At 39.2% G+C, this 251,435-nt stretch overlaps 3 protein-coding genes, 2 non-coding genes and 2 pseudogenes across 5 annotated transcripts; 2 read left to right on the forward strand and 5 right to left on the reverse strand.

Moving 5' to 3' along the window:
* Nucleotides 1-1,257: 1,257 nt before the first annotated feature.
* PRPF38B (pre-mRNA processing factor 38B) lies at nucleotides 1,258-10,254 on the reverse strand. Its single transcript, XM_069479068.1, has 6 exons — nucleotides 9,722-10,254; nucleotides 6,860-6,928; nucleotides 6,405-6,556; nucleotides 6,264-6,324; nucleotides 3,980-4,203; nucleotides 1,258-3,074 (listed from the first exon to the last, which is right to left on the reverse strand). Exons 1-6 carry the CDS (start codon nucleotides 9,995-9,997, stop codon nucleotides 2,225-2,227), a joined length of 1,632 nt encoding a protein of 543 aa, XP_069335169.1. The 5' UTR covers nucleotides 9,998-10,254; the 3' UTR covers nucleotides 1,258-2,224.
* A 4,150-nt stretch (nucleotides 10,255-14,404) lies between these two features.
* LOC138391004 (U6 spliceosomal RNA) lies at nucleotides 14,405-14,511 on the forward strand. The gene has a single exon (XR_011234649.1). It is a non-coding gene; the product is annotated as a U6 spliceosomal RNA (small nuclear RNA).
* Nucleotides 14,512-29,248: 14,737 nt separating this feature from the next.
* On the forward strand, nucleotides 29,249-40,545 carry HENMT1 (HEN methyltransferase 1). The gene is made up of 7 exons (XM_069479251.1): nucleotides 29,249-29,269; nucleotides 32,346-32,465; nucleotides 34,137-34,252; nucleotides 34,948-35,082; nucleotides 37,975-38,154; nucleotides 38,767-38,944; nucleotides 39,680-40,545. The coding sequence occupies exons 1-7, from the start codon at nucleotides 29,249-29,251 to the stop codon at nucleotides 40,325-40,327; spliced, it is 1,398 nt and encodes a 465-aa protein (XP_069335352.1). The 3' UTR covers nucleotides 40,328-40,545.
* Nucleotides 40,546-48,203: 7,658 nt separating this feature from the next.
* EEIG2 (EEIG family member 2) lies at nucleotides 48,204-119,770 on the reverse strand. The gene is made up of 12 exons (XM_069479069.1): nucleotides 119,606-119,770; nucleotides 84,876-84,996; nucleotides 80,862-80,891; nucleotides 75,378-75,494; nucleotides 71,124-71,170; nucleotides 63,704-63,807; nucleotides 58,698-58,793; nucleotides 58,376-58,565; nucleotides 58,149-58,276; nucleotides 57,316-57,385; nucleotides 51,931-52,015; nucleotides 48,204-48,502 (listed from the first exon to the last, which is right to left on the reverse strand). The coding sequence occupies exons 1-11, from the start codon at nucleotides 119,743-119,745 to the stop codon at nucleotides 51,973-51,975; spliced, it is 1,086 nt and encodes a 361-aa protein (XP_069335170.1). The 5' UTR covers nucleotides 119,746-119,770; the 3' UTR covers nucleotides 48,204-48,502; nucleotides 51,931-51,972.
* LOC138391046 (U6 spliceosomal RNA) lies at nucleotides 102,960-103,072 on the reverse strand (annotated as a pseudogene).
* Nucleotides 119,771-157,347: 37,577 nt separating the features above from the next.
* Nucleotides 157,348-157,488, reverse strand: LOC138390967 (U4 spliceosomal RNA). The gene has a single exon (XR_011234619.1). It is a non-coding gene; the product is annotated as a U4 spliceosomal RNA (small nuclear RNA).
* A 53,363-nt stretch (nucleotides 157,489-210,851) lies between these two features.
* Nucleotides 210,852-213,770, reverse strand: LOC138390398 (isopentenyl-diphosphate Delta-isomerase 1-like; annotated as a pseudogene).
* Between the last annotated feature and the right edge of the window lie 37,665 nt (nucleotides 213,771-251,435).

Raw genomic sequence — 251,435 nt, forward strand, 5'->3', positions numbered from 1 at the left:
ACATTAAAAAAGAGGCAAAGATACAAACACACAGAAAGGTGAAATCACTTCAATAAGCTAAATACAGAAACTGGGTGGAAGCTGCTAGTTACAAAGCTATATCAAAAGATTTTCATGTTCTCTTGTTGCAAGAAATATCCCTGAGAAATCTTTCAGTTTTCCCAGTCTCCTAGAAAGCTACACTTCAAATAAACCATGCATCTATTTGGCTTTGGCTAGTATTATTTACATGTTCTCACATCTACCAAAATTTTCCTCAAAAGCAAACTCACATTAAAAATCGTAAGAAACCAAAGGCAGCCTGTGGTAGTACTTTCATCTCTATTTGAAATAATTTAAATTTTCTACATTTTATCCAAAATATGACATTAACATTTCAAGAACTATATCCAAAGGAGTAGCACCATAATTTTGATATGCTAAATAGATTTTCAATGCAAGATAAATCTGGCTTTCATTACAGCTTAAAAGACAATTGAATCTTCTACTTAAAAAAAAAAAAAAGCATACCATTTTTAGAGGAATTCCTTCATTTAATGAGATTTTTCTGCAGTGGAGTTAGGTACAAATGTGAAACCCACATATGGAGGACTCTGGCAAGGGTGCTCCATTTAACAGTCTCGCAAAGTGGCTTCTGAGTGCCCATGAGTTGGCAATACAACCAGTGAGATGAAGCAAACATCGTGTGCCAGGGAAAATCACCACACTGTCAGGGACACTCACTTTTAGCCCTAGCACTGACAAAACATACCACTTTGGGCCTCTTTTCTGTTCTAAAATTTCCTTCAAATCCAAATTTTAAATGATGCTAACATATGGTCCAAGTGAAAAGTACCTAAACAAGCACCTTTAATGTGGAACAATCACCCAATCAAAAGATCACCCTAGTGATGCGTCACTGACAAGATTCTTCAATATCCACTTGTCATCTGGGTGCTAAGGTATCCCTCTATGGAAAATGACTCTACTAACATTTTATCAATTTCCACTATAAAAATACTTTTAAAAAGTGTTAACAAATGGGGAGAAAGTCAACACCCAGGATAAAGGATTTAATCCAGTATTTATTCCACACTCATGATGGTTCTCCATAATCAGAATACAGGTCATAAGAACAATCTATCAAATCATTTGCTGATAGTCTTAAATAATGCAGCATAGCATTACTTTAATACTTCTCTGTTCTAGATTAAGTTTAAAAACTCAAACAGTGATCTTTGTTATCAATAAAAAAAGTTTTGGAGTTTAAAAAAAGGACACTATATCAAGCTGTTTCATAATTTAAGTATTTTCCATTTATAAAAATGCTTTGGAAGCTTGAGGCTTGACTGTTTTTCTACTTATCTGCCCCACCCTCTCCCAATTACATGTTAGTATAGATTTCTGCAAGAATGCTAGACTTTAGACATTATTTTTTTCTTTAATATAGTACTTTAAAATCTGAGAAAGAATTCAAGGAAAAAAGATTACATGTCATGTATTTTTTCAAATAAAAAAGGAAAACTAAGCGAATAAATTTTAGGCATACTAACAGTGTCCCTTTGAGGTAGAATGCTAAAAGGACTTTTGATCAAATCACAGCCTAATTTAAACCTCTGCATCAGAAACTAACTTCTCATAAATTCTCTCTAAAGGTTAACTGTGGAGAATATTAAGTATAACATACTAACAAGAGCCTTCCAAGATAATATACAGTGGACAAGAATGTTAATCCTACAACTGCTGCCTTCATGTACACCGACAGCACATAATTCTCCTAAAGTAGACATCCAAGATCCATTCTCAAAGTCTTTAGCATTCTATTACGAAAAGCACAGTCATGCTAACTTCAGTACACAAACCATAATCCCACACCTACAAAACAAAAATAGAATTAGTGGCAGTTTATTGCCTTATACAAATTTAACCAACATGGCAATCATGCCAAAGGAATTAAAACATTTTCAGGACATATGTACAGACTGTACATTTCAAAAACAATTAAACAATAAAAATGCAAGAACAATCTGTGCATCATGTATCAAACTCAACAACTGGGTGAAAACATCAATGCAATAAATGGGATTACAAAGGCACTTCCCTACACAAAAGAGGAAATGAAAATTCGGCCTACAGGGAGCTTGAAGAGTGCGTAACTACTGCACAATCTCAACTGGGGTGGGGGGGGAGCAGATTAAATCAAACATTAATAGGATTCAATGTGATCCACTTTTACAAAAAATTTTCACACAGTCTCATCTTTGTTTTTATGTTGTTTTTCTTGGCTCTCTCGTTCTATACTTTGGCTCCTTCGATGTTTGTCTGACTGGTCCTTGCTATCACTGTGATCTCGTTTATGGGAACGTTCTTTGCTTCCACTACGCTTCCTAGATTTTTCTTTGCTGGGACTATGTTCCCGTTTTTTTGATTTTTCAACACTGTCAGTTCTTCCTTGACTGCCACTTCTACTTCGTTTATTTGATTTTTCTTTACTTTCATTTTTATGTTTACTTGACTTCTCTTTACTCCTGCTTCTACTTCGTTTCCCTGCATTTCTACTTCTACTCCTACTTCTATGTTTCCTCTCTCTGCTTCTACTTCTACTGTGTTTTTTCTCTTTCTTGGCATTTTTGTCATCTCTATGCCGTCTATCATCTTTGTCTTCTTTATGTTTCTTCTCTTCTACCTCGCCCCTATTTCTCTGTTCCTTGGATCTTTCTCTTGATCGTTCCCTCTCCTTTTCTCTGTCATTACCTCTTTCCTTATCATAGTCACGATCTCTTCTTCTACCTCTCTCATTTTCCTTTTCTCTTTCCCGATCCCTTTCTCTTCTATCCCCTTTCCTATCACGACTTCGACTGCGACTCCTATGCCTTTCCCTACTTCTGCTACGCCTGCGTTCTAACCCTCGATCAATACTCCGAGATCTTCGCCTTTCTTTCTCCCTTTCTTTGGCTTCACGTTCTAGTCGCTGGCGTTCTTTCTCTCTTTCTAATTCTCTGTCAAAGCTAGAAGACCCATGGCCCTCCCGATGATGACTTCTACTTCTTGATCTTCTTGGTGACCTCCGTGGACTCAGTGATCTCCTTGGAGACCTAAGAAAGGGGAGGGAAGAAGAAAATGTCAATAAATAAACTTCATTAAAAATTTTACCTTTTTTCATAGTAAAACTTTAAAAATTTTTCTTATATTTAAAAAAAAATTTTTTTAGTTGTTTAAGACCGGGTCTTTCCCTGATCATCACCTAAATACAAATCTGGAAACGAAACCAATTGGACATCAGACTGAGGTGGGGGGTGGGGGAGGGGATGGTGGTATGCCTACACAATGAGTGCATTGCGCACCGTTTGGGGAGTGGTAACACTTGAAGGTGCTGACTCGGGAAAGGGGGGGTGGGGAAAAAATATGAAACTATTGTTTTTAACTTGCACTGTTCACTTAATAATTTATCATGAATATTTCCCATATTATTTCATATCATTGTACAAGAAATAATGTATACATTATGAGGACATACTGTATCTAACAAGATATACTGTTAGACTCTTTGATTCTGTAAAATTAAATTAAAAAAAAAAAAAAAAAAAGACCGGGTCTTGTTTTGTTGCCTGGGCTAGAGTGCAGTGGTGTCATCATAGCTCACTGCAACCTCAACTCCTGGACTCAAGCGATCCTTCTGCCTTGGTCTCCCAAAGTGCTAGTTATAGGAGCAAGCCACTGTGCACGGCCCACAGTAAAACTTTATTATCATTATTTAGGTCTCCAGCTGACATAAACACCAAGAATAACCAAAGCAAAAAATTTGGTTGTTCTCATTTCCAGATGCAAATTTTGTTGAAAATGCCCTGAAAGAAAACAACCTTTTGGGGGTAGAAGTGACAAACTAATAAAATGAACAGCATACACAGAATTTCCTAAGAACTTGCCATTGATTTCTGGTAACCATTAAGTTTGTATAAAGCATATTTTAAAAATAACAATAATTCAAGAGTCACACTACCTTGAACGTCTGCGTTCTACATGTCTGTCTATTTCCTCAGCACCTTCTTTCCCATCTTTCTTGATTTTCCTAGGTCGGGTTTTAATCTGTTGATCAATATTTTTTTGAACTGGAACTGGAATTCTTGGAAATAAGGTAGAAAACCACTCCAGTTTTGTGAGAAAAGACCGCAGCATTTCTCCAATGGTCATTACACAGCCTCCACCAGCCTTCACGTCTAGGTCCTACAGAAACACAAAAGATGCCCTGGCCGTCAAAAAATGTATCTCAATATGTCCATGAATACTATCAAATATTACCATCTTTGGAACTCAAGTACAAAAAAAAATTCTAACAAAAATTTTAATTTTTGTAACCTAATCTGGTAATGAATGATACAGAGAAACATTTGGGCTCAGTGTGTGCATGCAGGTGAGAACAAACCCTGCAGCCTCATGGGCATAAAGGGAACCGATCTCACTCAGTTAACAATATGAAAAAGCCCCTTACAATTCTAAACTAAGTGGAACAACTGACTTAAATTTACATTCCACATACCTACTAAGTATGTATTTATTTCTGTGGACATATTTGCACACATCATACCTAGAACTATAACCTAGCTACATATGAACTACTTTAGACAATTCCTGTCTAAAGGTTATCTTTTTAACAGCTCTAATATAAAATGAAGCCCTAATAAAACTGGAAGCAATAGCAAACCAACTGCCATGAAGCAGTGAGGTTTTCTAATTTAGAGTTATGTAGAAAATAAATAAATGAACAAATAATTGGAAACGCATAATCCATGATGACCATTGTCTCTGAAAAGGGTCATTACCGCATGAAGGCCTTCTTGCTATGCCCTCTCACAGCTCAGGACATGTTAGTCAGCTATTGTCAGTCCCAAACCTATAGTGCAAGCACACAAGGAAAGTGAGATTTGTTATCTAAACAGGAAAACAAGAGCTAAAGGTAAAACTGCTTGCACTCACACACATTTAAGTGTTCAGATATACAGTATTTCCAAATATAATCGCTGCAGATATCTAAGGAAGAAAACAATAAGTTAGCTTAAATAGAGGACCTCAGGTTTGTAAACATAATAAAAAACAGATTAAACAGAGGCATTCAGAAACAAACCTAAAACAACACCAATCATGAAGAGGGACATGCGTTTTTAAAGACAAGGAGAGAAGTGATTCAGTCTGAAAAGCTTTCATCAAAAGAGAAAAAAAATCTTTAAAGATCGTGACTTAAAACACTTTTTGCTTTTTCTGAGTTGTTAGATAGCTCAGTTAACAGGCAAAAAACAGAAAAAGAAAAAAGAGTCGAGAAAAATTAAAATTCTCCATGTCTAAATGTGTGAGATTTTTTTTTAGGTGTGCATATAAATAACAAAAACACAACAGATTTCCATTAGAACCATCCTTTAATTCAACAAATCCTTTGGATGAACTTTTAAAACAGACTATTGAAACACAGCACTTATTGATTGCTTTATGAACCTTAAAATACAAAGCAGTGGTGAGAATAGGTATATGAACAACATAGCTCACTACTGAATACATTCTGAGATCATGAACTTCTCTGTGTAAGCAAATTAATACATATGTGATTTAAATCTGACTCAGTAAATTTCCCAAAGTAACTACATTTTAGATTTTGGAGCATTTTGGGTTCTGGAGCATTTCAAATTTTCAGATTAGAAACACACAACCTGTAATTTAAGGAAAAGATTTTAAAAATATATATATAGTATACTAAGAGTCAGAAAACTAGCATTAAAATTTATTTCTTTTGTCACCTTGAACAAGTCATCCAAACTCTCAGTCTATTTAAGTCACACCCAACTCTTCAATTCTGCACTTCTATGCAAGTGGGAATATTGATATTTTGAAGAATTTAGAGGGTGAAGAACTGAAATGTTCCAGAAGAAAAAAAAAAAGCTACAATTAGTATTCTATGTGCATGTCTTTTATCATCAATCTTGAGCATGGCCCATCTTAAAAAGTAACTATCAATTGTACAATTCAGGATCAATACAATACACACAATTAGGAAGAGAAAATTTTAATAGTTACCAAAGCACATTTAAAACAATATAAAAGAAAATAAAACTCAGAAATTTAACCTAAGATACATAAAAGGCACCAAGTCTTAATAAAAGGGTATTAATTCTAAAAGTATTTGACTAAATTTAACTACAGAAAACTATGGAAGACACTGCACCTCCAGTAAATAAAAGATATTTAAAAAATGAAAGTAATCAGAAGGAAACTAATTATTACCCTTGTTGACATACCTCTTCATCATCAAGGAAGGATTCAAACCAGTCCCATAGATCTGTAGGGGGCTGTGTATATCTAGAATTACAAAAGACTTATTAAACTCATGTGAATTAAAATCAGATATTTACTGGAAAGGTGGATAAATGCATGCTCACCTTATATACATAAATCCAAGTGCTCGAATATATGGAGAGTCTGTGTGTGTTATAAGACCCATCACTTGCTTTCGAGTTAACTTCAGAGTAAATAACTTGTATAATAGGCAAAAAGCAGTTGAAACAATTCCTCCTGTTCCAACACCTCGAACCTTTAGGGAAAAGCAGAGTTAAGAAAAAGTAGTAAAATAGGTAACAGATACTTAACACCAATTGATTAATCCTATTAGGTATTAATAATAAGCCATAATCCAGACCTAAAACTGGAGTATTAAAAAACCACCTTTTCTAACTCTATTCACTGGATATTTTAATTTAGATTAAAAATTAATTCTTAAGAGCTGTCTACAAATTGTCATTTAAGTGTGTAACTGACAGGCAGAGCTTTAGTTTTCTAAATATAAACTTAGTTATCAGACACAGAAAAACTAAAAAATGCACGTACTTCTACTTACCCCTCCGCACATCCCTGTCTGGCCCGCTGTTTTCCTGCTTCCTTTCTCCCATGGTTCAACATGTGTGACCTGAAAATAGAAAAGAGAAACACAACAAACATTCATACTTTGAATTTGTTTAAAAGTCTGATTAAAGCCCAAGTCCATAATAGAGTAGCTCTTCCAAAATTATTTTGGCATTAAGTATATATTATGTTTACTGACATTAAGTATGTAAATCATGTTGGAAAAAACTGTCTAGACATTTAAAGAGCACCAATAAAGCTACTAGGGTTTAACAAAACCATAACAGCTTTACAGAGCTGAAATCCCATTAAACTAGCTGTATAGAGAGCTGATATCTATGTGTGGGAAATATTTCAACTCTGTATCTTATTATGCGTTGCTTAAAAAATAAAAATTTTCATTTTAAAAAGGATTTAAGTATCTAAAGTAAAAAATATTAATGAAATGAAGTTCAAGTATTTGAAAAAAATCTTTAAAATGCCCTCAATAGTCCAATTTAATGATGATCTTTAAATCTACATTATAAAAGAAAAGAAAATAACTTGAAGAAAATTTGCTAAAACAGTAACAAGTTACTTTTGGTGCAAAATTACAGAACTTTTTATTTGTATACCTTTTCACCAAGATGAGATTCATTCTTGATTAAAGAGAAATTACAAAGGCCACACTTACACAGAGATCATTCTTGTAATGTATCTCATGCCTAATTATGTGAACCTATTTTTTCCCAGAATATAAACTGTGTCAAAAACGGAGTGTGAATAGTCATTAGTATATACTAAGTATAATCAAAGATGATACAGTATCATCTTTGCTAAGGGGAGTACCCCGCAAAAACCACTTTAGCCAAAAAAATAATAATAAGAATATCAGCTCTAAAACAGATAGAACCCAAAAGGTCTTTTTGGGAAGATCACACCCATCTTTGTTTCTTAAGACAAAAAAATCCTGTTCTTTCATTCTATGTATTTCTAAAACTGTATTTCCACCCACACATGGTAACATTGTATATTCTTGAAAAATGGCTTCAGACAGAAAAGCATGCATTTAAATTTAAGCCCTAAACTATCTTGCTCATCAACTCCTTGCAGTGCTTTACTGTTTCCTTTCCTCCCCACCCCCCAGCTTGCTGTGTAAATGAGTTTCAATTCCTTAAAGGCTAGCCAAAGTAAGGGGTGGATCCAATACAAAATCAAATTACAAAGTTGGAAGCCTACATATTTCAATGATTATTTGATCCGGACATCTTAATAGTAATACCTGAGTCTTTAGTTTTGTAATTGAATTTAAAAATAATTCTTGGTAGAATCTTAAGTTGTCTCAAAACACAACACTTGAAATTTGAAAACGAGCTTTTCCTCTAATAAAATTTTGCCTCTGGTATAAAACAGAACCTGCCACAAAAAGAGCAGGCACCCAATTTTCAGCTATTTAAAGTTTACTGCATAAATAAAGCTAATGGTTAAATATTCGCCACTGTATCCATGCTGAAAAGGTCTTACCTTTTAAAAGCTAAAAAAATCTAGTTGAAAGAATTATACTTAGACCTACTATAGACTCTTCGAGGAGGATAGCAAATTTATCTGTGTACTTTATATACCCAAAGTTGAACTATATTACTCAACATCTATTTTCTATGAAAAGCAACTAGTATCTTAAAAAAAAAAAAAAAAAAATCCTTCAATAATCTAATCACTTAACTTGCAGAAAAGGTGGACAAAAGAGAAATGTCCTTTTGGTAACATCTCTCTACACATATGTTCAGATGACAGAAAAAACTTTATGTGGTCCGTCAAATTTTTAAGAGTCAATATAGACAAAACAGACTGTATATCAGATGCCCTAGCAAAAATATTTAAAGACCACTAACGATATTATTAACGTTCTTTAGAATATAAAGTAACCTTCGGAGGCCTGGAAGATATTTTTTTAAAACTACATAATTTGCAGAGAAGTGGAAAAAGCCTATCTATTTGGTGAAGAAAAGACCAAAACCATTGGCCAAAAAAAAAAAATTTTTTTTAATTAGCCGTTCATTTAACCAGGGAAATGCATTTATGGCGATTGAGCATGATTAATAGTGCATACCTCTACCTGCGACCCTGGGCTGCTCCGAGCCTCGCTGCAAGACTGAGTCAATCCTGCTAACGAAACAAGAACTGAGACAAGAGTGCAGTGAGGAGGCGCCAGGTGAGCTCCCCAGCACAGCCAAGCCAGCACCGACCCTGCCGCAGAAGCCCAGGGCCCAGATAATTCTAAATAAGCCCAATGCACAGGTGGCTGAAACCTTTTATTCCTGACTTCCTGCTGGGAAAATTTCCAGGCCTTCTGTACACCTCTTGAACTGGCACCTCTCCACCCTCAACCCTCCCACCCCACCCGACACATACTCATGGACCATTGCCCCTGTCTGGATCGGATAGTGAGGACCAACACAAGGCCAACACTGAAGTCATTACACGTCCTGGCCCGGGGTGGGCGGAAGAAGCACCAAGTTGGCGCCGAGTAGATCCACGTCAAAAGGAATAATTTTAAAACTGTAAACTGGAGAGACTTCTATTACTCTTTTCTCCTCTCCCCAACCCCTCTTGCCCAACTTCTCCCAAGGGTGGGCAGGAGGTTGGGGGGAAGAGAAAGATCAATACTGGCGGGCTCTCTAGGCCCTAAAAATCTGAAAAGGAAACGAGAGGGCGGCCCCAGTCCGACCCCTCCCGGACACACCATAGGCCGCAGCTCCCCCTCTGTCCCACCTTCTCCCACCCACAAATCCTCAGATCTCGGGGGCCGCCTCCGCCCGTTTCCTCATACCCTGTCTTCCGAACTTACCCATAAGCCCAAGGCCTAGATGTTTCGTACCTTAAAGTAGATCTCGTCCACCACCTCGTGGTAGGTCTTGAGCTCGTAGAGCTGCACTTTGAAGTAAGGCGACGACAGGATGTTGGTCAGGATCATGGGGTTGAGGTTCATGGTCTTCTCGTTGCCCCACAGCGGCAGGACATTGCCCTGCTTGCCCGAGACCGCCGGCTTGGTGGCGCCGCCGCCGCCGCACTGCTGTTGCTGCTGAGCTGCGGCAGCGGCTGCTTGGTGCTGCGGCTGCGAGTTGCCTGTCAGCGCGGGGCTGTTGTTAGCCATATTGCGGCGGAAGGAAGGAGGGAGGGAGAAGGGAGGAGGGAGGGGGCCAAGCTCGATCTCGCTCTTCGGGACAACGGTCCGGGACCCTACTCCATGAAACGCCGTTGGGAGAGGGGGCCGCCTCGCTGTGCCCCAGCCGGCTGAGGGAGAGCAATGGGGATGCAGACAAACGAACCCCGGGTCCAAAGCAGACGGCGAGAAGCGAGCCGCGAGAACTCCTGGCAGAAGGCGAGCCGGCGGCCCGGGAGCACGATCTCTTCCGCCAACTGCCCCTGGGAACAAGATGGCTGGCCGGCGGATGTGACGCAACACGCACCACGTTCTACGCTAAGCCGGTGGCCAATCAGAGACGCCCAGGTGGGCAGGAGATTCCTTTTCCTGGTTCCATTCGTTCTCTGCAAGCTGAAGTCTCCGCGGTGGCCTACCGTACCTGTCTCTTGGGGGGTTCCCCTGAGAATTGGGGTTCGAGGGAGGGAGCTGTGAGCCCAACCTGTATGCTTTAGTGTTTGGACTGGGGGCCTGCCTGATTTCTCGCGAGCCAGCAGAAAAGGGTTCGCGTGGCTGCGATGTGCTTTCTAACTCGTGACTGACTTCTGCGGAGTATGCGAGAGGACTTCCTGGATTCTTCAAGATTTCCTGGAAGGGACAGTGGTCAGGGACCCCAGTCCTCCATGTAGTTCAGATAAAAGGGCTTTCTGTTTTTCTCTGGCCTCTAGTGTTCACCTGGAGGTGTTAATGTTTGAGCCTCAATTTATTTCAACTGTAAGATTGGAATAATATCTGGCTGAGTTGTAGTGAGCATTGAAAGAGTTAGTATACCTGTAGCGCCTAGTAGAATCTTCCAGGCATCTGGTAGGTGCCTCGAGGTCTTTCAATTCTACAGATGCATTCTGGGTGGTAAACATTGGGCGAGGCACTGTGAATGTCGGTGAGGGGTCGGGAGGAAGTGGGGAAGATATGTAGAAATGAGTCAGAATCGGTCTGCCTTCTCGAAAGTTATTGATAACTTAGGCAAGTTTCTTTGTGTTTGGGAGTTAAGAGAAGGCAACAGAGGGCACTGAAATTTCTATAGATGGACTCGGGATGGGCAGTTTTATTGTCCAATGGCCTGACCATATATAGAAGCAGGGAAGCTCAGCCTTACTGGAGAGTAAATAGCCCAGTTTACAGGGGTCAGGAGATGTACTATGGGGGAGTAATGGCTGTGAAGTGCCTGGAATGCCAAGATGAAACATTGGAAATTTAATGACATTTAAATGCAAGGGTTACATGATTAAATCCATGACCCCAAAGTCTACTTTAAGTTCTTAATGTTGCTAATATTTTCTGGCTTCAATCCATTCTTTACAGAGATTGCCAGAGTCATTCCAAAAGAGCATCACTACCCTGCCCAAAAACCTTGGATGGTTCACTTAGTGACATACTAATTGCCAAAATCCAATGACCTTTTTCATTCTTCATCCTATTTGATTTCTCTTTGTGGCACTTTTTATCATTAACTCTTTCCTAGAAACTTTTGGGTTAGGAAGTTTGAAGGTGGTGATCTTAATTTCAGTGGCACATACTCAGGAGGGGAAGGATAAGACAGAAACCTTGGGGAATATCCATACTTAGATGAAGATGAACCAGGAGAGAGAGAGAGAGAGAGAAGACAAGCAGAAAAACAGAAAAATAGCAGGAAAATCAGGAGACAGTGGTATGACGATGCAAGGAAAGATAAAAGATAAATGAAGAAATTGATCCATAAATCTTTAGAGCGGTACACTACATGAGTGATCATCCCGTCTAGTTCCTTTGTTTTACATTGGAGGAGAACTGAAACTGAGAGAAATGGTTTTTACTTCCTAGTAGATTTTGTTTTTGTTTTTGTTTTTCTTTTCTTTCTTTCTTTCTTTCTTTTTCTTTTTTTTTTTTTTTTGAGACAGAGTCTCGCTCTGTTGCCTGGGCCAGAGTGCTGTGGCATCAGCCTAGCTCATAGCAATCTCAAACTCCTGGGCTCAAGCAATCCTTCTGCCTGAGCCTCCCAAGTAGCTGGGATTACAGGCATGCGCCACCATGCCCAGCTAATTTTTTCTATACAATTTTAAGTTGTATAGAAACTTAAATTTCTTTCTATTTTTAGTAGAGCTAAAAATAGCTAATTTCTTTCTATTTTTAGTAGAGACAGGGCCTCATTCTTGCTCAGGCTGGTCTTGAACTCCTGACCCTGAGCAATCCTCCCGCCTCGGCCTCCCAGAGTGCTAGGATTACAGGCGTGAGCCACTACACCCAGCCTAGATTTTGTTTTTCTATATAGTAGTTTATACTAACTTAATTCTGGGCCGGGTGTGGTGGCTCACGCCTGTAATCCTAGCACTCTGGGAGGCCGAGGTGGGCGGATCGTTTGAGCTCAGGAGTTCAAGACCAGCCTGAGCATGAGTGAGACCCCCATCTCTACTAAAAATAGAAAGAAATTATATGGACAGCTAAAAATATATACAGAAAAAATTAGCCGGGCATGGTGGTGCATGCCTGTAGTCCCAGCTACTCGAGAGGCTGAGACAGGAGGATCCCTTGAGCTCAGGAGTTTGAGGTTGCTGTGAGCTAGGCTGACGCCATGGCACTCACTCTAGCCTGGGCAATAAAGTGAGACTCTGTCTCAAAAAAAAAAAAAAAAATTCTGAAGAAAAACTGATGATTCTAACTTCTCTCAAACAAATTATCCATTGAAAACATTTTTTGGTGGTGGGGGAAAAAAAAATGCAATTTTTTGAACCCAGTCCTTACTTCCTGTGTGTATACTTTTTGCCTTGATGATAATGGTTTGTTAACTTTACACAGTGACACTGTAATTGTGAAATATTAAGAACTTTTGGCCGGGCGCGGTGGCTCACGCCTGTAATCCTAGCACTCTGGGAGGCCGAGGTGGGCGGATCGTTTGAGCTCAGGAGTTCGAGACCAGCCTGAGCAAGAGCGAGACCCCACCTCTACTAAAAATAGAAAGAAATTATATGGACAGCTAAAAATATATATAGAAAAAATTAGCCGGGCATGGTGGCGCATGCCTGTAGTCCCAGCTACTCGGGAGGCTGAGACAGGAGGATCGCTTGAGCTCAGGAGCTTGAGGTTGCTGTGAGCTAGGCTGACGCCACGGCACTCACTCTAGCCTGGGCAACAGAGTGAGACTCTGTCTCAAAAAAAAAAAAAAAAAAGAACTTTTTAAAATTCCTCAGATACATTTCTGTGTAGTCTTAGACTATCTTTACTCATAGATTCTGGACGACAAGCTCAGCAGAGGTTGCAGTTTGGTAACTAAGTCTCAGTGGCATCAAATTCAGGGATCCAGATATTACAATAAAGTACATATTCAGTGAATCCCTACAATAGCCTGAAGTTATTATTATACTATTATCCCCATTAAAAAAAAAACTATTCAGGTGTAACTGAGGAACACTACACACTGCACATAGATAAAGCTCTAAAGTTTGGTTTGATTAGTTTTGACATATATGTATGCTATTAAACCATCACCACAATCAAAATAAGAATCATCCACTATCCCCCAAAGTTTTCTTTGTCCCCTTTTGTAATCCATCTCTTCTTCCGACTTCATCCCCAGGCAACCACTTTCTGTGAATATAGATTAGTTTGCATTTTCTTGAATTTAAATAAATGGACTGGGCATGGTGGCTGAGGCCTGTAATCCTAGCACTGTAGGAGGCCAAGGCGGGAGGATTGCTCAAGGTCAGGAGTTGGAGACCAGCCTGAGCAAGAGCGAGACCCTCTCTACTAAAAATAGAAAAAAGTAGCCAGTCGACTAAAAATAGAAACAAAAAATTAGCCGGGCCTCGTGGCGTGTGCCTGTAGTCCAAGCTACTCGGGAGGCTGAGGCAGAAGGATGGCTTGAGCCCAGGAGTTTGAGGTTGCTGTGAGCTAGGCTGACGGCACGGCACTCACTCTAGCCCAGGCAACAAAGCAAGACTCTGTCTCAAAAAAAGTAAAATAAAAAAATAAAAATGGCCGGGCGCGGTGGCTCACGCCTGTAATCCTAGCACTCTGGGAGGCCGAGGTGGGCGGATCGTTTGAGCTCAGGAGTTCGAGACCAGCCTGAGCAAGAGCGAGACCCCATCTCTACTAAAAATAGAAAGAAATTATATGGACAGCTCAAAATATATATAGAAAAAATTAGCCGGGCATGGTGGTGCATGCCTGTAGTCCCAGCTACTTGGGAGGCTGAGACAGGAGGATCGCTTGAGCCCAGGAGTTTGAGGTTGCTGTGAGCTAGGCTGACGCCACGGCACTCACTCTAGCCTGGGCAACAGAGTGAGAATCTGTCTCAAAATAAATAAATAAATAAATAAAAATGAAAAAACAATTTAAATAAATGGAATCATATGTGGTTCTCTCTTTTTAAAATTTGTTAATTGTGTGCTGGCTTCGGCAGCACATATACTAAAATTGGAACGATACAGAGAAGATTAGCATGGCCCCTGCGAAAGGATGACACGCAAATTCGTGAAGCGTTCCATATTTTTGAAATTATATGGACAATTAAAATATATATGTACAAAAAATTAGCCGGGCATGGTGGCGCATGCCTGTAGTCCCAGCTACTCGGGAGGCTGAGGCAGTAGGATCGCTTAAGCCCAGGAGTTTGAGGTTGCTGTGAGCTAGGCTGATGCCATGGCACTCACTCTAGCCCGGGCAACAGAGCGAGACTCTGTCTCAAAAAAAAAAAAAAAAAAATTAGTTAATTGTGTATTTACCAGGAGAAACTATTCCGTAGCCCACATATTCATAGCTCAGGAACACAGGTCAGTAACAAACTTCTATGTAATTCTGCCCAAAGGAATTATAATATATTACAAAATTACTTTGCACTCTGAAAGTTATCAGCTTTCCTCATCTTAAAATCTTTCATGAAATCATAATTTCTGTAGAAATCTGTGTGTGCCTTCTTTCTTGGTTTAGCCACAGCAAACTTAGAGCTGCAACCCCCAGGAATACAACGAATGCTCCAACAGTATGAAATCGTAGATGCCTGGCCAGAAGACTACACATCGGGGGTTTGATCAAAGCACTCAAGCCATGGTACTTACTGTCCTTGATAGGTATCTCAACCTCAACAGGTCCCTCCTGGCTGATGGAGAAACAAACTGCCTTTGTTCTCTTTTTTGCCTGCCTTTGACTTACCATGGTGAGATTCATCCTTATTGCATGTATCAACAGGTTGTGCTTTGTTTTTAATTACTGAGTGGTATTCTGTTGTGTGGGTCCCAATCATTGAAGGGTATTTGGGATTGTTTTGAATTTGGGGCTATTACAAATAGGTAAACATTTGTGTACTAGGCTTTGTTGGCATTTTGTTGTTTTGGCTAAATATCTAGAAGTGGAGTGGCGGGGTCATATGGTAGCTGTATGTTTGACTTTTTATGTGTTAGCCAAACTGTTTCCTACTAGCAGTATATGACAATTCCAGTTGCTCCATAACCTTGCTAATGCCTCATATAATAATTTTTTTTTTTTTTTTTTTTTTTTTTTTTTGAGACAGAGTCTCACTCTGTTGCCCAGGCTAGAGTGAGTGCCGTGGCGTCAGCCTAGCTCACAGCAACCTCAAACTCCCGGGCTCAAGCGATCCTCCTGTCTCAGCCTCCTGAGTAGCTGGGACTACAGGCATGCGCCACCATGCCCGGCTAATTTTTTCTATATATATTTTTAGCTGTCCATATAATTTCTTTCTATTTTTAGTAGAGATGGGGTCTCGCTCTTGCTCAGGCTGGTCTCGAACTCCTGAGCTCCAACGATCTGCCCACCTCGGCCTCCCAGAGTGCTAGGATTACAGGCGTGAGCCACCGCGCCCGGCCAATAATTTTTTTTTTAATTTTAGCTATTCTACTGGATGTGTGAGTTGTTATCTCAATGTTTTAATTTACATTTCCCTTACCACTAATGATGTTGAACATCTTTTCAGGTGCTTATTCGTATTCATATATCTCCTATTGTGAAATAATTTCAAATCTTTTGCCTATTTTATTACTTTGTCTTATGATTGAGTTGGAAGAGCTCCTTACATGATCTGTGTATAAATCCCTTGTCTGCTATATGTGTTGCAAGTATTCTTACATAGTCTGTGGTTTGCCTTTTAATTTTTTTAATGGTGTCTTCCGAAGAGCAGTTTTTTTATTTTGATGAAGGCCAATTTATCAATTTTTTTTTTTTTGCTTATGATTCCTGTTTTTTTGTGTTCTGAGAACTACCAATGCCAATCCCATAGGAGAATACAACAGTATCCTCCTATATTTCTAAAAGTATTTAGTTTTGGATCATTAGGTCCATGATCCATTTTGAGTTAATTTTTTGCCTATGGTGTGAATTAGGGTTGATGTTCATTTTTTTTTTTTACCACACAAATATTCAGTTGATCCAACACCATTTGTTGAAAACACCTTTCTTTCCCTTTTGAATTGCTTTAACACTTTTGTCAAAAATCCATCAACCTGCTAAGTACATGTGGTATACTTCTGAACTCTGTTCCATTCATCTTTATGGGTATCTTTTCACCAATACCAAACTATTTAGCCACTGTAGCTTATAGTAAGTTTTAGAATCAAGTAAGTGTAAGGCTGGTGGCAGGCACCCCTCCCCTCCCTAATGGAAAACGAAGAAGCCCCTCCTACTCCTCCATACCTGCCCTAAAGCTGAAACAAAGAAATTCCTCACTCTTCCCACTGTAACCTACCCACCAGAGAAACTCCCATCTCCCACCCCTAAAAAACGTATATAAGCCCACCCAGACTTCTGAGAGCGCCCCAATAAAGCCTCTTTACTTATCCCTTTCAACTCTGCTCGTCTTTCTTTCTCTGGCACCAGCCACTCCATTCTTAAAACCTTACAGTAAGGTAAATATTCCAACTTCATTCTTCCTTTTTAAAAGTACTTTTGTTACTTTCTGTCCTTTGCATTTCCATCAATTTAAAAGAGGCCGGCATGTTGGTATGTATAGGTGCTCAGTAATCATGTGTCAGTCTTGAATAAATGAATAAAGGATTAAAATTATTGCCATGTGAAACTAAAATAACAGAAACTGAACATTTGATTACTCAGAACAACTACAAATCCAGAGGAACATAAGAAGCCATTGACTAATAAACCCAAGAACTAAAAATCTGTTATGATTGATGATTTGTTCTGAAGAATCAAGGGTATTAGACAAAGCTATTCGTGTCCTTGGTTGTGATTTCAAAACACTGAATCAGGCCGGGCGAGGTGGCTCACGCCTATAATCCTAGAACTCTGGGAGGCCAAGGCAGTAGGATTTTTCGAGGTCAGGAGTTCGAGATCAGCGTGAGCAAGAGCAAGACCCCGTCTCTACTAAAAATAGAAAGAAATTAGCTGGACAACTAAAAATATAGAGAAAAAATTAGCCGGGCATGGTGGCACATGCCTTAGTCCCAGCTACTCAAGAGGCTGAGGCAGAAGGATTGCTTAAGCCCAGGAGTTTGAGTTTGCTGTGAGCTAGGCCAATGCCATGGCACTCTAGCCCGGGCAACAGAGCAAGACTCTGTCTCCAAAAAAAAAAAGAATTTTTAGAATTCCTGCAGATTATATGGGGCAAAAAAAAAAAAAAAAAATGGTTAGAGGTTAACTAGGCATTAAAGGGCAATGGATATTCTAGGTAGGGCTGGACCATGCAAAGGCTCTCAGGCATGAAAGAACAGATGGTGTGTTTGGAACAGGTTATCACTGTTAGAATACTTAAATTTTTTTCAGGGGTTATATTAAAAACCAGTATAGTCGTATAAATACATACTGGCTGAATAGTAGCTCTGAATATCTGCTTATTTGTCATCTTTGACCATCAGAGGGAGGGTCTTTTGCCTTTCAGCTCATCGTTCCTAGCGCCAGCATGCAGTGATGGACATATAGTGGGTACTAAGTAAATATCCACTGAATATTTACTTAGTGAATGAATTATTAGTTCTACTTGTCTGGAAAGTAAGATTAATCCAAAGCCTTCAGTGAATGCGAGAATAGTCCAGGAAATCAGTTAATGCCATGTCAAGGGAGGATAGAAAATAATATACCTGAAGGACACGTGTTTCAAAGATGCAGCAGTTTTATTTAAGAGACCAGAATCCCATGTAAGATAATGTAAGAATGAACCTGAATTATTTAAATTATGGTCATTTTAAAAGAGATTATATATTTTGGAAAATTTTACATGAAAATTATTAAAATTATTTAAATCACCTTAAAAATATTATAGCAGCCTTATTTCCTTTTAAATCTAACAATTTAATCCCTATAAAATATCTAAATTCTGATACAGTGTTTTGCCAGGGACATTTTTGTTTGGCTGCCAACCATGTACCATGGCCAGGATTACAGATGGGAGTGATCTGCTCAGTGGATGGGATAACAGATTCATTTTAAGATACTCACAAGAAGTAAGCAATATTCAGAGGTTATATCTTGAAACTTTGGAGAAATCACACAGGAGGGGTTAACTGTCACAATCTTTTACAAAACTTCTTTGTGTGCCTGTAGTACAAGCTACTTGGGAGGCTGAGGCAGGATTGCTTGAGGCCAGGAGTTCAAGACCAGCCTTGGTAACATAACGAAACCCTGTCTCTTAAACAATTTTTTTTTTAAATTAAAACTATTTGTGTGTCTGATCAGAAATAGAGTATAAGTCTGCATGGATAATCTTTACACCCAAATGAGATTAGGTAATGGATTCCAAACCATTTTTCTCCTTTTGTTAGTTGCTTTTGCTGCAAGACAAAGTCAGGATTGGAGAGTCCTGACTAGTCACTTCTTTATTTGGTCTTTGCACACCCATTGCCCCTTCTAAGTAAAATTGTCTCATGCATAGTGCTGTTGACAGGGCAACCCCTGTATGGCCATGATGTATCCTAAGTGACCCTGGCTTTTTGTCCACAGCCAGTTGGACGGATATGGCATTAATCTACATGCAAGCCAATGACCTGTGATGTGGCTCCCTATGAATAGATGACCTATGGCTACCAGATCCTCATAGGAAATTGAATGGGGAACATAGAATGAAGGAGTTAGCAGTAGGCACTAAACCACTGAAGCAGAAAGAACAGAATGAGATAGAGAAGGAGTCATGTGAATTCATCCAGGTTCACAACCAGGTTCTAAGGAAGCAGTAACCAAAAATGGGCAGGAACTATGAGGTGGAGAAAAGACAAAGTTTTCAAGTCAGTGTGCTCTGAAAATGCAGCATAATCAATATTACCATTTTTAAAATATCCCTTAAATAGTTTGTAAGTAGTATAGTACATATAGTTTTGTGAGGTACCTGGATATACCTGCGGGCCGAGCACGGGTTCAGGTCCGTGGCGTCTCAGGAACTGGACCACAAAGCTCTGCCACAACCCTCCCACCCCTCGCTCCCACCCCCACATTCAGCCACGGAAATATTGTCTTTTATGAAACCGGAGTGGGGGGGTGCACAGCGGGAGGTGATCGGAGGAGGAGCAAGCCTCATCTGTATTTACAGCCACTCCCATCGCTTGCAACACTGCCTGAGCTCCCTCTCTGTCCGTCTTCCCTCCCGATGAAGACAATCTTTCCTGGAAGAAAAATTGTCTTCCATGAAACTGATCCCTGGTGCAAAAAAGTTTGGGGACCACTGTTTTAAGGAATTCACTTTCTACTTTCCAGATCCTAAACTTCTGTTTGTATTTGTATCTAAAAGATGGTATAATACTGGTTCTCTGTTCCTGCCTTCTCTTGCACAATAGACCTCTTCTCTCACTTTGCAAAAGAAAGTTATGCATCTCACCTATCCATATCTTAATAATGGTGCATTGTCCTGAGGTATAAAAACCTTAAGGTGCCAAAAAAAGTGCCATCTCTAAATAATGGTGTTGGCATTGGTGTTCAGAAAGTGAACAACTCTAAAGACTAGGTGAAATTTCCTTTGGCAGGTCAGTTGGTTTCCAATGTGCAGCTTTCAACAATGTATGTGAAGGAGCTAATCAAATTGTCCACTGAGAAATCATTAAACATAATTTTTGGTAAAAGATTGCCAAGTCATTTTGGCATATACCTTGGCAGTCATTCAAGGAATTAAGTCACACTGCTATAACTGTCAGGTCTGGAGTCGAGAGGGCCTCATGTGTAGCAAAAAAAAATTTTTTTTTTATCAAAATTTTTACTTTGAGCATCTGGGTGGAGGCCAAAAAAGGCATGCATGAGAGAAAAGGGGAGAGCCTTGGGTTTTAGAGTTTTTCTGGGAGGAGTACTTTTCAAACAGCCCTGAGGGACAAGGAAAGTAAGTTCCTCTCTTGCATGCCGTTCCTTTATCTCCCTAGGGAAGAACCGGGAGGCACAAGCATTGTCCTTATCAGGAGGGATGGGGAAAGTAAGTTCCCTTTTTGTATTTCATTCCTGTATCTCCCTAGGGGTCTGGCAAAGGCTACAATACACCCCTAGGAAGGTGAGAGGGGTGGGTTCTATAGGAGATTTGGGTGGAAGTTTTGGGAAGGTGAATTCTTTAAACCTAACAATAACAAAACTTTCAGATCCATTTATTCATTTACATAAATGAAGTTTTTCAGCATTACATTTTTTTTAATTTTTCTTATTTTTTTGCTTTTTTTAAAATTTATTTTTGTTTACAGAAACCAGAATATATACATATAAAAAAATGAAAAATAGGGATAGTTTGTTGCTAAACCTTATCTCATTTTACAAATCAGTAATATTCATAAGCCACCATGTGAACTAATTGCTAAAAAAGATGTAACATCTTATTAAAATATATAATTCCAATAAAATATTACTTTTGTGTGTGTATTTATATTTATGTAATTTTGATATCAGCTGTATACTTATAGTAACTGTTAAACAGAAGAAAAGGTTTTAGAACTTAGAGCTTTACGGTGGCTCACACCTGTAATCCTAGCACTCTGGGAGGCTGAGGCGGGTGGATCACTGGAGCTCAGGAGTTCGAGACCAGCCTGAGCAAGAGCGAGACCCCGTCTCTACTAAAAATAGAAAGAAATTATCTGGCCAACTAAAAATATATATAGAAAAAATTAGCCGGGCATGGTGGCTCATGCCTGTAGTCCCAGCTACTTGGGAGGCTGAGGAAGTAGGATTGCTTAAGCCCAGGAGTTTGAGGTTGCTGTGAGCTAGACCGATGCCATGGCACTCACTCTAGCCCGGGCAACAGAGCGAGACTCTGTCTCAAAAAAAAAAAAAAAAAAAAAAAAAGAACTTAGAGCTTTATAGTCATAGGAAATTAAAAATTTTTAGCATATGTAGTTTTGTTTGCAGAGAAATATAATGTGACCAATAGAAGATGTTTGAACATAAAAATATTTGTCACTAGGAAAAAATTTTATGAGGGAATTGGAATGGAAATGTCAGGTTTGGCAATCTTATTCTGTGTTCTCAGTTCTTGGTGTGCTCTTGGCCAAAGAATGACCAGACACAGCAAAGTAAGGCAAGCATGAGGTGAAAATTATTGAGGGGGAGCAAGATAGGATTATAGAGCAAGAGCAAGATACAGGTTTACAGAGCAAAATACATATGCCACAGATGAAGACCGGACCCCTTGTTGTAGCAAGAGACCTTGGCTGTGGTCTAGGATCTTGTATAGTGCCTCGATAAGGATCTCCCCATGGTTCAGAAGTCATCATGGAACCACTTGGATGGACAGTTGAGAGTTTTATGATCTGAGTCTTACTGCCTATGCAGATTTCCCATGAGCCTCTTTCAAAGCCCATGTGAGGGTGAACTGCAACATAGATTTAACCTAATGACATGATAATTAGTCTTAAATTGTTCTAAGTCACCTTCCAGACACTGTTACCTATGTCACTTGGCCTGTGGGCTAAAGAGTCCTCTGCATTGTTTTGCAGTTGGCCTGCTAAGTTCTGATTGGCAGATTGGTAGGGCCTTCCCTCCAGACAGGATTAAGGTGGGCAGCACCAAGGTGGGGTTGCGGTGGGGGCCTGGGCCCTGCCCTTGACCATCTTCTTAGGTGGGGCAATTGCTCCAGGCAGCACCAAGGCGAGAGAGGCACTCTTTTGTCCCTAGGAGACTTGTAATCACTCACTACCTAGCAGAAATACTAGTTCAAGGAGAAAAATGAATGATATAAAATTCCTCACCTCAAAAGGAGCTGTTTTTTATGTCTTTTAAAATGGGTAATGGTATCAGTTAACTGTAGTATTTAAATTTCAGTGAATACCTTTAAAAGAGTGGTGCAAATATTATTTTAATCCTAGCACTCTGGGAGGCCAAGGTGGGTGGATCGCTTGAGATCAGGAGTTCTAGACCAGCCTGAGCAAGAGTGAGACCCCGTCTCTACTAAAAATAGAAAGAAATGATCTGGACAGCTAAAAATATATAGAAAAAATTAGCCGGGCATGGTGGCACATGCCTATAGTCCCAGCTACTCTGGAGGCTGAAGCAGTAGGATTGCTTGAGCCCAGGAGTTTGAGGTTGCTGTGAGCTAGGCTGACGCCACGGCACTCTAGCCCGGGCAACAGAGCGAGACTCCGTCTCAAAAAAAAAAATAAATAAATAAATAAATAAAGAGGATTTTTCTGGGAGGAGTAAATAAATTATTTTCAAACAACCGGGAGGGTTAAGGAAAGTAAGTTCCCCTCTTGCATTCCATTCCTTTATCTCCCTAGGGAACAGCCTGAAAGGATAAGCATTTGTTCTTATCAGAAGGGATAAGGAAAGTAAGTTCCTCTTTTGCTTTTCATTCCTGTATCTCCCTAGGGGCCTGGTAAAGGCCATGTGCCTAATACGCCCCCCTAGGAAGGGGAGAGGGGTGGGTTCTATAGGAGGTTTGGATGAAAGTTTGGGGAGGGTGAATTCTTTAAATCTTTAAGTCTTGCTCTGTTACCCTGGGTAGAGTGCAGTGTGTCATCATAACTTGCTGCAACCTCAAACTCCTGGACTCAAATGATACTCCTGCCTCTGCCCCCTGAATAGCTGGGAATATTTTTAGTAGAGCTAGGGTCTTGCTCTAGCTCAGGCTGGCCTTGACCTCCTGAGCTCAAGCAATCCTCCACCTCGGCCTCCCATAGTGCTAGGATTACAGGCCTGAGTCACCACACCTGGCCTTCAATTTTTTTTTTTTTTCTTTTTTGAGATAGAGTCTCACTCTGTTACCCAGGCTAGAGTGCCATGGAGTCAGCCTAGCTCACAGCAACCTCAAACTCCTGGGCTCAAGCAATCCTCCTGCCTCAGCCTCCCAAGTAGCTGGGACTACAGGCATGCGCCACCATGCCCGGCTAATTTTTCTATATATATTTTTAGTTGTCCATATATTTTCTTTCTATTTTTAGTAGAGACGGGGTCTTGCTCTTGCTCAGGCTGGTCTCAAACTCCTGAGCTCAAACGATCCACCCGCCTTGGCCTCCCAGAGTGCTAGGATTTCAGGTGTGAGCCACCGCACCCGGCCTACACGTCCTGTTGGTTGTGTTTCTCTGGAGAACCCTGACTGATATAGTGATGATAGATTAGTTGTGCTGTTGTAGGAACAGTTTTCCTCTAGATCCTGATCCTGGGAGGGCACATCCAGGTTTTGTGGGGCCTGAAGCTTATACAATTTCGGAGACTTCTTTAAGAAAAAGCATAAAAGTCTATGAATATCAAGTTTTCATTTTGCATGTCTGACAGCTGGAAGAATTTTCCAGGCTCTTTTGGAATTATACATTTTGAATCTTATTTTTTCTACACTACCTACATAGGCTCAGGGCTGGCCCATGGGACATGCTCACAGTGTGGTTCAACTTCTGTCCCTGCACTTTCCCTGTCAGGATGCCAGGCAGTTCGGTGGCCATTCTTTCTTCTTTTTTTCTTTTGTTTTCTTTTGAGACACGGTCTCACTCTGTTGCATAGGCTGGTGTGCAATGTCTCATCTCAGCTGACTGTAGCCTCAAACTCCTGGCCTCAAGCAATCCTCCTGCCTCAGCCTCCCAAGTAGCTGGGACTACAGGTGTGCACCACCATGTCCAGCCCAGTGGCCATTCTTATACCACAACAGCCAGCAATAACTTCACTACTATGCAGAAAAAATATCTAAACCTTGAAAATTTTTTCATGACATTTTAATGTCATGCCAGAGCATTAAGCCAGTCTCACAGACATTTGACTCCCTTGGGGATTGTAACTTTCTCTGAGTTACTATATACAAGTGAGAGAGCTTAACAACTATGAAAAGTTACAGCTTAACTTGTAGAATATTGATAAAGTGGGATAACTTTTTTGTTTCTTGCTCGATAAAAAAGATACTCCAAAAGTTGTGCTCTTTTTGCTCCATGGGCTATTATCTAGTTTTATATGTAACTTAGTGTTATCAGTCTGCTTGGGCTGCCATAATAAAATACCAGAGACTAGATAGCTTAAACAACAAAAATTTATTTTCTTACAGTTCTGGATGCTGGAAGTCTGAAATCAGGGAGCTAGACTTTTATACATCCATAGCAGCCGTTGGCAAAGCACTACCTAGGGGAATGTAAATTCTTAGGCATTTCAGCTCTCTGTGCCTATGGGCAAAGCTGCTTTAGTAGTCCTCAGGCAATTAGCTAAAGTGGCTCCACTAAGTCTGGAGGATTCACTTCCAAGATGGTACACTCACATGGCTGGTAAAGCAAGTTGGTGCTGGCTGACAGCTGGGGGTTGAGTAGGGGGTAAGGAGGAATTCAGTTTTTCTCCATGTTGGCCTCTCTACAGGGCCCCTTGTTCTTCACAGCATGTCATCTGGGTTCCAAGGGTGGATGTTTCAAGAGAGAGGAAGTAGAAGTTGCCAGTTTCTTAAGTTCTGGGTCCAGAATCTGGCACTGAGATATTCTATTCATTGGTGAAATCACAAAACCCATACAGACTCAAAAGCAGAAGAAATAGACCCCACTCTCTCAACAGGTGTGTCAAAAACTTTGTGCATCTTAATCTGCTCCACTTTTCCTTCTGGCCCAAACCATTTACATTCCTCTTAACATGCAATATACAATCACCCTTTTCCAAGACCCCCAAATCATCCTGTTGTAAGCATCAGGCTCAAGTTGGCATCAAAGATAACATTTTTTTTTCTAAGATAACTTTTGATTACCAGGACCTTCAGCTGTCTTTTTCACTCCAACCAGTACTTGATCCATGATAGGTGCCTCATACATAATTTGCCAAATAGGTAATCTCATTTAATTCTCATTTTTCAGTGGGGGGAAGGGACTAACAAACTTAACAGACAGGATAAGTAAACTTCCAAAAGTTAAGGAGTAACAGTAAAATCAGGACTTAAGGTCTATTCGATTTTAAACTCATTCTGAAAAGATATAACATGATCTGTATCTTGGTGGGACTTAGAATCTGGTGGAGGAAGGTAAGATGAGCTATGATGACAAAATGAGAAAACAAAGGCTAAGCTAAGGTATTGGCTGTGGGAAGGAACAGATGCAGCTGACAGCTTGAAGAGGTCTAGCTTTGGGGACTGTCCAAATGTGGGAAGGGCAGAAGTGGGTACAGCCAAAGATGATTTTTCTGGCTCTGAGAGTAGGAGACAGGGAGAATGGTGAAAAAGGCAAATTTGGAGAGGGAACTCGTCACGAGGAGGTGAAGGTCATAAATGGGTCAACTAGCAGGTGAGGCAAAACCCCTAGATCCAGGAATCCTGTATATATCATTTATTAACTCTTAAAATTTCCTTTAAATTTTTAAAAATTGTAAATATACATAAAACTTACCATTGTAAACTATTTTTAAGTTCAGTGGCATTAAGAGAACATTCATATTGTTGTGCAACCATCACCACCGTCCATCTGCAGAACTTTTACATCATCCCAAACTGAGACTCTGTACCACCATGAAACATTAACTCTCAATTCCCTCCTCCTTCCAGCCCCTAGCAATTATCACTCTAGTTTTTGTCCCTATTAATTTGACTACTCTAGGTACCCCATATAAGTGGACTCATACAATATTTGTCCTTTTGTGATTGACATCACACAGGGTAATGAAATCAAAGTTCATCCGTGTTGTAGCAAATGTCAGAATTTCACTATTTTTAAAGGCTGAATATTCCATTGTATGTCCACACCATGTTTCGTTTATCATTCATCCACTGATGGCCATTTGGGTTGTTTCTACCTTTTGGCTACTGTGAATAATATTGCCATGAACTTTAGTGTATAAATATCTGTTCAAGTCCCTGCTTTCTTTATTTTTTTTATTTTATTTTTTTTGCCCCCACCTCCCCCCACCTTGCTTTCAATTCATTTTTGAGTATACACCCAGAAGTAAATTCATTATTATTATTATTATTTTGAGACAGAGTCTCGCTCTTTTGCCCTGGCTGGAGTGTGGTGGCATTAGCCTAGCTCACAGCAACCTCAAACTCCTGGGCTTAAGCAATCCTACTTAGGCCTCAGCCTCCCGAGTAGCTGGGACTACAGGCATGTGCTACCATGCCTGGCTAATTTTTTCTATATATATATTTTAGTTGTCCAGCTAATTTCTTTCTATTTTTAGTAGAGACAGGGGTCTCGCTCTTGCTCAGGCTGGTCTCAAACTCCTGACCTCGAGCCATCCTCCCACCTCGGCCTCCCAGAGTGCTAGGATTACAGGCGTGAGCCACCGCGCCCGGCCGTAAATTCATTATTTGCTTTCAAAGGTTCTATTTGAATTATATCCTGTAGTGAAAAGTATATTCTTTTTTTTTTTTTTTTTTTGAGACAGAGTCTCACTCTGTTGCCCAGGCTAGAGTGAGTGCCGTGGCGTCAGCCTAGCTCACAGCAACCTCAAACTCCTGGGCTCAAGCAATCCTCCTGTCTCAGCCTCCCGAGTAGCTGGGACTACAGGCATGCACCACCATGCCCGGCTAATTTTTTCTATATATATTTTTAGCTGTCCATATAATTTCTTTCTATTTTTTTTTTAGTAGAGATGGGGTCTCGCTCTTGCTCAGGCTGGTCTCGAACTCCTGAGCTCAAACGATCCGCCCACCTCGGCCTCCCATCGTGCTAGGATTACAGGCGTGAGCCACCACGCCCGGCCGAAAAGTATATTCTTTTAACGAAGACAATCTGTTAAAAGTAGTTTCCCCAACAATCAGAAACCTCTCAAGCTGTAAGGTGACATTATTGTTGCATTTTTGAAGCTTACCTTGAGCTACATACTTCTTCCCCTATGAAACCAGAAGCTTCAAGATTCCAAAAACAAGGTTGGTATAATTTATCTTTGTGCTATCCTAAGGCTGTTAGCACAGTGCTTTGCATATAGTAGATGTTAAGTGAAAACCCAGTTCCAATATATCACTTATGGTATATTAACAGGTTATTAATTCAGTAAACACCAGCCTTTGAACCTTTTAAAATACGGTAATCTTTTTTCCCCCAAAGGAGGCAGCTTCGCTGCTCCCCTCACCCTCCTTACACTCTGCCATCACATACAGGAAAGAAAGTATACATTTATATATAGTGTCCAGGAGAATCTCCAAACTGTAAGGACAGGATACAGTAACTTTTCTAAGAGACCATAGTTTCATCCACAGCATTCCGGGGGGAAGAAAGTCGGAGGGCTGGGAGCTGAGAGAACGTTTTTCTGAGTTCAGGCGTCACTGGACCAACTCTACCCAACCTAGAGTCCCTTAAGGTCCCTGGGGATTGTTTGGCATCGGGGTGGCGGCTGATTGGGACACCAGCCGCTAGTCGGCTCGCGCTAAGCGCGGCTGTTTCTCCTGCCGCCTTCCATCGGCCGGGACCGTCGTCCAGCCTTTGCCGCGCACTGGGAGTGCCACGGACACAACGGCCGCCAGCGCTCGCCGCCCTCCTGCTCGCGGCGGAGGACGCGCTCGGTGCGGCGCCGCCTCGGTCCAATAGTCGCGGCCGCGCGCGGGCCGGAGATCCGGCGGGGCGGGCGCGGGGGTCCTCGCCGAAGTTCCGAGGGGAACCTAGAAAATGGCCTGCGGGCATGCGCCACAGCGGCCGTTAAGAGGCGCAAAACCGACGCCTCGGAGCCGGGAGCCTGCCAGGATGGAGCCGGGCGCACGGCGGGGCTCCAGGCGCCAAGGTCGGACCCCGAGGGCGCAGGACCCCGGTGCGCCCAGCGGGCGAGCCCGAGGCGCAGGTGTGGGCGGGCAGGTGCGGCCGCGGGCGGGTAACGTCACTTGCGAGGCCGCCAGTGGGCGGGCGTAGGGTGCGGCCCGGAGTTAAACACAGCTGCTGCGCCGCCGCCCGGCGTCTCCGCGGCGCTCGGCTCTGCGCCCTTCGGCGTGCTTCTCACTCGCAGGTGACGTAGGCGACGGCCCGGGCTTGTGTAGATGGAAACGCTGGTTCTGAGGAGCAGCATTTCTTAATACGAGTTAGAGGATTTCCCGAAAGTTAGGTGATTGACGTGTTGCCTAGATTTCAGGTTAAATTGTAGGTGCTAGAGACAAGTGTGCAATAGAGAAAATTTAAGTTCAAATCTGTGAGTGAATCGAATGTTGGAGCATCTTTAGCAAGTATTTTACTTTTATTACTTTTTTGAGACAGTCTCGTTCTGTCGGCCAGGCTAGAGTGCTGTGGTGTCAGCCTAGCTCACAGCAACTTCAGAATCCAGGGCTCAAGCGGTCCTCCTGACTCAGCCTCCCAAGTAGCTGGGACTACAGGCATGCACCACCATGCCTGGCGAATTTTTCTATTTTTAGTAGAGATGGGGTCTCGCTCTTGCTCAGGCTGAGTCTCGAACGCTTGAGCTCCAGCGATTCTTCCGCCTCAGCCTCCCAGAGAGCTATGATTACAGGTGAGAGCCACTGCGCCTGGCCAGTTTATGAAATATTAAGGACAGTGTTCCCCTGGAAATTTTATTTTGGCGACGTGTGAAAAAACTGTTGAAAGCAATTTGAATGAGGTTGAGGGTCTTAGCAATTTAATAAGCAGAACTCCTTAGATTGTTTTGTATCAACAATCAAACAAGTATGAGTGTTACTGTACTTAGATGAATTTGACGTACTGAACAGATATGTTTTCTGAGCCTGTTAACTACTGTCTGGATAAATTCTGTGAGTTAAATGGTAACATTGTTTTTGTTTTTTTTTTTCTCTCCCCTCCCCCTAAATGGTAACATTGTTAAAGGGAAGGGAGAAAGCCCACTCTCTCTTTCCTACTAAACTAGCTATTTCCGCCAGGCATCTCTTTACAAAACAGATGTTTTGTATTTACAGACTGGTCGCTGCTGATTGATTCTTTCAAATAGTGCTTGACGGATAAATCTGCACTTCGGCTTCAACGAAACTTGACAATGGAAGAAAAAAACACACAGGTAATGCCACTCATTTCAACTACTTAGGAGTCATCACATTTAGATCCTAGCATTTCCTGGGGTGTTGGTTGAGCTAAACAAGGATATACAGGCCGGGAGCGGTGGCTCAGGCCTGTAATCCTAGCACTCTGGGAGGCCGAGGCGGGAGGATCGTTTGAGCTCAGGAGTTCGAGATCAGCCTGAGCAAGAGCGAGATCCCGTCTCTACTAAAAAAAATAGAAATAAATTACATGGACAGCTAAAAATATGTATAGAAAAAAATTAGCCAGGCATGGTGGCACATGCCTGTAGTAACAGCTATTCGGGAGGCTGAGGCAGAAGGATTGCTTGAGCCCAGGAGTTTGAGGTTGCTGTGAGCTAGGCTGACGCCACCGCACTCTAGCCAGGGCAAAAGAGCGAGACTCTGTTTCCAAAAAAAAAAGCTAATTAATATATAAAAAAAGAAAAAAATAACAAGGATATACAGATGAAATAAGCACATTTGATGCATATAAAGAAAAATAAACTGTTGTATTATAATCACTAACGTAGCAATCTGCTTTCAAACTACTCCAAGTAGTGTTTCTCCAATGTAAAAGTGCATATGGATCACCAGGGGGGCTTTGTTAAACTGCATATTCTGTTTGAGGAGGTCTAGACTGAGACCCAAGATTTTGTGTTTCTGTGAAGATGTCACTGGATTGGAAGCCACATGTGGAGTACCTAGGTGGTAGATCCTTGCTTTCCAATAGGTACATGTGGCAATTGGGCACTTGAAACAGTGAAACTAAGGAACTAAACTAAATTTTTTTTTGTTTGAGGCAGAATCTTTTTTTTTTTTTTTTTTTTTTGAGACAGAGTCTCACTTTGTTGCCTAGGCTAGAGTGAGTGCCGTGGCGTCTTCCTAGCTCACAGCAACCTCAAACTCCTGAGCTCAAGGGATCCTCCTGTCTCAGCCTCCCGAGTAGTTGGGACTACAGGCATGCACCACCATGCCCGGCTAATTTTTTCTATATATATATTTTTAACTGTCCATATAATTTCTTTCTATTTTTAGTAGAGAGGGGGTCTCGCTCTTACTCAGGCTGGTCTCGAACTCCTGAGCTCAAACGATCCGCCACCTCGGCCTCCCAGAGTGCTAGGATTACAGGCGTGAGCCACCGCGCCTGGCCCTTTTTTTTTTTTTTTTTTTTGACAGTCTCACTCTGTTGCCTGGGCTAGAGTGCCATGGCATCAGCCTAGCTCGCAGCAACCACAGCAACCTCAAACTGAGGCTCAAGCAATCCTTCTGCCTCAGCCTCCCAAGTAGCTGGGACTAAAGGCATATGCCACCATGCCCGGCTAATTTTTTCTATATATTTTTAGTTGTCTGCCTAATTTCTTTCTTTTAAGTAGAGACGGGGTCTTGCTCTTGCTCAGGCTGGTCTTGAACTCCTGAGCTCAAGCAAGCGATCCTCCCGCCTCAGCCTCCCAGAGTGCTGATTGTATATTTTAAATGTAAGGCTTTTGAAACCCAAATACACATAAGTATTTCTGATGAAAATTTTGGTGTGGAGATGCATATGTATAAAATATGTAACACATTAGATTTTGAAGATATAATATGAAGATTATAATTATTTAGATAATATCTAAAATATCTCACTTTAATGCTGATTTCATATTGAAATGATATTTTGCATATATTGGGTTAAATAAATTATTACAAGAGTGTTTGAAGGCAGGCGTGTTCTGTCAACAGAAAAGAAACCAAACTCTTAAAGAGATTTAGTCTGGGCTGGGCATGGTGGCTCACGCCTGTAATCCTAGCACTTGGGGAGGCTGAGGCAGGCGGATCGTTTGAGCTCAGGAGTTCAAGACCAGCCTGAGCAAGAGTGAGACCCCATCTCTACTAAAAATAGAAGGAAATTAACTGGACAACTAAAAAAATATATAAAAATATTAGCTGGGCATGGTGTTGCATGCCTGTAGTGCCAGCTACTCTGGAGGCCGTAGCAGGAGGATTGCTTGAGCCCAGGAGCAACAGTGAGACTCTGTCTCAAAAAAAAAAAAAAAAAAAAAATCTGAGCCAAATTTGAAGACCATGGCCTGGAGCCACACCCAAGAAGAGTTGAGCAAGTGGACCTCCCTGTGGTTGGGTTACAGTTTGATTTTATACATTTCAGGGAGACAGGGGTTACAGGTAAAGTCCTAAAATCAATATGTGGAGGGCATACATTGCTTTTGGCCCAAAAACATGGGTTATCTTGAAGCGAGGGTGGGGGGTGGTGGTGAGGGGGCTTATAGGTTATTGGTGGGTTTAAAGATTCTTTGACTTGTAATTGGTTAATGACCTGAAGCTTTGTCTATAGGCTTGGATGGTTTTGTTTTTTATTTATTTATTTATTTTTGAGACAGGGTCTTGCTCTTTTGCCCAGGCTAGAGTACCGTGGCGTCAGCCTAGCTCACAGTGATCTCAAACTCCTGGGCTCAAGCAATCCTGCCTCAGCCTCTCTAGTAGCTGGGACTACAAGTAGATGCCACCATGCCCGGCTAATTCTTTGTATATATTTTAGTTGTTCAGCTAATTTTTCTATTTTCACTAGAAACAGGGTCTCGCTCTTGCTCAGGCTGGTCTCGAACTCCTGACCTCTAGCCATCCTCTCACCTTGGCCTCCCAGGGTGCTAGGATTACAGGATGTTTTAACATAAGGATGTCTGTTAATCAGCGATAAGCCACTGGACATACATTTGTTGTGTAAATTGAGGAGCTGCAGGTTTGTCTTGCATACCCATAGGCCTGTTAATGGGTTGCAAAGGAATATCTCCAAGAAGGGAGGGGGGCATGATGAGTCATGTCTGACCTCTCTCCTCATGGCAGGCAATTTAGTTTTAGGATATCCCCTTGGCCAAGAGGGTCCATTCAATCAGCCTGTAGTCGGGGGGAGCCTTAAGATTTTATTTTAGTTCACAATTCTCCAAAGTGAGGGAAGCAAAACTTAATTTTTTTCTTTTTGTCTTTGTCCTTATGTTATGCTGTTAAAGGGGAGGAAGTAAAACTTTCCCCCCTTATTTAATTTCTTAAGTGAGGCATGATTTTTTTTTTTTGTTTTTCCAGTGCGAAAGTGAAAGTGAAGTTGAAATTCCCAGCGTGCCAGCAATTACTTTTGACCCTCAATTATACATACAGCGGTACCAGTTTGTTACAGATTTAGTGAATAAGTATCAACTCAAGAAGGTAGGTGTTCATCTTTCCAAAACATTTAATTACTGAAACTGTCTCATGAAGTGTTGTCAAATGCAGCAGCAGAGACTTTTTCAAAGGGGTTTTTGCAATAGGCAGAATATTGTGACAAAATGATCACAAGTATCTCAAGAGTTCAGTGAAAAATTTTTCTTTTACCAGAGAATTGAACAAAGCTAGAAAGTAGTGGGGAAGTGGGATGAAAGAGTGGAATGGAAGGATGGTAGAATGTTCTGGGGGACCTTAAAGAGGTGCTGTTTGTTTCCTGAGGCCAAAGTTGAAAGGTCTGGGGGAGAAGGAGGAAAGTTTTCCTAAAGTATGGTTAAAAAGGGAATTTCTCAGTAATTAGTGAGGACAAGTAGTTATGCTAATCATTTGAGGCAAGGAATGGCAACACAAGGAATCTTTCTTTTTTTTTTTTTTTTTTTTTTTTTGAGACAGTTTCGCTCTGTTGCCCAGGCTAGAGTGCTGTGGCGTCAGCCTAGCTCACAGCAACCGCAAACTCCTGGGCTCAAGCGATCCTCCTGCCTCAGCCTCCCAAGTAGCTGGGACTACAGGCATGCGCCACCATGCCCGGCTAATTTTTCCATATATGTTTTTAGTTGTCCAGATCATTTCTTTATATTTTTAGTAGAGACGGGGGTCTCTTGCTTAGGCTGGTCTTGAACTCCTGACCTTGAGAGCGATCCTCCCACCTCCGCTTCACAGGTTCTTTTTAAATTAGGGGCAGGACCTACTCATCTAATTCAGAGGCAAGTCATGCTTTCATACAATATACATACACTCCTGGTTACCATACTAATAGATGGATGGGTATGGAGGTAGACTAGATGCTGATAAGCTGAGTTTCTAGATGAAAGGTTTGTTTTTCTGCTTGATATTGAAAACTTAGTGAAGATTCCTCAGTGTGAAGGCATCCCTTATTTTACTGCACCACGGCTGTTTCTATACTTGGCACACAAAGGTGCAGGCGTTTGTTTACATCTTGGTAGCTATCTAGGCTCTTGAATTCACTTGAAGCATCTAAAACTGCCTTTTTGGCGCTTAGAGTTCAATATGGGATTTCATATGGTTTGATGTAATTGATTTTTCAAATAAGAAATGACTCTTGCATGTGTGAGAAGTGAATGAAAGCATAGTTTTGGAAAGCTTTGTTTGCTAAAATATGCTGAGAATATTTAAGACTTCAAGTTCTGATTCTGAATGTGAAAACACTGTACCAAATTCTCATTAGTCTTCTATAGACAATAACAATTGTTCTGGAATTGGACTGGCTTTTCCTATTTTCCTTTGGTCAAATAGAAATCCCTATTTTCCCACAGGCTTAGTCACTAATTTTTTTTCTTTTTTTTTTTTTTTTTTTTTTTTGAGACTCAACTCCTGTTGCCTGGGCTAGAGTGCCAGGGTTTCAGCCTAGCTCACAGCAATCTCAAACTCGTGGGCTCAAGCAATCCTTCTGCCTCAGCCTCCCAGAGTGCTAGGATTTGCAGGTGTGAGCCACTAGCCCAGCATCTCATTGGTTTTTATGTATACTAGTCGGCCAAAAATGTCCTTCCATGTAAGCGTTTACTATGGTTTCATTACCAATATGCATTCCTCTCCTCAAAGGTTTTGGTTATACTTCTGGCTACAAATGTCTTTGGAATAACATTTTGTCTCATGCAGGTTGCAGACATGGGATGTGGTGATGCTTCACTCTTAAGACATTTAAAAATGTATCCATGCGTTCAAGTGCTTGTTGGAGTAGATATCATGAGAGACCATGCTTTACAATGGATTGGGTAATACCTAGTCTCTGAATTATGCATTAATCTAAAACTAGTGGCATTATTAATTGCACTTAGAGAAAGTTAATTTTATACAACTTGTTTTAAAAGATTGGGGCTATTAGAGTCTCCAGCTCACTGAATAATCACGCTTTGCCATAACAATAATTGGTTGTATACTCCATGTATAATACCTGTATTTTGTTTCTACCAACATAAAGCCTCAATTAAGTCCATAGTCAAAACAATTCAAAGTCAATTTCAGATGGCAAAATCTTGTCACTTTAATGCCAGACACAACTTTTGGGTTTGTTTTTGTTTTGTTTTTGAGACAGTCTTGCTCTGTTACCTGGGCTAGAGTACCCTGGAATGCCTAGCTCACAGCAAAAGACACAATAATTTATAACAGGGATTAAAATGCCCCAGAACACTCCTTTTCCATGCTGAAGCAGAGCTTTTGTCCTCTATCTTGTATATATAGTATATATATTTGATTTCTAGTGATTGTTTCAAGAGTTTTTCTTCTAAAGAACAAAAATCTAAAAATCACTGATCCTAGTGTTCAATACATCAAAGCAAGGAAAACAAGTAATGTCAGACTTAACATCAGCATAGATAGAATATAATTTTATGGGGGATCTGATTTCTGTAGTTAGTGAGAATTTCTAAATAGACTGTGTTCAAACTCCTTTGTAAAAATTCATTTGCAGGTATAACCTGAGCCCCTTAGTGGCGGATTATGTGTTGCCCCGGGATCTGGATTTGACTGTTACATTGTATCAAGGCTCTGTTGTGGAGAAAGACTCTCGTTTGCTTGGATTCGACTTGATAACGTGTATTGAGTTGTAAGTTTTAAAGTGATTCATACTATATAATTTGGAAAATCTGAAAGAATTAGACTCAATCTTAGTGTTAAATATTTAGGTCTTTGTCATAATATTTGTAAAGAAAATTGCACATCAGTTGAATATATTTTACTTGCCCTTTTTAACATTTTACTTGGCAATTTCAAATATACAGATGAATTGCAAAAAAATATATAGTATCAAGAACACCCATATATCCATTAGCCAGATTCACTTAACATTTCCCCATTTCCTTTGTCATTTATACATGTGCACCCTTCTCCCCCATTTCCCCTCCCCCCCTCCCCTTTTCCCTTTTCCCTCTTTCAGTTTTTTCCCTGAGCCAATTATGGGTAGGTTATACATATGGCCCTTTGCACCCATCCAGTTTAAAACCTGGAGGCATCACACTTCCGGATTTCAAAGGTATACTACAAAGTGGTAGTAAACAGCATGGTATTGGTATAAAAACAGACACACAGACCAATGGTACAGAATAGAAACTCCAGAAATAAATTCATACATTTACAGCCAATTGATTTTCAACAAAAGCATCAAGAACATAAATTGGGGAAAGGATACCCTCTTCAGTAAATGGTGTTCAAAAAACTGGGTATCTATATGCAGAAGAATGAATCTAGACCATTATCTCTCACGCTATTAAAAAACAAACTATGGATTAAAGACTTAAATGTAAGACCAGAAACTATAAAACTTAGAAGAAAACATAGGAGAAGGGAAATGCTTCAGGACACTGCTCTAGGCAAAGGTTTTATGGTAAGACTACGAAAACACAGGCAACAAAAACAAAAAGACAAATGGGACTATGTAAAACTAAAAAGCTTTTGCATAACAAAGGAAACCAATAGCATGAACAAACATATAGAATGGGAGAAAATATTTGCAAGGTATTGTCAAGGAACTAAGATCCAGAACACACAAAGAACTCATTACTAAAACTAATTTAAAAAAATGGGCAAAGGATCCGAATAGATACTTCTCAAAAGAAGATACAAATTGCCAACAAGGTTATGAAAAAATGCTCAATCACTAATCATAAGGGAAATGCAAATCAAAACCACAGTGAGATCATCTAACCCCAATTCGAATGGCGGTTATCAAAGACAAATAACATTCTGGCAACGATGCAGAGAAAAACTTTTATATACACTGTTGGGAATGTAAATTAGCCATTATGGGAAAACATGTACGTTTCAGTCTCTAGTCTCACCAGCACTTAATATTTTCTGTTTTCATAGTAGCCTACCTAGTGGGTGTGAGATGTAGTATCTTATTGCGATTTTGATTTGCATTTCCTTAATGATCATGATAATGAGCATCTTTTTATATGCCTAATGGCAATTTGTATATCTTCCTTGGAGAAATGTCTATCAAAATCCTTTTTTAATCAGGGTTTTGTTGTTGAATTATAGTTTTTGATGTTTCTAGGTTATTAATCCCTTATGAGATTTATGATATGCAAATCTTTTCTCCCATTCCTCTATAGTTTCATTAAATGAGAAATAGTCTGATAAAATTTTTTCCAAGTATTTTTTGTAACATGTATGATACCCTTTTCTCATCAGTTGTGTTTAAATCCTGAAGCCTGTTCTCTGGGTCTCCTGTTTAGTGCATGAATAATTCATTGTCGGCCAGGCGCGGTGGCTCACACCTGGAATCTGAGCACGCTGGGAGGCCGAGGTGGGTGGATCATTTGAGCTCAGGAGTGCGAGACCCCGTCTCTACTAAAAATGGAAAGAAATGATCTGGCCAACTAAAAATATATACAGAAAAAATTAGCCGGGCATGGTGGCACATGCCTGTAGTCCCAGCTACTCGGGAGGCTGAGGCAGTAGGATCGCTTAAGCCCAGGAGCTTTAGGTTGCTGTGAGTGAGGCTGACGCCACGGCACTCACTCTAGCCCGGGCAACAGAGTGAGACTCTGTCTCAAAAAAAAAAAAACTGTAGGCTTATCTTTCATAGTATTCTACCTTGCACTATTACCCCACCCCAGGTGATTTCGATTTAAACTGAGTTTTATGCCAGGGAACCCTACTCTATCTTATATCATTTATTATTTACGTCCAGATAAACCCTTTTTAGCCTTTGTTATTTGTTAGTTCTTATGAGAATTATTTAAGTATAATCAGTCTCAGTGCTTGTCCTATAACTTACCTATGTTTTTATTTATTTATTTATTTTTATTTATTTATTTTTTTTAGACAGAGTCTCACTCTGTTGCCCAGGCTAGAGTGAGTGCCGTGGCGTCAACCTAGCTCACAGCAACCTCAAACTCCTGAGCTCAAGGGATCCTCCTGTCTCAGCCTCCCGAGTAGCTGGGACTACAGGAATGTGCCACCATACCTGGCTAATTTTTTCTATATATATTTTTAGCTGTCTATATAATTTCTTTCTATTTTTAGTAGAGATGGGGTCTCGATCTTGCTCAGGCTGGTCTCGAACTCCTGAGCTCAAACGATCCGCCCGCCTCGGCCTTCCAGAGTGCTAGGATTACAGGCGTGAGCCACCACGCCCGGCCACTTACCTATGTTTTCAACTTCTCCTTTACCATTTTTGAAAATACCATAAAAGTGATGTGTCCTGATACATGATGTGTTATATATCAGGGAGGTACAAGCTCAGGTACCTTTTTAGCAGTATTGGTAATAAGGCCATAGAGTACAGAAAAGGACCTTAGTTGGATAAGGGATGGGTGGAGTTGGGGGGTGGGAAAGGATGGGAATGCATGAATAATTGTTCATAGGTCATTTAATCTCCTATATACAAGGAAGGGAGAAATCAATGTACAGATGGAAATTGTTTTAAATCAATTAGGAAAATAGGTGCAAGTGAAATTAGATTTTATTCTATTTTTCCTGTTGACTATTTTAGAATAGAACATTTGAATTCAGACGATCTGGCCAGATTTCCTGAAGTGGTATTTGGATACCTGTCTCCATCCATGGTCATCATCAGCACACCAAACTCTGAATTCAATCCCCTATTTGAAGTAAAGACTGTAAGAAATTCAGATCATAAATTTGAGTGGAGTAGGAAGGAATTCCAGAGCTGGTAAGTTCATTAGGGTTTTTATTTTTTGGGGGGGATCTTATTGGACTTTAAAATCCTAGGAAGCAAATCTTGTTATAATTGTTCCAATAAAATTTTTACAATGTGTGACTTAGCATGTAGTGAGGTCATAAAGGAGCCATCACATTTGGGACAGGTATGGAAAAGGGGTTATGGGCGCCAGGTACCTCTTATGTGAAGGTACTGTAGTGTTGGCACTGAGATGGACAAGGAGGAGGGTTCGGGGCTGGGAAAGTGAGCCTCATGCCCCTGCCCAGGGATATCTTGTGAGGGTGGTCGTTTTTTCCTGTCTGGTGTTAATTGATTGCAAACCCAAATAGGTAGTTGGGTTGTAGCCCTTGTAGTCTGCTTGTTGACTCCTAACCTACACCCTTGCTTTAATTTTCTTCCATACTCTTGTAGTAACTTGGAAACTGACACTATCATTGCCTGAACTCTTCAGAAATAAATACAGCATACACCATGATATGGTGGTGTAGGGATTTGTAACTTTACGAGTATTTTAGTTGTGTTTTTCATCTTCTACTGTACTACTGACCAGAAATCATTGTTTACTTAACAGCTCTAAGATTTCTCTCCTTGTTTTGATTTCAGGGCATTAGGTGTGGCAGAGACCTATGATTACTCTGTGGAGTTCACTGGCGTGGGAGAACCACCAGCTGGGTCTGAGAGTGTTGGATTCTGTACGCAGATTGGCGTCTTCCGGAAAAACGAGGGAAAGGCAGCTGAGTTGTGTGTTTCAGAGCAGCCTGATCAGCATATTTATAACCCTGTGAGTGTTCTTTGTGAGGCAGCTATCAGGGCAAGAAGTATATTTATTAGGATGGTGAACTCTTTTTGGGGTATAAGTCCTCAAAGTAGAGATGAGTATAAATGACCTTATTTTTGTGGTTCAACCAAGGAGAATCCTTCAGTCCCTATGACTGTTGGCAGGGTTGGTCTATGGCATCCTTTTGAGATCACCCAGCCTTTTGCCCTCTGTCAAAGAATGTTTCAAGAAAATCTTCTGGAGTTGTCTTAGAATACTTCAATACTTCAGCAACCTCTTTGTAATCTGTTGCGATTATCAGCACTGAGGAGGAAAGCCAGCAGCACTTCCTCCCCAGCAAAGTCTCAATCAGGGGATGACTATTAGAACCGAGCCCTCAAGCTTTTCAGACCCTTTTGGTTTCAAGAAGTGGCATGAAAAAGTTTTTTCCTTTTAAGTGAAACATTTTTCTTTTTTTCACCCTTTCCCCTGTAATAAGTAGGAATGTTGGGTTAGTGTGAATTAGTAGAAACCTGGCTGGGAGTTGGTGGACATTATTAGAATTAGGAAGCAAATCAGACAGTTAATGTCTGCACGTTAATTGTTGGATTCCCATTACAACTGAGGAATTTATGACAGTAAATGGTAGGAATCTGACATGTATCCAATATGTTCATTTAATTAATTCTTATGTTGCAAAGACTTACTGATGGCTTTGAAAATTCTCCTGTTCTAAGTGTTTTGTTTTTTCCTCCCCAGGTTTATACAGTCAAATACCCGAGTTTGCAGCAGGATAAGTACCTCAAAAAGGTGCTGGCTCAGAAAGTGTTGGATGAAGTGTACAAGTTAAGAGCAACATATCTGCTCCCTGTTAAGGAACAGGAGGAGGTCAAGAAACCATCCTCCCTTGAATGGTTTCCATATGAACCACCCCTCTCAGAAGCTGAAAAAGCCAGGATAGCGGCGGCTCCTAAACCCTTCAGTGTTGAAGATAAGTTCTTTGTGCCCTTGCAAAGACTCCTTGCTTGTACCCGTTTGAACCAGTTAGTAGGTGGTAGTGAAGAAAGGATGAGGTCACTCCTTGCTTCCGAAATAACTTTGAGCAGTGATGGTTCTGCAGTGGCGATTGTCCTGCATGATCCACCTAATGTTCCTTATGATGATGATGATGATGATGATGATTATCTTGATGATTATCCTGATGTTCCCGATCATCCTGACGATCCCGATCATGACGATCCCGATCACGATCCCGATCATGACGATCCCGATCACGATCCCGATCATGATGATCCCGATCATCACGGTCCCGATCATCACGATCCCGATCATCACGATCCCGATCATCATGATCCCGATCATCCTGGTGATCCCGATCATCCTCCTGATGATTTTTGGGATCTATGAGCTATCCTTATTTCCTGTGACTGTTGGGATCACTTAAAATTTCGTTTAAACTTCTTAAGTAGCTGTAATTCAAGTAATGTTTTTAAAGTTTTAACATGGATGTCCAAGTTTCAAGCTGCTGGCAAATCTTGGCATACAGCCAGACTGCAGTAAGCCCCGAGAAAAATGAGGGTTTTAACAGGGGTGTGCTTTCTTTTGAAACTGGACAATTTCTTTGATTTTTCAAGAATAAAGTAATTATATATGGTAATGTGTTAATTTTGAACTTATTTTTTATTAGAACCATAACTTAGATGTAACATTATTAAGAGAATGTTATCAAATAGGCTGCTTAAGGCCTTTTCCCAGGGGGTAAAAGTAGCTTTAAAATCTTTATAGGATTCTCTACCTCCTTTGGGCCAAATTCTAACCTCAGTAATACTTAACCTAAAACATCACACAAACCAGGATTGCAGGTGTTTGCAGGGCATAGAAACCTCTTCATGATGTAAGTACTGTCCACGTCTTTTGAGTACCTTCTTCTCCAGGAGCTTTCTGGTTGCAGTTGGGGTGGTAGTACAAATGGGAGAGAAGTCCAGAGGTAAACTGATAGGCATATTGGCTCTTTCATCTTAGGGACCTAGATATCTGGTCTCACTTATTGTGGTATACTTCGCATGCATCTCAGGGACAAAGATGTTTGAGCTTTAGCTACAACTTGCATATTCTAAAAGGAAAAGAGGGACAAAGGGCACATGCCAGCTGTCTGGTAATGTGTGCTGCAGGTTGTTTGACATTTCCTGCTTAACTTCCTATTGACCAGAATGAAGTCTTATGGGCACACATAGCGGCAAGGGAAGCTGAAAAGTGTAATCTTATCCAGGTAGGCCACGTGCCTACTTGGTGGTCTGCCAAAGAACAAGGGGAGACATTGTGGTAAATAACCTGTTTGTGCCACAGCTGGAAAAGTCCTAACCTGAAATGGGGGCTGTGCCAGTGCAGAGTCAGTTCCTGGGAAAAGCTGCCTGGGGACAGCTAAACTCAAGCTGAGCTTTAATTAAGTAGATGGGGCTGGGTGCCAGTGGCTCATGCCTGTAGTCTCATTTACTCGTAGTCTCATTTACTCGGGGCGCTGAGGTGGGAGGATCCTTCAGCCCAGGAGTTTGAGGCTATAGTGAGCTATGATCATTCTACTACATTCAGCCTGGGCAACAGAGGGATACCCTGTCTGAAAAAAGTCAATGGAAAGAGGATTTGATTAGACAGGAGAGAAGGGATTCTGGAAGAGAACAGTCTTTTAATCATATAACTACTGCTAAATCAGCTGTTTTCTCTTTTAATTTCATAGATGGCTCTATTGGACTTCCCCCATGCATCTACACTGATTTCCCCTTCCACCAGAATGCCACATGGGCATGTGATCTAGAGATTTGTACTGCTGCCCTGCCTCACCCATTCCCAAAGGCCCTCTGTCCTCACCTTTCTAGGTCCCTGCAGTTTTCACCCTAGGGATCCCGTCTCATTGCCCTGTGTTAGAGCCAAGGTTTCTAGCCAAGGTCAGTCCTTTTTCTCCAAAGTTAACTGATGAACCTTGACTTAAGTACTCACTGAAGCCACTCTTTTTCTTGGCCCTCCTAGTCTCTCTGCAACTTCTGTATCTACATTCTTGAAGTTTATATCTTTACCCCTCTACCTTGATACTGGCCTTTCTTTGCACATCGAAAGGCCCATACTTTGAAGCCAGAGGTTGGCAAACATTTTTATGGGGTTAGATAGTAAATCTTTTCCAGGTCATCTGGTCTCTATCACAGCTATTCAACTCTGCTTGTGTTGAGTATAAGCAGCCATAGATCATATGTAAAAAAGTGGGTATGCCTGTGTTCATTAAAACATTTATTAAAAAGGCAGCTGCCAGAATGTGTCCATAGTTTGCCGACCCTTGTTCTAAACTAAGTCAAACACCCTTACCTTTTAGTAGCACAGAAATGGTAATCTTTCCAAAGGGGAAAAAAATCAATTAGAGATTTAATTGCCTACTGCTATAAATTCCTGAGGCTATAAATGCAGAAGCAACCAAAGTCAGGTTTTCTAAGGGAATTTTTACCTGATGTGTAAAGGTTCTTGTAAGTACTAAGGGTATAATGCCTGGCACAGGGTGTGTGTTCCATCTGTGGTAGCCATACTTAGGAGTATTGTTAGAGAATCTCACTCTCCATTCTTATAGGGTTCATTCTTGTATCCAGGCAGCCATTTTTCACAGCAGTGCATATTGTAGACCTAGAAAGTGAACATTATCATTCTTCTGCAAGATTATTTCTAGGACAGAATGGTCAAATACGCCATAGCTTTATGGAAAGAGGCAGAACAGTGGCGACCTTACACTATGTAGAATCCCCTCTGTTTTATAGAGAAAGAGTTGTATGTACCTCCTAGCCAGATTTCTGGTATCTCAGGCATCTGCAGAATGTGGGAACCTGCTGAAATGAAACGTTGTCCTCCAGTTACTGCCTCTGTTAAGCCTGTCGTCTGCTCTCCCTGTGCCCACCTCTGAGGGCATCTCAGCGTGCAGTGCCAGATGGCAAGTCCTCTTCTCCACTCCTCTCAGTTCTGAGAATAATTTTCTTGGAGCTTTGTAAGAAAGGGGGCATGGGAAAGAAACTGAGCTCTTCATGTCTTCAAGCGTTTAAGCTATTTTCACTTCTGAAATCTGACAATCGTATGGTTTAAGTGGGCTTTTTCTTAGGCCTCCTTTATTTGGGGAAGTTTTCATATAATTTTAATTTTCTTGCCTTTCCTTTTTTTTTTTTTTTAAGAGATGGGGTCTTGTTGCCCAGGCTGGAGTACAGTGAGTGGTGTGATCACAACTTACTGCGACCTTGAACTCCTGGGCTCAAGCCGTCTTCCTGCCTCAGTCTTGTGAGTAGCTGGGACTATAGGCTAGTGTCACCATGCCTGGCTAATTTTTTTTCTTTTTCTTTTCTGAGGCAGAGTCTCACTCTGTTGCCTGGGCTAGAGTTCCGTAGCGTCAGCCTAGCTCACAGCAACCTCAAACTCCCGGGCTCAAGCGATTCTCCTGCCTCAGCCTCCCGAGTAGCTGGGACTACAGGCATGCACCACCATGTCCAGCTAATTTTTCTATATATATTTTAGCTGTCCATATAATTTCTTTCTATTTTTAGTAGAGACGGGGGTCTCGCTCTTGCTCAGGCTGGTCTCGAACTCCTGAGCTCAAAAGATCCACCTGCCTTGGCCTCCCAGAGTGCTAGGATTACAGGCGTGAGCCACCGTGCCTGGCCCTAAGTGTCCTTTTTTGATTATAATTATTTCACATAAGTGGTATTTACTATATATTTTTGATATAACTTTATCATTAATAAGGTATTTTATAACTACATCTAAATGTACTCCATTCTTTAATTACATGTGGTCTTACTATTAATAGTAGTGCATAGGCCAGGCGCAGTGGCTCACGCCTGTAATCCTAGCACTCTGGGAGGCCGAGGCGGGCGGATTGTTTGAGCTCAGGAGTTCAAGGCCAGCCTGAGCAAGAGCGAGACCCCATCTGTACTAAAAATAGAAAGAAATTATATGGACAGCTAAAAATATATATAGAAAAAAAAAATTAGCCGGGCATGGTGGCGCATGCCTGTAGTCCCAGCTACTCGGGAGGCTGAGACAGGAGGATTGCTGGAGCTCAGGAGTTTGAGGTTGCTGTGAGCTAGGCTGATGCCACGGCACTCTAGCCCGGGTAACAGAATGAGACTCTGTCTCATAAAACCACAACAACAACAAAACAGGTTTGCCTCCGGCTCCTGTTTGCAGGGCCCAGGCAAACTCCAAAAGCCTTTTAAATATGTCTACGATTTCCTAGAAGCTTATGTCATCACAGCACTCCCTTCAGTTCGGGTTCATCAGTTTTTGGCATGCAGTTTTGAGATGTGAAATGCAGCCCCTTCAGTGCTCCCCAGACAGGCCCCACTTGAGCTTTTCCTCAGGCAGCAGTGGTGCCCAAGTCTCCTTTCCCTGGCGTCTCTTGAGCCTCCAGCCTTTCTGCTGCTCTCTTTGATTTTCGACCTTCCTCGGGCCCAGCAGTTTAGGTCTTCCGAAGTGTTCTCAGCCCTCAATTCAGTCCCTGGTTATCAAGGAATAATTCTAAAAGGCAAGCCCCTCAATTAGAGTTTGGGTGCCAAAACCCAAAAATGTTTACCTTGGTATACTTGGTCCCATGGAGACAACTGCAGCCAGGGACAGCACTGTCAGCAGTAGCAATGGGGCATCTTTTGAAGACTTTGAGAAAAATGGATTTCTGCCTTCATGACGGATGATAGGGGTTAACTACAGAAAACATGATTTTTCATTATATGTGATGCACATCCTTGGGAATATCTAGAAAAACACTTAGGAACATTGCTGAGGTCTAGCAAACAGGCTGGTAGGACCTGGCAGTCAAGAATGTGTACAGTAAATGGTTAAGTACGGGGTTTTAAAGCCAGCAGCATACCAGTTACACACCTTTTATCTTGAAAATTAATTCATGCCCTCTGTATCTGTTGAGTTCTAATGTTCCTGCCAAATTGTATGTACTCTTTGCACATTTTTTTCTGCCTTCACGGCTGGAATCATCTCTTGTTTCTACCTGTTACATTTCATCCCGTATGCTGTGACTCAAGCTAGAATTAGTCAAATTAAGCTGTGCTTATTTTATTGTCTTTCTCAGAAACACTCCCTGCTCCCACACCTCTCCCTTGACCCATCAGAGCCTTGGCTTTCACTGAGTGGGCCCTGTGTTTTCCCACTGCTGTGTCTTTGTCTAGGCCTGTCCCTGTCTGTCTGCCCTTTATCACGCTGCCCACCCAGTGCTCTGTGGTAGAAATCCTCATGGAACTACACTTACACAGAATCTTCCATTAATCTCACAGCACAGGGAACAATTTTACCTTATGTAAGCAAAGTGTGCAATGCTTCAAGATCTTTTTTTTGAGACTGAGTCTTGCTCTGTCACCCTAGCCTGGAGTGCAGTGGTGTCATCATAGCTCACTGGAACCTTAAACTCATGGTCTCAAATGATCCTCCCGCCTCAGCCTCTTGCGTAGCTGGACTACAGGCATGAGCCACCACACTTGGCCTGAGATCTTTTTTAAAAATGGTTAAAATTATCACTGAAGAGCTGGGCGTGGTGGCTCATGCCTGTAATCCTAGCACTTTGGGAGGTCGAGGTGGGAGGATTGCTTGAGGCCAGGAGTTCAAGACTAGGTTGGGCAATATAGCCAGATCCCACTTCTACAAAAAATAATTTTAAAAAAGTAGGTGGATGCAGTCCATGCCTGTAATCCTAGCTACTCATGAGGCTGAGGCGGTAGGACTGCTTGAGCCCAGGAGTTGTAGTGAGCTATGATGATGCCAATGCGCTCTAGCCTGGGTGGCAGAGCAAAATCCTGTCTGTAAAAAAAAAAAAAAAATAAAATAAAATATATATATATATGTTGTGTCTGGAAAGATACAACGTGTTTTTCTTTTGGTCTTAAATCTATGGAATATACATGAAATAGGGGTGGACATAGGAAATAGGGGTGGACATAGGATCACTTGAGAGAGGTAGATTTGAACTGAATCCCTGAAGTTCAATGCCAGAAGGTGGCATACTTTTCCTATTTAAAGTAACTGCACACACTTGCTTTGAGGACTCCCAAATGTAAGACGTAAAAAAATCTTAGGTATGCCAATTTTCTGCAGAGGTTTGAAGTTTTCTGTAATGCATACTCTGAGGAAAATCACTGTTGAAATTGTTTACAGATCTGCTGTGATGTTGATTTCTTCTTCTTTTTTTTATTTTTTTTACGACAGAGTCTCACTCTGTTGCCCGGGCTAGAGTGCCGTGGCGTCAGCCTAGCTCACAGCAACCTGCAACTCCCGAGCTCAAGCAATCCTCCTGCCTCAGCTTCCTGAGTAGCTGGGACTACAGGCATGCGCCACTATGCCCGGCTAATTTTTCTATATATATTTTAGGTGTCCAGATAATTTCTTTCTATTTTTAGTAGAGACGGGGGTCTTGCTCTTGCTCAGGCTGGTCTCGAACTCCTGAGCTCAAATGATCCACCCGCCTCGACCTCCCAGAGTGCTAGGATTACAGGCGTGAGCCACCACGCCCGGCCTGATGTCGATTTCTTAAGAAATGGTTGAGGAGACTTGTCAACCTAGCTGAGTTGTAACTGCACAGGAATGGGGTCTGAACTAACTCATGCAGGAAGTTCTCTGACATTTCCTTACTACCTAGGTTTACATGGAATAGAGATCACTGACCCAGGAAATATCTAAATTCAAGCCTTTCCTGTTTGTGTTTCCTAATTTTTGTTACATTTTGTATGATGTGGAATGGATTAACTCCAATGATCTCCTACCTACCATACAATGGCAGGAAAAATTTCATTACATACTGCCTACAGATAAGTGATACAGGAAGTGAAGACATGAAAATAAATGAAAGGGAAAGGGAAAGATGGACAAGAGGGAGAGCAAGAGGGAGACCACCAGGTGTTGAGGAAATGTGGGCTAAGACAAAGCAAGAAGGCTGGGCCTGAGAACTCCACGGAGGAAAAGTGGGCCAGGTCTTGGGGGGTCAGATCGGGGTCCTGCCAGGTTCTGCTGTGATCTGGCACAAAGTTACCCTGGGGGATCCTGTACGATTCTGTGTACTGGGAGGAGTTTGGAGGTTTCCCCTAGAGTGTCCACACCCTCCCCCTTTCTGACAACAAACAAGGAGTTTTCCTCTTCAGTCACATAAACTTTATAATCTGCACTGTCCAGGGCAGCCATGATAATCTGCAGAGAAGGATCTGGGTTCAAACTTAACACTAAACCATAGTTCTCAACTAACCTTAAATTGCTATTATAATTTGAATATCAGCACGGGCATTGTTTTTCGCCACGGAGGACATTCTAGTGAAAGGAAAGAACAGTCTGTACAAGGGTATGGGTGACACTATCCTTTGTTAAGTGACAATCAAACTCTTAAAAGTGGCACATTTAATAACCATCTGTGTCCAACACTAGAATTAACATACGTATGTAGACGGTACACATTTTGGCTTAATAAAACCCTGAGTGCCTATGAAGTGGCATTCTCTTAACAGCACATATGTTCTTTATCACAACCCAATAGTGGTGGTGGTGGTATCTCCATCCTAGAGTAGAAAACAGGTTCAGAGGGGAGTTTTGTTTTCAGACTCAGGTATGTCTCACTCCAAAGCCCGTGCCCATGGCACTGCGTGGGCTGTCTAAGGGTTCAAAGAGATGTCTGCCCTGGTTCAGGCTTATACTACCTGGTAATAAAGAAAAGGAAATACTCAGGGAAATGTTATATTGGTCTTTCCACTTGTTCTCTTACCTTGGCACCACTTTCTGACAGAGTCTTAACTTATGTTTTAAAATATAAAGAACATCTAAACTTTTAAGATATGATTTTTATTGAACATATATAAGATTCACCTTTACATTGTTACAAACACTTTACAAATAAAAATTATTGTTAAAAAAAAGGAAACATTTCCTGGATTTATCACTGTCTAGGTGAAACAAAGAAATGTAATATATAAATATGAAGGTCATTCTCCAAGTATTAAAATACTGATGGAATCACTTCAATAACATTTTTCATAAACATTTGTATGGTCACCCACACACTGTACCAACTTCTAAAAAAATCATACACATGAAAGAAAAGTGATCCCAAAAATAAGGTATATTTTCAAAGACAGTCAGATTGAATGTACTCTAAATGTCTTCCCCTGCATGGGATTTGGTCAATGAATATGAATGTGAGAATTTTGCAATATACACAAAATAAACATTTGAAAAATGCAGAATACATTGTGTAAATTAAAAAATTTGTCAACTTTGTTGTACAGAGAGTACACAACCCACCCAAATGAACACTTAGAATATACTATGTATACATTATGAAAATCGCATATATAAGGGAATAAGGCCTTTATTTTCCGAGCAGTGTTAAAACAGGCTTAATGTAAGTATACTTCATCCTTTATATTTTAGACTTCATATTCTTTAAGATTTCAGCTATTAACATTATGCATTAGTACCTAAGCCAACATATAAGTAGTGGCATAACACAATATCAACTACAGTACTTGATTATATTCACATGACGTACCATCCAAGTGAGCTGACGAAGTTAAAGACCTGTTAAGAAAATAAAATGCAACCCCATCACATAAGCCCAGTCTGTCTTTCAGAGCATTGTTATATATTCTGGAAGCCTAATACTTCAGAGTACATACTTCAGTGAAGTTACTTAATAATACTGTCAGCTTGAGCTTGCAAAGCGGTCCAGTTAGCATGGAAAACTAAAAGTCTAAAATCACTTCTGGATGTTTTAATTTATTAAAACTCATTGCTGCCTGAATTTGAATATGTTTTGACTGGAGGCTAGTTGAAGATTTTATTTTTCCTCTTCTAGCAAGCAAATGGGCTAAGTGGTCAACCTCTGTGGCTTATAGTTTTGTACAAAAAAGCATATACAAAAGAATCTAGTCAGGATTTTATGCTGGATTGTTAATCTAGTCTACATATTACTATGCTGGAATGGGATGTTGGAGTTTAGGATTCTTGGTCAAGACTTGCTCAGATCATAAGTACTAATCCACGTTAGTTATTTGTATACAGAAGCTTTCCAAAACACCATGAAGAGGAGTCAAGCATTAAAGTGTGAATTGATGGCCCAAGCCTTCTGGCCTTCTCTGCCTTCAGGCCCCTTCACATCCTGTCTGGTCTCAGTCACCAGCTCAGCCCACAGGCAGTGGTCTCCTGACTGGCCTGTGCATTCCCCCAAAAAAGGTATTTAAGACTTCCTTATCTCATTACAGATACAGAGTTTTAAAATACCATGAGTCTTTTTCTCTAGGATAGAATTAGGAAAAGTATCACATACATCTTCAAATTCGCTAAGACTGGGTGATCTGAAATTTTACTTTGATGTTTAAAAATCAATTTCTTAAGAATCTAATTTTCCAAATCCAATTTTCTAAACTCAGAAGCAAAAGTGGATTTTATTTAATAAGTAGATTTTTTCAATAGTTATGTGGTTAAGATGTTAACAATATATGCTCTAAGAATTAGAAAGTAAGGCAGACACTTACGTAACCCTTAACAAATATTTTGAAAGGACTGTACTGAAATTCGAATGCAAAGTGTGCCAATGGAACACAAAATAGAATAAAATGAACCCAGACTTTCACTGACTACAGAGGATATAGCTATGAGTTCTTTTTTCTTTCTAATCAATGTTTCTATTTATTAAAACATTTGCTATATTTACTAGTACATAAATCAAGATGCATCTGGTGGCTGCTAAAATTATAAAGGCATGATTTTTATGCATTTCAAAATCTCTCCACATTAAAAAAAAAATCTGTACCATTTTAAATATCAAGAACCAGTCTTATATAAAGGTATAGGGCGAAGGGCAGCTAAGGATGAGTAAGACAGGGAGGGCCCTGCTCTGATTACAGCACCTCTTATATGTCTGATTAATGTCTTCACTGAACCCCACTTACAATCTAGTTTAATCATTTCCAAAACTGCAAATCATTTGCAGAAGTGATAATAAAAAATACAGCCGAGAAATAATATCTTGAAAATAGAAAAATATATTTTAAAAAAGTCATAATAAATATCTCTCTAAACAGTATCTTCGTATCTCTATAAAAACCTTTGATTTTTTTTCCATAATATATAATGAACGGATCAGTTCATGTGAAGACAGACAGCAAATCTTTACCACTTAAGATAACATTTTCCTTGGTTAGACCAAAATGTTCAGATCAATGCTTTTTTCTTAAAAATAAATCTTAAAAAATAAAAAGTATAACTAACTCAGAAAACCCTCTCAATATTCAAAATATTATAAAATAGCATCATCTTTTTAAAATTTTCAGAATCTATTTGTTAAAATAGGATTAACGTAGAATACTGGAAATATCTTTAAAAATAAAACAAATGTTCTAACATTAACTATTCAAATTTTTCTAAACCTCTAAATTTGGATATTAAAATAATATAATTTCTCCCCTATTTTGCAAATGTGAAAATTCCTAGACCAAAGTAATTCTATTCTGACATATTATCTTTTTTTTTTTTTTTGAAAGGGATAAGTAAAGAGGCTTTATTGGAGCGCTCCTGGGTGAGGGTAACGGGTCCCAAGAGACGGGGGCCCGGGCGAGGTTCTCGGGTCCCGGGAGAGAGAGAGGGAGACCCTAGAAGTCGCCTGACATACTATCATTTTTGGAGATGCTTTTGAAAGGAAGAATTGGGGAGTTACTGGTTCTATACAATCTACATTTTTCTTCATTGACTGAGTGATTCCTAGAAAGTTTAGATCTTTCCACATGGAAAGACATGGAAAGACAGTTTCCACATGGAAACTGTCATGTAAGACCAGAAAAACTCTTAAGGTTTATCTGCTGTGCTGTTAAACTGGATCCAGATCAGATATTCTTATTTTAAAAGCTATATTTGATGTATGTTATATTCTATTTTTGCCTCAAAACAACTACCTTCTGATAAAGAAGAGAACACAGTATCTGATCAGGGGGTGCTAAAACAGAAAACAGCCGTCTGCGTCAGTGGGGTTGCGTGGAGCAGCTGTCCTGTCTGCTACTCACGCCCTCTCTGGAATAATTTTTAGTTTCAGATAAGTCTGAATTTATATAGAAAACGCTTCTCTGTCTCTGATCATATCACAATTTTCCTCTTGTTCTAAACTTTTTGACTCCTGAAACCAGCAGATCTAATATTCAGTGAGTTAAAACAGCTCTTCTGTTAGGGTGCCTTATGGTAGCCTAACATATTGAATATTAAACTTATTTTGAATCCTTTATGTAGTGCTAATGGGGGCTCTGCAGCTCATCTAATATTAACAAGTAACAATATATATTGATATACTGCATAATGGCATTACATCCATTCATCTATCTCAGACTTAAACACACTTATTTGATTTATGACTGATACATTTAGAGTTGTTATTAAGCATTCTACATGTTTAAATCATAGTCTAACATTTTCCCAAAGCATGAACACCCACACTTTGTATCAGTTACTATATCGAAGAGAGTTAATAAACTTGGTACAATGCTGTAGGTAGTATAATATGGAAGATTTCTTTAACAGGAATTATAATTATCTTGACAGAATTTATGGGATTTAAATTATATTCCCTTATTGTCTCTCAAACATAAAATTTACAAAAAACCCCATATAGCCCAAATCTGTTGAGCACCTTTATCACAGACTTTACACTTGAATACTAAAATTACGCTCCGATGTGTGTAATGCTGTTTACCCCACTGGAGTATTTTGAAAGAAAAAGGCTTCTCATTATATGTGCGGTGACTCCTGAAGCCAGGTACTTCCAAGGCACACACCGGCACAGCGCCTTGAAACTACCATTCAGACGTTCTCTTTTGGCGGGTGGGAAAGGGTAGTGGTGGGCACTTTCAGAGAGGAAATCTGCATTGCCTTTCCTCTTGATTGCTGAACTTCATTTTTTAAATAGGTTCATTTTCTATTAAAGTGCTTCAATAAAATACCTTCATACATCAATTACCCACATCTTAAATCCACAGGGCAACTTCAGTTCACCAGCTTGACTTCTAGCGTTTGATCACAACTTGTTCATAAGCTCCAGATCCCACCCTAAAACAGCAGGGGGAAAAAAAACTTCAAAATTTTGAGCAGTAGTGTTTGAAATTGTTCTAAGTAACCTTGCCCCCCACTGATGCATTAGGCATTTTTCTCTCAGATTTGATTTCCACAAGGTTTAAGGTATCACAGATAGAAAAGACTTGAAATAGTAAATGTTTATAATGAATACATCAGATTAGTCTATGAACCTCTCACACTTATTCCCATAATAATCTAGTAACATTTCCTAATTCTTGACCTATCAACAAACTACAGCAAGACATACTCTTCAAGCATGTTTATATATAAATCCTAAAATCTGTCTCATGCAAGAGCATATACTGACTCTGGCAGTGTATCAGGCCTTTCACTGAGTTGATGATGATGGTCTTCAGTTGTCACAGTAGTATGGTGCCTTAATGTACCTTTCTAGAAAGTACGAAAATTCTTTTAGTCAATATGCGCATCTTTATATATGGTCAGTGTTGTAGATTATACCTGTATAATGTAGATTTAAAGGGAAAATGATCTTGAAGAAGGGTTTTCTTCTTCACTAGCTGGGTGTGGCAGACAGTTGGTTGTTCCCCCAAATCTGTTCTCCCCTTCCTCATAGTTTTAGCTGCGTACAGGCTGTTGGGCTAGAGCCCACACTTCCTAAATTCCCTTGTAGATAGGTGTGGCCATATAACTAAGTTTTCCCCTATGGAACATGAACAGAAGAGGTGTGTCAACTTCTGCCTCACTGGCTTGAGGGAAATGGCTTGCCCTGTACTGGTAGCAATCCAACTCTGACAATGCAGGTCAGGAGGACGGTGAAATAACACCATGCCTGGCTAATTTTTTCTCTCTCTGTATTTTTTTTTTTTTTTTTTTTGAGACAGAGTCTTGCTTTATTGCCCAGGGCTAGAGTGCTGTGGTGTCAGCCTACCTCACAGCAACTTCAGACTCCTGGGCTTAAGCAATCCTCCTGCCTCAGCCTCCCGAGTAGCTCGGACTACAAGCATGTGCCACCATGCCCAGCTAATTTTTCCTATATATTTTTTTTAGTTGTCCAGATAATTTCTTTCTATTTTTTAGTAGAGACAAGGTCTCGCTCTTGCTCAGGCTGGTCTCGAACTCCTGACCTCGAGCGATCCTCCCGCCTCAGCCTCCCAGAGTGCTAGGATTACAGGCATGAGCCACCACACCCGGCCAATATATATATTTTTAGTTGTCCATATAATTTCTTTCTATTTTTAGTAGAGACGGGGTCTCACTCTTGCTCAGGCTGGTCTCGAACTCCTGACCTCGAGCGATCCTCCCGCCTCAGCCTCCCAGAGTGCTAGGATTACAGGCATGAGCCACCACACCAGGCCAATATATATATTTTTAGTTGTCCATATAATTTCTTTCTATTTTTAGTAGAGACGGGGTCTCACTCTTGCTCAGGCTGGTCTCGAACTCCTGACCTCGAGCGATCCTCCCGCCTCAGCCTCCCAGAGTGCTAGGATTACAGGCATGAGCCACCACACCAGGCCAATATATATATTTTTAGTTGTCCATATAATTTCTTTCTATTTTTAGTAGAGACGGGGTCTCACTCTTGCTCAGGCTGGTCTCGAACTCCTGACCTCGAGTGATCCTCCAGCCTCGGCCTCCCAGAGTGCTAGGATTATAGGCGTGAGCCACCGCACCCGCCCTAATGGTCTTCTTATTTGTTTTAACACCCTACTCCTTGAACCCAAGGGAAAGCCTGAAGGGGCCCAACACCCCAATAGACCAGCACACGCCTGGGGGCAACCAGTGTGGGATCCATCTCGTAACCACAACACAGCACATCCTTTTCGGCCGCAGCAGCAGGTAAGGCAGAGGCAGACAGGAAGATGCTGGCCTGGTCATGCCCAGCTGCCGGCCCACTCGTTGAGCAGGTATTAATCAGCACGTGCCGCACTGTATACTGGGTGTTGTTCCAGGCACTGAGGATGCTAAGGGGAACCAAAGTCCTTGCTCTCCTAAAGCTAATTCCAGTGGGACACTGGACATCTGACGTAACAGCAAAGTGGTGGTGAGTGCCACAAGACAAATCAGCCGGGCCAGGCGACTGACAAGTGAGAGGAAACTCTAGACAACGGAGACAGACAAGACCGCGCTGAGAAAGGGATGACCGAGCTAAACCTGGGTGAGGAGGCCGCCCAGTGAAGACAGAGTGCGACCCAGCCAGGGGGAACCAGAACGAAGCCCATCTGGTGGGAACCGCTTGTTGCTTCATTTTCAAAAACCGGTTGACATTCATAAGCTTTATCTCATTTCAACATTGCTGGTAAAAAGACATCATTATTTTACAGAGAAGGGATCTGACGCCCAGAAAGGAGAAGGTCTGCCTGCCATAGAGGTTTCCAGTCACGGGCACAAACTGGGGGATCCAGTCCCCAAGTCTGAACTTCTGCACTTCAGCCCCTCCGACCTGAAATGCTAAGCTGAAAGGACCCGAAAGATCGCAGTGGAACCACAGATGGGAAAACTGCGGCCGAGGAAGCACACGAGGCACAATCACACCGCACCCAGGCGACTTGCCTCCGAGACTGGGGTGTCCCTGCACCACCCGACCACTTCCCCCGACGGGGGTCCCCGGACTCTAAAATCCCGTCCCCCGCGAGGGCTTTCCGGCTTACAAGCCCTTGACAGCTCCCTTGGAAACCTTCCGAGGGGGGCGGGCTCAGGGTCACCTCCCATTGCGACCCAGAAGGAAAGGACAGCACCGCCCCGCAGAGCACCACCAGCCCTCCGGCCACTGGAACACTGAGCCCGCGGCGGTCCACACCCGCGGGGACGAGCCCGGCCTGCTCCCTGCGCCTCCGTCCAACGTGGCTTTTCTATACCCGGTTCCCTGCTACTAGTCTCTTCCTGCTGTGCTCTCCCCTTCACATTTTGGCTAGTTACCTTTCTGAACTGCCAGTCTGAGAGGTCACTTCCCTGCAAGAAGGACCTGCGGTTCCCCACGGCACACATGTGAAAAGATAAACTCTTTGTTACGGCAAGTGAGGCCCTTCACAACCTGGCTCCAAGACACTTGCCAATGGCTTGTCCCCAAACTCCCTTCCATGTGCCTCTCTCCTCAGAAGAACTTGTTTATTGGCAATTCTCAAAGTACGTTATATTATTCATAAACCAGTAAGGCACAGTGGTTAAGTATGATGGGGGATGGACTCCAAGAGACATGAGTTTGAATCTTGGTTTTACCATTTACCAGTTTTAAGGCCTTGGGCAAATTACTTCTTTGTATCTTTGTTTCCATCTTTGAAAAACTAATTATGGTATGTTGTGAGCATTGAAAGAGACACTGTAAGAATTAAATAATATATATATATATATATATATATATATATTTTTTTTTTTTTTTTTGTTTTTGAGACAGAGTCTCACTCTGTTGCCCAGGCTAGAGTGAGTGCCGTGGCGTCAGCCTAGCTCACAGCAACCTCAAACTCCTGAGCTCAAGCGATCCTCCTGTCTCAGCCTCTCGAGTAGCTGGGACTACAGGCATGCACCACCATGCCCGGCTAATTTTTTCTACATATATTTTTAGCTGTCCATATAATTTCTTTCTATTTTTAGTAGAGATGGGGTCTCGCTCTTGCTCAGGCTGGTCTCGAACTCCTGAGCTCAAACGATCCGCCCACCTTGGCCTCCCAGAGTGCTAGGATTATAGGCGTGAGCCACCGCGCCCGGCCAGAATTAAATAATATTAAAAAAAAATATATGTGGTTGTGCCTGGCACATGAATAAATGCTCAATGTTACCTATAATTATATGTTTATTATATAATTATATATAGTTATACCTTTAGATTCATTCTATTAATATTTGCTCCTATTACCAGGAATATTTGTCCTCCCTATATTTGCCTAATAAGCCCCCCACTTATCTTTTACTCTCTCAAAGACTCCTCAAGTGTCGACTCTTGCAGAAAGTTTTCTCCATCTGAGGTCCCATCTCTGTTCTCTCAAGAGTTCCCTCTACTTCTCTGCATTATAATACTTATCATATTAATAATATTACAATTTTTCATTTGTCCACCTCACCTGCAAGAAAGGGTCAGGCAGTAAATATTTTAGGCTTTGTGGGCCATATGGTCTCTGCTGCAGTACCCGGCTCTGCTACTGCAGTATCAAGGCAGCCACAGACAACACATATGCACACAGGCATGGCTGTGTTTCTGTGGAACTTTCTTTACAAAAAAAGGCAGGGGACCAACTTGGCTAAGGATAAGACCTGGGTCTTTCCTCCTTCCATCCTGTCCCACGAGCTGGCCCAATAAGTAGTTACTGAATTTAATGAGTGGACAGGTCAATGAAAAAGTCTAAATTGTGTCACATCCTCTAGAGGCCCCTTTTCAAATTACTCTCTCATAGCATCTTCATATGTCCCTCCCTTACCTCCCTATCTGACCGTAGTTAGCTGCTGGTGCGCGTGTTTGCTGTTAGACTCCATTTTTGTATCCTTGGGCCCTGCACATGTGCCGGACACAGAGGAGGGACTCATTAAAATGAGTATTGGTAGAAGAAATGAATTAAAAATTCTTTCAGGTTTTGAGCACAGGAGAATAAAATAACTGTTTTGGCTCCAAGGGGCTTACTGTAGTTGTGCACAGACATCACACAAATATTCCATGGAAACGGTACTGGAGGTGCACAGAAGGGCAGGGCCCAGGCTGTGGGGAAGGGAGGGAGAGAGCAGAATTCCCAAGCTGCCCTTGGTATCCGCGCTCAGGACTGTTTGCTGCGCTACTGAGAGTCAGTGGTAGGTTTGGCAGGTGACTTTTATTCGTCTGAATCTGAAGAACTACCAAAATGATGTTTAGTTTTCAGAACTTTTCCCAGGGTTTATGTTAGATTCTAGTGGGGCAGAGAAAAGGAGAGTATGAGAAAGGCTAATTAATATCAGCTTATGTTGCTGAGTGGCTGCGTAACTGCTCGCGACAGATAAGACGACTGCCTGAAAACGTAATTTTACTTTGCTCTTTCTAAAATACCGGACTAAAAACTCTCCTAAACGTTCTTTTCATATGGTAACTTGGACAATGCTTTACTAATATATTCTAAAAATACAACTAAGGAAATTAACTAATCTACAAAATATGATGTCAAACATACCCAGACTAAGAAAAACAGAGAGCTATACTAATAATTGTAACTCTCTTCTCATGTAACTACTAATATTTGTGTTTTCTAGCCTCAGTCTAATAAAAGCTTTGTGACCTTATCCTCTACTCATGAGTTGTTTTTTTTTTAAACAGTCAGTCTGTATTTTAATAAGATACTATTCATACTACGTACCTATTTGGAAGATGATGACTGCCAAAGGTTGTACTTCCCCCAGGACCTACAAATAACCTCAGTCCTTCTTCTGCAATACACATTTAAAATGTTTGTTACATGCACAATTCTTAGACTACTGTCAAATAATATATTGTAATAATTCATATTTTACATTTCATTTTATTAAAGAAATAAAAAACTTAAAAATCAAAGTTACATACATGTTTTAAAATAGGCAATTTATAAGATACAATAACAGTTATTTCTCATCAACTTTCCTTAAGCTCTTTTTCTTTTAAATGAGTAATGAAGACAGCTCTTCCTACAAATTTCCACAACTAAGGTTTAATTATTTCTCTTTACAACCAGTTTCATAATGAGCCCAAGTCCATTGTTAAGTGCTGTTCACACCAACATGAGTAATTACACCTTTCAAACTGGTGGCATATAAATTTTCAGTTTCAAACTACTAAGCAAAGAATGAGGAATTCTGTTATTCACTATTGTTTCAAGACCACTACCCCCCAACCCTCCAAATTATAACAGTGGCTTGAAGTACTCGGGACAGAGCAGGCATGGTACCTATTATAAGGTATATGAACATGGGAGACATGGATGTACCGTTAAAAATACAATAAAAGCCTTCTTTAAAATTGAACTCTTTCAACTAAAGTTTGTTGTTTTTCCAAATTCAATATTCATTCTTAGAAATAAATGAGCTACAAAGCTATCTTGAGAGTTTTATGGGCATGAAATTTATTTTACAAGTATGCCATAGTGCCACGATGTTCTGGTGACCTGGGTCACAGACCTGGAATGTAGAAATCTATACTTAACAGGGATCTACACACCTTCCGCACTGGAATCTAGGCTGAAGTCTTGGCTCTGTAATATCTTCTCCACAATATCATCTGCATCCACTCTGGTATCATCAACTCGCTTCAGCTGAGATTCTACAGAATCTTGTTTCACTGGACATCTTTGAAAAGAATTAAAATGTGTTTCCCTCCTTTTTATTAGTTCATGAAAACAAAGGTTTTTAAAAAATTTAAATTTATCTTTTAAACTAAAAGCAAACCTGTTGAGTTTTTCTGAAGCTGTGTCTTCTTTCTCAGCTGTGTCAAGATTTGGTTCAGCTATTTTTTGCTCAATTTCATCACATGGCTCTAGAATACTTTCAACTCCTGTTGATGTACTTCCCACTGAGGTATTTCTCCTGTGGCCGAGCTCAGAGAAACTAGAGGACCTGGAGTGACATGTGCTGTACCCTGTCAGAGAAAATCACTTTGGATATAGTACAAATATCGAACACACTGCAATCTATCAGCCTTCTCCCACACCAGAGCAGGTTCAAATCCCTTCACAACAATAAGAAATACAACCTCACTGTTAGCCTCTACCTGATACTTTTGACTGCTGGCTTGCATAGCTTGATGTTCTGGAATGTCCACAGGCACCAAGTTCATCTGGAACAGAGGCACTCTTTGCTGAAAGATCTGCGGTATGTTATAACATGACGTTACTATTACTGCCAACAACTTAATGGTCAATTTGTATTATAATCTGCAGATTTTCTAAACTCTCTAAGTTCATTATCAAGAAAAATACATTACAAAGTGATAGAGATCCCTTTAAATTAATACAATGGAAACAACTGTTTTTGCAAAAAATACAAAGCACTTATATATCTTAGTTCACAGAACAATTATAATGTTTTTCACAACATTTAAAAGCACTCTGTTGGCTGGGCATGGTGGTTCACACCTGTAATCCTAGCACTCTGGGAGGCCGAAGAGGGCAGATTGCTCGAGGTCAGGAGTTTGAGACCAGCCTGAGCAAGAGCGAGACCCCATCTCTACTAAAAATAGAAATTATCTGGACAACTAAAAAAAAAAAAAAAAAAAATATATATATATATATGTTAGCCAGGCATGGTGGTGCATGCCTGTAGTCCCAGCTACTCGGGAGGTTGAGGCAGGAGGATCGCTTGAGCCCAGGAGTTTGAGGTTGCCGTGAGCTAGGCTGACGCCACAGCACTCTAGCCTGGGCAACAGAGTGAGACTCTGTCTCAAAAAAAAAAAAAAAAAAAGCACTCTGTCTTAAAATTATTACAGTTTTTGTATTCAGCATTTCTCTAATAAAAATGAGTCAGGTGTATTTTTATAAATTCTCACAAAATTGCTAGGTTTTAGTGTGATTTCTGAGGAAATATTGCTTCCTTAAAAACCCACCACAGCAGTAATCTAAACAGCACTTTATTGCTTTAATGTTAGTGTTGCTAATGCTAGGCTATAATTTGGGCAATGTCTGTGGCTTAAATCAACACAGCATGGAATGTAGCACTGAAAATAAAAGTTCTTAAGAAATTGATTATAGTATTCGGTTTCAAAGTAAATGTACAAAAAGCAATGTCAAGGCTGTTTCTAGGAGGTCCCTGATCATGTGTATATTCCAGGTGCCAATTATATATTTCCAGAGCCTGGCTTCTTCCACAGAATGCAGAACAGTGGCCATTTTCCTTAGGGTGAAATATTTGGAAACTAGAACTGTTTTTAACTTAGAAGCAGAAGGAAAGCAATTGAGTAATACAGTTATTATAGCAGCAGTGCTATAAATGATATTGAATGTAGTTGGACCAAAAAATGCTGCCAGACAAGTAAGCTACTGTAGCCATCTGGCCCTCTGCAAAGATTTCTCATTTCTGGACAGACTGTAAGTATCCTGAGCATCTCTACAGGGGTTCTAAACCCAAAGTTAGCTCCAACAAAGTCTGAACTCAAAGAGTTGGTTCACATCAAGAGCTAACCCTTTATTCCTGGGTTTAGCTCAGATCTTAAGTCATCTACTTATCTTCTTGTTTTCAGAATTTATTCAAACATAAATATTTATTAAGCTTTTGCCAAGTCAGGTGCTCAATACTATATGAGGTGTAGGAGGTACAAAATGAATAAGACAAAATACATGCTCAGAGTTTAGCGGTAGAAGCAAAAGTTATAATACAATGTGGCAAGTATTAAAATACAAGCACCAAAAAGAAGCTATTAAGAGCTCCAAAGAACAGTGCATCTAACACAACCTGGCAATGGAGGGAAAGACTTCATAGAAGCAGCTAACACCAGGATTTAACAAAGTATAGGAACTCTTCAGCCAGATGAGCGTGGAAAGGCACAGGGAAGAGCACACCTTGTTTGCAGAGAAGCAGATAGGTTAGCATGTAGGGTAGTGGTGTAGACTGGCCAAAAGGTCCTCAAACTTTAGGCACCAGGGACCGGTTTCATGGAAGACAATTTTTGCATGGACTGGAGTGGGGGCTGGCTTCAGGATGACTCAAGCACATTACATTTATTGCACAGTCAAACCTCTCTGCTAATGATAATCTGTATTTGCAGCCGCTCCCCGGCGCTAGCATCACCGCCTCAGCTCCACCTCAGATCATGAGGCATTAGATTCTCATAGGGAGCCACAACCTAGATCCCTCAAATGTGCAGTTTACAGTAGGATTCACGCTCCTGTGAGAATCTAATGCCTTGGGAGTGGCTGTAAATACAGATGAAGCTTCACTCACTAGCTGGCCTCTCACCTCCTGCTGTGTGGCCTGGTTCCTAACAGGCCGCAGACCTGTACTGGGGGTTGGGGACCGCAGGTGTGGATGACTAGGGGAAAAGAGGCTGGAGAGATGGGCAGGTGCCTGCTGATGAACGGCCTTCTATGAGTTTAAAGGAGGAAACAATTCAGTGGCTTCCAGCAAGGGTGTGACATGACCAGATCTACATTTTGGGAACATCATCACTCTGGCAATAGGATGAATGGGGTAAAAGAGTGAAGGTTTCCATAATAATCCAGCTGAGAGTGAGAGACGGTTAGCAGGCACAAATAACAGGACTCAATTATTAGGCAGAAGTTTGTGTCAGGATAACAGAGATAGAAAATAAGAAAGGAAGAGTTAGGAAGAATGGGGCTAGCTATGTGGAATTTGAGACACCTGTGCATGCCTACTCAACAGTCATTGAATTTCTTTTTTTTTTTTTTTTTTTTGAGACAGAGTCTCACTTTGTTGCCCAGGCTAGAGTGAGTGCCGTGGCGTCAGCCTAGCTCACAGCAACCTCAAACTCCTGGGCTCAAGCGATCCTCCTGCCTCAGCCTCCCGAGTAGCTGGGACTACAGGCATGCGCCACTATGCCTGGCTAATTTTTCTATATATATATTTTTAGTTGTCCATATAATTTTTTTTCTATTTTTAGTAGAGACGGGGTCTCACTCTTGCTCAGGCTGGGCACGAACTCCTCAGTTCAAACTATCCTCCCGCCTCGGCCTCCCAGAGTGCTAGGATTACAGGCGTGAGCCACCGCGCCCGGCCACGCCCGGCCACAGTCATTGAATTTCTATTCTGTCCCTGTCATTATGCTGGGGACACAAAAACAAATAAGCCCTGATCATGAAGAACTAGAGTATGGCTTGGGAGAAAGATAAACAGGTGGATTACAGTATAACATTTGCTATGAAGTGGACCTTTCCCAAAAACATTTGGATATATATACCTGGAGGTCAGTAGGGAGGTCCAGAGGCAACATAAATTTGTGAATTGAAATTATTTAGCTTATATTTACAGGATCACATTTACATTTCTGTGATAGTTAAATACAAGGGTACAGATGACATTTCTCAGGAAAGTAAGTGGAGGGGACCAAACCTTGTGGAACATCAATATTTAAGAGGAAGATAGGGCTGGGCACGGTGGCTCACACCTGTAATTCTAGTACTCTGGAAGGCCGAGGCGGGTGGATTGTTTGAGCTCAGGAGTTCAAGACCAGCCTGAGCAAGAGCGAGACCCCCGTCTCTACCAAAAATAGAAAGAAATTATATGGACAGCTAAAATATATATAGAAAAATTAGTTGGACATGGTGGTGCATGCCTGTAGTCCCAGCTACTCGGGAGGCTGAGGCAGGAGGATCGCTTGAGCCCAGGAGTTTGAGGTTGCTGTGAGCTAGGCTGACGCCACGGCACTCTAGCCCGGACAACAGAGTCAGACTCTGTCTCAAAAAAAAAAAAAAAAAAAAAAAAAAAAGAGGAAGGTAGAAGCAGATGAAGAAGCCTCTGAGAAGCTAGAAAAGGAAAGGTCAGAGAGGTGCGAGCCAAGGAAGAGAAAGCTTCAAGAAAGAATAAGTGGCCAAGTCAGATGAGAAGAGGAAAAAGGTCTACAGGATTTGACAATCATGTAACTAGTGATATCATCAAGAGAGGGTAGAAGATAGAAGCCAGACTGCAAATGTGTTTAAGAATAAATGGGCAGTATATTCTTTCTAGAAGTTTGGCTATAAAAAGTATATGGTATATATATCATCTCCTGATGCTCTCTCTCTCTATACACACACCCACCCACACACAGAGATGTATCTATACATAGGGAGAGAGGTCGGGGGGAGGGAGAAAGAGAGAGAGCAAGGGCCAGCCTGCTAAAGCCTACAGGAGAGCAGCAGACAGAGAAGGATTTAGGGCTAATGAGTTTTTGGTTTTTATTTATTTTTTCAATATGAGAAAGAATTCAGATTATTTAAATGCTGAAGGGAAGGAGCTAATGGAATGTTTAAAAGTACCCAAAGGATTCACTGATCCTAAATCAGGAAATTTCACAGTAACCATTATCTATAAGGAACCATATATTTGCATATTTGAAAAGGTGGTGAAAGTATGAATTATATAACTTTACCTTTCTTTCCATTCAAAAAATATACCCTGTTCACATAACATGGGAGATAGAAGGAAGTCCCCAAGTCCTTTTTCTCCATCTGACTTGACATTTTCCCTACCCTATTTTAACTCCTAGAGCAGATTCTGACTGTTGAAGGAAGTTTGCCCAAAGTGGAGCTCAAGGTGTGGTTGGGGACCATTAGCATCACCTGGGAATGCATCAGCAATGCAAAATGTCAGGCCCCAACCCAGCTCTACTGAATCAAGATCTCTGGCTGCTGGTGCCAGCCATCTACGTTTTAACACGCCCTCTAGGTGGCGCTGATGCACACTTCAGCTTAAGAACCACTGACAGAGACAAAGTGATTCACGGAAGAGAAGCAACACCCCAGCGCCAGCTGGCAGCGGTTGCTGGGTATGTCCAACGGGAAAAATCTTGTAGCGTCCTGTTCCATCTATGGGGAGTAGGTGCAGACAGTGGGGGCGTGAGCCATTGTAACATCTAGCTTTTAATCTGTAACAGCACAATACTTTAGACAAAATAAAGCACTGAATTAACCAAGGACTGTACAATAAAAATTCTGCTGATACTTCCTGGCCGCATTCAAGTCATATACACATAAAATTTTAAATTTGGAAGGGCTCTGGGAATCTTTTACGACATTAAGTGGTACTATTTCTGACAAATTAAAAAAACAGTAGGCTACACATCCATACCTGCTATTCCAAGATGCACCTTGAGCGTCTCTCCACCTTTTCTATCTTCTTGCAGAGATTCAGATTCACCAGCAATTGGTATAGATGTTGATGTAGAGGGAGGCCTGCAAATAAACATGTCTAAGGATCAGAACTTGACTTACTGGGTGAGCCTGAAAGTTTGAAATACTGTCAGTGATTGCTAAGCTTAGCCTTAATATAAGCTGCCTACTAATGCTATCCCTTTGAGGGTGAAAGTAATAGAAATCAACAAATAAGGTATAAGCATCTTTTCAAAAGTTGAATACAATTCATGAGGGGAGGAAGGTTTTTTACACAACAAAAAAAGTGAGACCTGAAAGGACACTGCCTCCATGGAGTCCTGAAAAGAGAAGACACAGCAGGGATCAACGGAGGGGTACCTGTACCTGTCAACTCAGACGAGGCAGGGGGCATCTCCGAGCTGGGGAAGGAAGTGCCTTTGCACCCGAGGTTGGGAGAATACCTCATGCCTCCTGCTTCAGAGCCTAAACTCTCTTGCTGGCCCCACTAACTTCTTAAATAGCATCCATAGTTTTATCTTCTGCCTTCTTCTCTGCAAACAGCTCACCTGCCCAGGGAGAATCTGTAGAGAGTCCTAGTTATTTAGACTTGACTTTTGGACTGAATGCTCTGGGAGGCAATGGATCTATTTTGATTGGCCAATTCAAAGCTCCCGACCTATTCCAAGTGGAAGCTGCGAAGCAAGAAGGGGCAAGTTTCAGTTCTAACAATTTTTTTTTTTTCTTTTTAACATAGGGAGTTTTATTATAAAACATCCCTAACTTTTTGAGGTTGATCCAGAGGAAATCCACATCTTTCTAGGAACTATCCCTTGGTGACCTGAGATAAAACAGGAAGGTGGCTGAAGGGATCATGACACTTACCTGCTATATAGCAATTCTTAAATTCTTACCATATTATCTCAATGGAATCCTCAGGCTATTTGGGTTCTTGGGGATATATATGTTTAAGATCACCATTAAATCTATAAATCTGAATTTATAGACTATTTCCAGCCCAGGATTTCCTAAATTCTAGACTTATATATATCTTTGGGACATTTTCAAGTATTTGTCCTGCAAGTACATCAAACTCAATAAATAGCCCCCTAAATTCATCTTTCCCAAAACCTGTTTTCTTCTTGTATTCTCTGTGAATGCCATCGCAATCCACAACGTCACCAAGACTGGAATCCTGGACACCACCTCTGCCTCCTTGCTACTCACATTTCCCCATGTCTAATCAATTTCCAAATCCCAAAGATTCTCTCACGATATTTTTCCAATTCATCATCTCTTCTCCATCTCCACTAACTACTTGAGTTTTGGCCTTTGTACCTTCCTTATGGCTGCCTGCAAGTCTCGTAGCTGGTCTGCTGACCTCTACTCCATGCTGTCACTGTGATCTTTCCGAAGTGCCTCTAACACATTGCTCTCTTACTTAAAACCTTTCAATAGCTCCTTCAGGATAAAGCTTAAACTCCTTAGAATGCCATACAAGGACCTTTGCAGTCTGGCCTAGACCTACCTATTTAATTACCAACTATATTTTTAAATGATATAAAATAGCTTGGTTTAGAAAAACCAACTTGCATTTAATGTTTCTTTTTTTTTTGAGACAGAGTCTCACTTTGTTGCCCGGGCTAGAGTGAGTGCCATGGCGTCAGCCTAGCTCACAGCAACCTCAAACTCCTGGGCTTAAGCAATCCTACCGCCTCAGCCTTCTGAGTAGCTGGGACTACAGGCATGCGCCACCATGCCCGGCTAATTTTTTGTATATATATATATATTTTAGTTGTCCATATAATTTCTTTCTATTTTTAGTAGAGATGAGGTCTCACTCTTGCTCAGGCTGGTCTCGAACTCCTGACCTTGAGCGATCCACCCGCCTCGGCCTCCCAGAGTGCTAGGATTACAGGCGTGAGCCACCGCGCCCGGCCGCATTTAATGTTTCATAGGAAAAACTAGTATGTAAAAAGGAACACATGAGAATGGAGTCTATAGTCATAATCATTAATTATTGAAGGCTGACTCATGCCTGCAAGTCCTTCTAATGCCAATTCCTTTGTTTTTTCCTTTCACAGGCGGCCTAATTACAGTGTCTCCATCCCTTTACCTCTCAGACCTGCTTTTCCATCCTGGAGAAGGCCACGCTCTGGCCTCTTCCCTCTTTCCTCCCATCAGTCCCGCTTCGGCTCCACAGCCACACACTCTAAGCAATTCCCTCCATATGGCACCTTCTCCTCTGCTGTCTCAAAAAACTTGAAGAACCCCAAGCCTTGATAACGCCAGCCATCTGTGCTAGCTGCTCCAATACTGGGACATCTAAGCATTATGAAGAAAATTAACTGGTATGGGGACTGATAATACAGGAAACTTGGAATCTAAAATCTTAGCTGGGCCTGGGCAGCTCTCGTCTCCCCAGACAACTCAGTCTTGTTGAATAATCATCGCTGAGTGCTCGTCATGTGCCAGTTTTTGTTCTATTACCCCCTTTGTTCTAAAAATGTTTTTATATTCCTTAGGAGAAGTTGCTTAAAATAGCTCAATTATAGAGTGAGATAGGATTACTTTATTTTTACAGGAATGTTAGGAATATGTGGAAAATGGCCTCCTAAAATGACAATACTACCTACGTGACATTCCATGCCATATCACAATCCCATAAACTTGTGCAAACTGTTTTCTCGTCCTGGAATGTCCCTACCCACCCCTTCTGTGCTTAGAAAAGTCCTATTCATCCTTTAAAACCTAGTTCAGTGTCACCCTCTCAGTGAAGATTTTCTTGACTTTCAAGGAACAGTGGTTAGGGATCCTGTCCTCTATGTCTCAATAACATCCTATGTTGTGTGCCTGTCTCCACACATAAACAGAGAATCTCTTTAGGGCAGGGGCTGGTCTTATTTATCTTGGTACGTGTTGGTATGTGGCAGGCAATCAACACACATGTACTGAATGAGTCCTGAGACCCTGGAAAAATTAGTTCCTTAACCTCTGAGTCTCAATGTCCTCACTCAAAAATATGCATAATACTTAGAGTTGTTGTTTCAAGAATGGAAAGAGTTGTTTCACGAATTAAGTTGGGAGACAGTAACATTTATGAAAGTATTTTGACAAATGGTAATTTCTTTCCTTCTAGAACTTGAATGCTTTAGAACCTTATTCTTCAAGAGAGTTACATCATCCTTAGATCTGCTTTACTACCAGATTATCAAATGCCAGCATGGTAAACAATTTTTCTCTCAAAATATTCTTTTTCTTCACCAGCACTTTTCAGAGTCAGTCTCATTCTTTTACAAGAGTTGGTGGCTATTGGATGAGCTGTAGAACTGCAAAATGGAGTTGCTGGTAGGTGGTTCCAGGTTGACGTACCAGCTGTCTTCTTCATAAATACTGGTCTTACTATATAAATTTGTGTTTTAGAAAAATCATACAATCTATGTCAACGTCTTTTGCTCATAAAATATTAAAACTAGAATTTAAATCTGAGAATGCTAAAGATCTGCTGTACTGTTTGTCTAGTTTAAATGTACTAGTTTCTAGTAAATTTAATTTATATCATGAAAAATTCAAAGGCAGACAAAAGCAGAGAGAATAGTCAAATGAAGCCCTCCAGCACTTATTTACATCTTTGTTCTACACACAGAGATACTTAGTCAAGTCACTCAGTTGCTCTGTGCCTTAGTTTCCTCATCTGTAAAATAAGAACTTGGATTCCACCAATACTTTCTTTTTAAACTAGCTCCGTGAAACTCCCTTAGCAACTTCTGAAAGTAGCTAGGGGAGAGTATTCAATAGAAAAATTTTATATACTAGGATTCATAATATATTTGAGCAAAGAATTTGTGGCTAAATATCCTGAAAAAAAAAATCACTGGACTAGACAACTTCTAACATTCTCTTCAGCTCTAAAATAATGTGATTTTACATATTTGAGATATATTTAAATGTAACCTGATAAAAATAATTTACTTTTTCTTTTTTTATTCCTGTTAAAAATAATTTACTTTTTACATTTCAGTATTTCCAGTGTTTTTCTATTCAATCCGTACTCAGTCTGTGCCAGTGCATGGGTGTGTTAGAGTTCCCCTTTTTTTTTTACAGACATTTGCACAATTTCAGATATTTGAAGAGAAAAGAAAAACTATTGAGGGTTTGATTCTTCTGAAAAATACTTTTATGTATTTGGAATTAGGTAAGGTCTGTTTATTCTTAGGAATTACAAAAGTCTTTCTCTGTAACTATAAATTCTAGATTGTCAGAATCACATTTGTGAAGATAATATAAAAACATTAGATGATTTATTTCAAGGTCTTCAATATGTGAGTTTTATAAGTAAAAGGGCAGAGAAAGGGCCAGTAAGGTAGTGTCCATAAAAAGTTCATGAGAAGGAATGATGAATTTATTTTCTTCCACTAAGTTTTGCTGCTCCTTTTCTTATCGTATGCTAAACTGATTCCACTAGAAAAACAAATTGTTACCTGAAAGACCAAAAATAGTATAGCAAAAATTGTTTAGTCCCAAGAGAGCAGCAAATAAAGGAGCCATGAACTTATGGTTTGTGAGAAGGCAGCACAGGAAGGCTAAGTGACAGCAAAATGTGTAGTTTTAATAAAGAGTTGATTTGTATTAAAATATATCTTTATACAAAATAGTATGTAAACAGAAAACTATATGGACATTGCTTTCTTTTTTTGTTGTTTTTTTTTGTTGTTGTTTTTTTTTGAGACAGAGTCTCACTCTGTTGCCCAGGCTAGAGTGAGTGCCGTGGCGTCAGCCTAGCTCACAGCAATCTCAAACTCCTGGGCTCAAGCGATCCTCCTGCCTCAGCCTCCCGAGTAGCTGGGACTACAGGCATGTGCCACCATGCCCGGCTAATTTTTTCTATATATATATTTTAGTTGGCCAGATAATTTCTTTCTATTTTTAGTAGAGATGGGGTCTCACTCTTGCTCAGGCTGGTCTCGAACTCCTGACCTCGAGCCATCCACCTGCCTCGGCCTCCCAGAGTGCTAGGATTACAGGTGTGAGCCACCGCGCCCGGCCGACATTGCTTTCTAATTTACAGCAAGAACTATTAAAAACATGACATTGATATATAGGGAAGTAATCTTTTTTTTTCTTTCTTTCTTTCTTTTTTTTTTTTTTTTTGAGACAGGATCTTGCTCTGGCACCCTCAGTAGAGTGCAATGGCGTGATCATAGCTCACTGTAACCCCAAACTCCTGGGATCAAGGGATCCTCCTGCCTCAGCCTCCTGTGTAGCTGGTACTATAGGAGTGCGCCACTACACCTGGCTAATGTTTTCTTTACTTTTCTAAAAGTATTTTTTTCAGATATTTAAATAATATCCAATCGACTTTCATTTTTAATTATTGTCTTCAAAGCTGCTGACAGGCAAGCCTGCATTTCCCCATTCAGTTCTCCCTAGCACTCTCTGAGGAGACTTTTACATATACCTTTTCCTCTTTCTTCAAACCCCTACCTCTATCTTCCCCATCCTTGCTCTTCAATGATCACGTTTCCTATTTCATTAAGAAATCTGGAGCAATTATTAATAGAAAGGAACTTCTACATGCTTCCACTTTACATACATAAGCAATGATAGCTGTGTGTCTGTCTTCATCCCTCGTGACAATCCAAGGATGCTGTTCTAGCAATAGTCCCTTTTCTTTTCTCAATCATCAGTTTCTCCCTCTTTATTGAGCCAGTCCTGCCAGCATACAAATCTGCTGTACTCTCTCTCCTCCTAAAATTAAACAAAACCTGCCCTACCCCACATCCTCGCTTTACTTATGACCCCATATTTCTGTTCTGTGTTCACAGAAAAACTCCGCCTAAGAATTGTTTATACTCACCGTCTCTAATTTTTTTCCTCCAAAACCCTCTTTAACCCACTCCAAAATAGGTTTAGTCTAAGAGCATTCTATCAAAGTGCCTGTCAAAGTCACCAACAGTCTCTATACTGCAAAGTCCACAGTGAATTCGCAGTCCTCATCTCCCGAGACCTGCTCCAGCAGCGCACCACACAGGTGATTACTCCTCCGCTTTCGAAACACTTTCTTCGCTTGGTTTTCAGGACAGCACTCTCCTTTGTGTCCTTTCTCCTGTATCACTGGTCGTTCCTTTACTGGTCTGTCCCCATCTCCCCAACCTCTAACACACTGGAGTGCCCCAACCTCAGTCTGTGGTTCTTGCTTTCTGTTTATACTTATTCCCTCCAGTCATTTAATCAAGTCTTAAGGCTTTGATTGCGATCTGTATGCTGATGATGTCCTGATTTCCAACGTCTCCAGCCTGCATCTCCCCACTGAGCTCTGCAGTTGATGTATCCACCTGCCTCCTTGACGTGGCCCGCTGGATATTAATAGGGCCCTTAAATTTAACATGTCCCACACTCAGGCTCCCGACTTGTTCCTCGTGTAGTCGCTCATCTCAGGAAATGAACACGTCATTCTTCCAGTTACTCAGGCCCCTTGCCTGGATTACTGGAACAGCCTCATCTACCTATTTCTGTCCTTGTCCCCTTCATTGCTCCCACAAATTGTCTCTTCCCTACCTAGCAGCCATGTCGTATACTTTTACACCTCTGCTCCAAACCTCATTGTCTGTTTGTCCCAAAGTGTAAGTGGCAGTCCTTATTATAATGGCCTGCAAGACTTCTTATCATCTGACCCCATCTCCAGTACCCTCCTCTCCACTCTGCACCAGACATACTGGTTTCCCGGCAGTTACACGAACAGGCCAAGAACAATCCTCCCTCAAGGCCTTTGTCCTTGTTCCCTCTACCTCACATGCTCTTTCCCCAGATATCTGCATGGCTTGCTTCCCACCTCCTTCAGGTTTTTACTCAAATATCATCTTTACTAAGGAGGCCTTCCCTGACTACTATATATAAAATAGCAACATTTCTCTCCACCATGGCCCTGCTACCCTGCTTTATTTTTCTCCAAAGCACTTATCACCATCTTTATATCAATTTCCTTGCTAGTTTATTGTTTGTTTTCCTCGTAGAATATAAGGTCCAAGATGGCAGGGACTTAATCTATTTTGTTCACTGCTGTTTCTCTAGTATCTAGAATAGGGCCTAGCACACGGTAAGGCATTTAATAGGTATTTATTGAAGAAATGAATATGTTTACAGAAGCCATATTAAAAATTTTAGTTTGTATAATTTTACCCCAAATCAGAAGACGACAAAAGACCTATGGCTTAAGTAATTTAGCATGTGGATCGCTCGTTTCATAATAGATAATAGTAACTTATATGGGTCAGGTCAGTCTCCCAGGAAATGACTGGTATCTGTCTGTAAGCACTGCACAATATTAATGTAAACATTTAAACGAATAAATCTCCACTATACTTTCACATAGATAATCCATTTACTGGGCATCAACTTACGTTTTAAAACATGGGTCACCAGACATCAGTTGCATACTGATCAAAACCTAAACATAAGAATAAGAAATATCATGATTATAAAAGATTTCTTAAGAGCAGAGTCCATGTTCTGCTAACCCACACTTCCTCCACAGCACCTAGTCCAGTATCTTCTATTTAGAAAGCATTAAATTATTGTTAGATCAGGTTATATCCAATATTAAATTCCCACTTCATATAGATTAAAGATAATTTTTACCATTCCAAACCTTGTAATTGCAAAAATCAGAGTGGAAATGATGAAAACAAAAAGTCATAATAATTCACTAGTAATAATCCTTGGGTGTGTAGCCGTGCTAATTTAGTTTATCTGTCTTTATTCTCAGATTCCTGTGGTGTTTAAGTGTCTGATAATGTTTCCCTCCAACTTGCCATGTTCAAGGGATGCCTGCTAGTGGCTTCTAAGAGTAAAAAACTTCTGGCCTTTGTTCCAGTTTTAGATCAGGATTTAAAGTTTTTGTAATACTTTCTGAGACACTGCTATTCTCTAGTTGCTGACTACCTTTTAACAATCAGTTATAGGTCCCTTTTATGTTCTTATGGGAATAATAATGACAATAGTAATAATACAACATGAACAATAATGATTTGAGAATTCACTATGTGCCAGGCAGAAGCTAAATGTTTCGTATGTATTATTTCATTTAATCTTTAATACTCCTATGTGAGAGCAACACTTTCATTTTAAGCCCAGGGAGAATAAGGGATATTTTCAAAATCAGACAGCTAGTGAAGGGCAGAGCTGAGATCTGAACCCAGGGCTGCATATATCAAAATTCATGGTCTTAATGAATAACAGGAGATGTATATTACTGCATGTTTTCCAGCTAAAGGCTAATATGTATCTTATATAACCTTATTTAATTCATATCTCTTTATCTCAGTGCCACCATGATTATTCTTTTTCTCTTTTTTTCTTAAATACCATACCTATCCTGCTGTGGTTTCCTCATTACCTCTTCTTTCATAGAATCCTACAGTTTGCTTTCCAACTCCATCAAAACAGCACTCTTGAATATACTGAATGCCTCAGAAAGGAAATGGAGATGGCACATACAGTTTTTAAGAAATCCTGTAGTGAAGGAGAACAGAGAAGTGGAACAGCAGTTGGAGGAGATAAGTTACTTTTTGCCTTTTTAAAAAAATATGGGAGATACCAGAGCTGTTTCTTTATATGTTGATGAAGCTGGATCACTAGCAGGAGAGATGATTAGAAGAGGGAATAATCCAAGGGCAAAGCTCTTGATTAAGCCAGCTTTGGATTCTGGAACCCCAGAGGAAGGGCCGACTGCTGACAGGAAGAGGGACATGTCACCCATTGCAACAGGAGGCAAAAACAATAATGATGGAGAGACAGTAAATTCTGTGATGGGAAGATGAAGGAATTTAGTTTAATGGCTTCTTTTTTCTCAATAAAGGATAAGGCAAAGCCATTAGCTGAGAGCAAGAATAGTGTGTGGGAATATAGGAGAAAGAAGGTATGAAATAGAATATCTAAAATTTAAAAAGGAAGCTTAAAAAGACAGTTGACTACAATTGCTGGCAGTGAGCAGGGATTCAGTAATGCCAGCTAGTCTGGCTGTGTGAGCTCCAGCAATGCTCAGCGAGCAGGATGCTCAAGTGAATGCAATTAGGGCTGGAGTTATTCAGGGGAGAGACGGGGCAAAGGGGTCAGGGATATTTTTAAGGGGATGATAATTATGGAATCTAAGCTGGATAAAGAGGGAAGTGGAAGCAAGTGGGGGCTGATGGATAGTGAGAAAAGGGGTAAGGTTAAACATAGCTAAGTGAGTAGTAGATCAAGAGGGCTAGAAATATAAGATAGCAGTAGGACGGAAGAAAACTTTAAATTGAAAGTTTGGAGGTGGTGAAGTTCCTAGGGGTAGGAAAGTCTAGACTGTGACCATGGGAGTAGGAATTGAGATCAGGAAGAGGAAAACATCGCTGGAGATAAGGAGTTTAAAGAACTGAGAGCCCTTAGGCACATATAAGATAGTCCACAAGGACAGCTCACCTGCATGGATGGTGAAGCCACCAAAAAATGATGACAGGAGAAGGGAAGTAGAGAAAAACTGTGAGCCAGGAGCTAAGTCATCAATGAACAAGCGAGAGAAGCGACTAGGTGGTCAGGAGATAACAGAGATCTGGAAGGTAGAGGGTGTTACAGCTCCACGTTGTGATCATCAAAAGCATATGCCTTTTGCCGGACAAAGTGGGAGGAGAAATGGTGTGGAAGAACTAACGAGGAGCAAGAAGGAAACTACCCCATGAGCTGGCCCTGAGGAATGTAAGGGTCTAAAATTAAAAAGTTATTTCAATTTCCAATGAAAACACTATAATTCAGAGAAGGATTATCCATCTTCTTAAATAACAAATATGAAGAAATAAGACCACTGACCGGGCAGAGGAAGATATGCATTCTCTCAGCTCTGCCACTGACTACTTTTTTTTCTCTTTAGAGACAGGGTCTCACTCTGTCACCCAGACTGGAGTACGGTGGCCTGATCACAGCTCACCGCAGTCTCTGGCTCCCGAGCTCAGGTGATCCTCCCACCTCAGCCTACTGAGTAGCTGGGACTACAGGCACATGTCACCACTCTTGGCTAATTTTTTTATTTTTTGTAGAGCCAGGGTCTTGCTCTTTTGCCCAGGCTGGTCTCAAATTCCTAGCCCCAAGCAATCCTCCTGCCTTGGCCTCCCAAAGCAGTGGGATTACAAGTGCGAGCCACCAGACCCAGCCTGCCACTGACTACTTCTGTGAGATACTTAACCTTCTGAGTCTCAGCTTCTTCATCTATAAATTGGAATAACAATCTATCCCCATCCATCTAACCCTGTCTAACTCACAGAGGTATGGGCAAGTGCTTTGAATGATTTTCAGTTATGTAACCATACAACTATAAAATCAACATGATGCACATAGAAATTTATATCATGACACTTTTCTTTCTTCCTTGTCTTCTTTCACCATTTCCCTCCCCGTATCAACTACTCATCCCACCTTTCTTTACAGCTGCTAAATTTGTGCCAGGGATAGACTGGCTATAGTAACAATTTAAGGCATTTTCATATCTTTACAGCTTAATGTTTACGAAAACAAAGTTTGAAAACTATAGGTATAAGGGAATTCTTTGCTCCACTAACTTGACTATCCAGTTCTTATTTAGAATTATTTTCCTTTCTTCTTATTAGATAACTGATATAGTTTGGATATTTGTCCCTTCCAAATCTCATGTTGAAATCTGGTCCCCAGTGTTGGAGGGGGGGCCTAGTGGGAGGTGTTTGGGTCATGGGGGCAGATCACTCATGAATGGCCTGGTGCCCTCCCTGTGGTAATGAGTGTGCTCTCCCTCCATTAGCTCATGAGAGCAGTTGTTTAAAAGGGTCTGACATCTCCTTCTCTTTCTCTCGTGCTCCCTTCCTCTTGTGTCCCCTCTCTGACCATGTGGCACACCTGCTCCCCTTTTGCCTTCCACCATGAGTGGAAGCTCCCAGAAGCCCTCATCAGAAGTAGGTGTTGGCACCGTGCTTCCTGTACAGCCTGCAGAACCATGAGCCAAATAAATGTCTCTTCTTCACAAATTACCCAGCCTCAGGTATTCCTTTACAGCAATAACTTACCATCATGGGGTCAACTAAATACAGCAAAAGGTTTATCCAGTGAGTTTTTCTAGGTGCAAGGTACTTTACAAGCATTTTCTCAACTGATGCCATTTAATACACCTACCAACTCTATGAAATATATATTCCCTCTGATTACTAGAATACATGGCTCCTGATGGTATTGGAAACAAGAGGGCAGATGCCCAGAAGTGGGTCCCACCTGTCACTTCACTAGTTACAAGAGAACCCAGTGACTTTTATGTACCCAGTGCAGTGGCTTTGGAAATCACCTTTAGAGAGCTACAGACATTTTAATGTATTCATTCATTCATCATGCTCCTTCCTCCCAATGAGCTCTTATGTTGTAGTGGTATGTGTATTCTTCTCTGAATGTTTGCAGCACCAAAGAGAAACAGGATAGGACCATGAAGGTGAACACGTATTACTTTTCACTGCTTCTGTGATGAGGATAGGTTTTTTTCCTAGGTAGGAATAAATATTGTGGTGTGGTCAGCTTACGATCTCAGTATTGATTCACATCTTGTCCTTGACAGCATATACCTAGGCAGAAAAATCTCATTTGTTGACATGTAAATCTTTAAACATGCTTACTTTGAGAATGGAATTATCCTGTCTTGTATTCTTGGTATCATAGCCTTCCAGTAAACAGCGACGAGTGGTATTTCCTGATCCAGCAAACTCTGCCAAGTTTAGATCCGCAAAGCCCAGCTATGAAAAGAAAGATAATTATATTAATAGAATGTCTAGTAGGCTTCTATCATATTCTCATTAAAAATAAACATTCAACCCATACCCTAGACAAGTTTTCTCAAACTTTAGTTATTTGCAATTTTTGCCATCTTAATACCTGTTCTATTATTTGTTTTATATGTGTATTTAAATTGCTTCGCTTTTTATAAAAATTTATTACCTACTCTACTATTGTCTTAAGCAACAAGAGCTCTGAAGTGATAGATATATGTTAGATATATTTTTTCTGTATATGTTGAAATAAATATATTACTACTAAAGTAAAAATAATTCGTACCAAACAATTAAAATCATTGCAAGTAGCAGCGGTATTCACACCATGCTATGAGAAACACTAGCAATCCAATCATGATCATTTGCATACACATACAGAAGAATGATCAGATTCTCCTCCCTCTGTCCTGGTTCTGGCTCACTAAAACGATTTAAGTGAATCACACACTTTCTTTGGTATAGGCCCCTTCTCTTTCACCACCTCCTACAACATTTGCCTTGCTGATCATCCTTGAGCTGCATTTCTCTTTATGGAACCTACGTCCTCCCTTTCCCAGAGCTCTGCCCCACACCAATTCTCTCTGCTGCTAGCAGAAGTTCAGCTCAAACCTGTTCCTCCCCTTTATTATTACCCAGGTTTCGTCCCCATTTCTGCAGCTACCCAGGTTGCCCCTATAATGTTTCCTATGATGTTGCTCAACTCTGCTTCTCATGTCCAAGTGATACAACAAATCAACCCTCTTATATCATTACTTTTCAACAAACTAAGTCTACTTTATGTGACTGTGCAGAGTCTTTTATTAACAAAAAATGAATTGAGCTTGCAATGAATTAAGCACATCTCCATGATCATATAATAAAAAGTATACATTTCAAACACGCTGCTGTGATTTTAGGTTGTTTGCTTTATGGTTTTAAAACACATAGTGGGCACATATAAATGGCATTCAAAATGAAGATTTTAATTGCAGGCTGGAGCATTATTTTAGTTTAGCTTTTAACTAGAACAAAAAGAATGAAGAAGGCCGGGCGTGGTGGCTCACGCCTGTAATCCTAGCACTCTGGGAGGCCGAGGTGGGCGGATCGTTTGAGCTCAGGAGTTCGAGACCAGCCTGAGCAAGAGCGAGACCCCATCTCTACTAAGAATAGAAAGAAATTATATGGACAGCTAAAAATATATATAGAAAAAATTAGCTGGGCATGGTGGTGCATGCCTGTAGTCCCAGCTACTCGGGAGGCTGAGACAGGAGGATCGCTTAAGCTCAGGAGTTTGAGGTTGCTGTGAGCTAGGCTGACGCCACGGCACTCACTCTAGCCTGGGCAACAGAGTGAGACTCTGTCTCAAAAAAAAAAAAAAAAGAATGAAGAATAAAAACTTAGAGAGCAGTTGAAGGGCCACAAGCCCCAAATGCAACAAAGTCAGACACACATCAAGCTACAGGTAACAGCTACCTAATTTTCACATGGTTACTCTGGTCTTACTGCCTCTTTTAGGGAGCAACAGGTCAGCAGAAAAAGCCTGGATGTGTCCAGGGCAAAGCCACATCTGGCTGAGCATGTGAAGTCATGCGACTACTTGATCCTACATTATCCACACATTTCATACATTATCCTTTCTCTGCGAACATCTCTTTCCCATTCTGCTCTGCTGATGACCTTGCTTCCTATTTCACTGAGAAGATAAAAGCAATCAAAAGAGCACTTTACTTCCACAAGCTCTTATGGCCAGCTCCATCCGCTCACCTAGCTGCACCTGTGTCCACACATTTGCCTTCCCACTTGCGGTGCTATGGCTGTGCTCCTGTGTGAGGCCAACCACTCTCCTCTCGCCTACTCGAGTTCATCACTTCAGCAATTCTTTCTGCTCTCTTGCATTCTAAAATTCTCTGCTGGATCATTCCCATCAGCACACAAACATGCTGGGTTTTCTATCTTAATGAATAAATGGAAAAAAAAAAAAAAAAAACCTCACAACAAACCAAACCTCACTCCACACCTCTTTCCAGGCTACTGATCCATTTTTATGACTCCCTCCCTCTTTAAAGTAAAACTCCTTGAAAGGGCTGTCTCTGCTGTCTCTGATTCCTCTGTCCCTGGCCACCTGGTCAATTTCATTGCCCCCTCTCCTCCTCGTTTACCCTACTTACTGCAACTGTCCTATTTCTTGAAAATGCCAAGATTACCTCAAGGCCTTTAATACTTACTGTTCTTCTGCCTGAAATGTTCTCTCTTAGGTCTTCGTATGGATTTCTCCTTCACTCCTTTCAGGTCAATGTTCAAATGCCATCTCTCTAAAGGAGCCTTCCCTGACCATCCTACAACATGCCTCTCTTCCCTCCCGTACCCTGTAGTTACCATCTGCTACTCCTTACCTGCTCTACTTTTCTCCTAGTAGTTTTCATCATAACATGTACATACACATTTCATGGTTATTTTGTTTGTAGTCTGTCCCTACCTCCCCCCATTAGAATGTACGCTCCACAAAGGCAGGGGGTCTTGTCAGTTTTGCTCACAGCTGTATCTCTAGTACTTAGAATAGTGCCAGGAAAAATACAGAATGGAGCCCTCATGAATGGAATAATGCCCTTTAGAAATGACAGAGCTTGCTTCCTCTTTCTCTGCTCTCCGCCACGTAAGGGTACAACAAGAAGACAGACAATCTGCAAACCAGAAAGTGGGCCCTTGTCAGACATTGGATCTGCCAGCATGTCGATCTTGGACTTCTCAGCCTCCAGAACTGTGAGAAATAAATTTCTGTTGTTTGAGTCACCCAGCCTAGGATAATTTGTTACAGCAGTCCAAACCAAGACAGTTCCCGTTAAGAAAGTGTATTAAAAGGTGGCATATGTCAGTGTGACGTTTCAGGATGAAGGTTACTAACGAGTGAGGTCAACATTTATTATATCAAGCCCCTTTCATGTGCCAGGCCCTGTTCTAGACACAGGATGACAGTGATGAACAGGACAAATGCTCTGCCTTCAAAGAGCTAACACTCTAGCAAAGTACCAGAGAGTCCGTGTTTCCTTATGATTTTCACTTTGTACTGAGATAACTGTCTCATGAAATGGCATACATAAAATACATAAATATTAGCTGTATTTCTGGTAGGTAATTAATTCATTCAGAAAGCAATTTTCAGTATCTACATTCCAGGTAATGCTAAGCACTGGGAATGTGGAATGATTCCTACTTTTAGAGTTTAAGAGGGGAAGATAGAAAAGCAAACAAATTCCCATAATACAGTAGGATAAATGCTGTGATAGGGAAAGACACAATTACAAGAAAGAGAGGAAAAGAAAAGTTCTCAGTGGAGAGGGATGACTAAGTTGAGCCCATAATGATATAGAAGCTGACAGGGCAAGAGGAGGGAGAAATACATGCATGGCAGGGAAAATATGAAGTCACAAGGCAAAGAGGCTAAAATAGCCCTGGGATCCTCCAAAAAGCCCATGAGGATGGGTCTGAAGCATAAGGATGAGTGTATGAGTACGTGTGCGTGCATGTGCACAGATGACAAACAGAAGAGATGACAAACCAAGATGGGTCTTACATCCTAGGTTAAGAAATTTTCATTTTACTTTGTAAGCAATGAATAGCCGCTGAAGGACTAAAGGTGGGAGAATGGCATGACCCTGTTTTCATCTGAGAAAGAGCACTCTGGTGGTAACGTGGAGGACGGAGGGGGATAACAGAGGAAGGGAGATGAGACACAGGGCTGGCTAATGCAGACTGTCAGTAAGGAAGCAACAATGAAGGCATAACCTAAGGCGGGGGCCTTGGGAATGGAAAGCAGGCATAGTTTCAAGAGCTTTTTAGAAGAGAAAAATCAAGAGCATCTGTCAACTACAGCAGGCCTTGTTGTCTGCCTGCCCCACCTGCAACACCCTGCTACTCCTTGCCAGCAAAGCCTGATTTTTTATTCAGGTGTCCCTCTGTCAGTTTCTCCCTGAGCACAAGAAGGTAACCCACCCCCTAGCTCATTGTTAAACTGTGATTAGTCTACGCTAACCAAGGCAATCCATTCCTATTGCCCACAACTGGTTTAGCGGTGGGCATATAATCTAGTTCTCATCCATGAAAGGTATGGGGAAATCCTCTGAGAGCCATCTAGGAAAAGTTTTCTCACTGAAAAAAAAATAATAATACATGGAGAAAGGCAGCTGGATTTTGTCATATGTGAATGTGTTGACTAAAACTTGAGGAGCCAGCCACCCGGTGTCCATGAAGGGAGCTAGCCAAGAACAAAGTCATCACAGAGAATGGCAGAATGGGAAGAGAAAAATAATATGGGTTCTTGATGATGTTCTCCTGTCAGTGGATTAACCAGTTCTGAAGCAGCTCTACCTCACATCTACTTGTTTTGTGACATTAAAAAAGTTTCGGCTGGGCACAGTGGCTCACGCCTGTAATCCTAGTGCTCTGGGAGGCTAAGGCCGGAGGACTGCTTGAACTTAGGAGTTCGAGACCAGCCTGAGCAAGAGCAAGACCCTGTTTCTACCAAAAACAGAAAAAAATTAGCCAGGCATGGTGGCATGCGCCTGTAGTTCCAGCTACTCGGGAAGCTGAGGCAGGAGGATCCCTTGAACCCAGAAGTTTGAGGCTGCAGTGAGCTATGATTATGCCACTGTATTCTAGCTGGGGCAACAGAGCAAGACTCTGTCTAAAAAAAAAAAAAAAAATAAAAAATTTCTAGTTGAATAGGGTTTTCTGTTACCTATAGCAAAGAACATCCTGACGTTGCAACTAACTAGATTTAGGGAGTTAGGTAGATTTGGTGGTTAAAATTAGCATATAGGCACTTGGCTCAGATGACTGAATTGATGGAGATACCATTCACAGAGACTGGAAATAAAGAGGAGTATGTGGGTTTCTGGTAGTGTTATTAATTACTAATTCCTTCTATTCAGCAAAAAAGGTGAGCATGTCCATTAGTAATTTCATACAGCTTCATAAAGTGACAAAAGACAGTAGTGATCATGTACATACAGAGCGCTAAGAGAGCACAGAGAAGGGGTGCTCTTGCATTCCACAGGCCTGGGAATACTCCCAGGTAAGACTGTTTGAACTATCAGTTGCTATGGCTTAATGCAAACCAGAGATCATCCTTTAGCAGGGAAGCTGAAACTAAAGAATAACATCCCATAATCATCATTTAGAAAGAATATGCCTATAATTTATTGTTAGATCCACCCGTTTAATCTCCAAGTTGCTTTACGTAAAAGGAGTCAAGCTTGGATAGCAATTAGAATAGTAAAGTGTTTAATTTTTAAACCTATAAATAGTAATAAGCAATATTACATGTTCCAAAAGAGTTAAAAAACATCTACTTACCTTTGCATAAGCTTTTCCGCCTTTTAACTCCTGCCAAAGATAGAAAACACTATAAGGATATCACATAATTAAACACTTAAAATTAAATATATATCAAATAATTCTGAAGTAGACATTTAAATGCTGGCAAATATCATAAATAGTAAAATTCTGATGATCTTAAATCCAACTATTTGGGCTCCCACAATCCCCCCAAATGACCAGTATTTTTATTTAGCATTTAACTTTAATTGAAATGAGACAAATGGTGAGAAGACAACCTAATATTCTATCTATTTGCTGGAGAAGAAATGATTAAAAAGTGTCCTGGGCTCATTGTAAAAATCTTAACAACTAAAGAAGGGTTAAATTACTTACTTAGTTAGTTAAGCATATTAATACATTGCAGAAAATTTCAATAAGAGTTGAAATCCCACCGCAGAGACAACCAGTTTTTATGAATCATTCAAAAGATGCTCTATGCATATAGAAGCACACATGTAGTATAGTATAAACCCTCTTATCTAATATGAACAATACTGGCAAAAGTAAAAAATAATAAACAAAAATATACAGATGTTTAACATTTTAACTTAAAATAATAATATATAAAGATTTACCAAGTCTTTAGATTTAAGATATCACACAGCAGTGAGAATTAAGTGTAAAACACTTAGAACAATGCCGAGCACACAGTATGTGTTTGTATATATGTGTTTGCCAATATCATTAGGGCCAAACTTTCCTCTCCGCCACTGCGGGTGGGAAACCTGCGGCCTCAAGGTCACCTGTGTACAGAGGGAAGATGATGTGAAGGTACAAAGGGAGAAGACAGTCATGCAAGTGGAGAAATGTGTCTATAAGTCAAGGAATGCTTGAGGCTGCTAGAAGCTAGGAGGAGAGGCATAAAACAGCTTTTCCCCTAGCATTTCCAGAGGGAGCATGGCCCTGCCGACGCCTTGATTTTGGATTTCTGGCCTCTAGAACTGAGACAATTAATTTCTGGTTTTTTTGTTTTTAAATTTTTTTTTAGAGACAGGGTCTTGCTTTGTCACCTAGGCTGGAGTGTAGTGGTGCAACAGAGCTCACTGCAACCTCCAGCACCTGGGCTTCAGCAATCCTGTTGCCTCAGCCTCCTGAGTAGCTGGGACTACGGGTGTGAACCATCATACCCAGCTAACTTTTAAATTTTTTGTAGACACAGGGTCTCACTGTGTTGCCCAGGCTGGTCTCAAACTCCTGGTCTCAAGTGATCCTCCTACCTTGGCCTCCCAAAGTGCTGGGATTATAGGGATGAGCCACTGTGCTTGGCCAAAATGAATTTCTGTTGTTTTATGCTGCCCAGCATGTGGTATTTTTTTATAGCAGCCCTAGGAAAATACTGGGTCTTTTTACTTTCAGGTCCTACTCCTTTAGAAAGATCTTTCCCTAGATCTTTACACGGGTGTCTCCTCTTCGTATGTTACCTTTCAGAGAAGTCTTCACTGACTCCTGTCCCGGTTTTCTAAAATAATCTTTCCCCAAGTTATTCTCTATTACCTCATTGTATTTTATGCATAAGACTTATCATTATCTGAAATAATTTTATTTGGTTACACGTATACATTTACTGTCTGTCTTTCCTATTACTCCTCCCCTAACTCCAACCAGAAAGTAAAGTCCTGAGGGTGGGAACTCACTCCAGTTCATCATTCTCCTCCCAGTGCCTAGAACAGCACCTGGAGCATTGCAGGCACGCACATAATTGCTGACTGGTGACTGATCGCTTCCCTGTGTCCTAGGCAACAGAGTACATTATCAAACTTTTTGATCTTTGTTGATTTTATAGGTAAAAAATGGTTATCAGTAGTTTTAATTTGTATGAGTGAGATTCAGTATATTTTTATATGTTTAAAAGCTATGTTTACTCTCTCTTTTGTGCAATTCTGTCCCTTGCCTGTAATTTTCTAGCGTTGTTAATCTTTTTCTTATTATTTGAAGGTGCTCTTTCTAAAGAAATTAGTCCTTTGACATGATTTGTAAATATTTTTCCCTAATTTACAATTTTACTTACAATATATTTTGCAATGCAGAAAATGTTTATAGTCTTGAGTTTACCAGTTTTTCTTTTATGGCTTCTTTTATATGATACTTAGGACATATTAGGTAGAGTGAGCTCAGTAAATACCTCCATCTAGCCAAGCACGGTAGATACTGCTAGGGGTTCACCAATACCCATTTCCCCCTTCTCTAAGGTTAGAACTAGTTGGCCACCCAGCTAGAGACTCTACTCACAGCCTTTCTTCTAGTCTGGTGTGGCCACGTGACTAAGTCCTAACCAGTGGGAGTGGGATATGGGCAAAAGCCATGTGCATCACTTTTGAGTCATGCTCTAAAAAGAAACGTATTTGTTCTTATATGGCTTTTCCTCCTTTCTCGTTGGTTGGAAGACAAGATTGGAGCACGTCCCTCAAATCTAAAGATGGACACCAGATGATGAAGATGGCAGAGATGCTCTACCAGTCCTGGGTCCCTTGACTGTTACCCAGGAGAGACATAAACTTCCATCCTGTTTAAGCCATTGTGTTTCAGCAGCTTATTATAGATGCCCTAAGTAATACACCAAACCCTCATAATCTGAGGAATTTGTTTATTTCAGATGAACAGGTCCTGCCTTAAACACCACTATTAGTTTTTGTTTTTTAACAAAGTAGATCTTGAGTTTCTTTAATCTGTAGTTATACTTCACTCTAAACTGGTTATATATTTTATTTTTCTTATAATTCAAAGACTGACAGGTCATCTTTGACAAACCATGACTAGAATTCCATTGAGAAAAGGTTTTAGTGAAAGAGTAGCAGCAGTCAAGGTAGAAAGGAAATAAAGTAGGATGCTTATTTGTCAGCTAATCTCTGCAACCCCATGAGGAAGCAAGTATTAATATCATACTCTTATTTGGAGAAAAGACAGAATCTAAAAAGGAGAACTGCCTCAGGTCTCACAGTTAATGGGTGGCATATCTGGGATTCAAACCCAGGTCCGTGTGACACCATACACACTTCCACTGTACCACACTGCCTTCATGGGAGCCACCGCTCCATGACTGCTGCTTCAAACATGACTATTTTAGAGTCTATTTCCACAAAGGCTTAAAACCTGTACAATCATTTTATGTGCACATGTATTTCTATCATATTTTAACTGAGTAGATTAAGCAATTTAAGAGAACTTAAAGTACAGTCACACATACCATAGTGTCATCGGTTTATCCAAAAAGCAGAAGAAAGCTGACAGTGTAACTTTTTGTCTGACACAGAAGGATGCAAGACTAGAAGGCCAAGGACGCTCGCTCTTCATTATAAACCCTTCTCTATTTAATTTTTAACAATGATATGTATTACTTTGGCAATTTAAATGTGTATACAATATGTAAAATATAAGGTAAAATATATACATCCTTTCACATATATTAAGTAGAACCATATGAAATTGCCATTTTTGTAGATTATTGGTAATATGCTTCAACCTAATATGTGGAAAGGAAATAAATATACAGAAAAGAAAACATGGACTTGGAATCAGAAAAATCTGTATTTGAGTCCTTACGTCACCATTTATTAGCTACGTAAATTTGGGCAAGTAACTTAGCCTCTCTGAGCCTTGATTTTCCTGGAAATGGAGAAAATTAAGCCCAATTTTAGGGTTGTTATTAGGCATAATATATGTAAAGTTCCCACAGCAGTGCATATAACAAAAAATAGGAATTTAACGAATGGTAGGATAAGGACATATATAGTCCCCCCACTATACAAATAAGGCTATTATGTATAGTGATAGTGAGATGAAGGTTCTTGAATAATATTTTAATTTATAACTTTAGATTCTTCCTCATATTTGCCATGGTAATTTAAATTATTGCTGCAAGTGTGAAGTGAAATCGCAAATGTTATAATCATTCTAATGATAAAGATAAAGCAGAGCTAAATAAAGTGAGTCACTGACTATGGAACTAATTATGGTTTCTGAAACGGGAAAAGCAATAGGCTATTTTTGTACCTTCCTCACAGATACTCTGTAGATGCAAGGATCTAGGATGCCCGTGGTGGCACTTGCACTCATTTTGCACATAAACGAGAACTTCTTTCTCCAGTGAACACAGTTCGCTTGCACCACCTCCCTGAAGGAAAGAAAAAAAGAGCCAATTATTATCGATGACATGTTAAAAGCACACACACGCTTTCACTCACGTCTGTAATGCCAAAGTGATATATTAAAAGCTAGTATTTATAAATAGTAGAACAGGAAGAAAACAAATTCCTAACAACGTGATCTGAATCTTTGGAAGGTTTTACTAATAAATATCCACAGGAAACTGAAAAAAAAAAAAAAGTGAGTTTACTTATCAATTCAATCAATATAAATCGAGGCTTCACTATTTATTCATTCAACACACAGGGAACATTTATGTGCTGGGCACGTGATAGATGTTTAAAATATAAAAATGAGGACAGGCCAGGTACAGTGGTTCATGCCTGTAATCCTAGCACTCTGGGAGGCTGAGGCGGGTGGATCACTTGAGGTCAGGAGTTCGAGACCAGCCTGAGCAAGAGCGAGACCCCCTCTCTACTAAAAATAGAAAAATTAACTGGGTGTTGTGGCATGCGCCTACAGTCCCAGCTACTTGGGAGGCTGAGCTAGGAGGATTGCTTGAGCCCATGAGTTTGAGGTTGCTGTGAGCTAGGCTGACACCACAGTACTCACCCAAGCAACAGAGTGAGACTCTGTCTCAAAAAAAAAAAAAAAAAAAGAAGACACAGTTCCTGATTTTTTAGGGCTTATGTTTATAGTTAATGCAAGAGGCAGAAATATAAACAAATACTATTCTAGGTATAAACAAATATTCATGCTATGATGAACTATTGTCACAGTTTTACTCCAGCCATAATAGCAATAGCAGCTACCATTTATTGAGAGCTTACCACATGCCATTTCATCTCCCAACAACCCTATGAGGTAGCTGGCATTTTCCTCACTTTATAGATGAGGAAAATGAAGCACAAGGAGAGAAGTTAACTCAAGGTCATTTAGTCAGGAAGCAGCAGAACTGGCATTTAAACCAGGCCTAACTCTAAAGCCCATTTGTCCACAAAGGAAAATCTGTATCTTTCCAACAACTTTGTTCTTTCAAATTCCCAGGCTTTTGTACATGCTGTTCTCCCTGCTATTCTGTGCAGGTACCTGGGACTCGGCCTTAATTATTCCCCTAACATAGGAAGAAAAGAAAGAAAACAGGTGAAAATAAAGAGAACATTGGAGAAAACAAAGGAGAAAGGCAAGAGAGCACAGGTCGAACAGTTTTGAGTTCTTAAGAAAGAAAAAAGTCAGTTCTATGGAGCGACAGGAACTGATGGGTGAGTTGAAAATTTAGATAAAAGCTTAAGGACAGGAAGGAAAACTGGTGTGGCGGATGTGATTGGGAGTCAACTTGTAGTTGCATCAGTGAATAAGATAAATTTGTATCAGGACCAATCAGTTTGGTTTTATCAATTTTTCCATCAATACACAAAAATCCAAGAAGAGGAATTACAAAAAATAAATATAATTTAAAAACCAATTATATGTTTGTGTGTGGTATATGCATGTGTGTTTCCATATATATATATATATATATATATATATATAAATATAAATAGACACACAAATAGGAGAAGAGAGCATGCATTTTATCATAGGTTTCACTATGATAACTTTGGCCATTTAATTTTTTTCCATTAGGAACTCTTTTTTTTTTTTTTTTTTTGAGACAGAGTCTCACTCTGTTGACCCTGGCTAGAGTGCAGTGGCATCAGCCTAGCTCACTGCAACCTCAAACTCTTGGGCTCAAGCAATCCTCCTGGCTCAGCCTCAGCGTAGCAGGGACTACGGGTGTGTGCCACCACGTCCAGCTAATTTTTCTATTTTTAGTAGAGATGGGTAGGGGGGTCTTGCTTTTGCTCAGCTGGTCTCGAAAGGAACTCTTAAGTGTTTAATGAATTATAATATGAAGTATATGCATATATATTCATAGGAATGAGTTTCCCTTGAAGTCCAGGACAAGTGCAATTTATTGGTACAGTCACAATGCAGGCAGGATGAGAGTTACTTGACAAAGGACAGATCTGGAGGTACCTGTCAGGCAACCTGAGGAATCCCCTGTAAGAAGAGCAGTAGCTAACATGTATACTCAAAAACATGTGAATTTTTAGAAAATCAGTGAATAATAAAAATAACAAGCAAGAAAAAGTAAAATCACATTTTTAAAATTGTTGCTTCTCTCCCAATATCTCTTAGCCTCAAGACTTGCTAGAGGCATCAGCTATGGTCTCTGCAGCTCCCCCAAAGGGTACGCAGATAGATTCACTGATGTGCTGGACCCTGCAGGAGTACGCTCAGCTTCAAGGCACTTGGTTGTTCCCATCACTGAGACCACTGATGTGTGATCAGGGATTAAGAAACAACATTTAAAATGAAACCATTTTACTTTTCTTTACTTTTACTTTTCTTGTAAAATTATACATAAACTTCTAGTTTAAGATGGCAGGTGGACTCTATGTGTTAGCCTCTGCTCCCTCCCCCAAACCCACTAGCTTAAAAAAATTAAAGGCATTATCTCACAAGGACAGAGAGAACCGAAGAGAGACAAAAATAAGTGGCCAGGGACAGACAGATTAGTGATAACTGACTTAGCATATTGAAGAAATCTGAACCTTATGCTGGTAACGGCGAGAGCCAAGAGCAGAAATTGTACATTGGTCTTGAAGTAGAATGAAGGAGGGACAAAAGACAGAAGGATTGAGTGAAAACTTTTAGAAATAGTCAGACTGCAGATATCTCCCAGACTTCTGCAGAAGGCTGAGATTTATTCTCCTGACAAGGTAACAGAGAAGGATCTCTGGACTGCCTGACTTGAGGGTGGGTGTTAGAAAGAGCACAATGGCACGCGGGTAGGGCTGGGTAACGAGAGATGACTTAGTGCCTGGGCTTCCAGCCTTCTTCCCCGAACCTGGCTTCTCACCACGCTAGAACTAGGCATCTGTTCTTCAAGTGGTGAGAAGAGTATTATCTGGGGCATCCAATAACAGCCACAAAGAAAAGATTTAATGAGATGAATATTGAGGGGTCCCAACAAAACAGCCCAGCCAGCTCAATCTACAGTAAAAATCTGAGATGACAAGCACTGTCCACGTGCACAAAGCTTTTAATCAATTTTTAGTGCCCCAGTCAAATATGAACAGATACACAAGGAAAGTCTCTTAATATGAAAGACAGATCAAAATGAATAGAGAAAAAGCAACTTGAACAAAACAGAGCCTATATTGGAAGAAGAAAAAAAATTCTGAGAGAGATAAAAAAAGAAATTGCATCCACCATACAGGAATAGGATGCTATTAAAAAAAGAACATACAGAGAACTAAAAAGTACTCATGGAAATCAAAACTATTGGGCTGGATATTTTGTTTGTCATTCCAGATCCACTCTACCCTTCTCTGTGGCCCAGGAGGCTGGTCTTAGGAACTATTACACATCTACCACACTCTTGCCCTCTAAATCTGATTGTGCAAAAGCGACAAACACCAGCAGGATGGAGGGCAGGAGAGAGAAGTCGATATATTTATTTTCCTGGCTCCTTCCCTGTTAGGCCGTGTAAAAAATAAGTAGGTGGTTGGGGACTGCGGTTTTCTACAATATGCCTGTAGCACTTAGACTCTAAACTATGTACATCTATGACGTTAGTAAAATAAAAACCAAATTAACATTCAAAAACATTGTCAAATACTGAATAATCTGAAAATGAGAACAGAAGTACATAATAGTACAAGCCATTTTTTTCTAATTGCTTATAGATACCACTAAGAACCTTCTTTAGTATATTAAAATGTTATTAAGCCAATTTATTCTAGGAATTATATCATAATTACCACCGACCACAAGTCCTTAAAATTCAGTACGAAGCCCTAAAACCTTGCAGCGGACTCTGCCACTTTTCATTTGTTCTGAGAAATAACTAATTCCATGGCAATACTAATTACAAAAATACATCTTACATTTTTATCTAGTTTAAAATGTCTTTATATGGCTGGAAACAGTGGCTCATACTTGTAATCCCAGCACTTTGGGATTCTAAGGCAGGAGGATCGCTTGAGGCCAGGGAGTTCAAGGCCAGACTGGACAACATAGCAAGATGCTGTCTCTACAAAAAATTTTAAAAAGTTAGCAGGTGTGGCAGCATGTACCTAACTACTCGGGAGGCTGAGGCAAGAGGATCGCTTGAGCCCAGAAGTTTGAGTCTTCACTCAGCTGTGATTGCACCACTGAACTCCAGTGATTAAAAAAAAAAAAAAAAGAGCCCATTTGGATCTGGCAGTTAGTTGGTCAGTTTCAATGGAGTGGTGGGGGTGGAAGTCTGATTGGGGGGGACTGACAAGTAACTGGGAGGTGAGGAAATGGAAAATTTCTGCACAGTGGACAGTTCTTCAAATTCTGGTTCCAACCCTTTCTAGCTGAGTGATCTTAGACAAGTCATTTAATTTATCTGATCTTAGCTCCTTTTTCTATGAAATGGAGCTAATAAGACCCTTCTCATACAGTTGTTTTGAGGATTAAGTGAGTATGTTAATATTAATACATGTAAAGTACTGTATTTGACTCTTGCTATATAGTCTTGAAATATTCTTGTCTCTTTCTATTTCTGTAACTATTCCTTTGCAGTTTCTTGTTCCTCTGTCTCCTTAAATTGTCAGTGTCCACCAAGCTTCTATCCTTGGCTTTCTTTTCTTTCTACTCTGGTGGTCTTAACTATTATGCATATACTGAGAATTTGTAAATCTAAGCTGTCTTCTTTAGTCTTTAGATTCATATATCTACCTGTTAACTGGCACTCCCACCTAGTACTCCTAGCAATTAGGCAAGACTTTAGGCTTCTGACATCCATCATGGTACTCACCACCAACTTTACTAGTTAAACTAGTCAAACGGTTTGCCTAGGAGCATATGTGGCAGAGATTGCCAGTTGTTTATCCAATATCCTTTCTCTCCCCTTCCTGAAAAACAGAACTCTGACTTTATTCAGACTAGCAATGTGCTCAGTTAAAAGACTGCATTTCCCCATTCTCCCTTGCAGCTAAGGGTAGGCATGGGATTGAGTACAAGCTAACGAGATATAAAGGAGGTTACTGGGTATAACTTCTGGAAAGGCACAGTAAAAGGTGGGTAGTTGAGATGTATCCTTTTAGCCTTTCTTCCTTCCCCTGTCTGGAAAACTGTCATAATGATGGTTAGATTGTCAACAGCCATCTTGGACCACGAGGCTACCTTCAGGAAAAGCTATGTGATGGTGGTGCAAAGATAGAAGGAAGATGGGTCCCCAATAAATAAGTCACCCTGGACTATCTCCCTCTAACCTTCGTAAATCTCATTATTTAAAATACTTATTGAGTTTTGTAATATGCAGCTGACACGGACTAGGTCTGACCATTCCCAAATAAAGGAATTTGTAAAGTTCAAACTTTATTCAAGCTGTGGTAGGTCCTCCAGGAGTCCCAGAGCCCTGCTTCCCTGGCTTAAGATTACCGCATGGATAGAACACACTGGGACCTACGGTACACATTTTTCATGACCTGTAGAGCCCCATCCAATGAAGCCACGGATAAGCTCAGGTCCACTTCCAGGGGATTAAGACTCTTTCCAAACACATGAATACTGCCTCCCAAGCAGCAGACTGACATAGGTGCTAGGACTCTGAAACAGGTTCTTACGTAAGTAAAGCATCTCACGATCCAAGACAACAGATCAGGTTGGGATGAACTAGAGCTGCGAAGAGCATACTTCTCTATTCATCACCTTATGAGGTGCGTATCAAAGAATCCTTATTGGAGAAGAAACCCAGAAATGACGAAGGCAGAAAATAAAGAGTTCAGCATAACACTATGGACAATAGTCCGCCAACCACAATAAACACTCAACAAATATTTGTTGACTGAATGAATAATTGACCATGACTGAATGCATGGGCTACTGTAAAAAGAAAATAAAAATCTCAGGACCCTGCCTGCCCCCAACTCCCCAACTCCTTATGCAAAAGAAAAGGTAAAGGCCTCAGAAACTTGTGAAGAACGGGCCCCACAGATTCATTAAAGAAATTCCTTGCTGGCCTCCCATAATCAAGGACACACAAATTGTAGCTTTAGGTCTGTAGGCTAGTATAGCTCCTAAATCTAAAGTCTGCTCAATTTCACACTAATAATGAATTACAAGTTTATCTTCACAGGTGCAGAAGGGACAAGATAGGACCAGACATTCTTCTGCCTACCTAGGGACATCTACATAATTGATGCTTCCTTCACTCCCTTTTTCTCTTCCTGGGTCTCACAAGAATGTAACCATTTTGTCTCACTATCACCCCCTCCCCTACCTTTTTTCTTTCTGTATGCCTTTAAATGCTGAAACTTTCAAATTCCCCTTTGGAAAAACAGGCACCGCTTCATCTGAAGTAGAAATAGATATGTTTTCCCCAGGTGTGTCCTCAACTTTGGTTTAATAAACCTCCATTGATTGAGATTTTTGCCCCAGTCACTTATTTTGGGACAACACTACAAATGACTGCTTCCAGCTACCAAGCTTTGCCTAGTTGACTTCCTAACGATTCCTAAATAAAGCCCATTCCTGCGCCTAGCACCACTACCCTCATTCAGACTTCCCTTGAAATATGGCAACAGCCTCCATAATGGTCCTTGCTCAAATCTACCTTCATTATTCCTACCAGAGAGCTCCTTTTAAAAATAAATGTAAGAATGTCATCCCTCTGTTTAAAATCTTTCACTGCTTCCCCATAACTCATAGGATTTGGTCCAATCTCCACGAGTGAGCCCCTGCCTGTCTTTAGTTTTGTCTCATACTATTTGTTTTCCCAAACAAACTTGTTGATGTCACACTATTTCTCACTCGTAAGCCTTTGTTCACGATGCCTTCTTTCCCTTGTGCCATCTACTTCCCCTTTCTCTTCCCACATTCACCAGTTTAATTCTAATTCATTTAGCTTCGTCATTACCCCCTTTAGGAATCTTTCCCCAATTCAGCCTTCAGGTGAAAGCCGGGTGTCACATATAACCAGATCTGCCTTGGTTCCCTTCCCAGCGTCTCCCTTCCCTGTCCCAGAGCACTGTCACCTGGGGAAGGGGGTGGGAAGAGCTCGCTGAGTCGGCTTCCTCCTTCATTCGCTCAGTCTTCATCCCCCAAGACAGGCTCCTAATTTCCTATTTCACTGCCTTGTTTCTGGCAGACTCTCCTATGATTATACATGAACAAATACTGTAAATGAATTTAAAAAATGTTTAGGCTTCAGGAATTTGAGGTTACAGTGAGCTATGATCGTGCCACTGCACTCCATTCTGGGCAACAGAGTGAGACCTTCGCTCTTAAAAAAATGTATAGTCTTAAAAAATTGTAACTATGTCCTTTTTTTTCTAAGGGGCTCAGATAGAAGGTTTTTTTTTTTTTTTTAATGTCCTTTCTTCATAGGAACTGAAGTAGAAATAGATATGTTAATTTAATCTTTTTAGTTTTGTAACATCAAAATAGCAGCTTTGAATTCTTAACCAATCTCTCTAAATAAAAATGGTTTTGTATGTGCACTTAGGCTATTACTCAGAATTTTTATGATAATCTTTGGTGCACACACACACACACACACACACACAGAGCAGTCAGAAAGCTGTCCAAACCAAACAAATAACACAAAAAAAGTGGCAAAGCTAGTTTGTGACAGTTTGTTATACCAATGGGTTACCATGGAAACAAACTCAGACTACTTGGCAACTGAGACAAAAGTCACATTAGTAAATGCTTTCCGTTATGTGAGTCATTAATTTCCTATGAGTTTTATATAGTTGCTTAACCACTTTCAAGAAACAAAGCCACAGAACAGGATTTGTGTGGATGCTGTGTGGAAAGCCAAGTATTTCTAAGATGAAATGATAAAGCTGCTGAATGTGACATAAAATAAGCAGAAGACTCAGAAGACGATAATGTTGCCATGGCCATTGTTTATGCTTCAAATGAACCATAGAAAATTTAGAAAGTTTTTCCTCTCTTTTTCAAAAATGTTTATTCAGAAGATTCTTTTAAAATATAAAAATTTAAGGAGTTATTAAAATATTTCTTTCTTTTTTTTTGAGACAGAGTCTTACTCTGTTGCCTGGGCTAGAGTGCCATGGCATCAGCCTAGCTCACAGCAACCTCAAACTCCTGGGCTCAAGCGATCCTCCTGCCTCAGCCTCTCGAATAGCTGGGACTACAGGCATGTGCCACCATGCCCAGCTAAATTTTCTATTAATATTTTTAGTTGTCCATATAATTTCTTTCTATTTTTTTTTAGTAGAGACGGGTCTCGCTCTTGGCTCAGGCTGGTCTCGAACTCCTGAGCTCAAATGATCCACCTGCCTTGGCCTCCCAAAGTGCTAGGATTACAGGCGAGAACCACCGCGTCCGGAAAAATATTTCTTTTTAGTAAAATTTATTTTCGTCTTTGATATTTTAAAGACCAATTTATGTCAATGCTATTTAGTACTGGAAGTAATAATATTAACAATGGTATTTTTTTAAAAAGCCTTCTAACTAGTGAATAATATTCACACAGAAGAGTGAACAAATCATAAGCAGTTCGATGAATTTTTATAAATTGAACAAACTCTTGTAATCTACCCAGATGAAGATACAGAACACTGACCACAACCCAGGAGCTATCTTTATTCTCCTTCTGTCATAACTCTCCACCAAGAGGAACCAAGCATTTGTCTGACGTCTACCAACATGAGTAGTTTTATTTTTTTGAATTTACATAAGTGGAATCCTGCAGTATGTAATCTTTAGTGTTGGGTTCTTCTTCTGGATCTTATGTTCATGAGATTCATCCTTATTGTGTGAAGCAGTTGGTTTCATTGCTGTCTGGTTTTCCATTGTATGAACTACTGCAATTTATTTATCTAGTCTATGCTCTACATGTCTTTTGATGAATGTAGTATGCATAGGGGGAGGTCATATAACTAGAAATTGAATTGATGGCTCATGAAGTATGCACACGATTAGCTTCACAGATACAATCAAACCATTTTCTAAAGTAATTGTACCAATTTACACTCCTGAGGGCTGTATATGAGTCCCCTTGCTCCATATCTTTGGCAATAGCTAGTGGAGTGGGTTTTACATTTTCAGTTACTGTGATGGGTATGTGATAATATCTCACTGTGGTTCTAATGTGTAGTTCCTATGTGACTGATGGTACTGAGCATTCTTTCATATGTTATTTGGACACTGGGGTACCCTCTTTTAAGAATTGCCAATTAAAATCACTTTATTCATTTTGTTGGCTATCCTCTTTACTACTGATTTGTAAGAGTTCTTAATGTATTTTGGATATGAGTTCTTTGTCAAATATGTGTATGTCTGTTGCAAACATCTTCTTTCACTGTATAAATCATATTTTCTCTTTCCCAATGGTGTTTATTTTTTTTTTCTTTTTGGAACTGCCCAATGAGCACACATGTGCACAGAGGGAAGTAAAACTCGGTGGGAATGAAGCAGAGGGAGTGGGGAGGAGGGGATGGGCAAAAACCTACCTAACGGGTACAGTGAACACTATCTGGGTGATGGACTCGGCCCTGACTCAGGCATTACTAAAGCGATCCAGGTAGCCAAAAACATTTGTACTCCTCTAATATTTTGAAATAGAAAGTCTTTAAAAACTAAAATATAAAGTAAAATGAATACTATGGATCCATTTTTTGTGACCACTTAGTTACTGTAGCAGCAAACTGTATTACTTATTCTCGGAATAACTTGCATATGTATATTCTAGGTACACATTTAAAATCAGGCCATGTCTTGGTAATTCAAAGCGTTTTTTTTTTTTTAACTTTTTAAGAAACAGTGATAAGAAACTGCTAGGAAGAATGCGAGCTGTTTGCCAGACAGTATTGCGTGGAGGTTAAGGGCTTATATCCAGAGCAGGGCTGCTTAGGTTCCAATCCTGCCTCTGCTACGTGCCAACTGTCACAATGGACATGTTCCCGACCCTGTTTGCATTTCCATTTCCCTCTCTGTGAAACAGGGATGGGAACAGTACCTACTCCTCATGGGAGTTCTGGGAAACCAAATGAATTATCACACACAGTGTTTATAACAGTGCGTGGCTTACAGTTTAGGTCAATAATAGGTGTTAGAATTTATTATTATCAAGATATGTGTAGTTCTAAGTCCACCTAAATTTGCCCACCAGAGTGAAATAATGGTCAAATTTATAAGTAAAGAATTTTCCTCTTCAATATTAATGAAGATTTTTATTTTTAAAAAAGATATAGATTCTTGAGAAAAAAGCCTTTGGAAATTGAGAAAAAAACAAATATTTTAAGATTGAGGATAAATCAGACCTATAAAATTGTGACTTTAAATTGCAACACTAACGATAAATGAATCTCTTACACTCCAGAGATATTTTTGGCTTGAATAAATGGTGGACAGAAAAATTGTTCATTGGGAAAAACTGGACAGGAGATTTTGTTTTTTAAATTTATTTACTTATTTTTTTCATTCATTCATTTTGCTAGTGGGGATAGGGAATCAGGGAAATGATAATCCAGTTTTGGACATTTTGAAGTTGAGCTTGTGAGTCCCTCACTTGGAAATGTCTACGAGGCAGACGGATATGTAGACCTAGAACTCAAAGAAGAGGTCAATGCTGAAAATACAAATGTAAAAGGTCTCAGCATGTAAATGGCCATGAAGCCATGGAACCGATGAGGCCCTTCAGGGAGAGTGGGCAGAAGAGGAAGGGAAGACGGCAGGGTCTGGAACTCCAGGGAACACAAACCCTTAGGGTAGAGAAGAAGGGAGGCAGGCAAAGGAGACTAAAACGTCAACAGAGGGAGAAGCAAAGGAGATTATGTTATCCCCAAAACCAAGGGGGGAAATTTTAAAGAAAGAATTGCTCAACAATATCAAATGTGGCACAGAGGTCAGGTAAGATAAAGACTAAACGAATTCCACTGGATTTAGCAACAAAGTCGTCACTGATAACACTGGTTCTTTCCCATCAGCACTAAAGCATGCCTAAGTCTCTTCTTGCATGCTAAGAGGAAATCCTCCCTTTACTCCGTTATCTGCATCTGGCTGCCACCCTGATGTTCTCCACTTTATTACCAAAATACTTGAAATGAGTTGCTGTGTTCCCTGTCTCCACTCCCCAGAGTAATCTGGCTTCCACCCCACCACCTTTTACTGAAGAGGAGGAGTAGAAGATTCGAAAGGGTATAAATGATGGTGCCAGAGGAGATCCGACCCTGAGAGTGTCAGAGAGGGTAGGATCGGATGATGGCTGCAGGGAATCATGAGGAGGGAAAAAGAAAACAGTGAGCTCCGCTGCAGGCAAGTTTGTCAGCAGACAACTGTTCACTGCTCAGAACTGTTCAAATGAGAAAGTTTGTATCAAAAACACAGCGTTATTTGGCACACAACAGGTCCCAAATAAATGTGTGTTGGAATACTTGCTTGTTTATAACCTGTTGTATTTATATAAAAAAGTCTTTGTAGCCTCATGTTAGAAAGACTTTTATTCAGTGACTGACAGATGTCCTAATGAGAGATTTCATTTAAAAAAAATGTATGTCCCTGGAGAAGGGGAGACAATATTTATATATGTATATACATATATCTGATGATGGGTTAATATCTAAAATATATATACATATATACATACATATATCTGATGATGGGTTAATATCTAAAATATATAAGGAACTCAGATAGCTCAATAAGAAAAAACCCACAAATAACCCAATTAAAAAATGGACTAAGGACCTGAATAAACATTTCTCAAAACAAGACATACACTAACAAAATAAATTTCAAATGTTCTCACCATAAAAACATTAAGTATTTGAGGTGATGGATACGTTAACTAGCTTGATTTAATTATTGCACATTGTATTCATAAATTTATACAATTATAAATAGTCAGTTTACAATAAAAAAGACATACAAATGGCCAACAGGTATATGAGGAGGTGCTCAACATCATAAATCATCAGAGAAATGCGAATCAAAACCACAATGAGGTAACACCTTACATCAGTTCAACTGGCTATTATCAAAAAGACAAAAGGTAATAAGTGTTGGTGAGGATATGGAGAAAAGGGAACCCCTGTACACTGTTGGTAAGAATGTAAATTGGTACAGCCATTGTGGAAAACAGCATGGATGTTCCTCAAAAAATTAAAAATAGAGGCTGGCGCAATGGCTCACGTCTGTAATCCCAGCACTTTGGGAGGCCAAGGCAGGAGGATTGCTTGAGGCCAAGGAGTTCAAGACCAGCCTGGACAACATAGCAAGATGCTGCCTCTACAAAAAAATTTTAAAAAGTTAGCCAGGTGTGGCAGCATGCACTTATAGTCCTGACTACTCGGGAGGCTGAGGCAGGAGGATTGCTTGAGCCCAGAAGTTTGAGGCTGCAGTGAGCTGTGATTGCGCCACTGCACCCCAGCCTGGGCAACAGAGCAAGAACTCATCTTTAAAAAAATAGAATAAAATAAATAAAAATAGATCCACAAAATAATCTAGCCCTTCCACTTTTAGGTATATATCCAAAGAAAATGAAATCAGTATTTCAAAGAGGCATCTGCACCCCATGTTCATTTTAGCATTATTCGTAATAGCCAAAATGTGGAAACACAGGTGTCCATCAACTGATGTGTGATGTGTGTGTGTGTACACACACGCACACACACACACACACACACACGCACACACAAACACACACACTGGAATATTATTCAGCCTTAAAAAAGAAGGAAATCCTGCCATTTGTGGCAACATGGATGAACCTTGAGGACATTATGCTAGGTGAAATAACGCAGACACAGAAAGACAAATATACTACATGATCTCACTTATACGTGAAATCTAAAAAAGTCAAACTCATTCAAGAAAATTAATATATTTTTGCTGTAACTATACAAATTCTACACAGCACCACTTCCCCACTTTCTAGAAAGAACAATACAGATGCAGAAGACATAATAGAAATGAAATAATAGGAAAAATCATTTCTAGATTAGTCTAAGGATATATCTAATACTGAAAATTTGAGAACACATATCATAGTCTGGGAAAATTTAATGAAAACTACATAAAACTTCCCAATGTCAATAAGGTGAAAATCCTGTAAGGATACAGAAAATTAAAATCAGCTTATGAACTATGACATTCTGGAAAAGGCAAAACTATGCAGACAGTAAAAGGAGCAGCTGGTGGGGGGAGGGATGAGCAGGTGGAACACAGAGGATTTTTAGAGCAGTGAAACTGTTCTGTATCATACTATAATGATGAACACATATTGTTATACACTTGCCAAAACCCACAGAATGTACACCACCAAGTGCGAACCCCAGTGTAAACTATGGACTTTGGGTGATGGATGATGATGTGTCAATGCAGGTTCATCGACTATAATAAATGTACCACTCTGATGGGGGATGTTAATAATGGGGGATGCTGTGTGTATGAGGGGGTAGGGGGGATATGAGACACTTCAGTACCTTCTGCCCAATTTTGCTGTGATGCTAAGATGCTCTAAAAAATAAAGTTTATTAACAAAATCAGGTATGCACACAGGAATGAAAATGTGTTCTCTACAACTCTTAAAAACAAAGGGATAAGGGAATAACTTTATGGAACATTAGTTGATGTGAACTACGGAATCCTCCCTTCTTAGCCTCTCAAGTAGCTAGGACAACAGGCCTGTGCCACCATGTCTGGCTAATTTTTATTTTTAAATTCTTTTTAGAGATGGGGTCTCACTATGTTGCCTGGGCTGTTCTTGAATTCCTAGCCTCAAGCGATCTTCCTGAGGCTGGGATTACAGGTGTGAGCCACCACATCTGCCCTACGAAATGTTTTATAGTCAGCTACAAATTGCTAAACACATGTTGTCTGAATCTACAAAATGGTTATAAAATCTTACTTCAAATGGTAGTTTGAAAATTAAATAATATATATGCAAAACACTGCATAAACCAAAAAGTGTTATGATGTAAGACTTCACTCAAAAGCTTTTCCTATGATGCATTTCCTAAGTCTCTGGGTAAAAGGATTTTCTTATTCCTATAATATAAACTCCTGGGGTTTTCTACCTGCATGTAGAATAGAATAGCTGTCTTGCAAATGAAAGATACTGACATCAAGGGAAATAGGAGTTTAATGAAATTTTGCTATGTATTATAAAAGTAATCCTCCACTGGCATTTTCACAAGTATAATTATCAAAAGGAAAATCTATAATATCAGAAGAGGAAAATTTATCAGGGTTTTCTGGTACAGGGATATTAAGTAGTGAATTAAAAAAAAATCATGTCCAGGTCACCAAGACATACTTGGAGATACTTATAAGGAGAAGATTGCAGAATGTTTACATTCTTGAGATCCAGGGTAAAATACGCCAATGACACAGTTGGAGCATGGCAAAACAGCACAAAGTGTATTATAAACTGTACTGTAGAGGCTCCATTCTGGCAGTCTTGGTTATCCTTATTATAATGATATTACGATGATAAAAACTCATGTAGAGGAAGTAAATTATAATCAGAAGCACAGCAACACAGTCTAGCTAGTTCTATTGTTAAGGAAGGTTGGGGAGCAGATTGGAAGGGATCTATACATCAGTGAGAGGATGAGATTACAAGGAGGTTGTATATAAAAGGACTGTGTTGAGCACACACGTTGGAATTTTTCTTGAGTGGCACAGACCTGCTGTCACTGATCACGGTCAATGTAAATAAACGTCATGTTCACGCAGCACATCACATTACTTGACCCGTCTGACACCACTCCTCACATAGAATGAAACCCCAGAGGGAGAAGGTAGGTGAGTTACAGAAATTGTAATAAATATTTAAAAATAGTTTCTTAATCATTCTGAATGTTGGATTGCTGTTTCTCTGAAGGCAATACAATACCACAGAGGGTTATGTGGCAGCTAGGGTTTACACGAGTTACCTTAGCAAAAATTGCTCTTGAATTCATTCTTACTATCTGTTGGTACTAATTTACAGTTTCTCAAATCAGGAAATGGTAAATGCTAATATTTACCTGAGTTCCTGGTTGCTTCAGGAAGGCATATACGTTATTAGTATAATGAAAGAGTTACAGTTCTCCACTGTATATAATTACAAATGCACATTATCCGCATTACTAGCTTGATGATTAAGTTTATCTTTCTATTAATAGAAATTATAAGGTAATTTATGGTTGCTTATGAAAGATTCTTTATTAATTTAGCCTAAAGCAAAATTTTGGAACCAATTATCTTTTTTTGCAAGGACTATCAACAATCTTTTCTAATCACCTTCCCAGGCTGTTATTTCTAAAAATGTTTTCTGCCTTGTGTACAAAGGAAATAGTGGTGTCCACAGGACTGTCCAAGTAAAATATTCATGCGAGATTTCTGGAAGTCATTCCTTAACTATAAGGAATGACTGAAATACCTAGGATGGTATACAGAGTTGATACTTTAAAAAATACAAAACCTTATAGGACCCTAAACTGGCTTCAAAAAGGTAATAATAGATGATAAAATATGAATAACGTTATGTTATGACACCAGCACTATAGAATTCCCATAAATTGCTATTGAAATGTGGTTACAGTTTGTGAACAAGGAAATATACAAAATTTTAATTAGAAAGAAAATATCACTAAATGAGTTCATTCTAATGCTATGCTGGTGATGACTCACTTAAATAAAACAAAGCAAACATGCAAAGTCCAAAATCAATACTATGGGCAGTTCTTCATTTCATTAAGATAGAATAAGTCTTGGGTATAAGCCAGTTTCTAAGCCACAATGCTTGGAAGTATCCTTTGATTAGGAAAAGTCTGAGAATTTCTTCTGAAACCAGTAATCAAGTTTTAAGACAGAAAAAAATATATATTTTAAAACAGTGGATAGATTTTCAATCATCAGTTCGTTTTTTTAATATTTGTATTCCTATTTTCTCTTACACTATTCCTTTGTCCCAACCTATAGTCATGTTTAAGTCCCTGTCTTAAAAATAAACACATAAAATAAAATTTCTGTTTGTTCCTGTCTTCCCTCTTTACCTAATTCCAGTTTTCTCTTGATTAACAAACCTCCCCAAAGAAGTATACTCCACGCTTTTGCTGCTGCATCACCTGCTTGCTCCCTAGCCCCTTGAAACCTGGGTTCTGCTCCTATGACTCCTAGGAAATTTCTCTCTCCACTTCACCTGCTGATTGTCAAAAAACAGAGCAGCTCTCAGGCCCACTCTCCATACTATAGCAGAACTGAATACCCTCTCCTCTAAAGCTCTTTCCCCAGTTAGCTTCTGTGATACCACACTCCTCTCCAATGTTTTGGTCTCATTTTCCTCAATCAGGTCTTTTTCTACCAAGGGTCTATCCTCTGACCCTTGCATTTTGCTCTGTATGGTATCCCTGACTTTGTTATCTTGTCCACATGGATTATTTTAAAATCTAGGTCTGCAATCCTGACTAGTCTGCTCAGTTTCAGACATAAACTCTCAGCCACCTACCACACATCACCATAGACCTTGTTTGTACCTTACATTCAAATGTTCAAGGGAAAAAGCTCAGTATCAGCAATAAAGGGGATGTATTAGAAACAACAGTAATATTCAAAACAGAAGAACTATTACTTAATTTACACTCCATTCATGAAAGACTAGTATGTATGGCATTATCAAAATAACACATACTAAAGTTTCTAATAACACGGAAAATATAATACTTGTATTACAATGTTCAGTAAAACAAAAAAAGCAGGGTAAAAAAATTGTGTATGTAATTTGGTTTCAATTTTGCAAAAGACAAACTGAAAGAAACTGGAAAGCTATATTCCAAAATGTTACCAGTGATTACCTCTGATGGGTAACATTTTTTTTCTTTGTAATTTTATGTATTTTCCAAATTTTCTATACTTATCTTGTATTAATTTTAGAGTCGGGAGAAAATGGGGTTCAAGATCATATTGCTTACAGAATAAAATCCAATCTTCATGTGAAGGCATCCAATGCCTGCCAAATTCTGGCCTCAATGCACCTTTCCAGTCTTGTTTTTCAGTACATCATCCCCCAGACGTTCTCTGTTGTGTTCCCTCCCTAGCCACCTCTTCTCTACATTGTATACTTTTATGGTTTTGTCCATGTGCTTTCCTGTCTGTCCCCAAAGTGGGACATTTCAACCCTAAAGATCTTTGCTCCCTAAACCCTAACACAGAGCTGAAAGGCAATATTTAAAATTCTCTCTTGGATTAGCTAAGAAAATTCTGTCTCTTGTCCAATCCATAATGAACATTATTGGGAGCAATAATAAACATAAAACTCACTGGCTAAAATGACACATGAGTGGGGCACAGTGGCTCACACTTGTAAGCCCTGCACTTTGGGAGGCTGAGGCAGGAGGATCACTTGAGGCCAGGAATTCAAGACCAGCTTGGGCAACATAGTGAGACCCCTATTTCTAAAAAAAGAATATTAGCCAGGCATGTTGGTGCATGCCTGTAGTACCAGCTACTTGGGAAACTGAGGCAGGAGGACTGATTGTGCCCAGGAGTCGGAGGTTATAGTGAGCTATAATAGTGTCATGATACTCCAGCCTGTGCGACAGAGCAAGAGAAACTATCTCAAAAACAAACAAAGAATCATGATAATGTTTGCTCTTGACTATAAATTGCCACAAAAATTAAGAATTCTTAGCAGAATTTAGATATGTAAAATCTGATCCTGAAATTTTAATTTAATAAAAATAATAGTGACTATACAGATTATGGCAGATTAATACAATTTAGTATGGATGCTATTCATTTATTTATTGAGACAGGGTCTTGCTCTGTTACCCAGGCTGGTTTCGAACTCCTGTTCTCAAGTGATTCTCCTGCCTTAGCTTCCCAAAGTGTTGGGAATATAGGTGTGAGTGACTCTGCCTGGCCAGATATTATAATCTTTACACTTTGCACAGACAAGAGAATAAGTGCCAAATAAATAAATTTAATAATATAAAAAAATTGAAGTGAAAAGAAATAAATTTTTTTTTTGAACGCTTCAAGAATTTGCGTGTCATCTTTGTGCAGGGACCATGCTAATCTTCTCTGTATCGTTCCAATTTTAGTACATGTGCTGCCGAAGCGAGCACTGAAAAGAAATAAAAATAGTTCAATTGCCTGGAAAACAGGTAGAGCTCAGAGATACTGCAGTTTTGGTTCTAGACCACCAAAATAAAGCAAATATCACAATAAAGTGAATCACACAAATGTTTTGGTTTCTCAGTGCATATAAATGTTTCACTATATTGTAGTCTATTAAATGTGCAATAGCATTGTGTCTAAAAAACAATGTACATACCTTAATTAAAAATACTTTATTGCTAAAAAATGCCAATGATCATCTGAGCCTTCAATGAGTCGTAATCTTTCTACTGGTAGGAGGTCTTACCTTGATGTTGATGGCTGCTCACTGATCAGGGTGGTAGTTGCTGAAGGTTGGGGTGGCTGTTGGTAGTTTCTTAAAATAAGACTATAGCGAAGTTTGTCACATTGTTTGACTCTTCCTTTCATGAATAACTACTCCGTAGCATGCAATACTGCTTGATAGCATTTTATCCACAAACTTCTTTCAAAATTGGAGTCAATCCTCTCAAATCCTGCCACTGCTTTATCAACTAAGTTTATGTAATATTCTAAATTCTTTGTTGTCATTTCAACAACGTTCACAACATCTTCCTCATGAGTAGTTTCCATCTTAAGAAAGTGGGTAAGACTTTCTTTGCTCATCTACAAGGAACAATCCATTCATTCAAATTTTATCATGAGATTGCAGCAATTCAGTCACATCTTCAGGCTCCGCTTATAATTTTAGTTCTCTTGCTATTTCCATCACATTCTGCAGTTGCTTCCTCCACTGAAATCTTGAACCCCTCGATGTCATCCACGAGAGCTGGAATCAACTTCTTCCAAACTCTTGTTAATGCTGATATTTTGGTCTCCTCCCATGAATCATGAATGTTCTTAATGGCATCTAGAGTGGTGAATCCTTTCCAGAAGATTTTCAACTGACTTTGCCCAGATCTCTCAGAGGAATCGCTATCTATGGCAGTTACAGCCTTACAAAATGTATTTCTTAAATAACACGACTTGCAAGTCAAAATTATTCTTTGATCCATGGGCTGCAGAATGGACATTGTATTATCAGCATGATAACAACATTAATCTCCTCCTACAGCTTCATCAGGGCTCTCTGGTGACTAGGTGCATTGTCAATGAGCAGTAATATTTTAAAAGGAATCTTTTTTTCCTAAGCAGTAAGTCTCAAGAGTGGGCTTAAAATATTTTGTAAATCATGATTTAAACAGATGTGCTGTCATCCAGGCTTTGTTGTTCCATTCATAGAGCACAGGCAGAGTAGATGTAGCATAATTCTTAAGGGCCCTAGGATTTTCGAAATGGTAAATGAGCTTTGGCTTCAACTGAAAGTCAATAGCTGCATCATCCCTTAACAAGAGTGTCAGCCTGTCCTTTAAAGCTTTGAAGCCAAGCATTTACTTACCCTTTCTAGCTATGAAAGTCCTGGATAGTATCTTCTTCCAATAGAAGGCCGTGTGGCCTACATTGAAAATCTGTTGTTTAGTGTAGCCACCTTCATCAATTATCATAGCTAGATCTTCTGGATAACTTGCTGTAGCGTTTCCATCAACACTTGCTGCTTCACCTTGCACTTTTATGTTATGGAGATGGCTTCTTTCCTTAAACTTCATGAATCAACCTCTGCTAGCTTCAAACTTTTCTTCTGAAGCTTCCTCACCTCTCTCAGCATTCACAGAATTGAAGAGTGAGGGCCTTGCTCTGGATTAGGCTTTGGTTTAAGGGAATGTTGTTACTGGTTTGCTCTTCTCTCCAAAATTTCCTCCATCTCAGCAATAGGCTGTTCTCTTTCTTCTCATTCATGTGTTCACTGGAGTAGCACTTTTAATTCCTTCAAGAACTTTTCCTTTGCATTCAACAACTTGGCTAACTGGTGCAAGAGGCCTAGCTTTAGGTCCATTTCGGCTTTCAAGATGCCTTCCTCACTAAGCTTAATCATTTCTTGCTTTTGATTTAAAGTGAGAGACTTATGACTCTTTCTTTCACTCAAACACTCAGAGGCCACTGTAGGGTTATTAATTGGCCTAATTTCAATATTGTTGTGTCTCGGGAATAGGGAGGCCCGAGGCTAGGGAGAGAGATGGGAAACAGCTGGTTGATGCAGCAATCAGAAGATATGCAACATTTATCAGTGAAGTTTGCCATCCTGTATGGGCACGGTTCATAGCACCCCAAAACAATTATAATAGTAATGTCAGAGAGAGCACCATAACAGACATAATAATGAAAAAGTTTGATATATATGAGAATTACCAAAATGAGACACAGAAACCCTAAGTGAGCACATGCTGTTGAAAAATGGCAGTGATAGATTTGCTCAAAGTAGGGTTGTCACAAACCTTCAATTTTTAAAAAACAAATTTGTAAAAAACATCTGCACAATACAATGAACAAAGGCACATTAAAATGAACTATAAATGTAGTACCTAGCACATAGTAGATACTCAACAAGTATTTGTTAAATGAAAGAACAGACTGGCCAAGGAATTAGACTGGCTTAGTGGAATTCTGTCAGAAAACACTTTTCTAAAAACAGCTTTATTGAGATATAACTCACATACCCTATAATCTACCCATTTAAATGTCTAATTTAATGGTTTTTAGTATATTCAATATACTAAATTGCATATACTAATTTCAATATATTGAAACATATCAATATGTTGATATATTTTAGAACATTTTCATCACCTCTAAAAGAAACCTCATACTCATTGGCAGTCACTTCCCATTTCCCTCAGACCCCTCAGCCCCAGGTAACTATAATCTACTTTCTGTATCTATAGATTTTGCTTATTCTAGACAGTTCATATAAATTGAATCATACAACATGTTGTCTTTTGTGACTACCTTCTTTACTTAGCATGATGTTTTCAAGTTTCATCCATGCTGTAGCATTTATCAGTACTTCATTTCTTTTCAGTGCCAAACAATATTCCATTTTATGGACACACCACATTTTATTTATCCCTTCATCAGCCGATGGCCATTGGGGTTGTTTCAATTTTTTGGCTATTATGATAATGCTGTTATGAAAATTCATGCACAAGTTTACGTGTGGACATTATATTTTCTTTTTCTTCTGAGTATAGAATTTCATTCCACATAAGAGTGGAATTGCAGAGTCATATGGTAACTGTCTGCCCTTTCTGGTTAAATCCTACTAATCTTTGAAAGTTCAAACAAGGAAAGGAGCTATTAATTCTGGCTGAGAAATTAGGGAAGACTCCTTAGAAGACATGGCATGTGAGCTAAGCTCTAAAGGACTAGTAGTATTTAATTTAGGGGAGAATGGGATGATATAATGTCAGATATTTTGACTCCAATAAAGTTTTGACTTGTGTTTATTGTTAAAAACCATTTTAACACATTAACCACCGTGTGAGTTGTATTTAACTCATGCTAGTTTTGAGCCTGGGGCCTCATGAAGCATATGTAACTCACATGTCTCTTCACCTTGGAAGCCACGAGAACTATTTTTCAAGTTGCATATAACTCACACACAGAAAACAATAAAAAATAACAAATAACAAATTTTTCATTAAATTAGAAAGGATCATTTTGTTTTTGAAGTTTTAATTCTATTTTTGTAATAAAACACCGTGGCCCCAAAGAAATGTGTTAAAGAGTGGTATATCAACACTGAATCTGCATCAAGAAAGCATTTTGTAGTACAGCCTCTTCTAAAAACCACCTGGCAATTCCTCAGATACTGAACAGTTATTATATGACAGAGGGACTTTCCTAAAACTGTTAAATAAAAATTAATTACTGTAAAATCCTATATGTCTATATTTTACTAAATCATATTAATTGGTAGAATGAATAAACTCATCAATGCTACTGCAGAAAAAGTCATGGTAAAATGTCTTTAAATTATTAAGTTTAAAAAGGAGAAATCTTTCTTTTTAATACTAGTCTACTTGAATACAAATTCAACATATAAATAATTGGATTGGCTTAATAAAAATTTAGGGGAGCTGAATTTTAGATCTGGTCTATCACTTACTACCAGCATAACCTTGGGCAAATCATCCAAACTTTTCTGACTTTTATTTATTTGCAAAGTAGAATCCTAATAATTACCCTCCTTGCCTCACCAATCCTAGGGAACGTCAGCCTTTAAAGAAGCGTGGGCAATACTTTATGATTCAGCAATGCCACTTCTTGGTATTTAATCAAATGAGTTGAAAACTTATGTCCACATAAAAACCTGCAAATGGATGCTTACAGCAGCTTTATTCATAACTGCCCAAATCTGGAAGCAACTACGGTATCCTAGTGAATGGTAGCTGAATGGATAAATAAACCACGATACATCCAGACAATGGAATATTATTCAGTGCTAAAAAAGAAATGAGCTATCTAGCCTTGAAAAGACATGGAGGAACTTTCCTTCCTTCCCTCCCTCCCTTCTTTCTTTCTTTCTTTCTTTCCTTTCTTTCCTTTCTTTCTTTGTTTTTTTTGAGACAGAGTCTCACTCTGCTGCCCCGGGTAGGGTGCAGTGGCGTCATCATAGTTCACTGCAACCTCAACCTTCTGGGCTCAAGTGATCCTCCTATCTCAGATCTCCCGAGTAGCTAGGACTATAGGCACACGCCACAACATCCAGCTAATTTTTTCTATTTTTGGTAGAGATGGGATCTTGCTCTTGTGCAGGCTGGTCTTGAATTCCTAACCTCAAGCGCTCTTCCTGCCTCAGCATCCCAGAGTGCTAGGATTATAGGCATGAGCCACCATGCCCATCTGACATGGAGGAAATTTAAATGCATTATTATAATACTAAGTGAAAGAAGCCGCTGTGAAAGGACTACATACTGCATGATTCCAACTATATGACATTCTGGAAAAGGTAAAACTATGGAGACAGTAAAAAGATCAGGGGTTAGAGGAGGGAGAGAGAGAGAGAGAGAGAGAGAGAGAGAGACAAACAGGCAGAGCACTGAGGATTTTTAGGGCAGTGAAACTATTCTATATGATACTAGGATGGTAGATACATGTCATTATACATTTGACAAAACCCATAAAATATACAACTCTAAGAATGAACCCTAATGCAAACTATGTACTATAGGTGGTAATAATGTGTCAGTGTAATTTCTCCATTGTAACAAAAGTACCACTGTGGTGCAGGATGTTGATAGTGTGGGAGATGCGGGGTGGTGTGGGAACTCTCTGTACTTTCCACTTAATTTTGCTCTAAAAATAAAATCTGTTAGAAAAAAAAAAAAAAAAAAACTTGGGCAGAAGTGGTGTCCTCAGAGAATTTGGGAAGGATCAGAGAAGCAAGTTATGGTAGAGAGCAGGGTTCATGGAAGCCAAGATAGTCAAGTTTCAAGAAACAGGTAATTTTAAAAAGAGCACAAAGGTACAAATGAGAAAGTATTGACTAGATACGGCAATTAGAGATGACTGAAGATACCAGCAAAGACAATTTTGGTTGAGTGGAAGGGTTGAAATCAGAATACAGGATTGAGGGGAGGGGAGGAATGCTTAAGAGAGGAAATGTAGATTATTTTTTCATGAAGTTTGCCATCAGAATTGTACAGAGAGGGAAAGGTGGGCGCAGTGGCTCAAGCTTGTAATCCTAAGCACTCTGGGAGACAGAGGTGGGAGGACCGCTTGAGGCCAGGAGTTCGAGACCAGCCTGAGCAAGAGTGAGACTTTGACTCTACAAAAAATAGAAAAATTAGCCCAGCATGGTGATGTGCGCCTATAGTCCCAGCTACTCAGAAGGCTGAGGCAGGAGGATTACTTGAACCTAGGAGTTGAAGAATACACTGAGCTATGATGATGCCACTGCACTCTAGCCTCAGCAACAGAGCAAGACTCTGCCTTAAAAAGAGGGGGCGGGGAGGGAGAGGGAAGTTAGATGGGGAAATGGCAAGGAATAGGATGAAGAATAGTTCATCCTCTGAAATGAGAGTTAAAAGATTGGTGAGGCTGAGGGTAAAGGGGTGTGAGACAGAAAGAAAGACACAGACAACAGGAGGCAAGACCTCCTAAGAAGTGGATGGCAAGACCAAATGTGACCTCATTCTTGCACTCCTAGAAGGAGCAGCTGGAGAAACTGGCTTGTATCACCCAGGCCTTAGATATAACAAAAATTATTTCATGCCCGTATTGGAAATCTTAAGTCCAGTCAGTTCTATCTATACCTTTCATCCTTGTAATGCATAGGAAAAGGATAAAATGAAAGTTCTGGTACCTCTCTCCCTCCAATCTGTTCTGTCCTGCTGTTCCGCCCTTCCTCACTCTGATTCATTCTCCCGTTGCTATTCTCTTTCCCAGCTTATCCCACTATACCACCTGAAACCCTGTTCTAGGGTTAAACAAACTCTAACATTCTCAATCTCTTTGCATAACACTCCACTCATTGCCCAACTGAAACCTGGCTATCTCATGAGGATACTACCTGTATTGTACTCCTACAGGGCAGGTGATGTTTGTTCCCCACCCCCATCTTCCACAGGTCCAGGAGGCAGCACCAGCACTTTCCTAACTCCTCACTGTCACCTGCAGGCTGTGACTCTTCTACTGTCAAGCTTAAGGCTTAAAAGCATGAAGCACGTGACATCTAGCTATATCATGTTCTTCCCCTCCTGGCTGATGCCACAGGGAAGTACCTGTTTTGTAATCTTTCTCTCTTCACCCCAACACCTGCAATCATACTGGCTATTTTTTTTTTTTTTTTTTTTTTTGAGACAGAGTCTCACTCTGTTGCCTGGGCTAGAGTGAGTGCCATGGCGTCAGCCTAGCTCACAGCAACCTCAAACTCTTGGACTCAAGCAATCCTTCTGCCTCAGCCTCCCAAGTAGCTGGGACTACAGGCATGCACCACCATGCCCGGCTAATTTTTTTCTATATATATAATTTTAGCTGTCCAGATCATTTCTTTCTATTTTTAGTAGAGATGGGGTCTCGCTCTTGCTCAGGCTGGTCTCGAACTCCTGAGTTCAAACGATCCTCCCGCCTCGGCCTCCCAGAGTGCTAGGATTACAGGCGTGAGCCACCCCGCCCGGCCCATACTGGCTATTTTAATGCCACACAAAGAACCTAACACCCTAGACTCAGAGTTCTTTGCTCCATACCATTCTTTGCACCATTTCTACAACACCCACACCCTTGCCAACTTTCTATTTAGACTGCTCTACTGAAGTAATCTCCAGCATTAATATCCACTCTCTGAGCACAACCCCTACCTCCCATCCCAACTCTGTCACAGGGTGATTCCTTCCATACATACCTTCCTTTGACATCACGGAGGCCTTCATCTTCCAACCATTCGATATTTTCCTGATGTACCTTTCTGGCCTGGTTTTTCTCGACCCTATGACTGCTTACTTAAATTCCTTCTCAGCAACACTTTTAATTCCCTTACCTCCTTGGCCTTTCCACATACCTATAAATTTCTAAACCTGAATCAATCCTCCCACCTGTTTCCTCCCATACCTAACCTATGAGCACTGCTAGAGAAAACTGCATGAACATGCATATTGCCATCACTAAAATTCATGTCTTCAAATCTCAGTTGGGCCTTTTAGACTTGTCTTTCTTTGGTCAACTTCCTCTCCCGTTCCTTGTGGAAGATTTTCCAATCTTTTATCATTATTCTCATGTCCCTTACTCTACCTTTCTTGGTTGCTACTGAGAAAGCTAAGGTCATCTGATGAGAATTCTCAATTCTAGCCTTAAGCCAACCTGCTAACTTTGCATAAATCTCTCCCCTGCTTTTGGCTCCCTGGACTACAGGACAGAAGCAATTCTAGACTCCTTGAAATGACCACTCCCTTTCCCTGTCTTTATGGGGCACCAGTAATACACCACTATACTCATAGTACCCTCAACACATCATGCTGTTCCATGCCACTGTATATACTGTTCCTTCCATCATTATTTCTCCTCCAGCTAGACTTTCAAAAAACCGTGCTAAGGAATTCTCTTCCAAGACACGTCTGCGACTACCCCCTCCACCCCCAGTTAAACACTTCCTCCATTCTACTTTTCCTGGATTTATTTTTATTACTGCAAACTTTACACTGCATGGTAATTTTTCATAAAGGTAATTAAAAGAACAAATTTGGTGTGAAACGACTGGTAGAAACAAGAACTTTAAGAATTGAATGAGAGGTGAAATCATAGTGGGATGGTGAGGAAAGTTTTCATTCATTCAATAAATAACCAACATTTATTAAGGACATAGTATGTATAGTAAATTGGAGAGAAGTTGTAGGTGGATTATAGGTTGTGACAGGTGTGGGTGAAACTTATGACATTTGATCTAGATCTTAAAGAATGGTTGCAATTTGGATCAACTAAAAGAAGGGTGAGGAAGAGCTGGGAGAAGGAGAGAACATCAAAGACAGAAATGCACAAATGAAAGGTTTAGGAAAAGTACCAGGAGATAAAACTGAAAGCTTAATCATAGAATCCTGGATTAAGAAGAAGCCTTAAGAATCTTCTACATCACCCACCGCTGAGCTCAGGTGGTGATGCGAGGCCCAGTTCCTAACAGGCTGTGGACCAGTAATGCGCCATGGGCCGTGGCCTGAGGGTTGGGGACCACAGCTTTATAGGACAGTCTTTCAAATATCTTTCATTAATTAATGTGTGACCTTGAACAAATTATTTTCTAAGGGTGAACGTTCTCATCTCTAAAAGAGAGGTGTGGCAGAGGCCAACTGTCCGCTGGTATCTGTTCTCCCCTCCCTTTATCATCATTGAATTTTTTGCTAGGAACATGGACACCCAGCAAATGCTATATTTCTCAACCTTCCTTGCACTGGATGTGGCACTGTGCTTACATTCTGGTCAATGGACTGTGAGCAGAAGGGACCTCCCTTTCCCCTTTCCTCCTTCCCAATGGCTGGAATTCGGATGTGGGGTGAGCCAAGTTAGTCTCTGTGGATGAGAACAATACCCTGAGAACAACAAGATAAAAAGAGTCCAGGCCCCCGACAACTTGATAGGGCAGAGCTACCACACCAACTTGGACTTTATATGAGAGAGAAATAAACTTATATCTTGTTTAAGCCACCTGTTACTTTAAAAAGTATCTGTGTTATAGCACCTGACATATATCCTAACCCAAAAGGAGGTAACAATGGTTGCCCACTTCTATTAAAGGAGTTTTATAAAAATTCAATAAAACTAGGAATGTAAAATATACATATACACAAGTTCATTTTTTAGTATTATAAGACCATCTTTTCCCTCTTTCTCTCTCTTTTTGTAGAGAGAGGGTCTTGCTATTTTGTCCAGGCTGGTCTTGAACTCCTGGCCTCAAGTGATCCTCTCACCTGGGCCTCCCAAAGTGCTAGGATTACAGGCGTGAGCCACTGCGCCCGGCCCATGAGCAATTTTTTTTTTTTAAGAGACAATATCTTGCTCTGTTGCCCAGTCTGGCATGCAGTGGTATGACCATAGCTCACTGCAGCCTGGAACTCCTGGGCTCAAGTGATTCTCCTGCCTCAGCCTCCTGAGTAGCTATGACTATAGGTGCATGCTACTACACCTGGCTAATTTCTTCATTTTTTTGTAGAGATGGGGCCTTGCTATGTTGACCAGGCTGATCTTGAACTCCTGGTCTCAAGGGAACCTCCTGTCTCGGCCTCCAAAAGTGTGGGATTCCAGACATGAGGCACTGTGCCCTGCATAATTTTTTTCATTTCTTTTTGCCTTTCTAAGTTTTCCACATGAATCTGTTATAATACTTTGGCAATAAGAAAAAGATAAAAAGAAGTACACAATGTGCAGTGAACTAAAATCTTGAAAACATAAAGATGTACTGTCCCTCCCCCCTCACCAAATGAAATCCTTTCAGCTTATTTACTAAGCAAAAGATCCAAAACACAGATGTGCTCTTTAGCTTCCCGGACACACCCAAATTCACATGTGTTTTTGTCACAGGCCCATGTGAAACTTATAAAATTATTTAGCTATCAGCACAAAAAAAGATGAACAAAATAAGGCAAACTGAGGAATCCGAAAAAAATACAGAAAAATATTTCTTGCTATTATTCCTTTAAGTAGACCACAATTAAACCTGTTCTGATAGTCTTAATAACTTCAGAAGTGATTTATTGCTTTTACAAATCTCTGAAAAAATTTAAACAATGATCTATCTTTTTGAAAGGTCTTCAGAAATATAGTCATGAGCTGCATAAGGATGATTTGGTCATGAGGGATTGCATATACAACAGGCAGTGGTTGCAGCAATAGGCTCTACCAGGGGCAGGGAACCTTCTAGGTGGCCTTCTAGGTCCTTAAGTACAGCCTTTTGACTGAACCCAAATTTTACAGAACAAATACTTTTATTTTTATTCATACATTTTTGTTTGTCTTTTATATTTACATTTTAGTTTTAAAATAAACATATTTAAAATACCAAAGAATAAAATAAGTTTCAAGGAACTAATCCTCCCAGATTATCCGGCACAATTAGATCATCAGTAAATAAGTCATAAGGGCTAAATTGATGGCTGCTACCCTCCTGACTTAGTGCTAACCGCCCCCGCCAGACTGGCACAGCTACTGTAACAAGGCTGGTTGGCAAGAGTTTATGGGGATCGAGTATGCCAGTCTGTTATCAGCTTCTGACAACAGTGCACTGTGTTTCGGTCGGAAGTGGAATTTGTGAATAGCTGTGTGCCTCGACAGTATTTTTTAATTGTCTGCTTACTAGTCCATGATGTCAAAGACCAAGAGAACACTGAAGGAAGAAAACAGATTTTTAAATGAGGACTGGAAGTTGCAATATTATCTTGTTTCTGCTAAAGATAAGATGATTTGATTGCTTTGTGATACTGCAATTATCAACATTAAAGAAATTCAATGCTCATCAGCATTATAACACTCATAAGGACAACAGATATTTTAAATTAGAGGGAGAGGCGTGAAAGGTACTGCAGAAATTAAAAGATGAAAAGCAAAAGCAAAGAGAATTCTTTCAAGCACAATAAGACCTGGAAATAATGCCACTGAAGCAACTTATGAAGTAGCTTATATACTCAGGATAAAAGGGAAGCCATTCAGTGATGAAGAAATTGTGAAAAAGTGCACGTCAAAGTTGTAGGATACTTGGACTGGGATAACATTTCAAAGTACAAACTGTTTCTTTCAAGGAGAACCATAACTGATTGGCAGCATGAATTATAGCCTTCAACTTAACAGAACAACTTCTGCAATACTTCAAAAGGAAAATATATATTATTCAATCACTTTGGATGAATCAGCTGATACTACTGACTCGGCACAGGTTTTATACTTTATTCAGGTCCTAACAGAACATTTCCTTTGCTACCAGGAGTTACTCACTTTGGGTTCTCTTGAGAACAGAACCTGAGGAATACATTATCTTCAACAACTTTCAAGATAAATGTTGTGATGTTGGACTGAATTTGGTAAATTCAGTGAGTGTATGTACAGATAGTACACCTTCCATAACAGGAAAACATGAAGGGTTTATTGCACAGATAAAAAAAAGTATTAACAGATCCAGATGCTCTCATTTCTTTTCTTTGTATTTTGCACCAGCAAAATCCCTGTGCTAAAGCTTCTATTTTAAGTGACACTTTGCAACAAGTTATAAGTATTGTTAACTATATTTGGGCAAATGCAACATAGCATTGTCAGTTTCGTAATATGCTAAAGTTGAACTATGATGTATTCAGTGTGGATTTGCCATAGCATTCTAAAGTGCATTGGCTATTGTGGGGACAGGTGTTAGCCAAAATTTTATCTCTGTGAGAATAGTTAAATTTTATGAAGAACAGAATCAGCAATGTGAATTATTGAAAGAGGATTTCTATAGGAATGCAGCACTTCTATGTGGTATCGTGTCCAATCAAAACTACCTGAATATTTCTTTGCAAGGTAAAACTAAGTCATATGTGGCAAAAAATCCAAGCATTTTGAAAAAAGGGCCTTTTTTCAAAACATTACTTCTTCAAAAGGAAATTTCAGATGAACATTTTCCCCAGTTAGCGAAGGTCAGTGATGAGCAGGATGATATATGCCAATCATTTGAAGAATACGCAGCTGTTATAGGCCTATTAATTGGACAATACAATGAAAGGTTCACTGACTTTGAGAATCATAACATCACATTCAAATTAGTATTTCAGCCTCACTTACTTGTTATCACCAAGGCACCTAAAAAACTACAGATAGAACTGATTGAGCTCTCAACAGATGACATTTTAAAGTCATTGTTTGATGCTAAGAAAGATCCAATTGAAATATGGAAAAATGCAGAATATCCATGCCTTCAGCAACATACCCCAAAAATGCTTTTGTGCTTTTCAGCCACTTATTGCCGAGAATCTACATTCTCCTACCTAACCCGAATTAAGATGCCCTTAAGGTCATAAATGACTGACATCCATCTAGAGGATCAACTGAAATTGCGGACCTCCATGCTGCATCCAAATATTCAAATGCTTTCCAACAAAAAGCAGACACAAAGTCATTAAAAGGTTAGTTAACTTTAAAATTAACAAATAGTTTTCATTTTTTGAAATTATTAAGCACATAGTATTAATAGTTGGATTTTTACAAAATAATGTACATTTTAAAGTATATCAAATGCAAGTTTCTTGAATGTGGCCTTATTTGATTACAGCTAAATTAATGTGGCCTTCTAACACGAAAAGGTTATACAACATATACAACATTCCCCTCAAACAAACACAGACTTTTTTTGACTTTCTCATTTCTATCATGGCATCAAAGTTATCTGCCATAGCATTATCATATATCAGTCACTTACATGAGAAACCTCAGAGTTCAGGTTCTCATTTGCTCTGGCCTGGGTTTCTTTAACAGCTTCCTAATTTGTCTCCCCATCTCTAATCTACCCCACTTGAATCCAAATAGCATAGGCCTGCTAGCCTGCTTAAATACCACTTTAATCACATTACAGCTCAGTTCAAGAATCTTTGATTGAATTTTATACTATGAGCAGTGGAAAGCAAACTCTTTATAATAGCATTCAAAGCCTTTTTCTAATCTTATCTTCTGCTTCTGTTCAATGTGAACTCTGCAATCTATCACCGACTCCTATTAATGACTTGCTCAAGCTGTCTTCCCACCCTTTCTTGCCAATGCAAATTCATCTTCCCAGTACACTCAACTAAAATGCTGATATGGTTTTCAATAACCATTGTGGTTTTCAGTAACCATTACAGCTGTAAATAAACACTTTTCCTTTAGAATTTCAACAACACTCATATATTATCTGATCCATTAAGCATTAAGTCATACCTTCTACTGTCAAGCAATTGTATATCTATGATCTAATTTCATTAAATAGCTGTAATTTCCTTGTGGACCCTTCTATTTGTTGTACTCCTCACAGATCCAGATAGGTAGAAACCTGGTAAAGGCCCAATTAATATCTGGTTAACAACAAATGATCTGCATGTTTAGTTTTTGTAAAAAGCCAAACATATATGTATAAAGCCACATATATTGCCATATATATGTATATAAATTTCTATGTACCTCTAAGGCTTTTCTCTAACAAAATGAATATTATTTTATATAGTTTCATGCATTGGGGGTATCCAAGACCACACCCAGGTTTGGTGATTCATTAGGAGAACTCACAAGACTCAGCATATAATTATACTTATTGGTAAGATTTGTTACAGCAAGGGGATACAAAACAGAATCAGCACACATTTAATTTCTCCAGCATCAAATTGTGATAACATGTGCTGTCTGTCAGGGAAACTCATTAGAAACCCAGCGCCCAAGGTTTTTACTAGGGCTGGTCATGTAGGCACCCTCTGCTGAGCATGGGCCAAAATTTCAGAAATTGTTTAGCATAAACCACAGTTTGTACAACAGTATAGACACAGTGAGCCACTCTTATCATTTAGGTAAAGTTTTATAACATATATGGAACCATTAAGTTCCCATATGGCAGCCAAGGGCCAACCTTGCAAGCAGGCCTGTCTCAGCATAGCAGTCCTAGGCTTGTTAACTCTTTTCTATGTAATTCATTTCATATTTTTATGGAAGAAATGTTACAGTGTTAACTATATCTTATTTATAATGGGCACATGAAGTGATTTAAATGAAATTAAAATCTAGCATTTAATTAGAGATACACTGCTTAGATTGGTACTCATTAATTAAAAGTTATGTAATTTTGAAGTAATTCACTTCTTTCGGTATTTCCAGTTCTTTTTTCTTTCTTTCCTTGTAAAATGAGCTATCTTTCTCAAACCAACACTTTTGTGGTTGTCAGGAGAAAGGAATTAAGTACAATATCTAAAGCAAAAGGGCCTTCCTGGACAAGTTCCCTGCCTCTTGGTGCCAAGTGGGTGCCAAAACACTGCTGTTTTAGGTCCATCATCCTACTAAATCCTTGCAACAACCTGATATGTCAGTGACGGTTCCTATATTACAGATGGAAGCTTTGAGAGGCTAAGTAACCCATCCAGGTCTACCACTGTGGAACTGGGATTTTGGCTTAGGCTCACCTCATTCCAAACCCTTGCTCTTAGCTTTATGCCAACTATCTCTACTTAACTTCAAAGGCACAGGCTCTTTATTATGAATCATTTCTCTTAAACTACATGGCTTTTTGTTTGACAATACAGAGCACTGTTCTTTATCTTATTTGCCTTGACTGAAGTCAGATTTTAATTGGAAAAGAAGGGTAAATTTAACCCAGGATACTTGACTTTTTCACTTCCAAGTCCTGCAGAGTACAAATCAAATTATACCCCTTGCTTGCTAAAATCAGTAGGAAGCTCCCTACTCAGAAACTCTTCTGTTACTGCACACAGCTTTTTTCTCTATCTGGCATCAGCCTGTGTGAGGTCAGACAGACCAGTATCAGAATCTTGGCATTGCACTTACCAGTTTGGGAAAATTAGTTATGCTTTCGGAGCCTCAGTTTATTTACCCACAAAAGAGGAACCTCTACCTCATAGACTTGCTGTGAAAATTCAAAAGATAATATGTTTAAAAGGCCCAGCCGGCACATGTTTGCTGAATAAAAAACTGCCTGCAAGGACAGAATAACTGATTTTTGAGAAGTAAGCCAAATCAATATTCCGAGAAAGCAGGTGGTAGACAAGCGCCCTCACCACCAGGTGTCACCACTGGCTCAGGAGCGCACGTCTAACTGCCCGACATGGGGTGGATCCCCGCAGCACACCAGTCTAGGCCTCGGGGTAAGACTGGCGCCTGCACCTACAGGATATGCACGAGTTGGCTTTGGCTTTTCAACATCTTAAGAGCCAGTCTGATATATTTTGCACCATTCTAGGTTACATTGTTCTCTTATAGGACAATGTGTAAAAAATTATCGTAGTACAATTAATTAGCTAAATATCCATAGATGTGTCGTCACAGTTTAATTTTAAAAACTATCCTCAGCAGACTTTTAATTTTGAGAATCAATAGTGCTTCATATAGCCTTTGGTTTAGCCAACTAGTCATTTTCCGCCTCCCATAGGCTTCAATATTACCACAACGGACAATTTTCCGGCCCCAATTCCGCAACCTATTGACATTATTTCGTTGACATTTACATTATTAATGGGAGGACAGATAAAAGGAAAGCTGAATATTTTTAGGACAAATATAAAGTCTATGACCAGTATATAAAGGCAAAACAAACATAACTATTGACCCTTCTCCTGGACCTCAGGAATTCAAAAGTTCATTTAAAAAATTCTTTTTTATTTTCCTGAAAACAAAAACACCTTAGGGTAATCTGTCAACCTGTGAATAGCTCTGAAATTACTCAAGGAGCACAGCCACACCCGGCCTCATTCCGTAACCTGCTAATGACTCTCCCCGGGAGTTCCCAGGGGCTTACTTCAAAACGTGGGCAGGGCCTGGGCTCCCCTTCTGGTTCTAAGTCCTCCATGCAGAGACCCACTAGTGGCCACTTCAAGACGGGTAATTCACTGTGTGTTAGCGAGTAACTCGAGACGCAGCTCTATGATGTGGCATAGACTGTTGACTCGTCCGTCAGGAACACTTGACTCAAGTCAAACCTGACCAGGCCCACCCCAGCCTCAGAGCTGGCGTCCAAGTCCCCGTGTAACCCACAAGGGAGAAGGAGTTATGCTAAGCACAGGTTTCTGTTCAGAACCGGCGCCCTTGGAACTCAGGCAGTTTGCGCAGAACAGCTCAAGTTCCACTTTGCATCTCACAAACATGAAAATGTCTTAAGAGAAACCAGAAGCATCCTCTCTCTCGGGCCTTCGCTCCCATTCCTAGAGAATTTGAGAGGAGAAAGCAGATACCAAGAACCATCTGGAGTCAGGTTTGCAAGAGCCAAAGCCAGCCGAGTTGAACCCATTTGCAAAGCACTTTGCAGATCAATACATTCCCAGCTGATTTCAAACGGGTCCCCAGAGAAAGGCGAGCTCATGAGGCTGGCCGCCCTGCTGGAGCAAATGGGCCAAGCAACGGGAAGAGATGCTGCCCAACAAGCACGCCCCGGCGGCGCAGGCGGGGGCCGAGCGGCTCGGGAGGAGCGGGCGGCGCGGAGTGCGGGTTACCTGGAGGACTCGGCCGTGAAGCTGCCGCCGTCCAGCAGCCGCATCTTGCAGAAGAGGACCCCATTGACGAAGGGCACCGAGGAGAGCTCCTCGAGCTCGAAGTCCACCTTAAACTTAAACTTCTTCTTCTTCATCATCATGAGAGCCAGGCGCCTGCGAGCAGAGCGCGCGGGCGGGCGCCGCAGCCTCAGCTCGGCCGAGCCCCGGCTTCGCCCAGCCCCATGGCCCGGGCCGTGAGCGGCGCGCGGGGGCGCGGCCGGGGGGCGCCGCGGGCCGGCCGGGGCCGGGGCCGCCGCCGCCGCCGCCGCCTCTCGCGGCAGCTCGGGCCGGAGCTCGGCGGCGGCTGCGGCGCGGACCCCGGCCGCCCGCGGGGAGCGGTCGTGCTGCAGCTCGCCCTGCGGGTGGGCGCCCTCTTGGTGCGCAGCTCACCGCCGCCGCCGCCCGTCTGAGAGCCCAGAGAGGCGAGGCTCGGAGAACGGCCGCGGCGGCCGCCTCGGGACTCCGGGCGCCCCCAGCGGCCGCGGCCAGCAGCGCACCGCAGGGCGGAAGCGGGAGGGGCGGCGGGGAAATTCGCGGCGGGCGGGCGCTTGGCCGGGGAAACTAACCCGCGACGGCAGTTAGCGCGTCACGCCTCTCCGGGGTTAAAAAAAGACAAACCCAACGAAAAAGGCTTCCTTCTACAGCTTCCTCTCCGCCCTCCTTTTCAGTTTTTGCACCGCCTCCTTTCTCCCCCTCCCCCCTAGGGATTTCTTCCCTTTGGGTTTGAGAGTCATGGGTTAATAGGGGCAATCAGAATCTCCACGACGTTGTTCTGGTCAAATTTAAATTCTAAAACTAAAATTTCCTTTAAGCCACTCTAAATTCACTTGCCTTCACATATAAGACGAAGGTGAGGTAGGAAAAAGGAAAAGGACGTGTCGAGGGCCTACCAAGTGTCCACACACTGTGCTGCTGCCAGCGTTTTCTCTTGTTTATACCGTATCTAATTCCTGTCACCCGGCACAAAAGATAAAAGAGTACAGAAGGAGTTAAGATAAATACCTTCCCTTTTAAAATTGGCCTGTTCATACCGACAACTGAAATGCTTAAAATCAAATTCTGCAGGGTAGGCTTTAAAAAAAAAATCTCCCTAGTTGAAAAACAATTACCTGCCTTCACTAAGCATGTCTAAGTTGTTACAATGTATGTTGTCGACTTGGTTACATATTGTTGGTGTTTTTAAACTGAGCTATTGTCCTTTTAACTCAAAAGTTCTCTCGCGGTAATCTCTGAAAGTGTGTAATAGAAAAAAATTCTCTTTTCCAGTTTACTCATTTACTCATTCATTTATTCACATAAAATTTTTTTTTAATTGCCTAAAAGGTTAGTCACTGGCCAGACTCAATGATCCAAAAACAATAACTGCCCTCAAAAATTTTACAATCTAGTGAGGGAGACATGTTTGGATGTCATTAAAAAACAAAACCTAGCGTCAAGATAAGTAGAACTTAGAGGAGGAAGCAATTAATTGAAGTTAACAAAGTTTCTGTATTTCAAAGAATGAAGAGGATTTGCCACAAAATGGAGGGGAGGTGTTCCAGGTGGAAGAAATAGGAGAAATAAAGACCCAGGGTTTAGAAGGGTTTAGAAATTTAGGGATGGGGATTTGGTAGCAGATGGAGCTTGTTGCCCTTCAGGACAGGGGGCAAAGACAGTGGAAGAGTTAGGGGGCTTTGTGGTTTGTAGTTTGGACAGTGGATGGATGCTGATTCCATTGATTGCACATTGGAAGCAGGAAGAGGCCAGGTTGGGAATGGAAGAGATAATGAGTCTTTATCTGAACTGCTTGCAATACATTTAGGGAGAGAGGGGCAGCCTTAGCTCATGAAATATGCATTAAGAATTGAAAATACGCATTTGAGAATTGGGATATTTGTTGATGGCTGAAGCCCAAAAGATAGGTAAGAATGAGTTACTCCGACGAGCATTTAATGGGTAGATAGAGAAAAAGATTGTGAAGACCCCTGAGAAGGAGCAGTCAGAGGAAGAGAAGATTAGGAAAGAGAGACAGCCTGGAAGCCAAGAGAGAGCATTTTAATCGTTTAACATTTATTGTTATTAAGACCTACTGTGTGCCAGGCACTATGCTGGGGACTAGAGTTACGAAAGAAGAAGACACATGGGGCTTATAAATGAAAGGAGGAAAACATAGATAAGCAGACAGATCAATTAAAGTGTTAGAAAAAGAAAGAGGTCCATGATCCACGGAGGGCCGAGGACGGAGTTTCTGGGAAGTGCTACAGAGCAATCCCAGAGGTTCAGGACTGGAAAGAAGCTACTGAATTGAAGATCTAGGAGGTCTATGGTGATCTTGGCAAGAGAAGTCTTCATAAAAGATAGTGGTGACGTAAGATTGAAATGGTCTAGAAGTGAATGGAAGGCAGTGATGAGGGGTGGATGACTAAAAATTATTTTTTTCTGATTTTTGTCAGTAAATGAAAAGAAAGAGGATGGTAGCCTGCGGAGGAGGGTTCAAGCATTTTCAGTAATATTCAGGACTATCCAATATTTATTGAATGACCATTATGTGCCATGCACCTTAATGGGTCCTATGGATCCGAGATACAGTCTGTTGGAGGACACAGATAGGGCAGCAGGCAGGTGCAGTACAATGAAACACTGAATACCTGCTATATATGATGGTGAATTGAGGCTGCTGTGGGGGAATATAATGACATCTAACCAGGCTAAGTAGGTTATGAAAGGCTTTCTGGGGTAAGTGACATTTGAGCTGAGGCCTGAGAGATGAATGTGGGGGTGGGGAGCAATTTCCAGGAAGAAGGCAGTGCGTGTGGAAAGGCTCAGAGGAAGAAAGACCATGTTGCAGAGGGAACTGAAATTAGTTCTGTCTGGCTGCAACTTAGAGTGGGGTGTGGTGACAGGCATATAACAGGGAGTCACATAAGTTTTAAAGCAGAGGAATGATATATTCAGATTTGTATTTTATAAAGATCTACAGCTGTAGTAAAACTGGAAGATGGGAGATAGCCTACTACTCTTTTTTTTTTTTTTTTTTTACATTCGTGGTTTGATAATTAAACATCTTGTATGAGTCAGGGTCAAGGCAGGAAACAGATGTCATACTCAGAAGTGTTTAAATGAGGAAAGTTTAATGAAAGGACTCTTTATAGAGTTGGGGGCAGGGTAAGGGACCCACAGTGTGGTGGGAGGTTGAAAGGAAGAGCAGATGATATCCTGATTTCCCTCACCTCCTACTTTCTGATCTCCTGCTGGTGCCTCCCGTGATCCAAAACCAACCCAAGACAGAGGGCAAAGGAGCCTGGGAGATAACAGTTCATAGAGGACAGAGCTGGGCACAAAGTAGGGCACTGAAGGGTGGAGAATGATTTGAGTAAGGAGACGGAAAGATGCCAGCACACACTGATTCAGTCAGAGTTCACTGCAGGAAGCTGAAACCACTTCAGGTATTTCAAAAACAAAGGGATTTCATCCAGACAATTTGGTGCTTTTGAAATCCTTGGAAGGGCTGGAGGGGTAGAAGTCAGTAGACTACTGAATTCAAAGTCACGTCACATGTGGTAAATGTTACCAGTGGTCACTAATATCTGGTCCTCATTTCTCAATCCCCTTGCAGTTAAGTGAGGCCTTGTGACTAGTTTTAGCCAATAAAATGTGAGAAGAAATAATGTGTCACTTCCAGAATGAGACAGTAAAAAGCCTTTGAGCAGTTTTCTAGAATCTCTCTTCCTTGCTACAGTAGTCATGGAGGGAACATTGGGTTAAGATATAGTAGCCACAAGATTGAAGCAGCCCAGATCTGAGTCAGAATATGGAGAGCAACTGCCCACACCCACAGTAAATATTTTGTCCATGAGAAACTTTTAGTGTATTAAGCCACTGAAATTTTGGGGACTGCTTGTTACTACAGCATAATGGTAGCTTATTTTGACAAAAATACAATGTAGCTGGGCTGGAAAGCTGACAATAGAACACCGCTACTGTTGCTGCCACCACTGCTGGCTCTCATACCCACGAAAATGATGAGGAGTCTGAATGACACATAGATGTCATCACACCTTGCTTGCAAGTGACAAAGCAGCAGGAAGATAGCCTCCATTTCACTTGCACCTGTTTTTTCCTAAGTACCTGTATTTGGCAGGCCTTGTCTGCACCTAGAACTTGAGTGGCAAGAGAGTCTGAGAAATGTAATTTTCAGCTTTCCAACTTCTTCAAACAGGATGGTGGAATGGAAGTTGAGGTAGCAGGTCTAAGCATCTACTCCACTGCCTATAATGCAAGTTTCTCAAAGGCAGGGGTGGTTTGCTAATTATCTTCATATCTTTTCCATCTGACCCAGTACCTAGTGGCCATATATTCAATAAATACTTCTTGAAATGATCTGGATTTATGGACCGATCCTAAGTATTTTACCTCTCAGGTAAAACAATAGAGCTGCTAGACATGTGCTAAGACCACCTGCTGCCAGAGATTTGACAGTAAGTTCTTACAGTACCCTCTACTATGAGAAGAGAGTAGTAGAGATCTCCAAAAAAGAGGAGGGGATGGGCAGGAGTAAAAGTAACCATACCGAACAATTAGAGAATAATAATGTAAGTTAAAATCAGGTTCAGCTGCAAAGAGAACTCAAAAAAATAGTGGCTTAAATATGACAGGAGCTCATTTTTTGTTTATTTAAAGTCAGGAGGTAAGCAGTCCAGAACTGGTATGGGAGCTCCATGATCATCAGAGACCTAAGCTCTGTTGTTCCATCATCCTTAATATGTGGTTTTCATCCCATAGTTTAAGATGACTACTGCTGAAGCTCCAGCCACCATTTCTTTTTTCTTTCTTTCTACTTCTTCTTCTAGTCATCATTTATAATATTTCTTGATTTCAGTCAGCAAGAAGATGGAAGGAAGAAAGGTATGCTCCCTCCCTGCAAAAATAATCCCTGGAAGATACACACTCTACATTTACTTAAACCCCATTGGTGAATGGAATGTGGACAGAACTGATGGAAACAATTCCAGGCCTGGCCCATAGAAATCTCCCACACATGATCCTCCCTTTTATCTGGAATCTGCTGGTCAGATTTTAGTGTCAAGGGAAACTTTGGAAGTTACGTGTTGAAGGTGCCAGAGCCTTCACAAGCCTAGATCCCTAGGTGATTGTGTGGCAAAGGGTTACCCCCTTGCCCTTCCACCTCAGCCAGGAACACACTGAACTGTTTTGTGAGCAAGAAACAAACTTTCCTTCTGACCTTTTGAGGTATTTTTGCCACAACAGCTAGCTTTGCCCTAACGAACACAAAAATTATTACAGAAGCAAGGTGCTCTTATAAAAACCTCAAACTAGTCAGGCAGACAGTAGATATCAAGACTATTATTGGAGGCTGAAAAATGGATCCATGGCAAGAAATTTGGTAAACTAGTTGCCTGTGTTGGGGCTCAGAGAATGATACCCCAAAGTATGGTGCTTTGGTATGCTGGACACTTTCGGATTAAAGGGATGGGATTTCCATAGAAGCTGCCTCAGAACCAAGAACTTTCTAATCTCTTTTTTCTCTGAGCTCTCTCTGGAAGTTCCTTTATTTGACTGAGAAGAAAACTTCTTCCAAAAGAAATGCTGTTGTCTTAAGACTCCCTCCCTAGGAATTTCACTAAATAATTAGGAAAGATTAACCACTGGAGAAAAGACAAGACTAAAATCTGTCGCTGCCCAGATAGACTTTTCATTTATTCTCCTGACAGCAGCTCTGAGAGATTACCTGGGAAACTCCATGTGCATATAAGACAACCTTTGCAGTCAGTTCTGCCCCTTACCTACCTGTAACGTGTCCCATTCAGTTTCCAAAAGAGAATAATTCACAAACTATTATCTACTCTCTGGGTTCATTCATTTCCCTGGAAAATCATTTACTACGCCTCAAAATCGCCTATATTTCTCATTTCCTTCTTCCCTGTGAAAAGGATATTTAAGCCTCGGCCATCTGGCCCTTCTTTGAGTCTCATATTGCAGGACTCCCTTGTCTGTGTGCACGTTAATAAATTTGTACGCCTTTTCTCCTGTTAATCTATTGTCAGTCATTTCAGCGAAGCTTCAGAAGGCAGAGGGAAGCTTTACTATTGACCCCATACCTACAACAATTTGGAAGGTAAATATGGCGCCTATAAACCCCATCGCTCTAGAAGAGGTTGGAAGATGGAATGTTAGTAGGTTATATTTACTGGCTGCATTTAGCAAGATATTATTGATAGAAACATGAGACAAGCTCATACAATAATTAGCGGTTTGCAAGCATAAATAAAAAGGAATAGAGAGAGTACAGAACTTTGGAGCCCCAAAGGGTTGGAAAAATTAACTGCTCTATACTTCAAAGAATAGGAAATAAGATTGAAAAAGCTTTTGAGCAACAAGGGCCTATTAACACTCAGCCATAAAGCACAGATTATATTTAGGGTATGACCTTCACGTTTAAGTCTGATGGCCTCAAAGTAGCCACCTCAAATTGAGATGAGGAGAGGCATAGGGGTGACAAAGCAAAGAAATAAATCAGGAGTGAGAATTATCTCTAGGAAACCTTAGTGTTACTGGCATATGGAACTGACTGGAGGCAGATAGGTCAGGAGGCTCTTCAGTTTTGAGGGACTGTATTGCTAAAGAAATCATGAGCCTGTGTTAAAAGCTGTATTCTCCCCAAAGAAGAGAGTGTTCCTCAACACTCAGTTCTTCCACACTCACTCACTTCGAATGTGGGCTCAGAGGAAAAACTTCCAGTGGGCAGAGCCAGTGACTATAGAGGACAATGGAAAAGGGGGTTCCTCGCAGGGACTGGAAACAGGGTATAGCCTGGAACATCCCCCCACTGCCAGTTCAGGGCCATGACAATGCCTCCCTGCAGAATTTCATTTTTGTGGTGGGCCAGTGTCTTCCTTTTTCCTCTTTTACAAGTGGAAGTATTTACTATAATAATTTGCTCCATCATTCAATATTGGCTGTGAGCAGGGGAAGATATCTTATGAGTTCATAGGTCACAGTAGAGTTCCTCACCCTCGGCAATATCGAAACATTGGAACAGACAATTCTTTGCGTGGGGACTGTCCTGTGTATTGCACAATGTTTAGCAGCCTCGCTGGCCTCTACTCACTAGGTGCCAGGAGCGTCCCCCTCACTCCCAGTTGTGTCAATCAAAAATGTCTCCAGACACTGCCTAATATCTCCTGGGGGACAAAATCACCCCTGGTCGAGAATCCCACAATGTTTATTCAATGACTTCTTTCCAGTCAGGACATAACTAGAGTGGATCAAGATGTGCTCTTTAGCTGAGTAACTGTGGTAGCCCTAAGTGCCCTAGACTGATAGCCTGTGGGGATTCTGAAACTCTGACCTGACCCTCCTTTCCCTGCCTCCTTCATAGACTAATATTAGGGTGGCTATGGGAATGATCTCTTCCTCACTTCTCTATAACTATGCCTGTCCTGTGGGGCACAACTGGGTTTCTCTTGCCAGAGATAATGAATACTAATTTCATTAACAAATACATTATTAAAGTTGTAGAAAATGAGGCTCTTTCTCTAAGAGCATTTTAGAAAATATTAATGCTCTCTAAAAAAGCTGAGAAAATCTTTTAAGTATTCAAACCCAACCAACTTTAAATTCTAAATCTGAACAAATCTTAATAATTTTTTTTTTTTTTGAGACAGAGTCTCATTCTGTTGCCCAGGCTAGAGTGCCGTGGCATCAGCCTAGCTCACAGCAACCTCAAACTCCTAGGTTCAAGCAATCCTTCTGCCTCAGCCTCCCGAGTAGCTGGGACTACAGGCATGTGCCCCCATGCCTGGCTAATTTTTTTCTACATATATTTTTAGTTTTCCATATAATTTCTTTCTATTTTTAGTAGAGACAGAGTCTCGCTCTTGCTCAGGCTGGTCTCGAGCTCCTGACCTCGAGCGATCCTCCTGCCTTGGCCTCCCAGAGTGCTAGGATTACAGGCGTGAACCACTGCGCCCGGCCTTTAATAATTTGTTGATTTACTTTGCTTATATATCCTACACATATGTGTGTGTGGAAGTGATAGAGAAGTGTGTGTTTATTTCCAATTAGTCTGCTTGCAGTCTCCTTAGAGGTGTGGTATATCATGTTTTCTATTGTCGTGCTTTTTTTGTTTTTTTTTTTTTAATTTTTTTATTTTCAGCATATTATGGAGGTACAATGTTTAGGTTACATATATTGTCTTTGCCCCACCTGAGTCAGAGCTTCAAATGCGTCCATCTCCCAGACGGTGCGAATATAGGTGTGAATATACCCATCCTCTTCTCCCTCCTCCCACCTGCCCGACAGCCGATGAACGTTGCTACTATATGTGCACATAAGGCTTGATCAATTAATAACAATTTGATGGTTAGTACATGTGGTGTTTGTTTTTCCATTCTTGTGATACTTCACTTAGTAGAATGGGCTCCAGCTCTATGCAGGATAATACTTTTTTCTTTTTTTAAGATCAATTTCTTATAGTTCTTTGGTATGCATTCTCATATCTGGTGATGTTGTATTAAAATATGGCCTTTGAGCCAGGCACAGTGGTTTATATCTGTAACCCCAGCACTTTGGGAGACCAAGGCAGGAGGACTGCTTGAGGCCAGGAGATCAAGACCAGCCTGAGCAACACAGCAAGTCTCCATCTTTACAAAAAAATTAAAAAATTAGCCAGGCACGGTGGCACAGGCCTGTGGTCCTAGTTACTTGGGAGGCTGAGGTGGGAGGATCGCTTGAGCCCAGGAGTTCAAGGTTGCAGTGAGTTGTGATTGGGATCAGGCCACTCTATTCCAGCCTGGGTAACAGAGAGAGACCTTGTCTCTAAAAAAAAAAAAAAAAAAAAAAAGTTTTTTAATTAAAAAAATCACTTTTGTTTCCTGCAAAAAAATAATAATTGCTGATTTAGCTCCAAATGAATTTCACAGATTAGTAAACCAAAGAGGAATGCTTTAAAGAAACCAAAGCAAAAAGTGCCCATTCAAGCAGAACCTATTCTATGCATTTTCTAATTAAATTGGCACAAAACCAGAGTATATGACATTTTGTTTAGCTAGACACCTGCATTTTTTTTTAATTTCCGTTTGTGAGTATTTAATCTTAAGTGTGTTGTGAAAAAAATAAAACCTGAATGTGGATTATTTTTAAGCTGAAGTATCATTCACATACAGTAAAAGGCATAGATCTTTGTCAACGATTTTCAAATCAAGACATGTGACATCCCTGTCACCCTAGAAAGTGATTGCATGTCCCTTTCTAGTCAACGCTCCCACAAACAGAGACAAGCACTGTTCTGATTTTTATCACTATAGATTCGTTTTTTAGCTATTCTTGAACTTTGCGTAAGTGGAACCATACAGTAAGGAATCTTCTGTGTCTGGCTTCTTTCACCAAACATAATATTTTTGAATTTTATCTGTGTAATTGAGTAAATTAGTTGTTCCTGTTTATTGCTGAATAGTATCTCATTGTATGGCCATATCACAGTTTGTTTAGTGATTCCTGTTGCTGTACACGAGGTTTGTTTCCATCTGTGACTATTATATATAAAGCTCCCGTGGGCCGGGTGCGGTGGCTCACGTCTATAATCCTAGCACTCTGGGAGGCCAAGGTGGGCAGATGGTTTGAGCTCAGGAGTTTGAAACCAGCCTGGGCAAGAGCGAGACCCCGTCTCTACTAAAAATAGAAAGAAATTATATGGACAACTAAAAATATATATAGAAAAAATTAGCCGGGCATGGTGATGCATGTCTGTAGTCCCAGCTACTCAGGAGGCTGAGGCAGGAGGATCGCTTGAGCCCAGGAGTTTGAGGTTACTGTGGGCTAGGCTGACGCCACAGCACTCACTCTAGCCTGGGCAACAGAGTGAGACTCTGTCTCAAAAAAAATAAATAAATAAATAAATAAATCTCCCATGGACATTTTTGGACATGTCCTTTTGGTGGACACAGGCCTTCATTTCTCTTGAATAAATACCTGTGAGTGGCAAATAAACATGACACCTGCATTTTTAAAATAAACATTATTTTTCCTTTTACACCAAAGTTACAGAACTTTCAGGTACATTTTTTACCTGTTAAATATATTGTATTATATAAAACATGCATATTCATCAATTAAAATACAAGAATAAAATATCTTCTATGACAATCATAAAACAAAGACCATGTTTCCCACAATATCTTTGGAGCCCTAAGTTAAGGCTACATATGATCAGAACTCTGAAATGAATCAGAGGTGTGACTTGACAACAGCCCATATTGATTTAAGAGTTCCCAGTTTTAATCCTAGTTCTGCTTCTTTTTTTTTTTTTTTTTTTGAGACAGAGTCTCACTCTGTTGCCCAGGCTAGAGTGAGTGCCGTGGCGTCAGCCTAGCTCACAGCAACCTCAAACTCCTGAGCTCAAGCGATCCTCCTGTCTCAGCCTCCCGAGTAGCTGGGACTACAAGCATGCACCACCATGCCCGGCTAATTTTTTTTTTTTGTATATATTTTTTAGTTGTCCATATAATTTCTTTCTATTTTTAGTAGTGATGGGGTCTCGCTCTTGCTCAGGCTGGTCTCGAACTCCTGAGCTCAAACGATCCGCCCACCTCGGCCTCCCAGAGTGCTAGGATTACAGGCGTGAGCCACCGCGCCCGGCCATAGTTCTGCTTCTGATAGTTTGATTTTGAGTGACAACTTCCCAGAGCTCATTCTGTTCTGCAAAATGAGGGAAATAGTCTAGACCAGCACTGTCCCATAGAACTTTTTGCAATGATGGAAATATTCTCTGCTTTGTCCAATATGGTAGTCACTAGCCACATGTGTGAATGAACACTTGAAATGTGGCTGGAGTGACTAAGAAATTGAATTTCAAATTTTATTTAATTGTAATTAATTTAAATAGCCACATGTGCCTAATGGCTATTAGATAGCAGAGGTATGGACTACTCTTACTCACTCATTCAGCAAGCATTTGAGTGCCTACAACCTGCCAGCCATCAGGCTCCCAGGGGAAGGTGGGTCACCACAATGTCTTTGCCCTCAAGGAGAAAACGAAGTAGTGGCTAATACATGTGCTTCAATAAGCATATTCAAAAAATACTGTGCACTCATAGAGAAAGGAAATAATATCTCTAAGGCCCTCTCCAGTTCTAAAATTATATTCAGTTTTTGAGGGGGTGTTATTGCTAAAGAAATCATGAACCTGTGTTAAAAGCTGTATTCTCCCCCAAAGAAGTCATGTTTTCTAAGGTATATCATCTCTAAGGTCTTCTCCAGCTCTAAAATTATATGAATAAAACTCAACAAATATTTACTGAGCACCTATTTTCTGTCCAGCTCTTTATGGGCTCTATTTCTTGGTACAGGATTACCACTCAGAGATAGTAGCTAACAAGTACTATCAGCACTCTTCATTTTGTTGATTGATTGGTTGATTCAATGCTTAGTGTTTCTCTATATAAAGCACTTTGCTAAGCACACATGAAAAAAATGAATCTGATGGTATCTGAAAGGTGATCTCAAAGGTTCATACTGAAACAGACTTTAACTATAGTTTTCAGGAAATGAATTACCAGGTGCTGGATTCACTTTGGCCATATTTAGAATTGATGTTGTTTCAAATGTTATTTCAACTACCTAGAGCCAAATCAGCAGCATTGCCTAGTATTAATAATAAAGAAAGTGGAAATGAAAGAATTAGGCATATTTATCCATTAAAAACTACACACAAGCTTTGCAATAGAATATATTGGTTAGAATAAATATTTTGAGGAGAGATTTCTTAGAAAAGATTCTTTTATATTGATTCGTTTTCAATGTACTTTTTTCTTTTTTGCTGGTGTCTAGCTACGGTATCAAGTCCAGTATTTTTCTACACGTTAGATCATAAAACTGATGTGATGTTGCTTCTTATTTGTTGGGTATGTATGTATTTATTTCTTCAACTATTATCTATTTAGTTGGTCAGTATGCAAATGTTACTGTGCTATTCAATTAGAGAATACCAAAGCAAGTAAGAGTTGGATCTTCTCAGGGAGTTAATGGTAGGGAAAATAAGAAATAGAAGAAAATTGAAAAAAGATGCGTTTACATAACGACCTCCAGAATACTTCAGAGAAGGAAGCAATCACTTCCAGATGAGACATTAAGAGAAGGCTTTGTGGAGGATGTGGCATTGAGCTAGACCTTGATCCTTACAGGAAGTTTAGGATCTACAAAGGCAGAGAAGGAAGGAAAGACCATTTCCGAGGCAGGAAAGCTCCAAGTTAGGGAGGAGAAGAATCTGAGTTAAAACAAAGGAAAAAACAGCTGTGAAAAAGTAGAGGAAAAACAGACTGAAAACATGGATTGTGTCCAGATCCAGGTTTTAAATGTTGGGCTGAGGAGTTTAGACTTTATTTTACAGATTGTAAGACATTTGAACAAAGGAATGAAAAAGTCAGAGTAGTTCATTAGGAAAATTAATTTGGCAGGAGTATTTACGATACTTTGGGGGTGGGAAGAGGCTGAAGGCAGGGTGCAGTGAGAAGGCTTGCTATTACAGCAGTGCAGGCAATAGGTTATGAGGCTCTGAATTAGAATACTAGCAGGGGATTAGAGAAAAGGGGACTCATAGGAGGTTATTGTAAAGCTAGAATCAATAGGACCTGGCAACCTATTGCACATAGTAAGGGAATCAGGGGGAAGAAGAAGTAAAAAATGACTCCAGTATTGTAAATCTCCGTGACAGAGAGGATGGTAGTACTTTAAGCAAATTTAGGGAATGCAGGAGGAGAAACAGATTTAGACTGATATAGAAAATATGCTCTGCAAGGAAAAATGTTTACACCGCTTTCTGGAGATATATATGAATTCACTTTGAGGCTAGTGATGAAAATGTAAAGTGCACTGGGAGACATCTTTAATTTTTGCACTATGATAATAATCTGAGTGTCCGGGTTACTTAAATTCAATGTTGTTTCCTTTATTACTTAAGTATATTTATTCTCGCAGACCGATGAGTTGGAGAAATGTTTCTTATAACCTTAACCTGACCTTCCTGGTTAGCCAAGTGTCTAAGGTATATAGATTTTCTTATTGCATTCAAACTCTTCAGCCAAGGAGATTTTTAAAATAGCACAAAAGATCTTTATCATTAATAACAACAAAAAGTTTCCATCCGTGGATGGACTTGATTTAAGCTTTTAGCTTACATGCTCTTCGAACATTTAAATTGAAGGGCTTTCTAGATTAAATCTGATATGGTTAATATATTTAAAATAAATAGTCCACAATTACTGACAAGAAATGAAATGTAATTTCTCAGTTTGAAGGCATAATCTTTATTTATTCAATCTTTCTAAGGAATATTCAGGTTTTAGTAGAACTTGTTAAGACAAATTTTTAGGGGGTCAACAATTATTTTACTAGAGTACATTCTCAATAGGTGGATAGAGAACATCTGTTATAACAAGTGAGTCCATTTAAAACAACAAATGTCTTAAGCATAGATACTCCATATCTATGGTTTTTCATTTTCAATCTGGAAAGAATTACAGTGGGAAGATGCAGTACACTTATTTAGTATGATACTTATAATGCCACATTTAACTTTACTAATTTTTAATTTTCCTTAAGAGAAATAATACGTCTTAAATAAATCTTAAATCTTATTAATAAGTTAATAAATCTTAAGAGCTATCTTAATAAAAAGTTATTTTAGGTTTGTTAGTTTGTTTGACTGAGAGGGGGGCCTAGACTCAAGGTATGTTGAGACACCCAGTATCATTTCCTCTCTTTGGTTTGCTTCAAAATACTAAGAAAAGATGGGAAGTTGCCACGTGGGAACAGGAAGACTGCTACATGCTTGGCAAATCAGTGTGGCCAAAGGAGACTGTAGTATAATCTCACTCTGATAGTTTTAATATGAAGCAAAACAAACAAAAAACCAGAACAATAATAGTAGATGATAAAGAAAACAAAAGAAAATTTTTTTCCCAATGACATGCAGGAAAAGAAGCCAAGGTAAATGTAAAACAACTGATTTAAAAGCAAGTTTTATCAAAGTTATCCAGTGTTTTGCTTCAATTATTGGCTTTATTTTTAGTGTAGATTTGATTTCTTAACATATATCTTAGCTAATCAAGCATCTTCGTTTGTGGAACCCTTTTTGGGGGGGCCAAGTATATTGGCCTTGCACTAATACAATAAACCTGGGCCAAAGCAAGAGCCATGTTGCTGCCTCCAAGATAGAAGTTGCTAGTAAGAGAGGGATATAGCGTTTATGTGGTGTAGAAGGGGCAAGGCAGGAGGAAGGCACCCCAGCTGTCTTGGCCGGTGAGAGTGGCATACCCTGTAGATGTGTTCCTGAAAAGTTGTACATGAACTGATATTTTCAGTTGTCAATCACATCTGAATGGCTGCATTATATTTTCAGAATTCCTTTCTCTTTGATTGATTTTTAATTGGCCTCTGCCAATTTACAAAGGCCTGCTTTGTAAATCCTAATACATATTTATTGGTTATGATTTTCAATGTGGAAAATGTCCCTTTACCTCCTCAATTTAAACCCTGAAAATCTGGATTTCTGTAATAACAATATCAGCAAACATTTATTAAGTACCCATTATGTATTAGGCATTGTTCTAGCCTAAGTAATTCATATATTCATTTATTTAAACTTCACACTACTCAGCCAGGCGCGGTGACTCATGCCTGTAATCCTCGCACTCTGGGAGGCCAAGGCAGGAGGATGGCTCGAGATCAGGAGTTCGAGACCAGCCTGAGCAAGAGCAAGACCTCGTCTCTACTAAAAATAGAAAGAAATTAGCTGGACAACTAAAAATATATATAGAAAAAATTAGCCGGGCATGGCGGCGCATGCCTGTAGTCCCAGCTACTTAGGAGGCTGAGGCAGGAGGATCGCTTGAACCCAGGAGTTTGAGGTTGCTGTGAGCTAGGCTGATGCCATGGCACTCTAGCCTGGGCAACAGAGCAAGATTCTGTCTCCAAAAAAAAAAAAAAAAAAACAACTTCACACTACTCAGTGAAACAGAGGACATTACTCTTCCATTTTACAGATGAAGAAACTGAGGCACAGGGAGCTTAAGCAACTCTCCCAAGTTCTGCCTGTCAGTAAGTGGCAGAACTCCTATAGGTCAGGGTTTCCTAAATGAGGTTCACAACTGTAATAAGTCAAACATGGAAGGCTTCATGCTTACTTGTTTAGAATCCATTAATTTATTCAACAAATACTTATTGAATTTCTACTCATTGGCAGCCACTCTGCTATGCACTGAAGAAACTGCAAAGGACAAGGCAAACAAAATTCCCGCACTCATGAAGCTTCCATTCCGGTAGGTAAGACAGTCTTTAAACAAACAAACAAACTCATATGTAATATCAAGTAGTGGTAACTGCAATGGAGAAAAGTAAAATGAGGTAAGGGTTATGGCCAGAGTAGGTGGGGGCAGTGGGAGGAGGCAAGGTGCCATTTTTGATAGGTTGGACAAGAGTGGCTTCTCCAGGATGTCTGGATGAAGTGCGGGACACAGCCATGAATAGATGGGGTAGAAGAGTGCTCCAGGCAGAGGAGCAGCCAGCACAAAGGCCCTGAGGCACTTGGTGCTTTCAAGAAGCAGTAAGAAGACCAAAGAAATAAGGAATGGAAAGAGTGGTAGAAACTGAAGTCAGAGTGGCCCAGAAGCAGGAGGCCATGAAAAAAAGTTTGATTTTATTCTGAGTATGATGGGAAGCTGTACAAGGGCTTTGAACAAGGGACAAGAGAGTGGCATTATCTGATTTTCATTTTAAAAGGCCACTCACCCTGGATGTTGTGAGAAAAACTCATTAAGTGGAGCCCACTTAGGAGGCTATCACTGGATGAGAGATGAAGGTGGCTCGGATTCCTCTGCTCAGTAATGGGGGCCGCAGGGAGGAGACTTTTTTGAGAGAAATAGAGTTCTGTTGTGTACATATTAAGCTTGAGATTCGTTTTAGACAGCCAAGCAGAGACTTTGAGAAGGCAATTGGATATACAAGTCTAGAATTTTATAGGGATTGTTGGAACTGGAGATAAAAATTTGGAAGTCATCAATGTATAGATGTATTAAAAGCCTGAGACTGAATGTGATCATCTGGAGGTGAAGGTAAATGGAAAAGAGAGCCTAGGACTCAATGAAGTAATTTTTTTTTTGAGATGAGGTCTCACTTTGTCGCCCAGCCTGGAGTGCAGTGGCACAATCATAGCTCGTTATAACTTTGAACTCCTGGGCTCAAGCAATCCTCCCACCTCATCCTCCCAAGTATCTAGGACTACAAGTGTGCACCACCATTCTTGGCTAATTTTTTTTTTTATTTAAAAAGCTTTTTAGAGACAGTGTCTCAAGGTGTCCAGGCTGGTCTCAAATTTCTGGCCTCAAGTGATCCTCTTGCCTCAGCCTCCTAAAGTACTGGTATTACAGGTGTGAGCCACCACACTCCACCTCAATGTATTCTTAATATTCTGTGAATATTCTCAAAGCTCCCTCTTCCCATCACATAAAATAGCCATTGATGAACATTGTCTAGATTCATTAATTCATTATGGTTTAAAATGGTGGTACTCTAATTATCATTTTTTTCTTCGATTTACTAGCTGGAATACTTCTATAAAGAGACATTTCAATGGCTTAACCTAGTAAAAGTGTGGTTTTTGCTCAAGCAGTAGTCCGATGAGGCTGATGTCTTGACTATCTTGGGTGGGTGGTGGGAGGAAGCATTAACTGTAATGAATTTCAGAGTTTTGACCAACACCTGGACTAGGCATTTTTATTACTGAAATGGGACTACTTTGAAACTAAAAGAGAGAATTTTTATTAACTGAGAGTACCAAAAAAGTCAAGGGACTTGCGCTAGGTGCTACGAAAGAACCTGTCCTCAGATCTGGTTTGATCAGTTTGTTGGGAGGAAAAGAATAAAGATGCATTCTGTTTTCATTTTAAGAGAGTTTCTGGTTCTGTGAAAAAGTTTACTAAACAATCACATTGGCTTGAGTGTGGAAATCAGATAAGCAGAAGTCAGGTATGAATGCAAAGGGTCAGTTGGAGGTGATTGCTGGCTCCTCTACTTCCTAGCTGTGTGACTTTGGGAAAGCCACTCCCCAATGCATCAGTTTTTTTTTTTTTCTTAATCTTAAAGTGGTAATGTACTAGAATGCTTTATAGGGTTATTGAGAAGAATAGATGAGCTAATACATGTAAAGTACTTAGAGGAGTACCTGACCCATAGTCAGCAGTATGAGGTGTTTGCTATGATTTTTATTTTAAAAATTATTATTGTAGCAGCCCAAATTTGAGATAGTGTTGACTTCGTCTATCTTTAACCAGAAAGTGTGAAAAAATTCATGATGTATTTTAGACTGATCGTCAACAAGGCTTTGTAGGAGATGACTGTATGCGGAGAGTGAGGGAGAGGGAGAGGACAAAAATTGCTCCCAGGTTTCTGGCTTGGACATGGAGCTTTCTGAGAGTGAGGAGGACAGGAATTCTATGTAGGCTTAACAGAGATTCCTGGTTACTGAAGCTTTAAAAGGTCTCTGCACTGAAAGATTTGAGCACCACAGGAATGGTTTTTCTGAAATTTAAAGTGCTTTAAAACCAAGCACTTGTTTTGCTTGGTCACTTTTTGACCCACTGTTTTCGAGAATGAGGGGGATTGTAATATTACGTAATAATATTTTGGTTTTCCTTTCAAGAACCAAGAATGACCTCAGTGAGCAATCAATCCTTGTATAATAAACACTGTCAGAAGGCAAATGGCATAATATCAACAGTTCTAAAACTAACGTCATCTTTGATAGTTGCCCTCCAAAACTGTTGTATGTCTAATAAACTTAATAAACCACGTACCAAATTACCCAGTGGGGGCTGCCATATAGTTTCAGGCCATCTTTTCAAAAGCATACATATAAATACACCGGTTAAATTTTAGCACTTACATTTTAAATGCCTTGATTGGCAAGGCGACCTTTGAAACCAGGTCAACAGCCTGATTCCCATCCTAAAGATACACTGAGGAGACAGGGGAACCTTTCCTTCTTTGCTATTAACTCCCTGTTTTCTTCCCTCCCCTCCTGGGATGCAATCAATGTTGAGAACCAGAATTTTCTTTTTACTGTCTTTATTACTCCCTTGTGGCTTGCTAGGGGTTAGAAGAGTGTTTGTGTTAGATGCTGGGGCTGACCACTGAATAAAGCAGCTGAGGGCCATTAAACTATAAAAGTGACTCAAAGAACTCTTTGTAGATTTGCATATCCCCTCATTGTTAGAATTTTTCCTTCCAGTCCTCTTTCTTGACAGCATTCCACAAGGAAAGGCTGTTGCTGAATTCTTCAGGGCTCTGTGAGAGTGGGAGATAGAGGTGTTCCCTGAGACGTCGACGTCTACGACTACACAATCCAACAGGCTGGGGCCTCATCCCTAATGACGACAGTATTCTTGATGTCACAAACATTCTTTTAGGCAAAAGCAATAAATCCCCTGCTGTCCTGCTGTTTAATGATAGATGTTTGGTTTGGCATGTTACTCTTGCTTTTGGCAAACTCATAAAAAGGCAACCCACGTGGTCCACAAGGGAGAAAGATCGATCAAAGGCAAAAATATTGGACTAATTCCCTACCAGCTGACAAGTGGATAGGAGAGGAAGCTTTGGCTCTCAAGTAGTGACTACTTTAGATAATAGAGGAAAATTTTGAAATCTATACAAGTACATATCGGGGAGGTAAAATGCTTAAAACCAAATATTTAATATCATTTCATCTCATTTTATTGTTTACAGACATAGTGATCAGCTGGTAACAGCTGCTTTGAAGATTTCCAAGGCCATCAGCTTCTTAGTCATGATGATATGGTACTTTGGAGAATCTATTGGATATTTGTTTATGAGCTGGAGTGAACCTAGAACTGTTTATTCTTTTTCTTTTTTTTAAAATTTATTTTTTTCTCTTAATTTTAATCAAAGTAATGTATGTACATAGTACAAATAATACTGAAGAGTTTATACTGAAAAACAACAGCTCTCTGCCCGACTTCCCAGTCCCACTTTCCAGAGGCAACCCCTCTCCCTTTTTTGGTAAAAAGATTAAAATTTTAAATTACTGATTTTTTTTTTTTTTTTTTTTTGAGACAGAGTCTCAATTTGTTGCCCAGGCTAGAGTGCCATGGCGTCGTCAGCCTAGCTCACAGCAACCTCAAATTCTTGGTCTTAGGCAATCCTACTACCTCAGCCTCCCGAGTAGCTCGGACTATAGGCATGCACCACCATGCCCGGATAATTTTTTCTACATATTTTTAGTTGTCCAGCCATTTTCTTCTATTTTTAGTAGAGACGGCATCTCGCTCTTGCTCAGGCTGATCTCGAACTCCTGACCTCAAGTGATCTCCCGCCTTGGCCTCCCAGAGTGCTAGGTAAATTACTGATTTTTACCCCTTTATTCCTTTAAACTTCTTCCTGAGAAGTTATAACTGCAAATAATCTGGTATGTATCCTTCAAGACTGTTTTTATGCTTATGACAAGCATATATACGTACATAGAAGTAGCAACCACTTTTTAATAATTTCTCCTTTTTAGTATTTTAATAATGACCTCCAAACTTTCAATTATATGCTTTTGCTGACATTTCTTGATTTCTCTATTTAAAAGACATTATCTAGTCACTCCCTATAACAAAAACAAGGATTTTGCTCCCCTCTGCTAGTTTTTGATAGTTATTGTTATTGTTACAGTTTTATTCTTGGTTGCTTTTATAGTTCTAAATGATATACTTCACCTCTTAAGTTTAAGAGGTTTAACCATCAGCCTTACATAATTCCTCTAGACTCCTAAGCTGAATTTATACATTCAATGATTATGTATTGAGTACCTACTATGGTGACAGGCACTGTTTTAAGTGCTCAGTGAGTGAAACAGAGATTCCAGGCTCATCGGCACTTACATTCTAGTTGGCGGGGAAGGTGTTCAGACACAAATTATATTGCAGATGTGGGTAAGTTCAACATGGAAAAAATGAGTAGAGCAGGGAAAGGGAGATCAGGAGTCAGGGAGATGGGAGTAATAATTTTAAATCAAGTGGTCAGATTTGGCTTGAGAGGCGATGTTTGAGCAAAGACTTAAGGGCAGGGAGGATGTTATACAAGTGAGCATTTATGGGAAAAGAGTTCCAGGCAGAAGGAACAGCAAAGGCCCCAAGGCAGGAATGTGGCTGGTGCATTCAAGCACCGACAAGTGGATTAGTTTGGCTGATCTCCTTAGTATGGAGTGTGCAAAAGGCAGTGTGGTGGATGAAGAGGTCAGAGAGAGAACAGAGAGTGAGATGATATAGGGCCATATGGATCAATATAAGGAACTTTTGCTTTTACTCTGGGTACAATGGGAAGCCATCACAAGGTCTTGAGCAGAGGAGTGACATGGTCAGACTCATATTTAGAAGGATTTGTGTAGCTTCCAGGAACTGGAGGAAGGCAGCGGTGGAAGCAGGAGACTAGTTGGGAGGCTTTTACAGCAACCAAGACAAAGATGATAGTAATTCTCACCAGCGGGTGCTCGTGGAGTTGACGAGAAGCGGTCACATTCTGGAGATTCTTTGAGAAGGCTATTAGCCCTTTTCTCCTTTCTTCTGCCTTCCACCTTTCTATCCACCATATTCTGCCAATCGTATTTTTGTTTTTACTTTTTTAAGGTTAAAGCCAAATTCTTTCTTTATCGTAGCCCATCGTTCATATGTTGTTTGATTCAGAAAGTTAAAAATCAACTCTCTACCCCCAATTTATATTATTATGACTATTTAATTATTGTTCATTGCATGGGAAAATAGTCCAAGGTCATGATCTCTGGGCTCCTTGAATAAGAATGTTCTGGTGTCTAAATTAAATAAATTCTCTCTTATAATTTCAGAAATTGCCTAAAATTTGCCACATTTTAGCTGGTTTCATATTTGTATCTTGACTTCTTTACATAATTCTTGTTGTCTGCCTTTCCTGGAATTTCCAATTGTCTTTCTTTTATCTTGTTGAGAGAAGAAACACGTGGTTTCTTCACCGTATCATTGATATCATCATTTCCATAGTCATTTTATTTTTTTGTGTAAACTACATTTTATATTTCTTCTTGAAGATAGTATTATATTATACGTGGGGCTTGGTGACTTCCTAGTCTGATTTAGATGGTTCTGTGAACCCCATGCATAGCTGTCACCCTGGAATTGTTTTTCATTAGACTCCTGGGTTAGTTCCACTCTTTCTCATATTCCATATCTTCCTCTTTGTTGGTTTGCACCTCATTTCTTTGGAATATATCCAAGAGCATCTTCATCAGAAAAAACAGATGGGAAATGAAATTTCTGAGTACTTGTAAATCTGAAAATATCTTTAGTATGTCTTCACATTGATTTATAGTTTGGTGGAGTGCAGAATTCTATATTTAAACATATTTTCCCCTCAAAACTGTGAAAGCATTGTTTCACTATCTTCTGGCACAGAGTATTAATAATAATGAGCTTGATGCCAGTGTATCATTGTTTCTTGGTAAGTGACCTTTTTTCTTTTCCTCTCCAGAGGCTTTAAAAAATCTTCTCTTCTAGACGTTGGTGAAGGGGTAATTCTGTTTAATAGAAGGAAGAAGTTCTGATGTTCAGTGGTACAATGGGGCAACTATAGTTGACAATAGTTTATTGTATTTCAGAATAGCTAGAAGTTTTCAAATGCTCCCAACATAAAGCAATCATGAATGTTTCAGGTGAATCATGTCCCAGTTACCCTGATTTGATCGTTGTATGTTGTGTGCTTGTATCAAGATGTAACATGTACTCCATGTATATGTACAATTATGTATCAATAAAAAAAATTAAAAAAAGATAAAAAATCTTCTCTTCCCATGTCCACTGCAGTATTATTCACAGTAGCCTAGATGTGGAAATTACCTAAATGTCCACTGACAGATAAACGGATCAAGAAATTGTGGTACACACATAAAATGGAATGTTATTCAGCTATAGAAAAAGGAAATCCTGTCATTTGTGACAACACAGATGATCCTGGAGGACATTTCATCAAGTGAAATAAGCTAGTCGTAGAAGGACAAATGCTGCATGATTCCACTTGTGTGTCTGAAATAGTCAAACTCATAGAAGCAGAGAGTAGAATGATAGTTGCCAGGGGCTGGGGGAGGGGGAAATGAGGAGCTGCTGTTCAGTGGGTGTAAATGTTCAATTGTACAAGATGAATAAGTTCTAGAGATCTGCTGTACAACATTGTGCTTACCGTTAGTAACACCGTCAACTTAAAATTTTCTTGAGAAGGTAGATTGTATGCGTTTTTACCACAGTAAAGAAATCAATCAAGACGAGGCGGGAGGTCAGGAGTTTGAGACTAGCCTGAGCAAGAGGGAGACCCCGTCTCTACTAAAAATAGAAAAAAATTAGCTGGACGGCTAAAAATATATAGAAAAAATTAGTTGGGCATGGTGGTGCATGCCTGCAATCTCAGCTACTTGGGAGAACTGAGGCAGGAGGATTGCTTAAGCCCAGGAGTTTGAGGTTGCTATGAGCTAGGCTGACAATGCCATGGCACTCTAGCCTGGGCAACAGAGTGAGACTCTGTCTCAAAAAAAAAAAAAAAAGAAAAGAAAAGAAATCAATCAATTACTTAATTAAAAAAATCTTCTCTTAATATTTGGTGTCCTAAAATTTCATGATGTTGTATGGTAATCTTTTTTCATTTATTAGACACTCATTTATTCCCTTTGTTAGGAATAGTTATGTCTTTCTTTAACTCTGGAGGAAATATATCTATATATAGTATATACAGTATAATTTATATATATAATTTTTAATCTTTCTATATTATATATATAATTTTAAAAAGCTATTTCATTCTTCTCTGGTTTTTCTTTTTGGAACTCCATTTGCTGGATATAGAAACTTCTGAATTTATTCTCTTTGTTTAATCTTTTCTCTGATGTTTTTCTCTCTTTTATCTTTTGCTCCATGTTCTGGGAGAGGTCCTAGACTCTGTCTTTCAACCCTTCTGATATTTAAAATTTCAGCAATCATATGCTTATTTTCCAGTAACTCTTTCTTCTTTGGGACTTTTCTTTTGGTTTGTGTGTGTGGAGGTCAGAGTAAGGGTTAGGAGTATCCAGTTCTAGTTTTGTGGAAGCAATGTTTTTCCGAAGGTCTCTGAGAACACTAATTAAAAATTTAATTTTTTTTTCTATTTCATAGATAGTCTCTGTGCTTTTCTCAGGATCAGTATTGTTTACCTTGATCTTTCTCTTTTTTTATTGCTTGTTTTCTTTCTTGTGATCTTTAGTTGTCCATCATATTTAAGAATGAGACGGTTCTAAGTAGCTTTTAGGAGTTTCTTACTGTTGTATATGCAGGTCTATTTTCCCATGAGACATCTGCCAGTAGTGGGAGCTTTGTTGTACAATGGAGGAATGATAGATTATGGAAATGCTAGTTAGCGAAATAAACTTCCAAATTTCAATGACTTAACACGATAGATGTTTGTTTCTCATCTGTGTCACAGTCTAATGTGAATGTTCCTGACCGGCAAGTGGCTTCTCGCATGTGGTGACTCAGAGACCAGGCTCCTTCCACTTACCCTGCTAGCATCCACGGGCCTTGCTGCCTTCTGCTTCGGGCTGGCAGAAGCGTAAACAAGAAAGTGAAAAGACACACCTGCTTTCTTAAAAGTCCTGGCCTGTCAGTGACACACATCACCTCTACTCATATCCCCTGCAGTTAGATGACTACACTTGGATGCAAAAGAGGCTGGAAAATGAAGTCCTTGGCCTGGCACTCACTTCCCAGAAGAAGCCTCACACTAAGGAATGAAGAATGCAAATCTTGGTGGATAGCCAGCCAGTGCTTTCCAAAATAGACTTATCCACTGGTTGCCTTCAATTTAGGGTTAGAATGCTGGATCCTTTTAGTTTTGGGGGAGGCAATTTGGATCTCCAAAATGTAAGAATGGACAGAGCTTTACTTGGGGTACTGGCATTCATCCTTAGCTTTCCTAATTCTCATCAACCAGTTGATTCAATTTTTCAAGAAAAGAAATCTTTTTTCTTTTAACCAGGAGTCCAACATTGATATTCCATGTATTTGTATTTAGGAATGGGACAGGAGGGTAGGGAGCGTAGGCAGGTGTCCGGCGCAGCCTGTGCACTAGGCACACTTTCATTAACCCTTCCATTTTAGCCTCTCCTCTGCCCCCTGCCCTCTGAAGCACCTGCCAGCTCAGCCTGAAGCTTCTGGGGGTTTCTGCCATGGAGACTAACTGGCTCCTACATGAAATCCCTTCCTGCACATTCTGGGCTGCTGGTCCTTTCCTCTAACCACAGGCTTCTAGTCTCTTTCCATCTTCCATGTATTTGATTTAAACTCTCAATTATTGGCCACTCTCTTATTGTTCTCTTTACCGTCTGAGCTTATTCCTGTGTTATCAGTAGGTCTCAGAAGTTAAGGAAGAAAAAGCTTTGCACTGGGTTTACTGTATTGGACTTGAAGCCGCCAAAACTCTTTCTTGAGGAAAATCCCAAGTTTCCTTGCAGGAACCATTCAGGTATTCATCCAGAGTTCTATTCGGACAGGCCAGGGATTTCGTTTTCTTTGATTTTATTAAAAATGTAACTTTTGTGTCTGTTTACTTGTTTTAAAAGCATGTATAGATCTAGCAGCTCAGAAGATTAGCTTTCTGTGTTCTCATCAGTGAGCACAGGCTGGCAGAGTCTACCATCCCACATTTAATAAAAGGCCAGGTGGGGGAGTGATATTTTGGGAGGCGGGTTTGAAGGATACTTGTGTCAGCTACTCTTCCAGGTACTTTAACTTTGATGCTTGGAATAAGCTGGAACAATCATGGGCTTCCCATAACTGCCTTGGCTGAGTTGTGTTTTAGCATTTCAGCCTCCACTTTAACAAAACAATTGACAAGAAGTAGCCTTATAAAGCCTGTTTTTGCAATTACTTTAGGAATTTTTAAAGGACATTGACTGCTCTCTTCATCACTCAGTGAGACATTTTTAAACAACTCATAGCTACAGAAAGCTTGGCTTCTCCAAAGGAACTGATGTATTCTCTCCTTTCTGATAATGACAGTTGTGCATCTGACTGTATTTCCCTTTATCATTTGTATTTTAGTGTTCTCTAGTTTTGATTCTCTATCTTAAAATTGTAGTAACGTCTCTGAGATAATGTAAATTTGGATAGAACTCACTTGGCAATTGGCTCTCATTCTTCACCTGGGTGTAATTCTCAAATGAGGACTAGCAAAAGGTATTATCTTCTGCAGGATAAAGAGTCAGGAAATTGACCACTTTGTGATTATTTGGGGCTTCCTCAATTCAGCATATGATGCACATTTTGTAGTAATAGGTCTATTTCTTACGTAACTCATAAATGAAAACAAATAAATTAAAACACATATTAACTGGAAGGCTAATTGAAGAGAGTTTTCTTAATATTGCAATAATGTGGCCATTAATTTTAAATGATTGCATTTTTTGGACTCTACTTATAGTAAGGATTTTACTGTATCTTCCTTTATTACTGAATCTCTAATTCTATAGGGTTAATAAAAAACATACACTCTTTTTTTTCTTTCTTTTTTTTTTTTTTTTGTTTTTGTGTTTTTGAGACAGAGTCTCACTCTGTTGCCCGGGCTAGAGTGTCATGGTGTTAGCCTAGCTCACAACAACCTCAAACTCCTGGGCTCGAGCAATCCTTCTGCCTCAGCCTCCCGAGTAGCTGGGACTACAGGCATGTGCCACCATGCCCGGCTAATTTTTTCTATATATATTTTAGTTGGCCAGATAATTTCTTTCTATTTTTGGTAGAGACGGGGTCTCACTCATGCTCAGGCTGGTCTCGAACTCCTGACCTTGAGCAATCCACCCGCCTCGGCCTCCCAGAGTGCTAGGATTACAGGCGTGAGCCACCGCGCCCAGTGCAAAAGCATACACTCTTTATTGACAATGAGCAGCATACATTTTATGTTGTGTACATTGTATACTAAGTATTTTTATTGTAAGATACCTCAAAACCCTTGTAGAACAAAGCAAGGTATAAACACATAAATATAAAAATAAAGTAAAATAAAATAAAAAGACTCACTTGAGTATACTTAGGGATGTGTCTATTCTGAATATAACATATTCAATATCCATATTATTTCCATAAAGGAATTTATTTCCCTTTTAAGATTTCTTTGAAGACATACTAAATAGGATCACTACTGGGTTGAATAGTGTCCCTCCAAAATTCATGTCCACCTAGAACCTCAGAATGTGACCTTACTTGTAAATAGGGTCTTTGCAGATGCGATTAGTTAGGATGAGGTCCTACTGGATTAGGGTGCACTCTAAATCTGATGACTGGTATCTTTATAGGAAGGCCAGGTAAAGACCCAAGAGAGACACACACAGAGAATGCCACGCACGATGGAGGCAGAGATTAGAGTGATGCAGCTACAAGCCAAGGAGCTGCAAGGATGCTGGCAACCACCAGAAATCAGGAAAGCAGCAAGGAACAGATTCTCCCTCAGAGCCTCTAGAAGGAACCAATCCTGCCAACACCTTGATTTTGGTTTTCTGGCCTCCTGAACTGTGAAAGAGTAAATTTCTATTTTTTAAGCCCCCTAGTTTCTGGTAATTTGTTAAGGCAGTCCTAGGAAACTAATACAGTACACTACCCTGACTCAAAATTTCAAAAATCTCTATCTCTGTACACACATAAATTAAGCATACAGTGGGTGCTCCATAAATAACCACCAATTGATATCTTTCAAAAGCGAGAGTTAAGTAGGTCTATAATAACATAAACAAGAGAGGTAGTTCCACAAAAGTTTTAAACAATACACCTTCTGATAAAGAAAAGCCAGTTTTTCTTTTCTTTTCTTTTTGTAGAAAACACACCGTGGTATATTCATAATATAAAATGTGTTGCTATAATTGCATTTTGAAAAGTTTTATCACATGAATATTATTAATACATATGATGAATTTCAGTCAAAGGAACTGACGTAAATGAGGGTTATCAAGTTTCTTACTTCAAAGAGATGCTACCCACAGATAATATAAAGATTTTATCATTCTTCTGTCAACAGCCACAGCTGGCTCCATGCACCCATCACACTGGGTTTCATTAATTTGACTATTAACTTGACCCTTTTTGCTTATCAGATACTGATAGAATAAACTGTATTTGCAACATTTATGAGAAACAACTTATGCAATGTATTTCCTTAGTTGATGAGCTTTTATGATATTGTAACATGGAGGAAAAAATGTAAAAAGAGTGATAGGCAAAACAGGAATAAGTGAAAATTGTTAACTTTTTCATCTTATTTTTTCCAAATAATGGATGTATTTTATTCAGAATGGATTAATGTACTTTTATATTCATAGTTAAATATGCCACTGAGTCTGGCGAAAACATTATTATAGTTGAAGAATTATGTTTATAGAAAAATGCCTACAACATGGTCCACGAAGGCACTGTTAGTTATCGTTCTGATGTTCTATCACCCTCTACTGATCAGTGAGCCAAACTACATCTAGCCTTTTCCCCCACCAAAGTTGGTATCTTTTCTAAAGGCTGAAAAAATATTTTTTGTCTACAAAATCTGTTCATAAAAAAAATACTGAAAGTGAGCAGACAGAAAATGACTTGTTTATGTTTCCATGAGCTCCTCAACAGAAGTTAGAGACTTTTGGTTTTATCTTCATATCCCTAGCAGCCAGCATACTGTTTAGCATATTCTATATGTATGTTCATACAGTATGTTCAATACATGTTGGATAAATGAAATGTTGATGCAATTTGTGAAATTATTGCTATATTCATTTATCATTTTTATAGTTATTTATTTAATAAATATCACTGCTCTATGGATTTATAAAAATTAGTAAAACAGATATTTCTAATATCTTGATTTCATATAAAATGCTAAAGTTATTTTAACTTCAATATAATTAACAGTTTCAAACCTTATATTCATAATCATTTTTATTGTGGTTCAACATAGGCATTTTTCTGGTTATCTGTTATGCTGAATAGTTGTGCATTATTAATTGGGGATTTTTATTGGTGAGAATTAGGATCAGTGTTAGGGGACAGCAAATCTGAAATACCACTGGCTTATGGTTTGAGTTTATTTCTGTCACACATAAACCTATACATTCTAGGGCTGACATGAAGTTGCAGTCATCAGGATTCTGGACCCTTCTATCTTACGGATCTGTCATGCATAATCTGTGCACACTAAGTGGAATAAATAGTTGCAGAGGCTCTTGGAGAGTAGACTAGAGTAACTGCATGCCATAGCAGAGTGGAGGTTGGTATACTGGCGGCTCTGACAGAAGGTGCTGATATAATGATGCATTACAACTATATAAGATCAGTGTGCCCTATTCTCAGCTACCTGATGCACTGTAAGTTTCGTTTCACAAATTGATATCCTATAAATTCATGACCACAAATTGATACTCAGAGTGCTCAAAAATCGTCATCAGTTTCTCCTGTAACATAGCCTTAGCACTTTTCACAATAACTATGTTATACCTTCTCCAATCTCTTCAAACTTCTGGCCCTCACATCCTGTCTTTCTGATCCCCTGTCCCTCACATCCTCACATCTTCATTTTCACCGGAGTGCTTCATTCTTCACTTAACAAATGGAAGCCATTGGATGGACCCCCTTCATCTTTCCACCATCATATGTGCAAACTCTCAACAGAATTTACACTTGGTTTTTTGGTTGCATTAGAGGAAGGATGTCTACAGCTGCAGTCTGTAGGGGTGAAGCTGCAGAGAATATGGACAACTGGATTTACTCAAGGTTATGGTTTTGCCAAATGAATAAGGGAAATAAAAGAGGCAGCAGGGAGTAAAGCAATATGTAAGGTATTGACTAAGATGATGGATCGTGGAATCTAAGGGAGAGTAAAAAGAGAAATGAGAACCTAATAAGGTGAGGACTATGACAATGTGGAAACATTAATAAATACAGGTGCTGGGGGAGAGTCCCTGTTCATATTCTATGCCGATTAATTAGATAATTTGTCTTTTACTTATTGATTTATAGGATTCCTTATATACTCTGAATACTATCTTTTGTTAGTTGTAAGGTTTGTATTTTTGTTATATCTATGGCTTTTCTTTTTTTACCTTTTTAAGGCTGTATTTTGATGTAAAGATATTTTCAATTTTACCAAATATTTATTTTATGCTTTTCTATGTCTTGTTTTGAGAACTCCTTTTCTACACTGAGATCACAAAAGTGTTTTCCTAGATTTTCAATGTTTTAAGGTTTCACATTTTACATTATTCTCCTAGATTTTCAATGTTTTCAGGTTTCACATTTTACACTTAGGTCTTCACCTGGAATTTATGCTTATGCACAATATGCACGTCTTTAACTCTCTTTAATCTGGTTTCTGCTCCACAAATTCACCAAAAATGCTGATGCATTTCTTGCCAAATCCAAAAAACACTTTTCAATTCTAGTTTTTCATTTTACTCAAAGTCTCCTTTAATAAAAATAACAATAACTATGATTTACGAAACGCCTTTTCTTTTTTTGAGACAGGGTTTCATTCTGTTGCTTGAGCTAGAATGCAGTGGCATCATGTTGCTGCCTGCAACCTCAAACTCCTGGGCTCAAAAGATCCGCCTGCCTTAGCCTCTCCAGTAGCTGGGACTATAGGTGCATGTCACCATGCACGGCTAATTTTTTTTTGTCTTGCTATGTTCTCAGGCTGGTCTGCAACTCCTGGCTTCCATGATCTTCCTGCCTTGGCCTCCAAAAGTGCTAGAATTACAGGTGTGAGCCACTGTACTCAGCTGATTTATGAAATGCTTTTTAGGTGTCAGGCCATGTGTTAAGTATATTTCTACTTAATTCTCATAACAGACTGTTTAGACAGAACTGGTACCGATGAGGAAACTGAAGCTCAGAGAATTTATGAAACTTTTCTAAGATTACTCAAGTCCAAGAAGCTTAAATTTGAGCCTGAGCTCTTAACCACTATACTATGTTGACTCTTTTGCCTCAATCTGACATCTACATTTTAGAGTTTTTCAGAGGTTGGTCTAGGGCCCTCTTCTTCCTCTATATTTTCTAAGTGATCTTCTTCTCTCCTATAGCTTTAAAAGCTATCTGTATACCAATGACGTGCAAATTTATATTTCCAGCCCAGACCTGTTTCTCAAGCTGTGCGTGAAATTCTGCCACCTGCATGACTCACAGGCATTTCAAACTTAACATGTCTAAAATTGAACTCTTGATCTTATCCCCAAGCAATCTCCTCTATCTCGGAGACTGGCAACTCCATCTACATGGTGTTTCATGCCAGAAAACTGAAAGTTATTTTTGGTACCATTCTTTCCTTCCATTCAGTTCTTCACAAAGTTCCTTCAATTATACCTTTAAAATACTTCATGATCTATCTGTTACTCTCTCTCACCACCGCCACCATTCTAGTCCAAGCTGACCAGTCCAAACAGCTAATTGATCTCATTGCATTATCTCTGACCGTTCCCCGCCTCTCATCTCCACACCGCAGTTAGAAGGATCTTTTACACTGTGAATTAAATCATGTTATCTTCTGTCAAAACTCTTAAGTGGTTCCCGGGATAGACTGTCACAAATATTCAGTATCCTTCCCTATAGGAGAACTCAAAGTCAGGAGGGCATGTCACTTGCTTTGGCCAATGAAATGTGCATAGAAATTGTAAATGTCACCTACAGGCAGAAGCTTCAAGAGCCACAGAATGCCTCTCCATGCTCTCATTCCCTTTGCCATGGCTACCAACAATGCTCCAGACAGTGGCTGCACTGGCCATAGAGTAAGGACAATGACATCCCAGGAGCAAAGCCCACTGCTGACCTAGGATGGATATATGTGTGAATGAGAGTCACCCTTGCACGCTGCCAAGATTCTGGGGTTGTTTGTTAGTACAGCATAACTTAGCTTATCCTGACTGATATAGCTCTATGTTTCTCTTGGGATAAAAGCCAGGACCTTTACCGTGGCCTATGGTACTCTGCATTTCTCACCTTGGCTTGTACCACTCTTCCTGTTGTTCATTATTCTCAAGTCACAGTGGTTTCCCTTTAGTTCTTTGAACCTTCCAATTTCTTTTTCTCCTCAGGAATGTTAAAAATGCAAGAAATACTATTTTTCCTCCTCTTAACTGGCCAACTACTTATCTTTCAGGTCTTAGCTTAACTATACCTAAGTTTCAGAGAAGCCTTCCCTCATACTCCAATATGTATTAGGTTCCCTGTTATGTTCTTATAGACTACTTATAAACTGAGATGAGTGTAATAAAGGGAAATTGCACTCACCTAAGTTTATCATTATTCTATGAGTTATGATTTTTTAATTATGATATTTTCAGCTGTAAGTGACAAAATAGCCAATAAAAAGTGGCTTAAATAACAGGTTAAATTTGTCTCCTGTCCAGTGAAGCCTGGGGGAAGCTAGTTCTAGAATTGGTTCTAGATTGGATCTTGATTGGTGATGCTATCAAGAACTTCCTATCCTTCTGCTCTGCCATCTTTAAGTGTTGGCTTTTCACCTTAGTCTTCTTGTCTCAACATCAGTAGAGATCATAAGGAAATATTCAGTAAAATCAGTTCACAGGGACCCAGAATAAGAATAATAGGACAAGGGCTTTAAAATCTCAGTGCATAGTAAAATTCAGGTATGTGCAGAAAATGTACTTTATTTGCCTAAACTGGTCTTTTTCCTGAGCCCCACCTGTTGGAGAATGGCAAAAAGAAAAAAAAAGTAATCAAATATCTAATTTGTTTTAAAGCTTAGACTGGTAACTGAATAAGCTCAAGAAGTATTACTTCCTCTGTGATAAAAAGTGCTCACTAATTCTCTCCCTAAGAGAGCATCAGGGTGTTTGAAAGAGGGATGTGACTCACTTGTGACTTCTGTGGCATTGCAGCAAATGGCCCGTTCAGATCTTCAGAGGATGCCGGTTGGTATCAGCTGGTCCATTGTGTTCCTTGCTGGTCTCCATCGCTGGTTTGTGGCTGGTCTGTTCCTTGACTTGAGTAGTGCTTTTGGTGGCTCTCTTTGGCTGCTGCTGATTATAGACTCCGAATTTCTCACCAGATCTTTCATTTAGTCCACTGACCAGAGATCACTCCCATTACGCAGGAGCAATGGGCTCCAAATTTCTTTATCCTCCATTTGTGTGCTCATCTACCTATATATGTGGTCAATATATGCTTATTTTTTCACCTTTTATAATTATAAAAAGAAGTCCCACTCTTTTCTCCTTTGGTTACTAAGGGGTTTTTGGATTTTAACCATCTCCTAAGAGGAAGAGAGAGAGAACTGGCCCAGGAAGACCACACAGAGTCTTATTGACATCGACCTTGCTCTGAGCACAGCTGAAAAAAAAAAAAAAAAATCTAAGAATTCGTAACCCTCAGCCAGTTTAGAGTTTGAATTAAGACTGTGCCGTCTGGGAATGTCCAGAGGAACATTAACTGGAAAAAGAAAGGGGCTCCCAGCCAGGACTGGCAGAGGCAGATTGGAACGAGGGCCCATGCAGCGCGGGCCCCTCCCGGCCCCTCCCGGGCCCGCGGGCTCTGAAGCGGGAGCCTCCCGCGCGCTCGCAGGGCGGTTGCTAAGCCGCGGCGGAGGCTGCTGGCGCGCCGGGTCCCTGGCTGCCGCGGCTCGGCCTGCGCCCGGGCCTTTCTCCCTTTTTCAGGCTGCCTGGAGCTCTGTGACCATGCTGCGCCGGGTATCGGGCTTCCTGCTGCCCACCTTGGCCGGCCAGGACTACGACTCCGACCGCCTTTTTGAAGAGCTCTTCCAGAAGCTGAACCGCCACGGGCGCGGGATAGTGGACATCACGGAACTGCAGAAAGGCCTGGAAGGCATGGGCATCCCTCTGGGCCAGGACAAGAAGGTGGGCCGCGGTGGCGCCCGGGCGCAGGGAGGGTGGCGGCTTGAGGCCGGGTGGAGGGGAGAAGACCCCCCAGCCCTGCCGCAGCTCCCGTCGGGGCTCAGACGTTCAGACCCCGCTTTCGAAATACTTCCCGCACGTTGGTTTTCTATCAGCGAGCTGCTATGCGGAAAATACAGTGAAACTTTACCGTCTTGCCTAAGTGGGGCCCGGCCATGGAAGCATGTGAAAACCCGGGTGGCATCATTGTCACGTTAGCAACTCCCTGTACCCACGCTGTGAACCAGTTGCCAATGCCTGTGTCCGAATTCGGTGGGAACCTGAGGGTCCCCCTTGGTGGCCGGAGAGGGCCCATCCGGAGCTCTCTCCACGGCCATCCCACAGCTTGGGGACTCGGCCTGTCAGCACAGGAGCTTGCTCCAGAAAGCTCCATCCTCAGGGCGACTGCTCACCCCGAGCTCCAGCACCCCTTTTGGGGCTTTCTTGTGTGTGCACGTGCCGTTCGTCTGATGCAGCCAGGGGGCGATGCTCTGATGCTAATCCATTAATTAGAGCCACGTATTTTCAGTTTAACCTAATACCATAGAAATAGCCGTGCTGTACTATAATTATGATATACATTATGATATAGAATTGTCACTAAAGCTTAACAAATGACAATATGAATAATTACTGTTGTATTTTCAGAGGATCCATATTTCCACAGCTGTTCATTTGACCAGTTGATGTGCTGGTAAAAAAAAAAAAAAAGTCAGTCTTTGTTTCAGTCTTTGTTTTACTGTAAGCTTCTCTGAGAGACCACAAGGTTGGACAGCAGCATGGGAGTGTGGGTGTGGGTGTGGGTCTATGCGCATTTGAAAAGGGGACTCCAGTTTTTGTAGAAATCTTTTTCTTGTGAAGAGGCTGAATTTAATTCAGGAAGAGAAAATACATAATATTTCATACGTTTCTATCTGGCAGGCTTGCATTAAATGATGGATGTGAAGGCAAAGGTCTCTGAGTCCAGAAAGAACGTATATTTCACACAGTACCATTTAGTGTTTAGCCTGTAATTCTTAGGATTTATAAAGTTTGTGCCAGAGAAATGGGGGAGATAACTATGTACCATAGATAACGCTGTATCACATTTTTATTATGGAAATTGGTGATTTATTCTCTGAGGCCTGACCCACCACAGATGCCAGTCAGTTAGAAACAATATGCATTGATTTCACTGGATTCTGTGTGCCAAGGCTTTTTGCTGCCTTCGCTTTGCATTACACAGAATCAGAAAACAAACTGGTGATAGAATGCTTTCTTTCTGGATGTATCCCCAGAATCTTCTTAATTCCTTTCTCTTCGCAGTGAAGAGCTGGGTCCTCTGCTTCATCGGACTGTGTGCAGTCAGCCTTCTCTTCTGTGCAGCTATCCCGGTGGTTCCCAACCAGGGAGGGATGCTTCTGCCCCTCTGAGACATTTGGCATTTTTGACCTTTTTGATGGTCATGACAGCAGGGTGTGTGTGAGACACTAGCATCTAGTGAGCAAAGGCCAGGGATGCTGCTAAACATGCACAATGCATGGGACAACAAAGAATTATCTGGTCCCAAATGCCAATAGTGTTGAGGCTGGCTTGTCTCAACCACAAGCCCCCAGTGTCCCTTGCTCTTCCTCATGCCAATCAACATGCCACTTACGTCACAGACTACATTGAGGTGAACTGGCCTGAACACCTTTGGACTTCTGGCCCTCTCAGGAAGTTTCCTCAACTGTAAAGTGGGGATATTAATAGCGCTTACCTCATAGGATTGTTGTGATGATTAGTGGGCCAGTAAATAATGAAAAATGCTTAACATTGTTTATTGAGCTTAAAGCCATTAGTAAGCCTCAATAAATACAGTATGAGTATGATCTTACCTTTATTTACACCCATGATCATTTTCTTTCCTTTAGTCTCAGGGAGCAAGGTGTTTCTCCTCCTTTTCAAGGTTGAATATTCTACTTACATTTTCAATCTCATGTCCTTCCATTTCCTTTAAAACAGGGAAAGTACACCTTCCCTTTCTTTATCCTCTATTTCTGAGTTCTTCCTCTCTAATAAGAACAATCCTCCCTTGGCCCTGGTCCCCCATCTAGATATTGTCCTACCTCTGTCGTCCCTTTGCAATCAAGGCAGAGCTAGATCTACACTTTCCGCCATGACTTCTCTTACTCTTCAAGGCTGCAGCTATCATCCTAGTATGGGTGACTCACAAATTGATAGCTGTCCCCAGCTTCTGAGTCTCTCCACTTCCTCTGCGATCACAGTCTTGGTGAAGCACTCCACTACCCAGTCGTTCTAGACTTTTTCTTTTTCCTCATCTCACATCCCGTTAATCACAGGGTCCTGTGTAATTCCTTAATATGTTTCAAAACCAACTCGCTTCCTCCCCAACCCCCATTGCTCCTGGTAAGCCCAGGCCCCCACCATCTCTCTCACGTAAGTTAGTGTAACAGTCTTATAAACAGTCTGCCTGCATTTACTGTTTGCCGTTCCTTCTTCCACAGTGTTACCATATGACACTTCTGAAAGGTACATCTGATTATTTCATGCTCCTTCTTAAAAGTACTCGGGGGCTTGACAATGTCAGTGGGAAAAGTCCAAGACCCTTAGCCTTGTATACAAGGCTCTTCATGATTTCTTGGTGGGTGTTGAGTTTGCTGGGCAGTTCTCCACCTTGCATTTGTTTGAGGATCCAGGCTCCTTCCCTCTGTGGGTCTGCCATCCTCAAGGGTCTCATCATCTTCATTCAGCTAGTGAAAGTGGAGTGAGCATGAGGTAATATGTGTGGGAGATTTATTGGCCAGGCCCAGAAGTGGTACACGTTACTTTCACTCATATTTCATTGGAGAGATCTTGTTCACACAACCATGCTTAACTACAAGGGAGACTGAGAAATGTAATCTAGCTGTGTGTCCAAAGAAGGTGAGAAGAAATTTTGGTAGACAGCTCGTGGTCTCTGCCACATCCTTCACCCACCCATCCCTTTGCTCACCTTTTGCTATTCGTCTTTTTTAATTTCAGCATATTACAGGGGTACAAATGTTTAGGTTACGTATATTGCCTTTGCCCCACCCAAGTCAGAGCTACAAGCATGCCCATCCCCCAGATGGTGCACACTGCACCCATTAGGTGTGAATAGACCAATCCCCACCTCCCCCTACACCTGCCCAACACCTGATAAATGTTACTACCGTATGTGCACATAAGTGTTGATCATTTAGTACCAATTTGATGGTGAGTACATGGGGTGCTTGTTTTTCCATTCTTGCGATACTTCACTTAGTAGAATGGGCTCCAGCTCCACTATTTGTTTTTTACTATTTAACTTGTCATCTCTTTTTTTGTTGTTGAGACAGAGTCTCACTTTGTTTCCCGGGCTAGAGTGCCGTGGCGTCAGCCTAACTCACAGCAACCTCAAACTCCTGGGCTTAAGCGATCCTCCTGCCTCAGCCTCCTGAGTAGCTGGGACTACAGGCATGTGCCACCATGCCCAGCTAATTTTTTCTATGTATATTTTTAGTTGTCCATATAATTTCTTTCTAGTTTTAGTAGAGACAGGGTCTCACTCTTGCTCAGGCTGGTCTTGAACTCCTGAGCTCAAACGATCTGCTGACCTCGACCTCCCAGAGTGCCAGGATTACAGGTGTGAGCCACTGCGCCCAGCCAACTTGTCATCTCTTTTACGAAGATTTCCCTCATCTTTATCCCTTCGTGAGAGCTCACCACTTACATCTTTGTTCTCCACTGAACCTTGAATATTTTCTGTTGTAGTGGCTTTAGCACATTATTACACTTACTTGCTTACATATGTGTGTACATGTCTGTCTGCATTATTGTACAAAAATCTATTATTTTCTTCATTTCACAGATGAGGAAATTGTTGAATAGTGAGGTTAAATAACTTGCCTGAGGCTCTCCAGTCTCTTTGTGTCTTGGCAAATAGAAGAAATAATTGGGATATTAATATTTTATGGAGTGTTGCAATATGTGCTAAATATTATACTGTAAGGTTCTTGAGGACAAGGACTTTGGCTGATTCATTTCTTTTTCCCGAGCGTTTAGAGCAGTGCCTCACACATTTACTGAGTGAATGAATAAATGAATGACTCCTGAGTGGAAGAGCAGACTAGTCAGTCTCTAAAGTTCTTTACAGTTCTAATACTCGAATATTCTATGCTTTTAGTGTTAGAAATTTTACTCTAAAATTAGGGTACTAGTAATTTATGGCAGAATATCTAATTTACATGAGATAAAAGTACAACTGTTTAAATGCTGCAATTTGTAATCTACCTTTCCTGAAGCTGTCTTTAATATCATTTTTTCTTTCTTGTAGATAATTTTACAATCTGTTGATAATGGCAAGCATAATCTGCTGACCCTTGGCACATTTATGCAGTACCTTAGAGATAATGAGAAAAAAATGAAGTTGACTTTTAAGAGTTTGGACACAAATAATGATGGTTTGTTTTTATATAGTTAGCAAACTTGTATATCTGTAAAGAGTAAAGTCTGTTTTAGTAAAGGTTTATTATTAGATATTTGGCTTTCCTTAAGAGTTATAAAAATCTCATCTATTTAATTCTGTCATTTTTTTGCTGTTATTTCTTATAAGGAATATTTTTAAATGATGTAGTTTTTATTTACATACTAACTTTCAAAAATTAAAACCACCAACAAAAAAGGCTGTACCCTTTGAACAATATGCTTTTAGCAAGGGTCTGAGGGACATTTGTAACATTTTTTTTTAATTCAGTCTCCATAGAGACTGTTAAAAATTGCCAATGCCAACTATATTTCAAGTTATGATGGCGAGGTATTGGGAAAAGTTTTCAATTAGCAATAATCGCACCTCGGATAAACCTCACTGGCTATGATACTGCCACTGCGCAAAGCTCATTTGTAACATTTTGATAGAGTCTTTACATGAAAAAAGATCCTTATGGCAGTGGTGGTTAAGGTGTATCTTGAGAGATAAATGTTAGCTAAGTGAAGAATGGGGAAGAGAGTTCCAGACAGAAGAACTAGCTCACTGGGAGGTCATGTCTGAGGAACTAGAGGAAGACTAATAAGGCACAAATGGAGGGCAAGGGGAAGCATGGTCAGAGGTGAGGCCTGAGAGCCAGGGGCAGGAAAGATTATGTAGGGCCTTGGGGCCTGGGGAAGTTTCTGGACTTGATCCTAAAAGATAGTGAAGTGGGAAGCTACGGAGGAGTTTTCAGTAGTGGGAGTAATACCATCAGATTTGTGTGGAGCATGGATTGACATCAGAGCTAAAATGGGACTGTGGTGTTGGAATAAATGATTTGGGAGATATTTGAGAGATATTTAGGCATAGACTATATCCCATTTGGTTATGGGTGAGGGAATGGAAAAAGGCAAGAATGATTAATTGGTTTGAGCAATATTGGAGGGTGGTGGTATTATTTTTTGATGCAAGGAATATCATATGGGCTCTCCAGTCTCTTTGTATCTTGTCAAATAGAAGAAATAATTGGGATATTGATATTTCATGGAGTGTTGCAATAATGCACCAAATACTATTTGCCTTTGTATCTTTTCAAACTTTCCAGTTGATCCTAATTTTCTTTATTCTTTTAAAGGGGTGATTGATGCTTCAGAAATTATCGATGCTTTCAAGTTAATAGGTATAACTATTTCTAAAAAAGAGGCACAAAAGATTCTTGAAAGGTCAGTCCTTATATATGTATATACATTTTAAAATTATTTTTTATTTACTTTCAACCTTTTTAATTATAAAAGTGACAACTATGGACACTTTAGAAAAGTGTGAATAACAGCTTATAGTTATTCTGTCTATTAGCACTCTCCTAAGACCTTCACATACTTTATTTCGTTTACTCCTCTCAAGCCTTTAGAGTAAAATCTATTATTTTCCTCATTTCATAGAAGAGGAAATTGTTGAATAGTGAGGTTAAATAATTTGCCTAAAGTCACCATAATACATCACCCAAATGTTAACACATTGATATAATTTCAGCACATATATTTATTGCTTTTTATTATTTAAGATGATATACCTTTTATATTATTAGTCAATCAATCAACCAATCAGTAATGTTATCTATCAACCAAATATTGATCCTTTTTGCCAGGTGTGTACTAGCTAATGAGGATGCAATTGTAAACAGGATGGCCTTGGTGCCTGCTTTTACAGAGCAAACAGTCCAATGGGGGTGTGTGTGTGTGTGTGTGTGTGTTTGCATGTGCACGCTAGCAGTGAACAGGCAGTTGCAGTGTGGCAAGGGTTATGATAAGAATATATAGAAGAACAACAAAGAAAAATATCAGGAGAGAGTGCTGAAATTTATCAAACAGTATTTCATTTGTCATTTGACCTATTTATATCATGAATTACATTGATGAGATATAACAGATTTTCTGATGTTAAACATTCCTAGTACAGGCTAACTTGTTAAGGACTATTTCATACAGGAACATATGCAGAACAATAAAGAGAATAATATAACCAAAAACCATACCCTTCATTGGATTTATCATATTTAATATTTTACTATATTTGGTTGAGGTTTTTTTTTGGGGGGGGACAGAGTCTCGCTCTGTTTCCTGGGATAGAGTGCCATGGTGTCAGTCTAGCTCATAGCAACCTCAAACTTCTGGGCTCAGGCAATCCTCCTGCCTCAGCCTCTTATGTAGCTGGGACTACAGGTGTGTGCCACCACACCCAGCTAATTTTTTCTATTTTTAGTTGCCTGGCTACTTTTTTTCTATTTTTTAGTAGAGATGGGGTCTTGCTCTTGCTCAGGCTGGTCTCGAATTCCTGACCTCAAGCCATCCTCCCACCTTGGCCTCCCAGAGTGCTAGGATTACAGGCATGAGCTGCCATGCCTGGCCTTGAGATTTTTAAAAATAAATAAAATATTACAGGTGGACATTTTATATGTATTTTCCTCTAAACCCATTTCCTTCTTTGCTGTCAGAAGTAGCTGCTATTGTGAATTTATCATTCTCATATAGATTTTTATATTTGCATTTATTTTATTATATATGTACCCTTAAAATATATGATACTGTTTCTGAGGTCTTAAGACTAAGTGATAACATACTGCATGTATGTATTTTTTGATGACTATTCTCTTATCCTTCAATTTTGGAGATTTATTGATATCAATGCCTGTAGCTCTAGTTCAGTAATTTTATCCCAATGGGATAAAATGGGTTCCATTTAATAAATATATCTCAATTTATTTATAAATTCTCCTATTGATGGTCATTTAGGTTAAAATTTTTTTGTTGTTGCTAATGTGAGACATTTCCACAATGAGTATTTTTGTATAAATCTCCTTGTATATTATTTGTAGTGGAGTTGCTCAGTTGTAGGGTATACAGACTTTAATTAGGTATTCCAAATTGCTCTCCAAAGTAGTTGTACAACTTTATGTTTCTACCAGAAACGTATTTTCATCCCAACACTTGATACTGTTGTATTTTAATATTTTAATATTTTCTAAACCTATGGCTCAGAAATATTATCTCATTGTTTTTAAATTTAATGTAACTTAATGTAATTAATTACATTTCACATTACTGGTGAGACTATCTTTTCATGTATTTAGTGGCCATTGGATATTTCTTTTATATAAACTACTTGTTTGTGCCTTTTGCCAGTTTTTCAGCTAGATTGGTTGTCGTTTTCTTAATAACTTGTAGGTGTTCTTTTTAAATTCTGAATATTAATCCTATGTTGGTATTATGCATTGCAAATATCTTTTCCTGGCTTTTGCTTATTTAAAAAACACTTGTAGGGCTGGGCGTGGTGGCTCACGCCTGTAATCCTAGCACTCTGGGAGGCTGAGGCGGGTGGATCGTTTGAGCTCAGGAGTTCGAGACCAGCCTGAGCAATGAGCGAGACTTCGTCTCTACTAAAAATAGAAAGAAATTATAAGGACAACTAAAAAAATATATATATAGAAAAAATTAGCCGGGCATGGTGGTGCATGCCTGTAGTCCCAGCTACTCGGGAGGCTGAGACAGGAGGATCGCTTAAGCCCAGGAGTTTGAGGTTGCTGTGAACTAGGCTGACGCCACGGCACTCACTCTAGCCTCGGCAACAGAGCAAGACTCTGTCTCAAAAAAAAAAAAAGAAAAGAAAAGAAAAAAAAATAAAAAACACTTGTAGGGTTTTTTTTGCTGCTGTGCAGAAAATTTATATTTTAATGTAGTCATATTTGTCCATCTTTTTCTTGTTTGGTTGTGCTTTTGACACCTTGAGAAAGTCTTTCTTACCTTGGGTCATGAAGATATTCATCTATATCTCATTTAAGTGTTTTCTTAATATTTCATATTTAGTTTTTAAGTTTACCTGTAATTTATGTCTGCGTATTGTATGAAATATGGGTTCAATTTCATTTTTGTCTATATAGTCAGTTCTATCACCATTTATTGACTGGTCCTATCCTTTTCCTATAGATTTGAAATGCTTACCTCTCTCATATATTAAATTTCCATCTGTGTATGGGTGTGTTTCTGGTCTCTTTATTTTATTACATTGGTTGTTGTCTATAATGCATCAATACCATAACTTTATAATTCATCTTGTTATCTAGTTTTACTTTCTTCATTTTCAATAGTGTCAGCTCTATTCTTGATCCTTTGCTCTTCAATATGAATTTCAGAATCAGCTTGTTTAGTTACATACACATGTGCGTACACATGCACACACCCGCCCACACCGTCTTTTCAAATTTTGATTGCAATTTATTGAATTTATAGATCAATTGAGGGGGGGAGAATTGACATATTTGTGATGTTAAATCTTCTCTTCCATGAACATTTTATGTGTCTTCATTTATTTAGATCATTTTTTAACAGAAAGAATCAACAATGAAACTATTGAAAAATATCCAGTGGATCTGGCATTTGGGAGATTTCAGGAAGCAGTTTGAGTGGGATAGGAAAGGGTTAAGTCAGATTGAATAGGGCTGTTGAGTGAATGGGGGTGAAGATGCTGGACAGTGCATGTAGCTTGCTGATTTGGGGAATTTAGATGAGGAGAGGACAACTAAGTAAATCTTTTTAAATTGTATTTTAATTATTTTTTAAGGATAAGTGAGATTTGAGGAGAGGTACCTGCCAGAGAGGGAGACTCTGGATATGTTGTAGAGAGAGGACATAACTGATTGGGAGGGAATGGCACCAGCAATGAGAGAGAGAGAGAGAGAGAGATAGAGAGACCTTAAATAGGACTCAACAATTTATCCTCTGAGTGTTCACTTACTTAACAAATACTTACTGAGTGGCTGCTATATGCCTGGCATTCATCTAGGTGCTAGGGATGCAGTAGTGAAGGAAATAGGTAAAAATCCTTGCTTTCATGGAGTTCACAATAAATAGAAGGAGAAAAACCATAAACTAGACATATAAGTAAACTATGTTACATAGTGAAAAGTGCTAAGGGGAAAATAAAGCAGGGGAGGAAAACTGTGTGTGTGTGTGCGTGCGTGCGTGCGTGTTGGGGAGCTGCAATTTAGACAGGGAGAGTAGGAAAGCCCTTGAAGGTGACAGTTGAGTAGAGATCAGAAGGAGCAGAGAGAAGGAGCCATTATGATCTTTAGGGGAAGAGCCAAAGGAAATAGCAAGAGCAAAGGGCCAAGGTGGGCAGTGTGTCTGACAGGGCTAGGGCGTTGAGAGGAGGCCAGTGTGTTTGCAGTAGGGTAAATGAGGGAGAGCGTGGTGGGAGATGAGATCTCCTAGAGAAGTTACAAGAAGCTACAAAATGAGGTTATAAGACAGAAAGAAGGAGAAATGTTTAAGAGATGCTAGAAAATTAGGATGCAGTATACTGACACAGTTCTGTAGTTCTTTATAATTTACAAGGCCATCATTGTATATACAGTGTCATATTAGTACTGTAATAGCTCTGTGTTGTAGGAATTATTCCCATGTAATCTGACGTTCAGAAATATTAGTTGACTCTATATCACAAAAGTAACAATAGGTTCAACTGTAGCCCAGGTTTTCTGACTTTGAGAATATAAGATTTCGATTCCCTCTCCGCTTCTCACTTCCACATACCACTATTTTCATATCACAGGTCCTGCCATGCTCTTAGTCCTCTGGACCTTTGCATGTGCTGTTCCATCAGTAATTGAAACGTCACTGTCCTTTCATCTCCTTCCCCATTGTTCTCTGCAAGCACCTATAGAGAAGGAAAAAGAATTTTTCTTCTACCCTTCTGAGTTCTCAGGTGCGACTCCTGTACTGCCCCAAAAGAATATAAAATTTCACTTTGATAATATATATATTTTTTATTTCATCTTGTTATGGGGGATGCAGAATTGCAGGTTACATACGTTGCTCCTGTACCGCCTTTCCCCCCAAGTCAGAGCTCCAGGCGTATCTGTTCCCCAGGTCGTGCGCGTTGCACCCATCATGTAGGTATCTATCCCTCCCTTCCCCAACCCCCTTCCCGAGTCAGCACCTTCAAGCGTTTGATAATATTTTTTGAAATTTATGAATCATAATTTATATTTCAGTGTATTCCTTTTTTTAAAATATGCAGCATGGATATTGATGGGTCAATGACAGTGGACTGGGCGGAATGGAGGAAGTATTTTTTACTTGAACCTGCAAAAAATGTTGAGGAAGTTACACGTTACTGGAACCGTTTTACTGTAAGTGGTCTCTTTTTTTCTTATTTGTATACTTTATGGCATGAGTCATGGCATAAAAATGTAATAAATTGTAAACTGTTAGAAAATTATGGGAAATTATGAGAAAACTAGCTAGTTAGGTCTTGATTAAATAAGTCATGCTATAGAATGTTGTTTCCTCAGAAATTTGTACAATGCCAAAAAGAATTGGCATATAATATCTTCAACCAAATTTTGACTTGCAAAAGGCACCTATTTATTGAGAATAACCTCACACTTAAGATTATTGATTATTCCTACTCAGCACCATCATTCTGTATTATAATCGCCTATCTACTTGCCTGAAAATGGGGATTGTGATTTGAGGATTGCCATGTCATACAGTACTTTCCGAGTGTGTGTGTGTGTGTGTGTGTGTGTGTGTGTGTTTTGAGACAGCGTCTCACTCTGTTGCCCTGGCTAGCATGCAGTGGCATGATCAAAGTTCACTGCAACCCTAAACTCCTGGGCTTGAGCAATCCTCCTGCCTCAGCCTCCCAAATAGCTGGGACTACAGGTACACGCCACCACGCCTGGCTAATTTTTCTATTTTTTGTAGACATAAGGCCTTGCTCTTGCTCAGGCTGGTCTTGAATTCCTGGCCTCAAGCTATTCTCCTGCCATGACCTCCCAAAGTGCTAGGATTACAGGAATGAGCCACCGTGCCCAGCTCCAATAAATATATATTTTTTCTTTTCTTTCTTTTTTCTTTTTTTTTTTTTTTATTTTGATACAGGGTCTCACTCTGTTGCCTGGGCTAGGGTGCAGTGACATTATCAAAGCTCATTGAAACCCCAAACTCCTAGGCTCAAGCAATCCTTCTACCTCCAGATTCCTAAGTAGCTGGGACTACAGGCTCATGCCACCATGCCTGGCTAATTTTTAAAATTTTTTTGTAGAGATGGGGTCTAGCTATGTTTCCCAGGCTTGTCTCAGAATCCTGGCCTCAAGTGATCCTCCCACCTCAGTCTCCCAAAGTGCTAGTATTACAGACATGAGCCACTGCACCTGGCCCCAATAAATATTTGTTGGATGAATGAATAAACCATAACTGGAATTCTCTTGAAAGAGTGACAAGTTTCATATTCGTATATATATCATAGTCTGCATAGCTCTTGTCTTCAAGTACACTTAGAGATCTGTGCTTCATAATTTCTTCAAATTTTCAAAGTTTCTTAAAATTGTATAAAATTTTTGCTTGGTAATTCTCAATTATATTAAATAATCTACACTGTTCTTCTATGTCCCATGACTGTATGTACATCCTTGTACAACTCTTTGAGATAGGGATTATTATTCCTATGTTATAGATGTGGAAACTTAGGTAAAGAGAAGTTAAGTTACTGGCCTCCTCCTTATAGGTAAGGAGGCCAGTGTAACATTTAAGGCCATCAATTCTAGAGCCATACTACCTGGATGTACTTCCTAGTGCACCTACTTACTAGCCCTGTGACCTTGGGGACATCATTTAACCTTTCTAAGCCTCATTGTTTTCAGCTATAAAATAGATATGAAAATAATATTACCTACTGCATAGGGCTGATGTGAGGATACAAGAGACAGTCCTATCGAAATACTGAATGCAATGCCTGGTGAACAGGAAATTATTAATGAATGCTGGCAGGTGCTCAGGAACAAGGGCTCTGGAGCTAGTCTGCTTGAGTTCAGATGCGAGTTCCATCCTTATAAGCTGTGTGTCCTCTCTGTACCTCAGTTTCCTAATGTTTGTAAAATAAAACAAAGAATGATACCTACTCCTTAGGTTTCTGTAAGGATTAAATTAGTTAACATGTGTAAAGCACGCACAACAGCAGCTAACACATGTTAAGCACCATATGCATTAACCATTATTATTGGTAAAAAATAAAGGACTTTGAACTGAACTTGTATTTCAAATCCTCTGAGGTCTATTCTTCCTTTACGAAATCTGTGTTTCTTTTTTCATTTTTAACACTTGGGCTTTCTTTCAATAGTCTACGTTAAGTTTAAGAAAGTTGCATTCTGGGATCTGGCCTGGCCTTTGTCTCGCAAGCCTGCATGTCCACTGCTGAGGTCCATCTTCCCTGCTCCTTCTCCTTTGCTCTGGGAGGTCCAGGTGGCTCTACCACAGCCTCTGTGTCAGCCTGTGACCAGCAGGTCCTGCAAGATCCATAGGGAGGATGGGGGGACACCCCTGTCCTGTAATCAGGAAAAGAATGTTGTGGACCTATGGGTGGCTCTTTTGTGAAGGAACATTGTGAAACCCCAGAGCAGCGAGGTGGGACACCGGACTGAAGGAGAATTTCCAGCTGAGGCTCTTGTGCTGGAGCCTGAGGCTCCACTCTGTTAGCTCCAGAGCTTCTGCCAGGCCCAGGACACCACCCCCAAGATTCCAGCACTGCACCTGGACCCCAAGACCCCACCTCTGAGTCTCTACCACTGCCACTAGGTGGGCAGAATGTCCCAAGGGGGCCCTGCCAGGGACCCCCCCAGCCTTGACCTGCCATTACACCTGGACCTGGTTCAAGCAAACACCCACAGCCTGGGCACCCACGACTTCTGCCTAGATAGCCTCACCCAGCTGCCACTGTCACTTCTACATGGAGACCCTGGGCAGAACAATCCCAACATCAGCCTCCGTGGAGAGGGTCTCACCCAGTCCCCAACAACATACACTGGAGAAAAGAAGCCCTATTCGATAAATGGTGCTGGGAAAATTGGATAGCCACATGCAGAAGAATGAAGCAGGACCCCTATCTCTCAACATTTACAAAAAGTAATTCAAGATGGATAAAGACTTAAATGTCAGACAGGAAACCATAGAAATTCTAGAAGAAAATGTAGTAAAAACTGTTCTAGACATCAGTCTAGGCAAAGAATTTATGACTAAGACCCCAAAGGCAATTACGGTAACAACAAAAATAAAAAAATGGCACTTGATTAAATTAAAAATGTTCTGCACAGCAAAGGAGATAATCAACAGAGCAAACAGACAACCTACAGAATGGGATATATTTGCAAACTGTACATCTGATAAAGGGCTAATATCCAGAATCTACAAAGAACTCAAACAAATCAGCAAGAAAAAACCAAACAACCCTATTAATAAGTGGGCCAAAGACAGAAACTTTTGAAAAGAAGATAGACATATGGCCAACAAACATATGAAAAAATGCTCAGTGTCACTCATCATCAGGGAAATGCAAATTAAAACCAAAATGAGTTATCACCTTAGCCCTGTTAGAATGGCTTTTATTAAAAAGTCCAAAACCAATAGATGCTGGGGTGGATGCAGAGAGGAAGGAACACTTTAACACTGTTGGTAGGAGTGCAAATTAGTACAACCTCTATGGCAAACAATATGGAGATTTCTCAAAGAACTAAAAGTAGACCTACCATTTGATCTAGCAATCCCACTATTTATTGGGTATCAATAGGAAAAGAAGGCATTTTATCCAAAAGACACCTGCACTCAAATGTTTATTGCAGCACAATTCACAATTGCAAAGATGTGGAATCAACCTAAGTGCCCATCAATTCATGGATGGATTAACAAAATGTGGTGTGTGTATGTGTGTTTATTAGTAGTTTGTGTAGCCTGTGTTTCACCATAGCTAAAAATATTTATTAGAATTTGAAAGATTTTTCTTTTTGTATTCGATCTTAGACAAATAATTTTTAATTGAAAATGGTTTAGATTTTTAGATTTATGGGTTATTTAAAATTGTACCAGTTAATGGAGCATAATATTCTTTTTTTTCATTTTAAATTTTTAATCATTATGGGTACATAATAGTTGTATGTATTTATAGGGTACATATGATGTTTTGATACAGGCATACAATGTGTAATAATCAAAGCAGGATAATTGGGGTCTGCATCACCTCAAACATTTATCATTTCTTTGTGTTAGGAATATTCCAATTCCACTCTTTTAGTTATTTTAAAGTATACCACAACTTATTGTTGACTATAGTCACTTTGTTTTTTTTTTTTTTTTTTTTAATTTTTTTTTTTTTTTTTTGAGACAGAGTCTCACTCTGTTGCCCAGGCTAGAGTGAGTGCCGTGGCGTCAGCCTAGCTCACAGCAACCTCAAACTCCTGAGCTCAAGCGATCCTCCTGTCTCAGCCTCCCGAGTAGCTGGGACTACAGGCATGCGCCACCATGCCCGGCTAATTTTTTCTATATATATTTTTAGCTGTCCATATAATTTCTTTCTATTTTTAGTAGAGATGGGGTCTCGCTCTTGCTCAGGCTGGTCTCGAACTCCTGAGCTCAAACGATCCGCCCACCTCGGCCTCCCAGAGTGCTAGGATTACAGGCGTGAGCCACCGCGCCCGGCCTATAGTCACTTTGTTATGCTATCAAATATTGTTCATTCTATCTAACTATCTAAATATATTTTTGTACCCATTAACCATCCCCACTTTATACCCTGTCCCCACTACCCTTCCCACCCTCTGGTAATCATCATTCTACTCTCTGTCTCCATGAAATCAATTGTTTTAATATTTAGCTCCCACATATCATGAAGCACAATATTCTAGGATAAGATATTACTGGGGAGCTGAGATATATAAAACATTATTTAGATCTTGTAAGGAGGTAAAATTTTCACATGAGATCATATAATTATTATTTTTTCATTTTAACAGGGAATTGATATGGGAGATAGATGGACTTTTCATAATTTAATTGATGAAGAAAGACAATCTGGCCTGTTGTGGAAATATCTATTGGCTGGAGGCTTAGCTGGCACTTGTGCTCGGACATGCACAGCGCCATTGGATCGCCTAAAGATCCTGATGCAGGTATGTTGCATGGCTCACGTGTATGTGTTTGAGTAATGTGGATAATGTTTGATGATTTTCAAAAGAAGGATTTCAGAGGTGTTAATACTATTCTCTGATACTCTCACGTGCAAACTACTTCATTGCCAGTAATCTCCTAGACTCATTTATTCAACAAGCTGCCAGGCACTGAGCGCATCTTGAAGGTACGGACCCCAAATAACACACCATTTTTATTCATATGCATTTTGGAGTTTAGTGATGGAGACAGATATGTAAACAAATAATTAAACACAGTCTGATAACATAGCACTAAGGTTCTAGGGAGGGCCAAAATTAGAGAAGTCTCCTTTTTTTCAGGGTATTGGGGGTGGACCTAGACCAGTCTGTCTCCATGAAGTGGAAATTGTGACACCAAGAGACAGAGACTGGTCAAAGAGTTACACTCACTCTTTGTTCCTTACCAAACGCAGGTGGAATTCTTCAATGGTCTGAAAGGTTTTGGGTCCTAGAACTGTTGTGGTTCCTTTGGAGATGGGGCAGGTGATGGAGAGATTGACGGTGCAACTTGGGGGGTGGTTTCCACCCTCTTCATTATTCTACTCAAGGCAAAAATTATGGGCTCATGACAATATTCAGTCACTATGTCCTTTTACAGTGTTTGGGCCACCAAGGAAAAAATTTCTCTCTAATTTTTATAGAAACATGCAAAGCAAGCAAAGCAAGCAAACATGCTTAGCTGCTAGTGTTCTGGGTTCAAAGTAAAGTAAAAGGGAAGAAGGCCTACTGTCCACTGTGCATATTTTTTCACTGAACCCACCTGTTTCCAGTCCTGTGCCTCACAGAATTATTGAATTCTTTATTCCTGAATAAAGAACCTCTTTGCTTTCCCCAGAGAATAAAGCCTCAGGGGTTTCCAAGGGCACGTTGACTTCTATGTGCATTCCCTTCTGCAGAACTTAAGTGGTAATTTTTATTCTGCTAAATCAGTTATCATTTTTCTGTTTGCTTTCCACCTCCCTCAGATCTGTTGAAATTGCTAGGGCATTTTTTTCCCTTGCAGATTAGTAACAGGGTGACCATATAATTTTCATTTGGACCAAGATATTTTTGAAAGTGAAAGGGAGTACTGAATAATGGTGGAGGGACAACCCTTGGGCAAACCAGGATGTGTGGCCACCCTAGCTACTGCCTTCTTTATTACTTTACTATTGTGTTTGTGTGGCTTTGGGAGGGAGAGGGAATAAACATGTGTGATCACCTGCCACTTTTACTGAAAGTTAATATCTTACATGTCTAAAATTATTTTATTATGCGTTTCCCCGTGACTGGCAGTTTGCTGAGTATAGACATCAAGGTCAAAAATTCTTTAAAAGGAGGAACTTTTAAGGCATTACGCTATTATTTTCCAGCATCCAGTGTTATTTCTGTGAAGTCTGAGGCCACTCTAATTTTTGTGTGTGACCTGTTTGTCCTCTCTGGAAGCTTTTAGTCATGCCTCTATCCTGGCTGTTCTGAAATTTTACAGTGTGAGTTTAGGGAGATTCTTTTTTCGTTTACTGTGCTTGCCACTTGGTGGGTTCTTCCTAACTGTAAACTTACATCTTTCCTAAGCATTAGTGTATTCTATAATTTCCTTCTTAATTTTCTTCCTTCTATTTTTTCCCTCTAGAATTCTTATTAGTTGGATGTTGTAACTCCTGGATTGACCTGCTGTATTAGTCAGGGTTCTCCAAGAAACAGAACCAATAGGATATACATATGCTTATGGAGATTATGTGTTTATAGAAGCTGAGAGGGTCCATGATTTGCTGTTTGCAAGCTGGAGAACCAGGAAAGCTGGTGGTGTAATTCAGTCCAAGTCCAAAAGCCTGAGAACCAGGGGAGCCAATGGTGGAACTCCCAGTTCAAGGCCTGAGAACTGGGCTGGAGAGTGAGGCCATTAATGTAAGTCTTAGAGTCCTGTGGCCCAAGAATCAGAGGCTCTGATGTCCGAGGGCTGAAGATGAATGTCCCAGCCAAAGGGAGTGGGGAGAGAGAGAGAGAGAATATGAATTAGTCCTTCCTCTGCCTTTTTGTTCTAGGCGGGCTCTCAAAAGATTGGATGATGTCCACTCACATCGGTGAGGGTAGATCTTCTTTACTCAGTCTACCAATTCAAATGCTAATGTCTTCCTGAAACACTCTCATAGACACACCCAGAAATCATGTTTCACCAGCTATCAAGTTAATACATAAAATTATAGTCAAGTTGATACATAAAATTTTCCATCACCCCCTGTATGCATCTTAGCTTTTCATAAATATTTTCTATCACTATGTCATTTTACTCAAAATTCTGGGAAATTTCTTCAATCATATTTTTCAACCCTTCTATTGAACTTCTTATTTCAACAATCACATCTTTACTTCTAAGAGCTCTTTTCATCTCTTTGATTGTTATCTTTTCATAGTATTTGCTTCTTGTTTGGTATTTTTTTCTTGAGTCAGTATCACCTTGATTCTTTCTGAGGATATTAAAAGGTACTTTGAATTGTTTTGTTTTAGTTAACTGTAGTTTCCTGAATTGTCACTATTTCCTCAGGAATTAGTTACTCTGTTTATCTTAGTTTTAGATTTTTATGCTGCCATTCGTGCCCCCACCCCCCACCATATATGGTAATCCTTTATTATTTTTTGCTGGTCAAAATGAAGGACTAGATATTTTAGGTAGCTGGTATAGATTTCCTCTACAGTTAGTTGTATTTTACAGCTATGTTCCTCCCACAGAATTTTTGTTATAAAAGGAATTTACACATCCTGTTTATTTGCAGTCTCTCTTTTTCATCAAGAGGACCAAGGAATGACCACGGAACTAAATTCCCTATGAATCAATTTCTTGAAAATTCCACAATCTTTTGTACCTTCATTGTTTCTTTTGCCAGCTTTCTTTCCCCTCCTTACTTGAACGGGTTAAGGTTCTGCACTCTGCCACGCTTCCTCAGACTTCTCTGCTGAGGCTGAACCTGCAGGGCCAGGCTGCAGAAACTCTCTCCCAGGCCTTGTCCTCCCCTTTTAGCTCTATCAGTTTTTCCATAATATATCTTCAGTCCAAACATTTGTATACTCTTGGTGAATTAGACCTTTCATCATTGTCCAGTGACCCTCTTCATCTCTGGAAATGCTTTTAGTTCTATTTTGTCTGATATTAATATAGATAGCCACATTCCCTTTTTCTGGTTGGAATTTGTGTGATATATCCATTGCAACCCTTTTGCTATCAAACTTTCTGTAATTGTGTGTTTTAGATAAGTCACTTGTAAACAGCATATGGTTGGATTTTTATTTATTTATTTATTTTTTATTTTTATTTTTATTTTTTTATTTTATTTTTTTTCTTTTTTTGAGACAGAGTCTCACTCTGTTGCCCAGGCTAGAGTGAGTGCCGTGGCGTCAGCCTAGCTCACAGCAACCTCAAACTCCTGGGCTCAAGTGATCCTCCTGCCTCAGCCTCCCGAGTAGCTGGGACTACAGGCATGTGCCACCATGCCCGGCTAATTTTTTCTATATATATTTTTAGCTGTCCATATAATTTCTTTCTATTTTTAGTAGAGGTGGGGTCTCGCTCTTGCTCAGGCTGGTCTCGAACTCCTGAGCTCAAACGATCCGCCCACCTCGGCCTCCCAGAGTGCTAGGATTACAGGCGTGAGCCACCGCGCCCGGCCTATTTATTTATTTATTTATTTTTTGAGACAGAGTCTCACTCTGTTGCCCGGGCTAGAGTGCCATGGCGTTAGCCTAGCTCACAGCAACCTCAGACTCCTGGGCTTAAGCAATCCTCCTGCCTCAGCCTCCCGAGTAGCTGAGACTACAGGCATGCGCCACCATTCCCAGCTAATTTTTCTATATATATTTTTAGCTGTCCATATAATTTCTTTCTATTTTTAGTAGAGACGGGGTCTCACTCTTGCTCAGGCTGGTCTTGAACTCCTGAGCTCAAACAATCTGCCCACCTCGGCCTCCCAGAGTGCTAGGATTACAGGCATGAGCCACCTCACCTGGCCTGGTTGGATTTTTAACTGGGAGATTTATTCCATTTATAGTTAGTGTGCTTATTGACATTTTTGTTTAAAACTACCATCTTATTTTGTGCTTTCTATTTGTGCTGCCTAGTCTAAGATTCTCTTTTTCTTCTTTCTTGCCTTCTGTTGTAGTTTTTAAAACCAGCCTGATTTTTCCGCCTCCATTAGTTTTTTTTTAAAAAAATATCATTTGTAGCAATAATTTGAGGACTTGAGTGATGATATCCAATTTAAGATTAGATTTTTGTTTGTCAGGTGCTTGGGAGGGCTGTTAGTCTGGGATCACTTTAATCCAAGCTGAGCCTTGAGACTTACTGGATCACTCAGGTGATACACAGCCATGCTGCAAGTTCTGGCAGATGCTAGGGTATTTTGGTTAATTATTATCATGAGTGTAGCCCTCCAAAGTTCCAGTTCAAAATGTAGGTGATTTATCTGAGACCTCCACCTTTGGTGGGTCCTAGGCTTTGTCATTTATTCTTTCTTAACCTTGTGAAGCCACCAAAACAACATCCTAATTTCAAAATTATTTCTTCTGGATCCAGAAATACATTTGAGTCTTAGTCTCACCTTTCTGGGTTTTCTCATTCTTTCCTAGATATTGGCCCTATAATTGGTTTCTGTCTTGTTAGCTTATAGGTTCCTTTAAGGAAACTTTAAGAAATATATATTTCATCAGCTTTTTCAGTTGTCATTAGTAGGAAGTTCATTTCTGCTTACGTAGCTTGCCGTTACCAAAAGGGGAATCCTCCTATACGTATTTCAAGGCTTTTGATGTATTGTCATATTTCCCTCCAGAAAGGTAATATCAATTTATACTTTTCCTAGTAATGTGTGATATTACCTGTCTCCCTATATCCTCGTCAACACTAGGTAATATTATTTTACAAAAGGTCTTTCTGGTAAGAGAGACAATAATTGGTGGACCAAATTTCCAGAAGAATCTAAATATTGGAATGACCCCTACCACATATACTTTTACCTTATTAGTGGCATTTTTGACAATATAGGATAGTGTTGGAGTATAAACTTTTCAAAACCATAAAGGTTGTTAATATTGCATGCTTTCTATAATCATTTTTACATCTGCTATGCTTTGCCAATAGGATAATTTTAAATGTTTAAAATCAATAAATAGCATATACATTCTTATGATAATATTATTTATTATAATGCCAAGTGATGTGCTAGAACTGTATTTCTTTCCCTGTGAATCTAATGCCATACCTCTTTGTGGTAGATTGTTTGCAAACACAGCCTTCATCATTCTTCCCATGTTTGTATGCACACTCCTTTGCAATGTGACTTTGCTTCTCCTTCTATCAAGAGGTGGAATTTGGCCGGGCGTGGTGGCTCGTGCCTGTAATCCTAGCACTCTGGGAGGCCGAGGCGGGTGGATTGTTTGAGCTCAGGAGTTCGAGACCAGCTTGAGCAAGAGCGAGACCCCGTGTCTACTAAAAATAGAAAAAAATGATTTGGACAGCTAAAAATATATATAGAAAAAAAAATTAACTGGCCATGGTGGCACATGCTTGTAGTCCCAGCTACTTGGGAGGCTGAGGCAGGAGGATTGCTTAAACCCAGGAGTTTGAGGTTGCTGTGAGCTAGGCTGAAGCCACGGCACTCTAGCCAGGGCAAAAGAGGGAGACGCTGTCTCAAAAAAAAAAAAAAAAAAAAAAAAAGGTGGAATTTTTTCTGCATTCTTTGAATCTGGCCTGGCTTTGTCCAGTGATGTTGAGGGACTTTCAAATCTAGGCTTCAAAAAGTCTTGCAGCTTTTTCTCTTACCCTCTTACTGCCATGAGACCGTTATGTAAAGAAGTCTGGACTAATCTCCTATAGATGAGAAACCACATGGAGAGAGAGAGAGGCTCAGCTAACAGCCAGCACAACCACCAGCCATATGCTTGAAGCCATCTTGGACCATATAGCCCTAGTCAAACTGCCAGATGATGAGAGCCACTTAAGCGACCACAGGAGAGAATAGCAGAAAAACCATCTAACTGAGCCTAGCCAAAATTGCTAATCTACAGAATCAAGAGAAAATAAAATGATTGGGTCAAGTCACTAAGTTTTGTAGGGTAGTTTGTTATACAGCAATAGTTAACTGATTTATGCCTTTTTATATCACTCAAAGGAGAATATTTGAGAAAAACTAAATTGCATTATGACTTGACTCTATAGGAAGAGTGATTTAAAAAATTATTTAACAATCTATGAAGACTAAAGAATACCCATGGGCTGTGGTACCAATTAATGGCCACATGAGGGTAGTTTTTGGAGTACACTGGCTTTACTCCAGCCTCTGAGACCACATGGATACCTAGCATTCGCCTGTCAGGGCACAAATGTTACCATCATGGGTCTGTCTCCTCTCTCTTGGTCTGGACCTGCTCTGAACAGAGAGGGCCAGGGATGATGCGAGGGGATGGTTAGCTGGTAGGAAGGCAGGTATGTACACTGGTTAGTGGTCACCTGGGCAAGCACTCCTTCAAGGTGGAGCCCACTGGAGACTCCCTGGAGCCAGAATGATTATTCAAGAGCTTAGCTTGGTGACTATATACCAGCAAGCACAGAACTATTTCCTTATTTTGAATATTGGCTGAACATAGGCCTTCCTATGTTCACTCATATGCCAAATGATGTTGTTCTAGGCTTAGTTTTTCTTCTGCAGTACTCAGTATATTCAATGCATAGGGCACATTCTCTGATGCTTTTATTACCTCCCAACCAGGTTCATGGCCTACTGCTCAAGAAGAAGCCAATGCACCGAAACAGCAGGGGTTATAGCAGAGAGAGTTTAGTATTACAAGTGCCATGTGAGGAGACAGGAGGAATTTCTCAAATCTGTCTCCCCAAGAATTTAAAAGAAAGGGTTTGTAAAGATAGTTTGGCAGGCAAAGGGCTAGGGAATTGGGTCTGCTGATTGGCTGGGGATGAACTCATAGGATTGGGAAGCAGAAATTATCTTCTCATGCTGAGTCAGTTCCCAGGACGCAAGACCAGGTGAGTTCGTTCCTTGGGCCACTGGTCTGGTAGGGTCAGTTGGTCCACCAGAATGCAGGGTCTGGAAGTTATCTCAAAGACCAGCCTTAGGTTTCACAAGGGTGATGCTATCTATGGGAGCAGTGAAGAAAGCTAAGAATCTTTATGACCATCAGCTATATGACTCCTGAGCAATTATAGGAAAGCAAGCTAGGGAACAATTGCTGGTGATATATGTACATACATATTTTAACTAGGCCTATACCTTTGCAGAGTTCAGGCCGCTACCACAGTTCCCACCTTGTGGCGCTTTATTAATTTTATAAAGGGTGGTTTCACTTTCTCAAGTCTAAACTGCATATCCCTTTTCCAATATGCACCCTAGAGAAAGGTCTCAGGTCTTTTGGCCACAGAGTTAAGTTGGATTCCATCTTTTTTCTCTGTTCACACTGGTCATACTAGTTAGAGCCCTCACAGCCTTTTCTTAGCGATAAGTTCTGGCCTTCACTTTTCAGAAATGTTGCTTTCCTGGTTATTCTTTTGAAATTTACACCCAATTCACTCTTTTTTTTTTTTTTTTTGAGACAGAGTCTCACTTTGTTGCCCAGGCTAGAGTGAGTGCCGTGGCGTCTGCCTAGCTCACAGCAACCTCAAACTTCTGATCTCAAGGGATCCTCCTGCCTCAGCCTCCCGAGTAGTTGGGACTACAGGCATGCACCACCATGCCCGGCTAATTTTTTCTATATATATTTTTAGTTGTCCATATAATTTCTTTCTATTTTTAGTAGAGACGGGGTCTCGCTCTTGCTCAGGCTGGTCTCGAACTCCTGAGCTCAAACGATCCGCCCACCTCGGCCTCCCAGAGTGCTGGGATTACAGGCGTGAGCCACCACGCCCGGCCCCAATTCACTCTTTTCATGATGGGGAGACATTGGTGCGTCCCCTTGAAGAGTAGGAGACAGAGCAACCACTTCTCCAGCATGTTTACGTGTGTCTCATATCTAAAGCATCCTCCTTAACCTGTCGTGTGGGCACAAGATACACACGCTTCCAAAGCTGTCTAATCACCCACACAGCTGCCGCTTCCCCAATAGGAGAGACTTTCAACATTTTTGGACCTTTAACTCTTTCCTGCCTACCACATGAAAATCACAGTATGTGATTTCAAAATTCTCCAAATCCCATTGTGAGTTTTCAAAGTTCTTCCTTTCCTTTCCAAGGCTCACAGCTTAGAAACAAAGAGTGTGAAGATAATGGGCCGCTTAATAGAGATGGTGAAAGAGGGTGGAGTAATTTCTTTGTGGAGAGGAAATGGTGTGAATGTCCTCAAGATTGCTCCTGAAACGGCTGTTAAGGTCTGGTCATATGAACAGGTAAAGCCATATGGCTGTGACGTTTACTAACAAGGAAAAGTCGTTGCATTTTATTTAAAAAAAAAAAAATCATCTCAGATTATTACAAAACGAAGGGGAAGAGTTGCTAATGTCTATAGTGGAACACTATCATAATGTAATGTTGTTATATTATTATTATTGTTATATTATTATTTTTATTATATAATTATGGTGTTTTTTCTTGATACTGTTTTAAAAATAAATCCCTTCCTTTTGGTCTTATTATTTCCCCAATAAAAGATATTTCACATAAATAATTTGGGCCTCTACAGGGGAACTCACCATAGTCTTCTAAGTTCACCGAAGTCTGGCGGGAATATGGTTGAATCGAGGGAGACAAAATGAAGCAATGGGCAGAGCAAGGCTTTAGAGACTGCAGACTTGTAGTTGAACTTCAGCTCTGGCACATTCTAGCTCTGTGGACCTGGACAGGTTCCCGTAATGTCTCTGAACTTCGGTTGTCTCACCCATGAAATGAGGAAAATAATATCTACTTTGCAGGGGCCTGGCACGTAGTAAGCACTCCATAAGCCTTGCTCACAAGTATCTCATACAGCACAGTGCAGGATAATGTGGGGAAATGATACTGAGGGACCCAAACTAGGCTGAAGGCCTCCTTGAGGAGGAAATGTGTAAGTTGAAATCCAAAGGGTAAGTGGAAGATTTCTAGTCAAAAGACAGAGAGAAGAATGTTCCAGGCAGAGGGAGCAACATGTTCAAAGTCCTGGAGGCAAAAGGTGAGGTGTGTTGGAGGTACAGAAAGAAGCTCAGTGTGGCTAGAGCGGAGAGAGTGGCTAAAGATGAGGCTGGAGAGGCAGGCAGGTGAAGTGAGGACGGGCATCGAGTATGCAGAGGACCGGTTAGGAGGGTCTGCAGTAACCCAGGTGGGGGATTAGAGGAGGGGGAAGGTGTATGTTCAGTTTGGGGCGTGTGGAGCTTGAGGTGCCTGTATCAGTTAGGAATCTTTAGGTTATAAATAAGAGAAAATGGCTTACTTACATTTTAAAAGGAATTTATTTTCTCAAATAACGGAAAAGTCCAGAAATAGGGTGGACTTCTGATGAGGCTTCATTTAGCACTTCAACAATGTCACCCAAAACTCTATTTCTCCTCATCTTCTCTCTCTCTCTCTTCCACTGAATGCTTTATCCTAACACATGCTCCCCTCATGGTTGAAAGATGATCGCCAGAATCTTCCAGGGGTTCGTGCTTCTTTGTTCATGTGTAGAAGGCAGAGAACTGATTCTTCCTGCAGTTCTTTCAGAAAAGCAGGAAGCCTCTTTTGAATCTTAAGTCTCCCCAAAACATTTCCTTGAGTCCCACTGGTCTAGACTGTGCCATATGTCCACTCTTGAACTAATCACTATGGGAGAGAGAGAGGATGCATCGATTGACTTGGAACAAGAAGCTAAAATAGAGACCACGGAGGCCAAGGAAATATGTTACCGAAAACCCATTCTGTCAGGAAAAGCTTATTCTCATTAAATATGCAATAACAATGACCACTTCTTGAGTTTCTGTGTGGCAAGTGCATTACACATCTGCATTATTGCATGTAGTCTTCACAACAATCCTGCAACGTAGGACCTGTGGGTACAATAGTGACCACTACAGATAGACAAGGAAGGCACTTGCCTTCATTTTGCGGATGAAGAAACTGAGTTATGGAGAAGTTAAGTGACTTGTCCTGGATCATTCAGTAAGTGACTGTGCCAAGATTGAAACTCGGGTTTGTTTGTCCTGTCATATTGCTTCATTAAAATTCGACACAGCTGCCATCAGCACTTATTGCATAAGATTCTTAGTAGTTTCCATCTCAGTGGTTCTACTCGCATGATATTGATATTAATTCCTAATTATAATCAACACTTACTGGATGTCTGCTATATGCCAGGTCTTATTCTAGGCAAAAAGAGGTACAAAATGAAGTCTCTACTGTTAGGGTTGGGGTCTGTTGTCTAATATGCATGACTTTATTTAGGTACTGGGTAATGTGCATCACAGTTTTTGACTATGAATTAAATGTCCAGGTATTCACTGATATTAAGTAAGTTGTAAGCCCTCTGAGGATTCTAAGTACTGACATAACTTTGACCTCTTATTTTCCCAGTTTAAGAGGTTTCTTGCTGAAGAAGGAAGCAAATTAGGAACTCTTGACAAATTTGCTTCTGGTGGTTTGGCTGGTGCAACTTCACAGTTTTTTATTTACCCTTTGGAGGTAAGTACTGTTGAACAAGTTATGATTTAATTGCTATCTTTAATGAAAATTATGGCCAACTTCTTTTCAAATGGGCTACAGTCCTCTTATAAGTAGTACTTGTACAGAGCAGGGAAAATCTGCTGCCAGGGCAGTGTCACCAGAGCTGTGACATCAAAGCTGGTGTTTCTGTTGATGGTTTTTTTTTTTTTTTGCATTTTCCTTCAATATGAACTTTAGAATGCTTTGCCAAGTTTCCTTAACAAAAAAATACACGAAACATTCAATTGGGATTTTTGCCTCTATTGTACTGAATAAATTTTGAGAAGAAATAACAATTACAATATTGAATCTTTTTGTCCAGGAAGGAGATATGTCTGTCTCTATTTAGAGCTTCTGCTACAATTTTTGATAAAGTTTTATAATTTTTTCATATAGGTCTTGCACATTGTGAGTCTTTTATATTACCAGGTACTTGTGATATTTGATCCTATTAATGTATTCCATTATATTTTCTTCATGTTTATTGCTGGTATATATGAAAACTCTTGAATTTTAATGTTTAACTAGTATCCAACCACTCTACATTACTCTCATTAATTATAATAATCTGGAAGCTCTGAAGATTTTCTTTTAATCCTTGTTTTTCTGAAATTTCACCATGAATGTCTAGATTTGGACCTTTTTTCCTCATCTTACTCAATTAATTTTGGGTATTTTCAGTGAAAATGCTTGCATTTTTTCTGCTATTAAATTTTAGATTATATTTTTCTTGTTGAACTTTTTGTATTCTTCCTCTGGAACTCTTATTTGATAGATATTGGAATTCCTTATGATATTATCCAAAAATCCATAAGTTTTTTTTTTTTTTTTTTTGATACAGAGTCTCACTCTGTTGCCCAGGCTAGAGTGAGTGCCGTGGTGTCAGCCTAGCTCACAGCAACCTCAAACTCCTGGGCTCAAGCAATCCTCCTGTCTCAGCCTCCCGAGTAGCTGGGACTACAGGCATGCACCACCATGCCCGGCTAATTTTTTCTATATATATTTTTAGCTGTCCATATAATTTCTTTCTATTTTTAGTAGAGATGGGGTCTCACTCTTGCTCAGGCTGGTCTCGAACTCCTGAGCTCAAACGATCCGCCCACCTCGGCCTCCCAGAGTGCTAGGATTACAGGCGTGAGCCACCGCGCCCGGCCCATGAGTCTGTTTTCTTATACTTTCTCTTTCTTTATCTTTCTGAATTATGTTCTTGGGAGAATTCATTGACTTGATATGCCAGTCATAAATTTACTCCTAATCTGTTTCCATGATGCTCTTCAGTCTATTTTGTTGATTTTTTTTACAATGATAAAAATTTAATTTCCAGTGTGTCTAGTTTTCTTTAATAAAAAGTTTTTTTCCAATGTGTCTAGATGCAGTATACTCTTGAATTCCTCTCAAGATTTTAATTGTACTTATTTTAAAATATTCTTTAATTTAATCTGTTAACTTTTAACTTTATTTTTTCTAAGTTCCAAATTAATGAATACAAGAATGCACAGTGACCTGTATTAAACATGAAAGTGATTAATTTTGGAGCTATGAGTCAGAACAGCTATAAGTAATTTAAATATGGTTTGAGTACTTTTTCCTATAATGTTGATTCTATTTTACTCCTTTGTAATCACAAAGATGAAATATCCAACTTTTAAAAACAATATAGATTTTGCATTTGGTGTTTTAATTGTAAGGTTATTTTCGCTTTAGGTCTAAACTGGCCTGTGTATTTGTGTCACACTGTTTATATATAACCTAGGATAAATAGTACTTCCTTTAGATTATGTAGCTTCACATTTGCACAGTAAGGAGACAATGAATTTAGTAGGAAATAAGGAGATTCTTGCATATACATTTGTATCATAGCATCTCTTAGCGAAAAAGTATAAAATTGAGGACTGCTTACTTGGTAAAGAGCTATAGCTCTTTTCTCTCATACTGAACTTTATTATCAGCAGGATTTTCTGTATGTTTTCTTTTCTGACTCCTGTCTATGCCTCTTTGCCTTTCAATTTTATTCTGTCATCTCCCCAGGGATTCTAGATTCCTGTTACATATGTTGTATCAGCTTTTGCACTCGCCCAGGATTAGTAGAGAAGTTGCAGTTTGGTCAAGGCAAGTCTAAAAGAAAAATGTGTAAGGAAACCAGTCACTGTGGGGTGTGGGGTTTTTGCTTCTTTTTTTTAAGGAGGTGAGATACATTTTTGTTCTGGTAATAATTTCAAACTAAACTTATAGAATAGTTCAAGCAAATCCTGGATAGTCTTTACACAGATTCCCAACTTACATTTTGCCACATTTACTCACACACACACACACACACACACGTGCATGCACACACACGTTCTCTCTCTTTCTCTTCACATACACGTGTAGGTGTGAGTGTGTACTTGTGTGTGTGTGTGTGTGTATGGCATAGGGAAAGAGAGAGAGGAAGTGGGAAATCACTGTGCCCTTTTACCTCTAAATATTATAGTGTGAATTTCCTAAGAAGAACTTTTTTATTATCAAAATTAGGAAATTTAACAATGATACAATGCTATTATCTAATCCACAGTCCTTATTCAAAGATCATTAATTTTTAATTGTCCTAGTAATGTTGTAATTAAAAAAAAAAAAACTCGTTTGGGATCCAATCCAGGATCATGTGTCAGGTCTCCTTAATATCTTTTAATCTGGAATAGTTACTCAGTCTTTTTTTTTTTTCTTTTTGGTCTTTCTTTACCTACCTCGGTATGGGGGGGTTGGGGCTTTCACTTTTACTTTTATTTGTATCTCTACCTTTAAAAATAACACAACCAACACCAAAGAGAATTATTACTTTGTCCTTAAAAGAAGAAAGTCATTTTGATTGTAAGGACCCTAGACTGGAGTTTTTAAACTTTTGAAGTCAAAGAATCTTTATCCTCTTAAAAATTTATGGTACTTTGATTGATTTATTCATCTATTGAGTGCCTCTTACTTGCCAGGTACTCTTTTAAGCACTTGAGAGACTTAAGTTCTAGCAGTGGAGATAGACAATAAACAATAAATGTTGTGAATAAGTAAATAACATTTAGAAAGTGAAAAATACTTTTTAAGGTGATTAGTGCTATGGGAAAAAGAAAAAATTAAAAGAGTGGAAGGGGAAGCAGAAAAAATATTGGGGGTGGGAATAGCAATTTTAGAGAGGTTGGGGCAAGCTCTCTCAGAGAGTGGCTTTTGAGCAAAGACTTGAGGGAATAGCCAGAGGGGTACCTGTGGGGGTGGGGGGCGAGCATTCCAGGCAGAGGAAACAGTGCAGAGGCTCTCAGGTGGGACAGTGTCTGGCTGCCTCCAGGAGCAGTAAAGGGAGTGTGTGCAGCAAAGTGCATGGTGGAGGAGGGGGCAGTTGTAGGGTGAGATTAGAGTAATGGAGGAGGCAGATCAGATAGATCCAAGTAAACTTTGCCTCTTACTCTGGTGATATGGGGAGCCAGTGTTGGAGTAGATGACCTAACTCTCTTTATAAAAGGATCACTCTGGCTGCTGTATTGAGAATAGATTGTAAGTTGGCAAGGGAGAAAGTTAGGAAGAAGTGGAACTGATCCAGTAGAAAGAACGTAGTGGTTCAAACCATGGTGTTAACAGTGAAGTTGGTGAGATTCTGGATATATTTTGAAGGTAGAACCAATAGGATTCCCCGATGGATTAGACGTCAGGCGTAAAAGAAAGAGGAGACAGGATAACTTCAAGTTTTTCATCTTGGGCAACTGAGAGGATGGAGAGACACTCAGTTAAGATGGGGAAGGCTGCAGGTAGAGCAGGTTGAGAAGGAAGATCAAAAGGTCAGTTGTGGAAATCTTGATCAAACAAAATGTTTATTGACTTACATGACAAGTATAAGAAATAACTTTTCTCTGTAGCTATTCACAAGATACAAGTGTATATATGTGTGCAGATGTGTGTGAAATCCTATTATGAGTTTATTAGGGTACTAAGGTTGGGGAGGGGGGTTGAAGAGCCTCTCTTTTTTTTATGGTTCCTTATCTGAGTCATAGTACAATAGCTGTGGCTATACTCTTGTAATTTGGACAAAAAGAAGATGGTGCTGAATGAGATACTCCATCTTATAAAGCTAAGTTCAGAAATTTGGCAAAAGAATTTAAGCACTGTATTTGTAAAATACTTTTATGGAAGACTAAAATGTCCCAGAGAATAGTAGGAAAATATCTAGATACACTGTCATTGACAATACAGGTTAACCTAAGATTGCTTTCTCTTTTTACTTCTTTAATAATAGATGAGCTCTGTAGCCCACAATTTAAATTAAATTTAGCCCACAGTCCTCTGAATTGCATAACTGTTCGATGACCTTATAACATTACTTTCTTTCACATTTAGGTTTTAAAAACTAATTTGGCTGTAGGTAAAACTGGACAGTACTCTGGGTTGTTGGATTGTGCCAGGAAGATTTGGAAGCTGGAAAAGGGTAGAGGCTTTTACAGAGGGCTTATTCCTAGTCTTTTGGCTGTCATACCATACGCAGGCATAGATATTACTGCTAACGAGGTGAGTTTGTTTCCATCATGGACTTACAACAGGTTTATTAGACCTGAAAATATAATACAATTTTTAAACTTTTTATCAAATCATACATTTAAGGCAGAGTTAATAGAAAAGATGTTTTTCAGAGTCTATTTTGATGGTCCGTCTTCTTTAGGAATATATGCTATAATAGTTTCCTAAAAGTGTTGACCTCAGTCTCCTCTCTTCTCTCCCTGCTCACAACCCCCTTGGTAACTCTGTCGCTGGCTTTCAGCACAGCTGGTATGCCCGACACTCACAGACCTGTTGTTTAACTTCTCTTCTGATCTCTAGACCACCAAGGAGATTGAATGACATTGTTTTGGTTTCCATATTTTCTAGCATCAGAAGTCTGATTTGGCTCATGTTACTTTTGCTCTGGGTTTCCTTGTGAATAATTTCTGGTAATAATTATCTACTCTACATCAATAGGCACTTGATTCTCAAAAAAAAAAAAAAGTAAGAGAAGAATGTAAGTTTTTTTTTTGGAGTGGGAGAGGAATGTAAAATAATGATGACCTATTTTCTACATTAGTAGTGTCCAGTTTCACTTTGGTCATTCTCTGGAACTGATTCTGACAGACCATTGAGCATGGCCTTCCTCACCCAACTCCCTCCCTTTTGGTGATCCTGAGTACCTTCTGCCCCACCAGACTTCTTAGCAGTGGTTAGGATAGTGACTAGGATGATGGGCTCAGACTGCTGGAATTCATATTCTGGCTCCAAGTTTTGCTTAACCTCTCTGTGCCTGAATTCTCTCACCTTTAAAATGAGAATTATTGATTCAGCAGGTAATTATTGAGGGGCATGTATCACGTTCTGTACTAGGTGCACCGAACACAAGAGACAGAAATTCCTGTCCTTGGGGTGCTCATGTTCTTTTATTGGGGGACAGACAATAAACAATTGAAACTTATAACATGTTATATAGTGACAAGAGGTATGGAGAAAAAGCAAGGAAGGACAGTACATATTGTTAGGCATTGAAATTTTAGAGGGGGATGGCCTGGGAAGATATTCCTGAGAGGGTGAATTTTGAGTGAAGACCTGAGGGAAGTGGGGTGAGCCATGCATATATCTACAGGGAGAACATTTAGGGAGGGTGCATGCCGGTGCAGCTGACGTGGAGTGAGCCAGAACAGATTAGGGGATGAGGTCAAAGAGTGAGTGGGAGACCAGATTCAGCAGGGCCTTGTAGGGCATAGAAAGGACTTTAATTTTTACTCTAGGTAAAATGGGAAACCATTGGAGGGTTTTGAGCAGAGGCGTACCATATTTGGGAAGTATTTTAAAATAATAGCTTTATTAAGATATAAATCATATACCATGTAATTCACCATTTTGAAGTATATAGTTCAGTAGTTTTTAGTATGTTCACAGGGTTATGCAACCATCACTACTATATAATTTGAGAACATTTTCATCACTCCAAAAAGAAACCCTGTACCCATTAGCAGTCACTCCCCATTCCCATCTCACCCTAGTCCCTGGAAACTACTAGTCTACTTTCTCTCTCACTAGATTTGTCCAATTAGAACATTTTATATAAATGGAATCTTACAATATGTGGTCTTTTGTGACTGGATTCTTTAATTCAGCATGTTTTCAAAGTTCATCCATTTTGTATCATATATTAGAATTTCTTTCCCTTTTCATTGCTGAATAATATTCCATTATATGGATCTACCACAATTTGTTTATCTGTTCATCAGTCAATAGACATTTAGGTTGTTTCTACCTTTTGGCTGTTATGAATAATGCTGCTATGAAATTCAAGTACATGTTTTTGTGTGAACATGTTTTCTTTCTCTTGAATATATGTCTAGGAGTGGAATTCCTGGGTCATTTGATAACTCTGTGTTTAACAAACTTTTGAAAAAAATGCCAGACTGTTTCCACTGGCAGTGTATGAGGATTTCAAGTTCTTCACATTCTTGCCAACATTTGTTATCTGTTTTTTTGGATTATAGCCATTTTAGTGCATATGAAGTAGTACCATTGTCCATTTTAAAATGGTTTGTCTTTTTATTGTTGAGTTGTCAGAGTTATTTTTATATACCAGATACAAATCTCTTGTCAGATACATGATTTGCAAATATTTTCTCCCGTTCTATGGGTTATCTTTTCATTTTCTTTATGTTATCCTTTGAAGCACAAATTTTTTTTTTATTTTGATGAAGTCAAATTTTAGTTTTAGCTCTTACATTTAGTTCTGTGATCCATTTTGGGTTAAATTTTGTATATGGTGTTCATTCTTTGCATATGTATATCCAATTGTCCAACATCAGTTGTTGAGAAGAATGCTTTCCCCGTTGGATTGTTCTGGCACCCTTTTTGAAAATCAATTGACCATAAAGTTAAGGGTTTATTTCTGGATTCTCAATTTTATTCTATTGATCTGTATGTCTGTTCTCATGTCACTGCCATACTATCTTGATTGCTGTAGCTTTATAGTAAGTTTTGAAATTGGAAAGTGTGAATCCTCCAACTTTGTTCTTTTCTCAGGATTGTTTTGGCTGTTCTGGATGCCTTGCATTTCCAGATAAGCTTTAGGATCAACTGATGTTACAAGTTTTAGGACAGGGGAGAAACTATGGAATAATGCTTGGTATGTTGGGAGGGCAAGAGAAATTTGGTATCGTTCTAGGACAAAATTAGAGCTTTATTTGAGATTTGATGATCATGAATTTAAAACAAGACCATCAGCATGTGTGTGTGTTTTAGTGTTTAGCTGCATAGGAGCAGGTATGGAGGAACAAAGTTAAGTTGGTTTTAAGGAGAGTGGTTCTGTCTTGCCAACGTGATGAAGGGAGAAAAAAATAAGCAAGGAACTTATAGCATAATACTAGGACCCATCTCATGGGTTTCTTTTAAAAATGAAATTAAGTTAATATATGTGAAATGATTAGATCTGCCTCTGTATGAAAAGTGCTCTATAAGTGTGAGTTATCATTATTATAAATTATGCTTCAGAGATAGTGTCTCTCTTTCCTGCTAAGTCTGACTATTCTACCTTGGCTCTTGATCCAGGTCCTTGCTCCTTCCCCTTTCTCAGCTGGCAATCACCTTCAGATTGTTTTTCAAAATAAAAACTAAACACAGCAAAACATAAATTTTCTCTTTAACTCTTCCTCCATCACTAGCAACTACTCTCGTTTTCTCATTCCTTTACTTCCAAAGGATGTGAAGTATCATCTATACATTATTTCTTCACTGTTTATTCTCTCCTTAACCTACTTCAATTTGATTTCTAATCCTTGACCTGCAGTTGAAAAGTTAATCAAAAATTCTATGTAACCAAAGCATTTGTGCCCCTGTAATATTCTGAAATAAAAAAATAAATTACTTAAAAAATTCTAAGTGAATCTGACAATTAGCTAAGTTTGGGAAACATTAAATGAGGAAAGCCACAAAAGCAGCGTCCTGTTTTGTTAGGGCTGCCATAACAAAATGCCATAGACTGGGTTGCTTAAGCAGCAGAAATTTATCACATTTCTGGAGGCTGGAATCCTAAGATCAAGGTGTTGGCAGGTTTGGTTTCTTCTGAGATATCTCTCCTTGGCTTGCAGATGGTCACTTTCTTGATATGTCTTCACATAGTCTTTCCTCTGTGTGCATTCATGTCTGTATCCAAATTTCCTCTTCTCATAAGGACACCAGTCGTATTGCATTGCAGCTCACCCTAAAGACCTCATTTTAGCTTAATTATCTCTTTAAAGACTTTGTCTCCAAATACAGTTACACTTTGAGATGCTGGGGGTTAGGAATTCTGCATATGAATTTTGAAAGGACAAAATTCAGCCCATAACAAGCAGTCAGTTGCATTGTCTAGCAATTTTATGTATTAAAATGATTATTTTGTATTTCAAAGCCATTTAACCAATAATCTAAAGCATAGTTTGGCATCTCTGAGGGGAAGGGAGTCCCTGAGACCCTTTCTGAGGGTCTGTGGGGACTATTTTCCTAATGCTAAGACATTATTTACATTTGTCAATCTCACTCTCTACAAGCATAGAGTTTTCCAGAGGCTATGATGGATGATGACACCCTTACTCTGATGAGTGGTAACAATGTATGTTTAAAATTTTTTCTCCATTTTAATATCTAATATGATAGATAAAACCCATATAAACAAAGACTTTGGGGTATTTTAAATAATTTTTAAGAGTGTAAAGGAGTCCTGAAACAAAAATATCTCTATTAGAGGAAATGCAATTTGACAAGATAGGCTTCCCTATCTTGGTTAGGCGATTGGGGCTCTGATAGTCTAGGGTGGGTAGTCAGTTTCCATCACTAAAGTTCTCTGATTTCTTGTTTGTACATAGAGAACACTTCTGGATAAATGTAATCTCTAGGTTGGTGCTTAGAGAAAGAGGCAATACTTAGATAATTTAAGTCCTTGAAATATTGAGGGCTTTATTAACTTTAACTGCATTAAATTACAGTAAAAATTGGCAATTTGTAAGTGTATGTCCTATGGCTCTTCTTTGTACCGGATTGCTGTATTCTGTATTTTATGCTCTTCGATATAATGTAACGCAGATGTTAGCAGTGTATGCCTATGGTGAGAAAAGATTATTATTATTTTGTTCATCTTGTAGTAATTGTTAAAGTGTATTCATACTTTGTTCTTTGTCAGCTTTTGAAGACTTATTGGCTAAACACCTTTGCAGAAGACCCTGAGTTGGTGACTTTGCTGGGATGTAGTGCCTTATCTAACTTTTGTGGTCAGCTTATCAGCTACCCCCTGTTCTTAGTGAGAACTCGTATGCAGGTCCAAGGTGAGTTTTTGTGAGAAGAATGCCATTGTAAAAAGTTCTATGTAGTTTATGGATTTCTTTTTTACTTCTGCTCTGAAGAGTGCCTTAGAATCTTCCTCACTTCCATCATTCAATACTGGCTTTTTTTTTTTTTTGTTGAGACAGAGTCTCACTCTGTTGCCGAGGCTAGAGTGAGTGCCATGGCATCAGCTTAGCTCACAGCAACCTCAGACTCCTCGGCTTAAGCGATCCTACTGCCTCAGCCTCCCGAGTAGCTGGGACTACAGGCATGCGCCACGATGCCCGGCTAATTTTTTCTATATAGATTTTTAGTTGTCCATATAATGTCTTTCTATTTTTAGTAGAGACGGGGTCTCGCTCAGGCTGGTCTCGAACTCCTGACCTTGAGCGATCCACCCGCCTCGGCCTCCCAGAGTGCTAGGATTACAGGCGTGAGCCACCGCGCCCGGCCAATACTGGCTTTTTTGAAAAAACAAAATAGGAAATCCTTCTCATATGAGTAGTAATGATGCTACTTATTTCATATTGAGTTTTAAAAACCAAACCTGAACCTTATAACCACATAAAGATGGAATATACTGCATTGGGCGATTATGAATACTTCCACATTGGAGGAATGCAGTCTATTCTTGAACTAGAGTTCGTAAGATTGTGATAATAAAGGATTCAGAATTTAGACATCCATCTAAATGACTTTAAAAATTTTTTGCGACATGAGATGTAGTGAATCTATTTCACTTAAATAGAACTCAGTGAAATACTTGCTGATTATTAGGAAAAAATTATTTATTGAATTTAGACTGAGTGTGGTGGCTCACGCCTGTAATCCTAGCACTCTGGGAGGCTGAGGCAGGAGGATTGCTTGAGCTCAAGAGTTTGAGACCAGCCTCAGCAACAGTGAAACCCTGTCTCTCCAAAAAATAGAAAAATTAGCCAGGCAAGGTGGCATGTACCTATAGTCCCAGCTACTTGGGAGGCTGAGGCAGGAGGCTCGCTTGAGCCCAGGTGTGTGAGGTTGCAGTGAGCTATAATTATGCTACTGCACTCTATCCTGGGCAACAGAGCGAGACTCTTCCTCAAAAAAAAAAAATTATTTATTGAATTCAGAAAAAGAAGATTCTATATTTCACTCCAGGGCAGTTGATTGTAGGGATTTTTACAACTGCATGCATCCCATCCATATAATTACCAACTAGATCAATACCTAGCATATTTCCAGCATTCCAGAATGCTCCTTTGTGCCCCCTCAGTCAATAACCTCCTCCACCCCAAGGTAATTATTATTCTGACTTTTATCATAATTGATTAGTTTGCCTGTTCTTGAAAACTATGTACTAGGAGAATCACCTACATTGGTGCATATAGTCTTTTTCTTTGCTGTATAGTATTTCATTATGTGAATGCCACATTTTATTTGTCCATTGTACTGTTGATGGACACCTGGGTTGTTTCCAATTCAGGGCCATTGTGAATAAAGCTGCTATGAATGTTTATGTACTTGTGTTTTGGAAAACACTCATTTCCCTCAGGTATATACTAGGAGAAGAATTGTTGGGTCATAGGATAAATGCATATTCAGCTTTAGTAGGCATTTGCCAAATTGGCTTTCCAAAGTATTTGTATCGATTTACACTATACCAGTAATGTGAAAGATTTCCAGCTGCTCTACATCTTTGCCAACACTTGTAAGTCTTTTCATTAATTAATTAATTATTATTATTTTTTAGAGACACGGTCTTGCTTTGTTGCCCAGGCTGGAGTGCAGTGGTGCTGTGATAGCCCACTGCAGCCTCAAACTCCTGGTCTCAATAAATCTCCCTGCCTCAGCCTCCTGAGTAGCTGGGACTACAGGTGTGTGCCACTATGCCTAGCTAATTTTTCCCATTTTTTTGTAGAGACGAGGTCTTATTTTGTTGCCCAGGTTTGTCTGAAACTCCTTGCCCCATGTGATCCTCCCACCTTGGTCTCCCAGAGTGCTGGGATTTTGGGCAAGAGGCCACTCTTTTAACTTAGATATTCTGATGAATGTGCAATAAAATCTCATTGTGGCTGTCATTTGCATCTTTTGATGACTAATAATATTTAGCAACTTTTTATATGCTTATTTGACATTTTGATATCTTTTTCTTAAAGTGCCTGACCAAATATTTTGCCCATTAAAAAAAATCAGATTGCCTTTTTTTTTCTTTCTGATTTGTAGAAGTTCTTCATATATTCTAAGTAAGAGTTCTTTTTCAAATTTATATATTGCAAACATCTTGTCAAAGTCTCTGGCCTGTATTTTCACTCTTTTAATGGTATCTTTTGATGAACAGATGTTCTTAATTTTAACGAAGTCCGAATTAGCAATCTTTTCTTTTGGTCTTCTGTTTAAAAAACTGCCTACTCCAAGATGACAAAATTTTTCAGTTTTCTTATAGAAAATTTATTGTCTTATATTTTCATATTTTGAACTGCAACCCATTTATGATATTTTGTGTGTATTTATTGTTTGAGGTCGGGGTCAAAATTAATTTTGTTTCCATGTAGATATCCATTGACCCAGCACAATTCATTGAAAATACCCATTCTTTCCCACTGAATGTGGTAGACCAGGTTAGTCTATATGCATGGGCCTGGAATGCTACACTCTGTTCCATTGGACTATTTGTTAATCCTATCAGTAGTCAACTGTTTTAATTACTGTAGCTTTATAAGAAATCTTCATATCAGATATTATAAGTTCTCCAATGTTGTTCTTTAAAATTATCGTGGCAATTCTTGGTTCTTTACATTTTTACATAAATTTTAAAATGATCTTATCAATTCCCTCAAAAAATATCCTCTGAGCTTTTGAAATTGGTTTGAATCTATAGATCAACTTGGAATGTTTACATCTTAAAAATCCATGAACATGATATTTCCCTCCATTTTCTTAGGTCTTACTTAAGACCTAATGTTTTATAATTTTCAGTGTAGAGGTGGAGTAAATCTTTTGTTAGGTGTATTACTAGGTATTTGATATTTTGGGTATTTGAATAAATGGGATTTTACAAAAAATTTGTTTTCTAAGTTATTCTTGCTAGCTTTTAGAAGTACAGTTGGTTCTAGAACATTGCTCTTGTATCCAGCAATTTTGCTAAACATATATATTAATTGTAATAATTTATCTGTTTTCTTGGATATTATATGTATACAATCATGCCTTCTGTGAATGATAGTTATACATATGTGTAACTATACATATTATATATATAATGATAATTTTCAGCCCTTTTTCTTTTCTAGTATATGAATTTAAAGTTTTGAATTTCCCTCTAAGTACTGCTTTATCTATACTCCATAAATTTTGATATATAATATTTTCATTTATTCATTTCAAAGTATTGTCTAGTTTCCATTGTGATTTCTTTTTGACCCATTGGATTTTTCTGAAATATATTTTAAAATTTACAAACATTTGGGGATTGCCAATTATCTTTCTGACTTTGAACTTCTATTTTAATTGTACTGTGGTCACAAAATGTGCTCTGTATGATTTCAATTCTTTGAAATTTATTGAGACTTATTTTAATGGCCTAGAATATGGTCTATTTTGGTAAATGTATACTTGAAATGTATACTTGAAAAGAAAGTGGATTTTGGAGTTGTATTCAGGGTTCTACATATGTGTTCTATAAGATCAGTTGGTTAAATGTGGTTGTTCAATTGTTTTATATCCTTACTAATTTTTTTATATGTTTTTCCTATTGGTTACCAAAAGTGGTACTTTTAAATGTCTAACCATGATTGTGGATTTCTCTATTCCTCCTTTAATTTTGTCAACTTTAGCTTTATATATTTTGAAGCTGTGTTATTATGTGTATACAAATTTAGGATTGACTCTTTTACTACTATAAAATGTCTTTATTGCTAGTAATATTTTTTGCCTTTAAAAGTCTACTTTGTCTGATATTAATGTAGTTACAATAGCTTTCTTTTGGTTAGTGTTCGCTTGGTATAGTTTTTAAAATCCTGTTGCTTTCAGCTTTTTTCTGTCCTTGTAATTAATGTGTCCATTTTGAAAAGCACATAGTTAGATCTTTTAAAAAAACCAGTGTGTTTTTTAAAAAATCTTATTAGTGTTCAGGACATTTATATTTTAAATTATTGTAATAGTTGGGTTTAAGTAGACACCACGTATTATCTTGCTACTTATTTTCTATTGATTATATATGTTCTTTTTCCTTCCTTTCTTTCTTTTTTTGGCTTCCTTTTGAATTAATCAGGTATGTTCATTATTTCTCCTCTATTAGCTTGTTGGTTATGTATTCTTTTTTTTTTTTTTTTGATGGTTACCCTTGAGATTACAATAGGAATCCTTGTTAATTACAGCTGACCTTACATTAGTTTTTATTGGTAATTTTTAAGCTTAATTTACACTGCCCCCTTTTGTGTGACTGTTATCACATATTTTACTTTAGAATGTATTTTAAACCCCATAAGACATTATTGTTTTAAAAATCAATATTAATTTATATTTTCTTCTCTTTTTGTTTGTCTGTTTTCCTTCCTGAATTTCTTTGCTTCCACCTGGGATCATTATTCTACTTAAAGATGTCCTTTTAGTATTTCTTCTAGTGGATATCTGCTAAACAGATTCTCTTAGCTTTTGTTTGTCTCTTTTTATGGCACATTGAAGGCATTATTCCAATGTTTTCTGGATTCCATTGTTTTTGTTGAGAAATTTGCCATTGGTTATATTGCTGCTCTTTTAAGGTACTATCTTTTTCTTTCATTTTTCTTTAAATGATTTTAAGATTTTCACTTTATCTCTGGTTTTCAGGAGTTTGACTATGATGTGCCTAAAATGTAGTTGGCTTTCTGTTTACCCTTCTTATGGTTTTAAAATCTGTGATTTGATGGCTTTTGTCAATTTTGGGAAAATTTCCAGCCAAAATTTCTTCTAATATTGCTCTATCCTACTCTCTCTCTTTTCTTCTTATGGTTTTCCAGCTACATACATGCATACTACATCTTTTCCACATGTCCCATATATCCTTGTGTTCTTTTCTGTGTCTTCTATTCTTTTTTTCTCTCTGTGTGTTTTAGTTTGGATGTTTTTTTTGACTGGACATTCTTCCAGAGTTTACTAATCCTGTTTTGTTTTATCTAATCTGCCATTAAATTCATACATTGAAGACTTAATTTTAGTATTTTAAAATTTTAGACTTTCCATTTAATTTTTTTTAAAGTAGATTTCAGGTTTCTTGTGAAAGTGTCTATCTTTCTCTATAATATCTTGAAAATATTACTCACAATTATTTAAAAATTTAATATATGAATTGCCTGTGGTTTGTTTTGTTTTTATTGTCTGTTTTTCTCTGTAAGTTTTGAGTGTTTTCATTCTGTTTTTTTAGCATGTTTCATTATATTTGCTTGAATGATGGACATTTTTATGAAAAGTTGTATGCTCTGGGTGATGCATGTTTTAGACTTTGTTGGGGATGATGTATTTCAGCTTTACCCTTTCTCTGTGGTTCTTACTCCTAGATAGCAACCCTTATTGGGTATTACCTGAAAGCCTAGAGAGATTACCAAGGCCCCTGCACCTTATTGAACTTGAACTACAACCTCTGTCTACCCAGAACTGTAACACTGTTAAAATCTCCCCCTATGTGTTTAGCCTTTTGGATGATTTTTTTCTGCTGGGTTTCTTGGGTTCTTATCTTGTGCCCCTTTAGATTTGGCAGTGCCTCAGCACAGAGATTTTTGGGCTCGCTTCACTAGTAGTAACTCCAATTCTGAATTTTGCTCTTCATGTCTCAGGCACTTTGGCATTCTTGAGCTCCAACTTCTGTCTCTTCAGCTCAATAACATTTCCATTTTCTTTCTGAAATACTTACTCTCTGGCCAATAACTTGGACCCTATTTTTCCCTACTGAAAATTTTCAAATGCCTAAGGAAAAACCAGGGTAAAGGCATTGCTTACCTCAGAGTACTTTTCTTCTTTCTCCTAGTCTTGCTTGCATTGTTTGCTCTCCCATAACTTTAAACAGTCACTTTATGTATTTTATTTATTTACTTTTTTTTTTTTTTTTTTAGAAACAAGGTCTCCTTAGGTTGCCCAGGCTGGTCTTGAACTCCTGAGCTCAAGGTATTCTCCCAGCTCAGCCTCTTGAGTTGCTGAGATTAAAGGTGTGAATCATCACACCCTTGTTCACCTTTTAACAGTTATTTTTATTTTGAGGGTTTGTCTAATGCAAACTACTCTGTCATAACTAAAACTGAAAATTATCCTTTGTTCTTTCGATATGTCCACATTAGTTTCTGAACTTTTCTGTGTTTTCTGGAAAAAGATGTCTTATGATCCATTATACTTTCCCTGCCCTCTAACCTGTAGTCAACTGTTTTTTCTTTCGGTGAGCAGTGATATTTCAAAATCAATATCTGAGTGTTAGGATCACCAGTGGGTATTAAAACCATTAACTTAAAGAGAGTTAGGGAATAGTATAATATGTTCGTTCATGTGGTGCCAAGGTATTATCCATCAGATTTCTTGCTGATTGCAAAGAGGAAAAAATACCTTTATAATGGAGAGATTTAGCATTGATAACAGTTAAAAAAAAAAAAACCTGACATTTATGTGCTTCCTGATGCAGTGTAATATGGATTGCATGGCATCTCCTATGAAGTATTTTTGCCAAAAATGTTTTATTGACATCTGACCATGCATTTACACCTATATATAGCAAATACAAGAGATGGAGGAACAAGTTAAATGATACCATTAAACAACAATCAGACAAATCCAGAATGTGGGATATTCTGTAAGACAATTGGCCTGGACTCTTCAAAAAGTCATCGTCATAGAAAAAAATGGTGGTGTGCTGGTGATGGTGGACTGGTACTAGTCTTGATTAAGAGAATAAAGTAACATCACAATCAAGTACCATGGGTGAATTTTGTTAGGATATCAACTTGAAAAAAAAAATCTATAAATGGCATTTTGGGGACAATTGGGAAAATTTGAATGTGGAATGGTTATCTATCGTATAGAGATCTTTTCTTTTCTTTTGTTTTCTTTTTTATGAAACAGAGTCTCACTGTGTTGCCCAGGCTAAACTCAAACTCTAGGGCTCAAGCAATCCTCCCATCTCAGCCTCCCAAGTAATAGAGAATTATTTTTAATTTTCTATGGTGTAATTATGATATTATGGTTATGTAGGCTAATGTTCTAGTTTTTAGGAGATGTCTGAGTATTTAAGGGTGTGTCATGTCTGTGACTTACTTTCAAAATGGCTCAGACACACATGCACACACACACATTTATATATGTATAGATAGGAGAGAGGAGGACAAAACCTAAGTACAGCAAAATGTCAAATTTTTAACCTAGGTGGCGAGTGTACAAATGTTCATTGTGCTATTCTTTCTGGAGTTTACAATTTTCATAGTAAGTTGGGGGAAGTCAATGGGGCAAGTAGGTTCAACATCAGAAAAAAAGTAAGCATGTTCCATATTCCATTATAAAATTAAAGAAATTGGAGGGGATGTTAATTTCTGATTAAAAAATGCAAAAGAAGTGCGAATAGTAGAACATTCTCTAAGAAATTCCTTGGCAAGTAAGAATTTTCTAAATTTTCAAAGCACCTTCTCTAGATTTTAGAGAAATTATTTAATTTTGGGGATGGGTGGAAGGAGGGAGGGAATGTTTAGACTAAAATAGTGAAAGTCATACTTTTCAGTTCTCCACTGATTTTTACTCAATTTAGCTTTAATACATCAGTTTTGAGAACCTAAGAATTAGAGAGAAAAATGCTAGCTCAAGAGTTTGAGAATTTAATGTTGCCAGGCACTGTGCAATGTGCTAGATATATGGGATTTGGGTGAGTAAAAGGAAACTGGTCCCCGTCATGAAATTGATAGTCTTGTATGGAAGATAGATATCAATTAAACATTTATACAAGTATATAGTTATAAACTCTGATTAGAGGTACAAAGAAAAAGCAGAAAGAATTCTCTAAGGGCTGTAATGGGGGCATCCGAGGGAGTTCTGGAAAGACTTTCCTAGAGAAGTGTTCGTGAACTGAGCGCTGAAGGCTGAGGGCAGTTAAATAGGCAAAGAGCAGGCAGTGACTTTCATGCAAAGGGAAAGGCATGTGCAATTAGCCTGAAGAGGGAAGCAGCTTGATATACTTGAGAAACTGAAAAGTGGCTTGTGTGGCTGGAAAGCAGAAAGCAAGGGGGTGGTGCGAGGGGGGGCGGGGAGGTAGGAGTAGGAAACAGAGGCCAGACCACACTGCCTGTACACACAGTGGGAAATTACTGAAGCAGGAGAGTTACATAACCAGATCTGCATTATTAAAGGTTCACCCTGGTCATAGTATGGGGAAAAAAATGGAAAGAATGGGTAAAAGCCTGTTCTAACAGTCTAGGCAAGAGATGAAGGTGGTTTGGAGACAGGAGGTGTGGCGTGGAGACAAGTGGATGGATTTGAGAGACACTTAGAGAGTAAAATTGATAGGTCATGGCTTGGATGTGTAAGATGAGGGAGAGGGAAATGTCATGGATGCTTTCCAGTTTGCAGTTTCAAAAGCTAGGTTAATGGTGGAGCCATCCCCTGAGAAAGGAAATATTGAATGAGAAACATATTTTTGTTTGTTTCTAAGTTTGAGATGGTCCTAAGACATGAGATATTGAATAAAGGTAACTATATACCTAGAGAGTTTTTAAAATTATAAATCTACAATAATAATAAGTAAATTTCACCATTAGTGGACAAACTTTGTTTCTAAAAGGAAAGAAAATCAAATAGTGATGAGCATGAAATATTTCCATTAGAGTGCCTGATTATATGCTATGATGAACCAGAGATGTGCCCTTGGGGCTCCTTTGAAATAATTTAATTATTTTAATTTTATTATCTGTTTTAGCATGTTTTACTTTAGTATTCGAAAGAAGGCTAAAATATCAAATTAATTTGACTTTCCCCCTTCCTTTCATTTTCTAGCCGTAATAGGAGTCCCACAGCTAAATATGATCAGCTTCTTTTCTCAAATTTATAAAAGGACCGGAGTGACAGGATTTTTCAGAGGCATGACTCCAAATTTTTTAAAGTTGCTTCCTTCAGTATGCATAAACTGTGTGGTTTATGAGTCAATAAAACCATTCTTGGGAATATTATAGAAATGAAATATTGAACATTATCTGTACACTTTGTTTATAAGCATGCAAATGTCTGAGCTTTTTCCTTAAATTGCAAAAGATCTGTGTGAAAAGATGTTATATCCATTTTCCAAAAGGTAAACATACAAATTAGACTTAAATATCGAGTTTTAATTTTATATAAACCAGAATTATAGTTTATTAATTTCTTGATGAATTAAAAATTTTATTTTTAAATTTAGAGATGGGATCTCGCTCATCCAGGCTGGAGTGTAGTGGCACAATCATAGCTCACTGTAACCTTGAACTCCTGGGCCCATGCAATCCTCTTGCCTGAGCCTCCTGAGTAGCTGCAACTAAAGGCTAAAGGCATGTATGACAGCACCTGGCTAATTTTTAAATTATTTTTAGAGACAAGGTGTTGCTATGTTACCCAGGCTGGTCTTGAACTCCTGGCTTCAAGCAGTCCTCCCTTCTCAGCCCCCTGAGTTGCTGGGATTACAGGTGTGAGCCACTGCACCTAATAAAATTTTTAATATTCATAAAATATACTTAGATTTCTCCAAATTTTAAAGAATATTCACAGCTATTTCCATTTAAGTGGATTAAATGCAATTTATTTTGCCCATTGTGACCTACTTATATAATTAACCTAATATAATTTCATATTAGAGAGTTGGAATATTTGGAAGCTTTTCAGAATTATCTACTTGATATTTCAAAAAGCTAACATTTCAGTGCCTTATATGTATATTTTAAAAGTTTGAAAGCATTAAAAGAAAACCGATGCATTTCACATTGTAAATAATAGCAAAACAGTGAAGTGTGAGGTCCTTTTCTTTCTCTAAACTAACCGAACAAAATAGAAAGTACGAAATAGAATTGCATGACATCAGAATACCTCAGTCTCCTACTAGTTGTGTATAGAATAATGGTGACCTATTGCTCCTTTACTGAGCACTCTTACTTGTAGATACAGACATTTGTAGCTTGTTCTTTAATATTACAAATAGTATAAGAAAGTCACCAATGTGAACAAAGTAATTCAGAAAAATTTGAGAGCTCTGTACTTAAATCTGTATTTTTAAAAAGGCAGGAAAATTACTGAGTGAATTCTTCATATTTTTCCCTGCCATTTATACTATACTTTTAAACTCAGTTTTATTAGAATAAAGAAAGGCTGACTGAAACTCCCGTCTGAAATCTTAAACACATGAAGGATGCAAAATATTCTTATCCACACCCTCTTTTTTTGCCTCTATCTTTTCAATTTATGTCAAGAGACAATAGGCCAAAGATATTGTAAGTTGCCTACATATAACTACATTATAAAGATTAGAATTACTCTAAAATTGTGATTTAATAAGATACAACTATAAATTTTATAATTTATAATATATTAATACCTAATAACTCATAACTACATTTGATCAGCCCACTTTTCAGATTTTTCAGGACACAGATATTTCTGCCATTTTAGATAACAGATTTTGAGTTACTTGAATATTTGGAATTTTCTCATACTTCTCAAGGTTATTAAATTTAATTAAAATATGCTCTCACTATAAAGAGTGTTAAAACTCAAAATAATAATTGATATAGTCTTTTCCCCTCTTGTTAAATGGAATGATTTCATTTGCTGTGAAATTAGAGGAATTTAATTTCCTTGGGTTGGAATAGGGTACTTAATAAACTATTAATGATAGGATTAAGTTGTTAAATTTTCTAAAAGTTGAAATGAATATAAATGCATGACTAACATAAATTTGAGTAACAAAACCACACCAATTATTTTAGTCAGATTCCCCCCCCTTTTTAAAATAGGATTTATTATAAGGATTCTTATTAATTTATAATCAGTTCCTAAAGTTCACATAATTATAAATGCCAGTATTTTATTGCATAGTAGTATTCCACTGAATGGATATATGCAATTTGTTTATCTACTTATCTGTTGAAGAACATTTGGGTTGCTGCCAGTTTTTGACTATTATAAATAAAGATGCTATGAACATTGGTGTACAGGTCTTTTCTGGAAACATACTTTCATATCTCTAGGGTAGAATCCTGGAGGTGGACTTGCTTGTGTGTATACACACACACACACACACACACATGTATATATACATATACACACACATACACACACATATTTTTTCCCCAGTAATTGTCTTACCTTTCCATTTTCTTAACAGTGTCTTTTCAAGACACAAAGTTTCAAGTTTTCTCTTTATGGATATCTTGTTGTTCCAGTGCCATTTGTTGAAAAGACTATCCTTTCCTTGTTTAATTGCATTGACATCATAGTTGAAAATCAATCAACCATACACATGTAGGTTTATTTCTGGACTGAAAGTTTTTCTTTTTCCAAAGTTGTTTTAGCTATTTGACATCCTTTGCATTTCCATATAAATTTTAGAATCAGCTTATCAGTTTTTACAAAAAAGCCTGCTGTTCTTTAGATTGGGATTGTATTGAATCTCTAGATCAAATTGGAGAGAATTGATATCTTAACAATATTGAGTCTTATAATCCATGAAGATTATTTTTCCATTTATTTAGGTTTTCTTTCAACAATGTTTTCACTTTTTTAGTGTCATGAGTCTTGCACATTTTTTTAGTTAATCACTATTTCACTTTTGATACCAATGTAAGTGGTATTAAATTTTGTTTTCCAATTGTTAGTATATAGAAATAGAACTGATTTTTTTAATTGACCTTGTATCTGGCAACCTTCCCAAATTCACTTATTAGTTCAGTAGCCTTTTTGTAGATTCCTGAGGATTTTCTAAGCACATGATAGTGTCATTTGAGAATAAAGAAAGTTTGACTTGCCCCTTGCTAACATATATGCCTTTTACGTTTTCTTGCCTTATTGCACTGGCTAGACATCCAGTACAGTATTGAATAGAAGGGGTGAGAATATTCTTGCCTTGTTCCCAATCTTAGTGAGAAAAACATTTAGTCTTTCACTATTAAGTACGATTGTTAGCATTAGGTTTTATGTAGATGGCTATTCAGATTTACCATTTCTTCTTGTGTCAGTTTAATATGTTTTTCAAGAAATGTCTCCATTCCAAGTTACCAAATTTATTGGCGTAAAGGTGTTTGTATGCTTCCTTATTATTATTTTAGCATGTATAGATTTTTTAGTGATGTCACCTTGATATTGATAATTTACATTTTTCTTATTTCTTGATTGGTCTAGTTATAGGTTGACCAATCAATTTGTCAACTTTTTATTAATATTATTAATCAATTGTATTAATATTTTCAAAGCAAATAGCTTTTTGTTTCTCTATTGTTTTCTATTTCATTGATTTCAAGTCTTTACTATTTCTTTCTACTTATTTAGAATTAATTGGCTTTTCTTTTTCTAGTTTCTTAGGATGGGACCTTAAATCATGGATTTTAGACCTTTCTTGTTTTCTGACACAACCATTTAAAGCTATAATGTTAATTCCCAGGTACTGTTTTAGCTGCATTCTACATATTTTGATATGCTTTCATTATCATCCAATTCAAAATATTTTCTAATTTTCCCTGCTATTTCTTCTTTGATCCATGCATTATTTAAAAGATTGTTATTTAATTTGTACATGTTTGGGTATTTCCAAATACCTTTTTGTGATTGATTTCAAATTTAATTTCATTGTGGTCAGAGAACATACTCTGTATGAATTCAGTCATTTAAAATTTATTGACTTGTTTTATGTCCTAGCAGGTGGTCTTTCTTTGTGATTTTTACATGTGCAGTTGAAAATAATGGGTATTTTGCTGTTGCTGGGTGTGGTGTTCTATAAATGTCAGTTAGTTGGTCTTATTGAAGTCTTCTACACCTTTACTGACTTTTTGTTTCCTTACTTTATCAATTGCTAGGAGGTTATTGACATCTCTGACTCTAATTGTGGATTTATCTATTTCTTTTTGCAGTTTATCAGTTTTTGCTTTATGTATTTTAAAGCTTTGTTATTAGGTACATACCCATTATGATTGTTATGTCATCTTGATGAATCAGCCCTTCTGACATTATGTCTTTCTTGTCTTGAAGTCTCTTCTGATAATTAACATAACCACTCATGATCAGTGTTTGCATAGTATTTCTTTTTTCATTTCTTTATTTTTAACATTTATGTATCTTTATATTTCATTTTTATAGAAAACATATAATTGAGTCTTGCTTGCTTTGCCTTTTAATTTGGGTGTTTAGAACATTATTTTTAATTTTTATTTATTTTTCTTTCTTTTTTTTTTTTTTTTTTTTGAGACAGAGTCTCACTTTGTTGCCCAGGCTAGAGTGAGTGCCGTGGCGTCAGCCTAGCTCACAGCAACCTCAAACTCCTGGGCTCAAGCGATCCTCCTGCCTCAGCCTCCCGAGTAGCTGGGACTACAGGCATGCACCACCATGCCCGGCTAATTTTTTTCTATATATATATTTTTAGTTGTCCATATAATTTCTTTCTATTTTTAGTAGAGACGGGGTCTCGCTCTTGCTCAGGCTGGTCTCGAACTGACCTTGAGCAATCCACCCGCCTCGGCCTCCCAGAGTGCGAGGATTACAGGCGTGAGCCACCGCGCCCGGCCAATTTTTATTTTTTTAATTTTTTATTTCAGCATATTACAAGGGTAAAAATGTTTAGGTCACATATATTAGAACATTATGTTTAATGTTACCTACATGGTTGGCTGTAAGTCTAACATCTTATTTGTTTTGTTTGTACCAACTACTTTTTCTTTTTTTCCCTCTTTTGGATTAATTCAGTATTTTTTAATATTCCACTTTATCTCTTCTATTGGTTTATTAACTACAACTCCATTTTTTTTAATGGTTGCTCTAGGGTTTATAGCATGTATTTTAAAAATGTATATGACTTCACATATAATGCAAAAACCTTTTAACTATATACTTCCATGTCCCCCCTTCCATCCTTTTTAATATTCTTGTCATACATTTTATTTGTACATGTTAAAAGCACCACAATATATTGTTATATTTGCTTTTGACAGTTAATTGTCTTTTAAAGAAAAAAGTCTTTTATAATTATAAATGCCTAGCACTTACAGTATTTTCTAAAACGTTTTTTAACAGCTTTGTTTTATTATTAGTTTGTAAACTTATTCAACTAAATAATACATATTTTATTATATTTTGTCACATTTTTATTCTAGTGCTTAAGTGGAATTTTATTTGTTTAAAAACCTAGAGCACACTAGATGGTAACCTTCTATGAGAGCAGGTTTAATGTTCTCTATTTTTATAGCTTTAGCACTTAGCAAAATATCTGGTACAAAAAGATACATATGAAATAAGTAACATTATAACATATATCTGTTATTTTAGAAATAAGTGAATTTTACTCTGTAGTCTAAGACTTGGGATTTTACAAGAAACAATAATTCACTTAAAAACACTGGTCTGGGCCTGTCATTATCCTGTGGTGCCGGTTTTCAAAGGATGTGACCAGAAATCGAGGACACAAACTTTCAGTGCAATCGATTACAGAACTGGTTTTCTACGCAATCCTTCAAGCCCCATGTACCGCAATTCTCCAGGGCCTCAACTTTAGAAGATCTTAGGCACACAAAGGAGCCAGGAGAGGTCAAGACGTGGCAGAAACGTGTGCTGCTGTCTCAGAAGACAAAGGAAAAGGTGTTTCAGGATGGAGGGCTTGGTCAGCACTATCTATTAATAAATGGGACCTGGATTAAATAAATCAAGAATTTTAAAGTGTCCTTTGTATTTCGTGACAAGGAATTTCAGTACTGCAGGCGGTGGTGGCAGAATTGAGACTGCAGTGGCTTTAGGAGGAAGCGGGAGGTGAGGAAGAGGAGTTGCGTTCTTGGGAACAACGTGGGCTCACTGGCTGGCGGGGGTGGGGTGCGGAGAAAGGCAGGGATGAGGGCAGAGGCTCCTGGGGAGGACCCTTCTCCTCAGACCCCTCCTGCAGGGTCACGGGGGCCCGATCGCGAGGTGCTGGTCTTCCCTGGGAGGAGAGGTGGCAACCAAGGCACTGTATGCCGACGTCGGGGGAGCGCTTTGGAGCGACTCACTTGTCCACGCCTCACGGCTGCTCGTCACAATGACTTCCTTCGGTCACTTCGCACAGACACCGCGATCGTGCCGGGAAATTCCGGACGCCCTTCCACCCCGCAGCGCTCTTTCGACGCCACCCAGGGCACGCCCTTCCCTTCCCCAACCTTCCCGCAGCCCTGGCGTCAACCGCCCCTCCAGACCGTCCTGGGAACCACACGTGGCTGCGTCAGGCGCCTCAGCTTCCGACTTCCGGAGCGGGACGGCTCTCGCGTGGCGCCGCGGCGAGAGTCCCCGGAGGCACCGCCCCCGAGGTTCCGCTGACCGTTCTTTCCGCAGCGGGGAGCCCTCGGGCGCCGGTGCTGTCGCCCACGCGGGCCCCGAGCCGCAGCCGCCCTGCCAGGCAGTTGCTGAAGCTTCGCGGACGGCGCGGCCTGAGCGTCGAGGAGGAGGCGGGCGGCGAGTGGCACGGTGCCGGCGGGTGGCCGGAGGCCCTCAAATTAGGCGCCGAGTGCCCCTCGCCGTCGCGGGCTGGCACCAGACGGGCCGTGCTGCGCTGGCTGCGGGGCTTCGTGCTGCCAGGACGAAGATGACTACTTGCGCTATGGGATCCTCTTCGAAGACCTGGACCGCCACGGGGATGGCGTGTTGGACATCCTTGGGCTCCAGGAGGGGCTGAAAAACTGGAGCTCGTCCTTTGGCCTGAACTCGGAGAAGGTGAGCGACCAGAATGTGGCAGCGTGAGTATGGAGACACTTTGGGTGAAGTCAAACTTGCCTTTTCCAGAGCTTCTTTCAAAGGCACATGGAGTAAGGGTGGGATTCTCTGTGAACCTCAAACACGCAGAATAATGTGCCCCAGCGAGAGATGTTCTCAGCCGTCTTAAAATACAATAGTCACTTTTCACAATGACAAAACCCTTCTGGGCTATTTGGGAGATGCTCAGTGCTTCTGGTAACTCGTTCAACATTTACTGAACCAGCACAGAATGTCAGGGGCTACGTTAGCCTTCGAGTAGAAGTAAAGGACCATTTATTTCTTTTCTCAGGGGGTTCTCCGCCTAGGGGAGTGCTTCAGGGTCTTCTCCAAAGGACAGGCACGTGACTGTCACAGAGCTGCTCTCTTTCTGACATCCATATCAAAAGTCTAGAGGGAGTCAGACCTTGATCCATGGTTTACACTTCAGCTGATTGTTCTAGAACTTCGCCTAAATTGGGGATGCTTTTCTACTCTAAAGTGGTCTTATTTTATTAATAAAACTATTTAGATGGAAGTTTCAGGATATCAAGAGAAAACTTGTTTTATTTCACCTCCCTCAATGCTAAACAGTCTTCAGATATTACTCCTACTGGTTTTAGCTCTCTATCAGTGAGCTTTTGTTGTAGTTGTTAGAAGTTCAAACCATCCAGACCCCTATTTATTTAGCCATGGAGCCAGACACAGGAAGGAGATTTGCTTTCAATTTACAGCCAGGTTTTGCAGGCAAGACAGACAGGCGTTTGTTTTAAAGGTGAGGGATCAGAACAGCTAACCTCTCCCCTCACTTTTGAAAGTCACCTTATTTGAATCAGATTTGAGTCAGATTTTTGGTCAGGTCTCTACTTATTGATTTATTTTTTGAGACAGGGTTTCTGCCACTCAGGCTGTAGTGCAGTGGTGCAATCGTAGCTCACTGCAACCTTGGACTTACAGGCTCAAGCAATCCTCCTACCTCATCCTCCTCAGTAGCTAGGACTACAGGTGCTTGTCTGGCTAACTTTTAAATTTGTTTTTTTTTTAGAGATCAGGTCTTGCTATGTTTCCCAGGCTGGTCTGGAACTCCTGGCTTCGAATGATCCTCCCACCTTGACCTCCCAAAGGTCTAGGACTATAGGCATGACCCACTGCACCTGGCCCCCTCCCTCTTTTTTTTTTTTTTTAGTAGAAACCTTAAAGTAGCCAGCAAGCAGAAAGTTCTCATTCTTTTTAGGAAGACCGTAAATGGGTTCCCAATCCCTTCTGGCTTGTAAGTCTATAGTTAGGTTGATGGGTTTTCTTTTGTAGGTTAGTTGTTGCTTTCGTCTTACTGCTTGTAGCATTTTCTCCTTCGTTTTGACCTTGGCCAGGTTGATTACTGTGTGTCTTGGAGATGTCTGAAGATGATGCATCTTCCTGGTGTTCGATGATCATCTTGTATCTGGATGTCTGAATCTCTGGTGATACCAGGGAAGTTTTCCTCAATAATTCCCTGGAATAGGTTTTGCTCACTTTCTGCTCTTTTTTTTTCTCCCTTGGGGATAGCTATAATTTGTATATTAGTTTGCTTCGTGTAGTCTCGTATTTCTCTGAGTGATTGTTCAGTCTTCTTTATTCTCTTTTCTGCATCTTTGAATGACTGTTAGCTTGAGAGGCTTGTCTTCAACCTCTGAGATTCTTTCTTCTGCTTGGTTTAGCCTGTTGTAGCTTTCTGCCATATTTTGAAATTCTCTAAATGACTCTTTCATTTTTTTTAAGTTCTATTATAGCCTTTCCTACGTTAAGCTTTTTAGTGACTTTTTCGTTTTTTAATTGATTTCCTGAAATTTTTTTTGGGTCTCTTTTTGTTGTTTTCAACTTTCTCTTCAATTGCATTCATCTTATTTGCCATCCATATTCTGAATTCCATTTCTGACATTTCACTAATTTCCTTCTGTTCTGAGTCCACTGCTTGAGCTCTGTGATGCCTTTGGGGGTGTCAAACTATTTTGTTTTTTCATGTTGCCAGAGTTCTTTTGCTGGTTTCTTCTCATCTGAATCCTTTTCTTCAGCTCATGGCTGATAGGTTTACAGGGCACCTGTTTTCCTTTGTTGGGAACTGTCCTATTTAGTGAGAAGAAGTGGACGTCCCTAGATGGCACTTTTGTGTCCTTTTCTGGAACGTTGATCTGGCCTGGGAGGGGTGGGTGCACTGAGTGCCCATAGTGCAGCCGTTCGTATTGGCCCTTTCCCTTGTGATTGTCACAGTTCAAGCTGGTGCTGGGTGATCTTTGTGGAGTGTAGTGGGCTGTTCCCCAGATTGTTGTTGGAAATTCGAGTTGGGGTCCGGGTGGGACCTCTCCATGGAGGCTGGCATTGTGGGAGATTGCTGTGCCTGGAATCTCCCTGCAGAGGTGAGAGTGGCAGCTGGGTGAGGCTATCTAGGCAGTGGTTGTGGGTGTCCACATTGTGGGTGTTTACTTGAACCAGGTCTGGGTATAATGTCGGTTTGGAGCTGGGGGTTCCTGGCAGAGTGTTGGACCTTGGGACTATTCTGTGGTCCCAGGGACAGTGATGGAGCCTCAAGGAGGCAGCTCTAGTGGCAAGGAAACCATGGTGGTGGACCTGTGCCAGGTGGGTGGCAGTGTGAGGGTTGCAACGGGTAGGGCTGTGATCCAGGGCTGCCGGGGGGCTGGGGTTCTCCCCCTGCCCCAGTCCTATTGAGGCCATTGCCACAAGGCTTCTCAGGTGGTGCCTGTGGTGCCTTGGGCACCCCCTCTGCTCAGATCCTGCATTTGATCTGGCTTGATATCCAGTCACAGGGTACCACACCGGGGAGCATCTGCTCTGCCCACCCTAACCCTAACCCAACCCAACCCTACCCTAACCCTAACCCTAAACCCTAACCCCTAACCCTAACCCTACCCTGACCCTGACCCTAAACCCTGACCCTAAACCTGACCCTGACCCTGACCCTAACCCCTGGCCGGGGTATGCGAAAGCTGATGTTGCAAAGCCAAGCCCTGTACCGACCTGGTGCCCTGTACCTGAGAGCTCATAATGGTGTCAGTTGTAGCCACTTGGGATCTGTAGCCTCCAAATCCCTGCTGTGCCTGCTCTCCAATGCAATGTCTGCAGAGACTCCAAGAAGCTCCTGGATCAGTGCCTACGGGGTGAGTGTGGAGCCCCTGGGTTCTGTCCTCCTGATTTTCCCCACATGTGGATGCCCCGGCCCAATAGTTCCCTTTGATCTTGCCAAATGAATTGCCCCATCACCTTCTCCTTCACTCTGAATGCACCCCTTGCTTCTCTGGAGTTTTGTAATGTTCTTTTGAGGAAGAGCCATCCATAGGGAGGCATCTGCTGCAACTTTTGATCCTCTTCTTGAGAGCTGAGCACATGAGCTGCTTCTAGTTCACCATCTTCTCTCCTCTTTCCAGTATGCATATTTTTGTTTTCACTTGTCTGAAGATATTTTCTAATTTTTCTTGTGATTTTTCTTTGACCCACTGATTGTGCAAGAGTGTATTATTTAATTTCCACCTATTTGTAAATTTTCCTGTTTTTCTTCTATTGATTTCTATTTTCTGTTATTATTACTATTATTATTTTTAGAGATTGGGTTTCACTCTGTTGCCCAGGCTGGAGTGCAGTGGTATGGTCATAGCTTAGTGTAGCCTTGAACTCCTGGGCTCAAGCGATCCTCCTGCCTCAGCCTCCTGAGTATCTGGGACTACAGGCATGCACCACCACACCTAGCTAATTTTTTATTCTTTCTCTTACTTAATTTCTCTGGCTAGGAATTCCAGTACTATGTTGAACAGAGGTGGTGAGAATGGGCATTCTTGTTTTGTTCCAGATCTTAGAGGAAATGCTTTTAATTTTTCACTGTTAAGTATAAATCTAGCTGTGGGATTCTAATATATAGCCATTATTGTGTTGAGGTATATTCCTTATATATCTAATTTGATGAGAGGTTTTATCGTGAAAGGATATTGAGTTTTGTCAAATTATTTCTTTCTGTCTAATGAGATGATCATATGGTTTTTGTCCTTCATTCTGTTAATGTGATGTTTCATATTTATTGATTTGTATGTGTTGAACTATCCTTGCCTCTTAGGGATAAATACCACTTAATCATGGTAGATGATCCTTTTAATGTGTTGTTGAATTTGGCTTGCTAGTATTTTGTTAAGTATTTTTGCACCTATGTTGATCAAGGATATTGGCCTGTAATTTTGTTTCCCTTTAATGTTGTTGTCTGGCTTTGGTATCAGGGTAATGTTGGCCTTCTAAACAGAGTTTGTAAGTATTTTCTCCTATTTTACTTTTTGGAAGGATTTGAGAACTTATTCTTTTTAAAGTGTTTTTAATTGTATTTATTCTTTTGTAAACATTTATTCTCTTTTCTTCTTATTGATCTGTTCTGAATTTCTGTTTCTTTATGATTCAGTCTTGGTAGGTTGGATGTGTCTAGGAATTTATCCATTCTTCTAGGTTATCCAGTTTGTTGGCATATCATTGTTTATAGAATTCTCTTATAATTCTTTGTATTTGTATGGTATCAGTTTGTAATGTCTCCTTTTTCATTTCTGATATTATTTGTTTGAGTCTTCTCTTTCTCTTTTTTTAGTTAGTCTAGCTAAAGGTTTTTCAATTTTGCTATATTAAAAAAACCCCAAGTATTAGTTTTATTTATCTACTTATTGTTTTTCTACTTTCTATTTCATTTATTTGTGCTCTGATTTTTATCATTTCCTTTCTTCTGTTAACTTTCGGATTAGTTTTTTCTTCTTTTTCTAGTTCCTTTAGGTATAACATTAGGTTGTTTGAGATCTTTCTGCTTTTTTAACATAGGCATTTATTGATGTAAACTTTTCTTTTAGAACTGCTTCTCTGTATCTTATCAGTTTTGGTATGTCATGTTTCCATTTTCATTTCTCTCAAAATATTTTTAAATTTCCATTTTAATTTCTTCATTGAACCATTGGCTGCTCGGGAGCATGTTTTTTTTAATTTCTATGTGTCTGAATTTTCAGAAATTCCTCCTGTTATTGATTTCTAATTTCCTAGTATTGTGTTAGGAAAGATAGTTGGTATTATTTCATTCTTTTTTTTTTAAAGCTTAAAATATTTCACTTTTTATTATAAGACAAAGGCCCACTAATGTTAAACTAATGGATCAGAAGGTTACAAAATTAAACATACAGTTCCTTCTTTAGTGAACAGATTTTTGTACATAATTTCAGAAAATGTTTATGCATATATAAACATATGTGCATGGGAAAGTGTTCATGTCATGCACATGATCCTACATCTTGGATTTTACGCTTATTGTAACTTGGACATCTTTCCACATCAGTAAATAGAGATCTGTCTCATTTTCTTATTCCACTATACAAACGTGCCCTAATTTACGATGTTCATTCTGTTATTGTTGTGATAATGAAACATTGGTAACAACCCCAATGTCTATTATTTCATTCTTAACTTTGCTAAGGCAAGCTTGTTTTGTGCCCTAATATGTGAACTATCCTGGAAAATGTTCCGTGTGCCCTTGAGAAGAATATGAATTCTGCTGCTGTTGAATGAAGGGTTCTGTATGTGTCTGTTAGGTACATTTGGTCAAAAGTGTTATTCATACCCAATGTTTCATTATTAATGTTCTGTCCAGATGATTTATCCTTTGTTGAAACTAGGGTATTGAAGTCCTCTAGTATTATTGTATTACAATCTATTTCTCTCTTCAGGTCCTTTAATATTTGTTTTATATATTTAGGTGCTCCAATGTTGGGTGCATACATATTTACAGCTGTTATATCCTCTTGATGAATTGACCCATTTGTCATTATATAATATCCTTCCTTGTCTTCTTTTATAGTCTTTGACTTAAAGTCTATTTTGTATGAAATAAGTATAATTATCCCTGTTCTCTTTTGGTTTCCAAAATACTTACAGTTTGTATATGTCCTTAAAAGTGAGGTGAGTCTCTTGTAGGCAATGTATTGTTAGGTCTTGATTTTTAAAATCCATTTAGTTACTCTATATATTTTTATTGGAGAATTTAATCCATTTACATTCAAGGTAATTGTTGATAGGTATGGACTTATAAGTGCCTTTTGTTACTTGTTTTCTATTTGTTTTATGGATACTTTGTTTCTTCCTCTTGCAGTCCTCCTTTGTGATTTGATGGTTTTCTGTAACAGTATGCTTTGAATCATTTCTATTTTTGTTCTACTAAAGATGTTTGCTTTGTGGTTACCATGAGGCTTACATAGAACATCTTATACTTACAACAGCCTATTTCAAGCTGATCAACTTAACTTTAATTGCATATAGGAACTCTGCACTTTTACTCCACCCTACATTTTATGTTTTTAATGTCACAATTTACATCATTTATAATGTGTATTCCTTGAAAATTTATTGTAGCTACTGTTGTTATTAGTAGTTTTATCTTTTAACCCTTGCACTAGGGATAAAATTGCTTTACTTGCTATTATTACAATCTTAGAGTATTCTGAATATGGCTCTATTTTACTTATACCATTGGGTTTTATGTTTTCTTATGTTCCATGTTATTAATTAGCAGCCTTTTGTTTCAGTTTAAAGAACTCCCTCTAGCAATTCCTATATGATAGGTCTCATGGAAATTAACTCCCTTAGCTTTTGTTTGGGAAAGTTTTTATCTTGTTCTTTCTTTCTTTCTTTGACAGGTTAAATTAAGTTTTATTTGTTCTCTCTCATTTTACAATAATCACTCACAAATATCCTTCACAAACAGAGCATATATACAGAGTTGTGATACAAAATTATAAGTTAGTTGTGTTTTTCACACAAGTTGTAAAGTATCAATGTATTATATGAGAGTTCTCCTAATAGGGCACCAGATTTAAAACAAAAAAACTATCCTGAGTTTATTAAGCAGAGAAATTTTTCAGTAATCACTCATCTCTGCATTCTCATTCCATGTATTTTCTCATGGTCAACAAAGTGATCCAAATGATTTAAGTTATCCCACCATTTAAAGAGAAAAGTTCATACAATAATTTTAAACCATGGCATTATCTTAATTTCACCACTGGCTTCTTTTTTTTCCCCCCAGAAGTTCTTCTAGTTCTTCCTTTGACACAAAACAATAGCTTTTAATCTCATTGGGACCTGGATTCAAAGTTACATTCTTCCTCACAAACACTATGTAATAAATTTCATGTTCATCTCAGATACCATCAGACTGAACCTTGTAGCGAATTTGTGTTAGATAATTAATTTCTTTTGGTTTTCCTTTAGCACTTGGAGTATATCATCCCACTCTATCCTGGCCTGCAGGGTTTCTGCTGAGAAATCTGCTAATAATCATAGTGGTACTACTTTGTATTTGATATGTTTCTTATCTCTTTCTGCTCTCATAATTTTTTCTTTTTCTTTGAATTTTGATAGTTTGATTATTATGTGTCTTAGTGAACTTCTTTTTGGGTTGAATTTGATTGGACATCTCTGCCCTTCTTGTACCTGGATGTTGGCATCTATCCCCAGATTAGGGAAATCTTTAGCCATTGTATCATATATATATATATATATATATATATATATATTTAGTTGTCCATATAATTTCTTTCTATTTTTAGTAGAGACGGGGTCTCGCTCTTGCTCAGGCTGGTCTCAACTCCTGAGCTCAAACGATCCACCCGCCTTGGCCTCCCAGAGTGCTAGGATTACAGGCGTGAGCCACTATGCTCGGCCTCATTGTATCTTTTTTTTTTATTTTTTTGAGACAAAATCTTACTCTGTTGCCCTGACTAGAGTGCTGTGGCTTCAGCCTAGCTCACAGCAACCTCAAACTCCTGAGCTCAAGCAATCCTCCTGCCTCAGCCTCCCAAGTAGCTGAGATTACAGGCATGTGCCACCATGCCCGGCTAATTTTTTCTGTATATATTTTTAGATGTCCATATAATTTCTTTCTATTTTTAGTAGAGACGGGGTCTGGCTCTTGCTCAGGCTGATCTCGAACTCCTGAGCTCAAACCATCCGCCTACCTTGGCCTCCCAGAGTGCTAGGATTATAGGCGTGAGCCACTGTGCCTGGCCCCTGTATCTTTAAATAAGTTTTCTTGACCTTCTTCTCCTTTTGCACTTCCTATTTATATGCAGGTTTGGTCTTTTGATGACCCATAATTCTGATAGGCTTTCTTCATTCTTTTGTTTTTTGCTCCTCTGACTGGATAATTTCAAATGTTCTGTCTTCTAGCTCACTGATTCTTTCTTCCGATTCATTGAGCTTGTAGTTGATGATTTCTGTTCTTTTCTTTTTCCTTCTTTTTTCTTTGAGATAAGGTCTTTCTCTGTTTCCCAGGCTAGAGTACAGTGGCATCGTCATACTTTGCTGCAGCCTCCAACTCCTGGGCTCAAGCAATCCTCCTGCCTTAGCCTTCAAGTAGCTGGGACTACAGGCATGTACCACAATGCCTGGCTAATTTTTTCCCCTATTTTTGTAGATATGGGGTCTCGCTATATTGCTCAGGCTGGTCAACTCCTGGCCTCAGCCAATCCTCCTGCCTCAACCTCCCAAAGTGCTAGGATTACAGGCTTGAGCTACTGCACCTGGCCCGTTATTTATACTTTATATTGAATTTTTCAATTGAGTCATTGTATTTCTATTTGGTTTCTAGGATTTCTTTTCTTTTTTTTTTTTTTTTCTTTTGAGACAAAGTCTCGCTTTGTTGCCCGGGCTAGAGTGAGTGCCATGGCGTCAGCCTAGCTCACAGCAACCTCAAACTCCTGGGCTTAAGCGATCCTACTGCCTCAGCCTCCCGAGTAGCTGGGACGACAGGCATGCGCCACCATGCCCAGCTAATTTTTTTTTCTATATATATTTTAGTTGGCCAGATAATTTCTTTCTATTTTTAGTAGAGATGGGGATCTCGCTCTTGCTCAGGCTGGTCTCGAACTCCTGACCTCGAGTGATCCACCCGCCTCGGCCTCCCACAGTGCTAGGATTACAGGCATGAGCCACCGCGCCCGGCCCAGTTTGTAGGATTTCTATTTGGTTCACTTTAATGTTTCTATTTCTTTCGCAAACTTCTTACTTTGTTTGCATATTGTTTTCTGAATTTCATTAAATTTTATTTTTGTATATTCTTGTTCACTAATCTTTAAGAAGATTATTCTGAATTGTTTGTCAGTCATTGTATAGATTTCCACTTCTTTAGAGTCCATTATTGGTGCTTTATTAGTTTGTTTTGAAGGTGTTATGATTCCCTGATTCTTTGTAATCCTTGTGTTCTTGCCTTGTTGTCTGCATATTTGCGAGACAGCCCCCTCTTTTTATCTTTATAGTTATTTTTTTTGGCACAGATAGACCTTTATATTAGTGTAGCCTGTGATTCTGGATGGACCCGCTGGTGATGACCCTGGACAGGCAGAGCTTATGGTGGGTTCTCTCGTTGGCTGGGATGCTGCCTTTGTTCTGATGTCAAGTGGGAAATGACTGGCTGGGCTCTGCTATCAGGCAGGACTGTGATGGCTTCTGGCCAGGCCAGTCATAGGATGTATTTTGTAGGTGGGCAGTTTTGTTATTTGGGATCTGTAGTTGGGCAGGGCTGCAGGCTGGGCTCCAAGTTTGGGTGGAGTTGCTGCTTGTGACAGGTGGGACCATAGGCCATGCTTCTTAGAAAAGTGTGATTGAAGATTACCTCCCTGTCAGTGTGGAGCTGTGGGTTGGGCTTTTGGTTGGGTTGAGCCACTGTTTGAGTTACCTGGTCAAGCTGGTGTAGCCCCTTAGCTTCTCTGAAATGGGTGGAGGTGGGTGTCTCCCTGCCTGGGCAGTGTCGCTGAATGGGCTTTGAGGCTGGGCCTGGAGATTAGGCATCTAGGGATTCAAGACAGGCTGAATTTCCTACTGTGCTTCTGAAGGCGACCAGCTCAGCTTAGTGGGTGGGCTGCAAAGTTTGCTTGTATCTCCGATTGGGTGCCACAGCTGGCAGAAACACAAAGGTACCACCAGGATCTGCATGCTGGTCACCGTGACCTCTTTCTCCTTTCTTTGTTTCTACCTGGCTCTGGTGGATGAGTCATGCCATTTCCCCCAGTGGTCCCCATGAGGTGAGACTAGAAAGGGCTTTCTGAGAAGAATTTCAGAATGCTAGGGAAACCAAATGACTGCCTTTGGTTCTCTTTTCCCCTGTAGAGACCGTGAGCCCAGGGAAATTCTCTTTGTCTGATGTTGTGTTGATTTAGGGAGGGGAGGGGAAGTATGGTCAAAGTGAGACCATTCTTCTTACTCTTCTAATTCAGTTTTCTGGACCACATGGGTATCTCAGGTTTGTTGGCAAGTATTGGAGTTTTCAAAAAGATGTTCTGGCCCGTGGATAGTTGCTAATTGAACTTTCTTTGGGGAGCAATGGAGCCTGAGATTTCCTATTTCCTATTCTGCCATCTTGCTGATGTCACTCTCAAAAAATTTATTTAAAAATAAAACTTCATATCACTGCCATCAGTGGAAAACTAGTAGATTACAAATCAGCATAAAATAAATAAATAGAGAACAAGTTGCTATTATTAAATTCTGGCTAAATACTATATAAATGCTCCTTGACTTATGATGGGGTCATGTCCTAATAAACTCATCATAAACCAAAAATATTTTAAGTCAAAATGCACTTAATACCCCAAGAAACCCATTGTAAAGTTGAGAAATTGTGTGTCAAACCATCATAAGTCAGGGATTGTCTGTATTGTCTGATGAAGGTGAGCCTGAGGCTTATTCTTTGTTTTTTTTTTTCTGTAAAATTTTGGCAATTACTGAGGCATATTAGCACATTGAGATGTTCTCCATGATGCACTCAGAAGGATGGAAAGAAAATTGGAACAGGAATAATTTTCTCACACTGTGATTTAGTGTTGTTTATTTCCATGTGCACACCATATGTATCCCACTCATTGGGAAACACCCGCAGAATTAAGTTGAAATTCTTTTTGTGGCATGTAAGTCCTCTCATGATCTCTCCCCTGCCTGCCTTATCTCCTACTTTTCTCCCTTGCTTTTTGTCCTTAGCAAATTGGAACTATGTAGTGTTGTTATGAAGAATAAATGAGTTTATACATATAAAGTGCTTAGAAGTAAGTGCTCCGTGAGTATTAGCTGTTATTATCACTATTATTATTATGTTTTTCTAATTAACATATATTCTACCTCCTTGAAAATACTGTCACATATTCTTAGAATATCGTCTTTCATTTGTTTGCCCAGCGAGTGCCTATTTTTCTCTGCAAGTCTCAGTTTAAGCACTCTTCCTCTGTGAAGGCTCTCCTGAATCCCCCTAAATCTGTACCTTGAATATATTCCCATCATGTCACCTAACACATTGTCTTTGGTTATATGAGTGGTTTCTACTAGTCTGTATCTTCCTTCAGGACAGAGACTGTATCTTCTTGCCTTTTAATTCCTAGCACCTAGTCCATTACCTGGCTTACTGCACTTATTTTTCAATTCAATAAATATTTATGAAGGGCCTATTTATGCCACACTGTATGCAGGTATTGATGTTAAAAAGCTGAACATGACATGGCCTATGAGATAGGAGTTTGCTGGAAATATATATGATGCACATTTAAAAATTATTATTAATTTTTTTTTTAAAAGCGTAAGGCCCAGTGATATTTACACTTTACAAGGATAGGTCTCAAACCATGAAGCTGAGAGACATACTTCAATTCCACATATTTTATTTCATTTATTTAACAGATTGTGAGGTTCCTTATGGCAAAGGCTATGTATCTTAGTATCTTTATTCTCTTAAGGTACTTGGCATTCATTGTTTACCTCAGGTAAATACTTAGTAATAAGTAAGTAAAGATTCATAATTATTTGGAATGGCATGGTGGGTATTCACTATTGCACAAATTTTAAAAATTGCTTAATATACGTAGTCTTTTAGCTGTGACTGAAAAACTTGGATAATGGGAGCTTATGGAAATAATAATTAGTATGAGTGAAATGTACAAATGTTAGCATGGTATAGTGGTTTTACTTATGATGTATCTCTGCAATGAGTTTCTTCGTTCTTGTAGAAAATTTTTAAGGCCGTAGATACCAACGCTGATTCAAAATTAGACTTTGGAGAATTTTTGCAGTACCTTCAAGACCACGAGAAAAAAATGAGACTGGCATTTAATAGTCTGGACAAAAATAATGATAGTATGTATGTGGGTTTTTAAAAAAATTTTATTTCAGCATATTATGGGGGTACAAATGTTTAGGTTACATATATTGTCTTTGCCCCACCTGAGTCAGAGCTTCAAGCATGTCCATCTCACAGACAGTGTGAATACAGGTGTGAATATACCCATCCCCTCCTCCCTGCTCCCACCTGCCTGACAGCTGATTGATGTTACTACTATATATCCTCATAAGTATTGATCAGTTGATACCAATTTGATGGTGAGTACATGTGGTACTTCTTTTTCCATTCTTGTGATACTTCACTTTGTAGAATGGGCTCCAGATCTATCCAGAATAATATAAGAGGTGGTAGATCACCATTGTTTTTTGTGGCTGAGTAGTACTCCATGGTATACGTATACCACATTTTATTAATCCACTCATGTATTGATGGATACTTAGATTGTTTCCACATCTTTGCAATTGTGAATTGTGCTGCTATAAACGTTCTAGTGTAGATGTCTTTTTTATAGAATGTCTTTTGTTCTTTTGGGTAGATGCCCAGTAATAGGATTGCTGGATCAAATGACAGTTCTACTTTTAGCTCTTTGAGGTATCTCGTACTACTTTCCATAGAGGTTGTACTGGAGTTTGGTTCCACCAGCAGTGTATGAGTGTTCCCATCTCTCCGTATACATGCCCACATTAATTGTTTTGGGAGTTTCTGATAAAAGCCATTCTCATTGGAGTTAAGTGATATCTCATTGTGGTTTTGATTTGCATTTCCCTGATTATTAGAAATATTGAGCATTTTTTCATATGTTTGTTGGCCATTAGTCTGTCTTCTTTTGAAAAGTTTGTTAATGTCCTTTGCCCACTTTTTTATGGGTTGTTTGATTTTTTGCTTGCTAATTTTCCTGAGTTCTATATAGATTCTAGTTATCAGCCCTTTATTGGATGTATAGCATGTGAATATTTTCTCCCATTTTGTAGGTTGTCTGTTTGCTCTCGTGATAGTTTCTTTGGCTGTGCAGAAGCTTTTTAATTTGATCAGGTCCCATTTATTTATTTTTGTTGTTGCTGTGATTGCCTTTGGGGCCTTCTTCATAAATTCTTTGCCTAGGCCGATGTCTGTAAGAGTTTTCCCAACATTTTATTCCAGAATTCTTAAGGTTTCACATCTTAGATTTAAGTCTGTTATCCATCATGAGTTGATTTTTGTGAGACGTGAGAGGTATGGATTCAGTTTCAATCTTCTGCATGTGGTTATCCAATTTTACAGCACCATTTATTGAATAGAGATTCTTTTCCCCAGTATATATTTTTGTCTGCATTGTCAAAGATTAGATGACAATATGAGGATGGTTTTATATCTGGGTTCTCAGTCTTGTATCTCTGTTCTAGTGAAGTACCGTGCTATTTTGGTTACTATAGCATGGTAGTATAGCTTGAAGTCTGGTAGACTGATGCCTCCCAATTTTTTTTTTTTTTTTTGCTTAAGATTGCTTTGACTATACGAGGTCTTCTCTGGTTCCATATGAAGTGTAGACTTATATTTTCTAGATCTACAAAAAATGATGATAGCGTTTTGATAGGGATTGCATTGATTCTGTAGGTCACTTTAGGTAGTATGGATATTTTAACAATATTGATTCTGCCAATCCATGAGTGTGGTAAGGTTTTCCATCTGTTTACATCCTCTATAATTTCTTTCCTCAGTTTTTCGTAGTTCTGCCTATATAGGTCTCTCACCTCCTTCGCTAGATGTATTCATAAATATTTAATTTTCTTTGATGCTATTGTGAAAGATGTTGCATCTTTGATTTGATTTTTGGCTTGACTCTGACAGGGATAAGGTGATATCTCATTGTGTTTTAATTTTCATTTCCCTGATCATGAGTGATGTTCAGCATTTTTTCATATGATTCTTGGCCATTTGATTATCTTCTTTTGTGAAATTTCTGTTCCTATTTTTTGCCTACCTTTTAATGGGGTTGTTTGTTCTTTTCTTGCTGATTTGTTGGAGTTCTTTGTAGATTCTAGATATTAGCCCTTTACTGGATGTATAGTTTTCAAATATTTTCTTCCATTCTGTAGGCTATCTGTTTGCTCTGTTGATTATTTCTTTTGATGTGCAGAAGCTTTTAATTTAATGAGTCCCCTTTATTTATTTTTGTTGTTGCTGTAATTGCCTTTGGGGTTTTAGTCATAAATTCTTTGCCTAGGCTGATGTCTAGAAGAGTTTTTCCTACACTTTCTTCTAGAATTTTTATGGTTTCATACCTTAAATTTAAGTCTTTTACCCATCGTGGATTAATTTTTGTAAATGTTGAGAGATAGGGGTCCTGCTTCATTCTTCTGCGTGTAGCTATCCAATTCTTTGAGCACCATTTATTGAACAGGGCTTTGTTTCCCCGGTGTATGTTGTTGTCTGCTTTGCTGAAGATCAGTTGGTTGTAGGTAGATTGTTTTATATCTAGGCTCTCCATTCTGTTCCATTGGTCTATGTCTCTATTTTTATACCAATACCATGCTGTTTTGGTTACCATAGCTTTATAGGATAGCTTGACATCTGGTAATGTGATACCTCTAAATCTGTTCTTTTTGCTTAAGATTGCTTTGGCTATCTGGGCCCTTTATTGGTTCTGGATGAAGTGAAGAATTTTTTTTTCTAGATCTGTGAAAAATGACAGTATTTTGATGGGGATTATGTTGAATCTGTAAATCGCTTTGGGCAATATGGACATTTTAACAATGATGAATCTTCCAATCTGTGAGAATGAGATGTTTTTCCATCTGTTTATGTCATCTGCAATATTTTTCATCAGTGATTCATAGTTATCCTTGTAGAGAACTTTCACCTTCTTGGTTAAGTATATTGCTAAACATTTTATCTTCATTGTAGGTATTATGAATGATACTGAGTTTTTGATTTGACTCTCAGATTGACTGTTATTGGTATGTAGAAATGTTACTGATTTGTGTACATTGATTTTGTATCCTGAGACTTTGCTGCATTTATTTATCAATTCAAGGAGTCTCTGGGTGGAGTCTTTGGGATTTTCTAGATACAAGATCATATCCTCAGTGAAAAGTGATAGTTTGACTTCCTCTTTCCCAATTTGGATACCCTTTCTTTCTTTCTCTTGCATGACTGCTCTGGCTAGGACTTTCAGCACTTTGTTGAATGGAAGTGGGGACAGTGGAAACCCTTGTCTTGTTCCTGTTCTTAGTGGAAATGATTTCAACTTTCCCTCATTTAGTGTGATGTTGGCTGTGGGTTTGTCATATGTGGCTTTTATAATTTTAAGATATGTTCCTTCTATGTTTAGTTTGTTGAAGGTTTTTTATCATAAAGGAGTACTGGATTTTGCTGAATGGTTTTTCTGCATCTGTTGAGATGATTGCATGATCTTTGTTTTTGCTTCTGTTTATGGAGTGAATCACATTTATTGATTTACGTATCCTTGCATCTCTGAGATGAAGCCCACTTGGTCATGGTAGATTATTTTTTTTATGTGCTTTTGAATTTGGTTTGCTAGTATTTTATTGAGGATTTTTGCATTTATATCCATGAGTGATAGTGGTCTGTAGTTTTCTTTTTTTGGTGTGTCCTTTCCTGGCTTTGGTATCAAGGTGATACTGGCTGCATAGAATGACTTAGAAAGGATTCCTTCCTTCTTGATGTTATAGAATCATTTCTGTAGTATGGGTACCAGCTGTTCTTCCTAGGTCTGATAGAATTTGGCTGTGAATCCATCTGGTCTGGGGCTTTTATTTGTTGGGAGATTTTTTTGTTACTGCTTCTATCTCCCTGCTCATTTTTGGTCTGTTCAGGAGTTCTGTTTCTTCCTAATTGAGCCTTGAAAGGTTGTGTGTTTCCAGGAATTTGTCCATTTTCTCTAGGTTTTCTAGTTTATGTGCATAGGGATTTTTATAGTTTTCATGGATGATATTTCATATTTCTGTGGTATAAATTGTAATATCTTCTTTTTCATTTCTGATTGTAATTATTTGGGTCCTTTTCCTTCTATTCCTGATTAATCTAGCAAGAGGTCTATTGAATGTGTTTATCTTTTCAAAGAACCAACTTTTTTTCATAGATTCTTTGTATTTTTTGTTTTGTTTTGTTTTCCATTCATTTGGTTCTGCTCTGAGAATTATTATTTCTTTTTTTCTACTGGCTTTGGGTTTGGTTTACTCTCCCTTTTCTAGTTCCTTGAGATGTGACAATAGGTTGTCAATGTCTGATCTTCCTGTCTTTTTGATATAGGCATTTAAGGCTATGAATTTTCCTCTGACGACTGCTTTTGCCTAATCCCATAGATTTTGATAGCTTGTGTCCCCTTTGTCATTCAGTTCAAGGAATCTTTTGATTTCCATCTTAATTTCATTATTGACCCAATCATTGTTTAGCAGCATGAAGTTGTGTAATTTTCATGACTTTGTGTAGTTTTAAGTGTTTCTGTTGGTATTGATTTTTATTAATAGTTTTATTCCACTGTGGTATGAGAAGGTACATGGTATGATTTGAATTTTTTGAATTTGTTGAGACATGTTTTGTGGCCTAAGATATGGTCAGTCTTGGAGAATGTCCCATGTGCTGATGAGAAGAATGTATATTTAGTAGTTTTGTGGTAGAATGTTCTGTAAATTTATGTTAGTTACGTTTGTTCTATTGTCCCATTTAAGTTCAGTTTTAACAAAATTTATTTTCTGCTTCAATGACCTATTCAGTTCTGACAGTGGGGTCTTGAAGTCTCTGGAAATTATAATGTTACTGTTTCTCTGTCTGCTTAGATCTAGTAGAATTTGCTTTATGAATCTGATAGCTCCTATGTTAGGTGCATGTATATTTGGGATTGTTATGTCTTCTTGTGGAATTGCTCCTTTTACCATTATATAATGACCATCCTTATGTTTCTTTACCATTGTTGATTTAAAGTCAATTTTATCTGATATGAAAATGGCCACAACTGCTCTGTTTGGTTTCCATTTGTGTGGAATATTTTTTTTCCATCCCTTCACCTTTAGTCTGTGTGAGTCCTTGTGGATTAGATGTGTTTCCTGGAGTTAGCAGATGCTTGGGTTGTGTTTTCTTCATCCATTCAGCCAGCCTTTGTCTCTTGAGTGGGGCATTCAGACTGTTAACATTGAGTGATAGAATTAATACATGTGATGCTATTCATGTTGGTAGTACCTTACTGCTTTGTTTTCCCTCTTGTGTGATTGTTTTATATGAGTTGTGATCTTTAGCTTTGGGTTGATTTCACACTGGTGGTTATCTATTGTGCAGATCCATGTATAATACTGTTCTGAGTATTTCCTGTAGGGCAGGTCTGGTTGTGACAAATTCCCTTGGTGTTTGATTTTCTGGAAAAAGTCTTTATTTTTCTGTCAATCGTGAAACTTGGTTTTGCAGGATACAAAATTCTAGGCTGGCAGTTGTTCCATTTAAGAAGACTGAAGATGGGGCTCCGGTCCCTTCTGGCTTATAAGGTCTCTGCTGAGAAGTCTGCAGTTACTCTGATGGGTTTTCTTTTATAGGTTAGTTGTTTCTCTTGTCTTGATGCTTGCAGAATTTTCTCCTTCATTTTGACTTTGGTTGGTTGATTATTACATGTCTTAGAGATGTCCTGTTTGCTATGAATCTTTTTGGTGTTCGATGACCATCTTATATCTGGATGTCTGAATCTCTGGTGATACCAGGATGTTTTCCTCAATAATTCCCTTGAACAGGTTTCCCATGCTTTTTATTCTTTCTTTTTCTTTCTCAGGGATACCTATACTTCATATGTTAGTTAGCTTCACATAATCCCATATTTTTCTAAGTGATTGTTCATTATTTTTTATTCTCTTTTCTGCCTCTTTGAATGACTGTTAGCTGGAGAGCCTTGTCTTCAAGCTCTGAGATTCTCTTTTTTCCTTGGTTTAGTCTATTATTGAAGCTTTCTGCTGTATTTTGAAGTTCCTTAAATGACTGTTTCATTTCTTGAAGTTCTGTTATGTCCTTTCTTACGTTGTCTGGCTCTTTAGTGGCTTTTCCACTGATATTTTGTCACTCTTTTTTTGGCTTCTTTTTGTTGGTTTTCAACTTCTTCTTTAATTCCATTCATCTTATTTGCCATCCATATTCTGAATTCCATTTCTGTCATTTCAACAGTTTCCTTTTGATTGGAGTTCACTACTGTAGCCCCATTGTTATCCCTTGGAGGTGTCGAATTGTTCTGTTTTTTCATGTTGCCAGAGTTTTTTTTTGCCAGTGTCTTCTCATCTGACTGTTCTTCCCTCAGCTCTGGGCTAATAGGTTCTGTCTCCTTTGCTGGGAGCTCTCCCACTTAGTTAGGAAAAGGGGAGGACGATAGATGGTGCTTTTGTGTCCTACTTTAGAATGTTGATCCAGCAGGGGAGGGACAGCTGCACTGAAAGCCTGTAGTGCAGCTGTTCTGTTTTGTCCTGTTCCCTGTGATTGTCTCATTTCAAGCCAGTGCTGGATGCTCTTTTTGTGGGATGGTGGGTTATTCTCCAGCTCATTGCTAGAAGTTTGAGTTGGGGGATGATTCAGACCCTCTCCATGGAGGCTGAAATTATGGGGGGTTCCTCTACCTGGGGTCTCCCAGCAGAGGTGACAGTGGCAGCTGGGTGAGGCTATCTAGGCAGTGGTTGTGGGTGACCAGGTTGTGGGTGTTCGCTCAATCCAGGTCTAAGTGTAATGGCGGCTCAAGGCTAGGGGGTCCCTGGTGGAGTGTTGGACCTCGGTATTGTTCCACTGGCCCTATGGCAGTGGTGGAGACTCAGGGATGGTGTCTTGGGGCCCAGGCACAGTGCAGGAATCTTGGGGGTGGTGTCATGGGCCCAGTAGGAGACCTGGAGCTTCATGGGCAGAGCCTTGGGCCTGGGCCCAGTGAAAGCCTCAGACCTGTGTTTGAGGATTATGAGGGTAGAGGTGCACAGGTGGGGTCTGTTTCACCGGTCCAAAGATAGTTGAGATAGTTGATGCAGTGACAGTTGCATGGTGGGGTTGGTTCCAGGGTCTCAGAGACTGTAGAGGCAGGCTGGGGCCACCAGCTGGCTGGGTTCTCCCCTTGCTCCAGTCCTGCTGAGGCAGTCATTCCAAGCCTTCCCAAATGGTGCCTGTGGCACCTGAGGCTCCTCCTCTGTTCAGATCCCATGCTGGGGATAGAGATGCTCAGCTCCCAGTCACAGGGCACTGCACGGGACAGTGTCCTTTCTGCCCGCTCCCTCCCTGGCCTGGTGAGAGTGATGTGAAGGCTACTACTGCAGAGCTGAGTCCTGAACAGAAACTGAGGTCAGCAGCCACCAAATCCCTGCTGTGCCTCTGGTGTAATGTTGCTGCACAGACTCTGAGCAGCTCCCTGATCAGTCCAGAGGTCTGTGGTGGTGGAGGCGATCCCCTCACAGCTTGGGCTGCCTGAAACTTTTGATCCTCTCCTTGAGAGTGGTGCTCCTGCAGGCTGCTTCTCGTCTGCTACCTTCCCCTCCCCGCCAGCAGTGTGAATTATATTGGGAAGCCCAGTTTAATCTCTGAGTTGGTAGGGGGTACTTGTGGGTAAGAATCAGTTGCGGCCTGTTTGATTAAGTAGATGCTATAATGGGCTGTACAAATTGTTCTCCCTGTCAGTAGGTGGTGCATGCAGGAAAGAATCAGCTGCAGTGTTGTTCTTTGGGACCTGTGACTGGCTCTATTCCCTCAGGAGAAGCACTTGAATGCCCCAGGTAGAGTGCAGGGCCCTGGAGCTCCTAAGGGATTCCTTATTATCCACCACAGCAGAGATGGATGGAGGCTAGCTTGAGCCCAGGAGTTTGAGGTTGCTGTGAGCTAGGCTGACGCCATGGCACTCTAGCCTGGGCAACAGAGTGAGACTCTGTCTCAAAAAAAAAAAAAAAAAAAGTAACACCTGAGATGTTTGTTTGTTTTTGTTTTGTCTGAAATCTTTCTGGGATGATCTGGTGACCGATGTCTTTGGTTAGCCTTCTTCCCTGTCCTTTTAAAAATTACTAAATTGAATTGATGAGTATGGTGTTTGAAGATTATAATGGGATATAAGGCACAGGATCCAGCCTCTTCAATTGAAGAAACTTTGATTTCTAGGCTGAGTAATAGATCAGCAAATTTCATCCCATGGAGCTTAGAACAGTAGAGACCTTGGAGTCATTGAGAGTCTAAGATTCTATGTATGAATAAGGGATTTTGTCCATTGGCTAAATAAGTAATGTCTTATACATATATGTGTACTACTATTTGTAAATGTATGCATATGCCGCTATGGTTCAGAAATACAAATTAAAGTTGTGACCAAATTTATTGTAGCTTTTTTTTTTTTTTTTTTTTTTTTTTGTTGAGACAGAGTCTCACTTTGTTGCCCAGGCTAGAGTGAGTGCCGTGGCGTCAGCTTAGCTCACAGCAACCTCAGACTCCTCGGCTTAAGCGATCCTACTGCCTCAGCCTCCCGAGTAGCTGGGACTACAGGCATGCGCCACTATGCCCGGCTAATTTTTTCTATATAGATTTTTAGTTGTCCATATAATGTCTTTCTATTTTTAGTAGAGACGGGGTCTCGCTCAGGCTGGTCTCGAACTCCTGACCTTGAGCGATCCACCCGCCTCGGCCTCCCAGAGTGCTAGGATTACAGGCGTGAGCCACCGCGCCCGGCCTATTGTAGCTTTTTGACATTATATATTTTTCAACTAGGAGACACAAAAGTTGATTTTTTTTACATAAAAAAGTTATCCCCATATTTAAAAAGACTGGGTATCCTCAACTATTTGCTTTATACAAGGGAAAAATCAAAGTTTATTTGGATTTGGGGAACCATTGATTAGATTTGTATTTTAGAATTTGAGGTGAATATGGAACACTTAATTTTCCCTTTGTAACATCCATCAATATAAGGGCTAAATGCATAGTAGGCTTGTATTAAATATATATGGTGTGTTAAAAGAGTTTGGGGCTGTATTTTAAATGTATTGTTTCTTTTAAAGCTTACCTTATAAAACATTGAATGGCCTTATTTTCCTGACCCTGAATCAATCTTCAGAATTAACTTTTTCAATTCTTTCCAAGTATATACAATAATCAAGAACCTACTTAGATCTACAATCTCTCATTGGAAACACTTGGGGCCAGATGTATTTTGAAATTTAAAATCTGGATTTTAGAAAGGTAATATACTGCATATATGATATATTATGTACTACCCCAAGTGGGGCATGGAGCACTCACTACCACGTGATTATATACATGAATATTTCAGCAATGAAATATGAATATTCACATTAAATTAGATAAGTAATTAGCTAAAATTAACCTCATGTCAGTTTAAAGCAGGTTTTAAATGAACTTTAGTGCCAAATTCACAAAAAGTTTTTTTAGTTTTTAGAGCTTTTTAGGCTTTGAGCTGTGGATATGGGCTTATAGACCAATAAAACATATGGGCTTTTAAAGAATTTTGCATTCTAATTGTATTTTGCCTTATTGTCTTTTCAGATACTTTAACTTGACATTTTTTCACTTTTTTAAAGGAGTAATAGAAGTTTCAGAACTACTTGCTGCTTTGAAATCTATGGGTATGAATATTTCTGAAAATCAGGCAATCAAGATTCTTAAAAGGTCAGCCCTTATCTTTATTTTTAATAGTTTTTATTTGTGTTTTATAGTACATGTTAGAAACTAATTGCTATACATGTGACATTTTCCTCCTTATTCTATAACTTTGTGAATAAACTTGCTGTTTTTTTTTTATTAATTCTGTCTCACTTTGAATCTATCCTTTTAAAAGCAACTTTCAGTGTCGTTCCCTAGACCATTTAAGCAGCAGAAACCAAGTGAAATCACACATACTACCAGTGTAATGGTTTTTCAAACTGTGCTTAATGGGGCCCGCTGTGTATGTGTGGGAGGAGGGATGGGAAGACATCAGAATGACCTCTTGGACTCCCACTCTTGCTTGAACCAATCAGTTAGTTCTACATTCATTTGTTCTGTATCTTAAGCTTTCAGGATGGTTTCTTTTGAAGAAGGGATTCCGTGGTTGAAACCACTGTACTTTTATATAAAGGGACAGTTTTTTAGAAGGGTAAGAGGAGAGCTAAGTAGAGGAAGACGGAGAGATAAAAGGAAAACCTAATGTTGTCTGGATTCTCCTACTTACTCTCAATGTGCCACTGTCTCTTCTCCCCGAAAAGCATAAATGTTTGATAGCATACCTGGGCTTGAGAAGTAAACACTGTGAAATAAGTACTTTGATTCACTGTAGGATCCTCCTGGGGTGGTATGTGGGTTCTCAAACCTACTCTTTCAGCTCATCCCTTAAATTATACCAGTTTGGATTTGCCCATAATGCTGCCAAGTGTCTAGTGCTTTGATATGCCCTCTGTGTAGAATAGATTCTAACTGAGTTAGAATGACATATTTTATGTTGTCTGTGACTTTAAACAGCCTCAAGCTGTTGTCTTCCAGTTTTTAACAAGGTTAAGAGATGTGTTTATAGCTTGAGAAGAACCAGAGAAATTGTAGTGTGGGGAATTTGAGGGCACAGAAGCCATATTTGCCAAATAAGATAATACTTTGAATTTTGGTGGCTTTATTTCTTCTTTTCTAATCCTTATATCTTTGATCAATTAATTTTTCTTGTCTTGCTGTAATGGCGTTGAATAAAAATGGTAACAATGGGCATCCTACCTCTTTCCTCTTTTTAAAAGGAATACTTCTGGCCAGGTGTGGTGGCTCATGCCTACCATCCTAGCACTTTGGGAGGTGGAGGTGGGGGTATTGCTTGAAGACTGGAATTTGAGACTAGCCTGGGCAACATAGTGAGACTCCATCTGTACAATAAAAGAAAGGAAATACTTTGAATATTTTATTAAAAGTAGTTTATAATCTTCACCATATTAAGGAAGATCCCTTCTATTTTGTCAAGAGATTTTTTTAAAAAATTACAAATAAGTTTAGATTTGTGAGATGGTCATATATATCTTTCCTTAATCTGTTAATGTGATAAATTAATTTATAGATTTTTCTCTTTGTGAACTTCTCCTTACATTCCTGGGATAAACATAATCTAAAAAATATTCTTATGGATTCAGTTTGCTAAAATTTTATGTGTAACTTTTACATTTATGTTCATGGGTGAGATTGCCCCATTCTTTTCTTTTCTTGACTGTCCTAATCTGATTTTGTTTTTTAGGTTATACTGATCTCATGGAATGAGTTGGGGAGTAGTCTTTCTTTTTATATTCTCTAGATTGAATAAAATTGGATTGATCTAGTCCTTCAAAGTTTGAAAGAACTTAATTGTAAAATCCTCTCAGCCTGGTATTTTCTTTATGAGAAAGTTTTAAATAATTGATTCAATTTCATTAACAGTTATAGAACCATTTGCATTTTCCATTTCTTCTTAAGTCAATTTTGAAAAGCTATATTTTTCTAAGAATTTATTAATTTCATCTAAATTTTCAAATTTATTGGCATAAAGCTGCTCATAGTATTCTTATCTGTTTAGTTTCTTCTGAATCTATAGTTTTTTTTCCATCCCTAATGTTTATGTATGCCTTTTTTTAAAAAACCAGTTTCACTGAAACTTTCCCTATTTTATTATTAATCCTTTCAAGTAATCAACTTTTTTTTTTTTTTTTTTTTTGAGACAGAGTCTCACTCTGTTGCCCAGGCTAGAGTGAGTGCCGTGGCGTCAGCCTAGCTCACAGCAACCTCAAACTCCTGAGCTCAAGGGATCCTCCTGTCTCAGCCTCCCGAGGAGCTGGGACTACAGGCATGCGCCACCATGCCCGGCTAATTTTTTCTACATATATTTTTAGCTGTCCATATAATTTCTTTCTATTTTTAGTAGAGATGGAGTCTCGCTCTTGCTCAGGCTGGTCTCGAACTCCTGAGCTCAAACGATCCGCCCACCTCGGCCTCCCAGAGTGCTAGGATTACAGGCGTGAGCCACCGCGCCCGGCCAAGTAATCAACTTTTGGCGTGTTCATTCTCTCTGTTGTATCCTGCTACTGTATCTGTGAAATTGCTTGAAGCTAAAAGAGCCTCAGAACACATAAGGCTAAAAATAGTACAACTGTTATTTTATTTATGTTTATTCTTGCTATTAAGTTTAATGGTCAGTTAACCAATTTTCAGAGTTCTTTTCTTATTCAACTCTAAGTTTAAATCTATATAATCAGTTTTTATTCTTTTTCACTTCAGATATTTAGAAGTAGGTTTTTCCATTTTAAAATGTATGGGGATTTTTAGAGTTTTTTTGTTATTAATTTCTATTATTGCAAGAGCAATTGTTGATTTACAGTATTTGGAATTGTTTCTATTAATGTATTTTTGCTTTCTGTCCATCCTGCTCTTTATGTGCTTCTCTTTTTTCCTTTCTTATAAATTTTTTTATTTATTTTTTACTGGTTTGGAATTTATATTATTTGTTTCTTATTAATAGTTGGTCTTGAAATTTTACTGTGTAAGTTTAATTTAAAGATTAAACAAAATCTTTCCCTCCTCTTCAAATAATAGACTTCAGAACACTTTCATTTCCAATCATCTGTCTCCTGATTTATATGCTATTTTGTTCTCTTTTTAACTGAACAAATATCGTAATTGTTATTTTATACAGAAAATTTATTTAGATATATTTATATTTAGCATTTTATTTACTACCCATTTTTTCTTGCGTCCCAGACTATCCTTTCAGGATACTTTTTCTTCTTCATGAGCTTATATTATTTGGAAATTCCTTTAGTGGAAATATATTGGTACTGAACTCTTAAGTTTTGGAGTATCTGAAAGCATGTCTATTTTACTTTCATTCTGGAAACAGAGTTTTGCTAGATACACAATTCTAGTTTGACAATTACTTTTTCTCAGATCTTTGAGATATTATTTTACTGTCTCTTAGATTCCATTGTTAGATGGAAGTTTGGATCAGTCTCATTATTGATTCTGGGTAGAGGATCTATCTCTTCTCCCTGTCTCTTATGATCTTCTTTTTGTCTTTGGTGTTTTGTATATAGTGAATAGGTCTGGCTTTCATTTTATTAATTATATTTCCTCAACATTAATGTTGTACTTCCTGAAACTGTGTGTCCATATCTTGTAACAATTTTGGAAAATTCTCAATTTTTGTGTTTTTAAATATAGCCTCCCTTTCATTCTCTTTATTCTCCTTTCTCATATTTTCTGTTTTCTTCTTTTTCTGTGTGGTATTCTGGGTGAGTCCTTCAAATATCTCTTCAGATTTACTAATTCTCTCTTCATCTGTGTCTTATCTTCACTTAACCATTCTATTGAGTTTACTTTTTTAATGTTTTTTATTTATACAAGTTCCATTTGGTTCTTTTCCAAATATGTTCAATAATTTATAGCTTCTTATTCCTTTCTTGTTTTGAATCTCTCTTTTATCTCTTAACATGACATATATGTAGTTAATCTAGTTAATCTGTATCTTATATCTGACAGTCAGAATATTTTAAGTACTTGTAAGCATAAATCTGTTTTGGGCTATTGCTGTGGACAAAATCTAAGCATGTACTTTTATCAGAGATATATTTTCCAATAAATGGAAATGTTGAAAAAGAAAGAATAGAAAAAGCAAAACTCATTACTAAAAATCAAAAGGGACATTTTATAATGATTAGGGCTTTAATTCACCCAGAAGATATAACAATTCTAAATTTGTATGGATCTAATAATATAGCCCTAAGTTTATGATTAAGCAAGAATTGATGAAACTGCAAGGAAGAATAGATAAATATTATAAGACAGTTTAACACAGATTTCTCAGTAATAGAGCAAACAGATAGAAAATGTCATTAAGGATAGAATATTTGAACAATATCACCATCAATATTTTTCTAGCAAACATACATAGAATATTGTACTAAAAAACTGCAGGGTATGCATTTTTTAAAACATATATAGAAAATTTATAAGAATTGACCATATGCTGGGTCATAAAGGAAATGTAAAATATTAAAAAGAATTGAAATCATACAAAATATGTTCTCTATCCATAATGCAATTAAACAAGAATAATGTTTCTTACAATAAAAAGGTTTTTTTTTAAAAAGAAGTAATAGATAGGACAAGTTTGATAGAAACTTGGTAGTTTTATCAATCTATAGATTTTTTTCACTGATATGACAAAGGGGTATTTTATAAGTCATTACTCACAAAATCATATGTTGCTGTACTGTTTGGAATATTGGAAATATGCTGCTAAATCCTACTCTAAGATAAATTTTGCATTTCCAATGGCAATGATTTATTAAAAATTTACTTTTAGAACTCCTATAAACGTCAGTCATAGCTCTAGCTGCAAAGGTTGCAGTTGTGAACAAGCCAAAACTTCCTGCTTCAGGGTTTCAGGCAAGTAGGGGAGGTAATACCAGGTGATTACCATACAGTGTCATAAGTGAAAGCAGATTGAAGTGGTGCACATTGCTCATTGGTGAATTATTTAGTAATTATTTTGTTTATCGGTTCTTTTTGTTGTATATGGAATTCTAGGTTGACAGTTTTTCTTTCAGCACTTTGAAGTTGTCATTAAAGATGTCTGCTAGCATTCACGGACTTATGATGAGTTGTTGGTGGTTGCTTTTTCCATTGCCCTTTGTATGTAATGTTTCCTTCTCCCTCCCTTCCTTCTGTCCTTTCTTTCTTTTTTGAACTCCAACATTGCTGAGCTACAGAATTTCTATTAAGTTCACAGCCCTCCTGTAGCTATTTTTGTGAGGCTGATGGAGTCATGTATAGCTTAGTATTCAGCCAAAGATTCAAAGGGATATCTATATAGTTTCTGGAATATCGTCCAAAATTTTCCCTGTAAATTCCTGCTGCCTTAGCAGCTCTGAGCTCCAATTGCTGTTTATTCTACCCACCTGTTCTCTACTTAGTCTCCTACTTCTCTATACTAACATTTGGAAGGTGTCCCCAGCCATAAATGAGAGTGAATAGGGTTCCTTCTTTCAAGTATCACAACTCTGTCCTGTTTGTAGACCAGTGCCTGAAAACAGTTGTTTCATTTATTATGTCTAGTTTCATAATTGTTTACAGTGGGAGTCTAAGTTCTTTTTTTAATTGATACATAATTGTACATATTCATGGAGTACGTGTTGTATTTTGAAACAAGCATATAACATACAATGATCAAATCAGGGTAATTGGGACATGATTCACCTGAAACATTTATCATTGCTTTATGTGGGGAGTATTTGAAAACTTCTAGCTATTCTGAAATATAATAAATTATTGTTAACTATAGTTGCCCCATTGCATTATTGAACATCAGTGCTTTTTCCTTCTATTTACAGAATTACCCCATCACCAACACCTCTTCATTACCCCTTCCCACCACCCTTACCAATCTCTAGTAGCCACCATTCCACTCACTACCTCGTTGAGATCAATTTTTTTTTTTTTTTTTTAGGTCCCATATATGAGTGTGAAAATGCAACACTTGTCTTTCTGTGCTTGGTTTACTTCGCCCAAAACAATGTCCTCCAGATCCATCCATGTTTTTGCAAATGACAAAATTTCCTTCCTTTTCATGGCTAAGCAATATTCCATTGTGTACATACACTACATCTTCCTTATCTATTTGTCCCTTGATAAACACTTAAGCCGATTCCACATTTTAGCCATTGTGAATAATGCCGCAATGAACACTGAAGTGCAAATATCTTCTGGTTACATTTTATGTCTTTGCCTCACCCAAGCGAGGTTTAGAGGAATGCCCTTCCCCTCTACAATGCTCACTGTGTCTGTGATCATTAGTTGTGAGTTTGCCCCCACCCCCAACCCCCTAATCCCTGGAGAATATTACTACCGTGTGAGCACCATGGTGTTGATCAGTTAGCACCAATTTGATGGCCAGTATATATGTAGACTGTTCCTCCGATCTTATGATACCTCACTGCAGATAATGGGCTCAAGCTCAATGCAGGAAAATATAAGAGGTGCTAGATCACTGTTGTTTCTTATTATTGAGTAGTACTCCATTGTATACATGTACCAAATTTTAGTAATCCACTCATGAATTGACAGGCACTTGGGTTGTTTCCACATCCTTGCCATAGTGAATTGTGCTGCCATAAACATTCGGGTGCAGATGTCTTTATTATAGAATGTCTTTAGCTCTTTTGGGTAGATGCCTAATAGTGCTATCTATTTTTAGCACTTTGAGGCATATCCAAATTCTTTTCCACAGAGGTTGCACTAATTTGCAGTCCTACCAGCAGTGTAAGAGTGTTCCCGTCTCTCCACATCCTCGCCAGCATGTGTTGTTTTGGGATTTTTTGATAGAGGCCAATCTCACTGGGGTTAGGTGATATCTCGTTGTGGTTTTGATTTGCATTTCTCTAATGATTAGAGATGTCGAGCATTTTTTTATATGTTTGCTGGCCATTATTCTGTCTTCTTTTGAAAAGTTTCTGTTCATTTCCTTTGCCCATTTATTGATGGGGTTGTTTGATTTTTTCTTGTTGATTTTTTTAAGTTCTAGATGGATTCTTTTTTTTTTTTTTTTTTTTTTCTTGAGACAGAGTCTCACTCTGTTGCCCGGGCTAGAGTGAGTGCCGTGGCGTCAGTCTAGCTCACAGCAACCTCAAACTCCTGGGCTTAAGCGATCCTACTGCCTCAGCCTCCTGAGTAGCTGGGACTACGCCACCATACCCGGCTAATTTTTTTGTATATATGTATTTTAGTTGTCCATATAATTTCTTTCTATTTTTAGTAGAGACGGGGGTCTCACTCTTGCTCAGGCTGGTCTCGAACTCCTGACCTCGAGCGATCCACCCGCCTTGGCCTCCCAGAGTGCTAGGATTACAGGCGTGAACCACCGTGCCCGGCCTAGATGGATTCTTATTATCAGCCCTTTATTGGATGTGTAGAGAGCAAATATTTTCTCCCATTTTGTAGGCCATCTATTCGCGCAAAGGATAGTTTCCTTGGATGTACAAAAGCTTTTTAATTTGATCAGATCCCATTTATTTGTTTTTGATTGCTTTGGGGGTCTTCTTCAAAAATTCTTTGCCTAGGCCAATGTCTGAAAGGGTCTTCCCAACATTTTCTTCTAGAATTCTTGAGGTTTCATGTGTTAGGTTTAAGTCTGTCACCCATCTTGAATTGATTTTTGTGAGAGGTGGGGATCCAGCTTCAATCTGCATGTAGCTATCCAGTTTTCCCAACACCATTTATTTAAAAGAGATTCTTTTCCCCAGTGTATATTTTTGTCTGTTTTGTCAAAGATTAGATTACCATATGGGGATAGTTTCATCTCGGGATTCTCAGTCCTGTTCCAAAGGTCTGTGTCTCTGTTCGTGTGCCAGTACCATGTTGTTTTAATTACTATAGCCTTATGGTACAGCTTGAAGTCTGGTAGACTGATACCTCTCAGTTTGTTCTTTTTACTTAAGATTGCTTTGGCTATACGAGGTCTTTTCTGGTTCCATACAAAGCATAGAATTATTTTTTCTAGATCTGTAAAGAATGATGATGGTACTTTGATAGGGATTGCATTAATTCTGTAGATCACTTTAGGTAGTATGGACATTTTGCTAATATTGACTCTACCAATCCATGAGCAACCTAGATTTTTCCATTTCTTTACATCTTTTACAGTTTCTTTTCTTAGTGTTTTGTAGTTCTCCCTTTATATGTCTCTCACATCTTTCGTTAAATATATTCCTAGATATTTAGTTTTCTTTGAGGCTACTATAAAAAGTATTGTGTTTTTGATTTGAATTTCAGCTTGACTGTTATTGGTGTATATGAATGCCTCTGATTTGCATGTATTGATTTTGTATCCTGAGACTTTACTGAATTCGTTTATCAATTTTAGGAGTCTCTTGGATGAATCCTTGGGGTTTTCTAGATATAATATCATATCATTGGCAAAAAGCGAGAGTTTAATCTCATCTGCCCCCATTTGGACATCCTTAATTCCTCTCTCTTGTCTAATTGCTCTAGCAAGGACTTCCAGCACTATGTTGAATAGAAGTGGAGATAGCGGGCAGCCTTGTCTGGTTCCGGTTCTAAGTGGGAATGGTTTCAACTTTTCCCCATTCAGTATAATATTGGCTGTGGTTTATCATAAATGGACTCGATAATTTTAAGGTATGACCTGTCTATGCCTATTTTGTTAAGAGTTTTTATCATAAAGGTGTGCTGGACTTTGACACATGCTTTTTCTGCATCTATTGAGAGAATCATATGGTCTTTGTTCTTGCTTTTATTTATGTGGCGAATTGCATTTATAGATTTGCATATGTTGAACCAGCCTTGCATCCCTGAAATAAAGCCCATCTGGTCATGGTCAATTATTTTTTTGATATGCTGCTGAATTCGATTTGCTAAAATTTTTTTGAGGATTTTTGCATGTATATTCATGGGGGATATTGGTCTGTAGTTTTATTTTTTTGTTGTGTCCTTTCCTGGCTTTGGTATCAAGGTGATACTGGCTTCATAGAATGAGTTAGGAAGGATACCATCTTTCTCAATGTTGTGGAATAATTTCTGTAGAATAGGTATGAGTTCTTCTTTGTATGTTTGGTAAAACTCTGAAGTGTAGCCATCTGGTCTGGGACTTTTCCATTTTGGGAGGTTTTTAATTGCTGCTCCAATTTCTGAATTTGAGATTGGTCTATTCAGAAATTCTATTACCTCCTGGGTGAACTTAGGGAGGTTGTGTGTTTCCAGGAATTTGTCCATTTCCTTCTCATTATGTAGTTTTTGGGCATACAGGTTTTTATAGTAATTGGAAATAATGTTTTGTATTTCCGTGGTGTCTGTTGTGACCTCTCCTTTTTCATTTCTAATTGAGTTTATTAGAGTGCTTTCCCTTTGAAATCTTGTCAATCTTGCAAGAGGGATGTCAATTTTGTTTATCTTTTCGAAAAACCAGCTTTTGGTTTTGTTGATCTTCCGTATAGTTCTCTTATTATCAATTTCATTTAGTTCTGCTTCGATCTTAGTTATTTCTTTTCTTCTACTAGGTTTGGAATTGATTTGAGACTGTTTATTAAATTGTTGATTTTTGAGCTTTTTGTTTTTCAGATCTGAGCATTTAATGCTATTAGTTTTCCTCTCAAGAATGCTTTTGCTGTATCTCACAGGTTTTGATAACTAGTGTCTCTGTTATCATTTAGTTCAAAGAAACTCTTGATTTCCCTCTGTATTTCTTCCTTGACTCAATAGTTATTCAACAATAGATTGTTTAATTTCCATGACTTTGTGAGATGGTGAGTATTTCTTTTGGAATTGAACTCTAGTTTTATACCACTATGATCAGAGAAGATACACGGTATAATTTCTATTTTTTTGAATTTGTGGAGGTCTGATTTGTGGCCTAGTATGTGATCAATTTTGGAGAAAGTTCCATGGGCTGCTGAGAAGAATGTATATTCAGCTTTATTTGAGTGGAATGCTCTGTAGAGATCTGTCAGACCCTTTTGTTCTACAGCTCTGTTTAAATCCATTATGTCTTTGCTTATTTTATGTTTGGAAGATCTGTCCAGTTCATTCAGTGGGGTGTTGAAGTCCCCTGCTACAATGGCATTATTGTTTATCATGCTATTTAGATCAGACAAAGTTTGCTTTATGTAACTGGGCACTCTTGAGTTGGGTGCATAATATTAAGAATTGTTAATTCTTCTTGTTGGATCCTCCCTTCACCATTATATAGTGGCCATCTTTGACCTTTTTTACTTTTGCTCTCTTAAAGCTTATGTTATCTGAAAATAGTATGGCTACCCCTGCTTTCTTTTGACTTCCATTTGCCTGGATGATTGTTTTCTATCCCTTGACCTTGAGCCTGAAGGCATCTTTGTGGGTTAGATGCATTTCCTGTAGACAGCAGATACTAGGCTTGTGGATTTTTATCCATTCTGCCATCATGAAGTCCAAATTCTATCCTTTAACTCTTGAATAATTTTACTTTGAAGAGTGTCTATTGCACTGTTCGGTGTGTAATGCAGGTCTGAATACTTCCTGTAGGGCTGATCTAGTCTTTGCAAATTCCATCAGTGATTGCTTGTCTGGGAAGGACTTTATTTCTCCCTCATAGATGAAACTTGTTTTGCCAGATAAAGAATTCTAGGTTGGGAATTACTCTATTTTAGAAGATTAAGGATAGGCACCCAATCCCTTCTGGCTTGTGTAAAGTTTCAGATGAGAAATATGCAGTTAGTCTGATAGGTTTTCCTTTGTAGTTTATTTGTTGCTTTCGTCTCACTGCTCAGAGAATTGCTTCTTTCATGTTTACTTTGGTCAGCCTAATAACTACGTGACGTGGTGACTGCCTTTTCATATTGAGTCTCCCAGGAGTTCTGTGTGCTTCTTGAATCTGGATATCTAGATTTCTGACCAGGTCAGGCATATTTTACTATAGTATTCCATGAAACAAGTTTTCCAGCCCTTGTGTATTTTCTTCTTCTCCCTCTGGGATGCCAATGATTCTTACATTTTGCTTCTTTATGTAATCCCACATTTTTTATGTTTTGTTCTTGTCTCTTGTTTCTGTGCTCTTTTTCTTCATCTGATTTGTTTAGCACATAGGCATTATCTTCAAACTCTGAGATTCTTTCCTCTGCATGATCCATTCTATTCTTGAGGCTTTCCACTGTGTTTTGAAGTTCCTTGAATGCCTCCTTCATTGCCAAGATTTCTGTTTGGTTTTTCTGTAGTATTTCAATTTCTTTAGAAATTTTTTCATTCATTTCCTGAATTGATGTTGTGGTTTCTTTATGTTGGGATTCTATTTCCTCTTCAATTCCATTGAGTTTTCTTACCCTTCATATTCGAAATTCTTCCTCTGTCAGTTTAATCATATCTTGGAAGTTGCCTACAGATATTCTGATTTAATTATCCCAAGGGGAGGCCTAGGATTCAGGTTTTTTAACTGCCCAGGAAAATCTGATGTACAGGTAAGATTAAGAAAACTGAGGTATTATTGCACAGTTGTAAAACATAGAATGGAAGGGAGGAGTAATTGGGGGTTTGGGAAGAGAGCAGTATGGTGATAGGGCAAAAATCAGGGAGTGTAGTGCTGCTCAGGCAGGATTCCAGGTTCCCCCTGCTTTCAGCCATTCATTTAATTTTTATGATGATATGTCTGTTTCAGGAAAACCATCTTAATAATATATACCATTTGGTCATAAGAACCAGGTGAGAGTGTGTTAGATTAGAACAATTTAAGTTCATTGTAAATATAGGAAGGATAGGTAGGTTCAGGCCCAGTGGTATTAATATTTTTGGCAGGTAGTACACCCATCGTGTGAAAGATAGCTAATTTCATTTATCACATAAAAATATACTTACATTTTTATAGATGGTTAAAGCATCAAATATTATAGCATGCTTTTCTTTTCCTTTTTGATTTCTTGCTTCTGTGATCTTATTAAAGTAAATTTATTTCTACTGTTTATGTTGGGCTATGTCCATTCTTTGATTTCTACATTTCAGTATCTTTTGCTTTCATACCAGAGTGCCATTATACATTCTATCCAAAAGAACAAAAGACATTCTATAAAAAAGACATCTTCACTCAAATATTTATAGCAGCACAATTGACAATTGCAAAGATGTGGAAACAACCCAAGTGCCCATCAATACATGAGTGGATTAATAAAATGTGGTATATGTATACCATGGAGTACTATTCAGCCACAAAAAACAATGGTGATATAACACCTCTTATATTATCCTTGATAGAGCTAGAACCCATTCTCCTAAGTGATGTATCCCAAGAATGGAAAAATAAGCACCACATGTACTCACCATCAAATTGGTTTTAACTGATCAACACCTATGTGCACATATAGGAATAATATTCATCGGGTGTTGGTCAGATGGAAGGGGGGAGGAAGGGCTGGGTATATACATACATAATGAATGTAATGTGCACCATCTAGGGGATGGGCATGCTTGAAGCTGTGATTTGGGTGGGGCAAGGGCAATATACGTAACCTAAATATTTGTACCCCCATAATATGCTGAAATAAAAAAAAAAAAAGAAAACTACAAGCCTCATGTAAGAGTAGTGTCATTTTTAGGGGAAATAACATGTGTGGTGAGGTAGAAAGTAAGGGTAGTTTGATTCAGAAAGACCTAAGTTCCAGTGCTGTCTTCATCATTAATTATCTAGTGATATGTGGAGATTCAGTTAACCTTGGAGCTTCAGTTTCTATATTTTTTTATGTGGGGATGATAATATTGATTTTTATAAACCTTTATTTCAGTATTATCTTCGGAACTGAATGAGATAAGGGATGTGAAACTGCTTTTGTAACATATGAATAGCCATGTAAACCTTAGTTTATTAATTAATTCAATATGGACAGAATACATGTGGACTTTGTAGGACATACTTAGACTTCACAAAATGGGCAGTGATTTGGTTATGATCCAAATTATTTATATAATATACAAAGATGGTATCCTCTTATATGCCATTGTCTAGCTAGGAAGGAATCAGGTACCACTTTGGCTGCACAGGGGAAAATTGTACAGAAGTTGGACCAATTTGAGGGTCCCAGCTTCATAATGACTTCTCTGCAGACAGATTATTCAATTCTGACATTTCTGTTTTTCTTCTTTGGAAAGGTTGTTTATATCTGAGGCTTAGGTCATGGGTATGGGAACCCTCTAACATCTAATAATAGTTATAACCAAAACAATGGCACGATTTCTTTTCTGTTTCTTCTGAGGTTAGGTAGATAGCAGTCAATTTGGATAGAGAGCCTAAAATGTCCTTAGACTAAGGGAATTAAATGTTATCGTTTGTGTGAGCTCATCGGTCAATGGTAACTAAATTTTGACTCCAAAATATAATATTATATATAATGAACCTGTTTTATTCTCATCTTTGTTTCTTTGTAAACTAACAGGTAATTGCAATTTATTACAGCCCCACTACGTTTCTTACATATTTTACCTCATTTAATTCTCTCATGTTTTCTATAAAATAGGTCACCACCATTTTACAATTAAGACAGACTCATTATGAAGCTGCGACCCTCAATTTGTCCATAGAGAGATAAGTAATTTATTCAAGGTCACACAGTTGTTAATTCAAATTCAGTTCTTTTGATACAAAGCTAACGGCTAATGCTTTTTCTATGATTGCATAATCAACCTAGATATTACCTAAGTCCCGTGCAACTGTTTCAGCCCCTTACGAAAATATTACATTGAGACAGAATGAGATTAAACAGCTTATCATTTTTTCTACTTCACTCAAGACAATTTTTTGTTTAGACTAGCCTGGAAGTCTATACAAAGCTGGATTTTGAAGGCTAGTAACTCTACAAGGATGGGTGGTGCTGGAGACTGAATTGTGTCCCCTGCACATTCATATGTTGAAGCCCTAACCCTTAATGTGACTGTATTGGGAGATAAAGATAGGGCTTTTAGGAGGTAATTAAGGTTATAAGGTCATAAGGGTGGGGCCCCAATATGATAGCACTGGTGGCCTCATAAGAAGAGGAAGAGAGAGATCTTTATTTCTCTCAGCCCTGTGAGGACATAGTGAGAAAGTGGCTATCTTTAAGCCAGGAAAAGAGCCCTCATCAGGAACTCTGCCAGCATCTTGATTTGGACTTTCCAGCCTTCAGAACTGTGAGAAAATAAATTTCTGTTTAAGCCATCCAGTCTGTGGTATTTTTAAAAGAATTTTTTTTTTTTTTTTTTTTAAATCTTAGGGATGGAGTCTCGCTCTGTCACCTAGACTGGAGTTCCTCAGACTACTTTTTCAATTTATAATCTTTACTGGGCTAATCATATATAGTCTCAAAGCTTTTGTTCTACCTATATGCTGAAGACTTTACAATTTTTATCATCAACTGGATATTTCTCTGAATTTGTGACTTGTTATTCCAGCTGACTACTGGACATCTCCACTTGGATACCTAATAGACATTATCAAAAACTTACTATTGTCACAACAGCTCCTAATATTTCATTCACACTCAAACTGCCTGTCTTCCCCCTGTCGTTCAACCGCAACTCATTTCTTCTAGTAATTTGTGACAAAAACAAAACAAAAAACAAAGAAAAAAACTCCACCTAAATGAAAAAAACCTATGGATTCATACTGGAGGGTTTTTTTCTTTCTCTTATACCTCATATTTGGTCTACCATGAAATTCCATCATTCTTACTTTTAAAATATATACAGAATCTGGAGAGTTCTGTTTCTGGCAATGGCAGAATAGCTTATATTTTACAAAGCCTCCAACAAATAACAAGTATAAGCTCTTTACAAAATATAAAACATAACTATTCGACAGGACTAGAGAACAACCAAAAATAGACAGAAGCTGGAGAGGATGTGACCTCTCATTAAAATAAGAGAAACAAATCAGGTGAGCAGGGCATTTACTTTCCCCTGAGGGCTTCTCCTAGTTCTTGGAAACACACATAGGGCAGAGTGCTCAAACTGAGACAGGGCTGAAAGACAGATGTTGGCATTTGGGATTAAAACACCAGCTGGAAATTAAGAAGATCCAGAAAAGAGAGAGCCAAGGGTGAGGAGATCCAAAATCTGCATACAACTTACCGCATACATCTTACTCTTTGGTTGACTCCTATGTTGCTTATGAGAAGGGAAACACCCCAAGGAGCAAAACAGAAAGTAGCATCTGTGAAGTAGGAATTTCAGCAGCTGTATGGTTCTGGGAAGAGAGAGTTTGAAGTTCAAATCCTGCCAAGTTAGCAAGGCTTGGGTAAAACTTTCCACTGAAACCCCAGAAGGGCGATGCCTTAGAAGTAAGTCTAGAACTATAGTCTACTACTTAGAACTAAGGGCAATATAAACCTGCCCTAACAAAACCTAAAGCGTTACCTCCATAGAATCAAAGTGATCCATCAGTAATTTTAACTCATCAGAACAAAAATCAACTTTCTTTAGTAAGTATAACAAAATCCAGAGTCTCTATAATGTATTTTCAATAATTTCCAGTAAACAAACAAGCAAAAAATTACTGCAAGTGAGGAAGCAGGAAAAAAATCACCGATAGTCAAGAGAAAACGTCTCTATAATCTAGCAGACTCACAGATAATCTAAGTGTTGTAATTAGCAGAGAAAGACATTTTGAAAAGATACTATAAGTAGGTTAAAGGATTTAAGGGGAAAAAATGGACAAGATGGGTTAAAAGATAGGGAATCTTGTTAGAGAAATGAAAATTATAAAAGAACCAAGTAGAAATTCTAGAATTATATGTGGGAAAAAACCCTACATGCAGTTAACAGCAAATTAGAGATGACTGAAGAACGAGTCTATGAAATGAAGGATAGATCTATAGAAATTATCTAATTTGAAGAACAGTTTAAAAAAAAGATTGGGGAAAAATGAGTTTCAGTGGTCTGTGACAAAGTATTGATAGGTCAAAATGCATGTAATTATAGCCCAGAAGATAAAGAGAGAGAAAATAGGGTATAAAAAATATTTGTAGAAATAATGGGCAAAAATATCCCCAATTCAGTGAAAGGCAAATGTATGAAAAGGCAACAAACTTTAGGCAAGATAGAAACAAAATATATCTAAACACATAACAGCAAAACCACTGAAAAACAAAGATAAAGAGAAATAATGGAAGCAGCTTTCAAATTAAAATCCCAAACTTGTCTTTTCCTTCTGTTACTTTTCTTGAGTTATGTCACTTCCCACTTCACATCTTCATGTTGTCTAGTCATAACCTCCTGTTGTTTGGCCATCTCTTTCCCAAGTTTTTCTATGTCTGCTTATGTTCTTCCTTCACAGATTCAACAGCTTCATTACATTTTTTTTCTTTTTAAAAACTACAGGTAGGAATGTTATAATTTTCATCTACATGTAGCAGGCATTTTTCTGCATGTGAGTTTTCAATTATAGGAAGGTTAGTACTATTATTTTTTTTCTCTACTATCTTAGCTTAAATGTTGATCATGCTTATTTTTGTTAATCATAGTTGAATGAGATGGGAATTTCTGGATTAGAATTAGAAGTTCCAGTGGAGTTCATGAGGGAAGCCAGGGTAGATTTCCAAGCTTCATAGCTCAGGGGAACAGCTTAAAATAGTTGTCTTTGTAACTCATGTCTTTTTTGGTCCTCAGAATCTAGCCTTGTTTAGGAGCCCTGGGCTTCCACAGATTTTTTTATAGGTTGCTATCACCAAGAAACACAGTAATCACATTCCAAGAGAATAAGCTCACTTTTCTTTATTTCTCTTTTTTTCTTTTTAAAATTTATTTCAGAATATTATGGGGGTACAAACGTTTTGGTTACATAAATTGCTTTTGTACTGTTTGAGTCAAAGTGTGCCCATCCCCCAGATAATATGCATTGTACCCATTAGGTGTGACTGCAAACTAGTACAACCTCTATGGAAAGTAGTATGGAGATAAAGAACTAAAAGTAGAACTACCATTTAATCCAGCAATACCACTACTGAGTATTTACCCAAAGGAAAAAAAGACATTCCATAAGAAAGACACCTGCACTTGAATGTTTTATAGCAGCACAATGCACAGTTGCAAAGATGTGGAAACAACCCAAGTGCCCATGAATACATGAGTGGATTAATAAAATATGGTATGTGTATACCATGGAGTTCTACTCAGCCTTAAAAAAATGGTGAATTAATAACTCTTGTATTAACCTGGATGGAACCAGGGACTATTCTTCTAAATGAGGGATCACAAGAGTGGAAAAACAAACACCACACAAACAATTAAATTGGAACTAATCAATCAATGCTTATGTGCACATATGGAAATAACATTCATCAGAAATCAAGCAGGTAGGAGGGGGGAGGAGAGATGGGTAAATTCACACCTAATGGGTGTGGCCATTTTTCCTTTGCTGGCATGCCTTTCTTTTAGAAGTAAAATATCACCTTGAAAATATACTAAAGAGATGGACTCTCTGCAAATCCAATTTCTCTCAAACTACTTGAAACTTGTTACAAGTGATGTTGAGTTTGAAGATACTACAAAGATACAATCAAACAAAATGTAAAGGACATTCAGTTTTTGAGTATATGTAGCAAAAAAGCATGAAAGTCATGAAAGAGCAAAAAGTCCTATTTTTAAAATAAGAAATAAATATTTTAAAATAGGAAATATGCATTTGAATTTTTTCTCTGCACAGTGTTAATTTTTAAAATGAACGTTAGGGGAGCAATTTTTATAGTTGTATAGATTTTTAGTTTTACTGTTATTTATATGACCCAAATTTCTTCTAGCTGTGGAAACTAGCTTAGGTATAATTAAATTATTTTCTGTCTCCCTTGACTAGAGTGTATGCTCCATGAGGACAGAGACTTTTGTAGGTTTTCTTTACTGCTTTATTCCCTATATGGAGATCTGTGTTTGGCACATAGTAGGCACTCAATAAATAAATATTTTCAACAAATATTTAATAGTTGAATGAACAAAGTATGTGGGAAGAAATATCTATTCACACCTGCTTTGTAAATTGTAAAGCACAAAAGATTTTCTTATAGAACTACTTGTGATTAGTCCTTTTCTTTCAATCTTAATTAAGCCCTTTTCTTAGAACTTTGATCGTCATTATTATAATGTGGTAATAACTTTTCAGTGTTTGGATCTCTTTTCTTCTAGTAATACTTCATATATCTAATATTATTGGAGAGAGTAGTTTGTGTAGGAGAATGAATATAACTGTGGTTTCTCTTCTCTTTAAATAATCCTGTGTAAGTTTTTGTTAAAGTATTAGTAATTTCCCTATCTTCTCAAGCAAAGAATGTGGATAATAATTAACCTTATCTAGGAGTCATGCTTTCTTTTTGTTTTAACATATTTTATTGTCCTATGTTGTAATAAAATTGTAGCTTGGATTTTAGTTTTTCCTCCACCCAATGGTCACTTCTGTCATTGTGCCTCAGACATTCCTGAGCATTCCCAGCTACCCTTTGGACTTTCTGCTTTGAATCTGCTCTCTTGCTGGAAAGCAGGTAAACAAACATGACAAGAACTGTGTATTAAATAAAATTGAATATGTCTGTGGATGAGGATCAAAAATCATGGTTTAAGTGCATATCCTGTGTGTAGAGTTGAGAATACCATCTTTTTATAAATGAGACACTACTCCCATGTACCGCTTTAGAATTACAACAAATCAAGCCTTCTCACAGCATATGGTAACTTAAAGTGTAAGTTGGGCAAGTTTGGAATTTCTGTGAACTTTTTTGGTAGAATATATTCTACGGGTAGGTAAGAGATGATGTAAGTTATACTCAGTGCCCATTGTATACATTGCATCTTGCCTGTCAGTGCTTGTTTGAAGCATCTCCTATCTAGGAAGAAATGTGAGTATTAGGGGAATTTAGTTTATCCTTCATTCTCCTTTTCTTTTATAAATTTGGCGCCAAAATAAGCAGACGAGAGGTGTTATACAGGGACTTTTTGAAACTGATGTCAAATTAATCTTACCCTGTGATCCTTTCAGGCTAAGGATGTATCATGTACTCTGCTCCCAGTATGCTATTTCCTTTTTCCTTAGAGACCGGTGGGTATGGAATAACCGTTGCTTACACTCACCTTTGTAGCCCTCTTCATGCCAGCGTCCTAACTAAATCCTAACCTCCCCTCCATGGTGCCAGCAGCATCAGAGAAAGCATCACAAGTGAAGAGAATGTAGGGAGGCAAATTATTAACATCTGCTGTGACTTCATTCCTGGCCATCAAACTAGGCGACAGTAACTATCGTTCCTGCTGCACATAATCACCTTGACCACTTTTACTGTACTGTGCTGTTGATTGAATAAATTAAAGTATTATAAGGTTTGTTTTGGTTTTGTTTTGATCATAAAGAGCCAGTTTTATATAGTTAGCTACTGCAAGGGAAAATATATCACAGGCAATCCTGAGAAGTGTTTCAATCTGAGGAAGTCAGCAAGGGCTTTTTAAAAAGGGTGTTAGGGCTTTGTTCATTTAAAAGATTAATTAACAAAAAAGTTGCAAACTCGATTCAAAGAATGCTCATATATGTTCATCTGGAGATTACATTCCCAGTTTCACCCAATAATATCCTTTGGGATCCCACCTTGCACTTACTTGTCATATTTATTTAGTCTCCTTCATCCCAGAACTGCTTCTCAGTTGTCCCCTGACCTTCGTTATCTTTACATATTTTAAGTTTACATGCTGGTTATTCTGTAGAATATCCCCAACTTTGGCTTATCTGATATTTCCTCATGATTAGATTCAGGTTATGCATTTTGCTGAGACTATTGCAGAATTGATGTTCTCTCTTCATCCCATCAGGTGGCCTATGATCTTATGTCCTGTCACTAGTGACATTAACATTGGTCATTTGAGTAAGGTGGTATTTGCTAGGCTTCTTCACTGTAAAATTATTCTTTTCTATTTGTAATGTATAGTATTTTGTGGGACATTGTTTCAAACAAGGTAAATATCACACTTTTCATCCAACTTTCACCCACTGGTATTAGCATTTATTGATATTTCTTGCCTGAATTAATCACTGATATCATGATGATCCCCAGATGGTCATATCCTAATTCCATCATTCCACCAGCATTCAACTGTAGAGAAGAATTTTCTTTTATTTGGGTTGTATGACATTCATGTAGACCGATGGATTCCTGTTATATTTAATCTGCTAACATCATTTATTTTGATGCCCCAATTATCCTAGATTTGGACAATGAGAATTCCTTCAGGCTGACTCTGTGACCTTTTGGCACGTCTCCATTTCTTGAGCACTTTCTGCTGAAACGAGATGTTCTATTCTCATCTTATACCTTTGCTGTTCCTGCCCTGGAATCAGCATTTCTCCAAGGTGTCCAAGGTTATTTTGGAGAATCGTACCTAGAAAGAAAGATCTAGAGCTGGATATGCTCATTGCTGTGTGGATATTACTGCTACTAGGCCCTGTCCGTGGACAGAGCTAGGAAATATATGTATGTGTGAACACACATGCACATGCCCCTTTATTTTTTTGTATCTAAAAATATTTAAAACCATGAACTCACACCAATACCACTAATTAAAATCCAATACTACGGGGTTCATTCTAGCTTAACCCTTTCCATATACGTAACTTGCTTCTCTGACAGCAAGACACCTAGCTCTCATTGTCCTCAGTATGTTTATTTGCTCAATCCCTTTGCTTGTAACTGGTTTCCCAGCCCCATCAGGCTAATTGGCCCAGCTCAGCCACCTTCCTTCCTTGAGCTCTGACTCCTGCTGGGCAGCTTTCCTCATTCAAACCTGCCTAGTGGTTTTTAACTGGTGATTCAGGAAGGAAGGAAGGAAGGAAGAAAGAAAGGGAAGGGAGTCTAACTTCATCACTATACAATTCATCCATTTTTCCAAAAACCACTTGGACTGCCTAAATCTATTGAAATAAAAAAAAATTTAATAAATACATAAAATTTAAAAAAAGAGAAGGGAAGGAGGAAGAGATGAGGGAGAGAGGGTGATGGGGGTTTTACATATAAAAATGTAAATATAGAATATTGATCCAATGTCAATGATTATTGATTTTTAGATGTGCAAATTAATTTTTGCATTTTAAAATATTAATCTTCAGAAAATAATTTAAATAAACTTGGAAAAACTAGAGACAGTCTTAATATAACCTTTTTAACCATTTTCAAAATGCTGAAGTTTGTGGTTTTGAAGCCAGTTTGAATTCCACATACTTGTTTTGAAATGGGAAGTATTTGCATGATTAGTAATTAGGGCAATTTTCCAGTAATTAAGTGCCATGTTTTTATAAGAGTTGTTTGCATTTATTTATTTATTTTATAAATTTTTAAAATAACCTTTATTCTCTTAAAAGTTAATATATGCAGTACAGAAAACTGAAAAACACAAGAAGCAAAGAACAAAGTCATCCACAATCACAAGCAGTTTACAGTTTGAGTGTCCTTCTAGGTCCTATATATACAACATCCAATTTTATGAGATTGAGGTCATATAGTAGGTATCATGCTTCTTCACACATCATGAATATTTACCAATCCAAAATCCCAAAGATGTATGAGTATTTTGATAACCAAGAATATACTACACCAACCCAATCTATTAGGAAAAAATGTAATCCTGCCTTTCTTGGGACAAAAATTTCATAGAAGACAAAAATGGCAATGGGCCTCTAGATAAAAGTATTGGCAGAGTTCCAATTAAAATACTGCATTCCCTTAATGTTTGATTTAAAATGAAACATAAAGCAACAGATTACACTAAGTGTAATGTTTCAAAGAGAATTCATTATCAGATCTATACCATTAAAATATTAACAGGAAGGTATGTTTCCACTGAATTACTTAATATATTCTTATAGCCAAAAGAGATGCATATACATCAATGGCTGCTGTCAAAATGTAAACAGGAACACATCTGCATACATCTCTCCTTTCATACTTCCTTCTGCCCCTCTGCTTTCAACCTAATGAACAAGTTCTGTTATACACTGCTCAGAGGTGGTTTAGCAATTCCATGTCCAAGATGCATCTTTTCTGTCAATTATAACAAAAAAATACTCACAAAATGTCTAATTCACTAGTTCTACTTTTTATCATACATCTCAGGACATCTCCAAAGCTTAGATGTTGCAAAATAATGAACTTTGTCCACAATAAACACAGACACTTTACTAAAAATGCACACATAGACCTATGGTTATAATCTAAAACCATCTTCTAGATACAGAGATACTAGCAAAGAGCCCTTCCCTTCACCCTTCGTATTCTCCCTCTTCCCCTACTCCAGTGACTAAGTACAGGACCACATCTAGCTTCAAGCAGTGGATTAACAAAGGTCACTCCCAGAAGACAGTCCTTCCTACGAAAGGACATTTAATAAAGGGATTATTTTACTACCTCTACTTTTAACATACTTTGAGCGTTAGGCCATGTTTATCCTTTAATACACAGCAATATTAACTAAAATGCACATACAGCACAATGGTACATTTATTTTTGAGGATGGGGTAGGGTTAGTAGACAGGCTGAGCAAGAAACAGAATTCACCTTATTTGGAATTCTGTCTCCTAAATAACTTGGAAAATCTGATGGACTTTCCAGTTAGCTTAATGTGATATAAATGAGTCAAAATTTAAAATGATTATTGTTTTACTAAAAACTACTAGGACATCCAAGTTCAAAATTCATCGCATAAAATTATCTCCCCAGTGATAGTGATGGCTCTACACTGTACCAATCAAATTCTCTTACATAGCCTACTTTGTGATGACTCAAATTTAAAAGAGCAATGACCGGGATTTTGAGATAGAATCGGTCCTTTGGAGAGACTGATACTTTGTTCTTATTAGCACCACACAATAACTAAGTGGTTCAGCAGATAAAAAGGGTAAACATGTTTTCCAGCTAAAACTATGAGAATCTAGAGTGATTATTCAAGGAATTCAAAGTAGGTGCTGAAAGAGGTCTTCAAGGACCAAAATCGATGACATTGATAAAGTCTGAAGTTTGTTCTGCTGGAAAATGGTAGTACCTGAAAAGGCTACAGAGAAAATAGAAACAGCTGAATTGCGCTGAACCCTAGACTTTTATTCTGACCACAGAAATGAATTGGGTTGAGGAATTGTGAGTTGTGGTTTGCTACAGCTGCCCTCTGTAGGAACTATTGGTCTTTGGGCATCACCAATAGAAGCAGGCAGGGATGACTTCTCTCCTGCAAGATGTTTAAATGGCTATATAAAGTTTTCTTCTCTTATGTGGGGAGTTGCTAGCGTTAAGTACATCTTTTATCTGTAAGGTGGTTCTCAATCCATTGCAGACATATTTTTGTAAAATACAGTAACAATGAATTACTAGAAAATTGAAATTAAAAAGTCAAGCCCTGAGTTTTTATTATTAGATTAAATGAACAGAAAATTGCCTTATCAATTTGCTACAAAGTTTCTAAGTCCTTCCTCTCAATCTCTGATTTCTCTTGTAGCAGACAGGTAACAGCTTGTAGACTGGCATCAGAGTGCAAACCACACCTCGAATGTCACGGCTTTACACTAGCAGTGCTTCTCAAACTTTAACGTAGGAAACATTCATTCACGGCTGTGGTTTAAATGCAGTTCTTATTTAGTAGGCTTGGGCAGGCCTGAAGTTCTGTATTTCTGACAAGCACTCAAGTAACACCGCTGCTGTTGGTCTGTGGCCCACACTTGATAGCAAGGCTTAAAGTTTAAATACATTGTAAACTATTTTATTTGATTTTCACAGTGATCATTTGAGCTAAGAATTCTTATTCCAGTTTAGTCATGTTTAAGTCATATTTTAAAGTCAGATTTATTGAGATGCTTTACATAGAGTAAAAGTAACCCTTTTTAGTGTGCAGTTGTCATTTTGACAAACACAGTTGTGTAACCATCACCACCATAATTATTTAATAAGCTATAGGACAGTTTCATCACCTCCAAAAGCTTCCTTATACTCTTTTGTAGTCAACTCCCTTCCCCCAACTTCCAGGTATGGCAACTACTGATCTATTTTCTGTCCCTATAGTTTTGCCTTTTCCAGAATGTCATATAATGCCTTGTTGCATGTATCAGTAGTTCATTCTTTTTTATTGCCGACTCATATGAATACAACACAGGTTGTTTACCAGTTCACCTATTAAAGAACATTTTGGTTGTTTCTGGGTTTGGCAATTATGAATAAAATTTCTATAGATACTCATGTAAAAGTTTTTGTGTGAAGATTGGCTGGCCATGGTGGCTCACACCTGTAATGTTAGCACTCTGGGAGGCCGAGGTGGGAGGAATGTTTGAGGCCAGGAGTTCGAGAGATCAGACTGAGCAAAAGCAAGACCGGGTTTCTACTAAAAATAGAAAAAATTAGCTAGGCATGGTGGCGCGTGCCTGTAGTCCCAGCTACTTGGGAGGCTGAGGCAGGAGGATTGCTTGAGCCCAGGAGTTTGAGGGTGTGGTGAGCTATGATGATGCCACAGCACTCTAGCCCAGGTGACAGAGCGAGACTCCATCTCAAAAAAAAAAAAAAAAGTTTTTGTGTGAAGATAAGTTTTGTCAATGAAAGTGCTGACAGATAATTCTTCTAATTATCCCCCCCAACAGAAAATTAGAGAGAGGAAAACAAAAGTATGTTAAGTCTGGAGTGACTTTCAAGCAGCCTCCCTTCAAACGTACAGAGTATCCACAGTAGGGGTTAAAAGAGGTTTTCAAGGACAGAGAGAAAATTTGATGAAGTTCGAGGAAAGTTGTTCGAAAGGAAGGGGATAATTCTTAAGACTGGAAGTTGGAAGTAATATATAAACCTAACTTAGTTTCAATATGATTTTACTAAACAGGCAGTCTTTAACTTACAAACTCTAGACTCATATATGTCTTAAACGTATAAAATGGTCTGAGGGGAGGTAAACTCAGGGTCTGAGTTTCTGGCTTTTGTTGGAACAACCGGTTTTTGTTCAGTGATTCAGACAGAAGGTATGGGGAGATCCTAATCTACAAGTACAGAAGTGTCTTCTCTCCTGCAGACAAGGGAAGTACAATCATTCCTATTAAGTAGCTGTGAACGAACAGAGAATTATTACAGTTAATGACACCTCATTTTATTGGGGCTTTAGAAATTAAGACCGTTCACACACACTGTGCAATCGTGTCCTGAGGCAGATATTCATCCTCCCATTTTACTGATGAGAGGCTACTCAGAGGCTAGACTGCATCTTCGCGTCTGCACAGCTGAAGGGGTAGCACTCTGTATTTTCTCTGTAGTGCAATGTCCGTTCCTTCATCCCATGTTGTTATGCAGTAAGAAGTTCTGTCTCACTGAGTAATAATCCCAAACCTCGGAACTGCAGCTTGAGCGGGAGGGCCCCGAGGTTTTTCTGGCAAGTGCTGCTGGCAGACTGCATCACCCTTTTATCACGGGCAGATCATGCTAACTAAGCTATTTACCCAAGTAGTCCCTGTTTTTACCTAAATGCGTGCCCGGCTGGCCGGATGTTGATCTTTTCTGCAAAACAAACAAACAAACAAACAAAAAACCGTTGGGCTTTTCCTTTACTATTATTATCATGATTGCACCAACAGGTTCTTTTGGATTTAACCCCTCTGCTTCTTAAAGCAGAATTCCCATCCCAGGTGAGCAACCACCCCACTCTCTTTTTTGTGTGCATGGAAAACTGGCCCAGAGATGTGGAGTTACACGAAAAAGTTAGCCGCGCGCGACACACCCGCCGCGGCCGTGTTTCCCCGCGGAGAGAACCGCCTTGGTCGCTCTCCCAGGCGCCGAGCGGGGAGCTTTACGCTGAGCACCCGCCTTCCCCTCGCCCGCGCCAAGCCACGGAGGCGCCGACGCTGAAGCCCAGGGCCCCGTGAGGGCTTCCCCCCCGCACCCGCAGCCCTGACAGCC

The sequence above is a fragment of the Eulemur rufifrons genome, chromosome 8, assembly GCF_041146395.1.
Source record: "Eulemur rufifrons isolate Redbay chromosome 8, OSU_ERuf_1, whole genome shotgun sequence".
Taxonomy (NCBI): Eukaryota; Metazoa; Chordata; class Mammalia; order Primates; family Lemuridae; genus Eulemur; species Eulemur rufifrons.

What these genes read in the sequence shown, in the direction of transcription:
- PRPF38B (XM_069479068.1), bottom strand. Translation starts at nt 9,997, where the DNA reads ATGGCTAACAACAGCCCCGCGCTGACAGGCAACTCGCAGCCGCAGCAC. An exon ending in AGACAGGGATGTGCGGAGGG is followed by an intron (nt 6,557 to 6,859) that starts GTAAGTAGAAGT and finishes TTTTCCCTAAAG; the next exon opens with GTTCGAGGTGTTGGAACAGG. An exon ending in CCTTCCTTGATGATGAAGAG is followed by an intron (nt 4,204 to 6,263) that starts GTATGTCAACAA and finishes GTGTTTCTGTAG; the next exon opens with GACCTAGACGTGAAGGCTGG.
- HENMT1 (XM_069479251.1), top strand. Translation starts at nt 29,249, where the DNA reads ATGGAAGAAAAAAACACACAG. An exon ending in TGGAAGAAAAAAACACACAG is followed by an intron (nt 29,270 to 32,345) that starts GTAATGCCACTC and finishes TTGTTTTTCCAG; the next exon opens with TGCGAAAGTGAAAGTGAAGT. An exon ending in ATAAGTATCAACTCAAGAAG is followed by an intron (nt 32,466 to 34,136) that starts GTAGGTGTTCAT and finishes TGTCTCATGCAG; the next exon opens with GTTGCAGACATGGGATGTGG.
- EEIG2 (XM_069479069.1), bottom strand. Translation starts at nt 119,745, where the DNA reads ATGATGATGAAGAAGAAGAAGTTTAAGTTTAAGGTGGACTTCGAGCTC. An exon ending in ACAGAGTATCTGTGAGGAAG is followed by an intron (nt 80,892 to 84,875) that starts GTACAAAAATAG and finishes TATCTTTGGCAG; the next exon opens with GAGTTAAAAGGCGGAAAAGC. An exon ending in GGTGACCCATGTTTTAAAAC is followed by an intron (nt 63,808 to 71,123) that starts GTAAGTTGATGC and finishes GTTTATTTGCAG; the next exon opens with GCCTCCCTCTACATCAACAT.